The sequence below is a fragment of the Dermacentor andersoni genome, chromosome 2 (assembly GCF_023375885.2).
Source record: "Dermacentor andersoni chromosome 2, qqDerAnde1_hic_scaffold, whole genome shotgun sequence".
Lineage (NCBI taxonomy): Eukaryota > Metazoa > Arthropoda > Arachnida > Ixodida > Ixodidae > Dermacentor > Dermacentor andersoni.
Genome location: NC_092815.1, coordinates 197594400 through 197862834, shown reverse-complemented (window position 1 = coordinate 197862834; position 268435 = coordinate 197594400). Strand labels below are relative to the sequence as shown.

Sequence of the window (268435 nt, the reverse complement as noted above, 5' to 3'; positions counted from 1 at the left end):
AAGTGATACCCTATTCTGTTGCGCAGTAACGGACCATCTCGCTGTGGAATGCAGGTACATAATGACAGACAATCACCATGGTGTGTCTAAATGCCTCTCTTTCCATCATTACAATCGCAGTGTTTGCATCTTCTCTTCCTGGTTTAGATGTCGCCATTCGTGTGCACTGGTCCACAGACAGTAAAAAGGGCTGAGTCCGGCACACACCCTCCGCTTTCTTTTTGGTTTCAGCGAAATCGAGATGAACGACTTCGAAGGGGGAGATCAGAATACACAGAAATTACCATCTGGTTTTCATTTGGGCGGAAGTTGGCTTTGATAGTCTGATATTGATGACAAGTCTTGATGTACTTTTCAGCATCGGCTTTCATGTTCTTCCACTTAAAACGTTCCTGAATCTTCCATTAGGTACGCCAAAAACCAGTATGTCTGCCTGAGTGTGGGCTGTCGTTATAAAGCGGCAATATTTTAGATATGCAGCTTTGAGGGACGACAAACTTTCCATCGATTAATGTTAGCTCTTCAGTGTCTTCGCATACACTTGCGATGTGTGCACTTTGATCGTTGTTTATTGATGGTATATGCAATCATGATAACGCGTCTGCGTCAGGTAGCTTTTCACCAGGTCTGTGGCTAACATCAAAAGTGAACTGCTGAATTTCGCTAATTCATCTTGCCAGTCTTCCCTTCGGTTGTGTAAGGCTCAGAAGATATGTCAAAGCCCGATTGTCCGTGAAAAGCTTGAGCTGACGCTGCAAATACCTCCTGAAGTATCGTAAGCCCAGCACTACTGCTAAGGCCTCCATTGCAGTGGTCGTGTAATTTAGTTCCGCTTTTGAAAAAGTGTAGGAGTAATAGCCAATGACATTTAAATTGTGGCTCCGGTCTTGGTTTGAATCTATTTGGCACAACACTGCTCCCGTGCCATAATTGGAGGCGTCTTCACAGAGCAGAGGCGAAATCGGGTAATATCAGGATTGGATCTGAAGATATTGCGTGCACCAGTTCGTTATATGCATGGTCGCACTCATCGCTCCACACAAATGGAACTTCCTTTAGAGTGGGCCTAGTAGGACTCCTGGATATCACCGCCAAGTCTTTAATGAACGCCCTAAAATGCCCTACCAGTCCTATGAACACACGCAGTAAGTGAACATCGCAGGGCTTATGCTGTTCTTTGATTTGTTGAACAGACTGTCCCTTTGTCATCTTGGTAAAGCCGTACAGGACTTTGCCGAGGAACACCACTTTTCGCTGAAAGAATTAACTTTCTTTTTTCTTTAAATATAAAAACTGAAGTTAGTTTAGCAGTTGACTATTGCAATCGTTTAGATGTTTCGCATGCATATCAGTAGGAAGACTAAGAGCAAAGACTTTCTTTTAGTGCAGTGATTTTATTTCTTGGCGGTCTTGTTTTTTACACCATATGCTGGTGTTTTCTTCTGCACACGGTATTTTTCAGGCATCCGCTTTATACAACGCAAGAAAGCAGCTGCACGAACACAAGGATGCCGCAGAGTCAGCCCAGCATGACTCCACATTGCGCTGGAGCGCAGTCCAAAGGATCAAAATACATTAGCATGCAGTTTGGACGAGAAAACTAGAATGTGGGTATATGGGTGTACCAGTTGAGTAAATGATAACAAAACTTCCAAAATACAGTATGTCACACTAAGATGAAAATTCTCACGTGTTCTAAGCAGTTATCTTACCATGTATTTTATTGTAATGTCTCTGATGCGGAAGTCAAGATTAAGGATCATCTGTGGAGAAATACACATAAGAACAAGTGTAATTGAAAATACATAAATGTGTTTTAAAGAAGAGCTGATTAGTTTTATGAGAAGTAACCCATTTCTGTCTTGACTCTCAACAGATGTACCTATGTGACAGAAATATAGTTGTACAATAACATTGCAGATTTGCTTAGTGACATCATACATACTTCCAGTGAGCGCGGTGTCTGTGTTCAACATAAAAAGCAACAGCTCATGCTTTGTTCGCTGCTGACATAATTTAACAGCACGTATATACAAGGGTGCAGATTCAAACCACTGTCATTCTGTATTTTAAACGCTGACATGAAGTTGACAGATTTTCATGTCATGCATTTTATCTACTTCTTACACCTAATTTTAGAAGTATGCCTTCCTCTTATGTTCCAGAAAGGGGAAGCTTTGGGGGAAGAGAATCCAATGTTTAAGCAGTCCTCGTCGTTTACGTTCATGCTCACCTAACCAGTTCATGAGAACTGCTCGCGGCTGCCGAAGCGAGAGCGAGGGGCAAGGCCTTTAACTGTGCACACCGTAGCGCGCACCTTAGGCCTTAATTAGCAGCCACAGAGTCGCTTTCAATTGAGAAATTATTTTGGCACATGTAAAATTGTGGCTTCTCCATCGGTGAAATAATCATACGAGTGCTTCTCGCAGCTATTTGAGATTTTGATTAGGGTAAATCAATGTACTTGCCAACCAAGTATGCTAGTGAATGCAGGTATGCGTTCAGTGCAAAGAACTGAGAGCATTTGCGCGGAACACTTGTTCATCAATTGGCAGATGTTAATATATAGTAATAATCAAGCGGAACCCCTTTGTTTGATGACGTCTGCCGAGATAATTTTCATAAGACAAAGTCAAATTTAAAGCACTTCTGCACATTGAAAATTTCTGGACTTAAGATAGAGCGGACAGTGAGGCACTGTATTAGTCTTCCCAGACACATATTTACTTGTTTCGAAACGAAGGTACTATTCTGTGAAGTGCGATGATTTTTCTTACTTTAGCTTACCTGAACCACTTCAGTAACAAAAATTTTGGCTTCAAGTAGTTGGTTCATTGTGCAAGTATATGCATAGCCGCATGTAAAATCCACGTGCATGGAAGGGATATGTAAAACAGGATGGTGCCTTTGCCAATTTATGATTTGCTTCTTTGTCTTTATCCTGCACTGCCGAGCCTGTACATATGCTTATGTCCCCTTTGATGCTTCACATTCATCACATGTGATTTTTGGTCCACAGCTGAAGCCATGCTATACTTTAGTTAGATTGCATTTTCAACTAGTCACAATAGATGATCATGTAATTATGCAAGCTGTTCCTCAGAAGTACAGCGTTCATGCCGTAACGCGCAATGGAATGCTTCATATTAATTACATTGCAAAAACCTGGCAAAACGCCACTGTCTCTTGACTCCCTCCGTCCTGTTAGTTTAAGGAGCTGTGTTTCAATGGTGCTGGAAAAGATGATCGATATTAGAGTGCAATGGTGGATAGAATAAAGCAGTTGTCTACCAGATCAAATGGCTGGCTTCAGAAAACGCAGATGTACAATGGACTGCATCTTTGACTTGGTAACGTTTGTTGACCACGAGATTAGCTGTGGGAACATTGCTGTTGCTGTGTTTATTGATATTAAGAAGGCCTTAGACTCGGTTAGTCACCTTCACGCTCTGCTTGGATTCGCAACTGTCGGAGTGCATGGTCGAGTCCTCAAATGAATCGCTAACTTCCTGAAGGAGAGATAGATATATATATATGTATAAATAGAAATGACGGCCAAAGCGACGAATGCACCATAAATAAAGGAGTTCCGCAAGGAAGTGTATTAAGCCCACTTCTCTTCAATGCAGCAATAGCAGGTTTACCAGCATTACTTGCAGCAGACATATCTATGTATGCTGATGACATTTGCACATGGACATCGAACAAGTCTCTAAAAGTTGTCAGGCAACGGTTGCAGGAATATTTGAACGCAATAGGTGATTATTTAAGAAAACGGGGCATGAAGATATCTTATGCCAAATCAGCGGTTCTGCCTTTCACAAGAAAAAAGGTTAGAAATTTTGGTCTTTCAACACATGGCCATGTGATCGAGCTGGTTCGGAAATATCGTTTTCTCTGCGTGATTTTAGACCATCAGCTTCGATGGACTCATCATTTGACCGCCCTGGAGGACCAAATTAGTTGTTTTATAAATGTTCTCCGCAGAATCGCAGGCACGAAGTGGCGTGGAACAACTGCATCCCTGCTTAACGTAAGCACCCTTGCGGGACAGTACTGTTCACGTCCTTTCGTTTTATAGTTTACCGTACGGGAACGCAAACGCAAAGAAGACGTTATAAACCATGGTTGCCGTCTGGTGCCTCGTGCCAAACGTATCCAAGCCAATACGATCCATTAGCAGCCATCCTACTGTGGCTATGCGGACGCGTCTCGTTAGCCCTACGGGCGCCAGCATCGCCCAACTATATCAGAAAATGTATGCGCTATGAGCTCATAACTTACCTTTCAGGTGGGTTTAGAAAAAGCGAAACCTCATTACAGTAATTCTGGCGATCAACGCGAGTCAGTGCTTAATCATCATGAGAATTCACGCTCAAGCCTGAGACATGGGTGCCGCCATGCTCCGCAACGCTTTTGCTTAGCGTCCGTAAACTTTGCGAACGTTACACTCCCGAAATAATCTACGTTATCATAGCGCACGTAGACCACAGAAACCCAATCCCCATCGGAGCATGCGAAGTCAGGACGGCGCTATTTGTTTAGGTAGGTAATGCGCTTACATGCGGTTGCAAACCTTATTTTAAGACTGTGCAATAACACACAACCGTCGTCGTGAGATAGGTTCTGCAACAATTTCTTGATTTTGATCGGGCCCTTGTGCCTTTCCGGAATTTGTTACTTTCGGGGCTCCATGTTTTTTAAAGCTTGTATCCTTGTAGCTGCGTGAATTTTTAATGTTGTTTTATGTTTCCTTTATTTCACGCGTGTTCTTCTAGACGCCGTCGTCTCTTTTAAAGCACTGGGCTAACCTGTACGCGCGCACTGTTTGTTTTCATCTTTTAGTTTTGATATTCACGGCACTTGGTTTCGCGCACTACGCATATCACACGTATGCCGTCAACATGCCATATGCCTCTTTATTTTGTCACTGCTTCTGCTACCTTGCATACCGCGTCGGTACTTGCACTGCTCGTTCGACAGATGCGGCCAAGTACCCGAATGGGGAGGACATGGTAATCACCGTGACAGGACGCAGGCACGAAGAACTGCTGGTCGTTGAGGCTCTGTGCGGTTAACATTGCCTCCCACATTTCTCCCATGGCTTGTACTGGTTCTGAAGAATCATCTTGATTGTTTTTCTCGTGGTGTGGGCACACTAACCCCGTTTGTTGGAGGGTGTCTCTTATATCACAATGTTGGCGTAGGTATGAGAATTTCTTAGTGTGCCTCCGTCAGCGGAAACCATCGCGCACACGATAGCCCAAGGTCACTGCAACTGGGCACTAAAAGAGACGCAAGAGAACTCCAGTCCACAAGAACTACACACTTACTGCGAAATAGTGCAGCACTACTACTTTTCGAGAGCATCGATTCCGCCGCCCGACCCATCTGTCACCAGAGCTGAAGCCACGGCGTGGAGACAATAGTTGATAGATGCGCTTCATATGTGCTCTCTGTGAGTTATTACGACGTTATGGCGGGCTAGTTGGTTCATATCTTTAGGCGTTCCTTTTAACAGCGCGAAAAAAATGAGGATGCACGAAAGAAACACACACACACCACTCCGAGCACAGACTGTCAATTGTGTATTTTTGGTAAGCAAGCAACATACATAGATTTCATTCAGGAACCGGTACACGTGTCCGCATTGTCACTCTCACATGTGCCGATAAACATAAAAACATATGAATTATTTGCTTCATAAATGTGTGGCCCAAGGTTGCGACAAGCAATCACCAAAATAAACACGAGCCATTCTTACAGTATTGTCAAAAGAGGGAGAGATAACATATGAAAGAAGAGAGCACAGAAAGAAAGAAAAAACGCCATGAGGCGGCGAGGCACGCGAAGGAAGCGGATATGGCACTTTACTGTAAAGGCGAAGGATGAGGGCATAGAATCATTTGAAAAAATTAAAAAAGGCAAAATAACAAAAATACAAGACAACAAACATACATATCATACCGAACAACAAATGTGGCATTGACAGCGTGACAGCATAACGGCTCAAAATATGGCTTACTAAGAACGACTGTAGACATAAGGGTGACGGTGACAGAATTTACAAACTTAGCTATGGAAATAGTGAAACCTGGTGAAAAGATAAATGGCAGGCTGCAATCGCAGCACAAAACACGTACAACAAACAAACTAAAAGACAAAAAAAAACTTTTGACCGCCAAAAGAAATATTTTTACAAGGCACATTTCAGAAAATTGATTTCTTCTGGTAATGAAGAGACTTCCGGACACGTGTACAGGTTCGTGAATAAAATACATGTATGTTGCTTGCTTACCAAAAACAAACACTTCGCAGTCTGCACTCGTGGTTTGGTGCGTGTTTCTTTCGTCTGTCCACGTTTTTTCTGCGCCGGTAAAAGAAACGTCTCATTGATGCAACTTTGCAGCACTGTATATTTAAACACAGGTATGAAATCCCAACTAGCCCCAACGCAAGCCTTAATCATACCTATCCTCACCTCACGCTCCTCCATGCGATGTACCCCACCTTTCACCAACCCCTTCGTCATTTCTGTACAGAGCGAGCCACGCAATACAACAACATGTAGGACTGCCAAACAAATCCTAATAACTCCCCCAGCTGAAACATAACGCACGAGCAATGGGAGATGGTGCTGACCAAATGGGCACTGGTGTATCAACGAAAGCTGATGGCTAGAGCCGTAAGTGCTGCCACCACCGCCGGGGCGTTTGACTGAAGGTTACACCCATAATTGTAATCCACCCTACTCCGTGCTCCATCATACTGAAGTCTCTCTCTCTCTCTCTCTTGGAAATGCACTAAGACTAGACTAGACTAGAATAACTCAGACACGAAGGTAAATATAACTCAGTGTTCTTTTATCCTTAACGCGCGCGAGCAACAAAACAGACTTAATACTTAACAATAACATTGACATGCACAACTTGAGCAATTGACATGTACAACTTAGACAGGAATGTAAATATGAAGAAGTATCCTTTTATCGACAGTATGTTTGAAAAAATATTTTCTCACTGCAGACCTAAAGTTACGGGCTTCTTTTATATGTTTCGGCAGAGAATTACTAATAAGTACGCCGTTAAATTCCACGAGCCTTTTCCCGTACAGAGTATGCCATGAGGGCAAATTAAAACACTGATTACTTGCAGCTCTTGTATTTCGTAACGGGATTTTAAACAAGGTAATTGGAAGTGAATTATTGTTTTCGATAATACTAAGAATTACCTCAGCAATTTTGAATTCATACAATGCCTGCACTAGCAACACATGCAATGCGCTATACAAGTACGTACTGGATTGTGTACATCTAAGAGAGGCGATAATTCTTAATGCGCGTTTTTGCAGACGGAATAGAGGCTCAAGGTAAGTTGTAAAAGCGTTTCCCCATGAGTCAATACAACACGATATGTGACTCTGAATGAAGAAGTACATAATACGTAGGACAGGATACCCGACACATTCACATCCGTAAGCAAGCTTGGAACAAAGGTGTTTAATGTGAGCTGAAAGCCATGTTGAGGGTTTCATACAGAAATGCGCTCCTAGACTAGCACTGTGCAAAACAATTCTCGAAATTTATTCACGTGGGTACATCAGTTTCAGGAACTGAGAAGTCACTGCTGTGGCGCTATGGTAACCTACAGTTGCGAGTGAACAGTAAGGTGAAGGGGGTCGGAACACCAGTACGGCAATGTCCCTTAACAAAAGCAAAGATTCACGTATTGACTAATCTCGATCGGGTCGGCTTGGCTCACGAGCCGATCATTAGTCCTACGTAATGTCGCGGCCAAGTGGAAAGATGCTTATGAACTTTGCTTCAAATGTACGCCATAAGGAAGCTCGGCAATAGTTTGCATCATTTAGGACATTTCTTGGCCACGACACAAGCTATGCTGCCTCGAACCTATGTTTCGATTCTGGATAATGATAATCTTGCAGGGTTACAGGTACATTGAAACGTTGCAGTTGCGATAGTTTGTTCCGAACGTGGGACGTTACATATTCTATGGTAGCAGTATACGACGGGTGTCGCTCCTAGATGAGGCATTCTGGGTACGTTAGCGCAATTTATTGTTTCCAAAAATCACGGTAATGTACAGACGGTAAACATACTGGTCGATCACACACTTGTGTTTTGGAACACGCCAACAACGAGCACAGCCACCGCAATATAGAGCGTACAGCTCGGCCCAAAGGAAGCTTGTCTCAGTGACATATATTTCGCACGGTCTCAAGTGGTATCCGCTAAGCGTCATTTCTACATCGACCGCGATGATACGGATATCTCTGGTAGGTGCCGTATACGTCCAGGGGATGTTCCTTGCAGAGATGTTAGGCCGGAGTTTCAGTGTGGAGAGCAAATTTTCTGCATGCGAAAGGGTCGCCCTGGGCACATTCTGGGTATATAGAATGCATATATCAGTTTTTTTAAGTGTTTGGTATAATTAAGAGACCCTTCACAGCAGACCGCGTCTCCTAGGATTCCACGGCTTTAATAGCCTTTCAGAGGAAGGATGTGCCCACATAGGACGATCAGATGCGTTGTTGCGTGTACATAAATGGCCGCGCCCACAAGTGTGGTTGCTTTTTGCTTCTTCTATATTAGTTCCGCGAGGCACAAGTAGGCCAATAAACCATCTAAAGCTTCGAAGGTAACTTGTCCAAGCGAACACGCCAAATAAGGTATTTAACGGAATAGCCTTGGATTATAGTTTGAAGGTCCAAAGAAGCATATTTTCCTCTCGTGTAAATTGAAACAACTGGTATCTGGGAGGGCAACAATTTTCGTTTCGGCCGACAACGCGCAGAGGCAATATTATTAAGATGTCCTCGGTCGGTGATTCAGCATCAGATGTTCCACGATTGTCGCATTTGTTTCTGAAGCAGTGTACGGGCATTGGCGCATCATATAGACACGTCACAGACAAAGTTTTCGCGCTACGGTGTTGTCAAGTGATGTCAGCCGACAATATTCCGCAAGAAAGCAGACTGTCTCGATGGCTCGGGCAATGCTTCGCCTCTCACTCTTTCCGCTTCCAACCCAAAGTTTTTGGTCTCGCACAGCGGAAAGCGTGAGGTCGACAGCGTATTGCGAGGGCGCCGAGGGATCAGCGGCCCATCTGCAGTGACAGAGGGCGCCGCCATGGGCGACGTGCCATTGTGTTCCCGAACTGCTTCTTTCGCAGACGCTCTGTATAGACTAGCTCGGGCAGCGTCATGCGGACGCATTCCTCTGAGCTCTCGTTCTTGACACGGAACACCAGCACCTGCAGAGAATACAAGAGTATGCATGTTATTAAGCACCTGAGTAGCTCAATCCTGCAAGGTCATACTTTGATAGTCTAGGCTACAAGAAACTACAATGAAGGACCCTAGGCAGACTTTACGTGCGTCCAAAAGATAGTTGCACTAAAATTGGAAACACCCATAAAACGAAGCTTATGTAGCAAGCTATTAAGGTCTGGTTAACTTCTATCATCGTGCAAAATGCCAACAGTCACAGTTCACAAGTAATGTATGAGATCTTTAAATTATTGTAGCTGACGGAGGAGTGTGAAACGATGTGCTTTTACTTTTATTTAGGCAGCATAAACAGCGGAAAGAGATTAAAAGCAGTAGAGAAATCATCGTGCTATGATGCAAGCGTAATACAATGTCTTCGTGTCCCAGTGTCCTATGAGCAGTCGAGCGACAAGGACGGCTCTCCTCCCCTCCTTTAGGGGGTATTGCTTTCTGTGTACGTGGCGTTCTTGCATCGCCAACCATGTTATCTTGTGGCCCAGCTGGTAGTGACCGCCTCTCAGGCATGCGGAGGTATAAAGCCGCAAAGGCTTTGTAGAATCCAACATTCTTTTTAACGCGCAAGAGATCCGCAGTCTGTCTAGGGATGAATAGATGGATGGATAGATGGATGAATGGAAAATTTTATCGTGTCCTGCAAGTCTATGCGGCGACCCTTGAAGGGCTAATCACACGTCGGGACCGGAAGACGGAGCTTCGCTGCCGCGTCACGGGCTTGCTGCACTGCCCAAGGCTGTTCAACCAGATCCGGACTGCGAATGGCAGCTTCAAACCTGGCCAGGTCCCAAGTGTAATCGGCATTGGTGATTCGGCCGCAGGGCGAGAGCGCATGTTTGAGGTTAAGTGATTCATTACAGTTCGCGCACTCTGTATAGGGGAATTTTTCCGCCATGTAGTAGTGTAGGCGTTTGAGTGTTGGGTATGTATTCATTTGAAGTAGTCTCAAAGTGAGCGCTTTTGGTGTCTTGAATGTGGGGCTTCTTGGAACCTTTAATTCCCTTAAGCAAAGAGCACGAACACCAGCTCTTCGTGTCTTATGTCGCTGATACGTGAAATCTGTCCCCTCCGTTCTTATTTCTTACTTATCATTGAATAATGTAAGGAAATAAAGAACAAAGACAGCGAGATCAGTAAGATTCGGCAAGACGAAATGGCTGGAAATTACGCTACCTCATTTTCATTTAATTCTTACTGCGATACGACGTGGGAGAAAAATAGGGAGAGCTCAAACAGGAAGAGCAGAGGTTCGTATCCGTGAATTACTGAATAAACTGAAAATTCTAATTACACGAAAGGCATTATAGTATACCAAATGGTTGATCTTGCCGCATTATATTTCCGTGTACTCTGAAAGTCGGCGCCATAAATGTACACTGCGGGTACTTACACTTGCTATGAATAATGAGAGAAATAAACTTTATTGACTGCAAGGCTTCTTCTATCTATGCAATGAATAAAAGCAAACGACGGGCACCGATAAAATATTAGAATTGGTAGCAAGTGAAGCTATCTTTATTGTTTAACTAACTTGTATGCAAGAATGACGGAAATGGCGGAAATAGATTCAACTTTTACGCATACGTAGCGCTAGTGACGAAATTCTCTCCTGTTAATTTACGGGCGCTATTGAGCGAATTTTCTTAGGGCTGCAAACAAGCAATGGCAAAAAGCACGGCTGGGGCAAGAATCTTTAAATTCCATACGTAAGTAAGGCTGTTGGGGTGGCATGACATACAACTGTCTTGCGGAAAAACCTACAGAGACCAAAATGACCGAAACATTAATGGCCGAAAAAAGCAACATGAAATATCACGACTCAATGCTGCCCTTCTGTATTCTTGTTCCAGCTGAATATATATATATTCCTGTTCCAGCTGAGCCCCGCATCTGTTGTATCTATTCTAGCTGGCCCCATGGCACTCTCGGCAGCCCCCCCTCCTTGACGGTTTTCATAGCAAGCCATAAAAAAGCCCCTTCACTAAATGCGAAGCATTTCTTGGCTAACATTTGTCATTTTGACAGTACCTATCTAGCCGCCTGCGTCTTGGTGCTCTCATGGTCGTTTCGAAAACCTAATCGGTACCAAAATTGGCATAGTATTACAAGAGTGTATGATGAATCTAAATGATAGGTCATTACATGCGTGTCATGTAGGTCATAAAGCCGCCGCCTATGGTCTCATGGTCTTATCGTTAACTTGGTAGGCTCCCCGCACATTGCTTCCGATAACTTCGATTCCCACAGATTGTACGATCCGCAGGCTTCTTGTAATGTTGTAGTGACCGGGAACAACATCTATTATTGCACAGCGCAAGTGATAGAACGAACTGTTTCTGGGCGAACCTCTTCCAAGAAAAACAGGTAACATTTAGCACAATGACAGCGGAGAGCACAATCGTTGATTGTCTAAATATGATGTGCAGGTGAGGCACGTTGATCATTTATACTATTCGTCCAAGGGTCCAGGGTAATAGCGGGTGAACATTCAGTTGTTTGTTCAGTACTAGAATGAATAACAAAATTCGCCTCATACATTCACTCTGAATACAAAAAGCTCGATGACAGCACAGACAAGAGATAGAATCGGCTATAAGGATCTGGAATTTTTCATATAGATGCAGCTGGGTCACGCCCTGGGTAATGATGTTTAACATTTGTTAGCTGGTGTTGCCTTCAGGCCCTGCCCCTGCAGTGAGCTTTGTATATTGCCTACTGTAAATAAAATACTTAAAGAAAGTGTGTATGACGAATGTAAATTTTAGGTCATGACATGCGTGTCATGTTGGTTATGAAGCAGCCGCCTATGCCTTGGTGGTCTCATGGTCGTTTTATTAATTTCGTAGGCTCCCAGCCCACTGCTTCCGCTAACGTCGATTCCAACAGATTGTAGGATGTGCAGGCTTTTTGTAATTTTGTCGTCACCCTGAACAACATCTATTGCACAGGGCAAGTGATGGAACGAACGGTTTCTCGACGAACCTCTGCCTAGCAAAACAAGCAGCACACTCGTTGATTCTCTAAATATGATGTCAGGTGAGACGGGTCGATCATTTATGGCATTCGTTCAAGAGTCCAGCGTAATAGCGGGTGAACAATCAGTTGTTCGTTCAGTACTAGAATGAATAACAACATTTGCCTCATACATGCACTGTGAATACAAAAGCTCGATGACAGCACAGACAAGAGATAGAATGGGCTGTAAAAATCTGGAATTTTTCATATAGATGCAGCTGGGTGCTGCCTTGGGTAATGATGTTTACCATTTGCTAGCCGGTGAAAGTCGGTCACAAGAAAAAGATAAAGAAGTACACTATTAAATGCCCTCCTCTTAAAAGCACAGTCCAGATGATGCGAATACCGCAAAAGCGAATGAAAGCATAGGTCGTAAAGAAACAAAAGCGATGCAACAGAAAATTCAAGCACGATTGTTTTTCAGCGCGCGCAGAACTTAAGCGTTGAAGAGCCAATTCGTAGACAACTTGAGGACGCACGCGGCGACGTTGGGATAGCGAAATCGCATCAAACACTAGACCATATTCCCGGGCGCCAATAAGTCGGATGATCGTGCATGGCACAAAATAGCGCGAAGTCGCTTTTCACGTAGTTTACGTCGGCGTATCGCAGTCCACAGCTGAATACGGTAATCAGGTTTGTATTTGATATAGCGTCGTCGAAGGTTCTAACGACGGTTGTCAGTCCTTTGCTGATTCTTGATGCGCAAGCGGGCGAGCTCTCGGGCTCCATCGCTGCCCTGTACACAGGCGGCAACGTCGAGGTTGCCTTCGTCGGTCACGTACGGTAGCATCGTGCCGAGCGTCTTCACCAGTTTTCTTCCACAGAACAACTCGAACTGCGTCATGTGCGTTGTGTCTCGCACCGGGCGATGTTGTAAGCGAAGGTTACGTACGGAAGGAGCGCATCGCGGGTCTTGTGCTCGTTATCAGCGCACAGCGCTCGCTTGTCGCCGAGGGTCTTCCTTAGGAGCTCCATGAGGTCGTTCGTCTGAGAGTGGCAGGTGGTCGTCTTGCAGTGACTTGTCTGGTTGTATTGCGGAATGGCTTGAGACAGCTCCGCTGTATGAACTGTTTCTCCGTCGGTGAAGAAGATTTCTGGGGCACCATATCCTACCGTGATGTTCTCGCCAAAGAATTACGCTATTTTCGGACTCACTAGCTTTGGGCAGTGCTTTCAATATGGCGTAGCGGGCGAGGTAGTCGGTAGCAACTTGTTGCCTTATGATTTCTCCTGGCCCAGCCGTAACTCGGTATGAGCTCCGATGGAGTGGCCGGGCTGCATTCTTTGTTTATTACGCAATATTTAGCGTTTCTCGGACTGTCTACACGGCGGGTGTAATGTCTACATGTCGGGGTTATCGATTGTTTGATCACGATGAAAAGCAGTCCTTGTATTTCTGGAGGAGGCCTCTGAGCTATTCTTGCTTATCCCTAAGAATAGTCGGAATGGCGTCGAAATTTATTTCAGAAAAACGCACCCATCGTCGTAGCTTCAGTACAATCTGAGAGGACAAACGCATCACTCACTGCTGTAGCCTTCTCCTCGTATGTGATGTCTGTGCCTTTGTTCGGGTGTTTATACTCGTGCGTGAAGTTTCTGACTATCTCATGCACTTTTTATTCGTGTAACTGGATGACACACCTCGCGACGCAAGTTTCACGGTTGAGCAGAAGGCGCTACCCATTCATGACGACGGCTTGTATATGTCCAGGTGGTTCGGCGCTGACGGAAATTATGACTCTGGCGCAAGGGGGGATGCTAAATTCATCTTTAAGTACTCTCAAGGCGCAGCAAGAGAAAGTCCTTTCCGGTGATATCGCCTGGTCTTTGGCCGTTATTACCCACTTACACATTTCGTCAATGACGGTCACGTGTTGACTAAGGAAGTCGTGCTGAGTATTACGCCCTGTGAGCATTCGTGCGCAATAACGAAGGTCGCAGTGCAAGAACTTCCTGGTGCTGGAACTTTTTCTGGTGCTGGAACGGCCGCCCCATGATCACTTGTTTACCTTCCCGTCGAAGGATCCACTGATGACGTAGTAGTTGGTTCCTGTGTTTACTAGGGTGGTGACTTGGTGACGGTCGAGGAGCATGTTGAGATCGGTTGTCTTCGCCTTGGATTAGAGTTAGGTCGCGGTGTTGAGTCATGTCTGTGTCGCATTGTCCTACTATTGGGACGTCATGCAGTCAACTCTTTTCTCGGCGGCATTTTCATTGCCTCGAGTCATAGCGGCCTGTCGTCGCTACGTCGTCTAGGTGAATCGTGCTACGTCGTTGTCGGCGTCGCATCACCATAGGTATTCCGACGAACAGCAACTTGCCCTACATCTGTTGCCACTTTCAGTTTTCCGGAACAGGGCTGACGGACCGGCCACGGGATGGGCCAGTGTATGGGCATTGCAACGGTGGCAAGTAGCCTCCTGGCGGAGGTGAATGGGAAGGCCGTTGAGGTCTCCCCTCAGGAACTGCGGTGTAGTCGCTGATGTCACGTGGTCGTTGGCCTTGCATCTTGCGCGGCGCGTTGGCGGTGAACCCTCGTAAGCTAATCTCGTGGTATTGGCGTCGATGTTAGACGTGACCGGATTCCACGTAGTGGTAGAACAGCGTGCAGTAGTCGGGGGAACACCATACGTCTGTTTTCCTAGGCGTGCTGCGCGGGCTGACAGGCTGCGGCGCCGTCGGTGGCTGTCGACGGAATTACGACGGGGACCGACGTGGGCGCGGAAGTGGGGGGGGGGGGGGGGGGAGGTTAGTGGGTTACAGCGGCGTAGCTCATCGCATGTGGCTGAGGCGGTTTATAAAGACTTCTAGTCGCTGGATTTCCTCGCGTATGATACCTGCAATCGAAGCCTCTTGAGGCTGCGAGGAAGGGAACATCAAGACGGCATGTTGGGCCAATCAGATGGGATTCGTTGTAAGGTTCGTAACAGTGCTACGCACTAAAAGAACAAAAATAGGTTAAGAACGGCGACACAGCGCTGACTCTGAACTGATATTTTATTCAAGATATGTCTTACATGTATATAAGTGCCAGTTCAAAAACTATGACATGCACGAGACGCAGATATACGTCAACTGTGACCAACTTACACATAATCAAAAGTGACAAATGTAACGCAGTTCCTTGTCATGAGGAGCGACAGACGGTTCTCTGATACATGCCTTGTCCCTAATCTTTAAATTGTAAGCCTCAGCGATTTCACTTGTCAATTTGCTCGCGTGTTTATAGAATACATTTCTTTTGTTTTTTTAAATAGGGGTGACAAGCGCCCGATTTGCAATGCTCCGGGAGATGTAGTGGCGCAACCCCTTGAAGACATAGTTCATGCTCCCTAAGCCGAACATTCACACAGCGCATCGTTTGTTCCACGTACTCTATACCACAAGATAAATGAATGTCATATGCAACCTGCTTAACACTAGTGATGTACCCTTTGACAATGTTGACGGTGAACTTTCCCTTTGGTTGCTTATCCTTCAGCACATTATCAACTAATGGGCATATGTGACCTATCTTATGTCTCGCAGAAAAACATATATTGCTGCTGTACCTTGAACTTACGTTCTTCAGCCCATGCGCCATTTTGTGTGCACAAGGCACTTCTGCGTTTTTCTTGTTTCCTCTCATTCAGTTTTACAACCTTGGTCATTTATACTCTTGACGCCACGAATCATACTTTCACGCACTAATGAAATGATCACTTTGGGGTAACCAGCGACCAGTAAATGATTTACCTGATCAGAAAAAGCAGCCTCGGACATATGAAAACACGACTTCTTTAATGCAGCATTTAGGATAGTCTTCACAATAGTCCGCTTCATCGCCTTAGTACGACCATATCTATAGTTCAACATGGGCTTAACCGACTTGGGATCATACTTCAAGTGCACCTGATTTTTACGAAAGGTTAACCCCAGGTCTAGAAACTGCACTTTATCTTTAAGCACTTCGAAATAAAATCAAGGCCCATGTCGTGCTGCCTGAATACCGTCATAATTTCATGAACAACCTCGGGATGAATGTCACTGTTTCAAAATATAACGCAATCGCCAACATAGCGGAAAACCTTACTGAAAAGCTTAGCAATGTGGCCCTCTAGTCGCGTTTTCCTCTAGAATACTTTGTGCAAGTACCGGAAAGACAGTTCGTTGAACGCCCGGTGTGCATTCAGCGCAGATGTGGAAAACTTATATTTCTCCCTTCCACATGCCCAGGTTAAATGCTGCATAGTGTGTGACAATGATGAAGAAGCCTTTATCAATGCTTGTGGTATTGCGATAGAAGCTGTTCTTTAATGTATTTCCTTTTACGTGATATCTATCTTTGTGTCATGAAAAGGGGGTCTGCATATACAAAAATCAGGGGTGTGCGTTCGTTCGTGTGTAGCTTCAATGGCTAGGGACTATTTTCTAGGTTATATTGTTATACTACTACAGAGCCACATGGTTGAATACGTTGTAAAACTCCATAGCGCAATATATTTGCTCCCCCCCCCATAGAACAAAAAAGGATAGAACAATGATATAACTCTTTAACCAAATGACGGAGTAAAAAATGGGAATGTCATAGCACTCCATTTACAAATTGGAGCTTCTTAGTTCAAAAACCTCGTGCTTTGAAATGCAGTAATACGGCGTTTGCTCCATGCACTGTAAACAAAACTTATAGCTGAGATATATAGCGAGTTATGACGCGCAACCTTCTAAAACTCCTCGGCGCCAAATTTTATTTCATCAGTGGGAACGTAAACAATATGAAACACGTGAATTTATTTCCGACACTCGTGGATGTACTGTGATATGTGTGCCCATGTGCATGTGGTTTCGTGGTAGCAGCGCTTTCACGCACTTGTGAGGTTTTGTCATCTGGCAAAGACGCACAACAGGTTCCAAAGCGACGCCAGGCACGGGGCTAGCAAGCAAGTTGTAGAAGCGAGAACAATCACCGCCTCTCGTCAGTCCGACACGCATGTGGCAGGTTTGGTGGAAACTGACGCCACCGGAAAACGGAGTGACCATTGCCGCTGGCGTGCCTGAATGTTCTCCCTCTGCAGGCGAGGACGAGACCATTCAGCCAACCTAAATGTGGTATGGTCAATAGGCACGATGCATAACCTGAACGTCGGTTGGGCAGCGAAATTTTGTGTACGCGTCATGCGAGCGTGTTCACTTGTTGCAGTTGCGGGACTTCTGTCCTCAATGATTTAGGAAGACTCCAGCTCCATCCAATTTGGGATGACCTACGCACTTCTCACAAACCCTTATTTTGAGTAAAATGATTTGCAGAAGTTTGAAGGTTTACTGCCATGCTAGGCTGTTTATTTAAAGAAATACCATCATAAGTGGATTAGACCTATCTCAAATGTGGTTATCTCCAAGTTAAGCAGAACGATACTTTATATGGTGCACTGGAATAATTAATTTGTTGTTAGTCTTGGCTGCGCATCGCTCTGTTCTTCAGTGCAGCCGGCGCTTCCTTTCATCATCTGGATTGTGTTATTCTCATGTGCGCTTGTTTATTCAACGTGCAATATGTTGGACTTTTGGCCTTGTTGATGTATGGTATATACTTTATATTGGTAAATTATATGTATCATTTCAAGGAATGCACTGTTATTAGGCGTAAAGTTCCTCGAATGCTGCGTTTTCATCTATGCTTTGTCTCTCGTGTGATGTTGCAATAATAATAAAATAATAATAAACAGATAATAAGATACACTTCCTACCGTACAACCGTCATTTTTGTTTTCTTCATTGAATCATAACGTCTGTTGAAACGCAAACAAAAACTTGAATACTGCGAACTTCAATCTTATAAATGTTGCATGCTCCTGCGAAGGTGAAAGCGATATTGTGGGAGTTCTATTTCTGCTAATAGCGTTTCGATTTATGTTATTGAAGAGATTTGCCTAGAGGAGAAAGGGTGGTTAACTACATGAGTAGGTAAAGGCTCTTACTATACTTCGACACTATATAAATCTCCAGAGAAGTATTGTAAATAAGTTCCAAACCTAAGAAAATATAGCTAGAAAGGTGGAAAACAAAATAACTTAAGGTAATTGTTGTTACCGGCACAAAACAAAGCGCCTGCAGCTCACCGCATATTCAATAGTAAGTGTCGAAAAGCTAAGGCACGAAAGCTGCGCCATCGTTTCATTGCTGGCGATGAAGCAGAAATTGCGTTGAAGGATATCGAGAAGCTCCCTTCAGAAATGGAGTAGCACTTACTCCATATGAAACACCGAAAACCATTTAAGCATGCAAGTAATATTCACTCCAATTGGAGCACTTAAAAATTTCAAGAAATGATGCAATATTCACTTCATACAGGATACTTCGATACCCCTACAGCAAATGAAGCAATATTCACTTCAATTGGAACACCTAAAAACTTGCTGAGAGGAGTGAATATCTACGCCTATTTGAACACCACAAAACCCTTGAGAGAGATGGAGTTAACTATAACTCAGTATCCATGGAGTATATTAAATTCTATTTCGGGAGTGTGCTAGGTGATGAGGGATTTACTCCTATTGGGAATTATTTCTCTTAGTGTGTAAAGCCAGTGACACTTATTGTGTTGCTTAGCATGCACAGCGACACAGCGTTTGAATCCTGAAGCCATGTCGCGGCTAGCTACATTTACGACGACGCTCTCAAAGGACGGGCCTTAATGAAAATGACTACATGGTTGCTGAGGCAGAAACCGGTTACTGGTCTGTGTTTGTATGGCCCAGAGGCTCCATGCATCTCCTATTTAGAGCCAGGTAAGTATCCCCTGCAGCCAAATAGCGTAGGGTTAGGTAAAATGAGGCAACCAATTTTTAAATTATTTTATCTAAAGACAAGGTGAGAGCGTTTCTTCGATTCTCTTCCTCATGACGTGAGATAGACGTGAGCTATGAATATTTTTATACCACTGGTATGTTTAAACGGGTTTCTCTTTATTCCTCTGCACAGTGTTTATTCGGCACGCCGAAACATCCGGTACAGCTCTATTAAAGTCATACCGGATCAGGACAGCTTCAGTTCCTTTTTGAACGTTTTCCGACAAATGCAGCACGTAAATGTTGTTCTCTTGTATTGTACGTCCGAATCATCCTAGTCAAAAGCACGGAGAGAGAGAGAGAGGGAAGCAGTTCTTGTAGGGAAAGGAGGAAAGGCTGGCACTATCTTCTGCAACCGTTGCGGGAGCACGGCTCAGCGCCAGCAGGGGCAAGGATATGGGATACTATATACAGCAATGGCACAGAATGCGCCCCATCAAAACTTGTTAGGTCAGCTTGGTGAGTTCTAATTTCGTGTAAATGGACAATTGAAGGGAAGAAATAACGGAAATACTTCCGTTCATAGAGAACACGTTTAGGGGAGCTGTGTATTCCTAAGAGAAAACAAGTCAGATGATTTCTGCTTCTTTTTATCAGGCGGCCATCTGACGGATCCCCAGTATGCATTTTTTCTTCCGATGCGCCGCGCCGTATCGCAGTGTTATAATTAAATAAAGTGCACCAAGACACTTTTATTTGGGGCAAACTATCACGTCACTGAAATTGGCAAGTGGCACAGAGGAAACGGGAAGCTCAAAAATGTCGCCGCCCCTTCCAGTCCGTGAAGATGGTCGAACAGAGAAGCTTTGTTAGTTACACCAATGTTAGAGCATGCAAGTCATACTGCATAAGCAGTCTATATTGTAAATTTTTGTTTCACCATTCTTTCACGTCATTTTCGCTTATGAGTGCTCTTCTTTTCGCTGCACCAGTCTTTTTCTTGTTCTTGTTTTCGCGCGTGAGGTTTCTTTATGTGTTTTGTCATGCATTTTTTTAGAATGATTGCTTCTTCGCGTTAACGCCGTTCTAGAGCTTATCGTTCATGGAGCCCGGGTTCTTCGTTCCGACGCTGCCGACGTGTTTCCGTGCCTCGGGCACGCAGCTCGGCGTCGGCCCTACGACAACGAGGCCATTCACGAGCCATCTGTCGCTGAGGGTCACGGTAGGCAGCCTCTTTCTTAGGAGTATGCACTATGTACTTGTGGTCTTCCCATAGTTACAGCTAGAATGGAATGTGCCGAAACACTAATCCAAATTTCGGAAATTGGGATCAAGGCCCACCACAGGAGATGCGGGCGCAGCAATTGTTTTGACGATTGGTTGGATTAGTTTGACGATTGACATCTTTGTGTTTCTTAATGAGGTTGTATTCACGTTCGGCTGCGACTGAGAAAACGACGCCGTTGTCGCTTGCGTTCGACGTCTCGAGTTTGCTTGGTGGCCTGGTTAGCAACACCCGCCCGGCATCGCTTCTTGGGATTCTTGAAAATTACCTTGCTTCAATATTAAATCTGTCCGTCACGTAAGACAATGAATGGCACCGTACAATGCCACTTCCCGTACACGATTTCTATGGACAACTGGCTCAGAGCCTAGCGAGACAAGCTCGCCGCTGTCATCCGCAAAATATTCAAGAGGGCTCACGGGCTACCCATCAGGACTCATACCGAGGATCTCCTCAAGCTATGGGTGCATAACACTGCCAAGCATATTGCCGAAGCCCAAAAACGCGCGCACCTCACTCGCCTAACCACCAAAGCGGCAGGTAAACGCATCTTCGAAGAGCTGGGGTTAGCCCCTGCAGGACTCCAGATTTTCCATACTACGATCCCTAGGTGCATTCGAGACAATTTCGAAGTGGCCAGTGTGCCCCGAAACATCCATCCCGTCCACAACGAGGGCAGACCCAACGCCAGGGCACCAGCGAGCCGCAAACAGATGAAGCAACAATACATTAGAGCACGTTTCATCGACGCCGCGGAGTACTTAGATGGGAGGAGCGTTGTCGTCGTTGTGGTCGACTCCAGCGGCAAGATTTCCAATAGCGCCTGCATTCGCACTTCAGACGCTGGAGTCGCCGAGCAAACCGCCATCGACCTCACCCTACTAGGCGGTCGTGGGTCCGAGATCTATCATCATCATCATCACCATCAGCCTGGTTACGCCCACTGCAGGGCAAATGCCTCTCCCATACTTCTCCAACAACCCCGGTCATGTGCTAATTGTGGCCATGCCGTCCCTGCAAACTTCTTAATCTCATCCGCCCACCTAATTTTCTGCCGCCCCCTGCTACGCTTCCCTTCCCTTGGGATCCAGTCCATAACCCTTAATGACCATCTGTTATCTTCTCTCCTCATTACATGTCCTGCCCATGCCCATTTCTTTTTCTTGATTTCAACTAAGATGGCATTAACTCGCGTTTGTGCCCTCACCCAATCTGCTCTTTTCTTATCCCTTAACGTTACACCTATCATTCATCTTTCCATAGCTCGTTGCGTCGTCCTCAATTGGAGTAGAACCCTTTTCGTAAGCATCCAGCTTTCGGCCCCGTAGGTGAGTACTGGTAAAACACAGCTATTATACACTTTTCTCTTGAGGGATAATGGCAACCTGCTGTTCATGATCTGAGAATGCCTGCCAAACGCACCCCAGCCTATTCTTATTCTTCTGATTATTTCCGTCTCATGATCCGTATCCGCCGTCACTACCTGCCCTAAGTAGATGTATTCCCTTACGACTCTTCTCTTCCGAGACTGTTAAACATTACTTTAGTTTTCTGCAGATTAATTTTTAGACCCACTCTTCTGCTTGGCCTCTCCAGGTCAGTGAGCATGCATTGCAATTGGTCCCCTGATTTACTAAGCAAGGCAATATCACCAGCGAATCGCACGTTACTAAGGTATTCTCCATTAACTTTTATCCCCAATTCTTCCCATTCCAGGTCTCTGAATACCTCCTGTAAACACGCTGTGAATAGCATTGGAGAGATCGTATGTCCCTGCCTGACACCTTTCTTTATTGGGATTTTGTTGCTTTCTTTATGGAGGACTACGGTGGCTGTGGAGCCGCTATAGATATCTTTGAGTATTTTTACATACGGCTCGTCTACACCCTGATACCGTAATGCCTCTATGACTGCTGAGGTTTCGACAGAATCAAACGCTTTCTCGTAATCAATGAAAGCTATATATAAGGGTTGGTTATATTCCGCACATTTCTCTATCACCTGATTGATAGTGTGAATATGATCTATTGTTGAGTAGCCTTTACGCAACCCTGCCTGGTCCTTTGCTTGACAGAAGTCTAAGGTGCTCCTGATTCTATTTGCGATTACCATAGTAAATAGTTTGTAGGCAATGGAAAGTAAGCTGATCGGTCTATAATTTTTCAAGTCTTTGGCGTCCCCTTTATTATGGATTAGGATTATGTTAGCGTTCTTCCAAGATTTCGGCACGCTCGAAGTCATGAGGCATTGCGTATACAGGGTGGCCAGTTTCTCTAGAACAATCTGCCCGCCATCCTTCAACAAATCTGCTGTTACCTGATCCTCCCCAGCTGCCTTCCCCCTTTGCATATCCCCCAAGGCTTTCTTTACTTCTTCCGGCGTTACCTTTGAGATTTCGAATTCCTCTAGACTATTTTCTCTTCCATTATCATCGTGGGTGCCACTGTTACTGTATAAATCTCTATAGAACTCCTCAGCCACTGGAACTACCTCATCCATATTAGTAATGATATTGCCGGCTTTGTCTCTTAACGCATACATCTGATTCTTGCCAATTCCTAGTTTCCTCTTCACTATTTTTAGGCTTCCTCCGTTCCTGAGAGCATGTTCAATTCTATCCATATTATACTTCCTTATGTCAGCTGTCTTACGCTTGTTGATTAACTTCGAAAGTTCGGCCAGTTCTATTCTAGCTGTAGGGTTAGAGGCTTTCATACATTGGCGTTTCTTGATCAGATCTTTCGTCTCCTGCGATAGTTTACTGGTATCCTGCCTAACGGAGTTACCACCTACTTCCATTGCACACTCCTTAATGATGCCCACAAGATTGTCGTTCATTGCTTCAACACTAAGGTCCTCTTCCTGAGTTAAAGCCGTATACCTGTTCTGTAGCTTGATCTGATCTGGAATTCCTCTATTTTTCCTCTTACCCTCTATTTTCCCTCTTACCCTATAGATCCGAGATCTATAGGTCCGAGATCTATAGCGATTCCAAAACGGCAATTCGGGCTTTTCAGAAGGGTTGCATCGCCAAGCAAGCTGCTCGTATTCTTAGCTGCTCGAGTCCATATGAGGGTGCTCCCCTGAACCTCAATGAATCTGCTCACGAGGCTGCACGTGACCTCAAGGACCGCCCCTCCTCTCTAAGGAGCGCCCACTGCCCTCCTCCCTACGGCCACACGGAGGCTCCCGCAACTCACCACGAGGTTATTCAATTCCTCTTCATGTCTGGAGGTGCCTTTCTACCCCCTCACCCCAAGTTGAACAGGGCAAACGCCCTTTCGCTTACACTTCTATCGACCAGCATATATCTGTGTCTGTCCGTTCTGCACGAGGCTTACCCCGACGTATATCGCGACGACGCCTGCCCGTTCTGCGTACAGATCTCCACTCTAGCACACACGCTCGGGGAGTGCGGGTCGACAGACCCCAAGTTTATCAAATGGGACTCGCTTCTTCGTAGCTCCACTCTACACATGCAAATGCTGGCTGTCCGGCGTGCCCGCGACCTGGCTAGTGGGCTAGACTTGCCGGTTCCGTCGTCGGACTAGCCAGGTGCGTGACGAATTCGCGTCGTCAACGGACCTACAATAAGGTTTCTTCACTCACTAATGAATGGCCCATACCCCCTTAACCAATGACTTATACCCCCGTAAACGCGGCCTCCCCATTACGACAGAAGAGAAGTGAAATGCTACGCTTGAATGGCTAGCGGTAACGGGGCCACCTATGGAAGAACGGACGATGCTCGAGCCATTGCTGATGATGATAGTTTTATCAAACTCCGATAACAATGGCACACGGTCCGCACAGGCAGCTTTCTTTTAATAAGACGTTTTCCCTCCCGGTCTCATTTTGCCTATATTCACCATACTTTGCACAAACAGACACTTCGAAGTTGAGGACTTGAGCCGTTTTCTCTGCGAGTGAAGTTTCTTGAGTGGCTGCTGTCATGGTGTGATAATACTTATTATCATACTATACAGAATGGTGCAATGGTGCATAATTGCCCTAGCTGCTTTAAATTCCTTCTATATCTTAATAAGTGCAAATATATACAATGAGTGCAAGAACTCAGTTCCAATTCCCAAGCAATATATACCATGTACTGGTGCCTTTACACTCAAATCGCGTTGGACAGTATTTTTCAGCTAGTGACTGCAAATACACAGCTAGAATCCCTCCGAAAACGGAATGAGTAAATTACACTGTGTATAAAACGTCTTTTATTGCAAGAGAAAGAGCGTCTAAGTATGGCTGCATTAGACAATTTTTTAATACGAATAACATTGAATGCCTGCTTCAGCCTATCTATCTATCTATCTATCTATCTATCTATCTATCTATCTATCTATCTATCTATCTATCTATCTATCTATCTATCTATCTATCTATCTATCTATCTATCTATCTATCTATCTATCTATCTATCTATCTATCTATCTATTCTCTAATGCCGAGTCAGTGACCCAATTTGTCTTTTGCATGAACTACTAGGTGAGCTACTAGGCTACTAGGTGCTCCTGACCGCGATGCTGTAGCGGTCATTCCATCGTCTGCCGGCCATCTACTCAGCACTCAATGGCCCAAGCTGTCTAATAACTTTGGCCATTAGGTATGGGCTTCTGGTCATGATGCCCTCACGGTCATCGCCCCGTCTTTATTCCAGCTATGCCTCCGACTTTCGTCATGCCTTGATCGTCACACCACCGTCATCACACTGTGGTCATTCATTCTTTGTCACACTGCCATCGGGACGCCCTTGCCGTCGTGGTCGTCCAATCGCATCCCATCTTCGTGATCTGACATTCCTCATGCTAGATTGTGTGGTACAGCGCGAAGGAGGGACAAAGGACGCAAGAAAAACGAGGACAAGCTCTTACTGCCAACTAAAATTTTATTGCCTGGTGCAAGGTGTTATATATAAAGAACAAAGGGAAAACTACATAAAAGATATATGTGCAAAAAATAAAAAATGAAAAATTGACATTTTTTTATGTAGCTTTCCTTTTGTTTTTTATATATAGCACCTTGCACCAGCCAATAAAATTTCAGTTGGTAGTAAGCGTTTGTCCTCGTTTTTCTTGCATCCCTTGTCCCTGCCTCGCGCTGCACCACACAACCTAAAATGTAAAACCAACAAGCTCAAACCATCACACTTCTAAGTTTCCTCATGCTGTCATCGTCATGCATTTTGGTCCGATTTAGTGGCATAAATTGTCTAATTTCTTGGGCCACTAGGTATGTGTTCGTTGTCGTAATGCCATCGTGGTTGTGGCATCGTCGTCATTCCAGCTTCATCATTCGACTGCCATCGTGCCACCGTCGTTAGGCTATCTTCTTATTATTGTCACCACTTCAATAACATCAGTGCCTTGTGGCCATGCCATCGTCATACCATCTTCGTCGATCGCGCACCATAAGTCTCCCTTCGTTATTTTATTTAAATCATACCTGCCATCATTCGAAATTGATTCAATCGTGCCATCATTTATTCAACTAGGCTTCTCATGCTGTCGTTTCACTGTCGTCATCAGTTCAGTGAGGACGTCCCATTGTCATCAACCCGTCGTCGCCATACCGTCTTCGTCCGTTCGTCGACATCATTCATTGTTTGTCAATCTATTGTAATCATGTTGTCGCCTTTCAATCGTGATTATGCTGCCGTTGTCATGCCGTCGTCGTCATTGCGTCATCGTCAGTAATGCGCCATCATGCATGCTTTGTCATACCAGTGTTGTCATGCGGACACGGTCGGACCACTGTCGTCATTCCCCGCTCTTCTAAAGGGACGCTAAAGGCAAATACTAAGTCAAGCTGAAGTGATAGATTAGTGCTCGACAACCGCTAAGGCGTCAATATTATTGCGAACAGAGCTTTAATAACCGAGACATAGAGGTCAATGCAGAACATGATGACAGACTCCCCAGAGACTTTCAAGCACTTGCCCGATGACGAAAGCACTCCCCAAATAAATTCAGTCACTAGTACTCAACTACTCGTTGCAAAAATGCCCTCATATTGTGTGATGAGATCAAATAAAGTGCAACTTTTTCAGTTCCATTTCATGTTTAGAAAAAAGAACTCGTTGAAATTACCGTTGAGAACGACAAAGTTGGTCGAAAGGTATCGTTTTCCCTCGACTCTGCGCCGTGCACGCTTCCACGTTTCAGTACTTTGCTGATCGTGTAGTGCTGCGCTGGTTTTGCTGGCTCGCGAAACTCGCACAAACTGCAAGTAGCAGAGAATTCAACTTCAATGCGATGTCGAGTGTTGCCCGAACCGTCTACGCCATTTGACCAAAAAGCAGCTGCAGCGGCGAATCCACCGTTGTGTCTTGTCTCGATTCCGCCGCCCGTCGGGCGCCGTATCACTCACTGACGGCAGCAAAGGGCGGTGATGGCGTGTGCAACGTCACCACTCCCTTGGTTGGGTGGCGGGAGGCTTGAATTTCGAAAAAGGTATTCGGATCCTTCAGATGCAATTTTATCGTAAAAAATGTCTTTTCTTGGCATGAAGCAAGCATTGTGAGGTTTCTGAAAATGTATTTAAACAGTCCACGTCGACTTAGTATTTGCCTTTAGTGTCCCTTTAAGCAGTTCTCATCATACTTTCGCCGTCACCTCACTGTCCTCGTGTTGCCGTTACAATATCCTTAAATTTAGGAACAGACATCTCATCGCCATCATACTGTCGTCGTTAGGCTGCCTTTGTAATCCATTCGACATCATTATTCTTTCTTCGTCGTTCAATCATCTCTATTGCGGCGTGATGCAGCCATCGCCATGACATCATGCTCACGGGTGACCTTGGCAATTCACGTTCAGAACACACGGGCACTATATCGAAGTATGTGGCGTACAGCCAAAGCAACAAATGTCTCAAAATTACCATTACATGCGTTAATTAAACGTCACTTCAGGAATATGGTTCGGCGCTACCTTGCTCGAATGCTGTTCGTATTACCGTCGACAGACATCGTGACATGAGTTCTGTCCAGATCGTTTTCGCTATATAAATCGTAAATGGGGGAAATCAATCCCTGAATTTGATTTGCTGAGCGATAAACAGGCTGATCAAGTTATGCGAAATCTATTGTCGCTTCATCAAAATATTCGTGGTACCAGTGGCGTAGCCAGAAATTTCGTTCGTGGGGGGCTCACTTTGCAGCTCGGCCTCCCCTTATAGAATTAGTCGAGGGATAAATATATATATATATATATATATATATATATATATATATATATATATATATATATATATATATATATATATATATATATATGTGTGTGTGTGTGTGTGTGTGAGTGTGTGTGTGTGTGTGTGTCTGTCATTCAACAACCTTGTTTACATTTTCGTACATATGCAACGACCAGGGGAAAATCTCAATGACGCTGTCCTTTGTTAGAATGTATTGCGCAGGAGCAGCTGTCACCGGTTGTGTATTGCGAGTAATTGCTCGGAAATTATAGTCGCAACAGAGAGCACATATAAAAAGCAGGAGTTCTACAATATATACGAGGGCGAGTCAAATGAAAGTGAGCCAATGCGAATATATGACAAACGGGGTACTTTATTTAAAAGTAGTCACCATGAGTATTTAGACACTTGTCCTACTAACGAGTCGCGTAATTCCCGTCTCATAAAACTCCTTGGGCTGCTGCCTCAAAAATCTGTAATTGACTACACGTCATCTCCCCGACACGAATCTGGTTCCCTTGAGCAGTTTTTTAAATTTTACCAAATGTGGAAGACGCAAGGCAACAGGTCTGGACTGCATGAGGGATGTTGCAGCGTTTCCCACTTGAACTTTGCCAGTTTTGTATTAACCTCATCACCGACGTGGGAACGGGCAATGTCGTGAAGCAAGATGTTCCCAATGCTCAATTTTCCACGTCGTTTGTTCTTGATTGCGACAGGCAGCCGATACGACCTTTCACAATATCTGAAACGATTTAGAGTATCTCCAGGTTTAGAAAATTCGATCAATAATGGCCCCTAACAATCTAAAAAGAAGTCAACACTTTTGCGGCAGAAATGACGGCCTTTGATTTCCTTGGAAGTGGTGAATTCAAATGTTTCCATTGTAAGCTTTGCCGTAGTGTTTCAGGCTAGTAGTAGGGGCACCATGAGTCATCCCCTGTCACAATTGCAGACAAAAAGGCGCCACCCAAATCTGGCGTTCTTTGACGTGCACCTAAATCCAAATACACGGGTGTTTTCGCATTTCGCCTCCATCGAAATGCAGCCGCCGTGACCGGGATTCGATACCGCGACCTCGTGCTCAGCAGCCCAACACCATAGCCACTGAGCAACCACGGCCTTTTCAGTTGTGTTGGGGGTGATTGCACGGTGGCTTTGGCCCGGCCATGTATCGTCTTTGTAACTTTCACGTCCTTCTTTGAACAGTTTGCTACTACGCTTAACAGTGGCCAATGAAACACAATGTTCAACGCATACGGCAGCCATACGGCGAATAATTTCTTCTTGGGAAACATCTTCATTTGTCAAAAACCTCACGACACCAAGCTGTTCAACTTTTGGAGTGTCCATTATGTCACGCAACCATGTTCAACCCAGTGTATGAGAGCATTAAAGAACATTTAACCTCACCTCTGCATGTCACTTGTAAATGAGATGCGTATGTGCTACGCGCATGCCTCGAAAATAATGAACCGAACCATTATTGCGCGGGGCGGGTTGTCTCACTTTCAATTGACTCGCCTTCGTACATTAGAAATGCGAAGATACATTGGAATATACAAATGTGAAGATACAGCTTGATACAGGGCAAAAAATTGTCACTGGAAACAAAGTTCACTGCGCATAGACACGAAACCTCGCAACAAGATATTTAAATATACGTATAAGTCTCCAATAAATCTACGTACCTAAGAAAAAGTCACTATATATAATGCGTCAAACAAGGCAAATAAACTGGTTGCGCAACCACAGATTCACAGATCACAGCACCCCCCCCCCCTTCCTTCACTCCCAAAATGTATCGCGTGCGACGGAAGGCGGCGCGCTTCCTCCCCACTTTTCTCCCTTGCGCACACAAGACTCATCGTCAGCTCACCCCCTCCTCCTCCCCCCACCCCCGCTTTCATTCGCACATAGAGCATGAGGCGCGCGGCCACGATGTTATCGCCCTTGGCCTTTATTTATACGGAACATGAGGGCAACGGCAGGAATGCTTCTGGAGTCTTCATATAGCTGCTATCGCAATAGTATCCGGCAACTGAAGCGTCCCGTGGCTCGTTACTTTCCGTAAAAGAAGTAACAAAATCGAACTTTCACCATGCGACAATTCGCTGCGCCGCAACAATGTCTTCTTTTTTTCTTTTTTGGGGCGGGGGGCGGCGAAATATAGTAACGCAAAGGAAATCATGTTGGCTACAATCAAATGCTTACTTTGGGCACCTAGTGTGGCTGCCGAAGGAATATCGAAGAAAACGTGTGACGCTTGGTCCACAGAAAACCATACGCATACTGCTCGGTACCCTACACCGGCGAGACAAAATTTTCCGGAGAGGTTGCGCTCAAGCGAACGCGTTGCGATCCGTCGAGCCCCCGCAGTGCTGGCGGCGAGCGACTATGCATTGTTTCTTTTTCTCGTCTGCTAGCCAGAAAACGTCCAAAACTCTGCCATGCGAAAATGCACTCGGCCAGAGAAAAACGAACGCGCATCCAAGTGCGCAGCGCGGTTGTCGATGCAGCAGGAGAAAAACGAATGCGCTCTGGCTGGATCGGCAGCCCGCGGGTTACGAGAACAAAAGAAAAAAAAAAGAGGCTCAATGTATCCTCGCGAATAAAAGTCTAGGTAGAAAAATAAATAAGAACTTAGTTACAATGGTGGATTTAGTGTCTTGACATGTATGCTTTGGCGCAGGTGAAAAAGAAATGTTCATATTCTTTTTTGTGACCTGACGGCACAAATGAACCACCACAACGCTTTGTCTCACCAGACCTCGCTGCGTGCTTTGTCAACTTGTCTGATAGTATGTTGATTTGGCTTGTCTCGTTGTATGGCCCGATGTACTACTTTATAGAAGTCGATGCACCTTTGGCGTCAAATGTTTACAACAGCATTAAACCCACAAAGTACCGTAATTGAAAATCTAAAGCACGACTTTAGAAATGTCAATGCACCTTTCGCATCAAAATGTTATGAGCTTTATACCGACAACGTTTCAGAATTGAAATTTGAGCGCTCCGTAGATTCCGCGGCCTCCGCGAGATGCCGAGACGAGCCCGCTCGCCATCAAAACGCCCTCAAAATTTTGTGCTCGGTGGGGCTCCTTGCGTTACGATATGTGACTCCCGAAGCATGGGCGTTGCTGCGAAACCCAGCCCGATCTCGCAATGTTCGCGCTGAAATGTCTTTTCGAGCGTGAATTAAGGTCATTCTAGAGAAAATCGAGCATGATTTCCAGCGCCGGGAGTTGTTTTGGTCGGCGGCGCAAGACAGCACGAAAAAATTTCGGGGGGGGGGGGGGGGCTGAAGCCCCATAAGCCCCCCCCCCCTGGCTACGCCCCTGCGTGGTACATAATATTATGATTATCATGCAATCTATTGCAAATGAGCAAAATATACAGTGTAACAAATTTGCGATTTCTTGCATTGTGTCGCTGCGCATATCAGACTGAATGTGAATTACGCGAGGGCAATGTCAATGACGATGGCAAGTATAAAATTTTTGATGAAGGAATGGCATAATCTGCTCTTTTTTGATTCAGCAAAAAAGTATATCGATGATTTGAACGTGAGCGCAAGCAGAAATTTATCCGCATGGACATTGCTCTTGACATTATCAACATCCCCGCTCAATTTTACTTCGCTAAGCACAATACCTCTTTCGACATATATTTGTCCACATTTGGAGGGCACCATTAGAAAGGTCATGCTTGATAATTGCTCCCTTACATTCATATGCATGGGAAGTAAAACTCAGTTGTTACCTTATGGTTAGTCCAGAACTTTCTTTCAGAAGTGGGCCTGCTTCTGTCCGGTTGCTTGACGTCCTTGACGCAGCGTTCGTACCAATAGCGCGTGCGCTCCTGAAGCAAATGCAGCTCCTTGGCCATTCGCTCCTGACCGAATTGGCGCACCCGTAGCTCGAACCGGCGAGCGAAGTGCTCGTACAAGGGCCCATCAGCCGAATTCAGCCAACGTATCTGAGACGCCAGTTGGGGACTTAGGAGATTCCGGTATACGCTCTGCAAAAATAATGTTAACGTGGACGTGAACACACCAGCGGCAGTATCACCGTCCATACGATAACTGTAAAAAAATAACTACTTCCGACCCATCTTCGCAAGACTTATGTTTGTGCGATTAACTTCAGCCGCTATCTATCTATCTATCTATCTATCTATCTATCTATCTATCTATCTATCTATCTATCTATCTATCTATCTATCTATCTATCTATCTATCTATCTATCTATCAGGGGTGCAGCCAGGGGGGGGGGCTTATGGGGCTTCAGCCCCCCCCCCCCCCGAAATTTTTTCGTGCTGTCTTGCGCCGCCGACCAAAACAACTCCCGGCGCTGGAAATCATGTTCGATTTTGTCTAGAATGACCTTAATTCACGCTCGAAAAGACATTTCAGCGCGAACATTGCGAAATCGGGCTGGGTTTCGCAGCAACGCCCATGCTTCGGGAGTCACATATCGTAACGCAAGGAGCCCCACCGAGCACAAAATTTTGAGGGCGTTTTGATGGCGAGCGGGCTCGTCTCGGCATCTCGCGGAGGCCGCGGAATCTACGGAGCGCTCGAATTTCAATTCTGAAACGTTGTCGGTATAAAGCTCATAACATTTTGATGCGAAAGGTGCATTGACATTTCTAAAGTCGTGCTTTAGATTTTCAATTACGGTACTTTGTGGATTTAATGCTGTTGTAAACATTTGACGCCAAAGGTGCATCGACTTCTATAAAGTAGTACATCGGGCCATACAACGAGACAAGCCAAATCAACATACTATCAGACAAGTTGACAAAGCACGCAGCGAGGTCTGGTGAGACAAAGCGTTGTGGTGGTTCATTTGTGCCGTCAGGTCACAGAAAAGAATATGAACATTTCTTTTTCACCTGCGCCAAAGCATACATGTCAAGACACTAAATCCACCATTGTAACTAAGTTCTTATTTATTTTTCTACCTAGACTTTTATTCGCGAGGATACATTGAGCCTCTTTTTTTTTTTCTTTTGTTCTCGTAACCCGCGGGCTGCCGATCCAGCCAGAGCGCATTCGTTTTTCTCCTGCTGCATCGACAACCGCGCTGCGCACTTGGATGCGCGTTCGTTTTTCTCTGGCCGAGTGCATTTTCGCATGGCAGAGTTTTGGACGTTTTCTGGCTAGCAGACGAGAAAAAGAAACAATGCATAGTCGCTCGCCGCCACCACTGCGGGGGCTCGACGGATTGCAACGCGTTCGCTTGAGCGCAACCTCTCCGGAAAATTTTGTCTTGCCGGTGTAGGGTACCGAGCAGTATGCGTATGGTTTTCTGTGGACCAAGCGTCACACGTTTTCTTCGATATTCCTTCGGCAGCCACACTAGGTGCCCAAAGTAAGCATTTGATTGTAGCCAACATGATTTCCTTTGCGTTACTATATTTCGCCGCCCCCCGCCCCAAAAAAGAAAAAAAGAAGACATTGTTGCGGCGCAGCGAATTGTCGCATGGTGAAAGTTCGATTTTGTTACTTCTTTTACGGAAAGTAACGAGCCACGGGACGCTTCAGTTGCCGGATACTATTGCGACAGCAGCTATATGAAGACTCCAGAAGCATTCCTGCCGTTGCCCTCATGTTCCGTATAAATAAAGGCCAAGGGCGATAACATCGTGGCCGCGCGCCTCATGCTCTATGTGCGAATGAAAGCGGGGGTGGGGGGAGGAGGAGGGGATTAGCTGACGATGAGTCTTGTGTGCGCAAGGGAGAAAAGTGGGGAGGAAGCGCGCCGCCTTCCGTCGCACGCGATACATTTTGGGAGTGAAGGAAAGGGGGGGGGGGGGGGTGCTGTGATCTGTGAATCTGTGGTTGCGCAACCAGTTTATTTGCCTTGTTTGACGCATTATATATAGTGACTTTTTCTTAGGTACGTAGATTTATTGGAGACTTATACGTATATTTAAATATCTTGTTGCGAGGTTTCGTGTCTATGCGCAGTGAACTTTGTTTCCGGTGACAATTTTTTGCCCTGTATCAAGCTGTATCTTCACATTTGTATATTCCATTGTATCTTCGCATTTCTAATGTACGAAGGCGAGTCAAATGAAAGTGAGACAACCCGCCCCGCGCAATGATGGTTCGGTTCATTATTTTCGAGGCATGCGCGTAGCACATACGCATCTCATTTACAAGTGACATGCAGAGGTGAGGTTAAATGTTCTTTAATGCTCTCATACACTGGGTTGAACATGGTTGCGTGACATAATGGACACTCCAAAAGTTGAACAGCTTGGTGTCGTGAGGTTTTTGACAAATGAAGATGTTTCCCAAGAAGAAATTATTCGCCGTATGGCTGCCGTATGCGTTGAACATTGTGTTTCATTGGCCACTGTTAAGCGTAGTAGCAAACTGTTCAAAGAAGGACGTGAAAGTTACAAAGACGATACATGGCCGGGCCAAAGCCACCGTGCAATCACCCCCAACACAACTGAAAAGGCCGTGGTTGCTCAGTGGCTATGGTGTTGGGCTGCTGAGCACGAGGTCGCGGTATCGAATCCCGGTCACGGCGGCTGCATTTCGATGGAGGCGAAATGCGAAAACACCCGTGTACTTGGATTTAGGTGCACGTCAAAGAACGCCAGATGAGGGTGGTGCCTTTTTGTCTGCAATTGTGACAGGGGATGACTCATGGTGCCCCTACTACTAGCCTGAAACACTACGGCAAAGCTTACAGTGGAAACATTTGAATTCACCACTCCCAAGGAAAACAAAGGCCGTCATTTCTGCCGCAAAAGTGTTGACTTCTTTTTAGATCGTTAGGGGCCATTATTGATCGAATTTTCTAAACCTGGAGATACTCTAAATCGTTTCAGATATTGTGAAAGGTCGTATCGGCTGCCTGTCGCAATCAAGAACAAACGACGTGGAAAATTGAGCATTGGGAACATCTTGCTTCACGACATTGCCCGTTCCCACGTCGGTGATGTGGTTAATACAAAACTGGCAAAGTTCAAGTGGGAAACGCTGCAACATCCCTCATGCAGTCCAGACCTGTTGCGTTGCGTCTTCCACATTTGGTAAAATTTAAAAAACTGCTCAAGGGAACCAGATTCGTGTCGGGGAGATGACGTGTAGTCAATTACAGATTTTTGAGGCAGCAGCCCAAGGAGTTTTATGAGACGGGAATTACGCGACTCGTTAGTAGGACAAGTGTCTAAATACTCATGGTGACTACTTTTAAATAAAGTACCCCGTTTGTCATATATTCGCATTGGCTCACTTTCATTTGACTCGCCCTCGTATATATTGCAGAACTCCTGCTTTTTATATGTGCTCTCTGTTGCGACTATAATTTCCGAGCAATTACTCGCAATACACAACCGGTGACAGCTGCTCCTGCGCAATACATTCTAACAAAGGACAGCGTCATTGAGATTTTCCCCTGGTCGTTGCATATGTACGAAAATGTAAACAAGGTTGTTGAATGACAGACACACACACACACACACACACACACACATATATATATATATATATATATATATATATATATATATATATATATATATATATATTTATTTATTTATTTATTTATCCCTCGACTAATTCTATAAGGGGAGGCCGAGCTGCAAAGTGAGCCCCCCACGAACGAAATTTCTGGCTACGCCACTGCTATCTATCTATCTATCTGTCGATGCATCGGCATCGTTCCTCGTTCATCATTATATTTTAATGATTTTGTCGTGATTCAATCGTGCTTATGACACCGTTGGTATGCTGTCATAGTCATGGCGTCACCATCAGACGGTAGTTATCATGCATCCGCTATCATACCATCGTCGTCATACCTTAGTAGTCGTTATTTCACATTACAGACTCTTCATTCCGTTGTCGTCATATGGCGCCGTCATACACCCGTTAGCATCACATCGCCCTCATGTCGCCGTCACGCAGTTATCAGGATATTGTCGCCATTATTTAGGAACTGACATCTGATTGTAATCAAGCCGTTATTGTCATACCGTCTTTGTCGTTCTAGCGACGTCATTCTGTTTTTGCCAATCCGTTGTCGTCTCTGCGCCGGCATCACAGTCATCGTGATGCCGAGGTGCTCATGAACGACCTATGAGGGCGAGTGCCATCCCAAAATGGGACGATACCGCAGTATGTCCCATTCAGTCCAAGGTACCATGTTTTCACATTCACCAAATGAATGCTAAATAAACGTGATTTCAGGAACAGGGTGTGTTTGTACTCTACTTGAGTGCTAATCGCACTACAATCAACATATCCGGTTGATAACCAAGGCATACGACTGGCAAATAGTGCTTCTCCAGAGCTTGTCCAGAGCTTACACGCTTAATGCAATGAGCCTCCTTTACAGCATCGGAAAGCGCTACCAACTTTTTCCTGCATACTCAGAATTCTGCATACTCACCGCAATACATATGCTACAACATTGTCACACAGAGCGACTCACGCTCACACTACACAAATAACCCCAACATGATTAGACCTCTTCTTTCTCGATGTGAGGAATACTGCCGTGATTACGACATTCCTGATGAGCTCCTTCAGGTTGCTAAACGGCCACAACGACTACCCCCGTGGTGCGAATTCATACATTTATGTGATTGGGCATTGGTACCTCTAAAGAAAAATGGCACCCCGCACGAACACATCATACAAGAATTCGGCGCCCTTCATGGCAAATATCAAAATTCCATGGCATATTACGCTGATGGCTCTAAAACATACGAATACGTGGGCGTGGGGGCCGTGACAAAAAAGTGGGAAAAAGAATTCGATTGCCACAGCGTGCCCCTGTCTACAAAGCCGAAGTCTACGCAATATTGACTGTGGTTAAAAAGATCATCGCTGAGGAACAGGAAAACACAATCATATACACTGATTCGTTAATCACGCTGAAGACTCTACACATAGAATCGGAATGTGAACCACTCTTAGGGGTTATTTTAAACGTGGTAATATCAAGCAAATACGGCAGATCAATTAGGTTTTCCTGGTTACCAAGCCATGTTGATATACCGAGTAATGAAGCAGTGGATAGATGCGCCTAAATGGCAGCGCACAAAGACATGACAAATACAACGCTTCCATATAAGGATAGTATCACTGCAATAAGGAAGGCCTCGACCTCAAAATTGCAACAAGAATGGGACCATTGTATAAGCAACAAGCTACATTTTACCAAACCCGTAATTGGCGAGTGGAAGTCGTGCACCCCTCACCAGCAACGGTTCTAGGAAATTATCCTCTGTTGACTTCGTATTGGACAGACACATCTAACACACAATTTTCTCTTCCATAAAGGAAACCTGCCGACTTGCGAAAAATGCAACGAACCCTTTACAGTAATACATATCCTTATGACATGTCCACGCTTTGAAACACAGAGACGGAAGTTTTCACACAACCAATATAATTTACAGATAGCTTTACACCCTGCCATATTACTGGCAGATGACCCGCTAGCGACATATACTAACTTGTTTGACTTTTCAGAAACCACGGGTTATTTACACCAACTATCATGCAAGGCAGGTTTACCTGCTTTAATCTTGCGTTGCGTTGCGGACTTTGCGCTATTAAACACCAACTAACCAACCTACATGCCTATCTATCTATCTATCTATCTATCTATCTATCTATCTATCTATCTATCTATCTATCTATCTATCTATCTATCTATCTATCTATCTATCTATCTATCTATCTATCTATAAAGCCTCTTCCACTGAACTAGGGAAAAGACGGGGAATGCGGGAGATGGAAATTCAAGACGATGAGCTAAACGTGAACAAGATGAATGCAGGAGCCAACGTTTCGACAAGTGGACTTGTCTTCGTCAAGGCCTTTAAGGCTTCAAGGACTTGGCTTCTTCAATTTGAAGAAGACAAGTCCACTTGTTGAAACGTTGGCTCCTGCATTCACCTTGTTCACGTTTTGCTCTTCCACTGAACCAGTAGTTCAAGTTGTATACTAGCTGAAGCAACTAGGTGTGTGCCCGTGGTGGGTGAGAATCCCATCGCGGTCAATCCGTCGTCGTCATTCCAGTTTTGTCATCAGGCTCTCGTCATGTATCGACGTCACGCCTTGCATACGGGCCCAGTGACCCGAGTTCACTCATAGCTTGGTCTACTAGGTATGTGTCCGAGATCGCGATGGTGTCGTGGTTGTTGCCTCGTCATCCGTCAAGCTTTATGATCTGACGCTCATGTATTCGTCTTCGCGCCATCGTCATCATAGAGTCGTAATTCGTTGTTATAACGTCGCGATGATGTCATCGTGGTCATTTTATTGGCGCCACTTTAGCTTCTTCATCCGGCTCTTCTCATGGCGTAATAGTTACGGGGTCGTTGTGACGTTATCGTCGTCATACACTCTTTTGTTAATTTTCCTCATATCGTTATTGTGCCATTATTGTCAATGTTTCATCATATTGTCACGACTCTCAAGGTGCAGGAACTGAGGAAAGAGGGCAGGACATTTTAATTATAGGCAAACTGAAAACGATTAGGCAGGGACCTCGTCTTCTCTTCTTCCTTTATTAAAGTAGAAACTTGAGCGAGTTGGTATACATTCATAATGGGAACAGCGCGAACAAGACGACGATGGAGTGAAAGGACACACGACGAGTGCTAAATCACAACTACGTTTACTGAAACACACATCAGGTATATAAGAGACACAGGCGATCACATGGTCAATCGAGGAACGCACAACCGGTACACGTGTATACAGGGCATCTGTTACCGTATCGAGCTATCTTAATTCCTGCTGAAAAAGCGCCATTGAAGGCTGGCTAATGCACCACGTGCCTTTTCACACAATGTGGGCTGCTTCCACGACTAATCTGGTGGAATCAGTATGTTTAAACAAAAAATTTTTGCCTCTTTGAGCAGAGGCTTACACTTACCTTGCCGGCAATGGGCAGAGACATGCGCATAATCATTCGTGTCCAAGGACAAATCATGCACTCTAAGTCTTACATTTATGGACCGGCCGGTTCGCCCTATCTACACTCGCCACACTTGAGCGGGAAACAGTATACCACATTGGTAGTGCAGCCTACATACTTGTTAACATGTTTCACTTTGCACCTCACGTTAGGATTAAGTTCTGCTCCACTTTCCCGCCTTTCGACCGCCGGACAAATAGCACTCAATTTTCCAGGAGCCGAACAGACAACCTGCCCCCCATAACGCCCTGCAACGTTCTTCAGGCCATGAGATACGCGATGTGCGAGATCTTCGTTTTTCTCTACGTGCCCGCATATTGAATGTGGAATTTGCCTCCCTCCAGAGAGGGCATCGTCTTGATACTCACCTAGCGGCGAGAATATGTGTCAGGCGAGATGTGAGCACTTCACTACATTCCGAACAACACGGCTTCATTGGCACAATGTCCACGACTTCTCGTGGACGCTGCCTTGACATGGAGGAAGCAGTACTGTCAGGGATAATCTCGTAATTCAGGTTGTTGAGGCGTCATACAACCTTGTACGGACCAAAGTACTTTCTGAGTAGCTTTTCTGAAAGCCCTCACCGACGGATGGGACTCCACACCCACACTTTCTTGTCTGGCTCATATGTGATATACCGGAGCCGTAGATTGCAGCGTCGTGCATCGCAGTTCCGTTGTCGGGTGAGCCTGACGCGGGCGAGTTGTCTCGCTTCTTCAGCCAGTTGAGCGAAAGCTTCAGCGTCCGTGCCTGTATAACCACAGTTATATGGCAATGTCGCATCGAGCATCATCGTCACTTCACGGCTCTGAAGGCTAAATGTCGTATTTTGCGTTCTTTCCTGTTGCAGAGTGTTATAAGCGAATGTGATGTACGTCAGAATGTCGCCTCAATTTTTGTGTTCCACGTCTGCGTACACATTCAGCGTGTCCGCGATAGTCTTGTTCAAGCGTTCTGTTAGGACGTTCTTTCGCGAGTGATAGGCTGTGGTCTTTCGATAGGTCGTGCCGCTGATGCTAATGTCTGTCTTTAGGAGTGTAGCCGTAAAGGCAGTCCCTCTGTCCGTTATTATCGCCGTTGGCCCACCATGCTTCAGCACCACGTTCTCAATAATGAATCGCGCTGCTTCGTATGCGGTGCCACTTGGAAGGGCCTTGGTTTCTGCATAGTGTGTCAGATTTATCAGTGGCAACTATTACCCGCTTAATGACAATATTCAAAGTCAGGAATCGTCCGAAAAGGACCATGCCGATTGGGGCAAACGTGGTCGTGGGCACTTCGACTAGTTGTCGTAGCCCAGCTGGTTTCATATATGGTGGCTCTCGTCGTCAACGATCGAGACAAACTCGCAGGTAATGTTTCACAAAGGCGGTAATCCTTGGCCAGTAATATTTCTTTTGACCCGTACCAGTGTTCGCGTGTAGCCGAGTTGACAAGAGGTCGGTTCCTCGTGGCAGGCTTCCAAGACCTCATGGCGGATAGACACTGGGACGAAAAGGAAGCGTCTGCTTCCACTTGCAGAGAAGTTGTTGTAGATAACATCATTACGGAAGCAGAATGATGGCAAGCTTCTTGCAAATGTCCGGGGCGCGGTTGTAAGCTGGTCTTCTGAAAAATCAATTCGCGGAATCAGTTTGCTGTCTTCCCGCTGCTGACGAGCAATGGTGGCCGTGTCTAGAACTCCTATAAAAGTCATGTCTTCGTCGTCTTTTCGGACTTCCTGCTCAATTGGTCACCATAAAAGACAGTCGTCCTCAGAGTGCTGTCGCTTGCTCTTGTACACCACTATCATATCAAATTCTTGAAGCCTTAGGCTACAACGCGCTAGTTGACCGGACGGATCTTTCAAGTTCGTCAACCAGCAAAGTGAATAAGGACCGCTGAAAACACTGAAGGAACGACGATAGAGATATGGGCGAAACTTCATAACAGCCCATACCACCACAAGGCATTCCTTTTCTGTCGTTGAGTAATTAGACTTAGACCGTGAGAGCCTCCTGCTTGCGTAAGCACTGGCTCTCTTGGCTGATTGTTGCCTCTGCACGAACACAGCTCCTAGACACTGCAAGAATCTTCGTTACAGAAAGAATTTAGCGAAAATCTGGCCGCGTAGTATAATTTCGTATCTAGAAAGCGTTTCGAGATGGGTACCAATGTCTTTATGTGGGCAGAAATTCCGTGTGTACCACCATTCGTATCTGGCACAACAGAAACAAACCGACAACGGCGATATGATATGGACATTGTTTCTGCTGCTGTTAGAAACGTTACTATACCAAACCTGACAGTTGGGTGGGTTGGTTGAGGGTGGCACGCAGGAAAAGTTATCAGTACACGTGTTAAATAGATGCTGAATAAAAATTGACAAAGCCCGATTGCAGAAAAGTTTCATAAGAAAGTGGTAGGAGGCGCTACACCACCGTTATCCGCAATGTGTCCCAGAGCCCTATGATAAGACTACATCACACCGAGTTATTATGTACTGGAAGCCATGTTAGGGCTGACATATGGAGAACGTTTGACATTTATGGCTTAAATATGATTGTTGTAATTAATTGCCAAATACCCGTTTCTTCCTCATATTTATACATCATAAGACTTTAGCAGTTAATATCCAGGTTACTCAGGATAACTAAAATAGACGCCTTCTTTATAATCTAGGCAAAGAAGTGCAATGTTATGGGTGATCTGTAAGTGAAGTTCAAGGTGCCTGGGCTGATCTCTGGAGTGAATTGCGTAAGCGAGTGCTCCGAGGCGAGTGGTATATTATGAGAGCCGCAGAAGTTAGTGCGCTTTCCTGGGGGTAGAGTAACCTTCACTAACACCGAATTTAGTAAAAGTAGTGAAACTGCATGCTCAATAGTCTTTAGAGCGTAAGTGTCATTCGACAAAATAGAGCCGTTCTACAAATAATTGCTTCAACAAGTGCTCGAAGGCCTGACACGGCCGTTATCCCCTATGTTTCCCTTTCGAAGTCTCCCTAGAGAAGCGTGCATCCCACAAATTCACGCTTGGGGAAAACTGAGGGGGATGGGTGTGAGGGGCATTGTAGTTGTAATATGTGGCGAACGATTAAAATACTTGGCTTAAGTACCAGCGTTTGAAATAATTAGTGAACCCTTCTATTGCCTCCAACAACAAGGAGGCGGTCTTCACCGACGCTGCCCGTTATTGATACAGGAACAGTTTCAAGGCGGCAGTTACTAGCCACCCAGGCAACCACCTCACAAGCGTCACCGTGAACATGGCACATGCCGATGCGGAAAAGCGGCCATAGCATTGGCCCTCACGCAAACTGAAGCTGCATACGTGATCGGCGATTCCCAAGCGGCAACTCGCAATTTCGCAAATGGGCGCATCTCGCGAGAGGCGTATGCCATACTCCAGCGACAACCCATACACCAGGAAGAGGCCGACTTCGATAACCGAAGGCATTTGCTATAGATCCCGGCACGCACTGGATTGAGCATCCCCAACGAAGCGGCTCACCGCATTGCTCGAGGCCTCACTCACCAATCATCATCGGAGGAAGAGACCCGTGCGGTACTGCAAACGTCTGAGCATGGGAGGGTCGTATGCCCAGGTTTCATGACATCACGACACACTACCAGTTACAAAAACGCGTATACCCATTCCGTCACGCTAGGCTAGACAGGACTCAAGCAGTACACCTCAGGCAATTACAAACCCATTCTTACAGGAACCCCAGACTCATGCACGCCATGTATCTAGACATGTACACTACAAACACATGCACATCGTGTGGTGAGGTTGCCACACTTAATCGCGTGTTATGGGAGTGTCGGGACTCAACAAACAAGTTGGGCAGTGCCGACCTCTCCGTCTCTTCCACCGGCAGCCTCCGCTCGCGCTTGAAGACCGCACTGCTCATCTCGAACCTGACAGCACAACTCTGGGCCGTCCATCGAGCCGAGGAAGCCGCTTCGAGACAAAGTCTCCGAACCGCGTGCGCGGCGGGTGCCCAGACCCACTAAAAAGACGCCCTAGTCGAATCTCATTGATTTCAAAACAAAGTTTACGTTCTCTCTCTATTGCCTCTATTTTCAAGCGTTATACGTGGTTCCCACAATGTTTTTGGCGACCCAAAGAAGTCACCTTCGTGATACGCGTAGTTCGTATATATATGGATAGGGCAGATTACTTGGAATTTCTAAGCAAAGTTTAGAAGGTTTTTATTGAATTCCTTCACCTGAGATAATATTAAGTGCCACGGATTCCATATTTTGCGAAATATTTGTGGAATTTTATGGTAAATTGAGCGCGAATTTATGTGTCAACAAACAATTTCCAGCTGTTGTAAAAAATTTTTTTCAGGATGTGTTTGAAATCAATGCACGTCCATTATTAGCATTATTTTTCAGTGTTTCTAGAGAAGTCTAGGTGACATCAAATTTCTCTTCGATTGAAACGAGTGTTACTCATTGTGTGCAGCGCGGCAAACAGTTCAGACCTAATTATGGCCTTAAAGAATACTTAGACGAAACTCGATTTCACTTTGTTTTCATGAGGCTTATTAGGTACGTAGTAAGTTTCTTCTTTGTTCTTGGTGGCAGGCTGAAGATGACGCAACCTCAGTAGCAGGGCATTTTCATTAACACCACACTCCTAGTATTCGAGTACCCTGTTTTGAACACATTAAATTTATAGATTTGCCTAAGTAAGTACTTTCCCTCCAAACTCAAACACCGGGAAAACTATCTTTTTCATACCGAACCTCAAAACCCCTTTTCGTGGTTCTTTCTAAAATCAAATTTTTGCGAATAGCAAGATTTTGCACTTTTTGAAAGACTTAATTTAGTCGAACGTGCGTAAGACAGACTGCTAAGAAGCACTTACAAAAACAAAGTAAAACTTCGTTTTCAAATTATGCGGAATATACTACAAAAATTCACCGACGATGACGATGCTCTCTAATGCAATATTTCAGCGCACATCTGTACACGTTTTGATTTCGCGATATATGGGATGATGCAGACAATCTGTCTTGGGCGCCACATTGCAAACAGAGAGAAGTGTGCGTGACTGTCTCGCTAATCGGAATATCACGAGAGGCACGTAGGTGACACATGACCGCGATTCATAGCAGCTGCCGCCGACAGACTTCCACTCATGCAGCATTCTGATTCCACATATAATATCAATGGACGGGCTCGCAGCATGCCATTGCTGAGCAGATGACGGCGCGCTACTCTGGCGCCATCTCGTATCGGTCGTCGCCACAGAGCCAGTCTTGCACGGCAATACGCTTTTCTTCTATAGCCCCGAGAACGACCTAGAGGGGCGCTGCGAGCGCCGCTCGCGTGACGTCATGGCACGGAGTCGCGCCTGTCGTCTGATGCAGTTCGGGTGGTGTCCGCACATCTGCAGTGTTTCCGTTTCTTCCCTCTCGTTCCCAATTCTTGTGTACTTATGACGGGCCTCTCAAATGCATATTTTACGATGTCTTCGTGCGCGAAAATGTAATCAAGGAGCTTATTTCCTATGCGACAATGTATTTCTCGAAGGCAACGCTACAGTGCCACACCAGGGAGCTAAGACCAGCCCATTACGGGTTTTTCATGCGCGGATCTACGCTTTCCAGTGGTAGCTCACGTGAATAATAAAGTCCTAGACGAAAAAGCACACCATGTAAGAATCTAGTTAAGATTCCACACCAATAAACGCTGACTATATATGACTTCTACAACATTTATCTCGATTTTAACCCGCTAAAATATGTTTGCTCACGACCAATAGTTCACGCTACAATATATAATTTTTCTATTTCTATTCCAAGATACAGGCTGCGGAGCCCGGATCTATAATTACATCAGCAGCTTTTTGACACACCGAACAGCAACAGCAGGCGTCTGCACCCTCCGCAGCGTTAAATTTCGGCTACCCAACAAAGGAACCTCACAAGGATCAGTTATTTCAACCCTCCTTTTCAATATCGCAATGATCAAGCTACCGAAACATCTGAACGCCATTGCAAACCTATGCCATGCCCTATACGCCGACGACGTCACGCTCTGGACCAAAGCACCTACTACTGGGCAACAAGAACGCAATCTACAAGAAGCCGTCGATACTATCGAAAAGTCGGAGCTTCTCGTCCTGATAGCACGGACACGAGGAAGACCACCTAACTATATCGAACCCGATCCTAGCGTCTGGCTCAACGGAACCAAGATCCCTACAGTCGACTCTCTTCGCGTACTCGGACTTGACATCCACAAGGACGGATCAGGGGCGGCCACTATTCCGCGTCTCCAACGTACACTGTCAGAAGTTACGCACCTCGTCAAGAGGATCACAAACCAAAGAAGCGGGCTCAAGGAGCACGACACACTAAGCATAATTCAAGCTCTCCTAACTAGGCGTATCACCTACGGAACCCCCTACTTGACGCTCAAGCCGGCAGAAATCAAGAAACTCAATGTTGTCATTCGAAAGACAATCAAAGTAGCCTTGACCCTCCCACCCATGGCATCAACGAAGAAACTCCTCATGCTCGGCATCCACAATACGTGGGAAGAGCTTGTCGAGGCTCATAAGATCAGCCAACAAGAGCGGCTCAAGCTCACACCCACCGGACGTGCAGTTTTGCGCTACCTCAACTACAGCGAAAGCTTCATTACAGACACAGACCAGAAAGCAAGAATCCCAACTGCAGTCCGGGACTGTATCAGCGTTGCAAGTATACTGCGTAATATGCATCCAACTTATCATAATGAGCGGTAGCAAAGCAGAATCCGCACACTATGCGAGAAATACGGGATCGACCCTGATACGAGGTACACCGATGCTGCCCGGTATATTAAACGAAACGCCTTTGCCCTAAGCGTCACGCATCACCAAGGCAAAGAACTTGCAGCTGTCACCATCCGAGCAAGAGCCCCCGAGATTGCAGAGGAAATGGCAATTGCTCTGGCAATAACAACTTGCCCTGAAGTAGCAGTAATACTAACTGACTCCCAAGCAGCAGCGCGCAACTATCAAAAAGCACGCGTATGAGAAACCGCGCTCAAAATAATAAGAAATCACGTCTCACGCGCCCCGCTCCCCGACACCCACATCAACTGTGTTCCAGGCCATCAGGGCATGACAGGAAATGAGGTGGCACACGCCGCTGCCCGCGAGCATACCAGCTTGGCTTTCCTGCCATCCCACACTAGGCCGGCCACCAATGTTGATGACATCGCCCTAAAGTACTCGGAGCTTCTGCAACACCACCTACTCAGCAGAAGAACGTACGCTTTACGACGCAAGAATCTGAGCAAAGAGGAAGAAGTCATCCTGCGCGGCCTACAGACCAACACCTACGTGCACGGAATAATCATGCACATACTGTATCCTACGCAGTACTCGTACACATGCCCCCATTGCGACTTTCCAGACACCCTGCAACACATGGTCCAGGATTGCCCACTGCGTGACACATCCGCAGACCCTACCTCACAAGCTCCACAAGATGACTTCAAAGAAAGCCGCCGCATAGAAGCACAAAAAGAGCGCCCCAACTCACCTCAGATCCATACGACAACTGAAACGTGGGAGGCCAAGCTTTCCTCCGATCACCTGGACGACCAAAGCAGTCTCGTCGCCCGGGCCAAGGCCCAAGCCAGAGAGTTCTTGGAATAAGGAATCCTCCCACCTAGGGTGAACCAGGTTCTGACTCGGTTTACCGTTTCGGAAAATAAAAGTTTAGTTCTCTCTTTCTCTATTCCTTCACAGAAACCTTCGGCAGTAAAACGAGGACTTAACTACCACTTGAAAGCATATTTAGCGCCAGCAAACAAGGACGTAAGGGAGACGACAACACAATGCGCTCTCCCTTACGTCCTTGTTTGCTGGCGCTAAATATGCTTTCAATTTACCAACACGCCCAACAAATGGCAATAACTACCACTGCAGTTTTGATTCCACCAGCAGCACTTGCATTTTTAACTGGTTCTCAAAATTAGGCCGTTCTTCGCAGGCTAAATTTAAGTGGCGGTAACTTGAAGCAAAGCTGATTGAGGTTAACAGCTGTTTGCTGCACACAGAAAGGAATGTACCAATATTTATTCCCTTTCCGTGCTACACGTTCAACTCACTTGAGCAATTTACTGGTGCTTCTTGCTTGAGAAACAGACATCTGTTTGAAGAAGTGACACAGGTTGCAGTGGTCAAATATTTGAGTGAAATATGCCTTTCGGACCGGTTCGCTGCAGCCAGCGAGAAGCCACTACTAATGAATGGGCCTTAGCCCATTCATTAATAGTGTTGCACATATTCAAGATATCATTGTTCCCCAGTGGAGGTCAAGTGTTCATGTGAGACTTGTGGTGTCTTCTTTAAGAGGCGGGGACGCGGGGTTTTCTTTTACGCACTGACGAAGCAAATAGTTTTCAGTCTGTGTAATTAAGCAACGCAGGATTGAGACATGTTGAGGCAGGATGTGTTTGCATTTTTCATTTCAACGCAGCCTAAGCTGCGCTGTAGTGCCTCGAGTATCCTATAGGCATTGTCATTCGAGCTGTAAAGAGCTACTTCATGGTTTCAATTCGAAGTTGTAGTGAAATGTTGGGTTTCGCGAACAAAGCGCGCCTCGCCATAACGACAGCCAGTTGCTTCCGTTGCGGGAAGGTTCGCCATATTGTCGATAAAAGCTAGTGAGGGTCACTATGACACATTTTATCGCTTGCAGGTGACTGCATGGTTCTCGATCTTAACCACAAAATTTTCTTTCATGTGATTGCTGTTAAGGTGTTCGTGACGTATATATATACTATACACGATGCGCCGTCGTGTTAACAGCCAATGCGTTTCTGGGTGCCTATTTCAGAGAACGGTGAAAGTAGTACTGAACCTTTTCACACAAAATGCTCACCTATCTCTTCCATTTAGGCCTTAATACAGTTGCCACATTTGATTAAACAACTCACCAGAGTGATAAGAATTATGATGAAAGCTTCGCTGGGCAGTGTCCTTCTAACACGGATATATAATGATGACACCAAATATCAAGGTATTTCTTCCATGTAAAGTGCTATGTCTTTCATACTTAAGTAATAAGGGAATGTTAAGTGTTTAGACGAGCATCATAAATAACTTCGCGTGTTGAACTTGGAGACGTTCTTTTTAAGCAAAATTTATGAACAGACAGGGTGCATATATGCATTGGAAAACCAATAGACCCCTTCAGTGCTGCACAGCTTGCGATATCCAAGTCGCAAATTTTCATGACTCACAAGGTTTCATAGAAGAAACTGCGGTCCACGCATGGCAACAGAAATAATCTGAAATAACCTTCTATAAGTGCGGCTCAAGCCGCCAATACCTCAAGCACCCAATTAGAAAACGAGCGCTCGTGGCAGCCGAGCGAGCCGGAGGGTGCGGCGTCCTGGCCGTGACGTCCCTTGTGAGAGGGCGCCACTCCAATTTCTCGCCGCTAAGAGCCACACCCTCATCCTCCGCTTTCCGCCGCCTCATCGTTCCGCTGCACCGTCTTTTCCTGCTTTCCTCCTCGCACTATTTCCGCTACCGCCATCTTTCATCCCCCGCTGCTCTTCGTGTTCGCTCTTACATCCTTCGCTGCGCCGAGGGCCGACGCGAAACGCAGTAACTGGCGCCTAATAGCTGCGCTCTAAAACTGCACAGAAATGCAAGCGGCTACCTGTGCGCCTTGCTCTAGTTCAGTCACACATTATTTATGCAGATAAAATTTGCATATCCCCATTACTTCTGAAATGACCGCAATCATAATGTGGCATACCGAGTTGTGCATGTGATAACCGTGAAGTTATGATTCATTTTGTAATTTAGTAATGTCATTTAAAAGCGTTTCTTATGGCAGAATACTCAGTCATCTCGGAAATTTCTTCTCCAATCTGCGCTGTGGTCCGCAGGCTACATGCAGCATACTCGAGAGCTGCTTCCCACACCTGTCTTACCGTGTGGAAGTAGAAAAAGATGTACAGATTGCGATTATTTCCTGCCTAATATACTGCAATTTTATTGGCTACATGTTGCGACTCCATCAAAAGCGGACAATGGACCAGCAGGAGGTGCACAGAGTTCTGCTTGGTTAATAAAATTTATCTCATGGCGACGATGACCGCATACTGAAGGCGAATCGTTAGGGCGGGTGCTGCATCAACATCGATAAACCCTAATGTTGCCCCCTTCTCGCCCTCTCCCCCTTCCGACTGTTATTTGCTGGATTTGTTCTGTAACACTTCCAGGCTTTTTTTTTACATCTCCACTGCCGTATCCTCGCGCCCATTCAATGAGTGCTCATCTTCGCACTCAAATGATACACGTTGAGGGTAAAAGGCAAGTGAAGGACTGGTGCATTTTAGACAACCGGGTAGCGTTTTTAGAATTGCTAGCAGGTACGGTGGGACGTGGTACTTTTGACGGAGCTCGACGTTTCTGTGCAGGCGCGAATAAGAGCGGGCGCGAGAGAGAAAATCTGGGGGCTTTTGCTCCTTGAATATATGACTCGGCCTAGGCACTACGGAGGAGGTTTCTTAACGCGCATTGTATTCGTTTGTCCTCTAGACATGCCGGCATTGCGGAGTCCGGTCGATCCTCTGGCTGCCCGCACGGTGAGGCAGTGGCGCGGACGCCGCTTGGTGATCGCTTTGTCTGAAGAGACAATGTTCTGACTGGTGTTGTATTAGTCGCGGGTCGCTTTTTTCGTCGCGGCGATAGATCGGATTTTTTACAAGCACTGCTCCAGGAGGCCACATGTAACCGGCAAACGGAGGCCTCAGGAGAGCACCTGAGGTTATATTAAAGTAGGCTGCGCAGGATCTCCGGGGCACCCAAGCGCTAGCGGGGGGATCAAAGCTGGAAGCAGGGTGGCCCGTGGGTTGGGGCCGGCACGGACTTCTGCCGGCACGCCTAGGGACAAGCGCATACAACGCGCGCCAAGAAACTCCTCCGTAGTACCTAGGGAGAGTCGTATTTTCAAGGAGCAAAGCTATCCACATTCCCTCCATCGTATCCACTCTTACTCGCGCATGCGCGCAAACGTCCGTCGTCTCCGCAAGTGCCGCGCCACGCTGTACCTAGAAGCAGTTGGAAATAGGCGACCGGGTATGGTATTGAGAGCACAACTGTATGGCAGCAGTAGCAAGGTTCTGGAGGGTCACCTGCCGGGCGTTATGTTTGAAGACGACAATGTCGTCCGTGTCCCAGCATAACAGGTCCTTGAGCAGGACCAGAGACTCGTTGATGCGCTCAGCCACCATGACCAGGTCGAACGTTGCGTCAAGCTGCTCAACGAAGCGACGCACTGAGAAAGCATTGCCGAATTGCGCCGGCGCCATTCCCAAGTCGAAGCTCATTTGGTTGAAGCCCTGCTGGCTCCGGGTGCGGCCAAGCAGGCCCATCACTGACCGGTTCGCCAAAGCAGCGCTGGAAAATTGCTCCAGACTCATGTTCGTCTTTCTCTGCGACATCCGCAAAAGAAAAATTGTTTCCTGCTGTTACCAACTTCGGTTTTTCAAACAAGAACGTATTGCTCTTGCAAGAGCTTAGCATACGGAGCAATTCTTTTGTATTATCAGACGTCAGATGAATGTCTTGCATTATACTTTAACATGCAACGTAAAAATTTTTAGTGTTTCAGCGATCTAAAAGAATGCAAACCCTGCAGTAGGTGCGAATTAAGTATTTCTTTGTAAGGCAAAGTGGTGCACTGGAAAGAAAAGCAATACTCCAAAACAATGGCATTGGTTAGCACAGTGATTGGTAGTCGAATTTAATGTGACTGAATGTATCACTAGAGTCGGTGCCATACTTAACCCTAACATGCCCGAGGCACTGCTTTGCGTCTCTTGCGGAGAGCGCTGCAGATATCTAGTCAGACTGCCTTTTTCCTTCCAGTGCTTCCCCCAATCGCTTCTTACACTTCACGATCGCCAAACTAAGGCCACTATAGAGGTTATTTTTTCTGGCTGCACCAAATCTTTAAAAATTGGCTGAGGTAAATAGCACAATTCAAACCCTTGATGTTTTTACCCGCTGAGGGGGCCGGTACTTCTACGAGAAGTCAGAACGCCTAATTGACTATTTAACATAATTAAGCTAAGTTTATTTTCATTTATTTACCTTAAGGCACATATTTCAACACAAGAATGCCAGGTAGTAAGCATGCGACGGATTTTCATCGGGAAATGATTCTCAGGACTGTACTAGTTTTGAGATATTAATTTTCAACGTGGTCTAGTAAAATATATTGGCGTTCGAGTTACTTTCGTGCTGCAATGTACAAAATAGCATTTTCTAAAAAAACTAAGTGGCACAAGAGTGCATTCTTGGCGCATGTTTGACGGCGGATATCCCGAAACCGGTGCCACTATCAGAATTAGTTCCAAGTCGATATGCCTTCCGTACTAGCTAGATACGATACTTAGAAATAAATATGTGCCATTAAGTAAATATTGAAAATGTTCATTAACCTAAATTTGTTAATTCATCGATGAGATATTTTTATTTCTCGTCGAAATATTGATCGGCTCATCGAGTAATTTAGATCAGGGATTAGAATTGCGCTATCTGCCACAGACAATCTTGTAAAATTTGGTGCACCTCAAAAAAGAAAAAAAAAGAAACGAAAAACACAAATGGTACACAAGTGTCTTTAGTGTTAGGTGAAGTCTGATGAGGCCTGTACATTCCAGTTAAATCGCTGGTACTCATGTGCATATTTGAGCACGTACAACGGTGATCGCGATGCGTGCAGAATCTGTTGGCACATGGTTCTTTCCATAAAAAGTTTGAAAGATAAAAGAAAGTTCGTGATAGCTTTCTTGAACAGGAAATGCGTAACGAGAGCTTGGTAGCATTGAGGGTTTTTTTTCATTATTTTCCGTTTTATTTAAAGGGAAGCTGAAAGCTTTCGCAGAAAGAATGAGTGAACAGCAGTACGTCATGGTTTTCAACCCTCTGACTTCGAATATCGCATCGAAATTGAGCGAAAGAAAGCGCAACTAGATTTTATTTCGACGAAAAGTGCAGCAGCGGACTCGGGGCAGCTCGCGCGCCTAGTTTCCACCTGTGATTTTTCGGGCGCCTCTTGACGTCAACAATGGTGTTCGTCCGGAACGACTGCTGCCGCTACACATGAAGCACGGTGCAAGATAGTTTGGTGCTGTCTTGCTGAGACTGTCACAAACAATTTCGAGAGCTTGCGTTTCTCTAAAGAGTTCGGCGTTAAGTCCAAACCCCACAAGAGCGATATTGCACGCGACGGCGCGGGCGACGGCTTCCAGTGACAAAACAGGCCGTCGCTTGAACAGATCGCTCTGTTTTGTCGCTCGATGACTCGTTTCTAGAAATGTAGAACTCGTCGCTCATCGTCCGGAAGTGGTATGAGCGACTAGCCAATAGTGCGAAGCCGGAACTGGATGTACATAACTCAAATACTACTGTTTGTCGCACGGAACGAGCAAACTATTGTATTTTACACGTGCAAGAATTACACCTAGCGCAAGACCTTCAGAAGCATATTATGCTCATTTTTACAGCAAAATACATCAACTGAAATTGATAAAGTGTGCGTCACGCTATTTTCGGCGCGTATATTTGCTCCCCTCATAACGGGAAATTGTCACTCAAAGCCGTCGCAGGCATGGAGTTCGGCTTGTAGGCGACGAGTAAACGCTACAGCCATCGCCTCGCTTGTCGCTGTCGCTGTCGCGTGCAAGATCACTTGTATGGGGTTTATACTTTACTCCCTACATGTACGAGCAAATGGCGAAGAGCCGGACTCTCCAAGAAGCAAGAAATGCTGGTGCAAGCAGTGCTTTCCACGCCAACGAGGGCGAAGTGTTAGCATCTCCTTGTGTTGGAAATGTTCTTTGGCGAGTACATTTTTTTCTAAGCTGCACTCACCAATCCAGTGAGTACGTTTCCGGGCAAACAACTGTAGTGTTATGTTCCTGTATGCCTCTTCGTAGAACGTAAGCGGTGACGCGATCTTCGGCATTTGTGCGCTGCCCCAAAGCTGTCGGCAATGTACACAGACGGTTTAAAAGCGGGAAAAGTTTACCGGCTGTTGTAGCACGTGTAGTATAGAACCTTCATCAGCGCGGCATCCGCACGCTACTCTTAACCGGCGAATTCCGTCGGCTACGTGAGATGGTCGGTTTCTCTATGTGTGCGAGAGAAGCGAGAGCGCCGCGTCCTGGCGTGAGCCGGCTTTCCAACACATGCAAACTTTACAATTGCACTGGACTATGGTAGCTGCATGCAGTCTGTTTCAAAACACAAGTGCGAATAGAAAATTCGCGGCACTTGGCGGTGAAACCTGCGTCAAGGGTGGGAGATAAACATGCACCTTCCGTTGAGCGTGCTAACACGAAGGAGAACCCAAAGCATGCATTATTGATAAACTCTGGTAGTAATCGTCATCAAGGAAGTCGTTAGAGCGCAGCACTGTTGTTCTTGAGCGCTTGAAGTTCTTTCGTTCCACAGCAGCCTCCCACGTTGTTGAAGGCTGCTTGTCTTGCGGGAACTAATGGAACATCGGAACATCGTCGCGGCCGCTGGTGTTCGTGCAACCGTAGGCTGCACAGAACGGTGGCATGATTGGCCTGCAAGTTCATTTGATGCTGCGCACGTCAACTACCACTCTACATACGCACAAACAAAGGAATGTAGGGTCGAGCAAAGCAGATTAGGACGGCACGCACGCAGAAATAAGCACGGTCAGGCACGGTCGCAGAGACTGCGAAGGAACGGAACACCAGTGCTGACGTCACTACGCCGCGGTTTCCAATCTCCGCTCGCATCGTCAGCGTCAGCAGCAGCACGCGGCGATCTGCGGAGGGTTGAGCTACAGCGCAATTTTAACCAACGATTACGTCGCTCCTAAGTGAAAAATTCCCCCAACATTTTACCTGCATGGTATATAAGGTTCCTGCATCCGTATATGAGCGTCTTATGGAATTCGACGGACTCTTCAGCTTCCCTTTAAGTACACTTGATTTAATATGATGGTACGCTCTTTCTCTTAGGTTACTGCCTTTCTTTATTATTGTAGCCCCACTTATTATGCTCTCAATTGATACCAGCAGTATTCAAAATAAATGAATTAATCAAGATAGCTACGATGAAAAGAAGCTCAGAAAGTTGATACGGGTTCGTGGAACCGAAAGGCAGACATTCAAATGTGGGCGTGCAAGCGGTGTTGAGCTTTACGCCATTGGCCCTCAGTGTTGCTCGCCTCCTTTTCATACTACTGGCACTGGTGTACCGCTCAATTCGAACACCGGGAAAGTGCAAAGCAACATCGCTCGCGAATATTGACACACGTACTTATTTACCTTTTCACGGGGACCGCATTTCACCCACTAAGAGCTTAAAGCTATTGCTCAGCGCAATATGCGCCTGCATTGTTTGAAACTTATGCGAAGGTTATCGTTGATCCTATCCGTCAGCGAACTTTGTGTGATCTGTTTGTATGCGACGCGAATTATGTAGAACGTTTATTATACTTTATTTTCATTTTTTTAAACATATTGCGGGCAAACATCTTGGTCCAAATAGGAGGGGCAAATGAAACATAAAGGAAATCGTAACAGCAAGAACAAGAAAACATGAATTCCTTGCTTTAAACACTCATCAATACGCTAAAAAGAACAGCATGTCTGTGAAGCAACCACAACAAGAGTACAATACATTTGAACACTAAACACCAAAGAGATAATTTTCCAGTGTTGTAGCAAAATCCTCAACTGCGAAAATCACTCAACTGAAGCAGTGAGTTCCAATCTTGAACTGTTCTGGGAAAATAACTGTGTTTGTGAGCGTTAGTTCGTGCAAACATGGGTGCTAATGATTGATTATGTTTACGGCGGGTTACCCTAGCAGTGGCTCGCTGGAGACAACATGGTACATTTAGGGTGGTTTATCCCGCGATGGTTTTCTAGAAGAACATCAACGACTCACCTTTCTTCTTGTTTCTAACAAAGGAATATTATGTACTTTCATTATTGTACTAGGTGAGTCGAGTCTTCGATACCTGTTAAAAATAAATCTGATTGCCATATGTTGTACCTTTTGAGGATACCAGTCTATATATGGTGTTTGTGTTTGGACCCCAATACACCAACGCCCATGTAGCGAGAAATTTTTGCGATGCTATCCTAGACCATATAATATCATCCGACGTATTGGCGCACCCGACTGAGGTTGTGCCAGACAACATTTTCCAATCAAAGCGGCACCCCTCACGGCCTGAACTAGCCCATGTCGTGCGTCTTAGGCCGTTCTACCGGCGCTGACGAACTAAGGCAGTTCGATTGTTTCTGTCTTAGTTATTCTTTCTACATGTGCTTTCGTTTCTTGTTCTCTTGTTTGTAGCATCGGGTGGATGCTTTAACAAGAGGAGGCATTAGGGCATGCACTAATTTATATTTTTCTCGGCAACTGCATTTCACTCGCTAACAAATCAAAGTTATCGCTCAGAGCAAGACGCCACTGCATAAGTCGGAACTTACTAGAAGGATAAGGTTGATTCTATCTGTTGTGTCTGTTGTAACTGAATGTTTTGTAATCTCACTGTAGGCGCGACGCAAATTCTCCAGTAATTTATGGAAGGCACGCCTGCACCAGCGATTCCACTCGAACGTTCGGCGCTTGCCCAACCACCAGACCCGCAGATGGTATTTCCAACGGTCGCCGAATTCGCTCGTAGCTGTCGTTGCGCCTGAGTGTTCATCGTTCTGCTGGATGCAAGTTCGTCCAAGTAAGAATCAGTTATGTGATCAACAGTTGTCGCTACTGTATTCTTAACAGTCACAGGAACGTGACAGTATCGTGCCAGGCCTCCGAGCTAGTCTACGGCCCTTTTTTATGCTGCAAAGCCCGCCTCGGAACCTTTGTAGCTAAGTGCCACCGGTATTCCTCAATACTTTTCGCAAAGAAAAGTATTGAAGGACCCTGGTGCTAGTGATGGCTGCACAACATTTTCATTTTCATATTTCAATCCGTCTTCTAACTTTGCTTCTTTTCTACAATTTTCCAACCCTTCACTTATCCTCATTATTCTGCAATAAACTTTCACCCTGATATTTGTTATCGCAGTGAAAAATTCAAATGCTGTTTTATGATAACATCTGAAGTTCTCAAAAAACTTTGTTTCAGGGACCATGTTCCCTATTTTTCTATAGCGCCAAGTTAATAAGATGGTCATTTCATTTTAGTCTGTGTAGACAGTGAACATTTCTGGGGTTTACTTTCTTGTCTGTGCCAACAAGTTATTAGTGCACGTGAAACGAACGCTTTCTGATTTCGTGCGCAATATTTATCTTTGCGCCGTGACCTTACACTTTTCATCGAAACCATTAACCTTGTTTATGCGAACATGGTGGAGTCATATTCTGCGAATTCTTTTCATCTGTTTTGGAACGCACCTTTAGAGTATAGTAGGAGTACAGAGACTCGAATAGCGCGGCGGGTTCCCGTACGATGGTGACAAAGAACGGCCGCTGTCTCAGCACAGCGCGCATCTCCGTCTCGTGGAATCTCGCGTGGTGTACCAGCATGTCGAACGGTGGCCAGGCTGGCGCCATCGAAGGGTGGAAGAGGCTTGGATGACCAAGGTAGTTCGGGCGCTTTGGAAGCACGAAGCGCAGGCCATGGCTCTCGCCGTAGCGCATCAGCATGTTCTGCACGGACGAGCTGGCGCACTTGTGCGTTTTCACGAAGCACACACTGCGCTGCCGTTCCATAGAACACTGGAGCATTTTACCTGCAGGCACAGGCAACAACCTGCGGCATCCAGTGAAAGCATTTAAGCACTGCTGAAATAAAAATAATAGTGAAAGAAGGCTCAACGCTGCAAACCCCACAATACATCGCCACATTTAAAGCGGGACGGTAGAAAGGGCTCAGTTTTTCTTTGCCAGGGTGCATTATAAACTTGGAAGGTTAGCCACGTTGCAAAGATTAAAATTTGTGTATTCTTGTTAACGCCTTTAGAACTTGTTTTTCTATCACATTTTCGTTTAGCATGTCCGCATGTTGCCGACCGTATCAATCAAGATTGTTTCAGTTCTTTCTTTAATTGTAGATTTCGGTTGAGTGCAGCGCACATTTCACATCGCGCAGTATTGAAATATGCAGGGGTAATAAAAATAAGTGTTTACATCAAGCCTTCGCCAAAAATGCAAACTGCTATTTTGAAACTTAGCCGGACACACCGTTCGTTGCGGCAGCTCGCTTCTCACGACTTTAGGTGTAGAATGCACACGCCGCTACATGAAATCCTGGCCATGGTTAATGGTTCATCACTTAGATCCATAAAAACAAGTCTCACGTAAGGCAACCTGCTCTTGTTTCTGTGCTGTGGTCTACCGGCTAGCAGGATGCGCTTACAGGATTCGTCTAATACCAGAGACATAATTGCAACTGTAATATTTCGCCTTGCCAACGTAACTGCGCGATGAGTTGAGCTGCACAAGTCAGCGTTGTGGTAGGTACCGCTGATTGATAAAAACTAGTCATCATACTAGTCTTTTTGTATACCTTTGAAAAATCAGGGTGCACCACCTAGTAATGATAGTCACCTCGGGAGCCGGTTACAGTTCTGCGACGTTATGTAACAGTCACACTCGCTACTGTTCAAATCATTAGATCGCTACGTGCTACGTGAACTTTGTTTTATGGCTTTTCAGAACCGGCACATTGGTAGACGTTACTCAATGCTTTTCTTTTAATTGTTTTTCGTGTAACAGCTTAATTAGGCTGTATGAAGGGGGTGGCGGATGCATTGGAACGCGCGCTATGCGAATCTATAAATGATTTTATGACGAATCAACAACAACGCGAAGGCAATGACGATGCATCTTCAAACGCTTGCGCTCTCGAAAGGAAGACACTAGAGTTAGGAGGCAAACGACGATCGCCAAATTTATCTAGTGTCGTGACATGAAGGCAGACGTTGATTAACGCCATAGAGCGATATTCACTCAGGTTGGTGCCAGCAGGCCTAAACTACGACTAGAACCCGAAACACCGCGCGTTGTCCGTATATTCGTGGCATGAGTGCCTGACGCTACGTCTGCGCGACGGGCAGCGAAACAGTTGACTTTAACAGTCTCCTCAGAAGCGTCGACGAAGCGTTAAATTATCGACGCCGAGTCACAAGCGACATTCTTCGTGGTGAAACACCGCTTGCCTTGTTCTGCGCTCCTCAGCACCAATAATCTGTAATACGATTTTAATATGTTAATCTTGACGAACAGATAACTTTTCTCCATAATGTGTCCTTGGAGACCTGTGATATGTTCGGCTTCCCGTATTTCAATTCTCAGTGTGTCCAGTGTTGTACATGTTCAGCACACTTCCGTGTTGTCCTAACTTCATCGTTTTTATATGTCATCCATCAAGATAACTATTTGGGGATGGATAATCTGATAATCCTATCCGTAGTCTTAATGTATTGTCAACGACTGGTGCCGACATCAATAATTCAAAAATTTTAATGAAAGCCTTGGCAAGGTAGATAAAGATTATATTTCTATCTGTATCATTCTAATTGTGTCCTGCCACAATTTTTATGGTATGTTTGAGCGATTTTTGACCACAGGTACACTGTCCTTGAACTGAGAATTTGCCCGCAAAGCTCCTTTTTTTAAAAGACGAGAACTGTCATGCTTCTTGTAACTATCGCCACATTTCATTTAGTTTTATGTGTCGTAAGCGCTTGAAAAATGTTATTGCTTCTCACATTCGCGGCTATATATACGAAAATGGTTTCTTATTATCCATCGCCTGGATATTAGAACTCGCTACTAATTTGTATTCCAGCATTAATATAAGCAAACCGATTGCATCTTTCAAGATTTTATTAAAGCATTATGCTATGTAAAATTTATTTAAATTATGGGTTTTTACGTGCCAAAACCACTTTCTGATTATGAGGCACGCCGTAGTGAGGGACTCCGGAAATTTCGACCACCTGGGGTTCTTTAACGTGCACCTAAATCTAAGTATACAGGTGTTTTCGCATTTCGCCCCCATCGAAATGCGGCCGCCGAGGCCGGGATTCGATCCCGCGACCTCGTGCTCAGCAGCGTAACACCATAGCCACTGAGCAACCACGGCGGGTTAGGCTATGTAGGAAATGGTCGCCACATATGAAATGCACCTTCTCTTCCTCTTAGCCATAACATTGTCTTGGCTGAGGAGTTTTGCCACTTCAACATCCCCAAATCTACATAAGTAAATAACCTCACATTATTCTTTTGTTGTGTAAAATTGGGTGTCAGACAACAGAGTTCCATAGGCACTCTTATATCCCTAATCTTTTTTGAGTTGACAAACTCAGAGCATGCGATGCGCGCTAATGATCGTGTCTGCTAAATATTCCTTCACTACGCGCCGGGAAAAGATGTGAAATTTCAATCTGGACGCCGTTGTTCCTTCTCCTCGCGGCCGCCGTGCTGTAAACCGAAGGGTGATATACACGTGCTAGCGCGCTCACGTACACGCGTTTGTTCTGTCACGTCACTCGTAGCGACACGTCACCTCGAAAATTATTCAAGGCAACATGTGTTATATGTGTAATCTGTTGCTTGAATAGACAAATTAAAGTTTAAAGAAGTATTAAAAGACACAAACGGAATGCCTGTGTGCTTTTGTTTTACTTCGCACCGCAGCAAGAGAGATGTACTTCCATTTCGTGTGCATATTCCCAAGGCGTGGAGTCGCACGGTCAGACACCGAAACTATGTCATTTTCAACCGTGCGACAGCGCGCGATCATGCTATGTGGTCCGCTTGCATCTGCCTCAGTATTCGTGCAGTACTGGCTTGTACCGGTAGTCAGGTGTCTTCGTGCAGAGCACGCAAAATCGTCTGCTGTGCGAAACGAGGCAATCGCGACTGCTCGCGCGGGACGCTGCTAGCTGAAGTACGCCGCGCCTCAAAGAAACGAGGAGAAAATAAAATGCCAATGCCACTAATGCCAACTAACAAATTATTCTTCTATAAATAGAGAAGCGTGAAGTATAATCAGATATGGTTTATTAATGTATCTTTAGAGCTTGTAAATACTGAGAAATTCTTTATTTCACTAAGGCAATACAAAAAAAAGGCAGAACGGTCCCATTTCATCAACTGGGAAATGCTTAAGAAACTTACTCTCATAATGCGTTGGTAAGTTACGCAATGTTTTCGCGCAGCCCCTTTCGGGGCCAGTATTACAATGCAGCACATTTGAAGGTGTATTATTTGCGCATTGTTAAAATTGTCCTGGCGCTAAGTAGAAGCTTGCATTTAATTGTTCCGAGAATGTCGATGCCACATGGTGCAGTACTGATACGACTGGTACATTCGTAAACGACCTCTCTTACCGTTAAATTCATGGGGCATTTCTACATTGCTAGAACAACAGCTGGGAATGCGTTTAAATTATGGCTTCGTTATTGTGTACCGCTAAAGCTAAAGCATCTCTGGACGGCTTGTTCAGCTCCGCATCATGAGGGGAACATGTGGGGAGTATTGGCTTAGCTGCTTAATTTGTGGTTTAATGTATACGTGCTAGGTATACTGAATCTTACATTTAATTGTTCCCAAAATGTCGCTGCCACATGGTGCACTACGGCTGGTACTTTCATAAATCACCTCTCTTAACGTTGAAATTATGCAACATTTCTACATTGCTGCACAACAGCAGGGCTGCTGTTTAAATTATGGCTACGTTATTGTGTACTGCTAAAACTAAAGCATGTCTGGAATTCTTGGTGAATTCCGCTTCACGACGTGAACCTGTGCGGTGTATTGGCTTAGGAGCTAAACTTCTGTTTTGGGCTAGGTGTTATATACTCATAAAACTGTTCCAACGTTTTGCGCCAGCCCTTAGACAGCTCACGCTACTACATTTGTACGAGAATTACCGTGATTCTACGCATATTTACACTGATGGATCTGTCCTTCCAAGTAGCTCCGCGGCGGCAATCGTCATACCAGCGAAAGCTACAACAATCAAATTTAAGACGACCCACGCGACAACATCGACGGCAGCAGAGCTCGCAGCGCTCTTTACTGCCCTTCATCACATTGGCGATGAACCACCACATAAATGGACAATATTCTGCGATTCGAAGGCGGCACTGCAGTCTCTACTGTCACCTTTACGACGCGGACTACACGAACAACTAATATTCCATATTACAGAGACATTGCAACATATAAGTGAAGCAGGCCATGAGATAACCTTTCAGTGGCTTCCAAGTCACTGCGGGATTATCGGCAATGAACGGGCGGATCACGCTGCCCCCTCAGCCCATACTGAGGAGCGCCACCTCCCAATTCCTCATTCTAGAACTGACGCAGCACGGAAGCTCCGCCTACTTGCTCGGCAGTGCCCCGCGTCGCAATGGAGCGAGCCACATTTAAGAAACTCGCGACTGTACTCACTTGATCCAACACTAAGTCTTCGAGCGCCATCACAGCTTCGCCGTAGAGACGCCACGCTTTTATATCGACTTTGGTTGGGCGTTGCCTTTACTAAAGCCTATGCATTCCGCATAGGGATGACCGACAGCCCAACCTGTGACCACTGCGGCCATGAAGAATCAATTGGCCATATTTTGTGTGCCTGCCCACAGTGCAGTACACAGAGGACATGCCTTCGCCACGAACTTGACCAACTGGACGACCAAGCGCTATCCGAAAAAAGAATTCTACAACATCGAAAGGACCTACCGTCACAGAAGAAGGCCGTGCAAGCGTTGCACTTTTTGCGATCTACCGGCCTCTGTGAACGACTTTACCTGGAACGCCTTTTGTGTGTGTGTGCCTCCATGTGCACGTGTTTTTTTTCTTCCTTTTTTTGCATTTTCCTCTCTGTCATCTTTCTAACCCCAATCCCCCATCCCCAGTGTAGGGTAGCAAACCGGAGACTCATATCTGGTTAACCTCCCTGCCTTTCCTCTCCATTCTCTCTCTCTCTCTCTCTCTTGCGTGGTCCTTTAATGTGAGCGAAAATTTCTTAATGGAGCGCTCACTTCATATATCCGCTGAACAAATAAAACAATACAATTTTGGGGTCATATGCATTCTGGACGGCAGAGGCAAATCATTCAATTTGATATACGCCGTTGCAACCTACCTACACCATGCCTAAACACAAGGTCAATGCGCGCAACGCGTGGTCAATAATGAATGACTCAGGAAAATTATAGTTGGCAAGCGCGCTGCGATTCGTGCTCACCTGAGGCCGGTGTGCAATATTGGCTCCATCACAAATCCCAGCAGCAGGAGTATCGAAGCGATGAGCAGTGCCAGGCGTGGGCGATGCAGCAGAGCTGCCTGCCGGAAAAGGGTCTGCGGAAATATCCGCAGCATATCAGTGCACAGTTGTGTGGTTCGAAACTTACGAAACCGGAAGATCAAGGAAAGCGTCGTTTTATCTGAGTAAGCTTTCTAGAATGGTAGCTTCAGCAGGAGGTCCTAAAACCTCTGAACATTTTTAAGCATAATGAATATAGACTATAGATTAGGATACTACGAAGTCTCCAACATTGGCGACTGCCTGGTGTGTCGCTGATTACACTGCGCTTTGTCGAATTCTCGTCAGCATTGAAGGCTGCCTGTTTTGACAACTAAAAACACAGCCTCGGAGCCATATATTGCACCCCACTTGGAACCTGCCTCTTTGATTCGGTGCCCCCTCGTGAATAGAACAAACGAACAAAACAAATATTGAGGTGACATTTTAACGCATGGCGCGCACGAAGCCAAGGAAAACGCATGGCTCACTGTCAGTGCAAAATAAACCCGAGCTAGGCTATTGGACGAGGAATGTTTCCGCCGAATTTTCAGGCAAGGTTCTCAGTCACCATGTCGTTTGGACAGCAAAAAAAGAAAAAGAAAACAGCCTGCACAGGTTTCAACTGCGACGCTGTATTCGCTAATGCGTCTTCGTTGGTGGCTTATTGGACCGAGACTCAACGTGGCTGTTCTTTACTTAGCTGCCTATTTAGTCGTTTACGAAAAGTATGTTAGTACGCGCATTCTTTATTAGCTTAAGGAGAGGACCAATCAATAGAATGAATTCGTCCGCGCAGAACACATTGTGGCTTCGCTTCAGTTCCTTCATGAAAAAGCAGTAACTTGTTGTTCTAATTGAATGTATTTCCCACCGTTTTGTAGTTCTTCAAGATATCGCCACGGCATTTGAGCATTGCTGGGCCCGCTCTCACAAACATTTATGTGTAGTTCCAAGCGGTAGGCCATATACGCTCGGAGCTTCCTTATCGCAAAGATAACTGTCACAAGCGTTACGCGCGTGAAAGGTGGCCCATGAATAGATGCCCCCTCACGTAAAAGAAATACCGTGCACTTGAATCTGCGAAGGGACAGGTGCTCCGCATACACCTTACGAGAGTGTAAACTTGACCTTAGTGGCACAGGTTCTTGTGAAAAGAACGCAAGAAAAGGGGTGTCGAAGGGAGGAAATACTGAGCGCTCATTATCACATATCTTATGTTCCTCGAGAGCAATATTTGCGCCTGTAAAATTAAAATAAAAGAACCATCAAAAATCTTGTTAGCGCGAACTGACACCACTGCCCTGAAACTGTCGCTAGAAGTGAAGCGCACGGTGCGCCTAAAATACAAAGTCTCTCTATTCAAGGCAATTGAAGATTATTGGTTACATGGCAGCTATAGGCAGCAGTACGGAAAGAGTTATATGTGGACTACAGATAAGATATATGTGGGCTACATGCGTACGAATAAATATTGGCTCAGAAACCGTACAATACTGGCAGAGTAGCAGCCTATTTCGGTACTTCTGGCATTTCTTCGCAGCAGAGAATGTTTGACAGCGGTAATTTGCAACTTGTAGGTGACTCACATCTCTCAGAATCTGCTGCATGGCGGAATGTTTTCCAAGTCGTTTCCTTCAAGAGCGCAATGGCAACGTCAAATCCAACACCAGCAGCGATTTCTTTATCCAGTGCCCCAGATGTGGGGAGCAGAATCGTAGACTGTTTGTGCCCTGGGATTTGGGTGACGGGAGGCCACTGCTACGGTCTGTCGACGGTGGAGGCAGCATTAATCCCCGCATGGTGCCTTCTTCGAGCACGCGACCACTACGTGCACGGCCCGGGTTTCCTCGCGGCGGCACGGCGTCCATGACGGAAGCGGCCACCGGCTCACGGACTGCTATTCGGCCCCTCCCTATGCCGGCAGCAATGGACCGCCCCCCTCCCTGCGTCCTGCGGCGCCCGCACCACGGACGACTCCCGCTGTGTTTGGGACGGTTTCCAAAGAAGGGCTGTGTTTCGACCCCGTGACTTGCAGTTGCTTCCATTTGGCCTATGCCGGGCAGTAAAACTTGCCCAGCGCACCATTCTAATCGACCGCCAGATCGGTCTGACGCCGCAGCGCGGTTACAGGAAGCGCCAGCCACCGAGAGCGGCGTTAGGACCACAGAGGCTGCCAGGACCCCCTCTCTGTTGACCTTGTATCGTCCTTCGGGCTATCTGGGGAATCTGGGGAATGTGGGGTGTTATTTAAGCAACTTGCGGCTGCTCTGTTCCTCTCTCCTGATAATCACGACAACATGTAAACTTTGTGTAAAGAATTGTTTGCCGAGAAAGCTCTCCTCGTCTATGACTCTGCGTGAAGTGGGGTCCAGACCTCCTGCCGGCCACGCATACCTCGGCACAGGCAACAAGGCACACATATTCTACAGTCCACCTGGCCTTGTCTCCTATCAAACTTCTTTATGCCTACCAATATTACGGTGGGTCTGGGATATAAAAAAATTTGAAAAAAAAAATACACCAGTTGAGTATCATTTATTGGGTCCGAGAATTGCTGAAGAGGCATTCAAACAGATGAAAGCATATTTTATAAATTATTTTTGTGATTCCTTAAAATAAAGACAAATAACTCGCTTCGACCAGGTGAAATACGTACCACTCGTTCGGCCATTTGCTGTCACGCTGGGCAGGACACTTCACCTGATTCAGTGTGCCAAGAATATTTTTCTTGGGAGGCAAATGGAAGATTAGGAGCGAAAATAACCAAATTCACCTGAGGCAGAATGTCAAAGGAGATTCCCTGGGAAAGCAGCCACAGAAATCAACCAAATTAATTTCGGTGCTTTTGCCACACGAACTGCCAATAACAATGCGGGGCATTGGCGAAGACATACGCTGTTCCAATTATTGCCGTAAAAATATTAAAAATAGGTTAAGATATTCAGCGAAGTGAATGGACATTGTTATAGTGGTTGCGTATGTTGTTTGCATTTGGCTAAAATAGATATTTAGTAAATTTCATTACCTAAATTTACTTACCTTACTTAATCTATACTGTCTTAGCGTAAACGTTGTGAAGGATGTCCCAAAATGTCCAGCATTGCCTTTGAAGAACATATGCCGCGTGTAGTCTTTTTTTTTTGTCGGTCGCGAAACGAGAGCACCAGAAATTGCAACGTATTACGCGAAAACTTGTAGGCGTGCCAGTGTTTCGAGTGGTATGAAATGTTTCCCTAGTAATCTAGTACGTTTTGCCTATTACGCATCTTGAAGGCTACGCATTGAAATGTCGCTATCTTGCTGCGATGTTTATGTTTGCCATATCAGCTGCTGCGTTAAATAAAGCAAGGCAGCACGACCTTTCCCCCAAGAATATGATTTCTGCACGTTTGCTTCTGCACTGTGGCTCTTGCAGGTATTATGTAATCCTTTCTATATTCTGTACACTCGGCAAACGCCAAGATGCTTTGGCACGTGAGTTAATGGATTCCTATGATATCGGCACAAACTGGCACAAAACTACATTTGAATCAACGATACATATGTGCCCATATATATGAATTTCATTCCATTCGGTGAGCTAATGTTAGAATGAGCATATGGCTTGCCAATTTCATTTTCATTGCTATCTAATCAAATTTTAGTTCGCAAATGTGTGCCGTGCACTTGTGTCCTCTGTGATATAGCGTGCTTGTCTTCAGTGAGCAGACAAAGTTGCGCGTGACGCTCTTTCCTGTCCACTCCTTTCTCCTAATCGTTTCGCTCTTTTTCAGACTTAAGAAGCGAGCTTTGCAATTTCAGAATGTGAGAAAATCTTGCGCCCCCATTGATAGATGTGTACTTCGGACCATCATACACTACTCCTATGCACTTCATTTAGATTTTTATCTAGTATACATGATGAGGCAAAAGTGGAGGACGCACTCATGAAATTGAGTATGACATACCGCATTCTTGCGGCAACGAACAAACAACGGCATTTAACCGCAAACTAAACAGTGAGTGGTAATAACGCTTCGCTTCATATTTACCTTTCATATTTATTGTGACTACGTTATAATGGACACATTTCAATACATTTTACTACAGTTCATATTTTGCGGCTATGTGGTAATTTCACTTCTTGCAGTAAGTTAGCGTTCTCATATTTAACATTCCGAATTTTTATAACCGACTTATCACGTTGGAGCAGAGAACAGCAGTCAATGTGCGACCGTGTGACCTGACAAGCGTGACACACAGCTGACTACAATACAACAAGAAAATAAGTGTGTGCAACTCTTTTGTGTGTAATAAAAAAAAGCACTGGCGCTTTCACAAAATTCACACACCCAATGCTACAGTTCACTTTTTAAGCCACGCGATCATTCTGAAATTTTCACGCAAGCATAATGCATTTTAGAATAATAGTGATAGCATCCACTTTACGTGAACACCAGCCCTGCAAAAAAGTTCAGGTTGCTAAAAATCTTTTAAGATAAGGCTTACTTATTGGGATAATACTTCTACACTCAAACGGTGAATCAACGAAGAGTATAACGGTTTATCGGGCTGAACGTTGAGTCATATGCTTCTGGTAAAAGCTCTAGCTTTTGCTTTGCTTTAAAGTATTTGCTTTTAGAATAAACATCAGGCCACTATCATAGCAGGTTGTTTATTCTTTGCGTAACAAGGACACCTCTGTCGTAAAAATAGCCGGGAGAAGCGATTGTGTGCGATTTTTGTTTCACGGAGCGTTGATAGAATTCACCGAGAGGTCGACCTAGGGCATCTTTCTGTTCGACGCATAAGTATGTGGCTTCTGTACCAGGAACGGTTCTGTTAACCCGTCCTTTACGGTGGAATGGCATTCCTGCCTAGCTGAATCCTCAACATAATTCAATATTACGTACCACGGAAGCGCCAAATTTAACGCTGAACGTTCCTGATGGCTTGACCGAAAGTTCTCTGATAGATACTCACCAGCGTCAGCCAAAGCGCATCTCACAGGTGCAGGCGCTGTGGCCGCTGCCACAGCAACAAACTCTCCCCTATCTCTGTCTCTCTCTCCTTTAAGAGAGTTGCACGTGCTTCGCAAGACACGGACGCTCATCGTCTCATTTTCAAACTAACCGAACTCCGGTCCCATTGTACGACTAGAATCTTGTTTCCCGAGCTGCTCAAATATAAAGAACTCGCCTCCTCAGGAGCGAGCACCAAGGATAAAACACATATTTATTACGAAACATTGAATATCAACTGCTAGCGTGCTCTTGATCCGAGCGCCATAACCTAGAGGACGAGGGCTCGGTTCGGAACGAAAGGAGAGGGGAAGAGGAGAGAGTGCACAAAGAAGCTGCAGTGAAGAAAAAAAAAAAGCGCATCGCTTTCAGATAGCTGTCTACTAAATCATCAGGGGGAAAGGAAATTTTCATTTCTTTAATCTTTTCTAGTCAAAAAACGGCCTCCTGCGCGTATTGCGAATTCGCGGCCTCAATTCAATAATAGAAGAATGCTCAAGAACATCGGTGAGTTCTGCCAAAACTTATAGTTGACAGTTAACACTCGTATTAATCAGTGATCACGCTTGTTAAACCCTGTAACTTATGGGCTAGATACAAGTATCCGCATGGCGTTTACTGCATTGAAAGTGTTCCATTATTTGTGTGAGACGAAATCGCGCCTAGTTTCATAACCTTACCGTTATAAAAATTCTAAGTGCCAGGCAGAGAAATAAATGTTTCCTCCTTGCCAAGAGCTATCGGCATATCAACAAAAGAAAAACGTTCTATGCAAACGAAGTGTGTTTCGGGAATGGAACCGAAGGAATGTAAACATTTAGGCACGTTAGAATGCACTTACAAAAGTGCGCAAATATTTTGGGAGCGTTTAAAGTGACGTTTGAGCAGTAAATTGCCGTTCATATTTCTGCCTAAAATTTTGCACACCGTTAGAGAAAGAACTACTATCCTGGTTTATCAGCATTCACCTGACACCATTCATCGTAAGTGATATCGTGGGTGGTGTAATGCGTAGTTAGTTCCTGTAGAATCGGAAATGCCTACAGCTGTAGGAATGGTTCCGAAGCTATTACACTGAGCATGACGTTGTTTGTAAAAAAGGATCCACCGTGGTTTAGAGCAAACCATGAATAAATTGACGAACTGAGTCTTCTTAGTCGACACGAAATCATATTAGCATTCTCTACAAGAGTGAGAAGAGAAAGCGGAATTTCAGGAAGAGATCAGTAGACGATTCGTAGTATATTGAACTCATAAGGCTGACATTTAACATGAACTTAACAAATGTTACAAATATTAAACATGCACACGCCGTTTGCATAGAGTAAAGAACGTTTTCAAAAGTTGCACCTCGTCGTCCTTGGCCACCTCATAGGTGAAACACACGCTACTGCTCATTTGCTAAACGAACGAGTACTTTAACTTAGGGCTTGCTCTGAAATTTTAGACAATTAATGCAAATAAAGCGTAATAAATAAAGCCGCAATAATACTAAATCCACACGCACTATGATCAAACAATTGTGCTCCCCACCGTTCCCGTGGTGGCTGAACGAATTCAGCGCGAGAGTTACCTGTACAAATTATTGTATGAAGCTCTATGGCGTTGTCCACACCAGCCGCATCAGAAATGGGAGAGCGTGCTGAGAACTAAAGTTTCTGCAACGTCAGGGAAGCCTTAGCCGCATTGTGGCTCGCAGATAATCTGTGGTAAACAATCAGACAAAAAAAAAGCATAAAAAATATTGAGCCGGTGCGAAGGGCATAGGGATGCACGAAATGTCACTGCAGAGAAAAAGCATTTTAGAATCGCTCCGGAAACTTTGGCACAACGATGCTTACTGCTATCTTATCAAAGGCTCATATGCTGCGATTCAAAGCCTCTGTTACGGTGCAAATAGGCGCCTTTCTTTTACACGAAGTTTGTGACGAAATATTTTGTGCGGAAATAGGGACAAGAAAGTACGGAGATAACACCACCTTGTCATGTCCACTCTTTATTCGTCACTGTTTTCTATGACAGCAATCCCTATACGAAGCTAACATGTAGGCGTACTTGCAGTATACATTTTTCTATGTTGCTGCGCTTGTGGATTTCATTATTGGGCGTATTTAATATTTAGTTATTTTGAAGAAGCTCAGATTATTTGCATGGCGGGTCGCAGTGCACACATAGTTACAATGGAAAGTATTCAGTATTGTTGACTTTTTCCTGTTAACTTTATTAATTGTGTCAGAATCCTGAAGTTGAATAGTAGTGAATTCATGCTTGGCTAGCGGAAATCCTAAAGCTGGCCCTAATTTTGACAAGTGGGCCTTGTAACTTTCGTACAAAATATACCACTGTTCCTGGTAACTTTCAGAAAAAGAAACATCCACCTAAAATCTGCGAACGGGAATTGCGCGCAAATACACATTTTCGCAAAAATCAGGACTGATATCTGAAAAGCGATGATTTTCTCGGGATTAATGCTAGGCACATTGACTTCACCATGTGGTGGTTTCAATTACACATCTTGAACATGTGAACAAATAGTGCGGCCCAATAATGCAGCTTTTTAATTATGCAAATGTCCCTTTCAATTTGTCGAGTAAGTAAGGTCGCTTTTTCATATAATCATCATGAACACAAATTGTCGCGGGATATTTCATGGGCAATGTTGAAAACATGTCGCAGTTTCACCAGAATGGCAAAGCTTCGATCACGATAGCAAATTATTAGAGTAAAGGATAGAAGTTTCATCGGCCGTAATAAACTTGTAAACATGCGATTACTAATTCAAAATAATACTAATAAAATAATAATTACTAATAACGCATCAAAACATATAACTCGTTGACCGCGGACACTCGCTGTCAGAACGCTGGCGTGGTGAAAAGCGGCAGCAGCAGCGAGCGAACTGGCCTTCTAGCTGCTTCTTGCCGCAACAAAAACTAAGGGGCATGAACACAGCACACAGGCTGCTATCAGCCCGCGGCGCACCTAGGCTGTGTCCCCATCGCTGATCGCCTTCAAGATACGGCTCGTGCGGAAGGTGCAAGGATAGAAGGCAAGTAAATCTACTCAAATAAGGAAGAGATCGTAAAAAAAAAACAGATTGAGCGTCGCTACTGTACGCTGAACGTAAAATTCCACAGGAAGGCTACATATGTTTGATTGTAACAGACATAACCAAGATACAATGAACTCAACAAATACCAGTGCCTTGAAAAAGCAGGGCCGGTATCAAAAACATTTTTGTATAGACCATGCTTGACATATTATTGTCGAAGAAATTATCTTGCTGCAAACTTAACCAACGCGAATAAACGAGGATGCGAGAACACGGTATACATAGGACCAGCGTCGTATACCAACTAAACATTTATTCCAATAAGATGTTTCCGACACAATACAGGGCCACCTGCCCTTGGTGCGGTGCCACACCTACACTCTACCACATCACCTGGGAGTGCGAACGCAACAAAGCATTCCACAAACACGAACACCCGAGTGCGGAGCAATGGGAGAGTCGGCTCACCAGCAGTGAGCTCAGGGCCCAAAGGGCCCTAGTGCAGCACGCGAGCGATGCAGCACGACTCAGTGGAGCCTTGGAATAGGGGCCCACCCTTGCTGAGGAGAAGTCTCAAGTCGCCAGCGCCAAGAAGGTGAAGACGACGGAGACCTCGTAACCGCGAAACTCTTAAAAGACTCAATAAAGGTTTTCACTCACTCACTCACTCACACCAAACACCACGTTTTTATATTGTCGCCTACCACAACTCTCGTGATACTGCTTATATTGAAAGTAAAAGCACGCACGGTCGTGCGTACAAGAAATCATTTAGTAGCGCAGTCTAAAGCGAACATATCAAAGCCGGCAATGTGTTATCACCAGAACGAAGCACGCAATTTGGTATGACTTAGGTCATTAGGACGTAGGTCATTAGAAGTAAAACCACATTATCTATAAACGCGATGTAGGGGTGACCTTACTGAAAGAATTCGAAATGAAAAATGACGTCATTAATAAAGGCTACATATGTTAGCAACGAGCAAACAAAAGCGAAACAATATGCTCAGTCGGATTAAAATGAACATCATCATCAAGCCCGATGATGGGAATAAACGGTTAATATCCACCTGGTTGCAGCGTTTACGAACTTTAACGGTGGCGAATGAAAGCAAATTACAAAAACAAAAAGGGGCAATATTATTGAATACCATGCACGGAAATGTGGACAAAAAAAGGTAATGTCCTGGAACGGAGAGCGAAAACAGCCTTTTGTGGGTTTACATAAATGACAATCACACCGGGAAGAGCAACCATACAAATAGAAATATAGAAGACTGGCCCGCACACGCCTTTCGAAAAAAGCCAACTCGTCTTTCGGGCGTAGCATCCATAGCTAGTTTACACATGTGACTCCAGCTCTGCTCAGCTCAGGTCCACCGCCGGGCCAAGACCTATGGTTGATCTCCAATTACCTCTTTCTTTCCTTGCTGATTAGAATTTGCGCAACCAGATTTCAAAATTTCATCCCCCCACCTAATCTTCTGCGTTCTGGGCTGCGCGTCCATTCCCTTGGCCCCATTCTGTGGCTGTAATAGTCCACCGGTTATCAGCTGTATGCATTACCTGGAAGACGCAACTCATTTTTTTTCTCTTAATGTGAGCTGGAATATGGGCTATTCCTGTTTGCTCCCTGATCCCGTCCGTTCTCTTGTACCTTACCGTTATATCTAAGATTTTTTTTTTCGTTCCACTGCTGTTTGTACGGGCCTACATGTGTTCTCGAGCTTTCATGTTAACCTCCAAGTTTCCTACCCATATCTTAGGATCGGCAGAATACAATGGTTGCACATTTATTTTAAACGCAGTGGTATGCTCCTACTCAGGATTTGGTAATACATGCCGTATGAATTCCTACCTGTTTTGATTCCTCTGTAAATTTCTTGTTCATGATCAGGGTACTCTGTCAGCAGTTGACCTGGCACAGCCATCGACCTGTGCTCGGTGGCTGTGCCACAACACGGTTGCATAATCCACTTGTCTTCGCCATGCAGGTGCACTCGCCCTCGATCATCTGCGTCATGCTCCCTGCTGTCTATTGCGCTACCTGGGCGACCGCGATTGAGCGTGCGCCGTTGCGCGGCGCGGCTGACGGAAGGACATTGTGCGCAGCAACTTCCAACCCGCCGACTCAAGTCAACTTGACACTCAGCGCAGACTGGGAGGCCCCATCGTCAGAACAACGCTCACCGTGCCAACTATAAAGGAGCAGCGACCATCCACCGCACCCTGTGGGCTCGGTGGCTGTGCCACAACACGGTTGCATAATCCACTTGTCTTCGCCATGCAGGTGCACTCGCCCTCGATCATCTGCGTCATGCTCCCTGCTGTCTTTTGCGCTACCTGGGAGACCGCGATTGAGCGTGCGCCGTTGCGCGGCGCGGCTGACGGAAGGACATTGTGCGCAGCAACTTCCAACCCGCCGACTCAAGTCAACTTGACACTCAGCGCAGACTGGGAGGCCCCATCGTCAGCAACAACACTCACCGTGCCAACTATAAAGGAGCAGCGACCATCCACCGCACCCTGTGGGCTCGGTGGCTGTGCCACAACACGGTTGCATAATCAACTTCTCTTCGCCATGCTGGTTGGTAACCATCGAACTCTATTCACAAAAAAAAACCAGCAACAACTTTTTGGTACAGCTTCCGAGCCCCCAGTGTCGCCTTGCTACCTGTATCGAGTGCTTTCATGTTGTTCGGTCCCTATTACTGATGTGCGGTGACATTGAGAGCAACCCCGGCCCCGACAAGCTAGACGTAATCCTTGGCGAACTAAAAAAGATGTCTACTGGCCAGACAGAATTGGTTAAGGAAGTGCAAGAGCTTAAGGGCCAACTGCTCTCAATGGACCAGAAAATGACTAATCTAACTACGCGTCTCAGCGCCTTAGAAACTCACTGCGAAAGTCTATCTACACTCCGCAATGATCTGGAGGGGATTCAGGCCAGTTCGGCTGCAACGTCTCGTTTAGTTGGTGTGCTGGAAGCTCGTCTAGATGACGCAGAGAATCACTCTCGGCGCAATAACCTACATTTCTATGGTTTACCAGATACCAACTCCACTGAAACGTATTCGCTTACAGAAGACTTGATCATTCGCCACTGCTCGGACCACCTGGACACCCAGTTGAGCCCTAACGACATTGAACGCGCCCATCGCCTCGGACGACACTCTAAGGAGAGAAAACGCCCAATTATCGTTAAGTTTACATCATTTAAAACTAAAGAATCAATTCTTTCTAAAGGTTCAATATTCAAAGGTACAGACTACAGTGTAGGTGAAGACTTTTCGCGCCGCGTTCAAAACTGCCGGAAACATCTTGTCGCTTTTGCCAGGGCGAAGTCCGTGCCTTTTTCCCTGAGATTTAAAACTTTGCATATTGGCCCCAAACGTTACGTCTTTGATGAACATTCAGAATCTGTAAAAGAAATATTTTAACAATCAACTCATCCTTGCCGGTCATCGCGCTATCCCCCACCTACGCCATGTGCCAACGTTTCACTATCAGTAATCTTTACTAACATTCGCAGCTTCCTGCCGAAACGCGATATCGTATCGAACCTTGTAACTTCGTCAGGCAGCAATCTACTTATATTAACCGAAACGTGGCTGAACAACGATATCACTGACTCAGAAATTCTGTTTGACCTGCCCAACTTTAATCTTTTTCGCGCTGATCGCAAGTATTCTCGTGGGGGAGGAGTCCTAATTGCAGTCAGCGAACAGTTGTCTTGTTCTGCCATTAATGTCGCGTCAGACTTAGAAATGCTGTGGATTATGTGCCGCGCCTCACCTCTGACGTTATTAATTGGTGTGTGTTATAGGCCACCTCGCAAAAGTCCCGACTTTCCCCGCAAGCTTCACAATGTTCTAAATAAACTAGTATCAAAGCACCCTAAAGCACACATCCTACTATTTGGGGACTTCAATTACCCCAATATCGACAGGAGTAACCAACCTCAGCCCATAGTTAGTCAAGAAGAGCCGAACGACTTCATTGACGTTTGCCTTAATTTTAACTTGACCCAAGTTGTATCCGAACCGACACGCGTCGCAGGGGAAGCAGCGAACACTTTGGATCTCATACTGACCACTCATTCAGACAGTCTTAATTTCATTACAGGCCTCCGAGAAATCAGCGACCATAAAGTAATCCATGCCAACTTTAACTTCGAACCTGAATTAAAACAAACTTCTCCAAAATCTATTAGGCTCTACGAAAAGGGAAACTACGAAGCAATCAACTCTGAAATAACGAACTTTCTATCGGTCTTTGAAGCGTCCTATCTTTCCAGAAGTGTTAATGAGAACTGGACCCTTTTCAAACATAAAGTTATCGAACTAACAAATAAATACATTCCGTCATGCAGTTTACGGAAGAGTAATCAGAAACCCTGGTTCACAAAGACACTGAAAAGGCTCGAAAACAAGAAAAAAACGCGCATTTCGTACAGCGAAACGCCACGCATGGGAAAAATATTATGAAGCTGAGAACACATACTTGGCCGAGATTGGAAGTGCTAAGCGTTCATTTTACGAAGTAGTATTACCAAAAATGATAGTTGATAACCCCAAGAAATTCTGGAAGGTGATAAACCCGAAGGAAGCGCGCGCTATCACCCTCACTAACAATGCTGGTGAAATCGTGGCTGATTCCGACTGTGCAGACATCTTTAACACTGCATTTTCATCTGTTTTTACCGACGAATCCGAAGCACCATGTTTTACATTACCACTTATTATTACTACAGCCATGGACGCCATAACTTTCAGCAGTAGTGGAATTTCGTGCATAATAAATAAAATAAAAGATTCATCTGCTGCCGGCATAGATGACATCAATGCAAAAATTTTGAAAAACGCTAACCCAGCCTGTTCCAGTATTTTCTGATTATTGTTTTCACAATCACTCTCCGAAGGAACCATTCCAGACGACTGGAAAGTGGGGAAGGTCGTTCCCGTGCACAAAACAGGTAATACTGATTCTCCTCTTAATTATCGGCCCATTTCATTAACAAGTATTCCCTGCAATATCATGGAACACGTCATTTACTCCCAAATCATGCAATTCCTAGATTCCAATAACTTCTTTCATCCGTCACAGCATGGTTTTCGTAAGGGTTTTTCATGCGAGACTCAACTAGCCATTTTTCTTCATGACATTCACGCCAACCTTGATATTAATCTACAAACTGACGCCATCTTCTTAGACTTCGCTAAGGCGTTCGATAAAGTACCTCATGAACGCTTGCTTCTTAAACTTTCCCAGTAAAACCTACATCCAAACATCATCGCGTGGATTAACGAATTCCTCACGCATCGCTCTCAGTCTGTCTTCATTAATAACCAATCCTCCAACCCGCTCCCAGTCACCTCTGGCGTCCCGCAGGGTTCCGTCCTCGGTCCCTTGTTGTTCCTCATTTACATTAACGACTTACCCCAGCGCGTATCTTGCCATATCCGCTTGTTCGCTGATGATTGCGTTATTTATCGTTCGGTAACTAACCCTTCTGACCAAGAATCCCTTCAGGCAAACCTAAACCTCGTGCTAAACTGGTGTTCGCAGTGGATGATGACACTCAACCCTAACAAATGTAAGTACATGTCTTTTCACCGCCGTCGCAACCCTTTTGTTTTTGAATATTCAATTTCTAACTCCCCTGTTGACCTCGTCCAGTCTTACAAATACTTAGGTATCACCATTTCTGATGACTTATCTTGGCAACTGCACGTAACTAACCTAATATCATCAGCTAATAAAACATTAGGTTTCTTAAAACGTCACCTGAGGGAAGCCCCTCAACACGTCAGACTACAAGCATACATCTCACTTATCAGAACTAAACTGGAATACGCATCGCCCATCTGGAACCCTCATCAAGCATATTTAACAAATGCCATCGAAGCTGTACAAAACCGAGCTACCAGATTTATTCTCTCTTCATACTCATACGACATTAGCATATCATCTCTAAAATTACAATCAGGCTTGTGTGATCTTTCTGCTCGCCGTCGCATTGCAAGTCTTGTTTTGTATCACAAGTTTTTTTATTCACCTCAAAGACAAGAACCATACACCTGCGCACCCCCACCACGCAGATCCCATCGCATCGGTCACACTCTTCAAGTTTTGCGTCCACGAGCCCGCACTACTACCTTCATGAACTCATTTTTTTCACGAACAGCAACTGACTGGAACGGCCTTCCCCACCATGTCGCAGCCATAACCTGTCCATCCACATTTTCGACTTCTGTGAACGCCTGCATCTTGTAAACCCCGCCCCTTATGTAACACCCCGAACGGGGTCTTTAAGGAAAATAAAGTGATGTGATGTGATAAACATACTCCTTCACAGATTCTAGAGATTGACTGGCGATCACGAGTCCATGTTCCTTTCCCAGGCTATTGAACATTACCTTTAACAACTTCATACAGTTACGGAAGGATGAAAGTAGACAGAGGAAGAATAAGATTGCGAGACGCTGGCTGCTGCGTGTTGTTGGCTGTCAGCCATCTTGTCTACGCTGACTCATCCTGTATATATATTGTAAATAAAGTCTTTATATATTCCTAACATCCCCGTAACATATTGGTGGGAGGTGCGGGGTACCACGGCTGGAAACGGAGCTCCGCAGTGGACGTCGCATCACCATTCGCACCATGAATGACGGTGAGCACGCAGGATCAACGTTGTTGCCGCCTCCAACGTCATCGTCGCCACCCACGTCGCTATCGCCTTCGGTTGTGGTTGCGCAACCCAAGGATCCTGGAACTTTCTGCGGGACCGATGGCACCGACGTTGAAGAGTAGGTGGCTATATATCAACGCGTGAGTGGAATCAACAAATAGGACCCTACGCTTATGCCAACCAACGTGTTGTTCTACCTACGGAGCACGGCAAAGATGTGGTACGAAAACCCCGAGGAGGAGCTCACCAGCTGGGACCAATGCAAAGAGAAGTTGACAGAGTTGTTTGGCAAACCAGCCAGCCGTAATATTGCCGCAAAGCAGGAACTGGCCTCCCGTGCCCAATCCCCCACAAAGGCCTATGTCTAATACATCCGGGACGTGCTGGCACTTTGTCGTAAAGTCGATCGCAACATGACAGAAGCGCGAAAAGGTCGGGCACGTGCTTAAGGGCATTGCTGACGAAGCCTTTAATCTGCACAAGTGCAAAAGCTGTTGTACAGTTGATGAAATCATTAAAGAATGCCGACAATTCGAGCAGGCCAAAAGCCGACGCGTCTTGCAACCATTCGCGAGACTTCCCAGTAATGCCGCAACGTCGACGTGTGAAGATCAACCCACACAGCAGCATGCGTCGCCATCTGAGGACGTGGTGCGAATCATTCGACGTGAAATGGATGCGATGGCACCCACAGCTTTCTATTCGCGTAGCCCTGATGCTACCGCTTTTTCGGTTCCCCTCGTAAAAGCCATCGCTCGACAGGAACTTGAAAACATTGGTGTACATTCTGTCTGAGCTTTCGAGAACCACAGTGCCAACGAGGGCCCTTCTACTATTTTCGCTCCACCCCGACGCTTCTCTCCGCGTTATCGCAACCCGGCTGAGTCGAGAACTGCGGCCGAGCAGATGATATGTTATACCTGTCGCCGCATTGGTCATGTCGCCCGATAGTGTCGCAACTCGTGGCCCTCAACACCTCGCACGCCGAACAACCTGAGCCGTTTTAATGGAAATTCCCGCAATGTTTCGCCCACCGCCGGGTCCAACAGCGCCGTCAACTCTGCTAGGAACACGTGGTACAGCGGCCTACCATCGCCGCGCGGACACCAGACGAGCTCACCGCAAGAACGTCGCCCATCTTCCCGTTCGCCGCGGCCACGTCGCCTTTCGTCCCCTGTGGCTTTTGGCCACAACTTTTTGGAAAAATAAGAACTGCAGCCCTCGGAGGTGGTGCTGCATTGCCTACTACTGCAGCAAATCACCTTTCTGTGCCCACACTTAGAAGCGTAATAGACGTTAAAATAGACGGCGTACCTGTCCAAGCACTCGTCGACACGGGAGCCCACGTTTCTGTGATGAGTGCCAGCTTACGTAGCCGTTTAAAGAAGGTTCACTCCAGCAGCTGCCCGAGTGCTTCGTGCTGCCGACGACGGCGTGCTGGTCGTTCTTGGAATGTGTACTACGCGTTTAAGTATAGCCGGCCGCCCTACATCTGTTCTGTTTGCTGTGATCGCCAACTGCCCTCATGACGTTTTCCTTGGTTTGAAATTTTTATCCACTCATTCTGCTCTCATCGATGGCGCGACCGGCGTTCTTCAGTTAGAACTGCCTAAACTCGCCGATTCTCCGAGCACCACCCCACCGCACTTGTGCTCGCCACGATGTGCGTCTCGCACCCGAGGTAGTTACTTACGTCACTTTGACCGCTCAGACACAGGTTCCTGACGGTTAATATGTGGTTCGCCCCATCGTCGACGTGCTTTTGAACCGGAACCATGCTGTTCCGTATCCGCTGGTCACGGTTATTAACAACAAGGTCGTTCTACCGCTTCTGAATTTAAGCCTGTGCCCTCAAGTGATTCCGGCCGGCATGTTCTTGGCTAGTGTTTTTAGTGGTTCTGAATTTGACATTGAGAGTCTGAATGCCGAGATTGGTTTCCTAGCGCCCATTGCAGCTCTCAGCTTTGGTTCCTTAACAGATGACCTCGCGAAAATGATTGCACCTGAGCTCACCTCGGCACAGGCCACGGACATTCGACTCCTGCGTAAATCGTACAGTGACATCTTTTGATTTCGGCGAGAGACCTTTAGGCCAATAATCTGTTGTTCGCCACCGTATAAACACTGGACACGCGAATCCTTTTCGGTGGCGTCCCTATCGTGTGTCACATGCTGAACGTCGAGTCATCCAATCAGAGGTGGAAAAATGATGTGCAAAGGGTCATTGAGCCATCTGCCAGCCACTTGGGTCTCGCCTGTCATGCTTGTGAAAAACATGGAACCCTGCGTTTTTGCGTCGACTATCGCCATTTAAACAAGATCGCGCGAAAAGACGTCTACCCACTACCACGCATCGATGACGTCTTAGACTGATTGCACGGAGCTAAATACTTCTCGTCCATCGATCTTCGATGCGGCTACTGGCCGATTTCAGTTGATGAAAGGGACCGCGAGAAGGGGTCCTTCATGACGACGGAAGGCCTATATCAATTCAAAGTCATGCCCTTAGGCCTATGCCATGCTCCTGCGACATTTCAACGTGCGAAGGACTCTGTTCTGCGAGGCTACAAATGGGCCACCTGTCTTTGTTACCTTGACGACGTTATTGTTTTTTGTCCCACGTTCGGCAGCCACCAACTGAACTCCACGAAGTGTCAATTCGGGCGCCGTCAGATTACCGTGTTGGGACACCTGGTTGACGCATCCGGTGTTCAACCAGACCCGGGAAAAGTTCGCGCCATACGCAGTTTCCCAGAAGCGTTCTGCTTCTGACGTGCGCTGCTTCGTCGGCCTGTGTTCATACTTTCACCGTTTCGTCAAAAACTTCGCTGACGTTGCTTGGCCTTTGACAGACCTTCTAAAGAAGAACACGTCGTTCTCATGGGGCGCTGAGCAACCTCAAGCGTTCGCCGCTCTCATCGGATTTCTGACCACCCCTCCCCTGCTTGCCTACTTTGATCCACCTGCACCGACCGAAGTCCCCACTGACGCCAGCGGCCATGGCATCGGCGCTGTTGTCGTCCAACAACAGAATGGTACCGCGTGCGTGATAGCTTACGCCAGCCGCCTGTTGTCCCCTGCCGAGAGAAATTACTCCATCGCCGAGCGGGAGTACTTGGCTTTAGTTTGGGCTGTCGCCAAGTTGCGGCCATATTTGTACGGCCGCAGGTTTTCGGTCGTTTCAGACCACCACGCATTCTGTTGGCTGTCTTCCCTCGGGGACCCGACAGGACGGCTTGGTCGATGGGCTTTGCGGCTACAGGAATTTTCATTTATTGTCAGTTACAAGACTGGACGCCACCACAAGGACGCTGACTGCCTCTCTCCTCACCCCGTTGATCCCCCTGATCCTGCTGCGCATGATCCGGTGACCTGCGTAATGGCTTTTACTGACATGGCCAACATGCGCGCTGAAGAACAAGGCGACGAATCCTTGCAGTCCATCATCGCCGGAGTGCAATCTGCAGCCCTGACGGCACGTGCCTCTTGTTCGTGCTGCACGACGGCATCCTCTACCGCCGCAATATGACCCCTGACGGCAGTTGCTCCTTGTACTTTGTCGTCACCTGCGATTCATCGCTCTCGAACAACTTTATGATGCACCGACGGCGGGAAAACTTGGAGTTTTGGGTGCATACGACCGCGTACGACGCCGGTTCTTCTGGCCGGGTCTCTACCGCTCCGTGCGTCGCTATGTCGCCGCTTGCGAAAAGTGTCAGCGCCGGAAGAAACCTGCCCTGCCACCTGTCGGCCAACTCCATCCAATTGAACTTCCCTCTGAATTATTCTTTCGCGTAGGCCCTGAGCTGCTTGGCCCTGTTTCAACGACGACTAGAGGGAATAAGTGGATCGCCGTGGCTACTGATTACGCGACACGCTACGCGATAAGAAAGGCGTTGCCGACTAGTTGCGCAACAGACACCGCCAAGTTTCTCCTCCACGACGTCATTCTGCAGCATGGTGCACCTCGATAGTTACTTAGAGACCACGGCCTCTCGTTCTTGTCTCGAGTTGTGGACGACCTCCTCCGCTCTTGTTCCCCTGAGCACAAGCTGTCCACCCCCTACCTCTCACAAACGCACAGTCTTACGGAACGTCTCAAACGAACAATCACAGAGATGCTGTCGATGTACGTCTCCAACAATCACTGTGACTGGGACGCCGCGCTGGCCTGCTTGACGTTCGCGTACAACTCGTCCCGATTTGACACCGCAGGATATTCACCCTTTTATATTTTGTATGTATCTACAAAGCGAAGTTTGTTGAGAAATTCGCCGTTGGTGCTCACTCCAAAGCCTTCCCAACCTAACAGCTTCAACACTGTAAAGAAGGCAGTGAACAGCATTGGTGAGATTGTGTTTACTTACGTCTTTCTTAATATTCAATTTTCTTTTCTTGACGTGAACCAAGGTAACTGTAGAATCATAGATATTTCTCAAGAAATTCACGCATACGTCCTGTTCGTTTTCGTTTAGCAATGCCTCTATCACTGTTGTCATATACACTAAACCAAATGCCCTTCCATAATTTACGGAAGTCACATAGAGAGGTCCATTGTACTCTGCACATTTATCAGTTACCTCATTGATGGCGTAACGTGATTCATTGTAAAATATTCCTTCCTGAAACCGACCTATTCTCTCGGCTGAATAAATTAAACGGTTGCCGTGATTTTATTGGAAATTATCTTGATGAATATATCATACAATGCTGAAAACAAGCTAACGATCCTGTAATTCTTCACTTCTTTAGCTTCTACCTTCTTATGCATTTGTATACTGTTGCCATCCTTCCAGCTCCCTGGTACACTTGCAATTGTGGGGCGTTGCGTTTAAAGTGGCACAATGTTTTCAAGCACACTCTCTCCTCCCTCCTTAATAAACTCGATTGTTATTCCACTGTCTCCTGCCACGTTTTCGTGGGAAACGTCCTGTATAGCCCTTCTATCTTCATTGTTACAGATAAAAGCAGCCTCTGGATCCATTCATCACTAATTCCGGAGAAGGTTGCGTGGCAGCTCTCGGCACTTTGCAGGTCGGTATAAAATTATTCTGCTGTTTTTACTATATCACCGAAATTGGCGATGACATCACCCTGCTCATCATTCACTGCGTTCATCTTGCCATGTCTTACGTCAAGTTTTCTTCTGAGATATTTCAAGCTGTGGTCCTCCTTTCCTGATGCGGTAATATTCCCGACGTTAGAATTGCGAATATCGCTGACTTTCTAATTGTTCATCAGCTTTGATTGTTCAGTAAATTGTATCTGATCCCTTGAGGTAAACAGGTTCATGGTTTGTTAAACACGTTGATCTTTCCTTGTTTTGTCCCTCATTATTTGGGGGTGCTTAACTAGAGGTTGCTTTGATGCCTTAGCTCCCACTTCAGTTGCTGCTTTTGAAATTATTCTAGTTACCTTTTCATTCATTACCTCTATGCTATATTCGCCTTCTTGTTCTAAAGCTGCACATTTGTTTTCAAGCGCCAGCCTGCATTCATATGATTTTATCGGCACTTCTTATAGGTTGGTCTGTTTCTTCGTGAATAATGTTTCGCTTGCACTCTTCAAATTCATAGCAATCTTAGACCTCACTAACATGTGATCACTGTCATTTACCCGCCGAACACTTCTACATCCTGCACTCTCCTGCGATCGGTACAGAGTATGAAATCTATTTCAATTCTTGTTCGTCCATTAGGGCTTTTCCAGGCCCACTTCCTGTTACTTCTATTCAAAAAAAGATGTTCATTATTCGGAGCCTGTTTCTTTCCGCAAATTATCGCGTCATGTCTCCTCTACTATTCCTGCAATAGTAGTTTCGTGTTGCTCGTTCTCAAGCCTGTTGCTGCTACACTTTTTGCCTTGACATCGGTGTTGAACTACCAATGAGGAAGGTGCAAGCTCAGTACACTGTAATCCTCTCCAGTATAATAAGCTTGCACCTTTCACATTGGTAGTTCAATTTTATATTAAAACTGTTCTATTTCGTATTCATCATGACTGAAGATTGCAGCATCAGTTTGTGCTACGTTTCATTTATATCTATTTAAGCTTTATTACCGCGACTGCTAACCTGTTATTAATGCTGAAGAATTAAACAGTGTGGCCCGCTGTGTGCTTACGGCTCATAAATCCTAAGCCGTCTTCTCTCTTATTTGGATGACGCCTGTGTAAGGGGATGCGACCATTCAAGACACTTTATAAGCCTCGCCAGTTCTCCTAACAGTAATACCAGTGATATCCCAGGCTATCTATGATTGATAATCCTACTTTACCTACTTTAGCTACGCTCACTCGAGAGGGTTTGGGAGGCAAAAGTTGACAGGTTCATTTTCCAGTGGTCGCCTGTCCATAACAAGAAACTTGTAGCACCCACCGCCGCCTTGGACGGGTGCTCCACAGCCACTGGGGACTGAGGTATCCTGGACGCAACCAGGCTCATGGTACCCTGCTTACTTTTGTACAGGAAGCTGGCTTGGGTTTCTGTTTGCGAAAGACTTTGCAAGGGTCGAAATATTTTGTGCTTGCTTTGTTTTGGTATTTCTACATTCTTTTGTACTTAGTGCGATTGCGTGCTTTCCTTCTGCTCCTGCGTGTATGTTCTGTTCCTACTTGCTCAGCGCATGTTTTGCTTTGTTTTCATTCTTGTGGCCTGTCATCTTCCTGTTTCTTTATTCTTTACTTCTCTTTATCTTCAACTTCCTTTTGTATCCTCTCATTCCTAAAGGCGGGGTAGGCTTTCTGTCTCTCCATTGGAAGAGACAGGAGCTTGTTTTGCTTTGTTTTGATTTCTGTGGCCTGTCATCTTCCTTTTTCTTTATTCTTTACTTCTCTTCTCTTTATCTTCAACTTCCTTTTGTATCCTCTCATTCCTAAAGGCGGGGTAGGCTTTCTGCCTCTCCATTTGAAGTTACAGGCCTGCTCCTTCCCTATTTGTCTCTCTAGGTGTATGTATGCTTTTTCAAGTCAAATAACAATAATTCAAAGTAGGGATCCATTTCCATTAGCGCTTACCTAAAATACCCGCTGATTAGGCGTGTTTCAATAAAATAAATGCGAAAGCAGCGCATTTCATAAATCAATTAGCACCTTCGCTTGGAAGCCACTCGTTAACTTTATTCGCTTGAAGATCACGTGGCGGCCCTTTCTCCCACAGTTAGGCGTGGGCCACAAAGGGGCAAGTGGTACATGGTGTATAGATTTCAGAGACACAGCATGAGATTAAAAATAGAGACAGTATAACTCCGAAGCGCGCATGATCTACAGGATAGCGTGGCATCAATTCCGCATACTAGACAAAGAATTAGCCTTCCTCTCTCAGTATTCTTCAGATATCATGCCGCGGGGGCGAAGGAGTAATTGCCTTATGCATGGTTCCCGTTATAAATTTGTACACGTAATCGTTTTGCTTCGCTTATTGAAAGGAATAGTATGGTAGGTTGGGCTTTTCCATCTCGTTCAAGATTTTCGCATCTTGATCTCACCCTTAACTATACTCAATATGAAATGCCAACTCGCCCACTCCCAAGCTTTCCCACTGCTTCCACTCTTCCTTCTATTTAGGTTAATGTGTAAAGAGATAGTGTATTTGTGGAAAAAGATATACACTTGCGCCAACAAATAAATACGTATTTAAAGAAGAGATAGAAGCGGCATCGCTTAGACTTCTAAGCACGAGAAACTCGCCCGGTTGGGTGCTACCACTACGTGTAGTTGATGATAAGCAATAGTTCAGTTACTAGAAACAAAGGTCAGCAATGTACACGGATAGCCACCGTAAAAGCGCCAGTGCTTGTAGCTACACTCTTAGTCAAGCCCTGCATAGCATCCTCCTCATAAGCGGTACGTTCTCCGTTCATCCCAGGCCACCGCATATCATCGTTATTTCAAGCAAGATCATGGGTGACAAAACGCGGCCGAACCGCTGCTCACGGCTCCATGCGGCTAATGAGCAAATGCAACGTTTATATGCAGCCCTGCGTTGAGAGAGCGTTACAAAGTGAAAGGTGCCAGGAGTGGCGAAGGAGAAGCTGTGAGGGAGAGAGAGAAGTGAAAGGTAAAAGGAGAGAACGAATAAACTAAGAAAGAAATCGTCGCCTCTGTGCGTAGCTTAGATGGTGGAAGAAAGACTTCACTGGCCGGGAAGAAGCAAAAACATGGCTTTATCCGGCGGTCGAGGCGATTCTTTTCGGTGGCAATTATTGTCATTTCTTTTGTACCAGCGACGTTATGTGACTGTGTTCGCGCTGTGAAGGCATCTGGCTGCGTCGATGAATGCTCGCGGTGATCTCAGTGATGTTAAATTTCGCAGATGTTATCGGAAATTGTAAGAAGCCAGTGCAAATTCAACGACTCGTGCGACTGCGACCACTGGGCGACAATCAGCAGCTGTGAGCCTCCATGTGCGCTGGATCCTCGGACCCTGGAATGTGTGCTGTACAGCTGCGAACCAGTGTTGATAACGGTAGGGTGATTTTTGCTTACCATAGTACTATATGCTTAATTTCTGCCATTGCATTACTATGAGCCAGCAGATAACCAATCTCGAGGATTAAATGTCCGAACATGTACTACTATTGCGCATAGAAGTTTTGGCCGGTGAACTATCTATAACTGAAGGCGTAGTTCCGTTTCCGTTTCCTCAACCTGCACGATTGCTGGCGATAGTTTTGCTTGCGTAGCCAAGTGCACTTTCGTCGAAATTTCATGCGCAGATTTTTACTAGGGCTTGCGTTTTATCGGGCGCTAGTAATCGCGTGCAGAGTTCTAACCGTGAAATATGCCGTCTTTTCTTTTTTTGTCCCCTTCTTCGACTTTGCGAAATGAATTCTTTGCATGTCAAACCTTAAGTTTGTGGAACGACGGCTTCATTTTGAACAGTTTTCTGGTGTGTTACGCACTTTCCTCGTTGTAATGTGTGCACTTGCGTGGGTTTCTGCCTTTCCTATTCAATGCGTCGAATTCACTGGAATTCAAAGCCCAATTTACCTCGAAGCTTGTTTGACGTGAACATAATCATTTACCTACGACGACGCAGCAGTGGAGAAAACTTATCGGTTTGCGCTTGAAGCAGACTTTGCCACGATATCTTTTGGAGAAGAGCAGTGCGCTCGTTATTTCTAGAAGGGGCGAAGTTATATGCAACTGGCAAAATTTGAACGGTGCCATATCTCTTGTCGAGCTAGCAGTTTCAAGTTTTATTGCAGACTAAAAATGGCCCACAATGGCTGTTCATGGCATTGCAAAAAGATCATATGTTTAAGATGAAGCATACGAAGAAAAACCTGATATTTTGCCAGCAGAAAAGTGTGGTGGGGTGGAGAAAGAGGCGAGTGTTTGCAATATTGCTTGCATGCGGATGACATTGAAGCACTTGAATGTGCTGTACTATCACTAAACACATTCATGAGCCCTCTCACACATTTCCGCTGATTTCGTAAGAGCGGGAAGTCACTGAGTAAGTTTAGGCGAGTGTAAATGAACACAATCGTAGCTGAATGCTAGTAAGTCTAAGGGACATAAATGAGTACAACTGAGTGCCAGCTGACAATGTGGCCTAATTAGTTATTAGCTGCACTTGTAAACAAATCTGGGTGTGAAATAAACCATAAGCCCAAGAACATTCAATTGACTTTGAAGAGGACAAGTATATGTGAAATGTGTTCGCGCAGATCGTGGAGGACGCAACTGTGTGTATTTTGCTTACTTTAGTGGCTTATTCAGAGCATTACGGGCGTTTGTCTATTGTCATGGCTTGAATATTTGGTTTACACTAGGTATCACTCATTGCATTCAGATTTAGTAAGGTCGGACATTGGTGCTAATAATGTCACTGATATTTCAAATACAGAGCTGTAACTTGATGGGTCAGACACATTCGCAAGTGATTCACAACGTCATTGAAAAATCTGGATTTCAATAGCTGCGTCATTTCATAATGTTGTCAGAAAGCAGCGCTGCATTGCTAAAAACCATGAAAGAATAAAGCAAAGAAAAAAAATAACCAGTTTCAGATTGGGTTTATGTGTTGTGATTGCTATCTATTGTTGATATTCAGCTGTAAGGTACCACTGGCCCCAAAGTAGGCCCTAATAAGACTTTTCTTGGCAGCTTTCGTTTTCAAGTGATCAAATTTCAGCAATTTCATTTTATTCTCGACTAATTGAATTTAGTTTCTATACAGGATTAAAGCGGGAGAGGTCGACACTAATAGAAATGCCGCCAAATAAACGGAGCCCTCGGCTCTTTAGTGCATGTATAGAGTGGACTACATCACCGGCAAGCAAGAATCAGGCTCAGAATGGCTGTTCATTGCAGTGCGCAAAGGTCATATGCTTGTCATGAAGCACACAAAGAAAAAGCTGATATTTTAGCAGCACAGAATTGGGGTGGGGCGCAGAAAGAGACAAGCGTTAGCAATATTGCTCGCATATGGATGACATTGAAGCACTTGCATGTACTGTACTATCACTACACGCATGCATGAGTCCTCTCACTCATTTCCACTGATTTCACAAGAGTGGGAAGGCACTGAGTCAGTTTAGGGGAGCGTAAATGAACGCAAGCGCAGCTGAACGCCAGTAAGTTTAATGGACATAAATGATTACGTCTGAGGGCCAGCTGACAATGTGGGCTAATTAGTTGTCACCTGCATGTGTAAAGAAATATGGCTGTGTAATAAGCCCAAGCACATTGAGTTGATATTGAACGTGACAAGTATATGCGAAATGTGTTCGTGCAGAACGCGGACAACCCAACTCAGCATATTTCCTTTGCTTTACCTGCTTATTCAGAAGAATACATGTGTTTGTCTATTGTCATGGCTTGAATACTTGGTTTACGATGCGCATACACTCATTCCATTCAGACTAAGTAGGGATAGACTTTTATACTTATAATGCCAGGGACATTTTAAACGCAGTATTGTAACTTGAAAGGTCGGGCACATTCGCATGTTCACAATTTGTTATGATCGATGCACATGTGAATGTACATAGACAGAATGCTCATACAGAATGTTCTGCTTTCTGTAGTAAATCATCGCCACCTTGTTTTATAATGTTATAATGGGAAACTGGGCATGTTGGTTATACATGATCTGATGTGAAAGGTGCAAAGATGACAAAAAAAAGATGAACACACACACCGGGCACGTTATTTACTTCCTACAATGTTCAGTTGGGAAAAAAAACGCCACTATCATATTCAAGTAGCACTATGACAGTTCATCTGTGCACATTTTCATTCAGGTAAAGCAGTTTTTTCTTTATTGAAATGAAATTAAAAAAGACGTAGTCACCCTATAATGGGGACGGCTATACTCCTTTTCACATAGCAGATGGCAGTTCTTTTTTGACATAATGAGATTGATGCAACACTCATACGCCTATCATGTGCCTCAATGATCCTTTTGGTGTCAATTACTAATCTAACCAATTGGACCCGGCTCCTGGCCGGCATGAAAATTTGGCTTACATTGGCAATCTCTACGATGAATTTCCCGGTGGCACATTGTTTTGATGCTGCCTCGGCCTATCATTCATGCAGTGCTCGATTTGTCCCACATACTTTCTACGACATGACAAAGAATTTAAAAACGACTCCTGCCTGACATATATGACATGATCTATTTATTTTTGTGACTTGTGACTCAGGCCGGTGCCTTGCGAAAAAAGGGTTGGCCATTCTGCAGGTTCTTAAAAGCTTGCATGGGGCAGAACACACCACCTTTATATTAGCTCACTCGACAATCTTCTTCAAGTCATGCGACATGCGGTGTACGTAAGGTGTCACTGGTGCCATTTCTTTTGCGCGAGGTCGCTCCTCGGCCATTTGACGAGTTCAGAAGTTCTTCAGGATTTCTCCTGCTACAAGGACTGGCACAAGTTGCGGGTAGCCGGCACCCATTAGTCGTTCAATCTGCTTAAGAAGACTCTCTGCAGCTTGATGTGGGCAGGACTTCAAAACGTTCAGCTGGTATATGTTTGCCATGTTGCGTTTTAATAGATTGATTTGACTGGTTTGACTAAACTATCCGTCGTCATCTTCGCGTCTTTCGCATCAGATCAGTTTTATAATGCAGACAGATGCTCGTGAAGGGAGGAGGAAGGAAGATAGCAAGATAGATAGGATTGCCGCAGGTGGGAACCGAACCCACAAGCTTCGCATATCGCGTGCGATGCTCAACCAATTGACCTACCGCGGCGCCGTTTCCCCATCCACTTTGTTGGGTATATATGTGTCCTCGTAGAACCCTGGGAGTGTCAGCCAGCGCCACCGCACAGAGACCTTGGCGGCGGATGTGGAACGTCCTTTTTGCCGAACCTAGGCGTCACGAGAACGTGATCTCTTTGGGTGAAGGCAACTGGTCAATACACCCACATATTCTACCTGAGGGCATCAATGTTGCTGGATTCCAGACCCTCGTTATGTAATAAACGAGAAGAAAGGGGGTTAAGCGCAGTGCCCGATTTTTATTAGTCGTATCATAACAAGCCAACAAACACTGACACCAGGGACAGCATAGGGGAAATTACTTGTGCTTAATAAATGAAATAAAGAAACAATAAATTAACGGAAATAAAGTGGATGAAAAAGCAACTTGCCGCAGGTGGGAACTGAACCCTCAACCTCCGCATTTTGCGTACGATGCTCTACCAGTTGAGCTACCACTGCGTCGTCTCCCCGTCAACTTTCTTGGGTATTTATGTGTCCTAGTAGAACCCTGGGAGTGTCAGCTTGCGTAACCGCTCAGAGACCTCGGCGGCGGACGTGGAACGTCCTTTCTGACGCACGCGTCTTTCGCATCGCACGCGAAATGCGAAGTCTGTGGGTTCGGTTCCCACCTGCGGCAAGTTATTCTTTCATCCACTTTAATTTGCATTAATTTATCGCTTCTTTATTTCATTTATTAAGCACAAGTAATTTCCTCTATGTTGTCCTTGGTGTCAGTTTTTTTTTTTGCTTCTTATGTTATGACCCATAAAAATAAGGCCCCTCGGTTAACCCCCTTTCTTCTCGTTTATCACATAACGAGGGTCTCGAATCCGGCAACATTGATGCCTTCAGGTAGCATAAGTTGGTATATTGACCAGTTGCCTTCACCCAAAGAGATCACGTGCTCGTGACGGCAGCGGCAAAAGGACGTTCCACGTCTGCCGCCAAAGTGTCTGACTTGGGCGCTGGCTAACACTCCCAGGGTTCTACTAGGACGCATAGATACCCAAGAAAGTGGATGGGGAAACGGCGCCGCGGTAGCTCAATCGATAGAGCATTGCACGCGAAATGCGAAGGATGTGGGTTTGGTCCCACATGCGGAGAGTTGTTTTTCATCCACTTTAATTTCCATTACTTTATCGTTTCTTTAATTCATTTATTAAGCACAAGTGGAAGATTGTTGTAGAACAACTGGCCACCCTGTATAAGCAGTGCCTCAAGACTTCGAGCGTACCGGAATCTTGGAAGAACGCTAAAATTATCCTAATTCATAAGAAAGGGGATGCCAAAGACTTGAAAAATTATAGACCGATCAGCTTGCTGTCCCGTACCTGCAAAGTATTTACTAAGGTAATCGCAAATAGAATCCGGAACAACTTAGGCTTCTGTCAGTCAAAGGACCAGGCAGGATTCCGTAAAGGCTACTCAACAATGGACCATATTCAAACTATCAATCAGGTGATCGAGAAATGTGCGGAATTTAACCGACCCTTACATATATCCTTCATTCATTACGAGAAAGCGTTTGATTCAGTCGAAACCTCAGCAGTCATGGAGGCATTACGGAATCAGGGTGTAGACGAGCCGTATGTAAAAATACTGAAAGATATCTATAGAGGCTCCACAGCTTTCGTAGTCCTCCATAAAGAAAGTAAACCTTTCCCAATTAAGAAAAGCGTCAGGCAAGGGATATACGATCTCTCCAGTGCTATTTACAGCGTGTTTACAGGAGGTATTCCGAGACCTGGATTGGGAAGAATTGGGGAAAAGAGTTCATGCAGAATACCTAAATACCTTGCGATTCGCTGATGATATTGCCTTGCTTAGTAACTCAGGGGACCAATTGCGGTGAATGCTCACTAACCTGGAGAGGCAAAGCAGAAGAGTGGGTCTAAAAATTAATCTGCAGAAAACTAAAGTAATGTTTAACAGTCTCGGAAGAGAACAGCGGTTTACAATAGGTAGCGAGGCACTGGAAGTGGTAAGGGAATACATGTACTTAGGACAGGTACTGATCGCGGACCCGGATCATGAGACTGAAATAATCGGAAGAATAAGAATGCGCTGGGGTGCGTTTGGCAGGCATTCTCAGATCATGAATAACAGGTTGCCATTATCCCTCAAGAGAAAAGTGTATAACAGCTGTGTCTTACCAGTACTCACGTACAGGGCAGAAACCTGGAGGCTTACGAAAAGGGTTCTACTTAAATTGAGGACGACGCAACGAGCAATGGAAATAAGAATGATAGGTGCAACGTTAAGGGAAAAGAAAAGAGCAGATTGGATCAGGGAAGAAACGCGAGTTAGTGACATCTTAGTAGAAATCAAGAAAAAGAAATGGGCATGGGCAGGACATGTCATGAGGAGGGAAGATAACCGATGGTCATTAAGGATTTCAAGGGAAGGGAAGCGCAGTAGGAGGCGGCAGAAAGTTAGGTGAGCGGATGAGATAAAGAAGTTTGCCGGGACAACATGGCCACCATTAGTACATGACCTGGGTAGTTGGAGAAGTATGGGAGAGGCCTTTCCCTGCAGTGGGAGTAACCAGGCTGATGATGATGATGATGGTGGCACGTGCTAAGGTTAGCATACGCGTGGAGGGAAAGAAAAAACGTGCCTTAAATTTGTTGCACTAAATTAGTTAGTTACAACAGCCTCAAGAAACATACGTGCGCATGACATATCGCAGCGGCTTACATACATGCCGGCGAAGGGCACGATATGGAGCATTGGTTTACTGCACAGAAAATGTGAACATCCTCGGCAATTCGCCTCATATATGAGGTAGAGATAACGTCTGGGTTGACATTTTGACATAAGCAGCTGCCGCTGCCTTTGCGATGAAAGGTTTCAGGAGCGACAGCATTTTGGCGGGCTTTCCCATTGCAAGTCTACAAAACTGATTCTCGTTGATTGGTTCCATTTTAAGGCGCAAGCCTTAAATAGCTCATACCCCGATGGCCCTGAACAAAAGAAATGGCTGTGGCTTAGCTAAGGTTAAGCCCAGGATGCGAAGCATACTAGCCTTTATTTTAGTTGTTGAACCACTGTTTAGCCTGGTGAACTGCTGTTGCTTGGCTATATTTGGTTCGGCTAGACGAAGAAACAACTCATGCGTTACTCTGCTTCGCCTTCAAGAGTGGAACGCGACAGCGTTCCCGTCGACCCGCCAAGGGGTGTAAGACAATGGGCTACGGCGCAGCGACTACGCGCCGCGCATTGGACGCGGTGAGCGTCGAGCAACGCAGCGTTCGGCGCGGCAACGAAATGCGCGCCTGAGCAAGCGACGCACGCCTGAGCCTTAGAAACAGCTCGTTTCTAAGGCAACACCGCATTCACTAGAGGCGCTTTTGTACCGCTTTGAAGCATCGTACTCGTGGCTCAGTGGTAGCGTCTCCGTCTCACACTCCGGAGACCCTGGTTCGATTCCCACCCAGCCCATCTTGCAAGAGTTGAGCCAAAGCCACCTAGAAACAAGCGCAGCTGCTTATATACCGCCGCGACGGCGCGAGTTGGAGCCCCGTTTCTCCTCTGTCGTGACGTCACGGTGTCACGTGCTATGGCACGGGGTCAAAGGTCATTGAAGGCGACACCGCCGCGCCTGAGGAGCTGGGTTGAGGTCTGGTAATATGCTTCGCATAAAGGTGTCGTCTGGTCCAAAGGTAGATAAACTATTCATACCCCTCTAAGCAAGCAAAAGAAGCAATGGCTCGACCCTCTCGTAATGTAGCCTTACAAGCGCTCATGTAAGTGAAACGCACAATGCATACATTCATTGTCATCTCACGCATCCAACGCACAAAAGCACGGTGCCTATTCAAGTGACAAAAAAGAATATTTCACTTTCTCAATAGCTCATACACCCTTAAGAAAGGAAAAACTGCAAGGGTCATACCCCCGTGAGGCTGAGGCTACAAGCGCTCAGAAAAGTGAAGGACACGGTGCATACACCAATCACCCATGCAACAGACTGAACATTATACGTTTCAATCCCTTGCTGAGAGGATGGAACGTAAAGTCGAAGAGAAATGTTGGCGCTAGTCTGACCCATCAATACGAGCGTGAGAAGCCGCACCTAATCGTCGAAAACGAGCCAAAGAAGCGGAACTGCAAAAGCAGCAACGCAACGACGCAAGAAGGCGCATTAACAACTGTGAGAAGGCTTTCGCCTTCACATGTTACAGGTGCGTATCATGCTGCCGAATTAATATTTATATCTTCTCGCTCCTGACGGCTGCCGCTTTTATCTTATTGCGGCAAAGGGGCACCCGATTCTGCTTCCTCGTGAACTGACACAACAGTTCGCAAAACACACAAATCCAGAAACAACCAATGGCTTTCAAGTTCAACTGGTTCCCAGATAAGTAGCACAATGAGGAGAGGTGTGAGCAAGGAGCCGAGGTGGCAGCTGTGATCGCAGCACTTCGCGGAGTCACGAATTGCTGCATTTCAGGCGCGTCAGCTTTTGCGTCAGTTATGCCATATGCAAAGCAATGACATATCCAGGAAGGAAAGTGGCTGCCTTCATTGGTAGCCCTGCTGCTTGAAAAAAATATGGCAGTAGACAAGTGCGACCTTCAAGAATGAGTGCCGTATTTGCGGAAAAGTGGTTTCTTATAATCAATTGCAGTGAAAATTTGTGGTGTCTGCGTTTAAATCACGTACTTTAAAACGTTACCCCTGTATTACTACTTTCTTGGCAACGCTGCCCGCATATGACGCTTTCCAACACGTAGTAAAAAAGGGTTTATTTATCCACACAAGTTTTACTTCACCAGCAGACTGGCCGTACTGCAAGCCACCAGCCCATCGGCAATTTTTGTTGAATTTTTGTCTCGGCTCTGTTTGCAGTTCCCTAGAAAAACGGGATTAATTGCTTCAGGTGTTGCCGTGTCCAACTGGGGCAATGAATGCGTAACGTCACAAAAAGGAACATTCCGTGTTTTTTTTTCATTCTCCGTAACATGAGCAGTGAGCATCATTTGGGCAGCCGGACTATTAGCTTGAAGTGTTATTGAAATTATAATGATGCGTAACGTTGAGTATTCTGGTGAATCATTTAAGAATACATGATGTTGCATGGAATTGTAAGCGCTTGAGTAACCGCGTGGAGAGATTTTTTTATATTCCCGCATTGTGACTGTGTTCTGAACACACGAGTTGCATCCATTCAAAAATAGCTTTTTAGATGGAATATGTCCGTAATTCGTTGCGAATAAATCGAAGCTACTTTTACAAACATTTATGCCATTGTCACTCCCACTGATCCTATCCCTCTCACATCTTTAAGGAAAGTACGGAACCAAGTTTGAGGAGATGCTCGCCCGTAAACTGATCTAAGGTGCAACCGGGTAGAAGAAGAATTCGAAATTGTGTAGCGCTCGAAATGCTCTACATTAAAGAACTTTAAGCATTCGCACCAACAACCGCACTGTCACGACGCATTGTCCATTTTTCGATTGACGTCGTAATGTTTTCTTTACCTATTTTCTTTTTTTTTCCTTTTACAGAAGCTCTTTCTCCGAGTCACATATAGTGACAGCTGCTACATAACGCCCTTTTCTGGACACGTGCGCTCGATAAAACTCGCGCTACTTGCGCATAAACAGCATGTGTTTTCTCTGGCTCTGAGCTACATAGGGCACCGCATATTTAATACATCTGACGAAGCATGGTAGGAACCAATCGAATGTACGAATTTATTCTGCTTTATAGCCTGCATGCCACGTGCCGGAAGGATTATTTGGTCAACGAGCAAAGGCGGTGCATTTTCACTGGGCGTTGCTTCTTGTCACTGACCCTTGCAGTTTTCATGAAGGAGCAATATTTGCGGCGCAAGACACTGATCCACACCAATGTCCATCACTCTCGTGCTCGGGAATTCTGGGAAGTGGCTACCGGGCTCATTACTTTCCATGCAACGGCAGCTACAACAATCAGGCGCACGCTTTTCTGACCGTAGATCACTTGAGATGATATAGATGATCCGACAAATACGGAAGATATCTGTCAGGGCAGTGGTTGACGCCATTTGCTGTGCTGTAGACTAAAGGTGGGCTCATATAGAATTTTAGAATACAAAGCATATAGCAGTAAGCGTCTAATATTGAATGGAATATCCATTTAGGTATCGAACAGTCCCAAATGCGGACGCTTTTAATAACTAATAAATAATAGTTTAATTTGACCAGTAATAATAGTAATAGTAATAGTAGTAATAAATATCAGTAATAAAAAAATAAAGAGTTAATTATTCAGTTTTAGTTTATTGGGCAGCTGACAGCAATAATTATCCTGTCATCTTGCTCCCCCCTGGCCATAAAACTTATTTGCACAGGTGGTCTTCGCGTGCCTCCCAGTGCCTAATCTTAATAAAAACTATGAAGCTTAATTATGAATATCCTGTATAAAGATATGGGGTTCGGAAGCTGGTCGGGTGCCAGACCCCCCCGCTCCCCCTGGAAAAATTAAAGCTTTTCGCTTATGGATGAGGCATACTAAATTCCGCGTATATTGTTTCTTGTTAGCATCCTACGGAACCTGAGACACCTGAAGGAACACGATTGCAGGAGTTAGCGGTTCCCATCAATGATCATTAACGGCACTTCGAATAATCCAAGCCAAGGTGGGTAAGAAGTTAATAGAACAATCTAAATATGAGCTAATCGCTTAGAGGGTAAGTACCGTCATTCGCTGGAACAAATCATACCAAACTTGTCGAACTCGCGTGTTAAAAAATATACATTATATCTTTGGCCTTCTAAACAAATACATAACGCAGGTAATTGCTCTGTAAGTCACACATTTATGGTTAATTTTTCAAGGAATTTGTAGCCGGCAAAGAAGCACAGAAAGCCCACCTATTCGCGTCTAAGGCGCTAGTGGTGAATCGCCACTGAACGACCTTGAACTAGAGTGTACTAGAACTATTGACTCGTGCCACCGAAACCGCCGCGCCTTGCATACCAGCGTCCCCTCTTTTGGAAAAAGTAGCGGCGGCGCTGGGGCGCGCACTCTTGGAGCAAGTTGGTGTGTTACAACCTGTAATGCGTGAGTGTGCTCGTGCGAGCTCTGCCACACACTTGTGACTAAAATGAAATAGAAAGCGTTTAAATCTCTGCTATGCAGCCGGGTGGAAGACTGGGTACGCTCGCGCAGTACAAGGTCGCAAGGCATCGCTTTTTAAAGCTCCAGGAGAATAAGAGCGACGAATTGCGTGTCAAAGAAATCTGTGTAGCCTTGACAAGCCCACCAACGCCGATTGCTTTGTGCGCGAGCTTCACTTAGGGCCTAATTTCATCGAGGGAGTCTATGTGCACATAATTAACGGAACAGAAGTTCAACTGCGAAGAGGGTAACCAGCTCTTCAACCTGACGTGGTGCTGACTATATTGCCGAAAGTGGCCTCGTATCTAACCAAGAAAACCCCCTTAACGCAGGCACTGCCAAGATTGAGTCAGCTTGCGTCTGATAATGACGGCGAAATTTGTTGCGTTTGAGAGATAATGTTGGAAGTAAAGCAACAGGGTGCAGCGGAATTTTGATTTCCGACGCTGTACTCTCCAGCGAAACGTAATCGAGAGTTCGACGGAAGCACGTCTGGCAGCGACGAGGCACGTCTGGCCGGGACGAGGCATGGCAGTGAAAGACGCAGGCCGACCAAATCAGACTTGTTTAAAAGACAAGACGTTTCTGCTTCCATACGGATGCCCTGTTCACAATGGGGAGGCGTCGACGGCACACCAATGGGCACCTCTGTCTCGGTGGCCACTGCAAACTTTACAATACGATGGCTGGAGAACCGCGTGCTCGCTTCTTTCAGCCCATCACCACGATTTTTTCTAGGCTACGTTGACGATTATTTTTCCGTAATGAAGCTCTGTGCATTCGGAAGCCTTCGCCATGCATCTAAACAACCCAGCAGATTGCATTGAGTTCACGGCGGAGATGGAGAAAGACCAGAAACTGCCTTTTTTGGATTTAGTGGTGAAAGGAAGCAATGGTGCGCTTTCTTTCACAGTTTTCAGAAAGACTACACGCACTGGTCGGTACATGAATTTCTTGTCTGTACACCCTGACGCTCCTAATAGGCCAGTAGTTGCCTCCCTGTTACGTCGTGCGAGCCGCATTTGCACGAAACCGGAAGACTTAAATTCCGACGTGCAGACAATGCGGAAAGATCTTTCGACGATAGGTTACCCCCCTGCGTTCATGAATGCTGTGGAGCTCCGTTTGTTCAAACCTTTCCAAGCTGGCAGTGCCCGTCAGAAGAAAGACGCTTCCATTCCTTACGTGCCCGGGATAAGCGAGACCTTAACACTCGTGCTGCGCAAACGTGACGTTGAAATGGCTCACGTTCCTGTTTTCAAACGCAGGCACGTAATCGTTGGTGGGAAGGACTAGCTACTAAAGGAAGCCTTTCCTGGCGCTGTTTACGAGATCCCCTGTGCGGATTGCGAGGGCGTCTGCATAGGGCAGACGGGCAACTTTAAACAGCGACTGTGCCAACATCGAAACAATGTGGATAAGAGAAGAGTGGCTTCAAATGTTTGGCAGAAAACGCAGCAACGGCGACGCACAATATTCACTGGATGAAGTCTAGTCTAATGGGTAAGCAAAGAAACTGGAAGTCACGCCTGTACCTGGAGTCGCTCGAGATACAATTTACAGAGCACGCGCTGAATTGAAACGAAGGAACCCTCCCAGGCCTTACGCGGGGTGCTTGCTCCACATGCTAATACCTATTTTGTAGGTACTTCAACCTTTTTCGCCCCATTGTGAGCCATGCTTCCGTGTGGAAGTAGAAACGTGTTGTCTTTTAAATAAGTTTTATTTGGTCGGTGTGCGTCTTTCTTTGTCATCTCCAGAGAAACCTACGATATTGAGGCCATAAAGAAACAAGCGGAAGCGCGCATATATCTGCAAATCTGGTTTAAAAAAAGACATCTCAGTTGCGTAAACATAATCTGTTGGAGCATCTTGAGCAAAAAAATTTGAAATATAAATATACAGCTTAGAAGAAATATTTACAAAGTTGCGAAGATATTGCAAAATTTCTTCTCCCCACTTATGGGTGTACTTCCGAGCCGTTTATAATACATCAATTTTGCGGACTGTTGAAATTCCAGTGGATAATTGCAGCCTAAATATTTGCCACCTTTTTCCTTAGTACTGGGTTCAATTTAATGCTTGATTTTTTAGTTACACGATATTAGTATCAAAAAGATTGACAACGTTAACAAAGAAGTCGCAGTTTCATCCTAAAGGCGAAGCATTGATTATGACAGGAAATTAGTAGACAGCTTTACGAAGTATTAATAATAGTGTTACGGCAGTATTTTGAAAACATTCGCTTACTCACATAATTAACAAGCGTGGTGTTTCCGCTCACAAGCAAACATGAACACATCACACTCGATGAGAGCGGACACTCGCTGTCAAGACACTGGTGTGAGCAAGTGCCGTAGGAGCAGCGAGCGAAGTGACCTTCAACGGCCTATCGCTTAAAGGGAGACTAAAGGCAAATACGAAGTCGACGTGGTCTGTTAAAATACCATTCCAAAAACCTCGCAACGCTTGTTTTGTGCCAAGAAAACACTTAGTTTACGAGAAAATTGCGTCTTACGGGTCCGAATAGTTCTAGCGCAATTCATACCCCCCCCCCCCCCCCCCCCCCCTCAGCGGACGATTGGTGACGCTGCATACGCCATCACCACCCTTTGCGCGATCGGTGAGTGAAGTGGCGCCCGACAGACCGCGGTACCCAGCTAAGGTACCCAGCGATTCTCCTTAAACTTCGTAAAGTAGCGCCAGGTTTTGAAGAATGCCACTCCCTCCTCGCGCGCTCTGTTCGAGGCCGACGTCGCGTCACCATTGGCCTAATGGCCTCACGTGGGCCCTCGTGCCCACTTTGTTTGTTTACAGTCGCGCTTCCGCGCCATTTTTGCTTGAGAGGCGTCTACGGAGTGGCGAGGGGCACATGTTGGCGCCGTTGCTCTTCTGTGTTGCTTTGGTTTGCGAACGGCTTGAACTTTTGTGGCAAGTGCGACGTCGCTTCACGGCATATTCTATCACCATGACCTGCTGCGCTTTCGTGTGCTAAAATTGTTTCAGCAAATACAAGAAGCTCTTTTCGATACCGTTTGGTAAGTGCTGCGGGTTAGGAAGAAAGACACGGATTCATCGAATTGGGAGGGAGAACTTCAGACCAGCAATCTCCACACGAATATACGAGGTAGTTGCGAGTCTCTCATAGTATAGTCCTACACGACATGTACTTTGTTGTGCTTGATCGTATTGTACGCCAACAGGCTTGAATTCCCGGGCAAGCGAGGCTGTGTGCGAAAACGTGATTACGAAACCTTGAGGATTCAGCGCATTCCTTTTGACAAAATTTGAAGGTCCTGCCTGAAAACCAATAACTAACCTTCCTTAGAGTGAGTAGCCTTGTTTGCCTCTTTTGTTCGTGTTTGTCATTGGCCGTAGCACGATAGATTTGTGATACCGAAGAAAAGTGTGTGCGCTCTGATGAAACCGGGAGATGATGCTGTCGTTCGGCGACGAACGACAGCATCATAAGTCTTTGATACGTAGTACGTGTTAATTCGTGCCAGTTTTAAAATGTGTGTAGGTTAAGATGCTGCGGTGGAGCATTCGCAAGGAAAACGTGCGGTCGCCCTCTCGTTCGCTGGCTGGTTTAGTCGTCGTTCGCTCGTTCGTTTAGTCGTTCGTTTGCTCGTTCGACCACTATATTGGTACGGAACAGCCGCCACAGTGTGGCTGCACTGAGGAAGAGGAAGACGACGTGGGCCCGCTTGATATAGCGTCGCCATTTTGGCCTTCCGTTAGTGTCCCTGTAAATAAATTGTATGTAGCATTGGGCTTCAGCTACACGTAACATTAATTTGGTGGAGGTGGACGTTCCCCGTACCCGTCATGGAGCTTCCCAGCGGTCGCAACGGCGACAGTGCAGCTTCGGCTCCTGCTGGCGGCACTTCATCTACACAACCGTCTCCGCCTGCAGCTCCGACCTACGTCGCCGTTCCCCCCCCCCCCCCCCCCCCCCCCCCCGCCGGGATCCTGGTGTTTTCAACGGAGTCGGCAGTCCTGACGTTAACGACTGGCAGTCCTGACGTTAACGTGTCAGCAACAGTCACAGGTGGAATCCGACTATTATGCTTGCGAACGTTCTTTTTTACCTCGACGGAGCTCCACTTGCATGGTTCCAGACTCACGAAGAGGAGATCTCGAGCTGGGAACTCTTCAAAGAGAAGCTCCGCGACCTGTTTGGCAATCCGCTCGCTCGCCAAATCAATGCCAAGAAAGCCCTTTCCACACGTGTGCAGACGTCGACCGAGTCCTACGTGTCGTACATTCTCGACGTCTTGGCCCTTTGTGCCAAGGCTGACCCGACCATGTCTGAGGACGATAGGGTTAATCACGTTCTCAAAGGCATTGCTGACGACGCCTCCAATTTACTGGTATTTACGAACGTCACCAGCATCGATACGATCCTCAAGGAGTGCCGCCGTCTCGAGCATGCTAAAAGCCACCGGGTATCCCAGCACATCACGCGACTTCCCAGCACAGCTGCTACGTCATCCTGTGAGGACCTCTTCCACCAGCCGTCGCGATGTGACAACTTGACCCGCATCATTCGCCGTGAGGTTGAAGCGGCACAACCGGCGGCCCCTTCATTCCCGTCACCTGATCATTCTCCGGTGACAATCTGCTTGATCCAGGCCGTCGTCCGTCAAAAGTTGTCCAACGTCGGCCTGCACTCCATTCGTTCAGTATGCTCGGAACCTCTCTCTCCACGCACGGCCCCACCGCGCCCTTCTTACTCTTATGGACAGCGCAACCCCTCCGAATGGCGAACTGTGGACGACAAGCCGATCTGTTTTAACTGCCGACGCATTGGACATGTCGCTCGCCACTGCCGCAGCCACTGGACTTCTCCGACACGCTATTCTCAGCATTGGGCTTCAGCTACATATAACATTATCTTAGATACACACGTAATGAGGCAACAAATGGTGCCTCAATTGAACGACTGCATCATTTCAATTAACGCAATGTCGGCCGCGTCGTAGCGAGGCAATTCTGTGCGCGGTCATCACTTCGCTGGAGTCATATCTCGCAAATGTTATTTCGCAGTGAGCGCAGCCTTCCTCAATGCATGCACCTTAGTACAACTGGGTGCGCGACAAGTAAGTTACTTTGTGAACGCACGGTGAAGCATTATCTGTGATTAGTCACTAACGCGAAAAAATAAGGCACTTGTTTGAGGCTGAATGAAGCGCTGTTACCGCATTACCTCTTCGAGAACGTATACTAAAAAACTGATTTCATTTTCTATATACGCAGAATCCTCACTCAATGACCGGCTGTGCGTATTTGTGTTGACTTTAAGGCACGAGAAACATAATAGCACCAGCGCCCACCTCTGAGGTCGTGCCCAGAACACTGGCAAGTACGCACGTTCGGGGCACTGTAGCTTGTAATACTCTTTCGAACCTTCCGAGCAGCGATCGTCCGTGGCCTGTGTCGGCCTTATGTACGTCATAGCTGATACGTGCCGCGAATTCACATGGTATGGACGGCACGCATTATTTGGCATACTGAGGGCTTGCTGGAGGTCAGGATGTCGACATTCGATCGTAAATGTGTTATTTACAACCATTCGAAGAGCATCTTGCGACACTCACTTGATAAATGTTGCGTACCTAATTGTAGCGCACGCGATACATTCGAAGTCGTCATAGCACAGCGTTAGCGCTTGTTCAGATACTTTTTTAATAGTAATCAAAACAGGAAAAAAGCTGCTGTGACTGCATTTCTCTAACCCTCCGTATAGAAATTCTATACTGTACACGTCGTTACTCGGAGCGTGAAAGCCAACGCGAACGTCTAAAGCTATGCAATGCTATGCCTGCATTTACTCTGCCAAAGGTCGTCTGCTACGGTCTGCTACGGTCTGCTACGGTCTGCCAAGGTCGAGGAGGGAGCTTGAAAGAGAGGAGAAACGAGGAGGAGTGAAGGCGGAGGAGGAGAGCGTCGCTAGTATGCGAAGTTTAAGGGGTTGTAAAGACAGAGCGGTTCATTCTCCGCTGCAGCTGCTTTTTGGTCAAGTGGCAGTGACCCACAGAACAGCTATATAGCTAGACCGTTCGGGCATCCCGCGACATCACATGGAAGTTGAATTGTCTGCTGCTTGCAGTTTGCGCGAGTTTCGCGAGCCAGCTTCACCAGCGTAGCACTACGCAATGACGAAAACACTGTGAAACGCGAAAACGTGGGCTGCGCGGAGTCGAGCGAAAATGAAACTTTTTAACCGCCGCCGTCGTAGTCAACGGTAATTTCAGTGAGTTCTTTTTTCCTAAAAATGAAATACAGCTGAACAAGTAGCGTTTTATTTCGTTTTATAACAGAACGCAAGGATGCTTTTTGCAACGAGTGGTTGAGTACTAGCGACAGAATTTGACTGAGGAGTGCTTTCGTCATCGGGCAAGTGCTTCAGTGTCCCGGGGAAGTCTCTATTCATGTTTTGCATTTACGTCAACTTCTGGATTACTAAGCCTCTGTCCGCGATATTGTTGGCGCCTTAGAGATTCTCGAGGACTTATCTATCAGTTTAGCTTCCCTTATTTTTTGCATTTAGTGTCCATTTACCGCAAGAGCGGCTACAACACAGCGCGCACAAAGGTATGAGCAGGCTGCACATTCATTTCAAGCACTTTCAAGGTACGGCGCCCTCGACCGGGCGCGGCCGTGCAAAGCACGCCCTTACTGGCGCACTCGAAGCCGCCTTCCCACCCTCCCGCTCTGCCTTCCCGCTTTCCTCCTTTTGTGGTGCGCGAGATTGAGCTGCGATTGTCAGTTCTCCTTGGGCCTAGTTGCGAAATGCGCAGTGGCTGCCGGAGCACAGCGCCCGCGTCCTCTGCCTCCCTCCTATCGCCCCCACGGGCTTTCCCGCGACAGAAAGCGGCGCGTTTGCGCCCCGCTTCCTCCCTCGCGCGCACCATATTGAGCAGTAAAGCTGTTTGGGCTAGTTGATGCATTTTTGAGCACATAACAGGTATGCGTCCGTCATTTTGCGCGTTCCTTTCGTGGTCGTACTCTTTTTTTTTTGCGCCGCCTTGGTATGTGGCTATATTGAGCCGCGATCGGGCCACTCGCACAGACAGCACACGATACGCGGCGACAGTGTTATCGCCCTTGGACTCTATATGGAACATCAGGGCGACGTCGACAGCAACGGTGACACCGAGGACAAAAATGCAGGTGGTGCGTTCATATAATTACTATCGCAATAAAATTATAATTGCTAAGTTGTTCTAAAAAAAGGGAAGTTTTCTTTTCAAAACCCTATCAAGAATGATGCAATGGATGCCGAGCAAATTGATCTTTCTTTTCGCGTGCATTTAGGAAGGAGGTAAGTGTAAGCTTCCTACAGTTCCAATATGGTTTCTGATGACAGACAATTTCGACGAATAGCCTTGGGAGAATTTCTTCTAAATTAAAAATTATTATGCATTCATTGCTTTACTGCTCACAAGTTACACTGAGCTCACTACAGTGTGTTTTGTACAAGAAGCTTTGTAGTAATATGCAGTAAAATGAATGGAGGGCATTGATCGCTCCCATACTGAGGCAGGTTAATAATAAGGTGTTATAGAACAATGTAATTGTCGCGCTTCACCACAGCCAGTCTTGTTAGAATCATTTTGCGCGTAACAAAAAAAAAATCTCTCCGATCTGTCGGGTGGCCACCCGACGCACACTAGTTGTAGCCGAGATGGCAGTGTAGTTGCAATGAAACAACCATTTTTACGTTCTTTTTGCCCAAACTCGCTGTTTCTGCAACCGGCCTGGCAAGCAGCCGCCTGCGAGGCCGAGCGACGCCTTCAAGAGTGGTCGACTACGTCATAGAGTGACTACGTCGCCGCCGTTACTCTTCTACGTGAAAAGGCCCTCCCCACGGCAGCGTGTCGCGCCCCTCATAACTGTTCTAGTACGCTCTACATCAACCGGCGAGTCTCTTCGTAGAACGCGCCGCGCACGTTTTGCCTTCTCGACGAGCTGACTCGCGAGAGTGGCCGCGTACGCGCTGTGCCCCACGACGTGACATCATCGGGGCGGCCGAGCGAGCGCTGTTTCGCCTCCCCAATAATTGCTGCTGCTCTGTAGTTTGCGTGCACTTTATTAAAGCGAAGCTTTCTATCTCTCGCTGGTTGGTCCGTGAGCGCCGCCAACGCTCTGCAGGAAAGCCCACTAACACGTCTGCATGGAACACTACAGTTTACATTCGCAGTGCCGCGCCAGGGTCTACTGGCCGGCAGGGCTGCTGAGCACGAGGTCGCGGGATCGAATCCCGGCCGCGGCAGCCGCATTTCGATGGAGGTGAAATGCGAAAACACCCGTGTACGTAGATTAAGGTGCACGTTAAGGAACCCCAGGTGGTGGAAATTTTCGGAGTCCTCCACTACGGCGTGCCTCACAATCAGAAAGTGGTTCTGGCACGTAAAACCCCATAATTTAAGTCTGCTGGCCGGCCGGTAAGTGCCTCATGACGGCGCGAAGCGACGAGCGCAGCAAAAGCAACGCATGCGCACAAAGTTCACTGGAAGCACAAGCTGCGTCTGCTAGGGATGACACCAGCCCTGTCGCAATTAAGAGCTCTGCTCTAAGAACTCCACGCGCCTAAGAGCTCCACTCTAAAGAAAGGGTTTCATACAGGCTACTGGATTTAAAGCTACATACAAGTGTGCGAATACAAAATTTATTTCCAGGCCGGCCTTCTAGTACGCACACCGTAAAACGGTGCTCGCATAATTTCTAAGGCCGTTCTGAGCTGCCAGGATGAATATGCGACATTTAAATGTCTTCTTAAGATTTACCCAAACTTTCGTGCCGTTGACACAGTCATTTTCGGTGAAAAACGGTGAAATAACGCCTTGCTGCACTGCACCAGCGCCATGCACTGCCATTCTAAACAGTTGTCGGAGGTCACCTTAAGCAAGCAGTCGACGCGCCACCACGTGATCAAACATGATGGCGCCAACGGGAGCGCGGTGAAAATGACCTACATACCACGGACGTTTTGAAAAGTCACACATGCCCTTCACCATTATCATAGTCGCTTACTTGTGTCTGTTTAGGACTTATTCACTGTCTTTAGCGATCCTAAATGTGCGATACAGGGAAACAACACGAAAATTTCTACACAGAATAAACAGAGATTGTCAGTAAAGACAAAACTTAGTCTGACGACGTCGCTTGCAAAAATAAGCATCTGGACATCAGTTCCAGAGAAATTAATTGTAGTGTTTATGCAAACATTTACCTTTTTTGCGATAAAGACTTGCCCTTAAGGCATAATTCTTGGTGCGTATATGTGTATTATATGTGTGCTGTGAGGCCCGTGTTGTGTATGAATTGAAACAGTGTTTTGTGGAATCTGTTGTCATGTATCCAGCGTTCATAGCTGGTTGTCACACTGTAGCGGAGGCCGGCTTGCAGTAGGCTTGCAGCAAACATTTAACTTGTTATCGCGCCTTATGTGAATATGGGCATCCTTGTTTTGCCATTGCCAAATATAGCAATTTCTCTTGTGCTAATTCTAGATAGTGAACTCAAGTTCCACCACACGCTCTATCACGAAATATGCTATTAGTTATCCTCATTATTATGAAATCATGTACCTTTTATTTAACACCATATTTGGAGAAGTTTACATTTCGTTTGAATTCGGTATTTCTTGTGAATTATGCTAAGCAATCACATATTTACTTATATCTAACTACAGTGCTTTTAGAACGAAGCAATGACACTGATCACATTAAGCCTATTTGCACTAAAGTGTGCGCCTAGGTTGTAAAGCTCAACTTCGTTACACAACAAATCGAGTTCCGCATAAGAGATTATCGATAACTGCACATAGGCTCATTGTGCAATACGTTGGCTTTTGAAAAATTATGCGCATTACCAACGAACAGCTTCTACTACCGTAAAAATCTTCTATCGCTTGCAGGTAAGGCTTGAGAAATATACAGGTTCGGAAATAATATCAACGCAGAATGTCCATCCGTTTTCCACGCACACCAATTAATATTTTATGAAACAATTAGCTAGCCCAATTGACTTCATTAAATGTCAATACGTCATCCGGTACCAAAGTACTGCTGCTCAATCAGTGCAGTTTATAATATTTGGACAATGCATTAAGTGCATTTGTTTGGGCAAGATGTTTTCTTCCTTGTTCCAGTTCACATCGCTAATTCAGATGTCGTGATTCGATAACTTCTTCTTCTTATTATTATTATTATTTTCAACGTATATTTATGATATCAAAACCATTTATCTTTTTTTGGTTGGCTGACCATAACATGTAAGAAGTTTGATTAGTTCTGCATTTTTAGCTCTCGTAGCGTGAAAAATATTTTGAAACATTCCGACTACAGACCCTAATCTTCATAAAGTTGGCATGGCAGTCACGTGAATTCGATCCCTCACTGATTCTACACTTAACCCGAACAAGCCATGGGCGTTTAAAGCGGCCTGTAATGCTTCATTCATTAATGTTGTTGGGTAATGATTCACACAGGCTCCACTGAATACAATTTACGACGCAAATGTGACCTCCTGCTCGTCGTATTAACTTCATCACTGCACTATGTTTTTTTTTTAAGCGTAGCTTTCTTTGCCTACTCTCCAGACTTTCCGGGCGCTGCTGCTTATTGTGGTCTCGCTCGCGCGTGCCGCTGGGCTTCTTGCGACGCCACCACATGGCGCTCGCCTCCGCGCATCCATCAACCCTTAAACTTCGTAAAGTAGCCACACTCTCCTCCTCCGCCTTCAGTCCTCCTCGTTTCTCCTCTCTTTCACGCTTCCTCCTCGACGCTACGCCGCCTACACCGCTCGAGCGTAGCAATGGCGCCAACATGCGCTCCTCCCCATTCCGCCGGCGCTTCTCAAGCAAAAATGGCGCTGAAGCGCGACTGCAAGCAAACGAAGCCGGCACGACGACCCACGTGATACTATTAGGCCAATAGCGATGCGGCGTCGGCCTCGGCCAGAGCGCGCGAGGAGGAGGCGGACATTCTTCAAAGCATGTCGCTACTTTACGAAGTTTAAGGGGCTTTACGCATCGCGGCCGGCGCCACCGATACAGCGTTTCACAGTTTCTGCGGTACGGCACGTGCTGTGCTTAAGTCGATTGCTGGGCTGGGATAGTGTAAACATCACAATCGTCCATTGCCTGACGAGAGCGCTTGGAGATGGCGTCTCAACTGCGTGCTGGACGCGTATGCAGAAAGGGATGCTAACACGCGCCAGCGAAATGGCTTCAAAGCGTGAACTCAGCATCGGTGACACCATGGCTCGAAAGAAGCATTGCGCGGGACAATAACGACTTCATTATGCAGCTATACGTGGTGGAAACCACGAACGTATTTATACAATGTATACATGAAACAATTAAATCAATTCAATGACGTACATCCCCATAACCCAATTAAAGTTTGATAGTAGTAACACGTAAATCAAAGCAAAAAGCATACAAAGCTTCGCTTGCATCGGTTCTCACAATGCGTGGGATCCGCAAATTTTTTTGTCATAATGCTAGGCGCTGCCAGTTTTATCTACATTGCTACGTGATAATGAGGGTGAATTATGAAAAATCATTAAAATCATTGATACTCTCAATACCAGTACAAGCGAATGCTATAATGACTTACCCGATACTTTTCTCTTGTTGTAGCTAGCTGCTAAGTGCTTGTCATTCGGATCTTCTGCGCTTGAATTCTATGCAAACAAGTGCGAGCCGATCGGATAGCACGAATACTTAAATGTCCAAGATTCTTGGGTGATCGCGCAAAATGTCACAAACTCCCATCTGTTCGATATCAAGTGTCATCTGCACGAACAAGAAAACATACTTGTAATGCCTGGCTACAACGGATTTTTGAGGATTCGCTCGAACGACACGCTGTATGTCAGCATTAATCATAGCTTTAGACTTGCATCCATGATTTTTGCTTCCACGTGCACGAATTGTTCACAAGATAGACATCAGTATTGACTTAGGAATTAAAGCGGCCTGTTGCTCTTAACACTGTATGAATTGTTCTGGGGAGATCTCTGCAGTAGCCTATGATGAAAAAATGGAGTTGTATAAAGGCGACGCAGGGTTCATGTAGACTACAATTAGGTAATTTTTCATGTAGAATGCGATTCATTGCGCCTCTGTAAGGATGCGGACGTGTCAAACGACCGCCCTCAAAATAAATCGCCAACTGTCATCTGCCGCAAACTTCAGCAGCCGCACGCTTTCGCCTATACCGTAATAGCAGGGACATCTTCACGAAGTCTTCCTCTGGTTATCAGTTACAATGTTCGTCTGAGTATCTTAAAAGATCACGCTATCCAGCTTGTGCGTGTGACAGCATCGATAAGTTCCACCATCATATCGCGTAAACCGCGACAGTTCAACCGAAGACGGCAGATCTTGAATAATTCACTATTAAGGCTGTCGAATTTTCGTTTCGTCCGAATACTACAAGGAACCAAAATATCGATGGGGTTACTGACAGCGCTTGTGCTAAGATGCGCTCGAATAGAGAAGTTGTGCGATTGCAGTACAAGTGGTAGGAATCAGTTGGCTGGGAGTATGCTGTATAGCCGTGAGTTCGGTTAGCGTGTATTGTTTAGACTTTCCTTTATCTGTGCAAGACCAGTGGCTGAGCAGAATTCTTAATCCCCTGCTGCGAGTTATGAGAAAATTTCAAGAAGCTACGCCCTTTGCGTGAAGTGCGCATGGTGCCTTCAGGTGGGAGGTGAGCGATTTGCGGGGTTTCGGCCCAGCTACTCAGGACGATGGAGCGTTAGCCGCAGCGTTTTTCAGGGCTGACACAGCTGCTTCGGATTGTCGGGCGTATTGTCCTCTGCTGCATCTCAGGTCCAGCGGTCCGGTACAATATAAACGAAGCAGATGGCTGCAAAAATCGGCCACCATATACTTTTATGCATATGTGAGCAATAACAAACACGTAAGACGGTGGCTTTTTTTGGGGCAAGTGTTATTTCACATATCTGGTCGAATTAACTTTTAATCCTTGCCGCTCAAAAAATGGAAAGTGCACCAAAATTGAATCAAGCACCTGGGCGGACCTGGTGCATGATTTAGCAGAAAGAGTTTTATGACTATATCTAGGATGCCGCAGCAATCTTTAGCCAGAGTTTCAAGATATGCGAATGCCACGTAGCTGAACAGGACCAAGGTAATGTTGTTTGCCGTCGCTTGCAGATGCTCATAATATTTGTTTTATTCTACCTAATCGCATATTTAACCCTAATCAATGAACTTCTCAAATGTATTATTAGATAAAAAGTGTAAACGAGAAAATTGTACAGCAACGTGAAAATTTCTGCCGATTTCTGTTGCTCGATACATCCTACATAAAATTTTCCGAGCGTGAAAGAAGCTTACTAATAAATGCAAAGTGCCTCGAACGGTCAGTTGCGCGCGAATGTCGTTTGCATTTGCGGGATTCCTCCACGCTCAAAAAACACTTTTGTGTAACACGTATTGAGCAACAAAATGCTGTATCGGCAGTTTTTCATTTCGCTCTTCAATTTCTTCACTGATACTTTTCATCTAATTGTATTATTTGAGAAGTTGGTTGATGAATTAAGACAATCTATCTAATTAGGAGGAATGAAAATATAATTTGAATACTTCAAGCGATGGCAAACTACAGTACTTTGGTTCTGTCCAGCTAAGTGGCATTTGCATATCTTTAAACTCTGGCTAAAGTTAGCTGAAACATCCTGTATATTTACACGTGTACTTTACCTTGACTGAGTGACCACATTTCACCGCCTAAGAAATGTTATCGCAAAGCGCAGGACGCGCCTGCATGTATTGAAAGTTTTTCGAATAATATCGAATGTTATCAGCTATCAGTTGTCACCGAACCTTGTGTAATCTGATTTCATGTATGCGCGATGCGAATGATTTAGAAGTTTCAGGAAGACACGCGGGATTCACTGATTAGTCTGGAACCTTCGAATACTGATGTATAAAAGCCGACGAGCTTCACCTGCTGATCGGATTTTCGACGATCACCGACTGTGTTCGCCGCTTTCGTCGTTCTTTGAGTGTAGCCTCTCTTTTTAGGGGACAAGTTCGCCCAATAAAACGCTTGTTTCATCATTCCCAGTTTTGTTGCTTTCTTCACCGTCACCATTACATGACAATATAGGCTGTCCCACAGTCCAAGTAAAACACTTGAATAAAGTCGCTTTAAGCAGTACGTAGAAATTGGTCAGGCACATTTGAGATTTTAGCTAGAAAGACAGAACGGTGGCACAATTATGCCTGTCTAACCCATTCGCAGACGCTTCCCGCTGCGTCTGTTATCAGCGATAAACGACAAAAACGCGGGCTTGAATGATGATAAGTGCCGTTTTTCTTACCACAGTTGTGATTAGATGATACAAGGATGACTGCTTGCAAGCGAAAAGTGAATAATTTTAACAGAGGTCATGAATTATCGATATTTGCCTAGCCATTATTAATTATTGTGCCCTTTAGAGCAACTAAAGGGGGCTATATTTTGAACTTTGTATGGTTTCTAAGCTTTCTGTGCGACAGCCGCCGCAGAGGTACCGATTACTCGCCTGCTTTTCCTGCGTATTAATAATAATGCTCGGGAGATGTAGAAGAGACAAAATGTACCTTTGATGATTGGTTCTTACTTATGACCTCATGAATGTAATATTAGGGTGTTCGTACTCGTCCCTCAACATGTTGCTGCTCCATGAAGATATTCTATGCCGTTACGATGGTGGCGAACTCCTACTCCTACTCCCTATTACCAGTGTCCCCCACCAGCTTCAAGATCACCCAACAAATATACACACCTCGGAGTACTCCACATTTCCGCCTAATTGTCACGAGGGTAGCGTAGGCGAAAATGAGGGGAAATATTTTTACAACGTAAAGGGAGAAGATGCAGCCAAGATGGCAAGTCGACAATAACGGCTTTCGAGCATCGTATTCGTCACCTCGTATAGAGCGCCTCCTCAAGTGTACGGGAATTGTCTGCAACAATATTGTTAACCCCCTAATTTAGGCGCTGCCAAAATGCAGCAATAATAAGATTGATGCTTTGACGTCATCTCGTACAGTAGGGATTCATGTGAGAAGGAACAGAAACAACGTTGACGACAATAGTGTTGTTAATAAGTCATAGGCGGTTCGAATCGCGTGTGCATGCTTTGTTCACTTGTTCGCGCGAGGGACTTGGTTACGGTATAATACGCAAGATTCAAGAACAAGGACAAAGTTAGCACCTCGCGGGGTTTTCAAAAATTACCTATAGCAATTGTAAAACTGATGACACAAGTCAAATTTAACTGATCACAATAAGCTGTTCGACCAGCTTACGCAAAGAGTAAAATAAAATGTAAATCCCCTCCCATTATTCAGAAAAGCACAAATATGCAGATTTATGTTCAGGAAGTGTACTTATGTTCATCCGACATCCTTTTTTTTCCATACCGTTAGCACTAATGAACGACTGTTTCCAGTCAATATAGAGGGTGCTTTTGTGCATGCTAGTCACATAAAGGATGTTTAGATACTTTTTCAACATTGACAGGATTTTTTCAAACGTCCCTGGCACGTAGCATAATTCGACTTCTTTGGCTAGATTAGTCAATAAGGTGCAAATTATTTGCATGAGAATTCATGCTGAATATTTGATATATTAACGAGGTCTCGTTAATTACGTTTTTATTTAGTTAGTTTATGGACCACATGTCAATGTACAAATTCGAGGCGTTCAGTTTGAAATTTATATCCACTTGAAAGACATTGTAAAGACGAAACCAGTTTCCAGATATGCGTTCCTAAAATCTGCGATTAAACGCATCCGTGTTCCAGTGATTTCTGAGCTTCAATAAATAAAAATTTTAAAGTTGGTTTGTGAAAAAAAGTTAGCTGAGAAACAGCAGTGCTTATCTCAGCGCTGATATTACTTTGAAAATCATGAGCTTCAGTTTGTATACAATTGTAATATGGGAGATAAAATAATTAGTTAAACAGCTGAGGAGTAAAATTTTGTTAGACAATGATGCACTTTGATTTAGAGGATAATCCAGTAAATCAGTTCTGAGCTGTATGCAACAGGGTATACTTAAAAAATCTGTTAACACTAAAAAAGTCACCGCCAATCCAGCCCTGTCAAGGTGGTGGTTAGCGAAGCTGCAGATATATATATCAAAACGTTTATTTAAAAGAAAAAAAATGCAGAAAGCGAGTGGGTGGAGCCCCTAGTCCAGGGCCCCACTGGCTTGAGCGGTCCGCCGTGCTTGGTCGAGGAGCGCTAGTTGCATCTCCCGATCCTCGCTGGCGAGCCAAGTCTCCCACTGCTCCCTTCCGGAAAGTTTGCCGGCTATTTTTGGTGTATTAATTTTTGGTGGCCTGTTCTGGCGGTCCCACGTAATGTGGGCGAGAGTTGGCCGGCCTCCGCACCAAGGACAGCGAACGCTGTACAGCGTTGGGTGAATGGCATTTTTCAAATAAAGGTTTGGAAATGTGTGCGTCTGTATTCGGCGCCAGTCATAAGAGTCCTGCCTGGATAGGTCAGGGTGTGGTGGACTGTACTTTCTTCGCTCGCGCCGCTGGTGCTCAAGGATGTCTCGTGGTAAAAAGGGGTTTTCGTCAGAGTGGTCGGCCGCTCGGTTGACAAAAGCACGAGCTGCGCCGTCCGCTCTCTCATTGCCCTCGAGTCCTGCGTGACCCGGGCACCAGATGATCATGTGTTTCTGCGTTAGGTTGGATTCCAATAGATGAGTGGTGCTGTGTGGTAGCCTCCCGGTGAGGAATAGTCTACATGCGACTTGGGAATCTGTAAGAGTTATCGACGATTGTCCCAGAGCGTCCTTAGTTTTAATAGCTAGCGCGATGGCTGAAGCTTCTGCGGTATTCGCAGATGCAACTCTAGGCGTGGCGCAAGTCACAAGCCCTTGATTTGCGGCCGCTCCTACCACTGCGAGGGCGTATTTGTAAGCACCACTTCGAGCGACATCTGTGTAGACTGTATCCGGGTTTCCACCGAATTGCTGTATTAACTTTCGAGCTCGAGCACTTCTACGTCCCCGGTGGTATTTCGGACTCATGTTCTTAGGGATTGGGGCTACTATGTTCCTTTCACGAAGGACTCTGGGCAGAGATTCGAGTTCTTCTCCCGCATACTGTGGACGAGTAGGGTAACCCACGCGGCAAAGTAATTTTATGCCAGAGAAGGTTAAGCTAAGCCGCTCCCGTTGAGATATCAGCGTCGCTGCCCGTAGCTCCTCGTAGTTATTGTGAATCCCGAGGGCCAGCAGGCGTTCAGTAGAGGTTTCCTGTGGTAGGCCGAGAGCCGCTTTGTACGACGTTCTAATCAACGCATCTAGGGCATTTAGTTCTGTTTTCGTGGGGTCCTGGAAAGGGAGGCTATATGTGAGACGACTTAGCACAAAAGCCTGAACGAGCCGGATCGTCTCTGTTTCCTTGAAACCTTTTCGGTGATAAGTTACTCTACGGATCGTACGGGAGATCTGTTTCACCGTAGTCCTAAGGGTTTTAATGGTGTGGTCTACTCGTTTGTTGCTTTGCAGCCACAGTCCGAGGACTCGCATTTTCTGGACCTCCTTTATCTGGCTGTCTCCTAGAAAGAGGTTGACCGGCTCGTGAGTTTGACGGCCTCGACCTCGTACCCTGATAAATTCTGATTTATCGGGAGCGCAGCTCATTCCACTGCTGCGAGCGAAGGTTTCAACAACGGTTGCTGCTTCTTGCAGGATTTCTTCTTTTTGTCCTAACGAGCCGCTGGTTGCCCATAGGGTAATATCGTCTGCATATATCGCGTACCCTAGCCCAGGCATGACGTCGAGTGTTTTGGCTAAGCGTCTCATGCCGATATTGAAAAGAAGGGGGGAGAGTATCGCCCCTTGCGGTGTACCTCTATTGGGCACGGGAAAAGGGTCTGAGCGCGTAGTGCCAACGCCTATTGTCCCGATGTGAGAGGTCAGGAAAGAGTGGGTGTAATCATAGATTCTTTGTCCACAACCGACGTCATTTAGCTCAGATAAGATAAGTTCATGTGAAATAGTGTCGAATGCGCTTTTTAAATCAAGAGCCAGGACGAGATGTTCCGCACCAACCGTGGTGTTGCAAAGAACTTCTTCGCGAAGTAGCAGGAAAACATCTTGTGTCGACAAATGTTGGCGAAAGCCGGATATGTTTGTGAAAAATAGGTTGCGGTCTTCAATGTAAGACGTGAGACGTGTGTGGATCACCTTCTCAAATAATTTGCCAAGACAGGAGGTTAGTGATATCGGTCTGAGATTTTGTAGATCATGAGGTTTTCCTGCTTTCGGAATAAGCACGATTTTGGCCTCCTTCCACTGTTGTGGAACTACGCCCCTCTCCCATATCTGCTCATTAATATACCGGGTAAGCTGTTCTAGGTGCTCGTCGCTCAGATTCAGGATCATAGCATTTGTGAGCTGATCTTGTCCTGGAGCAGTATTTCTCTTCGCAGCTTGCGCTGCCACGAAGAGTTCTGCCTTAGTTATCGGAGCGTCTAGCACCGCGTTTTCTTGCCCTTGGTATGGCAAGGTGCATGGGGGAGTGATTACTGCTCCTACGTAATTCTCTTTAAGCTTAGTGAGGAGGGCCTGATCTGTTCCTGAAAATTCTCCGGCAAGTTTTTGAAGAGTGCGGTTATTAGCCGTTTTTGTATTTTCCTGGTTCCAGTATGCTCCGAAGTATCGCCCATGTCTTGGAGGTGTGTAACGTTTCGCGAACTGAGTCGCAGAAGCTCGCCCAACTCGCTGTCTCTAACTGCTGTGCGTAAGCGTTTGCCCGCTCTGATAATTCAGCAATTCTGTGGCGCAGTTTGCGATTAAGTCGCTGTTTTTTCCATCGTTTAGTTAGCCCCCTTCTTGCTTCCCACATATGTAGCAGATGGTTGTCAACTACCGGCGTTTCCGCTGTGAGCGCTAGCCGCTTAGATGTTGCTTTATGAGCGTCTCGTATGTGTGTTGGCCACTCTTCAGCGTTCTGAGGTGATATCTCCGGCATGGGGATTTTGCGATAATTTACCCAGTTCGTGATTACCACCTTGCCACAGGGTCGCCGAATTTTCGGGGAGCCTACCGACACGCTGATAATGAAATCGTCACTGCCTAGATTCTCTCCTAGATTGGTCCAAAATACCTCGTTGACATTATTTGTGAATGTGAGATCTGGAAAGGTGTCTTCACTGACGCTGTTACCCAATCTTGTCGGGTTTTGAGGGAGAATGATGAGTTGGAGATCATATGCTTCGGTCGCTCGCTCGAGCTCCCGGCCTTTGGGGGTGTCTGTTCGGTAACCCCAGCTGGTGTGAGGAGCATTGAAGTCCCCAAGAAGCAGTAGTCTATCCTGGGTGTGTTGCGCATAATGCAGGGCAAGGTGTCAGACGCTGATGCCACGATTTGAGCACATTACGCACATTGATGTTCAGAGTGATATACGACACAAACAGAAGTTTCAATGCAGTTTACAGAACCTTTATTTTATTTATTGCATTGAAATTATTGCTATAAGTGTTTTGCGGTCGCTTTGTTGCACACGGATGTCCGTTCGTATTTCATAAAGTTTTTTGGCCAAATTTAAATCGATGAATGACCCCTGTACGGAAGTTGGTTGAATCTGACCGTTGCAGTAAACGAAGCGAAACACATGGACGAAGTGGGTGGACCGCAGCTTTGTTCGCGGTTTTGATATGTATACGTTAAGTCTTCCAACAGTGACCACCGGCGAGGGATTGGCGGCAACGTACGTTCATCAACGCAGAATTGCGCGCGCCTTGTCATGAATCATGTGGTTTGACTGCTTTCTTTAATTGTGCGTTTCGAATCAAAAGGAAAGCATTGCTGTATGTTTGCTTCACGCCTCTGCGTTTGCTTGAGCCATTGCTCTTGGCGCTGCTCTGCCGCCGCGATCGGCCGACCTGTGTTTTCTGTCGACGTCACGTCGACAGAAAACACAGCTCGGCCGAAGAGGCCACGGGATCCTTGCCACAAACTGGTTCTCTGAAAAAGAAGGACCCGGCATATTACGGCCAGTGGAACAGAATAGCGTTTCCGGATTCGAACTCGAAGCCGATCACAAAAAATAACAGCGAAAAGCCACCGAATCCCTGCCATGGCGGCTGCGTTCCGATGATGGGGAAATGCGAAAACATCCATATAGTTAGATTTAGGTCTATGTTAAAGAACCTCAGGAGGCCCAAATTTACAGAGTACCACACTACGGCGTGCCTCATAATCACTTCGTGGTTTTGGCATGTAAAACCGTATATTTATTTTTTTTAAAGCCACCATCTAAGCAAGTAGTGATGTTTTCCCAGTGTACAATTCGCCTGCTCACCCGTCGGCGTTATCTACAAGTAATACGCTGAGTTCTATGCATGCGCTTCAGTCCGTGGTTGCCATTGCCCTCCAACCCTAAAAAGAAAAAAAGAAAAGAAAGAAAGGGAGAAAACGCATACTTGAGCAACTTTGCAGGATTAGAACTATTGCAGTCTAGATCTGTTTTTTCATAACTTTATTTAGCATTATGAATCCTGCATGAAACTACGCATTTTAATGTTTTCTCCCAATATAGCTCGTAATATGCGTCTCTGTTTGTGTACAATTAAACCTGCTACCGCATTGCATTCTTAAAGAACGGCGGCAATGCACGTGTACGACGCTTGTAAAGTGTTTTGCAGCGATAGAACAAGTAATTCACTGCAAACACTCCAATAAAACCATGCATTCGAATAAAACGTCTGCATACGTCCTACAATATGGCCCCCATTTTAGACATATTAAAACTTGGTGCTTCATGTGTTGTTCCATGGACTCGGAGAAAACATGCATATGCGCGCTTGTGCGAAGCTTTTCAATAAAGATCAATTCGCTGCAGCTGTGTGGGACCACTCTTCAATACTTCCATATTAGAAGCGTAAATGAGGTGGTTGCTTTGCATGCAGTCAAGCAAAATGTGTCCTTGCCAGCTTACGCGTAAATATTTCTTTCTTTCGTGTATAAATAAATGTACTGCTTTCAACCTTATACCATTGCGATCGGCTTTAGGTTGGTCTCCTTTGATTGGCCCTGATATGAAATTTAACTCAGGATACATGATACCAGCTTCGGCTCTATTGGATTTCCCACAAATAAATTCTCATGCTAGAAAACATTAACCGTCATTCACCGCGACAGCATAAAGCGCAGCAAAACACGCCGACAACAAGCATCGAAAATATGACCCAGCTCCGATAGAGCGCAAGCCCAGAACGCCTCCGGAAATGACCGACAACGGCCAAAATACCGCAAACTTCCACCATTCCACCGCGACAATTTCAAGGTCGTCATAATATCCGAACAAGGACTTCCAATCCTATCCCTCAACGGCCCGTTGCTCGCCGAAGCGGTCAATATTGTATCATATTGACCCCTTTGCAAGAAGTGGTGGAACGAGTACGCAAGGTCATCTCTATCGACATCGACGGCAGGCCGCATGTCATGAACGCGTTCATGGCTACCAGAGACGAGGCTGTGCACGGCGTAGTGCATGCCATACCACCCCACACCCCACCTGACACCCTCAAGGTTAACTTACGTATCCGATCGGATGGTGTGGAAATCACTCAAGCCCTCATGCTCGGATACTCAAAGACTGCAGTGATCACTTTTTACGGTGCTTTTCTACCTCGCTACTCGTATTGTAAAGGAGGAGAGTTATCGTGCTACCCTTACAAAAATACGGTCGCAGGTATGCAAACTACGCCAACAAGTAGGACACCGCACAGACGTGTGTCCACAACCAGAACTCCAAGTGTGCAGCACGTGTGGCATATTGGAGCCCACGGCAGGACACGAATACAACCCGCGATGTGCCACGTGAAGGGAGCCACACCTCACCGAAGACCGTTGCTGAAAAAAAAAAGAGTGAAGCCAAACTGTAGCCTGCAGTAGACCTCCGCATCTCGGCGCAACAAACCACCCTCGAAAGCTCGACCACACAGTAATAGGAAGCTGCAACGTCCAACTTGATCTCAATAATTCAGCTCGGAAGAAGAAAGAGCAGGCTAACAGTGACCAAGAATTCTTGAGCCTCAGACACGGTGCCCGCAGCCGCATTCCGCGAGCGAGGCATCAGTCAAGATCCAGGACGAGATCTCGATCGGGATCCAGACCTCGCAGCACGAGCCGCCACGAACGTTTCCCTTCCTCTAAGGCTTCAACGTGTTGTTATCACTGGCTTTACTCAACAATAAAATATAAAAAAACAGACGTTTCGCCACCTATGCGGGCGACAACGTCAGTATCCATTCATACAGGCCTTCTTCTAAGGCCTGGATGGATGGATGGATGTTATGAGCGTCCCGTCTGGAACGGGGTGGTGGGTTGCCCCACCAAGCTCTTGCTATTGCACTGTCTAATGTCTTAGCTACGTTAAAAAAGAAAAAGAAAACCCTTTGAATTCTCACCACCAAATTTTCTGATCCCCTGTTGCGAACTTTGCTTTTGTACGTCTCCGCTTTTTGTCGTTTCCTTACTTTTCTACCACCTATCGTCCGATCGCCTCTTACTAATCTCTATTGCGGACATGTTTACTTTGCCACTGCTCTCACTGAACCCAATGGCTTCAAGGAGGCCAGTGGTGCCTAAATCGACCGCTGGGCAGACGTTTCCACATTGTAATAAAACATGATCCATCATTTTCCTAGCTTTACCGAAGCAAGCACATGCTCTTTCGTCCTTCTTGTACCTCGTTTTATAGGCCCCAAACCTCTCTCCTACGCCCTCTGCAAAGTCCAAAGAACCAACAGAATGGCCAGCGACAAACCAGTCCATAGGTAAGCTGTGTGCGAGTTGCGTCATCAACTGGAAGATCGATAACATTATATCCCGAATACCAACGCATTCTTGCCAAAAACAAATTTCTTAAAGACACTTAAGCAGAAATCGAACAAGAGCTGGCCGCACTCTGCTCCAGCCAAACTGAATCGAAACCCAGAAATACTAAAACGGAGATAGCTAAGAAATCTGCGAGGCCAGAACCCGTTAATTAAAACATATTGTCCAATCACATCGCAGCTTTAACGCAGCAAATGCAGAATTTCCAAAAACAAGTTTGCGCTGAGCTGCAAAGCTTCAAGAGCCATGTACATTAACCCCTCAACAACGTACTGACACCCATGCGCATGCGAGTAAATGTTAGCCCAGGAGCCCCAACCCGGAGGCAATAGAGACGACGGACCGTGATGGTACTAATAATTATTAGTATTATTACAAATTCAAATGAAACCCTAGAAATTTGGTGGTTGAATTGTCGCAAACGGCGCCAAGTTAGCCCGATGTAATATGTACTCAGAAACTCGGTAAAAAAAATAAGCACACTACTGGGCAACGTTTACCACACCCACCCCGACCAACCGAAACTCGCAACACTGGTTCGAAAAGACATCGCAGTGAGTGTAAGGTACATTTCCCAAAGGAATATTCAACACCAAGTTTTAACGATGTGACACTTCAAACGCAGCAATTCCAAAACTATCATTATCATCTATAGCCCCCCGAGGGAACGAACCGCCAATTTCAAAGATCTCTTTCGGCGCGCGAAATCCCTAGCACGAAACCACAATTAAGTATTAATCCACACACAGACTGGGGGTATCTGACGGTCTCTCCTAAAGGTCGCGACCTCTTGGAGGCGATGGAGTATCACAATATCAGGTTGATCACGATCCTGGACTCTCCCCTGCTAACAGGTAATAGCGTCCACAGAGGCACTTTTCCAGACCTCACATTTTCAACTATTTCAGACCAAATAAGCTGGACTTACCTTGAGGAAGAATTAGGCAGCAACGAGAACAACATAGGCATTTTGGTAAACTCACCGAGGGACAGGTGACCACTGGTCCAAGCAACAATCAGTGGCTGGAAAGCGTATCGGCAAAATCAACCATGCACCCAGCTAAACAATGCGGCGACCTGAGCTGAACAAATACGACAGATAGACATAACATAGTTACAATTTCTAATGTTTTTTTCCGAAGGTAAGGTTACTAACCTAAGGGTACCACAGGGTTCTATTCTCGGACCGTTATTATATTGAATTTACATTAACGATCTGCCAGACTGTCAAACATCCTCACACTGCGTGTTGTACGCCGACGGCACAACCATTATTAACTATGATAAAAATATTTCGTCCTTCGTTACTAAACTCAGTAATGACTTAGGTAAGGTTAAAAACTGGTGCACGAATAATAATCTTCTTATTAATCCCTCGAAAACGAAGCTTATTGTATTTATTTCCCCCAGAAACCATCTTGTTCAGTTCCATTGCTGAGTCTTGGTTCCCATTTAATCCCTTCTAGCACTCATTACTCCTTCTTAGGGGTAGAACTAGACTCTAACCTCAAGTTTCATTATCATGTCTCCAATATTAAAAAGAAAGTTGCTTACGGCATTCCGTTACTGATTAGAGCCCGCCAATTCTTTAACCATTCTACAGCAGTCTTGCTATCTTACGCTTTCATACACTCACACATTAACTACTCGTTAATATGTTGGGGAAATGCATACAATACTCACCTCAGTTCACTTAAAACTTTGCAAAACCAAGCAATTGGAATGGTGACTTCTAGTCCCTATAATACTAGCGCTCTCCCATTGCTACACTCTAATAACATTCTGACTTTCAAAGAAACTGTGTTGTATAATTTGGGTATATTTACTTTAAGTTATTGAATAATCAAGTTCCTGCATGTATAATTCCTAAAACATACCTGATAAACGCTAATGTCACTAGATTTGCTTTAAACAATAATCTCATTTTACCTCAGGTGCGCACCAACTGTGGCGAACAATCAGTTCATTTTTCAGCATCTTCATTTTGGAATTCCATACCACATTGCGTCAAAACTTCGCTTTCAACATCCATATTTAAAAAAAAAAAACATCTGGAAAATTTTCTTTTCACAGAAAATATTTACCATCAACGTTGTTTCTTTTTTTTCTTTCACCCTTATTACTTGAAATATTGCGATGTTCTGATACCTTTCTTTTTTAATAATGGTCATGTATATTTCGAAGACTTTTTTGTTGTTTCTATTGTTGCATTTATGGTCATGTATATTTTGAAATTCTTTTTTTTGTATTGCATGTACGGCAAAATTTTTTTTCGGTTAGTGTCAATTTCGTTTAGTTCATTTAGTTTTGCTGCATTTGCTCCTTGCGATTGTATAATTTCCTTCGTTAGATTTATTGTAACTCCTAATCTTGTTTTGCATTCTCCAGTACTTACTTTCTTCCATATTTCCTTCGATATGATTTTATTTGCAGTTGTTCTCGTTGCTTTAGAAAACACATATTTATATATAACAGGAGGTCCCGATACAGTCTTTGACGATGGGACCTCCTTCTGTATATTATTCTTTTCTATAACCTGCAATCTATAATGAACAAATCAATTTCAATTTCAATTTCAATCAGTGCGTGGATTGGCATGTAATACACTACTTTTCCGCACTTTTCATCTTTACGCACTCTTTCTGCCACTCCTGACGTGAAGTACTCTCCGATTGACTTATATCGGCGTATAATGTAGAATAAAAGATCTGAGACTGGCAAACTTTTTACTGTTTACATTCGACTTTCTCTCTCTTAACTGCCACTTCTTTTGAACGAGACATTACATTCTCCGGGTCTTATATTGCCGTCCATCCGCGGACGGTAAGGCAATAGGCTACCTACAGTTGTAACTTTGGTTTTGCCTGTTGGTCCTTCACAGTGCACGGATTTCAGTATACCTTGCTGCTTCACACTTTTGAGGGCATCATAAGCGCCCGTGAAAGCATTTGGCGAATCATTTAGATTTTTTCGTACTCACACCATCTCCACCGACTCCAGGTTGTATGTTGTGCATGTAAGCTGCATGGCGGGAGTCGTAGTATTTCTTCATTGTACGTTTATACAAAGTGTTTTTTTTTTCATTCTTATTTCCTTAAGGAGACCTGGGTGTATTAAATAGGGAATGGATGGTACATAAAAGCAGTTTCTACATTCCTCTGACGTCTTTCTGCTTTCTGGAATATCGATCTTCCCTACTGCACCACGTCGTCTTCTAAACGGCAGCAAATTGATGGCTACAGCCAGATCCAGCTATGTGAGATTGATTGTGATGCTTAAACGCTGCCTGAAGAGCACACTTCTATCCTCAGCGAAATTCTGAACGTCTTCAAATCACGTATTAGGCGTTCCGCTAGGCCAGTTCCTTCCGGGTGGTATGATGCTGAAAGTCTCAAAGTGATACCCTTTTTTGCTGCCCACCGACGGAGCATCTCGCGGCGGAATGCAGGTCCATTATCAGAAACCATCACCTTGTTTCTCTAAATGCCTCTCTTTCCTTCATTGCAATCACACTGTTTGCATCTTCTCTTCCGGGTTTGGCTGCCGCCATTCGTGTGCACTGGTCCACAGCCACTATAAAGGGCACACACCCTCCTCTTCCTTTTTGATTTCAGCGAAATCGAAAGGAACGACTTCGAAGGGGAGATCTTAATACACAGGAATAATCCTCTTGTTTCCTTTTGGGCTGAACTTGGCTTTAATAGTCTGACATTGATGACAAGTCTTGAAGTATTCCTCATAGTCGGCTTTCATGCTCTTCCACATAAAAGGTTTCTGAAGTTTCCAATAAGCAAGTCAAAAACCATCATGCCCACCTGAGGGTGGATTGTTGTGATAGAGCCGCAATGTTTTGGATATGCAGCTTTGAAGGACAACTTTCCATAGATTGATTTTAGCTCTTCAGTGTCTTCCCATACACTTGCGATGTGTGCACCTTGATAGTTGCTTATTGGCCGTATATGCAATCTTGATAGCGCGTCTGCCTCACGTAGCTTTACACCAAGTATGTGGCCAACATCAAAAATGAGCAGCTGAATTTCACTAATTCATCTTGTCAGTCTTCTCTTCGGTTGTGTAAGGTTCAGAATGTATGTCAAAGCCTCATTGTCCTTGAACAGCTTGAAGAGACGGCGCTCCAAATAACTCCTGAAGTATCGTAACGCCAGGACTACTGCTAAGGCCTCCTTTGCCGTGGTCGTGTAATTTACTTCCGCTTTTGAGAAAGTGTAGAAGTAATAGCCAATGACCTTTAAATGGTGGCTCCGGTCTTGGTTTGAATCTCTTTGGCACAACGCTGCTCCCATGCCATAATTAAACGCGCCAGGGCAGAGCTCGAAGGGTTTTGTAAATCAGGTAATGTCACGATTGGATCTCAAGATATTGCGCGCACCAGTTCTTTGTATGCATGGCCGCACTCGTCGCTCCATACAAACGGAACTTCCTTTTGAGTGAGCCTTGTAAGACACCTGGATATGGCCCCAAAGTCTTTAATGAACGCCCTAAAATGTCCTGCCAGTCGTAAGATCAAAAGCAGTGAGTGCACATCGTAGTGCCTATGTAGTTATTTGATTTGTTGAACGCACTGGTCCTTTGTCGTCTTGGTGAAGCTGTCCAAGACTCTGCCGAGGAACACCACCTTTCTCTGAAAGAATTCGCTTTTCTTGTTTATATTTAAATGTGAGTTTCTCAATACTTCTAGTACATGAGTGTCGTGGGAACAATGCTCTTCCTCTGTGCCAGAGTAAATCATGATGTCATCGATATAAACATCGCAGGAATGTCCTATGAAATCTTTAAGTACACTGTTCATCATGCGCCGAAACCAAGTGCCCGAGTTCTTCCAGCCGAATTACAGACGGTTGTACTCATATATATCGAATCGCATTATAAATGCCGTGTATTTTGATTTTTCCTAGAGGGATACCTGCCAGTAACCTTTGCACAAAGCGATTTGTGAGAACCCGTTGGAATCCCCCAGTATCATTAATGATGTCGGCAATCAAAGGCATAGGGAATGCATAGAGCTCTCTTTGGGTGTTGACTTGCCGATAATAAGCGCACAGTCGCAGTGAACAATCTTCTTTACGGACAATAGTTACCGCAGACGCAAAAGGCGATGTTGAGCGCATTATTTTTCCAGGGCTCAGTATTTGTTGCAGATCTTGTTTCAGCCATGCTTTCTCTTCATGAGAAATCCTGTAGGCTCTCTTCCGTACAATAATCGCGCCACGAAGTTCAAACGGTACTTCAGGTACAGAATCTGTGGGCGGATATGCATCGGGGTGTATAAGTTCGGGAAAAGTTGTCCATATATCATTAGCGCATTTGGCAGTCCTCATGTGTGTCGGTGTCTGGACACTTGATACGAGGGAGTCTAGGGTCACTTCATCTTTCGAAAATGTTTTGTTCTTAGCTTCTTCATGTAAGGTCTTGACAGTATAAGCAAGAATTTGACATTCCACATAAGCAGCGTTTGTACTGTAAAGTCCTCCCACGCCCAATGCATATTGACTTTCATCCAGGTATGCTCTGTTCGAGATGATCCATCCTAGCTCTTAACTAGAGCACTAACTTCTTTTCCGTTAATAAGCAGTGCAGTTTGAAAACGTTTGATGAAATCAAGTAGAAGCCTCGTCCTGGTTACACGGCTGGAGCTGCGCACCCCCGTTTATTCGTTTTTTGTCTCCTTGAAGTCTCTGCTGCTAAGGGAATAGTCAGAAGCTGCGCTTCTGGTGGGTGCTGTAATTGCTGTTGCTGTATTATTGGGACGAGCTCTGGAAGAATGAGTCCAATTATGCTGTGCAGCGGGCCCAGGGCTTCATGGCACACGTCCTTATGGCAGGCACCCCAGTAGGTCTGGAATCGTCTTGGGCGACCGTATTTACACTTGCATTTGGTATTCTTTTGTCATGCCGTGAATGACTAACGGCGCAATAGACGACTCAGGTGAAGTAGGATCTGCTAATAGTAACAGCTGTCTCTTCTTGTAGAAATAGTGAATTTGTGAACTTGAGCGTTGTTTGAAGAAATATAGCTTTTTCCCATCGATCGACCCGGTTTTGGTCAAAAGCGGAGATAAAACTTGCTCTCCAGTGGTCCCAGGCATCATCTTCATGGTCTGGGACCATTTCATGACCATTTCTTGACAATGTGTACAAGGAACAATCCCATATACTGCACATTAACGAGTGACGCCACCCAGCAGTTTTCACAAGCGTATTGAAAGAACTTCACCCAAGTGGTTGCCGACGTGGATGTCCCACGGAACATGTCCGGTTTCACTAATTAAGCTTTGGGACCAGTCATAGCGCGTAGAGTTCCTGTTAGCACAGCAAGCAATTGCGCATGTTGCTCAATTTGTGATGCCTGCACTTTCAACATCTGCTCCATGAGCACAGCAATGTCCTGCCTATTGTCATTTCGAAAAGGCCTGTTACTTGATAACTGTCTGAAGTGCATTACATAGTCGGACATTTTGATATTGATCTTCCACATACCTCGGCTGAGACCCGCTTCAGTGACTTTAGCCTTAGTTGCGATGAACTGGAGCAGATTGGTGACGTCGCTGTCTCCTGGACTTCGACTTGTTTTTCATTTTGGGCTTGGTACGACGTGACGTACGGTTGTTCCGCTGTAGTAGTTCCAACTCATACTTCTATCCACATTCTGTTGGGCTGCCCCAAATATAAAATACAGCATCTGAAACTGACCAACTCTTTATTGTTTACATTCGATCTGCTTGTTCTCTCTCCACTTCCTCTTCTTCTTTTGACCTGGACATTCAGTGAAATACCGGGACTGGTCGATGACGAAGCGTCGAGCACGATTCTTACTATGGCCATTATCTTGTGCTCTCCTATCCGTGCTTGCTTTGGCATGTAATACAGTACATGTCCGCACTTTTCAAATTCATGGGCTCTTTCTGCCATTCCTCACGGGAAGTACTTACCGAATGACTTATATTTGCATATGATATCTGGTGTTTTTGACGCTTTCTGGACGCTTGGATAACCTTTTACATAGCATCTTTGAGACCCTTCATGCTTACAATATTCCTTCCGCAAAAGCTTTACCTGGTACCTCCCACTAAAGCGACATATGCTTTCGCTGGCACAGTATATATATGGCTAGGGTTCTTTTAAAGGGGAGGAAAAGGAGGGTGGGCGAGACAACGACCGAGGGTGTGTTAGCGGAGAGGGTGTACAATTGAAAAAAAAAAGGTGTGCTATTTAACGTTGGTAGGGGACTGTGAGGTGTAAATTATCGCGTCAAATGCTGCATTTATAATGCCACCATGGCTCGAACTTCTGATGTGTTCAGGTGGTCTCAGACTGAAGTTTCCCACTTCCCAAAAGTATCTTTCTACAGTGTTTATTTCTTCATTGGATTCTATAGTGTGAGATTCAACAGAACTTAAAGTGTGTACTTGGCATATCAGTGCGCCCTTTCTGCGAACCATCTATGCCAAATTGCTTTCAACTAGTACAGTCTACTCATGAATCCTCGTTATGCTTCCCGACACTGTTTCACAGTAAAAATCTTTTCCGCTACGGGGTGTGTTCTCATCTGTGTTCGCCAAACGTTGTTCATCTTTATTTATTAATTTTATTTATTTATTTGAACCTCAAGGGTCCCTGGCGGGACATTACATGAGCGGTGGGCGCAAGAACGGCGGTTAACAATGAATGTTACATGAGAATCATAACGATGACATGGCTTCCTCGACGGCTTTCTCGATCTTCTAATGTTATTGGTATTGTCTTCATGTCTGACTCTGCTTTTTTATCAAGTCGAGACGCGTTGACTTTCGATATTACATCGACTTCGATTCCTTCTATTTTAAGAACTGGCTTCTCCAGCGCTTTGACTTCCGGAACAGCCACACATCGTTAGTTTTTTCATACCACCAACTGCGTCAAGGATCATTCCTACTTTTTTTATATGAATACACGAAGGCTTCGCGAAAGTTTACTGACAATAAAATGTGTCTGGCTACCTCTGCCCAGCAGGACCAGATACGTGCCGTGCCTACAGGTTCACAAGAAGGAAGGTCTCCGAACGTTTCTCGCGCACTCACCTCTGCTACCCATGTTTCGTGCGTAACTGTTCCGTGCGGAAACCATTGCAACCACACTATCCCGGCCTATAGTGTGTTCTCGAGCATCGTCCCATGACTTTTGTCGTGAATGTCAACGGCCGATCAGGCACGATTGCCCTGGAACGTCTCAAACACCCCTACATTGAAGCACCCGCGCCATCGGCCCCACAAATGTGCGACGCAACCCTGCTGTATCTTTGGCCGCCGCCTCCGTACGTGACACCCAAGACCAACGCCAAGGCACGCCGCGTCACGTGGTCTTTCCATCGTTCGTCGAATTTTCCCCCTCTCTAGGGGGGAGACCTCTGCAGGCAGCAGCATCGGCGTCGCATAGCCCTAGCCTTTTCTCCTTCCCCACAAGAACCACTTCTCTCTCGCATGAGAATTACGTAGACGCTGGCATTTGCAGTAGGTACGAGCTGCTGGCACGCTCCGGCACGGGCTAGCGTTCCAAAAGAGGCAAATAAAAAATGCTACGGTAAGAGAAGGGACGTCGGTTTTTCCTCTCCAGCGAGAGCCCGAGACTTTACCAGTCTACGTGGTCGCTTGTCGCCACAAACTAATCCAAAGGAACGCAACTTGCTTTCTTTTTTGGAACTACATCCGTGCAGCTGGCGTATGTTGACTGAAATCAAATATGGGCCTTCAGTCGCTACAAACACGTCTACGAGTTTCCCGCCTTTTATTTTTTTATTAGCTGTATCACCACCCTACTCTTCATCCGAAATTCCTGTCGTGACCATATTACTTATCTCGCTGTACTGATCATTAGCATAAAGTAAGAAATGGTGCACGTCACACAAGATACTTCTTACACTTATTTTTGCCACGTACGTCAAAAAAATCGAGCGAACTTCCCTCTGATATTGTTTCCAATAGTAACAATAATAATTTTCGAAAAGCACTAGCTAATGCTGTCTAGTAGCAAACATTTGTACGATATACTGCTGGTGTTTCCTTTTGCAATGTTGCTTTTAAAAGTCATGTTCTATACAGTGTTTACCATACTTTCAGCTAACAATAATATTGTTTATACGCTCGTAATATATGAGTCATTCCACGCCAACTGTCCCAACCATGGCGCTCGACCATCAGCGATTTCCTTGAAAAAATTGAGGACTATCTATTTAAAGCAAGAAGTCTTTCTGTAAAACATTTTTTGCGAAAAAAAATTTTCAGCATCGCTAGGAACATGTGATGTTTTTTTAGAAAGCACGAAAGTCTGACTCGTAAATCAAGATAGCCTTTTCACTTAAAAAAGGTGTTATCGGTCTTTACGTTTTCGTGAGTTTTTCATACCCCACTAAATATGCAAAATTCGATGGATATAGGGAATTTTTAGCAGAAGGAAATTTGTTACCGAAAGGTTATATTTCATAATACCTAACTGCCAGCTAGTTGTACTATAAGCGAAAAATAATTTGGGACGAATATAACGTGAAATGGCCTGTACAGCTGGCGACAAATTTGAGAAAAGTTAGTTTTAGTCTATGTTTATTCATAAATTGAGCGTTGAGGTGGTCGGGGTAAAAACACGGTAAATAGTTAATTCTTAGAAGTATTCATTGGCTACAAACTGAGAAACTTTTATCATATTACTTTTTATTTTAAGCAAGACAAACATTTTTGGATTTGTGTTATACCGGTCTCTGTGGTTGCACGTGTTTCCCCTTTGTAACAAAGCGTCCTAGCGGTAAGTAGAACCTGCGCGGATGCAAACTTTCCTGAGTCGATGGAGGAACATCTAGACAAGATAATCAGCTCCTGAAGTTTTTACTTGAGTGCTTTATTAGAAATTATTAGCCTAGCCAATAAAAAACGCGAGCCCCAATAGAGCGCATTTAACGGGATGTCGCCGTGCAGCGACGGCCTGCATAGCGTCGTGACCCGGCATCGAAAAGTTACGCTGGTAAGTACAGAGTGCAGTTACGTACACTAAGATTTAGAAATAGGCGAAAGCATTGTGAATAAGAAAACAATCTGTTGCTTTATTGCGGCAAATCAATCGTGTTTTAGCGACCATGGGCCGTATAACGTAAAACTATTCTAATATGTTTTTATTCCAGTCTCCTGACGTCAAATTTGCCTAACCACTGACGCAAGCATCAGGCAGTCACTCGCAGGGTTGTCTGAACAAACCAATCAAACGCTCTTCTCTTTCATAGGAGATCACTTTCGTTTGCTTGAAAAACAAATGGCATTGCCTGCACTGAGGGGTTTGCCTTATCTAATTGGCTCACAAGAGGCGAGGAGCACCTTCAAGTGGAGAGGGATCCGATGGGGCCGAGCCAGTGCACTGAAAATAGATAACCGGACGAAGAGGGTGGTGCCGGCTAAAAGCTGAAGGCTAAAAGCGCGTTTAAAGTTCTCAATGAAGCGCATGGAATGCGATGTCAAGAATGTGCCAGTTGTTTTGCGTGCGTGCTGTGTACTGAACAATGTCTGTGAAAATTTCAATGGCTGCATATCACAGCAGTGGCTGAATGAAGCCGAGCTGCAGGACACGCTGCATGAGCAACCATCACATGCAACGTACATGCAGGTTGCAAGTGGAGTAGAAGTCAGAGATGCTGTTATTAAATTATTGCAGGGAACCGGACAGCACTAAACAGAGCCAGTAAAAGCACATGCTTAAGTTTTATTCAAGAAATCTGCCAGCAGGTCCACCAGTTTCTCTTGTGCGCTCACTTGGCTCTCCCTAAGCGCCCGCTCATCTTTCGAAGCCTCATCAAGGGCTACGATAAGTTGTCTTTGTTGTTCCAAGAGAGCTTCCTGGAACTTCTGCTGTTGGGACACACGCTTTCTCTTCCGGTGTGGCCTCTAGCGTTCACTACAACTTCCACTGAGTTCAGAGGTTGAAGGCGTTGCTGTAGTGTGCATCACGCCTTCAGGGTCCATATTCCCATATTCCATAGCCCGCTCAACAGCGCGCTCGCCTGAAACGCTTCCAAGCTCGTCATCTGATGTCGATGGCTGGCTGGCTGCCTTTCTGAAATGAGCGTCGGTGGCTGGTTTTTCAACTGCATTCCTGAAATGATCTGAAATAAAGATATCAAGAGACATTCTTCTATGGCTTCAGAAAACATGGAGGTGATGTTCTTAGTGGCATGCGAAATTTTGTAAGTTCATGATTACCAAGCAACAGCAAAAGCATGCGAGTCTAGTAAAAGTTTGACCTACGTAATGTGGTTGCTTTAAAAGGCAACATTTGCATGGACTTGAAACAGAGTGGTAATTTACAACAATGCAAGTTGTTAAAACAGCCAGGCATAGCGCCGGGTGCTTGATAAAACTTGCAATGAATGAACCACGACGCTTTTGTAGATTTTTAAAGAGTTGAACTCATAAATTGTGATTAGAAATTAGCTTTATGCCGAGGCTGTGAAGGAAGAAAGTTTGGCATTTATTTCACTTAGGTGCATATGGACGCTGCTCGCTAGGTAAACAGGAAACGAAAGTGCGTCTCACCTGTTCGAGAGTTTCTTCCGCGTTGCACACGCTCTCTTGCACAAGAGATCGATCGTTCACAGGAAGGCTACCTAAAAATCTATGGAGCTCTCTAAAATAAATCTATGTTGTGGCTCCGGAGCCCGCTGTGTTATCCCGTGCCTCTTTCCTAAACATAAATGGCAAGTGCAGTTAAAAAATAGGACAAAGAATGCATGTGAATTAACAATACAAGGCGTACAGCTCGCTCAACGCAGCACAGTGTTATTTCTATCAGTGTATGTACTTGAACATCAGCACTAACGCCAGCTAGCACAGCAAGAAAGTAAACTCTAGTTGCAAGTGGGAGAAAACTGCTCAGACACTTCGCCAACATCTGCAGTTGAAAACGGCAGAACATCTGCACTCTTTGCATTCGGTGCTGTCAACTCCGATCGCTGGGCGGTAGCGCATGCATGCGTAGAAAGATGACGCTCACCTGTATTTTCGAGTCAAGTTGTCGATTTTCGACTGGACTTGCTTGCGTGTCTTGACAGTGCCGTTGGCGCGCAGAGCCTGCACAATGGTATCCTCTTCCCAAAGGCGAATTAACGCCCACATTTCCGCTTCGGTCCACGCCGTTCGTGGAATAGGCGGCCGGCGGCGCTCTTCTTGGGAAAGACGTGAATCATTCATTCCGCATGCGCGAGACAGCGATCGCGTTGACGAAAACAACAGTAAATGGCACAGTCAGGGTAAACGCAGCAGCCATTCCAAGAATACCCGGTTCGAGAGTCGAATGTATCTGCTTAACCCAAATATCTTTGTCAGTGCTCAAATACTATATTATATGCAAAAAAAAAACAGTTATAGTTGCTGGTAAAAGTGAAATTAATATAAATGAGGGTGATTTCTTCACTCGGAATTCGAGCACGCTGGGAACAAGAGTATTTCCTTCAGTCTGCAAGGGAGATCTTCCATCTCCTTTCGCTAGGAACTTCCTTAAACTTCCTTTGCTAAAGGATTGCCGTGTGACACGGCGCGCATCTCCCTCGAGATAAAGACGTCCTTGGTTGAAGGGAGTTAAAAGGACTTTAGCCGCGTCCGTGTGACAGGGGTATTAGACATCGCCGAAAAATAAAGGGTGGGGGGGGGGGGGGGGGCTCTGCTCCCTTCAGAAAATGTTGGGGGTAGGGGAGAGCCCCGCAGCCGCCCCATAATTGGCACCTGTAGTTAGACGCCGATTACGGGGCGGGATAGTTATTTGGCGCCGATAGTTAGGCCTATTCAAGCATATGCGAGGCCTCTTAGTGAGGGGGGGGGGGAAGCCTAGGATTGGAACATCGGAATTTGAACTGTGGGACCAACAGCAGCACAAAGCGTAGGCATATGTCGGTCCGGCCAGCTCCTTGAACTATATCCCGCCGTGCGACTGCATCAAACATCACCACCCGTCACAGCGTCCTTGCAGCTGTACTATCTTCGTACGTCCCTTTTCGAGTTCATGAGGGGGACACTTCCGCTTTCTCGTCTCGTTTGCTTGTGATGGCGATTTCTCACTGACCGTCTTCGCGCAACGCGCCAACTCTGGGGTCTGTGCAAGCTGTAATCTCTGCGAACAGGATGACCCTCAAAGAAATGTTGACAGAATATTTTACCATGTTCATTATTTTGCTTTGAAATGAAGGTGCTATGAATTCTAGGAAATATACTACGAGCATGCTTTAGCACCCTGAAGGTACTATTAAAGTAAAATGCTTACGGTCAATTTTTGTTTCGCGTCTGCTGGGCCTTGACGTCATGACGCGGAAACTGATCAGGTTGGTGCAGGACATTGCAACGCTTTGACGCCAGCTCCAACTCGCTCATTTGTTTGCTGTGCTGCTACGTCGGCCTTCACAACAAGTAGCCGCGTAGGGTGCGACTGAGCGCACCATGGGAGCGTAAAAACGCGGCATAATCGTGCGAAGGCGTGGCCACGTTTTGCGAGAGGACGCCGCGACGCTTTTATATCCTGGTAAAGAAGACCGAAGTAAGTGGCACAAAAGCTCACAGTGAGTGAGGGAAAACTTTATTGCAAATGTCCGGCGATTTGGGCGGGGTGGGGCCATAAGCACCCCAGCCTAGGTGCCGACCTCGAGTCCTTGTACTCGGGCGGCTCACATTTTAAATTAGTTATGACAGTCTGAGGTTCGGCAGTTTTTGTTAGCGGATTTAAGTTTAGGACATCGATTTATCGAAAGGAAATTGAGGGTGGGGAATATCATTTCAGCACTCTTCTAAGACGTCTTTTACAGCCCTACAAAAAGTCAGTTCGCAGCACGCTCACTAAACCTGCAACGCAAAGTGGTAGCGTAGTAAAAAGTTTCTTCAGATTTCCAGAAACAAACCCAACACATGTGCAGAAATCTTGCCACACCCAATGCTATCTTTATTACTTTCATATTCCAGTAATCAGGATATCGGTATCATTAGACCGTGTCTTCATATACTATTACCGATTACGCTTGTTGCAGTGGTCCTCGTCATAAAGTTGCATGCCAGTGTAACAAAAACGTTCAAACAAAAATTGGCACTTTTTCGCCTTCTCTGTAATATTCTCTGTATGGGCCGAGGTAGTGTCGTCTATCTTCACCCAAAACTCACAATCTGAAGTAAAAAAGAAGAACATTGATGCGCAATTTAGGATTTGTGCCGGTTTCCTGGTGCCATTTTGTAAGCTAGAAGGTACAAAAGGCCAAACAGGGAGTCATGTTCAATACTCCGAAGGAATATAGGCCAGAGAGGTGATAAACACTTTAATGGTGCAATCTTAAAGTGCCCTTCATTGGCAAGCGTCGCGCTACATTCGCGTGTATGTCTGTCTAGGATAGCTGTATTTAACCTCGCTGCCGAAAGAGAAGTACGGGAATTACTTTTTTTCGAGACCATATAAATTTATATCTTCCTTGTCTCTCTGCGCTTTAGCGCTGGTAAAAGAAGTGTGATAAAATGCGCGAGCACAAGGATACACTAGTCGATCGTGATGAGCGTGCCGGCAGAAAAATAAACTTCTTTGTTAAGAGACCAGTTCAGCTGTGATGGGGACAGATTAATATATGCATTTTATCTAGAAGACTGAAACAATGGTTTACTTATTCGCTTCTGGAGACGCTTGTTAGCATTTCCGGATACTTGGGTGCATTTGCCTCCTACAGGCTGCCAAGAAGCGGAACATTATTTTGTGCTTTACTTATTGCCTACTGCACCAGCATTCTCTTGTCCACAAATTTCAAAAAGGTTCACCATGCACCTTCAGTTTTTTTATCTAACCTCTCAATTCTTTTCTGCTCCGTAAAACCCCCGCTATTCCTATTGTCAAGCACGTGCATGACGTCTATGTACTTTATCTTCATACAGAGATTTTGCACCACGTCGTCTTACAACATGACTCCTACTTTTCAGACAAAATTCACTCAGGCCAATCCATCGCATCTATGTCTGGCCATTTCTACTTTCAAGTACTATGTCGCTCATATTTACTTCCACTTCTCTGTTATTTCCGAACCATGTACACGAGGCACATCGATTCCTATGATTCCTTCTAAATATTTAAAAGCTTTATCTAAAACACTTCGTGTCATAATAATTTCAAGGATTACGCTTTTTCAGATGTTGCTTAGACACATCTCGCAATGCGCCGTTTCACTTTCCTGCACTTCACATACTTAGCGATTAATACTCCCCCCATAGGTGTCTATACTTCCCCTCTAGCACATTTCGAAGCTTTCTTAGATGTACTTCACATGTGCATGTCTGCTTGAAAACAAACTAAAATAAAACAAGAAAGGGACCGACAGTTGGAATAGCGCACTCCGGTGCAAAAGTAGCAGGGAGAAGCTGCCTCAGAAAGGCTGGCCTACTTTTCGAAGAGTGCGCCTATCTTTGCCAAAGGCAACCTTGTCCCTCTCGGTAGGATGGTTTTAACAGGTTAATAGAGTGAGGTCACGTACGGGCTTTGTCGGCGGCGGCTGTAATGAAAATGAATGCTGTTTGACGTTTTTATACATGCTTTATAAGATGACGGGAAAGGAGGGCGAGGGTGAGAAGGCCGCAGGAGAAGTACAAAGAGGGCGGCTTGAATATATTGTTAGGCGCAGAAGAAGATAGCAAGGCTTCAATGAATTGAACAGATACTATACGCGTCACAGGCGCCGCGCGTTTATGGTCTTAGAAGAGATGGTCAGCCAGTCAGCGTGGGGGCAGCAAAAGGGCAGGTTGAAAGAATGAACTGAGCAGCCCCGCGTTAGTGCGATGGCAGGGAATATTTTGAAGGTACTAAGATGGCGACATGTGAGTATGCGAGAAGAGCCGGGGGGGGGGGGGGAGGGGGATGGTAGCGGAACGATGACTTCAGCAGCTCGGCGTTAGGGTCCCCACGGTCGCGTTCAGAGGTAGCGCGACCCTGTGTAGTGGAGATGACGGAGAAACATGGTCACGTTTAGAACTTTGGAACGTGTTAGTGGTGTTTTATGAAAAATAAAAAATAAAATAGGAAGTAATCGGCCGAAGACGTGGCAGGGGCAGGTGTACATGGAAAAGGGCTCGTATGGCGGAAATATGCGTAGGAACACGGATAAAAATATTAAATTTAGTGGTTGGAAGAGGGGCAAGCAGGGGCTGGAGGCAAAGGAATGGGCGAGCTTAAGACTCTATGTTGGCTGGTGGCATAAATTGTTTTCTTACTTGAGCTAATGATATGAACATTTCAAGTTTAGATTAGAGCTTTTAGTTATTTAAAGTTGCCATGTCGAATATAATTCAGGTCGAGAGTAGCTAATTAAACTTGTGTAGGAGGTATCACTCCGTATATTTCCTCTCGTGCGGGGAACGGACGTTTTTTTTTTTTGTAGTACGTAGAGCTTTGCTTAATCGCATATATGACCATGATGGCTGGCTACTAGTTCTGGTAAGCTCTGTTTTGTATCTGTGCGATGGCCGTCTATTCTTGTTTTTTTTTCAGGTCCCCTATGTATTATTTGCTACAAACACCACACTCGAAACAATAAACTGCATTGTACGGCGTGCCGGCGAATCTCTAGGCTACCTTGTGATGGTAATTAGAGGTTGTATTTTTATTGCGTTCATCATCGTCATCATCAGCCTATCTTATGTCCACTGCAGGACGAAGGCCTCCGCCTGCGATCTCCAATTACCCCTGTCCTGGGCTAATCGATTCCAACTTGCGCCTGTGAATTTGCTTATTTCAACACCCCACTTATTCTTGTGTCGTCCTCGACAGCACTTCCCTTCTCTCCGCATCCATTCTGTACCCTAATGGCCCACCAATTATCTTCTTTTTAATATTACGGGGTTTTACGTGCCAGGACCACATTCTGATTATGAGACACGCGTAGTGGGGGACTCCGGAAATTTGGACCACCTGGTGTTCTTCAACGTGTGCCCAAATCTAAATACATGGGTGTTTTCTGGCATTTAGCACCCATTGAAATGCGGTCGCCGTGGACGGGATTTGATCCCGCCACATTTTGCTTAGCAGCCGAACACCATAGCCACTAAGCAGCCACGGGGGGTCCACCTGTTCTCTTACCTGCGCATTACATGGCCTGTCCAGCTCTATTTTTTCTCTTAAAGTCAATTAGGATATAGGCTGCCCCGTTTGATAACTGATACACTGCTCTCTTCCTGTCTCTTAACGTTACGACTAACATTCATCGCTCTACCGCTCTTCGCGCGGTGCTCAGCTTCTTGTTTCTGACCCAAATGTCAGCACCGGTAGAATGCATTAACTGCACACCTTTCTTTTCAATGATAGTGGTAAGCTTCCAGTCAGGTTTTAACACTGTCTGCCGTATGCCCTCTAACCCTTTTATTCTTCTGTATATTTCTTTTTCATGATCAGGGTGCCCTTCGATTATTTGACCTAGATAAACGTACTCCATCACAGACTTTAGAGGATCACTGTCGATCCTGAAACGTTGTTCCCTCGCATGGCTATTGATCGTCATCTTTGTCTTCTGCATAATAATCTCCAGCCCTACTGTTACACTCTTTCTGTTAAGGTTCTCAATCAATTGTTGTAACTAGTCCAAAATGTTGCTGAACAGGACTATGTCATTTGCAAACGGAAAGTTGCTGAGGTATTCGCCGTTGACCATCTCGCCTAATCCTTCCCAGTTTAATAGCTGAAAGGCTTGTTCCAAGCATGCAGTGAATAGCACTGGAAAGATTGTGTATCCTTGCCTTACCCCCTTTTTATAGGTATCTTTCTACTTTTCTTCTGGAGAATCAAGGTAGCTGTGGAGTCTTTGTAGGTATCTTCCAATATACTTACGTAAGCCTCCTGTAGTCCTTGATTACGTAATGCCTCTATAACAGCTGGTATCTCTACTGACACTAAATGAAATGGCTTCTTGTAATCTATTAAAGCCATATAGAGACGCTGATTGTACTGTGTAGATTCTTCGATTACGTGATTGATGACATGGTGGTAATACATCGTACGGTATCCCTTCCTGAAGACAGCCGGTACGCTTCTTTGACAGGAGTCATGTGTTGCCCTTATTGTATTGGAAGTTATCTTGGTGAACATTTAATACTAAACTGGAAATAAGCTAATGGGTCTATAATTATCGAATTCTTCAACGTATCCCTTTGTGTGGATCAGTATAATTTTCGCAGTCATTCTGTTCTTGGGACCTTTGAAGCCGTGAGACATATCGTATGAAGGGCTGCAGGCTTTTCAAGCATAGTGTTTCCTCTATCTTTTATTAAATTGACTGTTATTGCATCTTCTCCTACCGCTTTTCCGTATTTCATGTCTTCCAAGACCATTCTAACTTCATCGCTAGTTATAGAAGGAGCGTCTGTAACCTTTTTAGTGCTATGAATGGATGTATCGTGGCTGCTCTTGGCACTGTACAGGCCAGTCTAGAATGCTCCCGCTGCTTTTGCTCTAACTTCGAAATTGCTGATGATATTACATTGCTTGTCGTTTAGTCCACACGTCTTGGCTTTCTCCTATCACAAGTTTTCTTCTCACTGATTTTATGCTGCGTTCATATTTTACTGCTTCCTCAGTCTTTCTCTCGTTATAATTTTAAATATCCCTTACTTTCTCCTTGCTGATAAGTTTTGACGGTTCCACAAATTCTATCTGAACTCTTGAGTTGAACACATTCATTATTTTTCGTTCGTTTCTGAGGTCTGTTTTTACTTGGGAGAACTTTTCTGGTGGTTGCCTTGGTGCCTTACCTCCTACTTCAACTACTGCTTCTGAAGCCAGTGTAGCTTTTTTTTTTCGTTCATTACATTTATGTCCCTGTGTTCTAAGGATGAATATTTGTTCTCAAGCATCAGCCTAAATTGGCCTTCGTTTACCGTTACGGCGTCTAGGTTGGCCTCTTTCTTCTTGACCAAGTTTACTGTTTATCTTGTCATATTGAGGCGAATCATAGACCTCACTAACCAATGATCATTGCACTTTACCCTAACTAACATTAATACATCCTGCACTACGCTGGAATCGGCAGAAAGTATGAAATCTATTTAATTTTTCGGTTCACCACTTAGCTTTTCCACGTCTACATTCTGTTGCTACGCTTCCTGAAGAAGGAGTTCATTCGTCGCAGCTTATTCTTTGCCGCGAATTCTACCAACATATTCCCCCTAGTGTTCCTAGAGTCGATGCCGTAGTTGTGAATTGCTTGTTCACCAGCCTGAATTATTCCCACTTTTGCATTGAAGCCACCCATATTAAATTTGCACTTTTCCCATCACTAATCCAGCATCTTCACAAAAGTGTTTCATTTCATCATCATCGTGACAGGGGCATGGAGCGTAGGCTTGTGCCACCTTTACTGTACGCCTTCTGTTTAGTTTTATTACGACTGCTGCTACCCTGTCATTACTGCTTTAGAATTCGCCAATATTTTCCGCTACGTCCTCGTGGATTAGGAATCCTACTCCCTATTGCTTGTTATTTGGCCGCTAGTCAGCACTATATTAATCACCAGTACTAACGTAACTAATGCCAATGATATTCCAAAGAATACGTGATAGTTATTCAGAGAGTCCTGCTAAGCTACATTCACTAGAGAAGGTTCCAGCATTGTACGTTTCTGGGGCCAGTTTCCAGTGACGCGCTGTTCGGGTAGAGAGATTCGTAGTACCCTGTGCTGCGTTACAGGTCTGGTCGCCGCCTCGGTCAGGTGCTCCGCAGCTGCTGAGGACTGAGGGCCATTGGTTGCTCGAAGGAGACATGAGAGAAGTAGTGATCAAATACTGCACCAAGGAGGACAATTCCTGTTCTGGTGAAGGAGTGTCCTTTGTTGAAGCTGAGTGGGCCTTCCTGATTTTGTTTTACATGGATTAGTATGGCCTCATTGGTTCTAGGTATTTTTCGCCGTTATGAGGCGCCACTCCAAGCCTATAGATGTAGAGTACTGGAGGTGCATTCGACCTTACCACGTGCAGATAAATTAGCTGAGGATTTGAACTTCTGACTATGGTAGCCGCGCAACCGAGTTAGCTCAGCCGCATAACCATGCAGGCGGCGAAGCCTTGCTATGGCGGAGAAGTCCCGCCCATAGGAACCCACTTGTCTAAAAACTCATTTGAATTATCCGCGATAGACGGATTAGTAGGTAGGTCAATAATATTTATGTATTTCGGTGTCTCCTCGCGCTTGAAGAGGCGTGAGCGAAGAAAAAGAATACCAATAAACGGGGTGAAACAATTTACGAATGCTGCTAACATAGCAATTCTGAGCCGTGCCTAAACAGGTAACCTTGAAAGCGGCTAGGTATCATCGACATTTCAACAGGTTTGGACAGCGCTTATAGGAGGACGAAAGGAGCAAATGTGGCTTTACGCGCCACTTTGCTCAGCCAAAAATTCACGAGACACTTTCGCTCGGTGACACGTTCAACTGCTTTCAGACGCGGCTTGCTGCCCACAGGCTTCGAAGAAGTACTTTCACACCAAGTCTCTTGCAACTCAGAAATTTTATGCCTCCTTTAGGCTACTGCAAACGCGTCTGCGACCAGACATACACGGTTTGCACACTTTGCGCGGTGAAACAACCATGTAATCACAAATAACCAGAACAACGCACGGGCCACGTCTAAGTCCGATCCTATGGGTGAGATGCATTTGAGTTGAAAGGTCAAAATTAATTTATTCTAGGAAGCAGCGCAAGCCTAACGCATCGCGATTTATCGTGGTAGGTAGGTCGATATTATTTATATATTTCACTGTCTATTGTGGCGTCTAGAGGTGTGAGCGAAGAACTAAAATACGAACAGTTTGAAAAAAATTAAGAATGGTTCTAACATTGCGGTTCTGAGCCGCGCCAAAACAGGCGCCCTTGAAAGCAGCCAGCTGTTCTCGACATTTCAACTGATTTGGGCAGCGCTTATATTAGAACGAATGAAAAAAAAGATGGCGGAGGGCACCGCCTTGGCAGGGGGAGGGGGGAGGCTTACCTGAAAGCAACGAGACACGTACGCACGGTGACACGGTTGACTAGTTTCATTGTAGTAGTAGTTGTATGTCTGCATGTTGATCACCTGGGGCTGCCACAGGTACCGAATGTTGGCTTCGTCTTTCTGTTTATTTTGGCTTGTGCAAGAATGTCCTTGAAAATATTGTTGTGTCCGTCCTACTCTTGGCGGGTCCGTACAGATCCTATTAAGTTTCTGGTTACTTGCGCGAATTGGGTAGTATTTATTGAGGATGTTGTTGGCACTGGGGAGTGCGTTTGAGAATTTAGTAGTAAGAAGAGGCGTCATTCTTCTTGTGATCTTAGGGCGCGGTTTGAGGACCTGCGCTCGCTCAAGTTGGGTCGTGTCATTGTTGGCTTTCTAAAGGACAGCGTTAGGGCGGATCCTCTTCGATAGGGCTTCTTCAAGGTGACCGAGTCTGTCTATGTAATCTTGTTTTTTCACGCAAATGCGACGGAGTCGTGTGGCTTAACCGTTCAAGCTTGTTTGGATTGTCTGAGCTGCCGGCTTGTATATTCTAGGAATAATTAATTAAGGCGCTTCACCCTACCTTGCGGGTTTCTGCAGTACTATTACGTCAAACTCTAGGGATAGTTGTTTCTCAAAATATTTCCTATACAACGTTCTCTTTAGTGTTGCACTGTCAATACATATTAAGTTGCAGAAGTCACAAATGAAGATGTATTTACAATATTTACAAGAAAAAAACGATTAATGAACAAGATGATCCCGAGACTGGTTGCACCTGTACACGTCAAATATCTGCTTCTAACTGCCAACACTGTTGTTTGCACCGTAACATAACCCCGCATCTAAAGACGCCGTCTCGGCGTTAACTAAAATGGAGGTCAAAGCACGGGAAAATAAGGTTTACACCGAGACACATTCACAACGTCCATGCGGACACTCGGATCTGGCGGAGCGATCTCGTAGTTCACATCGCCAAGCTGACGCAATATCGTGCAGGGCCCTCTGTAACGTGGCAACAGCTTTTCAGAGAGGCCGACGCGGGGACATGGTGCCCATAGGAAGACAAAGGAGTCAGGAGAAATCGAATGCCCCGATGTCAGCTGCGTAGCGTGCTTTCTGCGCGGGCTGAGACTCAGTGAGCCGGGAGCCGCCAATATTGCGTGCCGTTTGAACGCGCGGGCACACGTCTTGAGCGTATTCTATGGGAGTGTTCGTCGAAGAGGGAAGCAGTGTGTCAAAGAGCAAAGAAGGGTTGCGGCTGAACATAAAGTAAAAAAAAAGGTGAAAAGCCAGCGGCCTTATGACGGAACGAATTCTAGGTAAAGGTCACGAAGGGTAACGTGCTGTCCCAATCAGTATGGTAGTCGAAAACATACATAGCAGAATTTCTGTCAACATGTGATTGAGCCGCTCCGTTAGTCCATTTGTGAGTGGTAGGCGGTGGAAAGCTTGTGCTCTGCAGAACAGGAGTGAAGTAAGTTTTCCACTACTCAGGACAAGAAGGTGCGGCCGTGATCAGTGAGGAGCTGACGGGGTGTGCCGTGATGGAGGATGACACCATGTGAAAGGCAATCTGCCTCCTAAGTTCCACAGGTTGCTCACAGTTCTCGTGTGATCGCATACCGGGTCGTGTTATCAGTCGCGACAACGATCTACCGATTGCCAGATTTTGGTGACAGCGTCCAGAGGGAAACACAGCAGGCTTTCTGCCACGCTAACAGAGCCCACAGGCTGCAATGTAGCGGTCCATAGCGCGGTACAGGCCTGGCAAGTAGAAACGGAACCCTACATGATCGTAAGTACGCGAAACGCCGATGTGTCAAGCAGTAGGGATGTCACAAAACTGCTCTAGAACTGATGTACGGAGATGCGATGGTACAACGTGTAAAAATTCTGGTCCTTCAGGGCGTAAGGTGCGACGGTAGAGTACGTCTTCGCGCAGCACGAATATGCGCATCGAGGTGTGAGATGACAAGAATTGAGACGGTTGATGAGAACGCGCAAGCAGCCATCACCCCTTTGTACAATGCGGATGTCGTACAGATCAGAAATGGCCAGTAGGTGTCATGCGTATCATATTCAGGGCGGTCGACAGGATGACGAGAGAGGCAGTCGGGGTCCTTGTGCAAACGACCTCAATGGTATAAAATAGCAAGTGAATATTCTTGGGAGCCGTAGCGCCCATCTATCAATCGTCCAGTGGAGTCTTTAGGTGCGGAGAGCCAGCACGAGGTGCGGTGATCGGTAACCTCGAAAAATGTGCTGCCGTGCAAGTAAGGACCGAATACGTCTAGGCCCAGCACGGAAGTATTCATCGTTTCCCTCGAAGGTGATCCTTGCAGATGTATTGCGCTATTTGACCACTTCAGAGAAATGTCCTCTGTGTAATCTTTCTTCCTGCGAATAGTTCTTGAGTATGAAGCTGGTCCGGTGATGCAAAAAGTGTACCAATAATTGCGTCATGTGTTTGTAGGTTTTATTGTCCTCAAATTTGAATTACTGTAATATGAGTCCTAATTTTAGTGGACATAAATAGACTAAAATAAAGTATTGTGCATTGCGCATGAATAGATTTTTTATTGAAGAATAACCATCAGGGAATGGAATGTTGGTGTACACAGCAGTGACGTCTAGTGTTTCGAGAACTTTGTTTTATGGTGATATGCTTTTACCTACAATGTCCTCCATAATTCCCAGTAGGTGGTGGGTATCTTGTGCAAGTGAAAAATAGGTCTTACGTAAATTTTTATATCCTCAGTTCAAGTTTGAGATAGCTTACACAGCAAGGTGTCGCCACGAGCAACATTTTAATTGCAGTGCTCCTTCATACCTTTCCCCCTGCTGAAATAAAGGTCACTCTTCGTTTTTTCCCTGCACAATTAAGTTATCTTTTTCTCTGGCGCTACGCAACCCAGGCCGTTGGCCTTACTCCGTAGGGCCCGCTTTCCGGCCGTCCCGTCCATGCAAGAGTAAAACTGGCGATGAAGTGAACTTTTGTGCGGCTTCTTGCTCACAATCCTGTTTCTGCTCTTCTTTTCTGCCAGTATGGAGAATGCGCTGCCTGCCGCTTTACTTTACCTTTCTTAACACTAGAAGCATGGAGTCTGCTCCTCTTTCACCGCCATTTCTTCATGTTCAAGGTACACCTACCGTGCTTCGGCTGACGTGGAAAATATCGTTTCACACTTTTCCACAGGCAACCTGAGACGAGATTTTGCCAGACGAAAGAAAGAAGGCCGTGTTGCTGTGTAAGGCTTCGAGGCTCTACACCTTTTCTACGACTTGCCGTCGCAAGCGAACCCCGACTCTTAACAGTTACAGGACATAACTCGCGTACATGCAAAAGCACTACGCGGACAGCATCGACCGCTTCGTCCATCGAATTCTCTTCAGAGGCCGAAGGCACTAGTTGGGAGATTTTTACCCATGCTTTGTGACTTCGTACATCGGTTGGTTCCAACCTACACTCTCGGCGCTTCTCACGGCAATTCGATACGCGACCAAATTCTGCAGGAAGCCGCATCTACAACAATCGGGGAGAGGTTTCTTTATAAGGGACCCCCTTTGACGCTCAAGAAAGCAGAATAAGTTGGGCGATATGTCGAATAAGTACCCACGGAAATCCAGGTACTCAAGGGGCCTTCAGTGCAGCGCGTTTGTTCTCAGTGACAAGATGGTGTGTCTAACCGTCCTGAGGTTCTCAAGACGGTGGTCCTCGCCAAGCACCTTCCTCTAGCCGACGGGCTCAAGCTGGCCCCCGACATGGCTGGAAGTCTCGAACTGGGGAAGCCGGCAAATATGGAACTCGGCAAGGAGTTTGAACTGCAAACCAAGACGCTGCCGCCGCGTGTTACAGCTGTGGGTAAACTGAACACATAGAATCCGATCCGAGCTGCCCGGCCTAGCCTGTCACATGCCGCAAGTGCAAGAAATTGGGACATTAGGCTCCAACTTGTTGTTCGCGAAATTGAGCTTATGGAGCGTCTCCTGCAAGGGATCAGGTAATTTTTTCTAATTCCTGTCCCCATCCGGGCATCCAGTCCCCATCCGGCACGTATCCGCGTCGAAGTGTTCGTGGTGAACACTACGCTCACGTCACTGGCCAAAACAGGACCTGCAGTTTCCCTGATGAGCATCGGCTTGTACCAGGAGCATTTTCAAGCTTTTCCTTTGTCTACTTCGAGCTTCGGACTCAAGAAATATTCACAGCAAGAAATATTACACACAGGACATTTCTCTGCAGTGGTCAAATGCCGCAATACTTCTGCAAGGATGACCTTCGAGGGAAACGATGCACACTTCCGTGCTGGGCCTAGATACCATCCAATCACTGGGCATCGCCATACAGGGATTTTCACTCGCTTGTCACCAAGTTTTAGGAACTCTGGCTGGTCCATTTGACAAGGAATCGCAAAGAATCACCCAATGCTGCAGAATAATTTTCTCATGTGTTCTGAGAAAAACTGGGATTGCTAAAGGGCTTCATTCATGACGGTCAGCTACCTTCGGCGCTACGCGCAGCAGCAACTTTCGTCCTCTACTCCTGGCACTCCACGAGCAAGTTTCGCCTAAACTGCATCGTTTGGAAACAGCTGATATTGTCAAACGTGTGTCAGCGACCGACTGGATCAACCCGACTGGCGTGGTTTGAAAAAAAAAAAAAGCTGTATTCAATTTGTGTCCATCTGAACTAGGCCATTGTGATGAACGCCTTTTGGCGCTCGATAGTTGATGAATTGTTGCATTTAGTGATGTGGCTATTTTCAGTAAGTTGTACTTATAACCTGCACGTCATCAGGTCCTGTTATCCAAGAAAAGCCGAGAGCTTACAACTTCTATTACTCATGATGGTCTTTTTTTTAAGCTTGTGTGTTTCAGTTTGACGTCCACGCCATCCACTTTTGAGCAGATTGCGTCATCTCTTTTAAAAGACTGTCCGCGCAAATTACGTTACCTTGATGATTTCCATATTTGGGGCAACATTCAACGTAACCAGGACAGAAATTTGCGAATAGTTATTTTCAAAATTAGTAATGATGGCATGCAGTTTAACCATAAGTTCGTATTAAATGTCCCTGAAGTAACTTTGGTAGCACATAAAATTTCTGCAAACGCTATTTCACCGATAGACAGACAAATTAAGTCAATAGTTGAGGCTCCACAGCGGACGCCCCAAGAAGTTGCTGCATTCGTTTCTTGGTCTCACAGGGTCCTACGCTAAATTCATACCATACTACGCTGAATTGGTAGAGTCTGTTAAAAACTTCGAAGGCAAAGGCAAAAGGTTGTCTAGGAACAAGGCACTGAATTTATTTTCCAGTCACTTAAGCAGAGTGAGAAAGAGACAATAATAATTAACACTGTGGAGCGCTAGTTCATGGGCCTATCAGGAAGGCCCATGATAGGCCTGGTGGCCTATCAGGAAGGCCACCAGGCGATGCCTCAGGGCGACCTCTTCGACTCGCTGCACAGCTCGGAGTTGCATGTCTGGGCTAGAGCTAAACTACACTTCCTCGCACGATCAAGGTGAGGGAGAGGCCAGAAGATCGGGGGTAGGGGTTTCCTTCTAGCACTCCCAGATGATCTGACTGAGAGCAGCTAGCTCACCGCAAAGTTGACAGTACGGATTTACTCTGCCCCGGTAAATGTAGGAGTATACGTAGGGGTTCGGATATGAAGGTGTTTGTAGCCTGCGCCAGATTGTCTCTTTCCGGTCGTTTAGCTTGCTGTGTGGTGCGGGCCTACTCTGTAGTGTAAGAAGGCAGTTGTGGTGAAAGACGACGATGGCAGAAGTGGCATGACGCGGGAAATAAGAGGACAGCCGCGAGGTTTGACCAAAGTTAAAAAAAAGAGGCGGTAGACACGAGCGAGGGGAAGCTGGGGGCAAGAAGGCGGATCGAACGAGCCGAGGAGGTTCGAGCAAATACTTCCGAGAGGGCTACTCGGTATGTACCGCAGGGGGGCAGCCTCGTGACGGGCCTCCGAGCCGATGTCCTGTGTCCTGCGCCTGGTCGGTTCCCGTGCTCTCAGGGTTCCTGTGCTCTCACGGTTTCTGTGCTCTCGGAGTTCCGGCACTAGCAGGGATCCTGAGCCACTACGCTAGTGGCGTGTCGCCGCCACTGCCCATCCAACCCTAACCGCCTCTGCCGCGTCCGGCGGGCCGACGAAGATAGCAAGGACACGTGAGCGAACTCAGCTGGACCATATGTCGCGACGCCCGGACTTCACGCGTTAGTGGGCGAACTGGGGCCTCTGTCCAGTCTTCCGCGTCATAATATTTCGCGCAGTAAAAGACAGTTATAATTCGTGCTGAGTTTGCATCTGTCTAAGAGAGCAGTGTTGTTAATTAAATGTCAACCCACGCAACCTGTCCGACTATCACCTTCGAATCCTTCCTCACCGTACCTCACGTCAACAAACGTGACGGTCTGCATTAGTATTGCGTTAAGTCTTCATATGAGGGCAGGACTTCGTTTGAGGCCTTCTGGTCCAGGAGGCCCATCGCTCGGCTGACGAATCCTTGAACTTGTTGATGGGGCGCTTCATCCTTGGATTCCCCGCGTGAGCTGGGACCCATATCAGCTTCATTGAGCGTGGTTCTTCACTGTTGTGTAGTGATTCTAGGATCTTTAGTTTGGTATGCCACTATTCCTCGCGCACATATTATTATGGCAGTCTCGCTGTCGCTCATAATTATACAGGCGTCTGTTTAGGCCGCGGCCAACCCAGTGGTGGCTTCTTATGCTTCCGTGGGGGTTGAAGGGCTTAGTGAACTCGAAACTCTGTGTGCCTTGAGCCTTGGGCCTGGAACCATGCAAAAGTCGTAGGTTTCACCAGAGTTCTAGGCCGCGTCGACCTACGCCATGGCAAAGTTGGTCCCGTATGTATTGTGCCTGGCCTAGGTCCCCGTTCTTCTTTTACTGTCGTGGTGGCCGGCGAATGTGTTTTGGGGGAACGATTTATCACAAACATGCCTCTGCGTTATGTCTTGATTTATGGTTTGCTTATTGCAAGAAATTACTTTTTCGCTTTAATGTTTTGTCGGCTACCTATGCCTATGTTTTCCTGCTGATGGTAGTCTTACTTCATTCTTATCTGAGCTTTCTGTATATGCATATTTTTTTACACGAGTCTGTCCTTTCTGTACCAATGTATCTCTGTAGTGCCCCCCTGCCACAATGCCCTTGAGGCGCTGCAGGTATTCGCATAAATAAAAAGAATATGTGTGGTGGGATGGTGGCGGGTCGTGGCCCGCCTGGGACGCTCTAAGCGATTATGCAGCGAGTCTTGATACCCTGGAGACAAAGAACCTGTAATGTGTGGTGCGTTTCAATTAATTCTTCGATGGTATTGGGAATGCTGAGTGGAAATATTTCTTGTTGAAGGCGTGTCTTGGGAAGACGACGAATACCTGGTATGTGTGTTGTATAATGCAGCCATGGTGAGCTCGTTCTGCCTTCTGTAAGTGTAGGTATGGTAGTGCTTAGGTAAGACGGCTGACGACAAAGGCCTGGATGAGTTGGAATAGGCCCTATTTCTCGATGCATTGCTTACGTGCGCTCACTCTCTGTAGTAGTCTTGTCAGGTACACCGTCACCTGGTGAGCGGTCGATGGTGATGCCGTTCCTAAAGTTCCACTGTAGTGCCATGGCGAGTACTCGCATGGGCTGGACGTGGGTGGCTAGTTGCTGGCGGACTGATATTCTGACGTGTGGGGGGAGACGTGTTTTCTTCAGTCGGGTGGCCGGATCAGGACGATCTCCGGCTTGTTCTGGGAGTAGTCTAGTCCAGCTCCCGTCACGTGTTGTTCCACGATGTCGGTGGCGTGTTGCAAAATTTCCTAAGCTATGCCATCTAACCCTTCACACGTTCAGAGCGCGATGTCGTCACCGTATAGCCTGTGTCGCAGTCCCGGGACGTTATTCAGTTTCGGAGACAGGTTGTGCATTGCTAGGTTGAATAGGTGTGGTGAAAGGGCTGAGTCTTGCGGCGTACCTCTGTCTGCGAGCCGGATGGTAGGCAAACGCATGTCACTAACCACGAGCTTGACCGTCCTGCATGTCAGACAGGATCTGACTTAGTTGTAGGTTCATTCGTCTGGCTCTAAGTAGACTAAACTCTCGAGCATGACTATGTGGAACACATTGTCAAAAGCCGTCTGGAGTTCGAGTCCTTTCTTGCTCGAACTACTCTTTGGGTGCATCTCAAGTAGACAACTATGCCAGAAAACCGAGCATCAGGGGTGGTAGGAGATCGTGTTCCTCTGCAAAGTTCTGTAAGGTGCAGTACTACATGCACCGTGAGCTAGCTTATGCAGGAGGTGAATAAAATCAGGCGATAATTCTCTACGTTCGGTTTCTTGAACGCCACCCGTGCGCGTTTCCAGTCAGGTGGGAAAAGCGCCGGAGCGCCCGCACTTGTTCACGTATTCGGTTATTGCTCCCACTGACTTCCGGTCGAGGTTACGCAGCGCCTTGTTCGCAACGCCGTTAGGGCGCGGCGCTGACGTCGTGCGCAGCTTGTGCAGCACATCGCAGTCCTAGGCCTCCGAAATGTCAGCGCCCAGATGTTCGTTGGGAGCTACCGCATAGTATGGCAGGAGCATGCAGCTCTGACTCGAGGTGTTAATTTGCTGGCTGGTCAGTTTTGGGAGCAGCTCCCCGTTGGTGCCTGGGTGTTGGTGTACTATTTGCATGCTGGTGTCTTGGTGTTGCCGGGTTCCAGCAGGTGTCGCGCCTGGTGGTATGGCTTCTCGAAGCCAAGCGGGCCGTTCAGGCTGCTTTATAATTTTATTTCATCATTCATCATTAGTACAGAAAGAGGTCCCGGGGTTACAAGAACTGTCAGGGGGACCTCCTATTGGTAATATAACAATGCAGGAATTAATACATTATGGCAGATGTGATCCAACTGCTGACTTTCCAGGATAAAGATCTGTACCTTTATCTTCCGTGCGAGCTTCGCTATGCACCGTCCCAGGTTGTTCTTTCATTGACACTGCAATATGTACATGAGGCTTTCGCGCGCTTCCCACATGTGCCGGTAGCGGCAATCCGTCTATAACTGCTCTAGAGACGCCGCCATTTCGTACGTCGTCGAAGTCACGTCATGGTTCAGCGACCTGATCCACTTGTTGAGATCCAATATAGAGCCGGGAGCCATTTCTTCTCGCAGCTTACGGAACTTATCGCAATTTGTAATGCTAGCCGTGGCCGTCTTCGCATTACAGGCGGCGGTTTCAAAAGACAGCGACAAAATGTAATGATCACTGCCGACCACGTGAACTGTGTTTTGACACCGAGTGCCTGGGGATATGTTTTTGCAGAGGGAAAGGTTTAGTGTGGTGTTTGCACAGACTGTTACCTGCCTGTATTAGTTTCTGTGAGTCATTGAGGACAGTAGGACCGAGATCGTGGGCGGTCACCCATAACCGGGTGCCCTGGCGGTTAGGTTGAGGATCACCCCACTCTGGCTGCTTGGCCCTGAAGCCTTGGGCTACGTTGGCCAGCAAAGTCACCTAGCGGTGGACTCGTGAGATGTCAGCGCCCCTGTCTCGTGGTGGGTTGTAAATGGTGAGGAAGAAGAGCGGGCCGTCTTCCCTACTCCTCAGCAGTAATTCAAGGACTGTGTTTTGAATGTCTGTGCCTTCAATTTCGTATTGCGTGGCTATAAGGTTGCGATGTAGTAGGATGGCCGTGTTGTGGTGAAGCCCGTCGGCCTGTCCTAGCTGATTGTAAGGAGTGTAACCTGGTTCTTTTACGGGCGCGTTCGTCTCTCAGAAACTATAATGTCCGGTATGTCTTGGGTGTTGTGTTGCGCTTTAAGCTGGAAATGCTCCCGCTTAGTTCGGTAGCTCTGGTGATCCACAGTCATATTGTCTGCCTTGTTCGTGGGGCAGAGTTACGTTTGTGTCGGTGCGCGGGCCTGCCTGGCAGGCTGGCGTTGGTGTGTGGCTCGCATCTTATAAATTTTCTCTAATATAAAGTTTTGGTGGGAGTCGCTTTTTTCTTGTATTGCGACGAGCTCTGTACTGTGTTTGGTTTGTGCTGCCTCCACAGAGCTTTTGAGCGTAGTGTATGTGCTTATCGCGTCCATGCCGAACACGAAACACCTGAAGGTTTATGTTGATGAGTTGGATCACGTTAGAGCGCGTCTCTAGCTGAGCTTCTAGACCGCAGATAGCCACTGCTACTTCTCCAACAATGTGCGCCTGCGTATGGTGCGAGGCAGTGGATGCGGCTGCCTATGTTGGTCTGAGCTTTGTGATTCTGGTGCCATGCTAGAGGAAGGGGGGGAGGATTCCTGTGTTAGTGATACCAGTGTGGATGTCGGTGTGGATGTGTGCGAGGCGAGGGCTCTGTCTATCTTAGCTTCTAGGGATTGGATATTGAGATATCGGGATTGGCTTGTGAACGACGCGCTGTATGGAAGCCGGCAGCGTAGATTGTGTAGTACCAAGGGTGCAAGGCACAAGAGACTACTGGCACGCAAAGTCCTCGCGCAGGAACTGCTTAACTTCGTTAGTCAACACGTAGTGGTCTCCCTCAATGCTAGGAGGTGCTAAAGCCGAAATGGTTTCTTCGGGCAAGCAGGAACCGCAAGTGGAGTCGCGTTTCTTCTGGAGCTGGCCATAGCTATGACACAGTTCTATAACATCAACTACCGTTTTCGCGTTCTTGGTGGAAAGCATCTGAAACGCGTCGTCATGGACACTTCTCTATGTGTTTGATCTTGTCGGCCGCTGTCATTGATGGGTTGACACGCTTCCAAAGACCGACCACATCTTCAACATAGCTTGAGTAGGTCTCGCCATGTTGTTGAGCTCGACTGCGCAAGCGCTGTTCGGCACAACATGGGAGCGGCTGCACGACCGAATAGCTCAGCGAGTTTCGTTCTGAAGGCCAGCCAGGCGGTAAGGTCAGTCTCGTGGTTTCTGAACCACCGATTGGCGGCGTCAGTCAAGTAAAATATCACATTAGTGAGCTTATGCGTGTCGTCCCATTTGTTGTGCTTGCTTACCCCGTCGTATGCTTCAAGCCAATCCTCCACGTCCTGGTCGTCAGCACCGCTGAGGAAAACAGGGTCACGTTGCCTAACGGTATCGGAACAGACCAGAGTCGGAAGCAGGGAAGCAACCGGCTGCTCTTCGTCTGTGGCCATTACAGAAACAGGAGGCAAGGTACAGCTGCCGAGATGCAGGGTTTTAGGGAACCAGGAAACTCCACCAAATATAAAGGGGACGTTTGGAATTTACCGACAAAAGCAGGGATTGGCGCCAAAGCTTCGGGCTTCTCAACCGTCATCTTGTTGGATGAGTGGCGTACTCTGGTTCTCTGAGTGTCGATAACATTGTTCACTACGCTACTTAATTTAGCTATCTGGGACTTCTGAGCGGAATTTTAGGCTTGCTGGGCCGAAATCTCAGTTGTCAAGGCGGAATTCTCCTTGGTAAACTCTCTCACCTGTGAGTTAGATGCCAGCAACGGCGGGGGTCGCTGTTACCGTTCCGCAATTCCGGGCGGCTCTCCGAGACCTTGGCTGGACGAACAGAGCCGGTTTGCCGAGGGGGTTTGTTGGGTTGAGCGAGATCTCAGGCGGCGGTCTCGGGGAAGTCGCCTGCTGGCTCGGTGTTGAGGTTGTCCATTGGATTGGAGCAGCGACAATGACGTGGACCGGGCTCGGAGGGGCGGTGAGCCGTAGCTGGATGTGCCGATGTGGGACGGGCTGCGCAGGGTGGCCCGGGCAGGTTCTTGTGCTTGCTTCGCTTGAGGGGTGTGTGGCTTCTTGACGAAGTGTAATTTGCGGCTTCTTGACGAAGTGTAATTTGCGGTTTAAATTGCTAGTGTTGCCTACCTCGACGCAGGCGACGCCCCGTGGCATGCATGTAGGAGCTTCGCCCTGCTTGGGTTTGAATTGCTCGTCCCCGCCGCAACGGTGACATCACTGGTTGCGTGGCAAAGGACATACGCCTGTGCGATAACCCACCTTGCGCAATTTGTCGCATGACTCAACCAGGTTGTGAAGTGAGTAGAAGCTGATGTAGGTGCTGTGATAGAATCTTCATTCCGGGAGGGTCTTATTTGTGAGGGCGACCACCAGGTGCCGTCTGACCCTTGCGTCTGCCGCTCACAATAGCCACGTCGGGGTAGCTGGCTTGGAGGTCGCCCAGTATACCTTCGTCCGAGAAATCGCCGAATGCGTGAAACATGATGCCTCGCACGGCGTCATCCGGAGGGTACACGTGAAGGCTGATGGTGCGAGTGCCCACATTGATAGATTTGATACGGAGGTAGGCATGAGGACGCAGAGAGTCGACGACGCTCATTGTGAAAGTGTTGTTGATGGGATGCATCCGCAGGTGATCCCGGATTGCAACGAGGCTGCCTTGAGCAGGACCTTGTCTAGCTGCCATGGTGGCACCATGGTGAGGTAGATGGGCAACAGCGGGTGTCCCACGATGTGGATGGCGTCCACCGACATTGTTGGTAGCGGTGCGCGTCTGCCTTGTGGTGGTGGGTGCTGCTTGGGGTTCCATGTGCTCAATTCCCTGCCGTACGAGCTCTCTTCCGCCGCACTCAGACAGGGAGCTTCCTTGCCTTCAGTCCTGATCTCGTGGCCGTGTAGTTCTTGAATAATGTAGCCAGATTACTTCCGCGGCCGTTCGACCATTCTATTTCGGAGATAAGTTTTCATTAGACCTCGTACTTTATGTCGTTGGGCTACTGGGCACGTCGAGGTAGCAACTGCTGTGGCGCGAGGCCTACCGGAGGCCGTGCTCAAGCTAAGCTTGTTAGACTTAAGTCAGCGAGCGCTATGGGAAAACTAAAATTCTCCCAGGAGAATAATCAAAGGTTCAGCACAGAGGGTGGTGTCTACGTCATTCTAATACATTCCCACACCCACTCTGGCCGGAATCATGCAAGTCGCTGACCCAAAACACCGAAAATCGCAACAGCTGACCTAGAGTGCTACCGTTCTCTCGGAGTACTTGCTTCCCGTCTTAACTGCGCATGTTTTAACTGCACCTACCCATGACTGTAGCGACGGATCTTCCAGACATTGGCTTGGGAGCCGTTCTTCAGTAAATTGGCAGAAATTAGCTATTTACAGGGGCTTTCGCATCTCGTATCGTACCCCCGCAGAGCAAGCGCACTCCGTACACGACGTGAGGTATTAGCCTGCCTTTTTGTATGTGAACATTGGCATGTTTACCTAAGGGGCTGCCGGTCGGCGTTCCAAACTGGTGAGTGAACTCTTGCTGCATTATTATCTTCCATAGAGCGCCCTCTAAGAGTTCCTCGATGGAGTGCTCGACTCCTCTACTCTAACTTCGACAGTCAGTATCGCAAGGGTGATGAAAATGTGATAGGAAATGCAATGTCGCGCCTTTCTGTTCCTGCAGAATCTGAACCAGATCTAGATGTGGAGGTAATCTCTTTGGTTTCTGTATGCATTACAAAAGAGGAGTTTTAGAAAGCTGCACTGCCTGACCCGCCTTGTCAGGCTTTAAGAGATAAAGTAGTCATAGGATGGGGCAATGCTGCTGATTTGCCTTAAAAATGGCAGGTGTATGTATACTTATAGTCCGAACTATCCCACGCGAATAATCTACTCTGAAGTGATCGCATTATTCCTCCCGCTTCCTTGCGTGCAAAACTCCTCTTCTTTGCTTATCAGGGCCCTTTGGGCGTCACCACAACAAAGCTTGGACTAAAAGGCATCAACTAGTCAAAGTAGTCAAAGGATAGAGAAATGCTGCAGATGTTCTACCGGAATTGCAGGCATTTGTTTCCGTACTGTCTCAATTATCCTACGTGAATAATCTGCGTCTCCGAGGAGAAGCTATCGTTCCTTCTGCGTCCTTGTATCAGAAACTCCTGTCTATTGCTCATGAAGGTCATTTAGGCATCACTAAAGCAAGCTCAGTCTGAGAGGCATGTACTGGTGGCCTCACATGCATAGACAAGCTGAGAAATCTGCAGGAAACTGATTTATTTGTCAGCAAGCAGATAAATTCACGATATGTTCTTTCGCTACCCTTGAGCCTGTGGAATGGCCTCTTCGAACATGGCAAAAATTAGCCACAGGCATTATAGGTCGTATAAATCGAGCTCCATAGTATCGCCGTAGTCATAGTTGACTATCATTCCATGTTTCCTGAAGTTGCCCTGATGCGTTCAGTCACGTCCAAAGCTATCATCTATTCTCTCCTTTCTTTATTCAGTAGAAAAAGGTTTCCTGATGCCGTTGTGTCCGACTATAGACAACCATTTTCTCCTGCTTAGTTTGAAAACGTCCTTAAAGATTGCGGCATTAAGCATTTCCTGTCTTTACTACCCGCAGGAAAATAGCTAGGTAGACAGACTCAACCGCGTCCTGAAAGAACTCGTACAGGTTGCTATATTGGAACTAAGAAGCCTTAGTTCTGCGGTGCTAGAATACATCACAATCTATAGGTATTCTCCACATATGACCACAGGTGCTTCTGAGGCTATAGTGCTCCATAGTCATTCAGCGAGAACTTCAATCAATGTCGTAAACATGGCTAGAATTTCTCAGCAATTTGTGTTTCTTGAGTTGCGCCAGGAAGTGCAACGACAAATGCTACAAAAACAGAAAAAAGTGAAAACGTACGTATACTGTCGGCACGCGATAGAATTCCCTCAGTTTCGTCCAGGAGGCCTTGTAGTACGTATCTCGCGAGCCTGGTCTGCAGGATAGGATAAAACACTTTCTGGCTTCAAAACGCCAATCGTCGCAATGCTTCTAAACTGGTGAAACATCAGGTACGACAGAATTCTCTTGAAAACTTAGATCATGGGAGTCATTCCTGTGACTACCCAAACCTTGTTAGTTCCTACCTGTTCTTCCGATTTCTACTGGTACAGTTTGTACTGTACATACTGCATTCCTACCTGCTGTCTTACCCCTTCGACCGGTTATATGCTCTGCAGAGAAATCTGTTGGCATTCCATCTGTCACACCGTCCCAAGACAGGGCTCCTCAAGGAACTCAGAGCAGCGATGCACATAATCCCAGCCTATCTAGGACTATGAGTAATGATAACTGATAGCTGCATAACTACAATCATTTCTCCGTGCATCTACTCGAAGTAGACAACCCAAGGTACGGTTTAAGGATTATGTCTTATAATAGCTGTACAGTTTTCGTTTGCATGGGAATGTTCCATCCAACTTTTTCTGTCAGACTGCTCCTTTATGGTTTATACAATATTGGTGAGATCCTTCAGGTTGCTATAATTAGTATGTCACTATATCTTGCTGTTCTTAGCACTTAATAAACTTGATCGGTACACGAGTACCTCTTCCTTTCTAGGCTCTACAGAGGGTTCTTCCTTCTATAAGAATTGCTTCTATGACAAAAATATATTGTCCTACATAACGGTTAAGCAAATAGCATCCTTCAAACGGGGGGGGGTTCCTGCAGCATTAAGGTGCAGTACCCACACCTCCAAGTCAGCTACAGTAAATGACCTTCATAGGACTTCGGCGGCTTACACCAAAATTGTATCTTTATGAAACTTAGGTCAAATAGTATTCTTGAAGCGGGGGTTTTCTTTGAAGATTCCCCCGATATAAACCTGAAATACGCACACTTCCACATCATCAACGGTCAGAGGACCGTCATTCACGGCTTAGGTTCGCTGCGAGACAGCGAGCCTCGCTTCTTTGTTTCCCCGAAATGGGCACACGCTTGTCGTAATTAAGTTCGCAGTCCACAACATTATGTCAACTTGTTTGCAGTGTAGGTGAACATCCTTGCTATATGTAAACAATGTTATGCGGGATATATTTTAGAATTCAATCTCATTTTTTATGTAGTTGTATATATGCTTTCTATTCGAGAAATTTGATAGTTCCTGCTATCGCTTGTATAATACTGCCCATAGTATGCAACTCCGATAGGAAGATGCAAGTCATACTTTCAGTCTTGAGTATTACTCTCAGTTTGAGTATTCTAATCCGTAAGGATGAATCCACTTCACTAAACACATTGAGTGCTACGGTATTTAACGCATTGTATATTCACAAGATCTTTAAAGTTATCGTGAAACTGGATGTAGGTTCCTTCATTTCTATTGCATTTACTTAAAAATTGTCAATATACATTGTTCTGGAAATGATATTGGTCCTCTAGAAAACGTTACTAGTTGCGTAACGTATACAGTTCCTAGTTTTTGTGTGCGAGCCATTTGTGTGTGTTTAAGTAATCTGGCTTTATAAGCGAGGTAACATATTCCACTTCTCTTTTAAAGAAGAGGTGATGTCATGTCTTCAATTTCAGTTTCGGATTGTTGTGGCCGCTAGCACCACGCCGCGCCCAACATTGCAAGGGCAGTGCACCGCGTTCTCTTTCACCTCTGCTGAAATAAGACAGTCTTCGTTTGGTCCCCGAACAAGGAAGTCATCTTATTCTGCGGCGCTCCACGCCCCCGGCCATTGGTCTTACTCTGTAGGTCCCACGTTCAGGCCGCCCTCTCGAGGGATCACTAGAAATTACCAAGAATATGGTTAAAAAATGTGGAGATGCTCTCTGTCGCCATGTTGCCGTTTGGTACTATCGAACAGCACTGAACATTAGCGATGTATTCTTCAGTGCTTAGAATTTTATCAATTATCTGAATGAGGTCGAATCATCCTGCAGTTCAGTTGCTAGGTTTAACAAATTCTAATTCAAACAGGATTATCAGCTCATTAGTAGAAAAGTGTCTTTGGCCTGTTGGTAATTGTCATTGTGGATAGTAATGTTGGACGGTTGTCTAGCTTAAGGTAGTGTTCAGGATTATTTTGGCGTATGTGTGCCTCGTACTTATCTACTAGCCAAAAAACTATACTACCATTCTTATTTTTTCGTAGTGAGAATTTCATTCCGAAAACTAAGATTTAAGATGATTAAACTCTCTGAGGCAGTTATGATTTCAAGTTGCTTCGCTGTCTTGAGCTCGCTTATAATTTCTCTAGTGGCAGGGACGGCCCAATGATACCTTCGGTTTGTGTTCAATTTTCTGAAAGCTGCCCCTCCTATCTTTCCCACAACAACCTCTCCGTGCCAACATCTATTCCCTTTCGTTTTCTGCTGCCGCATTCCCACTCTCCCATTCTTTTCCCATCGTCTTATTAACCATGTATGGAAACGCAAAATGACAGCGCTCATGTTGTTTTTTTAACTCTTTCTTTACAGCCAGCGGAGAGCGACCGCACGTGATGTCACCCTACTAACCTGTTAAAACTGACCTGTCGATGATGAGAACGCCACCATCGAGAAAATAGACAAGCTGTTGGAGCGTAGGCCAGCCTTTCCGAGGCACCTGATACATGTTTGGAAAATTCTGCACGAAATAAAGCAATCACCGCCGGGAACAATAATGCCAGCCATGTTTCATGGGGCCAAACCGACAACTGATGCCAGAAAAAAAGTTGTTTCGGTTCTGTTTAACCAACGGTTAAAGTAAAACATTTTCTTCCAGCAGACGGAAGCAGGTTCATGTGCAAGTTTAAGACACATTTTCTCTCGAGGCCCCTTATGGTATGTGATCGAACCTGTAATATATTCACTGTCTGACGGATGAAATAATGGGGTATTAGATGAGGAAGACGATCAAGCCAGTTGGTCTGCTTTGGGGTTTAAGCGATTCGTACCATTACCATGCCTGTACACCGACTGTAGCTCGATAGTCAGATGTGAGGACTTCTGGAATTTGAGGATTTTGTTGACAGCTCAGTGGGGTTCTTGTAACCTGCGTAATGTGTTTTGCTTCACGAAGTGAGACTTAGTAAATTTCCACTCTAGTGAGCTTGGGTACTATATGAATTGATTTCATGGGCAGCATGTATGGCTTGCAATTTAAGTAGCACCCGGACGGGCATTGCTCTCTTGTATGTGGGAGAAAACCAAATTCGAAATAACATGAGCTCACAAACGCGACTCGTCCTACCCTGGAAAAATTCGTAGGGTCCCTGTGCGCGACACTGTTACTCTTAGAGACAGTATCATCAGAAGCCAACAAACACTGACGCCAAGGACAACATAGGAGAAATTACTTGTGCTTAATGAATTAAAAATAAAGAAACAATAAATTAATGGAAATTAATTGATTAATTAATCGCATCGCACGGGAAATGAGAACGTGGTGGGCTCGGTTCCCACCTGCGGCAAGTTGCTTTTTCATCCACTTTAATTTACATTAATTTATCGTTTCTTTATTTTTAATTCCTTAAGCACAAGTAAGTTTCCCTATGTTTTCCTTGGTCTCAGTGTTTGTTGGCTTCTTATGATATGAGTAATAAAAACCGGGCCCCTCGGTTAACCCCCTTCTTTTTTATTACACAACCAGGGTCTCGAATCCGGCAACATTGGTGTCTTCAGGTAGCACGCGTGGGCTTATTGGCCAGTTGCCTTTACCCAAAAAGATGACGTTCTCGTGATGCCTGCGGTAAAAAGGACGTTCCACGTCCTCCGCTCTGTGAGTGGTGGCGCTGGCTGACACTCCCAAGGTTCTACTAGGACACATACATACCCAAGAAAGGAGCTTGGGAAACGGTGCCGCGGTAGCTTATTTGGTAGAACATCGCACGCGAAATACGAAGGTTGTGGGTTCGGTTCCCACATGCGGCAAGTTGTTTTTTCATCCACTTTAATTTCAGTTATTTATTGTTTCTTTATTTTTAATCCATTAAGCAAAAGGAATTTCTCCTATGTTGCCTTTGGTGTCAGTGTTTGTTGGCTTTATGATATGAGTAATAAAAATCGGGTCCCTCGGTTAACCCCCTTCCTTCTTATTTCTTAGAGATAGTGTATGATAAAGGTTATGAACAGGGATAAGGTGCCTCAGAAAGGCTGGCCAAAGGTTCCATACAAGGACCTGTCTTCGCCTTTGACGAAGATAGATCCTTCTATTGAAACGTTGGCCAGCCTTTCTGAGGCACCTTATCCTTGATTATAAGCTTTATACCACAGTACGCTATTCCATCTGCGAGCCCCTTTCTCGATTTTGGATTTCAGAGACGGTAGTATCGCTAGCAGTAACTCGATGGCCGTGTCGGTGAACCCTCGTAGTTTTGCAGTTAATAGGCGATCTATAACACTACGAAGGACGGTAATCTTTTGCTGTGGACTGCGAAGGTTTTCCATAGAATTAGAACTTTCGTGCCGCTACCGCAGCATCCTGGCGTTCGTTCATTGACCTGCCTTGTTCACGTTGCTTCCCCATTTCTAAGATAATGTCAAGCTACGCGCTCTCTTGCCGAATGGGAGCCAGTCTGAGACGAGCGAGCACTGCAATAGCTTCCATGGCAGTTCTGTTCAAGAGTCCAGTCACAGCCACAGTTGTGCAGTCAGCCTGTGGAACTTATACAACTGGACATGTGGTCAAATAAATAACGCCGCCCATTCAATATGAGCAAATAAGAATGCGACAGTAGGTATGCCACCATTCTTGGATGAAATCATCCAGAATTAGTATGTGGCCCTGGGAAGGCCCCCAGATAGACAAGCAAAGCAGCGGCATGATAAGAAAAAGTCGGCAAAAGAAAATTGGAGAAATCAGTTACAGAGAAGTGAAAAAGGAAGCATGATAATCAACTGAGTGTAGAGAAAGAAGTATAACTGCGAGTCAGCCTAATCGGAACAGATTCATCTTAAAATTTTTGGGCGCAAACAAACAGGGACAAAGGATAAAAGAAACACAAGGACGAGCGCTTTGTAACAACTGGTTTTATTTTTGAAGAACCACCTGCTTAAATACCCACAGATCTGCGCGATCTAGTCAACAAAGCACGCCTATACCGCATATAATACACACAGATATGCGCTGTCAAGTCAAGAGAGCACGTCTATAGTAAATATAACACTTGTGATAAAAAGACGTGGACAAAAGCCACAAATGTTATATGTACTATAGACGTGCTCTCTTGACTTGACAGCGCAGATCTGTGTGTAATATATGCGCTATAGGCGTGCTTCGTTCACTAGATCGCGCAGATCTGTGGGTATTTAAGCAGGTGGTTCTTCAAAAATAAAACCAGTTCTTAGAAAGCGCTCGTCCTTGTGTTTCTTCTATTCTTCATCCCTGTTTGTTTGCGCACAAGAAGTTTTAAGAGAAAGAGGTGATGCAAACAGAATGGGACCATGGCATGCGTTTAACGAGGAAAGTTGAACTTCACAGAAGTGAAAAAAGATGTAAGTAATAGAAGATTAAAGAGGTCGGCTACGCAGAAGTGAAAAAAAAAAAAAAAATTGGCGAAGTGGTTTGTGACTACTTTGCTTGAATGGGAATTACATTAACGTCAACAATAATGAGTAATAGGTTGTGTCGTAATTTAAGCCTATTGTGCACTTTCTTTAATTTACTGGAGTTAAAAAGACTAAACACGGTACTAAATACCGCGGAATACGTAAACTACGCATAGGCGCATATAACGTAACTAGCATGTTGATACTTTTGGGCGCCTACTTCTGAGTTTACTAAGAATGAATGTATTTGGAATCTTCCCTGGTATTCTGTTGATGGTGCTTGCAATTGCTTACGTCAATTGACTGTGTAAACGCTAGATTTCTTGTGTGGCTTAGATATTTGCAAATGAGAGTGCTTGCTGTCTTATGCCTGAATGTTCTAATGCTCAGACTTGACGCACTATGAATTTTCATGACCTGATGAGCTGTTTGTGATTTACATATGCTCATTTAACTATTCGTGTAACGCGAGAATTTGCGTTTAGTCTTGTAGGAGCAGGGCATCATAAAATCGCCAAATGCCGAATCATTCGCGCTGAAATTGTTTTATTTGCCTGAAAAGAGTGTCACAGGCATCCAAGAAAAGAACCGCTAACTTCCAAACAGGCAAACTGAATACACTTAGGGCCCGAATGGCCAACACGGCGGAATGTCCAATAGTGTTCATTTACAGTGTTCGGACGCTCAAGTTCGCTAGGCATTATGTCTCTTGAACATTCTATATGATTCTAAAAGAGGCGCTTACAAGGAACAAGGGAAATAATGGAGACAGGATATATTGTCTTTGTCTCTCATTTTAGGCGCCTTTTAAAAATATATTGATACCAACACGGCCAGGTGGCCATTCTTATTAATTCATCCTCATTAAAATTCTTATTCGTTCGACATGAGACCCTGGTTACAGGTTCGGTCTCGTTCGATATTCAATCTTGGTGGACATTTCGGTGATCGGGAAGTTCATTCACAGCACTGATATGCCCGTTACCGCGAAAGGACAGGATCTTTTTTTTACAACTGCTGCTCGAGAAGGACACTGGTAATGGGCAAACGGAGGCCTCCGTAGAGCCTCTCAGATTACAATAAACCGCCCACGAGGTAATTCGGGAATCAAAGTTCGAAGCAGGCCGGTCCGAGGGGTGGGCAAATGAGGATGGTGCGTGTGAGGGCGTGTTCGCCTGCATGACGTGCATCCGTGGAACGCTCAGGGCTCAGCCCAGGGACCAGTCCTGGTCGCAGATTTGGTGTACCTTTACCCCTTCGGTGTTTTATAGGGGCCTCCAAGTTATATAAATAGACATGCACATTGTCTAAAATCAGTATATGCGCAAATTCTCAATCTCTCGTGGCATGCCAGATGAGACTGTGTTTGTTGCACTTACAGCTCCATTTGCGCTGTTGGCAGAAAATGAGTACTCTGAACGAAGCACTACCAGTGAACACACTGGAATACGGAGGAATTCACTTTGGTACACGAATTTTCCGTATTGTTTAAAACTCTACCACCTTGGAAATTCGGTCTAGTTTGAAACGGAGGCTCGAAATCTTTGTAACAGGGTTAAATAGCACGAAACTATTTATGAGCTTTATTTCAGTATTACTCGTCTGAAAAAAGTACACTGAAGTTGCGAGAGCAGAACTTGACGAAATGGAGACATAGGGCGCTAATGGTAAGTCGGAATAATAAAATAAAAGGAAAAACTTTGTGGAATGAAATATTCCGCTTTCCAAACCCTAGCCAGCAACAAGGACTAGAGGTGCGTATCATCACTAGCAGACGAATGCTAGTAACACTAGTCAATAAAAAATGCGACGCTGGTCAGCATATTCGACGCTGCAATTACATAGCCTATGTTGTCGCGAAGAGAGCATACCGCAGATCTCTTTCTTTCCGCGAATGTTGTGGGTTCCTCAGTGCGGGGGAAACCTCTGTGTGAAAATGACAGCGACGGCGCCTCGGGCATGTGCTCCCACCTGGCCGGCGCCACCGCAGCTGACGGTCACTACGTGCACGTGTCGCGCCCTCTTCTCATACTCGGCTGTATCGGGTGTCAAAAATTGATTAGTTAAGGGCGAATTGATATTGTATGCGGAGTGCTTACGCGACCATTTTTGGCCTCTTAAACTCTGACTCCTATTAGATGGTGTCGGCCTGCCTGATTGGTCGAAATGCGTCAATAATGCCTGCGCCTCCCACCGGTCCCGGGTCCTTTGGGTGCTGCAGAAGCTCCTTTAAGGAATGCGCATCTGTGCCCTCCAGCAGGAGACGGCTGCAACCATCGATGAGCAGCAGGTGCGGCCGCGGCCGCCTGCGTCGCTCCTGAGATCCCAGCACAGAGCCAGTGCAGCGTCTTGCGTGCGGTCTCGTCCACCGACGTGGAGCTCGTGGCCATCGACCTGGCGGGGGAGCTGACCTTACGGCATCGCTTCCCGGCGGCGGCAATCCTCACGGACTCCCGTGCGGCGTTGTACATGCTGGCCAGGACGGACCACGGCTCCCCGCTGATCCAGTGCCTCCTGTGGAAGTTGGAAGGCGTTTGCGAGCAGGTATGCGACCTCGTTCTCCAGTGGGTGCCTTCCCACGTTGCTATACACCGGAACGAGGAATCTGACCGGCTCGCGAAGGAGGCCCACACTGCGCCAATCCCCCGGTCACTCGTGGTGACGCCATTCGGCATTGCCCGTCACACCGTGGCCGGCATATTATGCGCAAGACATCCGGACCTCCCCTTCCCACTCCCCCCGTCGCCAGTGGCAATCGTCCGAAGCTGCTGCCGCGCGGGTGCCTGAACCGACGAGACCGAGCACTGCTGCTTCCTCTCCGCATCGCCTGCCACCGAACCGCGGAAAGGACGCATCGCCTTCAAGGCACCGGAAGCCCTTTTCGCGTCAAGTGCACCGATGTGGAGTACCTGGAGCACGTATGCTTGCGGTGTCCCGCATAGTTTGTTGGACTTGACCTGCTCACGACCGCCTACCCCCGCCTCGTCCTCCCGTATGACAGCACTGAGGTACTTCTGTTCCCGTCCGCTCACTCTTCCGTGGTCGGGCGAGCCTTCACGGCGTTGTTCGACTACTTGGACGGCGCCGACTTTTACGAATGGCGGTAGCCGCTGCGACCTCCTTGGCGTGCCTTACTGCTCGGCTCCTCTCCCCTCTATCCACCACTCTTTTTCCCCTACTCTTTATCTCTTTCCCCCATCCGTACAGCGCTTTGGAGGTACTCTCGCACTAGAGGCAGTAGTAATGGCGGTGTACTTGTCTCTTCCTTTTTAAAATCACTCGTCGTCGTGGGTAGTGTTGAAGAGGGCAAGGAGACAGCAGCACACGGCCCAACTTCGCCACGGGAAACCAGGCCGCTCAGGCAGGCCGTTGACGATCGGTATGTCATCGTTCTGTATGCGAATATGTGCCCAGCGTAAACTTATATTAAATGCAAAGTTAATAAGCCTAGTTGTTCGAATGCTACTTCTCGTCGTCATCCTACCTGTGGATCTGCCCTTGCCCCCGTCAGAGCTCATCCCCCCTTATTTTCGTCTCCCTGGTCAAGTGCACCGATGTGAAGGACCTGGAGCACGTATTCTTGCGGTGCCCAGCATAGGTTGCTGGACTTGACCTGCTCACGACCGCCTACCACCGACTCGGTCAACCGTATGACAGCACCGAGGTACTTCTGTTACCGTCCGCTAACTTTTCCGTGGTCGGACTACTTGGACGGCGCCGACTTCTACGAATGGCGATAGCCGCTGCGCCCTCCTTGACGTGCCTTGCTGCTCGGCTCCTCTCCCCTCTATCCACCACTCTTCTTCCTCTACTTTTTTTATCCCTCTCCCCCATACGTACAGCGCTTTGGAGGTACCCTCGCACGAGAGGCAGTAACGGCGCTGTACTTATCTCTTCCTTCTTAAAATCACTCGTCATCGTGGGTAGTATTGAAGAGGGCAAGGAGACAGCAGCACACGGTGCAACTTCGCCACGGCAGACCAGGCTGGTCAGGCAGGCAGTTGACAATCGGCATGTCATCGTTCTGCATGTAAATATATGCGCAACGTAAATTAAATGCCAAGTTAATAAACCTAGTTATTCGAATGCTACTTCTCGTCGTCATTCTACCTGTGGATCTGCACTTGTCGCTGCCGGAGCTCATCCGCCCTTATTATCGTCTCCCTGGTGAGCTGGTGCCTCATAACACTAATAGCTGCGTCACTTGGCTACAAATTGGGGTAGGTTGCTGGGTAGCGACGTCTACGCTGTAATATCATGGTCCATGGCAACAAACTTCAGGAACCTAGCTTTAAAAGCTCGACCATGACCGAACCCCCTACTGTTCTCGCTACCATGTCCACCCCTCAAGCTAAACTTTCCGTCAGACCGCCAGTCTTTAGAGGCACGACCGAAGAATCAATTTCACCCGCCGTGGTTGCTCAGTGGCTATGGTGTTGGGCTGCTGAGCACGAGGTCGCGGGATCGAATCCCGGCCACGGCGGCCGCATTTCGATGGGGGCGAAATGCGAAAACACCCGTGTACTTAGATTTAGGTGCACGTTAAAGAACCCCAGGTGGTCGAAATTTCCGGAGTCCTCCACTACGGCGTGCCTCATAATCAGAAAGTGGTTTTGGCACGTAAAACCCCATAATTAAATTAATTAATTAAAGAATCAATTTCCGAGTGGCTGCTTCGCTACGAACACGTAGCCTCCCTGAACAACTGGGATGAAGGGACGAAATTAAACTTTGTATATTTGGCATCGGATGAGAACGCAAAAAACGGGCACACCACTGAAATTTTAACGAGTGCCCCTAATTCATGGGAAGAGTGGGAGACATTTCTAGAAACGTCTTTCACCAGTCGCCACTCAATCGAAATCGCGTATTTGCAGCTGCAAGACCGGACCCAGCTACCATCAGAGTTCCCCGAACATTATTACTATGATGTTGTGCAGCTGTGTGCAAAAATTAACCCATCCATGATGGAAATGGAGCGGTGGCGGCACCTTATGCGTGGCCTGCGTCCGGTCGTGCAACAGAAAATAATCGCGAATCCGGAGATTTGCTCAATTTTCCTCCAAATGCTGCAGCGTTTTAATCGGGCTGCTTTCATGAAGCGTGCGTACCAACCAGAAGCGATCGTTACCCATTTCTCTCCCGGCCATCAGTCCTGGTACCAATACGCCTCCCGCCCTAGTGACACCCGCTGTAGCAACACTGCAACAACCTCCGACATGTATCGCTACCTGAACTGCGGCAGAGCGTCATTGTCCGCGAGAGGCCACCGAGCGCGATAGGGACTTCAAGACGATCGCGGACTCTATAGCCTAGTTATCTGACCGCCTGAAGGCTATTGAATAAGATGTACATCGTCCTCCAGTGCATTGGCCAGCGAGAAATATCCATGCCGACGACGCACGTCCACGATGCCAGCTGTGCCGTTGCATGGGTCACGTCGCAGCACAAATGCTGGATGCGGGTTACAGATCACAGACACCAAGAGAGAGAGCGCAACGACAATCAGGGTGGGAAGCCTAACCCCTCGGGAAACGAGAACGGCCGGGCGTATAGGAGTCAGCCCCGCCGTCCAGTATGCACTATGTCAGATAGTCAGCTCCTAGCAGTACCCATACGAGCAAATGGTACCTATACAATAGTCGTGATTCATACTGTGCCTCCCACCGGTCCGCGGCTCGCTTGGATGCTGCAGAAACTAATTTAAGGAATGATCCGCATAGTCTTGAAGAGGGCAAGGAGACAGCAGGATCGGCGCAACTTCGCCACGGGAGACCAGGCTGGTAAGGCAGGCCGTCGGCGATCGGTATGTCATCGTTTTGTATGTAAATATGTGTAAAGTGTAAACCCAAAGTAAATGCCAAGTTAACAAACCTAGTTGTTCGAACGCTACTTCTCGTCGTCCTCCTACCTGCGGATCCACACTTGCCCCTGCCGGAGCTCATCCCCCCTTATTGTCATCTCCCTAGTTAGCTGATGCGTCAGAACACTAACAGCTGCGTCACTTCGCTACAATATGTTGCAAAAGGAAGTTACTAATAGTTTGCTGTTGAAATAAGAAAAGATGACAGCATAGGAACGCGATCGTGCTTGGCGCCCTCAGTGAAAGCACGTTAAAGACGTCCCAGAATGATTTTCCTCACCAAACCAAATTGCTCGAAGCGCCTCGGCCAATTTTTTATTCACGCGGCACTGGAAAGCGCCGTTCTGTCCACTCGAGCATATTCTAGTACACTTTGGTCACCATTTAATGCATTTGCACATCTGTCCACTCGAGCATATTCTAGTACACTTTGGTTACCATTCAATGCATTTGCACATTGTTTTTGGAAGCGTAAAGTGTATATGGGGCGTGTAGAATTAAAAATGGTTATCGAGACACATGGTCATGTTCGCAGGTTTCGTCAAGATGTTTCAGTATACAAAAAGAAAAAAAAAATGTACTCACTTCGCCATTTTCCATACTCTTTGGTTAAATCAGAATCCGCATGGACCCTTTGAGCGACGTAGCAGTAGCCTTTGTAGTAGTGAAGGATTCGATAATAAAAGAACATTGCACCTTGAACAAATATATATGCGAACTTAAGTGCGTCCCTTCAATATGCCTGTCTACATTCGTACAGTTTTCGTATGCGCTCTTTGTGGTTAAATTATGGATAATACCTTAAACATTAGTTGCTGAAACTCATCGAATGCCCAGTGTCATCTGAGTATTGTTTGTTGAACATGCATTTATCATGTCACTTCACACTACGCTTCGCAAAAATAAAAATGAGGCAATCATTACTGGTTGGTAAGATATAAGACAGGGCAAGGACAACTGCATCTTTTACCTGTAAGGTTGCATCACGACAATTATTCCGAAGTCTCATGACATAAGTTGGCGCAAAGCGACGTGATATGTGCATTCAAATATTTTACATCATATTTCGCACAGATTTACTGATAAATTCATGCTAGAGGACGAGATTTCTCGACGCATAGCAAACACTTTATCAAAACTTGCGCCACGCCATCTCTCTCTTTTGTCGGAATAATTTCCACGAATTATCCTCAAACTGAAACACTAAAGCTCTTCCTGTAGCACCACCAATGCCGCCAAATTTGCCGCACTCATTCTGTTCATAAGTGATGCGGCAGAGGATCAAGATGATAGAAATGAATGGAGTCTATCAAAAGGCCCTTATTGTCTGTGACATCACAATTCGCAAGACGGGCATGACCACGGAGGAGAATGATTTAGATTGCTCTAAAGGCTGGCGAGTTATACAGAACGTTCTTTCTGCCATTGGCCAATCGCTTAATACAAAGGACAGCGAGATACAAGGATGCAATCAACGGTGTTCCGTCAGCCAATCAATCGTACCAGGGTAATTATTACCTATGAAAATAATATTCCACCATAACCTAGGTTCCAGTGGGAAAAGACACTTCGCTTTCGATACTTTCTAAGTTTACAGCACGCTACATTTCTCTCAGATAATTTCCTGCCGTGCAAATTGACAGACGTTATTGAGATTTCAACACTTGTTCGAATTTTTCTAAGCGAAGAAAATATATAATATTGTGAGCATTAAAATAGACACGAAGTAAAGCTGCCAAGCGCGTTGTGTTTATATTAATTCTGCGCGTATTATGATCGTTTACCATCAGTCCTTCATCTTAACCGAACACGAAACTTGATTACACCTACATATTGGTGATTAGCAACTTTCTTCAAGGGATGGTTTTCAATCGTACAATTGACACATAAGCAGATTTACGAAGATTAGGATACATTATCCAGTGACCTTTACACGAATTCCTACGCATTATGAAGTATTATACGGTCCGCCACTGTGTAATTTCTTAGCAAGTAACGCAGTCAAATGCAAGAAGCCTGAGTTTTCATTAGTGGAGAGAGGCAAACAATCAATAAGTATTGCGAATAAATAATGTGGGTTTAAACTAGGTGCAGTGTCACGTATCTGCACAAATTGTGTGTGATTGTTAAAGTATTGTTTAATCTTATGACCAATGGGATTATATATGAGTGTTAATGCTGATTTTCCTATTAGTTTATTATGCGAAACCCAGCCGAATGCTTCAGAGAATTTTAAACAATTTCATCAGTTCGCTCCTGCTTATCAGTGACCTGGAGTACATCACGTATTAATTCTAAATGTTTAGTGATCGTTGAAAGGCCCTAACGGAAAACCTGCTCGGCAGAACAAAGGATATGTCGTTCTTCCAGGTGTAAAGTTTGTGTTATAATGTTACGTTTTCTTATATATTACAAAGGCAGTTAGTGATGTCGACCTTTAATATGAAACCGCACTATTTGTGGATTATTTGTTTATAGGAAGTAATTTTACGGTTTTCTACACTGTGGAAGCATTACTTCCTATAATTTCAGTACGTGCTAGGAGGCGGGATCGGCTGCAGGAGACCCGCTGGAGCAGTAGATGGCCGTTTGGAGCACTGACACTGCATGCAGCTGGCCACATACGTGTCAACAGACTGTCACATTCGAGGCCAATAAAAGCGTACCTGAATCCGGTAGAGCGTCCCCGCCAAACCTAAATGGCCAGACGTAGGGTCGTCGTGCATAGCACTCAGAATCGATGTGCGAAGGTTCTCTGGTACTACTAGGAGAAAACGTGCACCAGGGCTGGAAAAGTTCTTGTGATACAGGAGTGCATCAAGTACACAGAGAAGCTTTGCTGTCGTCGAGGCAGTCGTAGCGGTGAAGAGCGCTAATAATTTAGCGTCTTTTCGCTGTTCCGCTTTGAAACTGTTGAAGTCTGGAAAACGCGGCGACACAGAAGGCAGGAGGTGATCAAAGTCGTCGGCGTCACAGTCCGCAGTGCTAAGTGGCATTCGCGGGAGGCACTCCGCATTAGCGTGCCGTCGCCCGCTCTTATAGGAGACGGTGAAGCTGTATTCTTGCAGTCGGAGCGCCCAGAGCGCAATGCGGCCACAAGGAGCACAAATATTCACAAGCCAACACAATAAGTGGTGGTCGGTGACCACTGTAAAGGGGCGTCCAGACGGGATAACAATGAAACCACTCAACCGCAAATATTACTGCGATGCATTCTTGTTCCGTGACAGTGCAACTCTGCTCGGGCGTACTTAATGCGCGACTTGCATATGCGATCACGTGTTCGCGGTCACCGTAGCGTTGAACTAGGAGCGCACAAATACCTGTGCCACTGGCATCCGTATGGAGTTCAGTCGGAGCTGAAGGACTGAAGTGTTGAAGAACCGGTCGTGACGTCAGCAGAAACTTCTACTGACGAAAAGAAGAGTCGCACCCCGGAGTCGACGCAAAGGGGGCGTCCTTTTGTAGCAGGCATGTCAGCGGATACGGGACGTCGGCGAATTTAGGAATAAAGTGGCGGAAACAGGAACAAAGCCTGAGAAAACTACGGAGCTTCTTGATAGAGCACCGTGCACTGAACGCTGTAACGGCTGCTGTTTTCTGGGGATCAGGGCGGATGCTATCCTCATCGACGAGGCGCAAAGGACAAGGGTTTGGCGGTTTCCGAATTGGCATTTCGTGGAGTTTAAATCTAGGCCAGCGTTTCCGATGCAATTCAGGACACTATCCAGACGCGAGTTGTGTTCGCTGAAGGTGTGGCCAAAGATGGCGACGTTGTCGAGCTAGCAAATGCAGATGTTCCACTTCAAGCCACGCGGAACAGTGTCCAGAAATCTCTTGAAAGTTGCCGGAGAGTTGCACAGTGCAAATGGCGTCACAATAAATTCAGAGAGCCCGTCAGGGGTTACAAAGGCAGTCTTCTCCTTGTCGTCAGGATGTATCGGAATTTGTCAATAGCCGGATCGTAAATCTACTGAGGAAAAGTAAGAGGAGGAATCAAGGCAGTCTATTGCGCCATCAATACGTGAGAGTGGGTACACCTCCTTTTTTTGTTACAGCATCTAAACGGCGATAGTCGACGCAAAATCTCCAAGATCCATCTTTTTTTTTAACAAGGATCACTGGAGCTGCCCACGGACTCGCTGACTCTTGTACTACTAATTTTTTCATCATTTGGTGCACTTGTTCGTTGATAATCTGGCGCTCTGATGGTGCAACACGATATGGCTTTTGTCTAATCGGATTTGCCGAACCCGCGTTGATGATATGGCGTGTTCGGGACGCGGGGATTGCAGGCATTTTGTCCTTCTGCGCAAAGTCGAATACCTAACCATGCTTCAAAAGCACACCCACTAGCGTTCGGCGTTCACTCGTGCAGAGTGATTTATTTACCATTGACAAAAGGGCCGTTTCCGAACTGTGGCCATCAGGTTCTTCCGGCACACCTGTAAGTTCAGCCACTGATAAGGACGCGTGTTCCCTGTCGAAGGCTAATTTCATGCCGCCTGGTAGTACAAGCGGCTCCTTAGAACAATTTATGGCCCATAAGCCAGTGCGTCCGCCTTTGATCGACACCACACAATGTGGCACCAACACATTCTTCTTCACACAGTTAATGTGCATCGAGTCCACGGTAGCATCGAAGCTGTCGGAATCGGCGCCGCCACAGACAACACACAAACGGTAGATGATGCAGGTACGACAATATCACCACAAACACACAGTGAAGCTTGGCGATCTGCAGGGTTCTCCAGGAGTCCTGCCGGAATCCTACCATTTATGAATACCTTCCCTGTGCGGCAGTCGACAGTAGCACCACCCTCCCGCAAGAAGCCCATGCCGAGAATCGCATCATGGGTCGACCGAGAAATAATTACTAACTCCGTCGTAATAACATGGCCTACCATAAACATGTCAGCACTACACACCCCAATTGGTCGCAACGGCTCGCCACTCACTCCATAGAATCTTCGCCCAATTTAAATAAAACCTTTTGCCCTAGCACGTGCGTAAAAGAGACACTCATGACCAAAATTGTTGCGCCTGTGTCCACCAGAGCCATCACAGGGACTTTATCTACAAGAACGCACACTTGGTTTTTTAGCATCAACACAGGAGGTACTTCTGTCAGTAGCACGTCTCCAGCGACCTCACCACCATCGGCCGCGCTAGCTAGTTTTCCGGTGACGAAGGGGACGTGGTGCGACGCAGCGCTGAGGGAGAGCGGAGAGCACGATGTTGCGGTGGGGGCGCCAAACTCCTGTCTGATGCCGGGGAGCAATTCCGGGAGCTTTTCGGCCAATACTCGTCGCCAGAGGATATGTGTGCTGGCCACGGGGCCCCGTGCGGCCGTTCGGAGTGACGAGAAAACTCTGAGGGCTGGCCATACCACGTGGTCATACGCTGGTTGCAAAACCGGGATATATTACCCGGAAAACCACAGGAATAACACATCGGGAGATGTCGAAATCTTGGTTGTTCGTCGATAAAGCGGATATTATAATATTTCCTCGTGTAGTGGGTTGGTTCGTAGCGTGTGTCACGATGATACATCGGGCTTCGAGGAGGTGTGCGTTGAACGCGTTGGTCATAGCGCGGAGTTGGAGGGCGTGTTGTCATTCTCGACTGTTCGGCTTGGTAACCATCGGTTGCCATGGGGCTGAATGTGGCACCGTCATAGCGTCACGTGACGTGTACACGCGATGATGGTCAGCAGTTGAATGCAACATCGCTTCGCGTCGGGAAAGTTCCTCGTGTACAATATGTCGGATGGTCGAAGGAAGGTCGTGGCAAGGGCTCGTGTCCACATTGGCAACCGTCGTGACGTTTGCTAACCGACCAAACATTGGCGCAATCCGACGCATCTTGAGCGTTTCAAAAGTTCTGCAATGCCGAATGACGTCGAACACAGAACTTTTGCTTTACTTTCCAATTAAAAATTTGTACACGCCCTCAGCCACTACTTTCAGTAAATGTCCAACTTTAACTTCTTCTGACATGCGAGCACTGACCACCTTGCACAGCTTTAACACTTCTTGGATATATGTTGTGCATGTCTCACCTGGTAGCTGCTCCCGTTGCGACAGTCTCTGCTCCGCACGCTTCTTTTTGGCTACTGAGTCCCCAAAACACGCCTTTAACTCGTCAAGAAAATGTTCGCATGTCACAAGCGCGTCCTCGTGGTTCTCGTACCACACGAGGGCGGTATCAGTCAGGGAGAACACCACATTGGTGAGCTGAGCGGTTGTATCCCACCCGTTGGACTTGCTCACTCGTTTGTAGTGGACGAGCTACTCGTCGGCATCTTCCCCCGCTTTGCCTCCGAAGGTGGGGGGATAACTCGGTAGTATGGCAGTGGACTGCTAGGCGCTGCCCTCGGAGTGGCTACTTCTTCTCGCTTATCAAAGAGGGTCAAGGCTGATGGCAGGAGGCCGGCAAGTCGATGGCTTTGACGAAGCTGCGGCAGTGATGGTTATCCAGCCGAAGCTCGTTATCCAGCCACCACCGAGAACCTCCGCACGTGACGTCACTGCACTAACCCTTGAATACTAACATGCCGAGGATGACGAGGCGGCCTTTGACGAAGATGAGTCCTCCTATCGAAATGTTAGCCAGCCCTTCTGAGGCACCTTATCCCCGTTTACAAACTTTATAGCAGTGCGCTATTCCATCTGTCAGCCCCTTTCTTGATTTTGGATTTCCATAAATAGCATGTCATTCATCGTTTCGTCCAGCATTCCGCTGAAGGCTCTTTGCTCCAGGATAGTTGTCTTTCGATGGTTTGTGTGACTGTCTTTAACAGCGTCTTCAATGAGCTTTGCTGTACAGGTAGTGCCTCGGTCTGTGATGAGGTTCAATGGGGCGCCATGCCGCAGGCCGATGTTCTGTATGAAAAAGAAGGCACCCTCCGAAATATTGCCTAGAGGCAGCGCCTTTGCGTGAGCATATCGCGGTAAATATTCGGGGATGACGACGGTGCACTCGTTTTCACAGTATGAAAGAGGAACCTTGTCTAGAAGGGCCTGGCCGTCTTGGTTAAAAGATTTCCCAGGTGGGCCAATTAGATTAGGCAATCCCACAGGCTTAGCAGCTAGTGACTTCCAGCTGTGGCACTCACGACAGGCTTGGACCTAAAACCTACCACAGGTGGCAGGCTCCGGCCAGCATGGTGATTTGAGCAATCTATCAAGGGTTCGAATTAAATCGAAAAAACAGACAATACATCGGCCCTTGGGGGACGAGTCTGCGTGTGCGCCATCTTTGAGAAATTGCCAATAAAACGGTGGTAGCAATGAAACGCCAAGAAAACTACGGGCGATTTTGTTCGCGGTAAGTGTCGGAAACTCGGATACAACTGCTGGTTTTTGGGGGGAATTGTGGCGCATGCCTTTCTTACTAACTCTGTGTCCGAAAAAATTCTGTTCCTCGTAGACGAAAGGAAGCTTCTTAGGCTTAAGGGTGACGTTATTTTATAGGATGGCTTCTGGAGAACTTCCCGCAGTCGCTTCAGTTGGTCAAATGTTGCCGAAAAGACAACCACATCATCATTGTAGACGAGGCGCCTTTCCCGCTTTGTTCGCGGGAATATTGCTGATGTTAAACAGAGGCTGAAAGGAAGTGCTCTGAAATCGTAAACGCAATTTCGAGTGAAGAAAACAATTACTTTTTGGTGTCGTTCATCTGCCTCCGATAGCGGTTCTCTGAAGTAAGAGGCGAAAACCTTAGCTTGTCGAAATCTTTCCAAAGAGTCATCGATACGCGGCAGGCGTAAACACCCCTCTTGATAACGGCCTGGGCGCGCCTATAATGAACAAAGAAATGAAGCGCTCGTCTTTTTTCTTGCGAAAATGCAACGGGGGTGCGCTGCAGACTGCACCAAACCTGAATGACGCCATCATCTAGCATTTCCCTGAGTTTGGTTGAATTGCCCCACAACCGTTCGGTGAGACACAATAGGGCTGCTGCTTGATGGGAGACGCGTCGTCGCATTTCATTATTTGTTGCGTCGTCAATGGCATTTGGCTCACCTTAGTAGAGCGAGCGAACCCTGCTTCCAATTCGTTCAAGAGTTCCTGTAGTACCCTGTTTTGGTCTTCCGTAAGAACGGAGTATAAGCAAATGCCATTGAGCGAATTGTCGTAAGTGTCTAATTCAGAAGTACATCGCTCGACCATTTATTTTGAGGGTTCAGTGCCGGCGGCAGCAGTTGGTTCATTGGTTAAAAAATTTTATTGAGGTCCTGCAAGGCGCGCTTTAGCGCAGAGCGGGTGGCTCCCATGTCGCGACCGCCAGGCCTAGCCTGTTGGCCTCTCCGCGGACCTGCTGGACTGCCCAGAGTTGGCCGGCCAGGTGCGGGTGGCGGAGCGCCGCCTTCCGCTAGGCCGAGACAGTGTCGGGGCTAGTGTACGTTGCCGTGCACTCGCCGAGCATGTGCGCTAGGCGATAGCAGTTCCACAAAAAATGTGCCCGCACTCAAAATCTACTAAGGAGGACCACTGTGTGAGCCTCAATAATTTCAACGAGGCTTCGCGCAACGCATCTACTTTAGGTCAAGAAACTAGGAATGTTGCCTTTATCAAAGGCTTCCCCATTTAGTAGCTCCATGGACGTGACTCACAGTCACACTCGCACGCGATGCTGCCATGATATTCTCGCTCAAAACAAGTGCGGATCTGTGCCGTATAGCGCTGGTTTGTGCTGTTGCCCTCTTTATCGAGAAAATCATCCAACACTCGTCAAAAGAAATCCTCTCACCATACCCCCGAAGAAAGTTTAGGCCAACATTTGAATCGTTCGAACAACCACGCAGAACAACCAAGTGGCGAGAAAAAGTGTCGCCAGCACAGATTTTTAAGCTAGGAGTGCATAGGGGAAGTCAAGTATTGTCAAGTGAAGTCGTATGAACTGGCGTCTCAGTCCAGGGCAACGTAATGTTTCTTTAAAACCCTCGCCAGTTTCCTATTAAGAGTCGCTCCATTATGCAGAAGTGCGCAAAGTTTTCTGTGGTCGATTAACACACCTACGTTCATTGAAACCTTATTTACGTCAACTGCTGATGGGATAGTCGTATCACCACTGGGCTGTAAACAGGCCTATACGAGGTTTTCAGCGCAACGTAAATAAACAGCCTCGTCTCGAAACTTCACTGTCACCGATATTCGGCATGCGCACTTTGATTGTCCCTTCACTATCATGGAAGTGCTATCAGGAGCAGTGAAATAGTGTTCCGGTGAGTGGCCGCGTGACTGGCGTGCTGGTGTGCCAGATTTGCGTTCTTAATCGGAGAATACTGCGATGTCGGGAGTTATCTGGCTGTACCTGCACCAGAATTCACAAATATACCTTGCGGTGAAATGTTTTGTAAAAGATGCCAGTAAATCCTGATGCTGCACATATTATTACCGAACTTGGGCGGCCACAGGAAAAGAGCATTTATGAATTAATAACTTTCTGAACGCTGGCCTGGTTCGCTTAGGATACTGAATAATGCAAATTTTCAGCGCAGCTCTAGACGTGTTTTCGCTTCGCTATATATTGGATCGCAGGGAGAGGCCTTCGTCCTGCACTGTAAATAAAATAGGCTGCTGCTGCTGATGATGATATATTTGTTGGCTCGAACTACCTGCCTTGTGCGGCACTTTGCAAACGGAGCAAAATGTGGTGCGACGGCTTTCCTAATCTGGAGGTCGCGAGATCCAGCGCGTGGTTGACACGTGGGCGAGTTTCACACCATTCGCCGCCGACCGACCTACCAGATGACGCGCACTACTCTGGCGCGATGTCTCGTAGCCATCGTCGGCGCACTAAGCTTTTCTTTTCACGCTTTCGCCATACCCTCATCCGCTTTGCGCCTTATGGCTCCGCTGCATGCCCCTCTCCACTTTTCACCTCGCATCCTTCATGCCCCTCTGCGCTCTCATCTTTCAACTCGCTTTCATCTTTACCTGTGCTCATTCGCTACGTTATGCCACCGACGCCGACGCTCGCTGCAGGAACGGTCACTAACTTCTGCGCTCTAAAAACAGCGCAGGCTGAGACAGCTCTGGGGAGTCTCCCAATAAACGTGACCAGCATTCCTGCAGTGGTAACCCAGCCGCCGTCGATCGGGTTGGTCGCCATACCTCTCATTTCTACGTGGGCGTTTGGCACTCATCGAAATGCGGTAGCCAACCTGCTTGCAGCGACTGCACCAAGCCAAGTGGAATAAGAAAACAAAGAGTGACAGCTGGGGCGGGGCATCGCAGTATTTCTGCATAAGGCTTGCACCGGGCCTCACTTGCAGATGCGGCTCTTCAGTGCTAAACATGGAAGCCGGACGCGCTTGCTGTGCTTTGTTGCGCATGATGCAGGCGAGCGAGCTGAATTGAGGACGGGACGTATCGTGCATTTTTTTTCAGCTCTTCGGGAACCACAGAGCGCATGAGGTCGCAAAGCGAGGTGACTTCGTACCTGAAGCCTAGTTACGTATTTTGAGTCGGCGCAACGTTTGATTGTCGTTGAACGTGCTGGATCACTGCTGAAGTGTATTCTTCATAGTAGTGGCTTCGGTAAGAAACACCGCCAGTCTGCCGGAGACAGTGGACAAGAAAGCAAGGAGCTTTTCCGTTACTCCTCTCATTAGATGACTTTGCTAATCGTTTTCTGATTTGCCAAGGCGGGCACGGCCAACGAGAAGCGGCATGTCCTCTACGTACGTCGTCACGCTGTCGTTTGATTTGGAAACTCGCGACTGGAAGTCAAGCTGCCCTATTTCCTCTGAATAAGGCCTTCGCGGGAACTCAGACCATGATCCCAGCGCGTCTTCTCTATTCGTTCCCGAGTTCCGTGTGGTCCCACTTGTTGACGTAGCTAAGCTTTGCAACTCGGCCAGCCACTCTTCCACACCTGCAGAGATGTAGCCGTAGAAGGTCATTGGCACTCACGAGTGCTGCAGCGTGAAATATAGCACCCCTTCGGTTACATTTCCAGGGGTCAGAGTCATTATTTTTTTTTAAGTTCCACGTTCTAAGGCGATGCCTCGCATTCGATGGCTTGCACGACGAACTGATGTCATTTCCAACACGAGGGCGGCGTTCCTGCTGTCTGGTGTGGTCTCTTTCATAAGTCGAGCTACCTTCACTAAAATAACGCCTACTGTGCTGAATTACACGCCCAGACCACGGACGTTACCACTTTGCACAGCGTATGCGTGACGTGTGGTGCCTATTCTGCTCTTATTCAGTCACTTGTCTGCTACACCTTGTGGCACCGCTGACGGATTAAGAATAAGGTGCCTTACTTAGTTCTTCGACCAAAGTAAAACATTGTAAGCACTCCATATAAAGCGTAATTATAGCATCAACGGAGGATTAATTGTTTTCACAGTTTTTTTCGCCATGACACCTAAGACGCCACCATTGTAGCCAGGTACAAGCTCGCTGTCAAGGTTCTCCGGGACACCGCCAAACGTGGGAGATAGCGAGTCGCTTCAGAGCACTTGAAAATAAATACTCACGAGGCTGCATTGAGGCGCGTAAAAATGTTGTCACGAATCCATTAAAGATCAAGGCCGGTGAACTACAAAGCGCATTTCTACGTTTAGCGTTAACAAGTTTGACACTTCTATATTTTTACACATGCATTAACGTTTCTAACAAATTTTACATCGCCAATGGATTGTATTGCATTTAGCAACGTTATCTTGAATCAATCAGCCCATTTATGTTAGCCATAAAATGCCGGAAAATTAAAGCGACCTCACCTGTGGTGTCTTGGCTCAGTAATGGATAGAATCGAATAAGGTTCTTTTGCTTTGAATATAGCGTAGCGTTATACAGTTTAGGTCTCCTGTAAAATGGTACATAAGAACGTTACTTCTAGACTCTGTTATACATTCACGATATTTCCGTTATGTGTATTTCAATATTAACAAATCTTTTAAAATATAGGGTCCCGAATTTGTGTATTCTTTACCATTACATTAAATTAAAACTTAAAAAAGAGATTACCTTAAGTTATTTCTTGAAAATGCTTCGTTTGTACTGAGCATTTACAGTTCTTTTAGAAGGAGAGGCAGCTATGCATAACACAAGAGAAAATGATTGCTTAACTAAATAACTCAAAGCCACCAAATATTTCTTTTATAAGTTAAAGCATTCATAACACACACGTAAGGGAAAGCTGCCGTCTGTCAGACTGCAGATGCTAAAGGAACACAATAATGCTTCTGCAGCGCAGAAACCTTCATATTTCAGGAACAAAATGCTTAGGGAGCTAGGGAGTAACCAACGACTCTGCGCTATCTCGAGTTTCATATGTGGTAGTTGTTCAATGCAAGTGGTGCGGACACAACCTACAGAATACTTAAAATTACGCCCTCTAGGGTGGATGTCGCAATACCCTTTTTGCACGCCTAATATCTGAAAATTTTACAAATTAGTGTACTCTTTAGCAGGGCAATACAAGGGTGTTTTCTTGCGGATTATACACCATGCAGAATTACATGGTGCTCTAGTTTTTCCACATTGGAAGCGAGTAAAAAGCAATAGGGGTTTATTTCTTCTGCGATGCGCGCCACGTTCGAGCACGTCATAGGACCACACAAAATATGTCGTTCCTAAAACTGGCCCTTTCAAGCTGGCGTAATATTTCGCCTAAGCCCCATTTTCTATATATGTAAGAGGGTGAGTTAAAGACAAAAAAGACACCCTTAGATGTACAATGTTGCTTAGTGTGGACTTGTAGTGCAGTCAGCAAAAGGCGCGCATGACAGCTGAAACGTATCTGGCATATGTCACATTGTACGAAGCTTCGTGTAAACGTGTCACAACGACAACACAGAATTGCAGGCAATTGATTCCGGAGGCCAGTGTTCCGTGTGTAATGTCACATCATGCCATTTAAAAAGTATATACAACATGTTACACTAATTTAACACGTGAACGCGAAAGCCTGCAGCACACGCGGTAATACATTAGGTTATGCCATCAGAAGCGTCAGACTTCTTGCAAGACATAACGAACCGAAGTATGAAGTACAGGTACGGTGCTGTAGGTTCACCTTTTCAACGACACATGCAAGCACTTAATGCACTACCTAAATGTGCTTTCGTTCTTTCTTCAGTTCCCTTTTTCTTTCCGTATTTCCTTCCTTCTTTCTTTCTTTGTTCTTGCTTTCCTTGTTATTTCGCAAGTTCCTTTCCTTTATTCTTTCTTTTTCTTTATTCCTTGCTCTTTCCTTTATTCTTTCTTTCGCTTCTTCATTCACATAAAGAGCTGATTGTGTAACAGACATGTTGAAATGTTGCGACTTCGAACTGCCAGAAACACGACGAGAAAAATAACGACTGCAATTCTTTGTCCAGACAATCAGGAATCAAGCAGGAATAAATAAAGAAACATACATTCGTCCCCCTCTACAAGACAGTGCGCGTTTAAACCGAAGTGCCAGTATACAGCCTTATAAAACACGCCTTGATGGTTTTCAACCCTCGTTTTGTCCTTTATGTATTTACATATGGAATGGCCTGGCGGACGGCACTGTAACAGCACAAAATGTTAAACCGTTGTATACTCAACTAGAATTGTATTACAGGCCACGGGGTAATTAATAATTGATCATGCTTACTGTTATTCTTGCATTTCTAACATACATTGCACTTGTATAATCGTTCATCCTTCCTGTAATTTGTGTTTGACAATGCTCTATGATGTGAGCTTGCTGGTGCGGGAATTTGTTTTCTTTGACCATTCGTTGGCAATTTTACAATACTGTAGCCCTCAAGTGAGGGCTACAGTACTCCTAAATAAATATAATAAATAAATAAATAAATATTCAGGCATTGCATATTTGCTATAAATATTCAGCCATTCCTGATATATCTTTTGCATCATTTTTGCATCCCTGTACTAGACGGCGCGTTTTCCGGGTATGAGCCACTGGAAGGCGTAACTTAACATTTTCGTCTTAAGGTTTTTCAGTCATAGAAACTGTACATACTGTCGACTTCCAAGAGCATGGATCGAACTCTACGCGCAATTTCACGCGCCATGAAATAGTTGCAGTTCAACACACTGAAGCTTCTGAGCTTCATAGTAGTGTTATATTTGAGACCTACAGATTAATATATGATTCTCGATATACAGTACGAGATCGTGCGTGCTGTGCTGCACCCAATATTGCCCCACTTTTACAATAGGCAGATAATTATAATCTTGATCTTCAATTTGATCACTATATCGGGACCTCTGAGGTAGCTTTCTATTATTGCAGTGTCTCAAAAATGTGTTTTTTATCTTTATTTTTCGAGAGCGTCGAAGGCGTGCCAGTCCTGTTCAGACAAAGTCCTGATCATCCTGGCCCCCCTAGAGAACCTTTCAAGGTTAGAACAAACTATTGTTATTTACTCCAGTTTTCCATACAACACACATTTCCAGTGCCGCTGAAAGCTGAGCAAGTAGGTTTTCATTGTTCACCTTAAGCGCGGACAACTTACTAGGTTGTCTGCGTTCACCGTATATCGTTTGTCCTGGCGTCAGCTTTTGTACGATTGTATTTCGAAATTGTGCCATCTGCGTAGGAATTGTCCAACTTTTGTCACTTCTCGGTGCAAGTCATTGATTGATCGAATGTTTGGCACACGGCAGAAGTAGAAGCGATTGTAGAAAAAGTGCAGGAGACAACAAATATTTTTGTAATTTCCGCGACTGGTCAGTCATCTGGTGGATGAGCAAGCGAGCAGTGCAGGCAGGGTACTCTGCATTATGTGTCCTTTCATAAGACACATTCCATATTCACTATTTAACAAATGTCTGTCCTGACGCCTGACACAATGTGTACCTCGTTATGAAACTCAAATACACTGCAGTGCAGTCGTTCCCATAAGCACCAATGCTATATTTGCGTAATTAGTGTAATGTTCATTTAGTCATGTCTCAACAAGTTGCGACGATCACCTTAGGACATGTTTTTAATCTTGGCGCTCTACTGTTGATACTGCGCGCAAATATCGCCGTTCCATGCATTTCGGCTTCCTTGTAGGTGGCCGAGAGCGCTGATGGTACAAAATCTCTCCGCGACGAGGTCCAGTATATATAGCTAGACTTGTTGGGGACAGGGGGGGGGGGGGGGACATGCAAGATTTCAAGAAATCCTGCGCTCAACTTTCATTAACAACTGAACTGTCCCAGAAACTATAAAAAATGGCTCTTTATTTAAATACCGGGAATCATGAGTGGCAGGAGAGAGCGAACGGGAATGCTGGCAGGTTCTGTGGTATTTGCTCTTATTCTTTGATAATAAATGATGTGTGGGAAATGTTCGATTTGTGCTTGCGATTTTCGCCTGTGATTCAGCCCGACTTTCCGCTTCCAATACATGTGTGAGCCTTTGGTTGGCTCTCCGAGTGCTCACTGCCGCTTATGACTGTCATTTAAAGCGTAGGTGATTTTACCTTGTACCGACACTGGAAATTCGCGAACGAATACGGTCACAAATACTGTTTATTCGGTATCTGCTTATACCGAACTGTCGCTTTACGTATTGTTTTGCGTCTGCCTTACACTTCCCTCATTTTGTTTCTTGACTCCTCCTAGGTTGATAGTGCTGAACGTAGCTTACGGCTGTGGCGTCTATGTAGCCATTGATTGAGGTACCCTGCGATATTACGCACACCTTGTTGCACCGATATTTGCACGACTTTGAAAGGTCCAAGAATAATTTTCGCTGCCTGGTCATGCCTTCCACAAAAGCACAAGACTGTTCAGTGCAATATTTGGCCTGTGTCCTTGGTATCTATTTCCAAATTGGAACTTTCTCGCTTTGCTGCTCATTGGCTCTGCGGTGTTCAAAATGTTGTATCTTCTGGTGAATTCACAATATCTTGTAGGCCGGTAGTATGAAAAATTTGCCATATGCAACAAAATGCGCGGTACAGGCAACACTACAGGCGTGCGTTCTATTCTAGCCAGGCACAGCCATTACCAGGCAACATTTCCATCCGCATTTACGCGTTCTGTATATCGAGATAAGCTGCTTAATATTGCGGACATCCCTACCAGTCTTTCCATTTGCTTTCGGTTGAAACGAAACACAACGTCGTAAGCTAAGACCCGGGCTATCTGCCCACTGCTGGACCCACTCGGTCGAGAAAGCACGTCCATTTTCCGATAAGACAACCTTGAGTTTTCAAAACATTGCTTGATCAAGCAATGGCATAACATTGTAGGCGGGTTTACCTCGAGGACGCGCTGCCAGCATTCTTGTGCACTAATTTATTGCAACCAGATGAGATAGTGTCTTTCGGAAGCCACGATACATGCTCGTCGCTGTCCTTGCGTTTAAAGGGTTTGCCTAAATGGTAGCATAAAACGAGCTCATCGGGTCGACGCTGGTATTTAGCTTCGTTAACTTGACAAAAGAGGCCCTACTTGCCATACTCATTGACGTCATTGCCATGCTTTTCCTTGTCAACTGCCCCGGAAGATTGTTGTGCGTTCACTAAAAAAAACCGCGGCCAGTAGATTTGTTTATTTACACTTATTATTTATTTATTTATGCATTTTGTCAATCCCTATATGCAATAAAACAGGAGGTCAAGAAAAAGAGAGTGATTTTACAACAAGGCGAAAAAAAACTAAAAATTATACAGCCAAAAGACGCGCAATTGACGGCTGTAAGGCATACAAAAAATCCACAAAAGTGAACGGCAACGACAATAATACATTCCCACTTAACTTATTGAGGATAAAGGCAAAAACAACACTGTTATAAAATTGCGAGGCTAGTGAATCAGGATAAATCAAAAACAACACAGTTTCAAAATTGCGAGTGTTGAGAATTGCTTTCAATTAATTTAGACAAACAAGCTAAATATGTGCTACTGGTAATGAAAGGGGTCAGGCTATTCCATTATGTGATCACCAGGGGGAAAACGAGAACTGGAGGGCATATCTGTGAAATTTGTAAGAAGCAAGAGTATGGCAGTGTTTCGGTAGGGTAGTTCTTGATGTGCATCGATTAATATAATGAGACTTGTCTATATTTCGGCGGTTGTGAATTAGTTAATACATTACCTTAAACGTGCCAACTTCCCCCGGTTTTTATGGTTAGTAACCCAGCATTCTTACGCAGCTCTGTGGGCAAGTCTGTTTGGCTAAATTTTATAAAAATGGCCCTAAGCGCTCCTTCTTCAGCTCCTTCGAACTTCTTCGTTAGCTTTATTGTTTGGTTAGGTTTTCTGCGTGTCTGGAAACCAAGCAGTATTGGCGCATCCCAGGATGGGTATAATAAGTGTGTTATAGGCCAGTAACTTGGCGTATGGTGTAATCGTCTTATTGGAAAACACAGTCTTTTTAGTGCAGATGAGGTCATAAATTGAATATAAGAATCTCATAGTAAATGTTGTGACAATGTGACATCTAGGTATTTAGGCTCCTTAACTTTAGACAGGCTAGTTGAATTAATGGTATAATTAAAAGTGAATGAATGCTTTTTTAAGTTATGTATAACCGAGCGGACTTTTTTTCGTTGATGTGCATTTGCCAGTCGCTAGACTACGCTGAAGTAACCTCTAAGGTTGTCTTTCAGGTGATGTGGTCATCAGGGCAATTGATTTCTTTGTGGAGAATGCGGTTGTGTGCAAATAGGTTGCATTCGACATTAAAGGGACGCTAAAGGCAAATACCAAGTCTAGCTAAAGAGATAAAATAATGCTCGAGAAACTCTAATGCGTCAATATTATCCCGAACAGAGCCTCAATAATTGAGAAACAGAAGTAAATGTGGGACACGCTTAGAGCCTCCCCCGGGGCATTAGAGTACTTGCCGGCTGACGAAAGCACTCCTCAGTTAAATTCTGTCACTAGTACTCAACTACTTGTTGCAAAAACATCCTCCTATTTTATTATAATATGAAATACAATTCTACTTGTCCTGTGCCATCTTTATGTTTTAAAAAAAGAACTCATTGAAATTAGCGTTGACAACGACGTGGAGGGTCGAAAGGTTTCGTTTTCGCTCGACCCTGCGGCGCGCACGCTTTCGCGTTTCACTACATTCGTGATCACATAGTTCCTGCGCTGGTTTTGCTGGCTGGCGAAAACTGCAAGTAACAGAGAATTAAACTTCCATGGGATGTCGCGGTATGCCCGAACGGTCTACGCCACTTGACCAAAAAGGAGTTGCAGCGGCGAATCCGCTGCTCTGTCTTGGCTCGGTGCTGCCATCTGTCGGGAATGTTTTACTCATCGGCGGCAGCAAAAGGCGGTGATGGCGTATGCAACGTCACCACCACTCCCACGGTTGTGTGGCGCAATATTTGAATATCGCAAAAAGGCATTCGGACCGTTCAGGTACCATTCCCTCTTAAACTAAGTCTTTTCTTGGCAAGAAACCAGCGTTGCGAGGTTTCTGCAAAGGAATTTAAACACTCCACATCGACTTAGTGTTTCCCTTTAGTGTCGTTAACAGATAAGGGCAGATCAGCATTGCCATTTGTTGGGTGTGCTGGTAAACTGACCCGAAAAGCATATTTACCGCCAGCGAACAAGGACAGAAGGGAGACGATACCACAATGCGCTAACTTCACCAACTTGATTTTGAGGAAACACCCACCTATTTAACCCATGCACAGTAGCGTCACCTCATCAAAATATTAACTATCCAAAAAAGCCGTCTCCTTATCTAAGAAGTCGACCGAAGGGGCAATAACACACGTATCACTATTCCGACAGATAGCGTGAGCCTCAATAATCTTTCACACATCTTCATCCTTGTGCTTCGCAATAACCCGGCAGGACCCATACATCGGCGCACAGCCGCATTCCTGACAGTGAATTCCTGACATTCCTGACAGTAACCGGTCATTAAGACACCTTCTTCTCTGTCGTATGTATTTTTCCCACAGGACAGCGGGAGTTCATAAACAACTGCTTCTACGCAACCCACTGGTGCTTTCCGATGATTAGTAGAGCATCCGACAGCTGGCTTACAGTACGTGGCCACTAAACGACATATTTTCGCGAGTTTTTCTGGCGCTGAAAAGATCACTTATGTGTCCACCCGGCTAGCCACTATCTTAAGACTATGTGCCGTTCTATGCAGATAGGGCACTACCGCTACAGTCCCTCTGCGTTCCGTCCATTGACTTTCCGCGTGCCTATTTGTGCTGTCTGACCCGTATCGTTTTAGCAGCCCCTCTACGACCGAAACGTGCACTGACTCCGGAAGCCCTGCTGCTGATAACCTCATAAGATCCATAAGACTCGTATAGGTATTATGTTGGGAAGGTTTCTTTAATGCATTTCCAAAGCACAAGTTGGAAATGCTCCTCTTGAGGAACTTCGAGTGGGCGGACCGATACGGCAAAAGGGGCTACGTTTATACTCCTATGGAACGGAACACGTGTGGGGTTGACTTGATGAGTTTAATGTTTCCAGTACGCACAGCGAAGCAGGTATGGGCCTAAAATTCCCATATTTAATTCTACGAACAATTTATTTCGCATTGTAGACACAGCTGAATGCACGAATATATTCTCCCCCACAAAGGAACTTAGGTGGCTCCTGGGTCTGTCGGTCGGCCCTCCGTCCATCCGTCCGTTCTCCTACGCCGTGGACCGCGGGTATACGTTCCTCTTCGCGACACCGTCGTAGTCGTTGCATTGTCGTCATTCGAGCTACGTAATCCACTCTAGCCTGTGATTCTCAAGCACTACCTGCGTTCGAACCAGGTGACGCTGGTAAAAAGATCTGGAGATCTCGGCAGCGGAACACCGCGTAGTGGCTACATTCGTACGAAGCACATTTCAGAAGCCAGTTTCCCAGGAGGTTTAATTTCCGAACGCCATCAGCAACGCGGGCACCCCTCGTTCGTCCGGACGCCTGCACAGTGGAATTTCACGGCATTTCTTGTCGTTACCAGGCCGCTAATTCGAGCATCGAGGCTTGCTCTTATACGCTAGACGTGAAGTTCGACTACGGCAACACCGCGCTGAACGTCAGCATGGCAGCGTCGTCAGAGCGACTCCGATCGACGGCCCAGTGCGCACTAACGGACTCCTGACGCTGTGATATAAGACAGGCATGGGGATGGAAACCAGGACCACTATTTTGTCATCATCATCATCATCATCATCAGCCTGATTACGCCCACTGCAGGGCAAAGGCCTCTCCCATACTCCTCCAACTACCCCGGTCATGTACTAATTGTGGCCATGTTGATCCTCCAAACTTCCTAATCTCATCTGCCCACCTAACTTTCTGTCGCCCCCTGCTACGCTTCCCTTCCCTCGGAATCCAGTCGGTAACCCTTAATGACCATCGGTTATCTTCCCTCCTCATTACATGTCCTGCCCATGCCCATTTCTTTTTCTTGATTTCAACTAAGATGTCATTAACGCGCGTTTGTTCCCTCACCCAATCTGCTCTTTTCTTATCCCTTAACGTTACACCTATCATTCTTCTTTCCATAGCTCGTTGCGTCGTCCTCAATTTAAGTAGAACCCTTTTCGTAAGCCTCCAGGTTTCTGCCCCGTACGTGAGTACTGGTAAGACACAGCTGTTATACACTTTTCTCTTGAGGGATAATGGCAACCTGCTGTTCATGATCTGCGAATGCCTGCCAAACGCACCCCAGCCCATTCTTATTCTTCTGATTATTTCACTCTCATGATCTGGATCAGCAGTCACTAACTGTCCTAAGTAGATGTATTCTCTTACCACTTCCAGTGCCTCGCTACCTATCGTAAACTGCTGTTGCCTTCCAAGACTGTTAAACATTACTTTAGTTTTCTGCAAATTCATTTTTAGTCCCACCCTTCTGCTCTGCCTCTCCAGATCAGTGAGCATGCATTGCAGTTGGTCCCCTGAGTTACTAAGCAAAGCAATATCATCAGCGAAGCGCAAGTTACTAAGGTATTCTCCATTTACTCTTATCCCCAATTCTTCCCAATCCAGGTCTCTGAATACCTCCTGTAAACACGCTGTGAATAGCATTGGAGAGATCGTATCTCCCTGCCTGACGCCTTTCTTTATTGGGATTTTGTTGCTTTCTTTATGGAGGAGTACAGTGGCTGTGGAACCGCTATAGATATCTTTCAGTATTTTTACATACGGCTCGTCTACAACCTGATTCCGCAATGCCTCCATGACTGCTGAGGTTTCGACTGAATCAAACGCTTTCTCGTAATCAATGAAAGCTATATATAATGGTTGGTTATATTCCGCACATTTCTCTATCACCTGATTGATAGTGTGAATATGATCTATTGTTGAGAAGCCTTTACGGAATCCTGCCTGGTCCTTTGGTTGACGGAAGTCTAAGGTGTTCCGGATTCTATTTGCAATTACCTTAGTAAATACATTGTAGGCAACAGACAGTAAGCTGATCGGTCTATAATTTTTCAAGTCTTTGGCGTCGCCTTTCTTATGGATTAGGATTATGTTAGCGTTCTTCCAAGATTCCGGTACGCTCGAGGTCTTGAGGCATTGTGTATACAGGGTGGCCAGTTTTTCTAGGACAATCTGCCCACCATCCTTCAGCAAATCTGCTGTTACCTGATCCTCCCCAGCTGCCTTCCCCCTTTGCATAGCTCCCAAGGCTTTCTTTACTTCTTCCGGCGTTACTTCTGGGATATCGAATTCCTCTAGATTATTCTCTCTTCCATTATCATCGTGGGTGCCACTCGTACTGTATAAATCTCTATAGAACTCCTCAGCCACTTGAACTATCTCATCCATATTAGTAATGATATTGCCGGCTTTGTCTCTTAACGCATACATCTGATTCTTGCCAATTCCTAGTTTCTTCTTCACTGCTTTTAGGCTTCCTCCGTTCCTGAGAGCTTGTTCAATTCTATCCATGTTATGCTTCCTTATGTCAGCTGTCTTACGCTTGTTGATTAACTTCGAAAGTTCTGCCAGTTCTATTCTAGCTGTAGGGTTAGAGGCTTTCATACATTGGCGTTTCTTGATCAGATCTTTCGTCTCCTGCGATAGCTTACTGGCATGCCTTTTATCGATGCTAATAATTTCCAGAATGTTTGCGTGCCTGAGTGCAACCGGGCACAACATCGACTTGCCACTCACGAAAAATAACGGCGCCGAAAGGCATTAACACCGAGAAAAGGCATCAGTATCAAGTCGCTTCCCAGGAACCTCGACATGAGTTCCGGTGAAAACCACATCCCCCATGAATTGTTTACAAAAAGCTCTGGTTGCCACAGATTTACTTTGGGCATCCCCGCCACGTGAACGCCGAGCTGTGCCCACCGTCTTCGACTTTGGCACACTCGACATTCGTAGTACAGACAGGTGTGGCGTCATGCCCTCCCGCGGTTCCTAAGTATTCGCGTTTTGTGTTCTCATTTGATGCTGAAGTTCTTGCTTCTGTCGCAGCGCCTATGTGCCGACGTACCCACGACGATGAAGTCCGTGGTGCTGCGAGCGGAAGGAGCGGGTGAGGAAAGAAAATGAAGAGTGAGTGAGTGAGTGAGTGAGTGAGTGAGTGAGTGAGTGAGTGAGTGAGTGAAGTAACTTTATTTCGGTCCAGAGAAGACGCAGGGGAGACCCCGCGCCTCCCGGCTAGTCCCACGTAGGGACCGCCAAGCCGAGCTTGACGGCCCGATCGCGGGCACTCTGGACGGCCAGGGTTTGGTCATTGAGTTCGGGGCTGCCCAAGAGCGCAGCCCAGCTATCCTCGCTCAAGGAGGAGCCGATGACTTCACGCTCCCACAACATATGGTCCAATGTTGCCATTATTCTACAGGCAGGACAGTCCGCACTGGGATATCTTTCAGGGTATATAGCATGAAGAAGCGCGAGGTTAGGGTACGCACGGGTTTGTAGAAGACGAACGGTAACCGCCCGCGCCCTGCATAAGGCGGGGTGCGGGAGGGGGAATACCCGTCTTGACAGTTAGTAGTGTGTGATGATTTTATTAAACGTAAGCAAGGGTTCCCCACGGGGCAGGGGGACTGCTGAGGTGGCGCGGTCAGTGAGTCGTCGCGCGGCCTCGTGTGCGCCCTCGTTAGGGTTAAAGGGAGAGCCCTAAATGGACCCCAAGTGAGCGGGAAACTAAATGAGAGAATGCGGAGAGATACTTTTGGCGCTTTGGAGAATGCGGAGGGCCTGGGGGGAGACTATATCGGTTTGGTAGGCCTCAATGGCTCCCTTGGAATCACTATATGTTGCCTCTCTGCGACCATCGAGCAAAGCCAGCGCGATTGTAACCTGTTCGGCTAACACGGACCTCGAAGTGCCTACCGTAGCGCAGCAAGTGAGCCTTGAATTGGAGTCTACGATGGAGACGGCGAATGCCTCTTGTTAGACATATGCCGCGGCATCCATGAAGCTTGCCTCAATGTGGTTATTGCAGACATGCACGAGTACAGCTGTACCCCTGGCCCGACGTCTGCCGCCGTTGTTTGCGGGGTGCATATTGCGGGGATGGGATACGATGTGCAGGTGAGACCTGATGTCGGTGGGAATCCGCACGACGTCGGGGCACTGGTCGACAGGATTGATGCCCATCTCGTCGAGAGACTTGCGGCCCGTCGGGGTGCCGGACAGTCTGAGCAGCTGTGAGCGCTCTTGTGCCTCGATAATTTCTTCGAGCGTGTTGTGGACTCCGAGCTTCAACAGGTTTTCGGTGTGGGCGCTTGCAGGTAAGCTGAGGGCAAGCTTAAAGACCTTTCTGATGAGTGAATTCAGTTTGTTCCTCTCTGCAACATGCCAATTATGCATGGCCGCCGAGTATGAAAGGTGGCAGAGAACAAAAGCATGTATAATGCGGATGAGATTGTCTTCCTCGATTCCCCGGTGCCTGTTGGCGATCCTACGAATGAGGCCGAGAGCACTCTCCGTCTTGGCTGTGATCTTTCTGAGTGCGGTTCCATTGGAATCGTTAGACTCGATATACATCCCCAATATTCGGAGCGAGTCCACTCTGGGCACCGGAGACCCGTCACCAGTGAAAAGCCGTATTTCGCTTTCGGACGCCGGTTTCCAATCACGATGGCCGCCGCCTCTGGGTCTTTTCTTCTAGTAAAGTAGCTCAGACATCGATGGAGAACATCTGAGCCCAATGGGGCGGAGGAAGCGCTCGGTCGCATCGATGACGCTCTGCATGGCGGCTTCAACTTAGCCGTCGCTCCCACCGACGCACCAGATGGTGATGTCATCTGCGTAGATGGTACGGTTGATTCCTTGAATCTTCGTGAGCTCCTTAGAAATCCCAATCATTGCGATGTTAAATAATGTTGGCGAAATGACTGAACCCTGAGGCGTGCCGCGTGAACCGAGGGCGATCTCTTGCGAAAGGTATCCTTCGAGCTTAAGCTTGGCAGTTCTCTAGCTAAGGAAGGATCGGACGAAGTCGTAGGTCCTTTTCCCGAGCCCTAGGCCGGCAATAGACTGGAGAAGGAACTCGTGTGAGATATTGCCGAACGCCTTCTGCAGGTCTAATCCGAGGATGGCTCTGGTATCTCCCGTGCTCCGGTCGACGATCTGATGCTTTATCAGCTTCATGGCGTCCTGCGTCGACAGGCCGGCTCTGAAGCCAATCATATTGTGGGTATACATGTCATTGGCCGCGATGTGCACCTTGAGTCGCTGTAGCAGGGCATGCTATGCAGCCTTACCGACACAGGACGTCAGGGAAATTTGTCTTCGATTCTCTATTCCTGGTGCTTTACTGGGTTTGGGGATGAGTACCGTGCAGGCCGCCTTCTACTGTGTGGGGACCTGTCCATTACGCCAGACTTCATTAATCCTTTCAGTGAGGAAGTCGATCGACTCATCATGGAGATTCCTCAGCATCCTGTTAGTGGCGCCATCTGGGCAAGGGGCAGATTTGACGTTGAGTGAGAAGAGGACATCTCGGATGTCGGCCGCGGTAAAGTCCTGGTCCAACTCCGGCACTGCACACCCCACGTAATCCGGCACCTGGGTGGGGACAGAGCTATCCGCGACCGGCAGGTACTTGTCTACGAGCCTGTCGACAATTAACTCGTCCGGGGTAGAGTCCGTAGCGAGGTGGATGGTTCGCGCGAGGGATCGTCTCTGGCTGGATCGGGTGCTGCCCTCATTGAGAATGTGTTTGAGCAGACCCCAGCTCTTGCCTGATCTGAGCTGACCATCGACGGATTCGCAGAGCTCATCCCATTGTCGCTTACACAGGTTTCTGCAGTGATGTTCGATCTCCCTGTTAACCTCCGAAACCTTCTTGCGGAGCCTCCTGTTATACTTCCGCCGGTTACATCTCGTGAGGAGGGCTTGGTTAGATTCCAGCAGGTGCGCCAACCTGCTATCCATCTTCTCAACGCCGAGCTCAGTGACGACCTCCTTGCTTGCCGCCGCAGCGTCAAGCCTGATCCGTTTGCACCAACCTTCAAAATCTGTCTTGACCATCGGTGCGCGCTCGGCTCTGATCTTGCGGAAAACGTCCCAGTCGATCAACTTGAATTTCCTCGTCTTATAGCGGGCAATCGCAAGGAAGACTTCGATGACGTAGGGCTCACTTCCGAGGTCTAGAGCAGTGTTGACCCACTTGACCTCCCCTACGTTCTTGACAAAACAGAGGTCTGGGGTGTTGTCCCGGCATGCGGAGTTGCCTCTCCTAGCGGGGAAATCCTTATCGGTGATAAGAATCAAGTCCAGTTCCATCGCAGGCTGCCACAGTCCGCGTCCCTTGGCCGTGTCATGGGTGTTCCCCCACACCCTATGTGGGGCGTTCAAATCCCCGACGACGACAAGGGGGTGTGCACCGGCCAGGCTGACGGCCCTCTTGAGGAGATAGTTCGCCCTCGCCCTGCGGTAGCTGGGGCTGCAGTATACGTTGAGGATAAAGAGGCTGTTTCTTCTGAGGCCATTTCTGGGTGGGTTCATGAGGATTTCAGCCATGACGTACTCGATGCCTTCACCAACTGCCCCGATGTCGCGAGAGAGGCAATTGTACCTTTGTTGACAAGGGTAGCAACTCCCCTACCTCCTGAATGTGAGGATACTACCAGGTAACCTGCGAGTTTGATAGGAGTACTAGTTGCAACTTCCTTAATAGCCATGACTTGAGGCTTAACTTTCATCATCATCATCATCATCATCAGCCTGGTTACGCCCACTGCAGGGCAAAGGCCTCTCCCATTCTTCTCCAACAACCCCGGTCATGTACTAATTGGGGCCATGCCGTCCCTGCAAACTTCTATATCTCATCCGCCCACCTAACTTTCTGCCGCCCCCTGCTACGCTTCCCTTCCCTTGGAATTCAGTCCGTAACCCTTAATGACCATCGGTTATCTTCCCTCCTCATTACATGTCCAGCCCATGCCCATTTCTTTTTCTTGATTTAAACTAAGATCTCATTAACTCGCGTTTGTTCCCTCACCAAATCTGCTCTTATCCCTTAACGTTACACCTATCATTCTTCTTTCCATAGCTCGTTGCGTCGTCCTCAATTTGAGTAGAACCCTTTTCGTAAGCCTCCAGGTCTCTGCCCCGTAGGTGAGTTCTGGTAAGACACAACTATTATACACTTTTCTCTTGAGGGATAACGGCAACCTACTGTTCATGATCTGAGAATGCCTGCCAAACGCACCCCAGCCCATTCTTATTCTTCTGATTATTTCCGTCTCATGATCCGTATCCGCCGTCACTACCTGCCCTAAGTAGATGTATTCCCTTACCAGTTCCAGTGCCTCGCTACCTATTGTAAATTGCTGTTCTCTTCCGAGACGGTTAAACATTAGTTTTCTGCAGATTAATTTTTAGACCCACTCTTCTGCTTTGCCTCTCCAGGTCAGTGAGCGTGCATTGCAATTGGTCCCCTGAGTTACTAAGCAAGGCAATATCATCAGCGAATCGCAAGTTACTAGGGTATTCTCCATTAACTTTTATCCCCAATTCTTCCCAATCCAGGTCTCTGAATACTTCCTGTAAACACGCTGTGAATAGCATTGGAGAGATCGTATCTCCCTGCCTGACGCCTTTCTTTATTGGGATATTGTTGCTTTCTTTATGGAGGACTACGGTGGCTGTGGAGCCGCGATAGATATCTTTCAGTATTTTTACATATGGCTTGTCTACACCCTGGTTCCGTAATGCCTCCATGACTGCTGAGGTTTCGACTGAATCAAACGCTTTCTCGTAATCAATGAAAGCTATATATAAGGGTTGGTTATATTCCGCACATTTCTCTATCACCTGATTGATAGTGTGAACATGGTCTATTCTTGAGTAGCCTTGGCGGAATCCTGCCTGGTCCTTTGGGTGATAGAAGTCTAAGGTGTTCCTGATTCTATTTGCGATTACCTTAGTAAATAGTTTGTAGGCAACTGAAAGTAAGCTGATCGGTCTCTAATTTTATATTAGCTGATCTGATAGCTGATCTATATTAGCTGATAGAGGTTTATATAAGCTGATCGGTCTAGGATTAACCTTGAGAGTTCTTAAATATTTCGGCAGAAGCGCCTTCTTGTTGGGAAACCCTCTGCAGTTCCATTGCCAGATACTAAAGTTCTCGTCCGCACTATCCATGGCTAGGCTGAGAGGAGGCTTGAACGGCCCTGAGAATCGCGCCCTCCGTCGAAGGTGCTAGTACATGACGTCGTGCTGCGACCTGCGAAGGAGCAGGGCTGGGTTCTCTCCTGGCATCGACATCCTCTAGTTTGCTTATCCGTTCACTGAGTGCACCTAAGCCCATTTTTGGGTGCGCTATAGATTCCTGGACCTTTGCTAAGCTAGCCTGTATGCTGGCGAAGGTATTCTTGAGTTCTGAGAGCAATTTTATAGTCTCGTCTTCCTCTCTGTTCTCTACCGCTCGATGCTTGGGCGGGCGTACCGCGTGGGATGTCTCGGACGTACCCATGGCGACCGGGGCCAAAGCGGGTTGCGGCGAGGAGGGTGAAAGCGCAAGCTTCCTAATCTCCGCCATCTCCGCAGCTAGCCTGCGCATGAAATGAAGAGTTCTTGCGTTGCAACGTGGCAGCACCTTTTTTTCCAAATCCGCCACAACGCTATTACATCATGTACTGCTATATTTTTGAAAATTTCTGTTCCTACGTATGTTCGGCTGAGGTAAGTTATAACGATGTCAACAATTTTCTTTCTGGTGTGTTGTGCCCTTCATACGTTTTACGTGATTGGGTAGCTCCTCCACACCTAGAATACCAACTCGAATACTTAAATAAGTTGTGCGCATCTTAACCAGCAAGTTTCTCTGAGTGCTGCTTTATTAAAGAAATGAGCATTGGACACGTGGTATTCTGTTCGCATCCATTTCCTCGACCTGAAGCATGAATAGCGCAGAACACTTAGATATTGTATTTAGGCCATTTCATTGTAACCGTCATGCATTCATAGCTTCGAAGTAATGTCGCAGTGTCATTCATAGAAATGTTTCAAATATGTCCAGATTTCATCACCGCAGCAATCTAAGATTGAGAGTGATCAGGCTGCTAAAGGATTAGAGATCTTTTTTTTTTTTCGCTGACGATAACATCCGGCTCTTACACGCTCTCGTGTTGTCCACGCGCTGATTCTTGTGTCTGATAAATGGCCTATCTCGTTCAGCATCTCCTTATCACGTGGGCACTAAAGTTCAATGTACAGGGTATTTGAACGAATTCAGTTCTTTAAAATTGTCTGTCCCAGACAGAACAATTCCTATCCATGAGCTTGTGTACTCGAAAAAGCGCACATTACTTACAAAAAAAATGAAGTGCAGAATTTATGAACTAATAAAATTGAACTAGATAACTATTTAACTAGTGGATTTATGGCACATATTCCAATTTATAAATTCTAGAGGGTGAGACTGCAAGCCATATTCAATTGAAAAGAATTGTGTGGATGACACCATTTACGAGATATGCACCGTTAATCTTGCGGTAAAAATGCACTGTTGTTGCACTTACTCTCTTAAAAAAACGTCGTTCCATGCATTGAAGCACTACATTAACTGGAATGCCAATGAATTTCACCGCAAAGTTCGGGTATTTATGCCTCTAAACTGGTGTCGTTCGGAGAATTAGCTCCAAGTGAATCCGCATTGTGAACGCTCCGGCTAAACTTCGTGTAAATTAGCGCGTTTTCGTTAATTAGTTCGTTATGCAATTCAATATTGCTGCAAGTAACATTTTTTAAAGTGTTTGCTGAAATACCCGTTATATATGTGGCGATTTTGTCCGGCAGGGAGTGTTATGGGGATTAGTCAACGTCTTTGCACCTATTGACGGTGCTAACAGAATTCGAGTATGTGAAACTTTGCCTAGCCCTATTAACTGCGAACGCGGCATCTTGTTATATGAGGCGAAAATTTTGACATTGTTCAGACCAATCGCAGCAGGATTAAAGTTCAGCGATGCTGTAGTAGTGAAGTTGGGTCTTGCGTAGTACAAAAGTGCAGGGCTCATCGATGTAGGCGCTTCAGGACAAGTATCTTGCTATTATACACGAGTTGAAGGTTGCTCTTGCTTCCACTTTCATTGGATTTATGTATCTTTATGCATCGCTTCCCGAGGAGTGTCCTATGTTTCCTAACCACTTTCGTTCTGATCCGATGGTGTGGTTATTGGAAAGATTGTTGGGAATTCTGTAACTGTAGAAGTTAACTCAAAGCTCTTTAATTATCAGGAAATGAATGATCCCGTAGATATAGCCCCAGCAACTTCATTTTTTGCACACTTGCCCATATTTGCTTCTTGAAGATTCTTTAGTGAAGAAGTTCGTCTAGCATGAAAATTTGGTGTTTTTCAATGCTGCTATGGTTCTACTGAGCAGCTTGCAATGCTCCTGGTAAGCCTTGCTGAAACCTTTGATCGTGTAAAGCATTCCTATATACCTTCTCTTCTCGAACACGCCAATGTCAGCTCTAATTTGCTTAAACGCATTAGCCTTACCTACACCCATTGACATGCTAACTTGGTTACTCAATGCAATCTCTTATCTATCTATTGGCTCCTCCGGGAAACAAGGCAAGGCAATGCCCCCACTACACTTCCCCCTTCATCTGGAAGCGCTATGCTTCAGCGCGATTCAGAGGAGTTTCACACATGGCATCCAAAATCTGGGTAATGAAGTTAAAGTGTTAGCTGAAGCAGATGATGTAGCGTTCATTTGCACAGACAAGCCGAGTGTTCAAGGCGCCGTATCCATGATAGAGAAACTTGGCAGTGCAGCAGGAGCACGGATGAACTCTAAGAAAGAATCAGGCTCGTGGTTCGGTTCACGGTATTACAAGATGGAGCATTTCACAGGAATTAAGTGCTCTCATGTTCCGCCAAAGCACCACAATTTGCCGCTAGACGCATAATAATTAAGCGCGCAGTACTGAAAACAAGTTTCCGCTCTGCAAAGTAACGCTGGAATATTTGTTCCTCACGAATTTATTACGTTCGGTAGAACTTAAGCTTCCATAAGGATCCGGTAACAAAATTTACTACATTTTGCAGGCTAATAATTACGCCAGGCTTTACAGCCAGCGTTAACACCAAATGTTTACCACTTTTTTATGGTCTTGAATTTTTAAGCTCATGAGGCCCGAATCACTTTTCGAATCACCCAACTGTCGGTCTGGGCTGGGTTGAAGCTGAGCCATACTCGGCATTCTGCCAAGCACGTCTGGCGAGCGACAGTGCACCTGGATCCCGGTCACTTACGGGGCCGAGGACGGACACCGTCATCCCACCGGCTAGCAGATTCAAATTCCGTCAACGGCTTTGTGGGTGCGCTAATGAGGCCAGAAAATATTTTTAGGCCTCTTAGTGCGGACGGGCTGGGATTGGTGCATCTCGACGTGCGGCATAATCTCACTTCTATTTTCTTGACATTTCGGATCATATTATTCGGTCAGTCATATAGGTTATAATTTTTAACGTCTTACATAACTTAGTTGTTTCTTCAAATATTTATTCTCATTTTTTGAGCGCAGCTCCTAGGCGCCCGTTCCTGTGGCGAGCGTCGGCGTGACCGAGCGAACGAGCGAACGAGCACAGCGAAACCAGAAAGAGTGAACGGAGAGCGCAGCGGGGTTTCAAAAACGCGACGAGGAAAGCGGATGAAGAGGGCATGGTGAAAGCGCGAAAACAAAAGGATAGTGCGGCGACGCCGAATACGAGGTAGCGCCAGAGTAGCACGCCTCCTCTGGCCGGGCTGTCGGTGGCAGCTGCTTCGAATCGCACCCACGCGTCACCTACGCGTTGGTTATCGCGCTCTCCAGATTAGCGAGGCAGTCGTGCCGCACTTAGCTCCATATGGAAGGTGCCGCACGAGACACATTGTCGGCGCAAGCCAATATGTCGCGAAATGAAAGCTTGTATAGCGATGGGCCAACATTTTTCATTAGGAAGTATCGCAATCGTCCGAGAAATGCGTGAAGCCCACTTCGTGGTTCGTTTCCCGAGAGTTTGGTTTGACACAGATTACATGTAGTACCTGTCGTGTAAAATGCTGTACAAAGATTTACTATACATGCTCTTCCCGCCTACATTTGTGTCCCATTTGTGTCCCAGCTAACTTTAGCCAGAGCTTAAGAATACGCGAATACACGTATCTAGACAAAACCAAGCTAATGTTGTTTGACGTCACTTCGAGATACCCGAAATAAATTTTCTTTCTGCGTATTTGGATTAGTAGCCTTAATTATTTATCAACTTCTAATATTGCCATTAGATGAAAAGTGACAATCACAAAATTGTAGGGAGACATGAAAAGCTCCAGGTTCACCACGTGTTTGCCAGCTTCGTTGTCCCCCTCTCGTCATGCCATCGCCGTCGCGCCATCGTCGTGATCTCATTGTTATTAGAACTATGCTGAAACAGCGCGACTGAAACAAGGACCGACCGAGAAATAAATACCATAGAACAATCGCAGACTACAGACGATCGCGGCAGCACGATGTGGTCGTTCGTATCGTCGTATACAGTCGTCATACATGTGCTAAGTGACTACCATCGTGCAGCCATCATGTTCATTACATCGTTGTCACTTCACTTTCGTCATCTGGCACTGGTCATGCCGTCGCCGTCACACTAGCGTGGTCATACAGGCTTCGTGATAGTTTTTATCAAAGCTCTGCCCCCATGAGCCACTAGTCTTCATCCTATTTTCACTGTACCATTGTCACGCCATCGCCGTCATTGCATCATCATCATACAGCTGTCGTCTAACACTCGTTGTCATAATTATGTTGTGATGCAGTTGTGATCGATGGCTTCGTCATCCTACTGTTGTCATGTCGTCACGGTCCCTCTATCATCGTCACAAAGTCATTGTTGTCATGCGGTCGCCGTCACGCTGTAGTTTACCATCGTAATCATTGGCAACCTCATCCCATCTTCATAATGCCACCATACCGCATTCTTTGATACATATACGACAGCCCTTTTTCGTCATTTGACTGTAATCATGCTGTCGTCATTCAATCGTGATTGCGCCACCACCGCACGGCTACCACAATCATTACGCCATCAACAAACAAACGCTATCATGTCATCATCATCATCAGCCTGGTTACGCCCACTGCAGCGCAAAGGCCTCTCCCATACTTCTCCAACTACCCGGGTCATGTACCAATTGTGGCCATGTTGTCCCTGCAAACTTCTTAATCTCATCCACCCACCTAACTTTCTGCCGCCCCCTGCTACGCTTCCCTTCCCTAGGAATCCAGTCCGTAATCCTTAATGCCATCGCTTATCTTTCCTCCTCATTACATGTCATGCCCATCCCCCCCCCCATTTCTTTTTCTTGATCTCACCTAACATGTCATTAACTCCCGCTTGTTCCCTTACCCAATCTGCTCTTTTCTTATCCCTTAACGTTACACCCATCATTCTTCTTTCCATAGCTCGTCGCGTCGTCCTCAGTTTAAATAGAACCCTTTTCGTAAGCGTCCAGGTTTCTGCCCCGTACGTGAGTACTGGTGAGACGCAGCTGTTATACACGATTCTCTTGAGGGATAATGTCAACCTGCTGTTCACCATCTGACAATGCCTGCCAAACGCACCCCAGCGCATTCTTATTCTTCTGATTATTTCAGTGTCATGATCCAGATCCGCGGTCACTACCTGTCCTAAGTAGATCTATACCCATACCACTTCCAGTGCCTCGCTACTGTTGCAGCGGGTGGCAGAGTGACGGAGACGATCGAAGAGCACGCACCGCACTGTTTTATTTCAGTGACAGCGAACTATATATATAGGCTGCTTGCCTATGACGTAACATAAAAAGAACGAATCATGTTTGACACGTGTGGCACAGCACTTCATATCACGTCTCCCTTTCTTTTAAAACTGCAGTCTTTGCACGGGTCTTCGTTGTCGGGTAGACCTCCGTAAGACCGGCGGACTTGGGGGAGAGAGAGCCTGCTCGGCTGGGAGGGACGTTGGAGGTGTTGTCGAAGGAACAGGCACAGCGCCAGTTGGTTCTGCAGTGGCCAGGCTGTACCGGCCTTCTGGCGTTGACGTGGGCCGATTCTTGTTGTCCGGGCGGGGTTGAAGCGAGTCGGGAGCCTCCGCTTTTGGGGTCACGGGTGACACAGGCACGCGACGGAAAATTTGGTCGAAGTGACGTCTGGTTAAGGCATCTGGAGTGTCAACCGTTACAAGGCGTGAACCCTCTGTGCTCTTGACCATGCCTGGACGCCAACGCTTCCCTTGGCCAAAGTTGCGCACCCACACCTGGTCGCCGGACTGGAATCTGGAAGGCTGCGAGTAACTTCGAGGTAGAGAAGGGACGCAAGTATCCAAGCGCGAACGAATTTGGTAGTTCAGCAGCATCTCTGAAGGAGACTTGCCGCACGGTAGTGGGGTACGTCGATAGCCTAGGAGCACTCGCACTGGTTTTGTTTCGAGATCGTTCACCATCGAGTGCTTAAGAAGGCCATCCTTTATTGTGCGGACCTCACGCACCGCCAGACCATTAGATTGTAGGTGGTACGGCGCAATACGTAGATGGGTTATGTTGTTGACAGTCATGAGCTGGGAAAACTGCTGACTTGCAAACTGAGGCCCGTTATCTGATACAACTGTTTGCGGCAAGCCAAAACGCGCAAACAATTCTCGAAGCCGCGCTATTGTGACTTCTGTGGTCGCCGACTCGACGGGAAGTGCCTCAATACATTTAGTATGCGAGTCGACGACTATCAACAGCATGCGTCCCTCTATCGGTCCGGCATAATCAATGTGAAGCCTTGACAATTTGGTTCCCGTTTCTGGCCAACAGATAGTAGCCTGTCGATGGGGCATTGGCTGAGCTTGTACACATGAGACGCACGAACGTGCAAGGCTTTCGATCTCACCATCCAACCCAGGCCACCAGAACAGCGTCCGAGCCAGTCTTTTCATCCCCGATGCACCCTGGTATGACCGATGTAGCTCAACAGTGCAGCCTGGCCACTCCAGAACCAACTGGCGCTGCGCCTGTTCCTTCGACAACACCTCCAACGTCCCTCCCAGCCGAGCAGGCTCTCTCTCCCCCCAAGTCCGCCGGTCTTACGGAGGTCTACCCGACAACGAAGACCCGTGCAAAGACTGCAGTTTTAAAAGAAAGGGAGAAGTGATATGAAGTGCTGTGCCACACGTGTCAAACATGATTCGTTCTTTTTTTGTTACGTCTTAGGCAAGCAGCCTATATATATAGTTCGCTGTCACTGAAATAAAACAGTGCGGTACGTGCTCTTGGATCGTCTCCGTTTGTCAGCGCCCGTATGGCATCAGTTGGCACGAACGAGCTGCCAAGGGTCTCTGAAGACAACACGTATTCTGGTAAGGTGCCCGATCGACAAACGCTTGTTATCGGCACGAGCAAGCGGCTGAGTGCGTCCGCGTTGGCGTTTTCCCTGCCGGCCTTGTACTCTATGCGGTAGCAATATTGGCTTAGAAACAGAGCCCATCTCTGAATACGTGCCGATGCCATTGGGGGCACAGGTCGATCTTCTCGTAGAAGTCCCACCAGTGGTTGGTGGTCCGTGACCAATACGAACTCGCGGCCCAGCAGGGTAGTCTCGAAACTTTGTTACTCCGAATACCAGTGCGAGCGCTTCCTTCTCGAGCTGAGAATAATTCTTTTCGGCGTGTGTTAAGGTGCGTGAACGGAAGGCAATGGGCTTATCCGATTTTCCAATTCGGTGCGAGATTACGGCACCTAAACCCGATGGTGACGCATCGCATTCCAAGCGCACTGGTTGGTTGGGATCGAAATACGTCAGAACAGGCGAACTCAGAAGTGTTTGTTTAGCCTTGAGATATGAATTTTTCTGCGCCGTTCCCCAGTGCCATTTATGCTCTTTTTCAAGCAAAAGATACAACGCGGCCAGCATTGTTGACATGTGTGGCAAGAACCGGTGATAATAAGTCAACAGACCCAAAAACCAGCGCAGTTCGCTCACATTCGTAGGCCGTGGCGAGTCGCGTATTGCTGCTAGGTTCTTCGCAAGCGGATGCAAGCCGTCTTTGTCAATGCGATGGCCAAGGTAGACGATTGAGTCTTTGCAAAAATGGCATTTTTCGGCCTTCAGCTTGACACCATTTTCTTGAAGTCTGCGCAAAACGTCCCGAAGCACTGAGCCATTATCGTCTTGACGTTCCGCTATCAATACATCGTCCAAATACACCTGCACGGCTGGAAGACCGGTCAGGACTGTTTCCATGCGCCGCTGAAAAATCGCGGGAGCCGAGGCAACTCCAAACGGAAGACGCTTATAGCAGAACAACCCCTTGTGGGTGTTTATCACGGCCAACTTTCTCGCCTCCTCATCCAAAGGGAGTTGGTTATATGCATCCTTAAGGTCAAGTGTTGTGAAAAATGATCCCCCACGTAGCGACGCGAAAATGTCTTCAATGTTTGGTAAAGGGTACTGCTCAGTTATGCACGCAGCATTGATTCTGGTTTTGAAATCGCCGCACATGCGAAGGGACCCGTCTTTCTTCAGTACTGGTACGATTGGCGCCGCCCACTCAGAAGGTGCTATGGGCGATAATATGCCTTGCTCTACTAAACGGTCCAGCTCAGTTTCCACTTTTTCACGAAGAGCATAAGGAACTGACCGTGCCTTGTGGAACATTGGTTGGGCGCCTTCTCGAATGCGAAATTTGACAGGTGGCCCCTGAATGTTTTCAAGTCCTGGCTCAAAAAGGGCAGAAAACTCGGTCCTGAGGCTGTCGGGATCTGCTGACGTCGATTGAACGGTAGCGAGAAACCCGGACGGCAAAAGCGAGAACGCTTGGATTAAGTCCCTTCCGCAAAGGCTGGGACCCGAGCAGCCTGTAACTATCAGTGTGGCAGGTACAGTCTTTCCCGCAAAATGGGCTTCAAGGTGCAGTTCACCGACAATGGGTAGTAGCAGCTGAGCGTGTGCTTGCATTTCGATAAGCGCGGCCAACTCAGACGGTGCTTTAGATACACCTCCTGCGGAATGATAGAAAACGGTGATCCCGTGTCAATAATCATGTTCAAGGGCACGCCACCCCAGCGGATAACTCTGCGGAACGCCTGGAGCAAAGATTTCTCTTCCCGTGATTCCTGCAATGTGAAGACTGATGAAATATCGCCTTCCTCCGTTTCGGATAAAGCGCTATCATAATGAACTGCGTTAGCGACGCCATCGCGCCTACGACCAGCCCGGAGCCCCGATTGGGAGCGGCATTTTCTTGCGAAATGACCAGTCTTCCGACAGCGAAAACACTGCTCCCTTTCGTGCGGACAGTCGCTTGCTTCGTGCTCGTAGTTTCCGCAGCGTGCGCACTCCGTATGGCTTTGCTTATCTTTGGTGAAGGTCTGATATCGGCACGATTTACTCGCTACAGTACACACCGCTGCCTCATTATCAGGTCTAGTCATGGCGCTTACTTCCAGGGCGGCTGTCTCTGCCGCTATGGCAATCGTTTCAGCTTGGGCAAGTGTGAGCTGTTTTTTCAAGCAGCGTCTGCTGCACCGCCCGATTTCGGATGCCACAAACAATGCGGTCCCGTAACATACGATCCAAACTGGTGCCGAAGTGACAATTATCCGCAAGCTTGCGCCTGATCCCGTGTAAAGAACTTGTAACTTGCTGCAACCTCATTAGTCTTCGGCGCATAGTGGTTGTTTAGGATGGTAAGTGCGTCCTTGTAACTCAGGCCATTTACTTTCTGGGGGGCGCAGTGTCCAGCAAGAACGCCTACCATCTTCGTTGACAGTGTCGAAACCAAGAGCGCCCTTTTCTTATCATCTGTCTTAATACCATTTGCTTCGAAAAATGCCTCCAGTCGAGTCAAGTAAATATCCCATTTATCTTGATTTTTGTCGAAACTTGGGGTACCAAGGTTCGTAGCAAGGGCCATGACCGCCGATGCTCCGTAGACTCGATTACTTTCAGTACCCAGCAGGACTCCCCAGCGCTACCGAGACGCCACTGTTCGTGGCGGGGGCTCCGCGGGGTGGTCACCCCCGCCACCACTGTTGTAGCGGGTGGCAGAGTGACGGAGACGATCCAAGAGCACGTACCGCACTGTTTTATTTCAGTGACAGCGAACTATATATATAGGCTGCTTGCCTATGACGTAACATAAAAAGAACATATCATGTTTGACACGTGTGGCACAGCACTTCATATCGGCTACCTATCGTAAACTGCTGTTCTCTTCTGAGACTGTTAAATTTTAACTAGATTTCTGCAGATTATTTTTAGACCCACCCTTCTGCTTTGCCTCTCCAGGTCAGTGAGCATGCATTGCAATTGGTCCCCTTAGTTACAAAGCAAGGAAACCTCATCAGTGAATCGCAAGTTGCTAAGGTATCCTCCATTAACTCTTATCCCTAATTCTTCCCCAACCAGGTCTCCGAATACCTCCTGTAAACGCGCTGTGAATAGCACTGGAGAAATCGTATTTCCCTGCCTGACGCCTTTCATTATTGGGATTTTGTTGCTTTCTTTATGTAGGGCTAAAGTGCCTGTGGGGCCGCTATAGATATCTGTCAGTATTTTTACATACGGCTCGTCTACACCCTGATTCCGTAATGCAACCATGACTGCTGAGGTTTCGACTGAATGAAACACTTTCTCGTAATCAATGAAAGCTATATATAACGGTTGGTTATATTCCGCACATTTCTCTATCACCTAAGAGATAGTGTGAATATAGTCTATTGTTGAGTAGCCTTTACGGAATCTTACCTGGTCCTTTGGTTGACCAGGCAGGAAGTCTAAGGTGTTCCTGATTCAATTTGCGATTACGTTAGTAAATGCTTTGTAGGCAACGAAGAGTAAGCTGATCGGTCTATAATTTTTCAAATCTTTGGTGTCCCCTTTCTTATGGATTAGGATTATGTTAGCGTTCTTCCAAGAATCCGGTATGCTCGAAGTCATGAGGCATTGTGTATACAGGGTGGCCAGTTTTTCTAGAACAATCTGCCAGCCATCCTTCAACAAATCTCCTGTTACCTGATTCTCCCCAGCTGCCTCCCCCCTTTACTAAGCTCCCAAGGCTCTCTTTACTTCTTCCGGCGTTACTTGTTGAATTTCAAATTGCTCTAGACTTTTCTCTCTTCCATTATAGTCGTGCGTGCCACTGGTACTGTATAAATCTCTATAGAACTCCTCAGCCACTTGAACTATCTCATACATATTAGTAATGATATTGCCTGCTTTGTCTCTTAACGCATACATCTGATTCTTGCTTATTCCTAGTTTCTTGTTGACTGGTTTTAGGCTTCCTCCGTTCCTGAGAGCATGTTCAATTCTATCCATATTATACTTCCGTATATCACCTGTCTTAGGCTGGTTGATCAACTTGGAAAGATCTGCCAGTTCTATTCTAGCTGTAGGGTTAGAGGCTTTCATACATTGGCGTTTCTTGATCAGATCTTTCGTCTCCAGCGATAGCTTACTGGTATCCTGTCTAGCAGAGTTACCACCGACTTCTATTGCACACTCTTTAATAATGCCCATAAAATTGTCGTTCATAGCTTGAACACTAAGGTGCTCTTCCGGAGTTAAAGCCGAATACCTGTTCTGCAGCTTGATCCGGAATTCCTCTATATTCCCTCTTACCGCTAACTCAATGATCGGCCTATGGTCACTGCAGTGCACCTTGCCGAATACGTCCACATCTTGTATGATGCCAAGTTTAGCGCAGAGTATAAGGTCTATTTCATTTCTAGTCTCGCCATTCGGGCTCCTCCACGTCCACTTTCGGCTATCCCGCTTGCGGAAGAAGGTATTCATTATCCGTATATTATTCTGTTCTGCAAACTCTACTAATAACTCTCCCCTGCTCTTCCTGGAGCCTATGCCGCACTACCCCACTGACTTGTCTGCAGCCTGCTTCTTGTCTACCCTGGCATTGAAGTCGCCCATCAGTATAGTGTATTTTGTTTTGACTTTACCCATTGCCGATTCCACGTCTTCCACGACTTCCTGCTCATTATGGCTGGATGTAGGGGTGTAGACCTGTACGATCTTCAATTTGTACCTATCTTTACGTTTCACAACTAGATCTGCCACCCTCTCGTTAATGCTATAGAATTCCTGTATGTTACCAGCTATATCCTTATTAATAAGCAATCCGACTCCTTCGTCTCGTTCTCGTCCCTGCGCTAAGCCCCGGTAGCAGAGGAAGTGTTCGCTTTTTAGCATGTATATGCTTCTTTCGTCCTCCTAACTTCACTGAGCCCTATTACATCCTATTTACTGCCCTCTAATTCACCCAATAGCACTGCTAGACTCGCCTCACTAGATAACGTTCTAGCGTTAAACGCTGCCAGGTTCAGATTCCAATGGCGGCCTGTCCGGAACCAGGGATTCTTAGCACCCTCTGCTGCGTCACAGGTCTGACCGCCGCCGTGGTCAGTTGCCTCGCAGCTGCTGGGCACTGAGGGCAGGGTTTGATTGGTGTATGCATACAGGAGGTTCTGGCCAAGTTCTGCACCAGGGTGGACAATCCTGCTCTGGTGAGGGAGTGCGTTACCGGTTCTAGTCACCGGGATCAGACCGCACTCCATGCCTGTTTATGCAATTTTATCAACAAGCGTATTTTTTTAATCCGGTGGAAAATTTCGCGCCACCGGGTTTCGAACCACGGTCCTCTTGCATGCGAGGCGAATGGTCTACCTCTACGCCACCGCTTCACCATCATGTATTCGTTGTTATAATGTCGTCATCGTGCCGTCGTGGTCGCGCTATTTTCGTCCCTCCAGGTTCATCATCTGACTCTCGTCATGGCGGGATCCTCAAGCCATCGTCTTCGCACCATTGTCGTCATACAGGCGTCTTGACACAATCGTCATCACGCCATTGACGTTATACACGCGTAGTTGTCTCATTCTCCTCATACCACTGACAACCATAGTCGTCATGCAGTTGTCTGCATTCCTTGTCCTACCGTCGTCGTGATGCCGTCATGGCCGTTCCATCATGGTCAATATAACTTCGTCATCGAGCATCGTCATCGTCGCGCCATCATTACACCTATGTTGTCATGCCTTCCTAATCACGCTGTCATTTTATAATTGCCATCACTTTCGCAGCGGTATATCAATGTGGTTGTAGCGTCGACGTCCTGCCGGCTTCGTGAATCCATCGATGTCATTCCTTCTTCGTTACTCCAACATCGTCGCTGCGTAAGCGTCATACATTCCTCGTAAAATCTCTCGGCGCGCTTTTGGGCGACCTTAACGAGCAAGTGTTATATCGAATTAGGATGATACCGAGTACCTCTCGTACAGTCAAAATAAGTCGCATAATATTTAACGGTACAGATGCTCAATAAATGTCACTTCACAAATACGATATTTCGCAACATCGATGGACTACTAATGTCATTACCATCGACCATGCCATTTGTATGAGTTCTGTCACAATTTCTGAGCTAACTTTACATTTTTTGGCCTTATTTCGTATAACTTAGATATTTACCCGAACATTTTCATTGTTTTGTTACCATTGCGTATAGCCTCTTCATTCCGTGCGAATCATGGGAAATGCGTCATAGTAGGCATTGGCCATAAGAAAAGGACAAAGAAAGAAGCAAGCAACAAGAAAGTAGACTTGCTTTCACCCTGACAAAGGTTCGTGTGCTATCGGCTTCATTTGCACAGTCTTAATAGACTTTGGACTTGCCAAACAATTTTTCATTATAACGCAGGCGCTATCCTTGGGCGCTATGTTGTAAAAAAACTGAATTTTTGTAAGGGGGTGAAAGAGGTTCGTGGACCCCGTACTAAACAGACAAACTCGAGGGAACGGCATGAGAAACATTGTCTCAGCTGGCCGATGTAGACATTGGCAAACCTATGGGTTTCGCTTTGTCATTGTTATGCCTACTGCGAAAAAAAAAATGATGCCTAGCTCATTGCCGGCTGTGCCACAAACCATTTCTGGCCTTTTGCTTCGCCCATAGCAGAGAACAGCCGTTCACAGCTGATCGAGGACACTGCATGATCTAGGGCACCCCAAAAGATAGGTGAACACAGCAGGCGCAGTAGCAGCAGCAACTATGCCTGGAGATATGCTGCCAAGCGACCAGCTTTGTTTTCTCGTGTCTTCGGCTACATCGTGGTAGTCGCACAATGTCGTCCACAACACCGTTACGACAAAAGCACCATTATCACATGCACCACTACATAATTGGTGCTTCAGAAAGTGTTCTGAATATAGTGTTCTCGGTCAAAATAAAACGGTGTCCGCCCTGATTCCTTAGTGGCTATTGTGTTGGACTGCAATGCACGAGTTCGCGGGATCGGATACCGGCCACGGCGGCCACATTTAGATGAGGGTGAAATGCGAAAGCACCTTGTAATTAGGAATAGGTGCACGTTAAAGAACCCCAGGTGGTCCAAATTACCTGAGTCCCCACTACGGCGTGCCTCATAATCAGATCGTGGTTCTGGCACGTAAAACCCCATAATTTAATTTATATGAGATAAAACGGTTTCCTATACCTTTCACGAAGTGCGCTTCCAAAGGTATATAAGATCGCCAAGTCGGATATGTTATCAAATATTACATAAGTCAGCATCACGCAGCGATAGGTGGTCGTAAATGTAGTGTCCGCCATGGCGCTTCTCTGATAGAGCCAGTAGGACCCTGCGTCATAAAGGAGCTGTAAAAAAGAATAGGGTAACCTTCAGAATATAAAATTGTACTGCTTATTTGTTGCCAACTTCAGCGCTAGTGTCACGTGGTAATGACTGTGAATAACGACAGTGGCGCAACGCAAGTCGCGAAACTGCTTGTAGGGCGAAGATGTGCCTTAGAATACAAGTCGGAGAAAGATAGCGGCACGCATGCTGGTCGATCATCGAAATGTGATCTGCAAGTAGAGAGCACCGGCTTTATACATGGCTTTTCGAAGGTTTCAGCACAGTCAATTGTGCCCACGTGCATTCTAGAAAGTAGAATATTATTCGTGCAGCGCATACAATTTGATTACACAAGGCTGGGCGAAAAACATAGCCAACAGACAGAATGCACGTTGACATTCGTGAAATTTGCGATGCGGAATGGCACGTGCTGTGCTTAACGGAATCTTTTAACATTTGAAGGCTGGTGAAAGGAACTCACCCGGAAAAAGGCAAACATTTCCGCGTCCCACTTATATGGAAACATTACGGGACACATGAAGAAGTAAAACGAAAATCTCAAATGAAAAACATTGATAACTTGTGAAATACGTCATTTATTTTAGAGTGCAGCTGTTAGGCGCTCGTTCCTGCGTCGGTGTTCCCGGCGTAACCGAGCGAACGAGCGCAGCGGATGAAAGAACGAGCGCGGAGCGCAGCGGGGGCCGCGAATTTTTTTTTTTTTTAATTTGCGGACTATTACGATACAAACTAATGCGAAATATGAACGCAACTCTATACGTGTTTTTATTCCGCGACATATTGACTGGCGGTGACAATCTGTCTCGTGCGGCAAGTTGCAAATAGAGCTAAGTGTGGCACGACTGCCTCGCTAAACTGGAGATCTCGAGAGCCAGAGCCTGGCTGATGCTCGGGAGCGATTCACAGCAGCCGCCACCGAGAGACCACTCAGACGACGCGCGCTACTCTCGTGCCATCTCGTAGCCATCGTCGCCGCACTATACGTTGCTTCTCAACCTTTTGCCATACCATTACCCTCCGCTTTCAGCCTCGGACTTCCAATGCACTCTCCGCATTCCTCCTCACGTCTTTCATAGACCGCTGCTCTCTGCGTTCGCTTTCCTCTTTTCCCTGCGCTCGATCGCTCGGTTACGCCGAGGCCGACACCCAACGAAGCAACGAGAGGCTAAGACCTGTGCTCTAAAAGCGGGAGGAAAGCGATAGGAGGGAAGCGGCGGAACAAGGTGCAGCGGAAGCATGAAGCCAAAAACGGAAGCGAAGATTACGGCGAAAGCGTTAGAAGAAAAACGCAGTGCCACGCAAGATGCGCGCTGAAGCGACGATACTACGAGATAGCGCCAGAGTTGCGCGCGTCATATGGGAGGTGTGTCTGCTACGGCTGCTGTGAATCGTACCCACGCGTCACCCACGCGCTGCTCCTTACGATCTCGCAATTAGCTGGGCAGTTGCGCCAAACTCAGCTCCATCTGCAACGTGTCGCAGGTGACAGATTCTCCGTGACAGCCAATTTATGTCGAAATGAAAACACGCGCTAGATTCTCCGTGACAGCCAATTTATGTCGAAATGAAAACACGTGTAGGGATGCTCTCAAATTTCACATAGAGAGCATCATAATCGTGTGTGATTTTTTTACGTAATTAAAGAACTGTTACCACTAACAAAAAGTCCCCACTGCAATGGTTCACTTTGGTACAATTTGTAGAAATCACAAGTTGAACAACAATTCCTAAATCTCGAACTTCTTGGCTATTGTAATGTTTGTTCGATGTTTTCCATCCATTTTCGTTTTTATTATTTTTCAGGTTCAAATATTTGTCCACTCCATACCATAGAGCGGCAGTGTGAGATAATACTCTCTCACACTCACTCACCATAATTCTTCCAGGCCCCGCACTCACTCACGTTCACGCTCAACTCCACTCAAAATCGCAAGCACTGACTCACGTTCGCACTCACCTGCACTCACACTCACTGGCCCTCCCTCGCGCACACCTCCATTCACACTCACTGGCACTCACTGGCACTCGCACTCACCTCCGCTCGCACTCACTGGGACTCACTCACGAGCACACGCTCTCGTTCACACTCACCTCCACTCGGAATCATAGGCACTCGCATACACTGGCACTCACTTCCACTCACTCGCACTGGCACTCACTCTCACTCTCCTCCGCTCACGCTCACTGGTACTCACGTCAGCTCACACCCACTGGCACTCACTCGCACTCACGCCTTTGAAACGAGTGCAAGTGAATGTGAGTGAGTGCGTTCATAAGTGAGTGTGCCGCGCCCTGCCGCTCACAATTCGTGTATATTCATAACAAAGCTTCCAATTTAGCCCCTGTTACATCTGGAGTGCGCCAAGGCAGTGTTTTGGACCCAGTATTATTTTTGATATATTTAAACGATTTGCCTTCCCGATTACATGGCAACATCCGTCTATTTGCTGACCATTATTTTTCCCACTGCGAAATTAATTCCAATGATGATCACCATGTAAAAAATTCTACCTTTGCCTGGTGTCAGGATTGGCAGATGACTGTAAATGCCCAAACATCAGTAACGCTAACAATAAGCAGAAATTTCCATTATTAATGAAACACCCCTCATTTGGGTATTTTTGAGGGTAAATATTTAGGTGCCACTTTAAGATGCCCTCTCCGATGGCAAACCCATGTTAACAACATAACCTCAAGTGGAAGTCAAAGTACATGCTGAGCACTAAATGGTTTCATCTTTCAGAGAAGGCGCCTTCGTCTTGCTGCCGCAGATACAAATCTTCTGGCTTACAAAATGTTTGTTCGACCAGAGCTGGAGTACGCCAGTATTGTTTGACTTACCTACACAAAAGAACTCGCAAAAGGAGATGCAGAGGAAGGCAGTGAGGTTCATTATAACAAATAAAAGTTAACGAATTCATGGACTGAACTATAAAAAAGCTGGTTTCTAACACTGTAAAGCAGGCCAAACTAGAACGACTAAAATTTTTGTTTCAATTTATTCATGGTGACAAAACTACTGACACATCCGTAGGAAGCTCTTCGAATCATTCTAGGCGAAGCGGGTAGCGAGCCGGGCATGTCGGCATCAGATTTAAAAAAAAGTTGCTTTGGAGCGAAGGTGCTGCACGTCTGCTGTTCCTGTTGCCATGAGGACATAAACAACCATGGGGGCCGCCGCTTCCATAATATATTGCCCACCCAAAAGGGCCGTACCTGAAGTCTAGCGGCTAGCGTCGAAAAGAGCGGTTGCATTAACTCGGCCAATGGGAGCCATGCGGAGATTCACATGGCGCGCTGGAACACGAGGACGGTTAGAATGACCTAGCATCCTCCATGCCTAGAATACTATACTCGCGGACAGCTTTTCTTGGCTATGAAGCGGAGGCTACAGAAACTAAGAGCGCCTTTCACCGCTGCTTAGAATAGTGCCGTAGTTTTGCTCACGTTTTCTTACGTGAGAAATAGAAAACAAAACTTTTTTTTTCTTTTTTACCGGACCTAATTTGAAACGATACGTAACATTCATTAGTGAACTACAGGTATTTTATTGTATTTTTAGTTTGCTCTTTCGAGTTTTCGCACACCCGAGAGCGTCGAGTGTTTTGCACATTCATCAAAGGTAAAATGAGGCCCGTGTCTACTAGTGAGTGTTCGTCGCTTGCTGTTCCGGCAATCAACTCCTCTGAGAGGCTGTTGTCCAACTTTAGCAAAAAAAGCACGCGCAAACGAGTTTTTTTCCAGCGTCTGCGCGGCAACCAAGCGAACCCCTCTGGAAATCGCAACCGTCGGCACGTATGTAAAAACAAGTGAGGGAGCTGACTGCTGCGCCGGCTCTACCGACGCCAGCGTCGGTTGCGCGTCCAAGTCCTAGCCGACGCCATACGGCTGCTTGGAAGCTCTGATGCAAGCTGCGATGTTCGCTGTTCGGAACTTGCTACATATCGGACATTGGTTCACGCCCAGTGAATTGTATGTGCCTTCACGAAAGGGGTTGTGCCAGGTTGGCGAAACCGAAACCGCTGTCAAGAGAGCCCGGACTACATTGCGTACGAATACAGTCATGTGGAGAAGCTCCGCCCCCGTAGCTTTCGCTTCCTAGCCGAGAAAAGCTGTCCGCGACTATGGGGCTCTTGCATTGCCCAGGGGGCGCTGCGAAAAAGGTGCGAAAAAGCGCCCTCTGTGCTAAAATGGGTCGTACCAAGCTCGGTCGTCTGCTTCGGAAAGCACGTTTACAATATGGACCCGCCACTTTCGGTTGTGTTGTCACGGCCTGCAGCGAATATCGGGCGCCGAAGATTTTTTCAGGAGTGGCACGCTGCGTAAAGGCAAGAAATTATGCAGTGCCGAATACGTGTATGCCGTTCAAGAATTAAGCGGCGAAGTTTTAGCACGGTGTCAATCGCAAGTGAAGCGAGTCGCGTACGAAGTGGAACTTCAGGTAAGGTTTGCACGCTGCTAGATTCAGGCGCACAAACGCGACGAAATGCTTGCTATAAATGAATCCACAGCAGCGATAAGCAGACATCATGTGTACGGAACTGCTCGAGCACACGACGGTACGCGCCGCGACGGCAGCGGTCTTTCGACATTCCGCGAAACGGCGGGTCTCCTGCAATCTTTGTTGACTGCATGCCGCTAAACAAGTAGTTATGCCTGCGTTGTAGTAGCGGCCATCTGTCCCTTTTAGTAACTGGTAATAACTGATGCAATGCATATGAGCTCGCACGTACGTGCGAATCGCGCTGCAGTGCGAGCTCGTGCGCTGCTCGATTGATGTAGCTTTTAATGATAACGCTCGAAAATCGATCTGCTGTAATCAATACTATCTTGCTGCGCTGCCTCAACATGCTGGCTTAATTGAGGTCAAGTATGAGCACATTTAACTCTCTAACCTGCGCTGCTCGTAGTGGGGTAGTGAATTCACCGAATCAGCCCGGCCATTTGTGGTCATTTGCACACACTGGGCACTTCACCACTTCGCACTGGTCGAAGTGTCGCTGTGGCCGGGTTTCGAATCGTGAATCACCAGCCATGCCTGCTGCTATGTCGGTCTGTCGTCGGGACTGTAGGTGCAAAAGACCGAATTTTAGAACGCAGATCTATAATCAAGCAAGCTTCAAGACAGGTGAAGCAGTCAGCATGGCGCGAAGTTTCGCTTACCCAGCGCGACAAACTGCAGTTATACAGCGCGCCCGACGCTCCGCTTCGTGAGGCCTTGAAGGGAAACGATAGAATCGGATGTTGGGATTCAGGCCTTCTTTTTCATGGCAGCCCACGACGCAGCAGTATCGACGGTGACGCTTTTTCAATACTGAGCTAGGTCCCTCCGGATCGGCGTTGCCGATTCCTTCTGCTTCCAGCATTACGTCCCACGGCACACGGAGAGTCCGTTTTCGCTTAACTATAGGCTGCGACCGGCTCGCAGCGTGGTCTGTGAGAAGTGATGATCCTTTTCGCACTTCCAACAGGGCAGAAAAAAGTGCGAATCGACGCAAAACTCGGCCTAGAAACGTGCTTCGCCACAGCCAGGGCTCAATGCGACCCAAGCTGGTACGACCCAGATGTCGTTTCCCGCGCCGCCACTAGGCGCCGCTACTATACCTCAAACTCCAGCGCAAGACGCCCATCGTGTCCAAAGCACCGGCTCCTGCCTGAGGCTTTTGCGGGGAACTGTCGCGCCGCGCCGCTGCTCTGCAGGACCCGTCAAAACCCCTCTACCTTCGGAAAAGCATCGCCATCTCTTGAACTTTGCGACTTCTCTATCTTCCGTATCTCCGATTGGAGAATTGCTGTCTTGTGAAAGCGCGCTCGCTTTCAGTGATGTTATTTTACTTTTTCCGCCTCAGCGCCATTTTGAAAGTGCCTCTCTGCTCGCCGCGTGCACATATGGGATGCATGCGAAGTGCCGGTCTGCCTCCGTCTCACTCGTGGTCTCGTTATGCGTGTTAGTGCGCGTTCGGCTATAATAACCGAAACAGTCAAGGGAAAAAGCTTTTGTACCATACCGCGCAGAAAAGTGAACGAAGCTCGTCGGAAAGTGTGGTTCCACAGTATCGGGGTCGAGCCTACGGGATCGTCGCGCCTTTGTGAGGTAAGTGTTCGCGGATTGTTACTCTCCGTTGTGTTGTGCTTTGCCGTGCTGCGTAATCTGTCCGCTTCCGACTTAATCTCACCCTAAATTTTGTGTCGTTTGTCAGCCACCAAGCCTGTCGCTCGCCTCAGCCAGTCAGTTTTGTAGCTAGGAAGTGGTAACCGCAGGAGGTGATGTAACCTCGCGACAGGTCGCACGGTGACGAGGCCATCGCTTGTCGCTGTCGTTTGCGTACGAAAAGACGCCACTGGGGCCAGTTAAATTATTAATTTTTCTGTGCTTGAATCCGTCCTTCTCTTCATGATTAATGAGTATATGTATCATTGCGTTATTCCCGACGATTTAAAAGTGTCTGTGGTTAAGCCGCTTTATAAGAGTGGTTCTCATAGCAAAGAAAAGGACTGCAGACCGATTTCTATTCTGCCTGCAATCAGTTAAATTGAAAAACACCTGCTCGTAACGATGGCCGATTTCCTGAATAAAAATAATCTTCTGTCACAAGCCAGGGAAATAGCACTATTTCCCTGCTAGAATAATTTACGGACACTTTTCAGCTTTTGATAATAACGAATTCGTATGTGCTCTTTTTTTAGATGCAAGTAAGGCTTTCGATTCCGTTATTCACACATTACTTCTTGATAAGCGAGAAAAAATTGGCTTCAGGGGCCCATTTATAAAGTTATTGTCTAGTCATTTTAGCAATCGCTCTCAGGTGGTGCACATAGGTGACTATTCAAGTACAAAAATAATGTTAAAATCGGGTGTTCCCCAGGGATCTGTTTTATCTCCAGTTTTATTTAACCTCTACGTCAATGATTTGCCCCAATTTGCATCAAAATGCCGCATATTCCAGTACGCCGACGAAACTGTCCTTCTGTCAACACATGCATCATTTAATACATGCATTTATAACTTTCAAGCAGATACCACGTCTGTAATGGATTGGCGTACAAGTAACGGAATTGGAATTAATAGACAAAAGAATAAAGTGGTTTGCTTTCATAATCCACATAAAGAAAGTTTATCGTCCTGCGCCATTTTTTGTTCACGAATCTAACTGTATAAACTGCAAATGCATCTATTAGAGTTCGCAACTAATGTAAAATATTTAGGCATCATCTTTGATTCTGATATGACATGGAACACACATTTTGCATCTATTAGCAAAAAGCTACGTACAGTATACTGTCTTCTGTATAACTCTAGATACCTGTTCCCGTTTTCTGTCCGTAAAGTCATTGTTCACGCACTTGTGTACAGCTATCTTAGATACGGAATTACCATATTTCATCACTGTTCATGTACATGGTGCGCAAAATTGAATTCTATTCTGAAATCTGTTCTTCGAAATGTTGCATACAACGAGACAATTCCCCCTAATAATAATCTATTTTCTTTTTTGCAGTTACCCTCATTTGAAGCATTATTTTTTCAAACTCTGGTGATAAAACATTTTTGGAACAGTGATTTTCTTTTTCCGTTGATTCCTGCCAGACCAATGAGACACCATAATACGTTCACTGCCCCGCGGTGTTATACCCGTTTTGGTCGTTATACCAGAAAATATTATGTTCCTAACGTTTTTATTTCCTCACCCACTCAACTGTACTCTATCTCATCAAAACGCACACTCAAACTGTACCTCAAAACCAATTATTCTTCTGTTTAGTTGCCATTAGAGCCCGTGCTCCAGTTTCGATTAGTTTCGTTTGGTCTAGATTGGTGTGTATACTTGATTGTTTCACTTTATATCTTTCTTAACTTGCGTTTGCTCGTAGCTAGCTTGTTTTTGGTACTTTGCTTTTGTGTTGTAGCCTCCTTTTGCGTTGTAGTTTGCTTTTGTTTTCTAAATTGCTTCAGTTTATAGCTTGCTAACCTGGCTTTTTTTTTTTTTTTTGACTACTTGTCGCTGACTGCCGGGTACAGCTCGACAAGCCTTCATGGCTTGGACTGACCGATTTCTTGAATGTGTAATATTTTAATGAAGTAAGGGATATTATTATTATTATTATTATTATTATTATTATTATTATTTTTATTATTATTATTATTATTAAAAAAAGCAGACTCTGTAAGCTCTTGTTTGAGCTAGGTGGTGCATTCTTGAACAAATCACGGGGCAGCAGGAGAAACAAGGGCGAATAAAGGTACGTACACCGAATGGCCGAGTGACGATTTCTGAGCTGCTCGATTATGGCAGTGCAGGGTTCTTTCACCTCGCGTTATCGAACAATTAGGCGCGGGCCATAACTCTGTACTGCAGCGCTTAACTAGATTCGTGAGGTGCGGAAATGTGTAATAAGTGAGGGGTGTAAACTGCAGCACTCGTTTGCTCTTGCACAGGTCCTACCTCGTTTTCGCTGTACTGTTTATTTGGATGGCTGAAAACGGAGCGAGCGTCGGCAGCTTCTTCGCTGAAACCGCACCATAAGAAACACACTCAGGTCAGATAATTACGTTGGAAGTCGCCTATGTACCCACAACGCCGTCTTCATATTGTCCAATTTGGCGAACCACTACTGGGTGATGGGTTATATTCTCTGCAAACTCGCCCCCCGAACGGCGTGATGTGCGGCAGAGATTGTCCAGCTTTCAGGTCATCGCGCCGTGTGTCACCGCGTATTATCGCCTCATGCGCTTAGCGCATAAGTCTGATGTAGTCGCGGTACTGGCTGCATGGTGCCTGTTTGAAGTGCAGTAGATTAGGGGACTAAATTTTCAAAGCGCAACTATACTGCATTCTTTGTCTGTGCTTCCCCACCGAAATACTTAAACTGTTCTGTGGCGTTTCTGAGTTTCTGGTGCTTTGATGCTGTAGTGTAATTTCAACCTGATTTGCTTTTTTTTACGTCCAGGATCATTTTGAAGAAAATTAATTTGAGCAACTAATCTTAAACAAGTTCGGAATAAAAAAAAACCTTGAAGAAGAATGAGACACCGTCCACATTCAGCCCTAGGAAGCAATCCCGACCGTGAAAGCCACCAGCTCAACGTAAGCTAACACGTTTGAAAGTTTTAACGTTGTGCAAATGAATATTGTTTTCACTGACCTAACGTACTTGAGCTTCATGGCTAGGGTGCACTTGGGAAAGGTTATGTTGAGCAAATAACAAAAAGTTGGCCGTAGGAACTGTCATCACGAGAACATGTATGGCGTACTTACGAGACTACTTGCACTGTTCCAGCCTGCAGTAGCTTTCTTACATAACTGCATTATTTATGTGTGCACGTACGAGATTGCGAACCCCAAGCGAGCAAACTTCAGCATCAGTGGCTCAATGTAGGCAATTTCATTTACTCATTTTGCAGCCTAGATTTGATCATGCTATTTTCTGCGCTCAATGCCAGTTCTCCACACAGGCCCACATGTTCTTGTTGCGCCCTTGAGCGGCAGTCAACTCCTGGCAGCTACTGGTAATACTTTCTATATACGCATACTTGCACCAAACAGCCTGCACGTGTATTTGGTCTCACGACGTATCTGCCTTTTGTACCTCATTTAGGTGTAGTGCAAGCTGAGGCTTGCAATAGCCTGAAAGCCTTACCATCACGAGGTAAAACGGTGTTGTTTACTCTGCGTCTGGCAAATATTTGTCACGCAGACCTGTTACCGGCTCTTGTTGGGGCTCTTGCCCGCCTCCATCTTCTTTCCTCGCTAGCTTCTCCATTGGAGGTAGATTTTTATTTTTAAACAACCTTCAACTAAACTGGTATTTATCGTCACCTTTATGTGCTCTGTTAGATGCTATACGAGATGTACATGCAACTATTCATGCAGGTTCACAAGCCTCTGCTGCCTCCAGTACCTTCGAGCTTCAATCACTGGGCAATGGTGAGTGTACACTACCACGTGCATCCATGTATTGCCACATTTCTTGTTTTCTCCCTCCATTGCTCATACATGTACTGGCCCAGATGAGAGCCGCAATATGGCAAAAACTTTGCCTTTGTAAGGTAAAGGCGATTTCCAGTGGTTAGCAGCCATGCTATATTAAGAAGATAGTGCTACAAGAACAACAGGAAGGCAGGACGAGGACATGTGCTGTGTCCTCTTCGTGGTGTTGCAAAAACCTCTCTTTAATATAGCATGCAAGATAAACTAGCCCGTCAACTTAAGCTGCTGAAGTTGTCATGCTGAGCAGTTTTCATGCTCTGTGCAGAGTCCCAGGCTCCTGGTGAATGAAAATATCTCACTGTGCCTCTTAGTGGTGCCCAGCTTCTTTTGACAGCCACAGCTCGCATTGAAGCTTTGTATTAATTTATTCTCAAACCCTAACTACACTACATTTTGTGATTGCACCCTCGTTTTCTACCAAGTCATGTACCAGATTTCAGCAGCATCTTCCTCGGAGAGTCTGTGTTACAAGGTAATATCTGCTTCGTTTTCGCGGTTATGGGCGTCATCTCGTGCTTATCCAATTTTGCCCCACGTATACGTTCGTCATGCCACTCTTAACTAAACTAAAATACATCTGCTCACAATGAAGTGCGCGCTGAATGGGCGCCTAAGACAGCCCCGTGAGTGCGGGCCATTGCGGTGACAAACTTGGAAGCATAGAAGGAAATATACAAAATCCCCGTATTTAGAGCACACAAACGCGTTCTCTGTGCTGCAGTATTATTTTGCAGTCATGTAGTATATTATATGAGGCAAATTATCGCAATGTTGGCTAATGGCGACCAAAATATCGAACGCGTAGCAGCCGACCGCTGCTTTGGTGCGGCTACCACAGCGGAGAAAGCCCGCGCGTCCGGCAAAGCAGCGCGGCACTGTGGCAGTTCTCCGGAAAAGCTTCACATTTCAAGTAGTCTACCTCACTCTAGCATGGTTTGGTCTAATCAGGAACGCAGGCGCTACATCGGACCATAAATGGCCATAACCGTCCCATGTGCCCAGCTGCAAGTACCCGGCTCCAACTTGTCGCGTCGGCAGACAAGGAGAAGGGGTGAGCGTCCGGAGGAAGAGCAGTCGCCGCTGATACAAACACGCACACACACACACACACACACACACACACACACACACACACACACACACACACACACACACACACATGGCTCGCATGACTTCCAACGGTCGTCTATGGGTGACTCGTCGGCACCTCCCTAAAGCCGAGGCGCCTTACGCTTCGCGGCCCTTTGGCGCCGTCTGCAAAGGTATTCCCATGCCTGATCTTGAATGTCTCTGCGCTTTCCGCTCACGCTAACACTTGCAGATTTTGTTTAGTTGTTTATTTATTGCGCGAGCCATGGCAATTAGCTCAGCTAGCGTTCGCTTACAGTACAAGCGAGTAGTCACGTGTGTATTTGACCTAATAGAAAGAGTTGCTTTCCAGTCGTTACACTAAAAACCGTTCCGTAACAATAAATTGCGTACGCGATGAACGAAGGCAGGTCGTAACTATTGGGTTTGTCTTCTCGAGCACTCAAAGGCATCGCGTAAAACACTAATGCACACTGGAAAGTGAAAGTCAACTGCTGAGAAAAGAGAAACGGGCCTGACATGTAAATACGCACCCCAATATAATATTTTTCGCCTAAAGTGAATTTTCAAAGCGAGAGGTTTTCTCGTAGTGACATGGCTGAATCCACATACAATGAGTAAGTGTCTCTTAAGGCTTTTTCACTCATCTAACTCACATGCCTCCCAACTGTACATCCATTGGAGGCCGTTCCACTTCCATCAAGGAGAACAGATGATTGTTTCGCTGATCATTATCAACTGATGCTCCGAGCCCTAAGACGCATTGAACATATGAAGTCGAGTCGCACTTTCCAGCACCTGCAAACGATCGCATATTCACAGAATAAATGCACGTTGCACGTGCATATCACCGTAACGTGAACGGCAACGCACGAGCGGTGACCTTGACATGCGATGTTGACTTCTGCCACCTTAACTTCTGACGGTTCAGATAACAATATTTCCTTGAAGAATACAGATTGTTGCTTTTTTTAACGCAATAGCTTTTAGAAGCTCTTCTTCCAGAAAATCCTTTGTCGGCGTATTCGGCCTCTCATGGCAATGTGCGACAATTTCCGATGAAGGCAATATCCCGATATCCCGAGGAACCCAGGAACTATGGGTTGCGAGACCAGCGCGTTAGCCCATTCAGCCACTGTGGGTCGATGGTGCGAACACTCTTGAATTGGGTTTTATATGAAGAAAATTTCGGACGCGGCACATGCGCGTGCCTTCGATGCTGCGTCCACTTCCTCTTCAGTGGGGTCCCGCCAAAAACAGCCTCCGGTGATTTCCGATGCGGACGTTGCATGTTAACGCTATCGCGTTCCAATCTTAAAGATAACATTAAAGGCCTTCAAATATGCTGTCCGTAAAAGAGTCACCCCCGTTCAACCTCACTTCTGCTCACAGTCACTCATTCCCCTTCGTACTCACTGACATTCATACCATCAGTCGCACTCATATTCAGACTCACCTCAACTTACAAGCACTAACTCACATTCACACTCACCCGCACTCACTGACTCACGTTCACGCTGACATCCACTCGCCCACTTTCACACTCGCCTGCACTCACATTCAGGATCACACCCAACTCCACTTACTGAAACACTCACCTCGTTCACACTCATTTCCACTCGCACTCACGTTCACACTCACATGACCTTACTCACTCACGTTAACACACACCTGCATTCGCACTCACTCACGTTCACACTCATCTGCACTCCTGCTCACAGGCGCTCACTATGTTCACACTCGCACCCCCTCAGTCACAAGCACTCACAACGTTCACACACACTTGCACTCACAGTCACAAGCACTCACTCTCGCTCACAATTACCTCCTCTCACACTGACAGCACTGACTCACGTTCACACTCACTCGCACTCGCATTCACCTCCGCTCAGAATCACTGGCATTCGCTCGCACTCGCACTCCTTCCACTCGGACTTACTGGCACTCACTCACACCCACCTCCACTCACACTCACTGGCACTCACTCGCACTCGAACTCACGCCTTTGAAATGAGTACTAGTGAGTGAGTGCACTCATGGGTGAGTGTGCCAACCTATGGTCTATACATTAAACATCAAGTTGAAACAGCGTGCTGGTCTCGTATTCTGCTCTCCGTACGCGTTGCTTGCACTGCTACATGATCAATAATGAGTTTTCCTTTGTTACATGTTTTAGTTCTTCGCGTGGTGCTTAATCTCCTGTGAAAATATTAATATCTTCTGCATGCAACCGCATTTTATATACTGGATGTACAATGTACACGGTATTTACTCGCATAATCAAAGCATATTTTTTCTAAGCATTTAATTAAATTGAGGAGGACTAAGCTTCACGATATTTCTTGCGCGTCCACCACGCAGCACATAAAACCGGGCACTATGACCAGCTACCAATCAACCCAACATGAAAAGACATTACCGCAGCGGCCGGAGCGTTATTTTTTCATTCGTAACCATTCATTCGGAATCTCAGTCTGTGCTGGAGAAATACGAACTTCCGGCCGCCTGAAATTCAGTAGCTTCGGTCCATTATAGGTAATCCCTCATGGCTTCGTGGGAGTTTCAGATGCGAGCTCTCTTAAGGTACTGATTGCACTGTCACCAAAAATTTCTCTCCACAGCATGGTAATTTGCGCCCACGACAGTTCCGTCAGCGGCATTTTAACCTTGCCTCCCGGCGTCTAGACGTTCTCAACTTCAGCCACCTGAATCGCATCCTTCACCTGAATCATGAGTCGTCGACAAAGCACGTGCAACTACGTGAAGTCACCGAAGCTGGCTTGCGAAAGGGGAGGTGGACACGTGACGCGGGAAGCACGTGAATCGCTTGAAGCGCTAGAGAAAAAAAACGGCCGTGGCTTAGCTTGGTTAAGCCTGGTGATTGCGAAGCAATAGTGTGTTATTCTCGGATCAGCTGGTAGTATGGCTGGTGGTAGTCTTGGGTTATGCTAGTGTTACGGCTTACAGTGAATCATCTACACACCAGCACGTCCAGGTGCATCTCGGACTTGAGCACGCCGTTGGCGAACGCCCGTATCGAGCTGAAGGACGAGAGGTTCAAGTAGCGCATGACGACGTTCTCGATGCTCGACACCCGCCGAACGTCGGCGGCTGCGAGGAGGCCGCTGCTGATGTCGCGACACGCGAGGATGACTCGGGCGCCGCGCCGCGCCCCTGGTGAGAGGAGCGGTTGTTAGGCCGCCGTTGGTGGCTACCGCCTCGCCTCGCAACGGCGTGAGATGGGGCCCCGTTTTTACACAGCTGGTGTGACGTCACTCTAGGTAACGTGGTGTGACGTCACGCAGCGAGGTCACGCTAAAGGTCAATGGTGCCTACCACCGCCTCGCCAGGGAACGGGCTGAAATGCGACCTAAAGTAGTATTGCTTCGCAATAAAATAACGACGAAAAACGAGACGATGGCGTAGATGAGCTGGCATTGTGGGCATGGACGAGGAGCAGGGCAGACGCATCTCCAGCTGTACTCTGGAGAAGGGAAGCGGCAGCTTCGAAGACTACGGACTGGAGAGTACGCGAGAATTGGCCTGCAATAGCTTCAGTTCCTGATCACCGACTACATCACCGTGGCTGCGCTCCGTGGTTGCTGTCCAGCCCGCCGTCGTAACCAGCCGCTGTCCCGTGCCACACACGCAATCACCTAGGCATGTCAGCGGCACAGCGCCCGGCCAGCGCAGAGCACGTCTGGTGCGAGGAGGGTCCAGGAAGAGGGCATCAACGCCGTCGCTTGCAATGGAGGTAGACGCCCATGCCACGTCTTGATCACGCAGGCCAGCGTGATACGCCACGCTGGGCAGAAGTGCGACAGGACTGGCTATTGTCAGAACTTTCGATTCCTGTGACTTCTGGCTAATTGTTTAGTCGAATGGAAGAATATGGTTACGCTAAAGCTACAGCAAGGACGAAGGAAGAGGAGAAAGAAATGCGCTGGTTTTTGCAGTGACTCGGTGTCGGCGCGGCCCCTTTTCATCAATTCATCTTAAATAAACGCATTCCATCGTGACAGTTTTGGTGAACGGTTCGGGGTAAAACAACTGCGCGCCCGAAGACCGACGACGAACCGTCCGCACAAGCGCAATTGGCGGAGCTTCGCCGAAGTTGCCGAATTACCGGTCTGCTATCAGAGAGGGCTTCCGACGGCAACAACCCGCCACCTTCTTGCAACTAACCATAGCAGCCCTACATCGAACCGCGAACCTTTGGCGAAAAAGCCGGGAAAGGCGTGGAAAGGCTCAGCTTTTACCAACGCGCAAGTCGGTTCAATGGCTGGAATGCCACAGCCCAGTTTAACAACGTTGAATTCTTCCTCCAGCAACCCACGTCTGTGTGGTTTCAAAACCACAATGAAAGCATGACGACGTGGGAAAAATTTGTCGATGAAATAAGGAACTGCTTCGGAAATCCGGCAGCTAAAAAGAAGCGTGCAGAGCAAACCCTGATGCAGCGAGCCCCAGTTCCTAGCAAATCCAGCACGACGTACATCGAGGAAGTTCTGAAGTTGTACAAGGGGCTGGACCCTCACATGAGAGAAGAGAAGAAAGTTCGTCAACTCTTTTTTAAATGGTATTCCGAGGACGTGTACCCGTTCCTCATTGGAAAAGATTGTCATGACTCCGTAAGTGACGTCATTCGGCAATGTCGCACATTTTAAGGATTGAAAGCTCGGCCGCCTGGCCAACGTAACTAACGTTGCCAGTGTTGACGTGGTCCCAGCTCCATCCGACCTTGCCTCAGTTATTCGGCAAGTGGTGCGCGAAGAGCTTGAACGACGTGAGGTAGCTTCCCTCTTGACTCCACGGGTTTGAGAGCACTTTTCTCACTGTGAGTTCGGTGAGACGTCCATCACCGCCGCCTCCGTAGATGCCTACAACTTCGCTCCTCGTTCAAGAGCGCCAAAACTTACTATAAACGCCCACCCCAGTTATTAGTTCCACGGCAATTACTCACCCAGACCACCCACAGTTTCCCAAGTGTAGGAGGGGCTGTGCCAGTTATCCTGCTACTGACAATATCAGTGCGTCCCGGGAGTGCGCCGTCCACTTCCAATGCGGCATTCGCGGTCACGTCACCAGATTTGGTTCGCGCTAGGGGGATGGGGATGGGATTTGGTTCTCGCTACAGATCGCTACGGGGATGGGACACGTTGGCCTTCTGACTCCCATAGCAGGACAAACCACCAGGCAACAATGCCGAGATGGCTTTATTAGTGCCAATTATAGCTCACAGCTCTCGTTCCTTAAGGGGTGACGTCGCGAAAATGACTACACCTGACCTCACCCTGCACAGGCCACGGACATATGTCTCCTGCTCTAAACGTACAGTGACATCTTCGATTTCAGTGACAGAATGCCAGGCGAAACATCTGTTGTTCACCACCGTACAAACATTGGAGACACGAACCCTATTCCTCGGCGTCCCTATCGTGTATCGCATGCTGAACGTCGAGTCATCCAATTAGAAGTGGACGAAATGCTTCGCAAAAAGGTCGTCTAACCATCAGCCAGCCCTTGGACTTCGCCAGTCGTTCTTGGGAAAGAAAAGATGGCACTTGGCGTTTTTGCGTCGATTATCGCCCCCTACAGACAATCACGTGAAAGGACGTTTACCCCTACCATGCTTTGATGATTCCTTGAACTGCTCGCACGGAGCTAAATACTTCTCGCCCATCGATATTCTATCCGGCTACTGACAAATTTTGCTCGATGAAGTGGAGCGCGACAAGACGGCCTTCATCACGCCGGATAGTTTGCATCAGTTCAAAGTCACGCCTTTTGGCCTGTGCAATGCTCCTGCGACATTCGAACGTATTATGGACTTTCTTCTGCGAGGCTACAAATCGAGCAGCTGTTTTGCTACCTTCACGACGTTATTCTTTTATCTCCCACGTTCGGTAGACATCTTACCCGACTTTCTGGAAATCTAGCGGTCTTCCCAAAAACCAGCCTCCGACTGAACTCCACGAAATGCCAATTCAGGTGCCGTAAAATTGTCGTGTTGGGACACCTCATTGACGCATCCGGTGTACAACCAGATCCGGAAAAAGTTCGCACCGTTCGTGGTTTCCATGCGCCGCGTTCTGCTTCTAAGGTGCGCTGCTTCTTCGGCCTGTGTTCGTACTTTCGCCGTTTCGTCAGAAACTCCGCCGACATTGCTCGGCCTTTGACAGATATTCCAAAGAAGAACACGCCATTCTCATGTGGCGCGGAGCGGGCTCACGCGTTCGCCGCGCTCATCGTGTTTTTGGCCGCCCCTCCCATACTTGCCCACTTTGATACACGTGCACCGACCAAAGTTCACCGTGACGGAAGCGGCCATGGCATCGGCGCTGTTCTCGCCCAACAGCAGAATGGTACCGAGGGCGTGATAGCTTACGCCAGTCGCCTGCTGTCACCTGCCGAGAGCAACTACTCCATCACCAAGCGGGAGTGCTCGGCTTTAGTTTGTGCAGTCGCCAAATTCCCGACATCCTTGTGTGGCCGCACGTTTTCGGTTGTTACAGACCACCACGCGCTCTGCTAGCGGTCTTCCCTCCGGGACCCGACAGGACGGCTTTGGCGCAGGGCTTTTCGGCTCCAGGAATTTTCATTTATTTTCAATGACAAGTCTTGGCGCCTTCACAAAGACGCTGACTGCCTCTCTCATCGCCCTCTTGATCCCCCTGATCCTCCTACGCATGAACCGTTGACCTGCGTGATGTCTTTTACTGACATGACCGACAGGCGCGCTGAAAAAAAAAAAAAAATGCGCCGAATCCTTACACTCCATAATCGCCGGAGTACAATATGGTTGCACCGACGGCACGTGCGGCATGTTCGTGCTGCACGACAGCATCCTCTTCCGCCACAATATCAACCCTGACGGCCCTGAGTTGCTCCGTGTTCTTCCTCGTCATCTGCGATCTATCGCTCTCGAACAACTTCGACTGCACCGACGGCGGGACACCTTAGAGTTTTGCGTACATACGACCGTGTACGACCCCGGTTCTTCTGGCCGGGTCTCTACCGCTCTGTGCGCCATTATGTCACAACTTGTGAATTGTGTCAGCGCCAGAAGGAACCTCCCCTGCCACCTGTATAACGACTCCATCCGCTTAAATTTCCATCTAAACCTTTGTTTCGCGTAGGCCTTCCCCTGCTTGGCCTTTTTCCGATGACGACTAGAGGGAATAAGTGGATCGCCGTTGGTACTGATTACGCGACAGGCTACGCCATCACAAAAGCGTCGCCTACTTGTCCAACAGAGGTGGCCGATATTCGCCTCCATGGCGCCAGTCTTTACCACGGTGCACTTCGACAGCTGCGACAATCCCTTCCGCTCTTGTACCACTGAGCACAAGTTGTCCACCGTCTACCATCCGGCCTTACGGAACGTCTCAACCGAATACTGACAGAGATGCTGTCGATGTTTGACATGAACGATCACCGCGATGGGGACGCCACGCTGGCCTACGTCACGTTCGCGTACAACTCGTCCCGACATGAAAGCGAAGGATATTCACCCTTTTATCTTTTGCATGGTTGCGACCCCACATTACCGTTTGGCACCATTCTCCCTTCTGTGCCACGCGTTCCAAGTGAGTACGCTCGTGAAGTCATCGATCGCGCTCGCATGGCGCGTCTAGTCGCCCGATCTCGTTTCTTAGCCTTGCAGTATTTACAAAAAGAAAGTTATGACCGGCGCTGTTAAGAATGGCGAGCTGCAAGGAAAAATTGCCACCCAATTACGACTGGGGGACAAGGCGCGCATCCCCCACTCTCCGTCGCTGCAGCTAGACTGCGTTCGAAGAAGCGGGCTTTGTGCTGAAAACCACCTCCATCCACGAGCCCCATCTCCGTTGTGACGAAACGGGTTCGACGGACGAACTATTGTGCCCGAGGTCCCCAGCGCGAACCTGATTTTGCTACGCATGAGCAAGCCGCGGCGGGACAACGAGCTACCCAGAATGTCTCCGAGCTTCCCGGAACGACTCCCCTCTGTTGTCGGCTCCAATCCTTCGCACCTGTGTGTTTGCGTGTGTGTGTGCGTCACCTTGTCGCGGGAGGCGGCTAGTTTTGCGTTGACGAAACGAACATTCGCTGCCTTGTATCGCCGAAGGACCGAGCGTTTAAAAACGGCTGTTGGGTGGAGGCTCGACACACTTCTCTCGTGCAGTCAGGTTGGACTGACACACTTTCTCTTGAGCAGTCATGTTGGACTGACACTCTTTTTCTTAAGCAGTCATGTTAGACTGATTTAATTTCTGTAAATAAACCCATTTTCCTCGTTCTCGATGAGAAGCAGTTCTTCCCTTCATCAACGTCCTCAGCGTGTTTAAGTTGGACGACGGCATGGGCCAGCTACCTTCGAATTCATGCCGGACTCCAATCTTGGCAACGGATCTCGAGCGATGGGATTGAGCCCCCAATCCTGAGAACTGGCTGACAGCGGTGAGATGGACTTTGCGACATGGTGCTGTATCTGCGGTGAGTGCTTGATTCTTGCTTTGACTCTCTAGGCTTCATTTTGTGGTTGTTCTGTATAGAACTGTAGGGAAGCTAGATTGTTGTGTGTTAGCTAGGTTGTGTTTTCATAGCTAGATTTAGAGAGCAGAATCAAGGCAGTAAAGCAGCAGTCATGGGGTTAAGGACACTGCTGAGAGACGAGTTGTTGATTGTTGGTGAGGAACTGGGCCTAGATGTACGCGAGGAAATGCTAAGATCAGAATTATTGCATATCATTTCCGAACAGGCCAGTGAGGAAAATATTGAAATGGGATTGGAACTTCTCAAAAAAAGAGCAGAACGGGAAAGAGAAAGAGCAGAACGGGAAGAAGGAAGAGAAGAACGCGAGTTAAGAAAAATGCAACTTGAACTTGAAAGCAAACGTTTGGAGTTGTCTCAAGGAAGTGAAGGCGCTGTGGGACGATCAAGTGAGGCAGAATCGTACCGCATGGACAGGCTATTAAAGCCATTTGAGGTCGGGACCGACATAGGCTTGTTCCTAAGCAATTTTGAAAGGACTTGCGAAAAGATGAACTTCGGGCCGAATACATGGCCACAGCGGTTGCTGTCTATGTTGCCTTGTGAGGCGGCGGAAGTAATCGCCAGACTGAGTGCACAGGATGCATATGATTATGCAAAAGTTAAGGCTAGTCTCCTGAAGAAATACCGCCTTTCAGCCTAAGCTTTTCGGCAAAGGTTTAGGAGCACAGGCAAGAAAGATAGCGAGGGATATCCGGAGTTTGCATATAGCTTAAAGGCCAACCTAGTCGAGTGGCTTAAAAGCGCGGAAGCGTACGACAGCAGAGACATGATCATTGAATGCATGTGTCTAGAACAGTTTTACAAAACCATCCCCCAAGCTGTGAAACTGCGGGTGCAAGACAGAGGTAATGTAAACACTGTGGAAAGGGCGGCTGAATTAGCCGAAGAGTACGCAACCCGTAGAAAGTTGAACGCCGAGGAGGGAAACTGGGACGGTCGAAATGGATCGCGGAAACCATTTCCGTTCAAAAAGGGTGCGCAGACTAGACGATCGGAGCCTGTAGACATGGCGGAAAAGCCCGCAGAAAAGAGCGAGGAGAAACTTAATGGAGAAACCGCACAAAAAGAACAGAAAAGAAAATTCGAAACTTTTAGACCAATGCGCTGTTACAAATGCCACAAACTGGGACATATAGCTGTAAACTGCGAGAAGTCTAGCGTAGTTTTCTCCTACGTGGAGGAAAAGGATGAGAATATGGAACTTTTAAGTCCATATCTTCACGACCTGCAAGTTAATGGAAAACCATGCCGAGTGCTAAGAGACAGTGCCGCCACGATGGACATTGTCCATCCGTCTTACGTGACGGTAGATGACTTCACCGGAGAAGTAGCATGGATAAAACAGGTTGAAGAAGAACACAGCGTGTGTCTGCCCATGGCCAAAGTCAAAATCAATGGACCATTCGGGGAGCTAGAGACTGAGGCTGCAGTTTCCAAATCTTTGTCACTGCAGTATCCTTACATCTTTTCGAATCGTTCGAATCAGTTACTGTGTGACAAAGGGCTCAAACTGGGAGAGGGCATAGTACAAGCATTGACCCGAGGCCAAGCTCGTAAGGTCGCGGCGCTTTCGGTGGAAAATGCACACGCTCCTCCAGCGGAAGCAGAAAAGGGGATAACTTCAATACCCGAATCCGAGCTAGGCCCGAGGGACAAAAGAACAGTTGAGGAGAGCCTGCCAGCTGACCAGCTCAATGAGAGCGTAGCACTTGAGTGTCAAAGTTCTAGCCTGCAGGAAGAGCAAGCTGACGCACTCACAAGTGAGACAGGGTCGTTATTATCACCGGCCTCAAAGAACTTTGATCAGCTCTTACGTGTGGATAAAGAGTCACTGGCAGCTGAGCAAAAGAATGATGAGAGCTTAGCTAAATTACATGACACAGCTAAAGAAGGCATTGCTAGGCGCAATGTGACGATACATGAGAGAGGAGGCTTGTTGTATCGGCACTACAGAGATCGAAAGGGTAGGATTTTAGATCAGTTAGTCGTACCTACTAAGTATAGGGAGGACCTTTTGAGTTTCTGTCATGGACATGGGTGGTCCGGCCACCTAGGCATAAACAAATCAAAGGAAAGATTGCTTATGGAATACTACTGGCCTGGCTGTTTCAAAGACGTAGAAAACTTTGTAAGATCATGCGACGCCTGCCAGCGTTCGGGTAAACCAGGAGAGACATGGAAAGCTCCACTGAAGGTAGTGCCCTTAATAACAGAGCCTTTCAGACGACTTGTAATAGACACGGTAGGGCCTCTTCCAAAAACAAAATCGGGCTACAGGTACTTGTTTACCATGCTGTGTCCGGCTACCAAGTTTCAAGAAGCAATCCCTTTGAAAAAGCTCAGTTCCACCGAAGTAGTAGACGCGCTTTTAACAGTGTTTGCACGAGTTGGGTTTCCAGCCGAAATTCAGGCCGATCAAGGGTCAATATTCACGAGCGCACTGACTTCCACATTCTTGCAAAAGTGCGGGGTAAAGTTAATACACAGTTCTGTCTATCACCCTCAGTCAAACAGTGTAGAGAGGTGGCATTCGGTGCTTAAGCGAGTTTGGGTGCGCTCTGTTACGAGCATAAGGAGGACTGGGAGAACTGTCTGCCGGCAACTTTGTTTGCTTTGCGAACGGTTCCACATGAAGCGACAGGGTTCTCACCAGCAGAACTAGTGTATGGGAGGACACTTCGTTCTCCACTGAGAATGTTAAGAGAGATGTGGGAAGAAAGAGGAGAGAGGCCAACAGTGGTTGAATACGTGCTAAATTTACTGGAACGGCTAAGCGCAACCCAAGAACTAGTCGGAAAGAACATGGGAGTAGCTCAAAAGAACGCCAAATTCTATTACGACAAGAATGCGAGGCTTCGTACGGTTAACGCCGGAGACCAGGTAATGATCCTCAAACCTTCAAGAAAGAACAAGCTTGAAGTTCACTGGGACGGGCCCGTTAAAGTGTTGCACAAACTTTCAGATACTAACTATGCTTTGAGAATGCCCGGTCGCAGGAAGGAAGTGAGGATATATCACTGTAATTTGATGAAGCCGTATGTAGAGCCGAGCGGAGTCGTTAACTATACCATCAAAGAGCCGGATGGCATTAGTACCAAGATTAAGGAGTATAGGGCGACCTCCAACTCTGAAATCGGTCTAGAAGAAGCAGTCGAGCACTCGGTAAGCTCGCACGCTCTAAGACCCGAGCAGCTAGATGAGCTAAAAGAGGTGTTAGGGGAATATCTCGACAGATTCAGCGATCGGCCGGGTAGAACCGAACTGATAACGCATGAAATTGAGCTGACATCAACCGAACCAGTAAGATCAAAGCCTTGCAGGGTGTCTCCAAGACAGAGAGAGATTATGGAGGCAGAGATACAGCGCATGCTAGAGTTGGGAGTTATTGAGCCCTCTGAGAGTGACTACACGTCACCGCTAATACTGGTAGAAACCCCTAATAAGGACCCTCGTCCGTGTGTTGACTACAGGAAGTTAAATGCCATCACTAGGGATCAGCTGTACCCGATACCCAACATTGAGGAACGAATTGAAAGAGTTAGCGCTGCTAAATACATTTCAACTATAGATCTCGTGCGGGGGTACTGGCAAGTTCCCCTTTCAGAAAGTGCCAGCCGCTATGCCGCATTCATCTCGCCTGTAGGCACTTTTCGCCCTCTCGCACTCAGCTTCGGGCTGAAGAACGCGCCGTTTAGCTTCTCTAAGTTAATGTATATTGTCCTAAAAGACTTGCAGGAGTTCACCTTGCCCTATCTTGATGATGTGGCAATTTTTTCGGACAGCTGGGAACAACACGTATCGCACCTCAAACAGGTGTTCTCACGGTTGAGGGAAGCCGGCTTGACGATGAAAGCGGAAAAGTGTAGGTTTGGTTGTTCGCAGGTTACTTATCTGGGCCATGTTGTCGGTCAGGGCATGAGACGGCCGGCGGAGCTGAAAATAGCTACGATTGGAGGATTTTCTCAGCCGCGCACGAAAACGGACCTTCGTTCATTTTTGGGACTTGTGGGGTACTATCAACGGTACATTCCGAATTACTCGCAAATGGCAAGTCCATTAACAGACGCCCTCCGAAAGGGAGCACCGAGTAACGTACACTGGGATAAGGACAAAGAGAAAGCTTTCCAAAGTTTGAAAACGCTATTGGTTTCTCGCCCTGTGCTTCGCGCGCCAGACTACACAAAGGAATTCATAGTTCAATGCGACGCAAGCGACAGAGGTATGGGCGTGGTACTTAGTCAGGTCGGCGACGATAACGAGGAGCATCCTATCCTCTATGCCAGCCGTAAACTAAATGTAAGAGAGGAAGCCCACAGCGCTTCAGAGATGGAATGTGCTTGTTTAGTTTGGGCCGCACAGAAGTTGTCGTGTTACTTGTACGGAGCGAAGTTCATCTTCGAGACCGACCACTGTCCTCTGACGTGGCTCAATCAAATGTCACACAAAAATGGCCGCTTGCTCCGATGGAGCCTCACTCTCCAAGAGTACAACTTCTCCGTTATATATAAGAAGGGAAAGTTGCATAGCAATGCGGATGGTTTGAGCAGGCTAATTTGAATTCTGCGTTTGAGGGTCCCGCCTAAATTTTAGGGTTACTAGTGCTAATTTTATTAAGCGAAGAAGATCCCCTCTCATTTAGCAGGATTCCATCCATGATTGCTGAATTCGTCAGCAGAAATTTGCTTCAGAAATTGGCATAGCGAAATGCAGCATTTTTTGTTTCTGCACTTCTGTTGTTGTTTTTTTTTGAAGCCTAGCGAGTCTAAAGTGAGAGCCAATGCACGTCATCTCGGCGCAGAGCCGTGTTGTGGGGTTCATTTTGCAGTTGCCTGTCCTTGTTGGATATTTTGGGGCGGTGACATCAATACACAAGTGGTCGCTGCGGGCCAAGACATCAATCCCCCCCTGACCACCTGCCGTTCTCTTCCTGCCTAGCGGTTGTCAGCGCTAGACAGTCGAGATTTTTCGGGCCATGGAGGCGCTGTTAAGAATGGCGAGCTGCAAGGAAAACTTGCCACCCAATTAAGACTGGGGGACAAGGCGCGCATCCCCCACTCTCCGTCGCTGCAGCTAGACTGCGTTCGAAGAAGCGGGCTTTGTGCTGAAAACCACCTCCATCCACGAGCCCCATCTCCGTTGTGACGAAACGGGTTCGACGGACGAACTATTGTGCCCGAGGTCCCCAGCGCGAACCTGATTTTGCTACGCATGAGCAAGCCGCGGCGGGACAACGAGCTACCCAGAATGTCTCCGAGCTTCCCGGAACGACTCCCCTCTGTCGTCGGCTCCAATCCTTCGCACCTGTGTGTTTGCGTGTGTGTGTGCGTCACCTTGTCGCGGGAGACGGCTAGTTTTGCGATGACGAAACGAACATTCGCTGCCTTGTATCGCCGAAGGACCGAGCGTTTAAAGACGGCTGTTGGGCGGAGGCTCGACACACTTCTCTCGTGCAGTCAGGTTGGACTGACACATTTTCCCTTGAGCAGTCATGTTGGACTGACACTCTTTTTCTTAAGCAGTCATGTTAGACTGATTTAATTTCTGTAAATAAACCCATTTTCCTCGTTCTCGATGAGAAGCAGTTCTTCCCTTCATCAACGTCCTCAGCGTGTTTAAGTTGGACGACGGCATGGGCCAGCTACCTTCGAATTCATGCCGGACTCCAATCTTGGCAACGGATCTCGAGCGATGGGATTGAGCCCCCAATCCTGACAGCGCCATCCCGATGTTAAGTTCACCCCAGATGCTTGGGTGCTCCTTTGGTCACCATGTCATCGGGTCAGCCTTCCCCAGAAGCTTCTCGCTCGCTACACAGGCCGTTATGAAGTCCTACGTCAAGTTAACGACGTCAATTATGAGATTTCGCCTCTACGGTTTGTTGCGTCCTCAAGTTCGATGCCCGTTGACATCGTGCACGTTTCGCGGCTGAAGCCATACTTCGTTCGCAATTCTTCGACTACCGTGTGCCTAGACGGCGCTTCAGCACCCGGGGGTCCTGTTACGGAAGGATCAAAGAAGAGGAAGGAAGAAGAAGCTCAAGAGACGCTTACTGCTGCGGCGTTATTGCTGGTCAGTCATTTTTACCTACACTTTCTCTGCATGTGTATGTATTAAAAATGCAGTGTTTCTAGACACCCAACATCCACGCAACAATATCAAAGGGTGCAAACGCAAGCTGCTCTCAATCTTGGAAAAGGAATATAAGGGAGCTATTTTTCGATCTAGGACGCAATCACAGCAGATAGATGAGAAACCGCTCAAGATTATCGAGAGAAAACAAAGACAGTGCGGTAGGCAAAATAGAATAGAAGCAATACAAAGCGGAGACAGCATTCTCAAATCACAAAAGGACATCGAGGCTCATGTTAATCAAGCACACAAGGACATCTTCGAATACGGAAGTAACACATGCGACTGTAAATTGTTGCACAGTATTCTTCAACGTTAAATTGCATAGAAGATGAGACAGAACAGCAAACGGATGAGTGCATATCAGAGAGCGAAATAAAATGGGCCATGCATAAGCTAAAACCAAAAAAGTCGCCAGGAGTAGATTGAACCAGCTCTGCCTTTTACAAGAACTTTTCACCAAAATTAGTCTCAATAATACGCGACGTGTATGATGACAATTTTAAACGAAGATTGCGGCTCCCCCTATGGGACGAGGTTTTGCTGTCTTACTACCAAAGAAGCAATCAAGGCAAGTGCCGACAGTCAGCGATTTTCACCCCATTATTCTTTTAAAAGGAAGCTTTAGCTCGGGTGCTCCTATCTAAATACATGTAAAAGGAGAATTCGTTTTTCTCGGCAACCACAGCACCAAATTTGATGGGGTTTGTTGCATTTAAAAGAAAAACTTAAAATCTAGTGACTGTTGGTTTCGAATTTTCGATTTACGTCGTCAATGTTTTATTAAAAATTGACGAAAATCTCAAATTTTCAGAAAACGAAGCTATCAAGTTTACAACTCTGTAACTCAGCAAGAATAGGTGATATTGCAATTCTGTGAACTGTACTTAATAGCACATCTAAAGCGGACAAATTTGACATCTTATACATGAATCTGAAAAAATTTATTAATATGTAATTACAACTTTTGCAGAACCCTCGTAAACAACGTAACAAACTCACGTAAGATGTAAAATGACATACGAAATTTGTCCGCTTTGAATGATCTAATGGATGCCGTGTACAGAATCGCGATATCTGTTCTTGATGCAGAGCTATTAGTTTGCAAACCTGGTGCTTCTATATCTTTCAAACTTCTGAAATTTGGTAAATCTCATTAAAAAAATTACAAGCCCTAAATCAAAATTCCGCTTCCAACAGTCACTAGAATTTAACTTTCTCTCTCAAAAGCAACAAATTTCATTAAAATCGGTCCAAGGGTTATCTCAGAAAAACGTTTTTGCGTTTTTACATGTATTTGAATAGGCCGCGTCGGAGTTGGGCCCGAGCTAAAGCTTCCTCTTAACGACTGATTACGAAATTCTTGCTAAAGTTATAGCTACACGGCTGGACTGTGCCCTCCGAACAGTTATAGGGAACCATCAGACTTATGGCATCAAACGACGTAGCATCAGGGATAATATGCAGGCGTTAATATGTGTGTATACATGAGTGTACACACTTGAATATGTATATGCATATGCATGCGTGTATATGTTACTTAAACGAGTGTAAATTCGAATCTTGTACCCACCCATGATGTAACACCTCTGAAGTTGGGGGTCTTTAACGACAATAAACTGAACTGAGCTGAACTTTCGTACAATGCGGAAGCCGCGCGAAGCCACCTCTGTTGATGGCTCCCCAGATGCGGTTTTGCAAGTGGATCTGAGCAAGGCTTTCGACAGAGTAACACATGATTTTCCCTTCAACCCTCGTAAGGCTTGCAACATTGGGCACAGGCTTCTAAAATATATAGGTGTCTACTACAGACAAGTGACTACGTGACTGGTAATCAACGCGCAAACAACTCTGACAATAAAACTCAACAGGTCCGTTAGGCAAGGAAGCCCCATGTCACCAATTCTTTTTGCTCTGTACTTGGAACCCCTGTGCCGAACAATTCTGAGTGACGGCTACGTAATGGGCTTCAGTTTCGCAGATAGTACTCTGAAAGTCCTCGCCTAAGGCGGCTATTTACGCTTGTGTGTCCCTCTAAAGAAGGAGTCCGCCAAAAAGTGCACCATGTCATGGACTTCTGTAAAATGTCTGGTGCTAAAGTGAATCAAGAAAAGTGCGTGAGGGCATGGCTTAATGCATGGGACTTCAAACTAACCATCTCCCAAGAGGTGAAGTGGACGTCTGGAATCATCAGCTACCTCGGTGTGTGTTTTGATACTGCCTACCTACAAAATGGACAAAATACAATTCGAAATGATACTCTCGCGCCAAAAGTACAACAGTGGCACGGGAGAATGATCCCGCTTATGAACAGAGCCTTTGTGTGTAACACTGTGTTCTTTCCAGCTATATGGTACTCGGTGCAGGTGATGCCCTGTTTGCCTGCTTACATGACTCGAGTACATTGATATTGCGCAACATATATTGGGGAGTCACGATTTGAGCGCATGAGGCGCAGTAATTTATTTTTAAGTAAGGCGCAGTAATTTATTTTTTACCAGCCCTAGGCCTCCTAGGGCTGGTAAACGAAGAGGTGAAACTCAAAAATTAAAAGTACCTTTTTTTTTTCAAAAACCAAACCCCCATCGTATTATGCTTCATTCTTTCAAACTATTAGGAGTGGGGTACTTAGGTGAGTGGATCGATGGTGCCCAAGGAGTCTCATGAGCCCGCACCCTAAGATTCTACAGGGAAGAGGAGTAGAGAGCTCGCTTTTTCGAGCAGCGTTTTTCTCAAGAGTACCTAAAAATGTGAAACTGAGGAGCATTTGGTGGAACACTATACATATGCTATTCCGACCACCACTATATCGGCCTCGAGCTGGAAGCCAGCTGGGGTTTGACGTTTTCAATCGTCTATCAAAATATCATCGAAGAGCAGCGATGAAGGATTTTTTTGTTGAATTACATGTCGAAGTTTTACCTGTAAAACATGGCTACGTAACAAAGGTACTTATGTGCCGTGGTCAACGGACTGCCCGCTCTGCCCCTATCGAGAATTGTTGCAGCACGTATTTTTTGTTTAGTACGAACGCAGTACACTTTTGGCACAACATACGAATTGTGTTGGGCGTACAGACATACCCAAATTTTTATAACCCAAATGTCTGACACACGAACATGACAAAAATAAGAGCAGTGTTGAAACCCTGATATTTTTAGGTTGGTATGCAATTTGGAGATCACGAACTGGCTACACCTACCTCTCAAAACGCGACGCCTACACGGACACACTTTTGAGATGCTTTTGCATATACAGGTTCGCTGCTAGGCGGCGAAGATGAATTTAGGAAGAGATGGCAGAAGTAAGTGGCAGAAGCGCGTGCAGCAAAGACGGGTACTTATATAGATGTGCGATTCTGTCTCTCTCTGTGTGTGTTTCAGAAATCTGGAAAAAAAGAACGTTTCAGTGCATGGTACCAGCACCTCGGCATCCGGCGCGTGACACTGGGCCCATAATCTGGTATGGCACTGGACATTTGGATACTGGGTTTTGCAATAAGGTTGCATTCGCAGGGGAAAAAAAGTCGTGTTGTTGGCTTATTTCACGTGTATTTGAGAAATAGGCCTTTGTGCGAATGATTTCCATATGTTGCTGTAAAAGCAGACTAATTTATGCTCCCCTTTGCAGCCGTTACTCAAGTTGTGGCCAAGCGCAACGTAATGTGATAATGTGTATCTGCATTTTTAGTACGATGTTATTTTTGTTCTGACATGTCTGCTTTCTTAATATTGTTCAATAGTAGTGTACATGTGACGCATTTCATATACTTTTGTACAGGTATATACGTTCCTGCTTGTTTTTTTAAGCGAGGGTTAACTAATGCTTCAAGGCATACAGGTGTATGTGATGCGGGGGAAGAAGGGTGAATGAATAAATGAAAAAAATATTTGCGGATGTAATAAAGTCCATTGGCACCCATATAAAAAAGAAGAATACAGGATCAACATTATTGTTCCGGTTTTTTTCCTTGGTATCGTTGTCAATAAAACAATGTTTGCTTTTATTCTATGTTTTAGGTATTTTGCGTATTGTTGTTTTTATCATTGCCAGTAAACTTTCGCTTTCTTTAATTCCTTTAGACGTGACGACAGCGGTACCAAATTCCATGCGTGGTGCGAATTCGACGACGAAGACGCAACAGATCTGCATCGGGGGTGACATCAGCTCCACTGCAATGAGATGCCCAAAGAGGCACCAGGGGGCGCACGCGCTCAAAGAGCCTCAAAGGTCAGAAGGGCGCTCGAAGGGCAGAAGCCGCTCCAGATCAAATTAAGTGCAGTTGTGCTTCGAAGGAGGAGGGAAGACGCCTGGCGACAAGACAACATCTGGAACAGCCTGGGCCGACAAAGTGAAAGGTACTGTGAGGGGTGCGGAGAGCGGTGTGGGGCGGCCGGTCCGAGATAATGATACCAGGACAGAACAGATAATTAAAGAAGTGAAATATCTAAGAAAGGCAAATGAAGAACTTGCTAAGCAGGTTCTGGAACTTCGCAACCAAACCAGTGAATAATGACAACAGACAGGAAGAAAAAAACACACCGGCTCCAAGGAAGCGGGCAATAAGCCTAGTAGAAACGACAGTGTGTTCTGCTTTGGAAGAGATCAAGGAGGTGATTAAGCAACTTAGAGATGCCACAGATAAATCTACCTTCAAAGTTGATAAGGTATGGAAATGGAGACTGACGAATTAAAAGCGCCTTACCAAAGTAGAAGCGTTAGGCGAGGACGACGAATACCTACCCTCAGAAGCAGAAAGCGTCAGATCGCTCACTGGAGCGTCGGAGGGTTCTACGAAGCGTACTCTAGCGGGTAACAGTAAAGCGGGTTCTATAAGCAATGGCTAGCAGGGGGAGCTTTACCGTGTGGCAATGGAATTGCCGAGGTTTCTATCACAGAAAAGCACCTCTCATGCAGTTTATAAAAATATGATAAACAGAAAATAATTATGCTGCAGGAAACCTTGGCGGATGAGATCAGCCTATCCGGATACAAAGCGACATGCAGGGGCAAGGAGCTAGGTAGGGGGCTAGGTAGATTTGCGCCTTGGGCTAAACAAATTAGAATACTTACTTGTGGAAATCATTATGAAAAGCAATAGAAGGAAACCGCAAAGGCTCTTTTGTCTCAATGTTTATAGCAGCCTTAGCGACATGAAACAAGAGTTTCAGGGCACTTCTTAATAAATCTATGTTGGTTACTAAGCACGCTCCAGTCATTATTGGAGGATATTTCAACGCCCCACATCAAACCTGAGGATATCGCTGGAATACGAAGAAAGGGGATCGACTCTGGCACCTAGCTGCAGATCTTAATCTCCCTCATCACTGACCCAGCTTATCCCACTAGGTGTGGTACATCTACATGCAGGGACTCCACCTTAGACCTTACTTTTGATCAAATTTAGCGAACGCTGGCTGGAATAACTCCAATATTGACCTGGGTAGTGATCCAAACATATTACAAATACTAATGGAAACATCCAGTAAGGACATAAAGCACTTTAACTACATTGACTGGGATATTTTTCGGAAAGCAAGGAAAAGCAGAGCTGAGACAGAAACAGGACAAAAGAAAACACTCCATACATGGACCACTCAGCTCAGGGAACATGTAAAGGCGGCAACGAACGATATTACCAACGAGGAGGATATAGAAATCATGGGCAGTAGGCTGGCGCACTTGATTGAAGCCAAACCATCTATGTTAAAATGATGGAAAACGCGACGGCTGAACAGGAGACTGAGGAACCACGTAACATTGTTGAATAGGGAGATTGAAGAACACTCCATAAATTTATAGAAACAACAATGGGATGAGCTCTGTAATTCCATAGATGGTCGAATCAAGCGAGGTTGAAATTGGGACTTACTCAGACATTTGTTTCGTGAGAACGACACGACATCTAATAAGAGAACAGCAGTAGCACGACTCCTCCTTCGTGAGAGTCAGGTCACAACAAAGGAGGCCATCCTGGATCGGCTCGCAGCTAAGTATTTACCACATAAGGATAACAATGAGAGTAGAGACCGGCCTGAATATACTGGGGTAGACTGAGCCTATGGGTCAAGACTTCACAGAAAGCGAAGTCCGCGCAGCCCTGTACGACCTCAGTGGCAGATCCGCTGCCCGTCCAGATGGCATTTCCAATAGGCTGTTCAAAAATCTGGACGATGATTCTATAAAATATTTAACAGAGTATTTCAACGAATTCTGGGAAAACGGTGATTATCCGAAGGAATGGAGAATTGCTGACACAATTCTTATTCCCAAACCAGACAAGCAACTCAATCAGATAACCTAAGACCCATATCGTTAACATCACGTCTGGGCAAAACCATGGAGCATGTCATACTCAATAGACTAATTAAGTATGTAGAGAACAGAAATGTCCTTCCGCATAACCTGATCGGTTTGCGTGCTGGACTTCTGACTCAAGATTGAATGCCTTTAATCAAAAATCACCTTATTCCTGCTAGCCCGCTGGATACGAGAGCTCACCTAGGCCTAGATGTAGAAAAGGTCATTGATCGCATCAAGCACAGGGCCATCTTGGATATCCTCTCGGAGATGGGATTCGGTAAGCGATTGCACAATATAGTCAAAGTCTTTCTCGGTTGTTGTTCTGCTTGTCTCCTGTTAGTCGAACTCCAATCGGCAACCCTGGAACTTGTGAGTCGTGGGACACCACAAGGGTCTGTCGTATCTCCCATGTTATTTAATTTTGGCAATGTCAAAAGTGGCTCTAGGTCTCGCGTAGATTGGGGATATCCACTTTGCAATATATGCAGATGATGTAACAATCTGGAGTTCCGAAGGTATTATGGGACAAATGGAGACCAAACTAAAGGAAAGCATTCATCGGGTGGAAACAATACTTCAGGGTATGGGACTGAACTGCTCTGCTAAAAATCAGAACTAATGGCACTACGGAGCGGTAAGCGTGGGCGGAAGCTGAACGGATATATCCCAGAGGAAGAACCCCGCATTGACATGTACGGCAAGAATGGAGAACCAATCAGGCATGTGGAGACTGTTAGAGTGCTAGGACTTCTGCATCCGAATGGATCTAATTGCAGGATGATATAATATATCTCTAACAAGTCAGAAGAAGTCATTAGGCTTCTCCGTAGAATTACCAACAAGCATAAGGGGCTAGGATAAGGCAATGCCACAAGATTGTTACATGCATTCGCCTTTTGCCACTTCTCGTACGTGGCAGGCATACTGCAATGGATAGTCTGCTAAGAACAAGCTAAACGCTTTAATAAGACGACTTATAAAGATTGCACTAGGGCTCCCAATCAGTACGGCCAATGATAGCTTATTGCGCCTAGGGCTGCATAAGACGCTAGAAGAGATCGCTGAGGCTCAACAGGTGGCCCACCAGGAGAGACTAATGGGGACACGACCTGGGATGGCGCTACTTGAAGAAATAGGCGTGGAAATTAACAACCACACGAACACAGGATAATTATTAACAGAATTGCAAGCAGGACTACGAGAAACAATTAAAACGACCCCTTTTCCTACAAACATGCACCTGACACATAACCTGGAAAGATGGAATGCAAGGGCCTAGGCACTACTTCAAGACATATATCACCATAAGCAGCAGGCGGTGTTCGTTAACGCTGCCTGGGTTAAAAATAAAGATGTGTATACCTCCATTGTTGTAGACACTCAATATAACATACGGGGTGCCATCACCGTCTATACCAAAGACCCAACAGTAGCAGAACAAGTACCAATCGTGTGAGCCATCCGGGCAAAGCGGTGGACACATATTTACAGCTAATCTAGAACAGCCATACGCATCTTTACTAACGAATATGTGACACAGATAGCAACAAGGTTACTAGAGAAGGTCAACATTGAGAGGATCCTGTTTCAGTTTTCTGCACATCTGCAGGTGGTGGACGGAACTCGTAGAAACCTCTATGAGGTGGTAAATGTAGCGGCACGAGAACTATGTAGCCGTGATCTTCAAGACCGCGGAACTTATACTTCACCCGGGGAACACAGGGATTGATTATTAACGTGTAACAAAATCACGAAGCACTATTATTTTAGCAGAAGGGAATAACCAATGCCACTCGGTAAGCTTTGCAGAGCCCAAGCGGTCACATTACGTTTGCTACAGACAAGCATATACCCAAGTCCTGATTTTATTAACAGGATCTATCTCGAGAGCGAAACTCAAACCAATTGTAATAAGTGCAATGGCATCATTACTCTTGACCACGTGCTTTGGCAGTGCCCCGCGGTCTTCACAGATTGTGACAAGGAGCAAGAATGGTGGCGGCAAATGCTACACAGTGAATCACTGTCTAACCAATTACGGGCAGTCCAGAGGGCCCGCGATGTGGCTGAATTTGAGTGCAGCTCAATATCTTTTCCTTGCCCAATATATTGAGGCAAAGAATCTGAGACGAATATCACCGCGGCGACCAACAGTGGGTCAGTGCCGTCACTGGCTTCGCAGATGGGGGGGCAGCATGGGAACGCAGACATGATGAGCGGTTTTGGAGCTATATGTGGAAGACGACGATGACGAACGTGCGAATAGTCGCACGAGCGCGTTCGCGTGGTTACACCGAGGGACGCTGCCTGTCAATCCACGACCGGGCGCCTAGGAACTGTGCTCTAAAATGTTCTGAACCGATCTCACTATGAATGTCTACGATAACACGTTTAGCATTGAATCAATATAGGCACACAACTTCTTGCCTCCATCGAAATGTTTGAGGCGGGTACCGCAACGGCGCTCCGCTTTTGCGCTTCGAATATGTGACACCATATAGCGGAGCCTCCACGAAGCCTGCCCGTGGCCTTCCAATACATAACGCACCGGTACGTGCGATGGCTGAGAAATACGTAATGCTGCAAGGTCCACTAACGCGTTTTTTTTTTTTTCTGAACACGCTGCGTCATCTGGTAAGGTTTGCAAGAAGTTCGCGCGTGGCTTCCGAGACAAGCAGTGTGGTGCGTCCGATAGCTGATAATTGTTCCTTCGCTTGCCGCACACCCAGTGGTACATACTCAGTGATCAAGTTGGCAAGAGGAGGTACAAATAAGTGTCGCATATGCCCAGTGCATTTGTGACGCAGCCTCCTAAAGCGTTGGGTTGCTTTCTTTGAGGAATCCTTCTGACATGAATTCGGTTGCGCCGAACGTGAAGGCACCCTTTTTTCATTACAGAGCAGCGCATTCCCGGTGGCATTTATTTAGTTGTGCTAGTTGGCATCAAATACGTTCGTTGAAGAGCGGCGCACACAACTAGCACATACCCATTGGTGCAAGTAGGTATCAAACATGTGCATTAAACACATGCACAGATCAAGTCGCATATATCCAGGGCGCCAAGGCGGCGTCAAAGAGTTTGAATGAAGAGCGGCTGTACATACCCAGTCCCGCATCTACAGTGAGCCTTGTCGGCAAGAAGTTCGTTAAAGAGCGGCGCATATGTACACACTTTCTCACACTCAATGAAGGATGTCGGTTTTATGGTTACTTTCGAACCCTGTTCTCTCAGCACAGCAGCAGATACGCAACCCACTCGACCACAAACGACCCAGTGACCGAGGTTCGCAGGAAAAATACAAACATACAAACATGATACATGGCCCTCCAAAAGTACGTGAAGTACCCTAAGAATGCAAACACTTTAAATTTGACTCACTTTTTCACACCATCGGCGAACTGATGTAGGACAGATCCAACAGCGGCCTTGAAAGCGTCAATTATCATAGCGGTCAATGTGTCTGGTTTCGGATGTCAGAGTAGTATGCCAGCGGCGATGGCAGATTTTCCTTCATCCAGTGAAAGTGTGAGTAGCCTTATCAGTCAAGACTACTTCCTTACGCTAAGAGCCAGGCAAATCATGTAGACGACCCGCAATGCGGCCACAATTGCAAAATAACAATGATAAAAATGGTGGAACCCAAGAAATTCAGGAAGTTTGGGCGTGTTCTCGGCTATTGAAATGGCTCGACGAGGCGAATCTTGGACGGCAGTGTTTGATGCCATTGGCACCGACTAGCTGGTCCAAGGAACTCGAGCTTCCAAACGAACCATTTGGCTCTTGAGGTCGTTTATAACAACTCCTCGACTGTCAAGTGAGAATACAAGAACGGCAGGTGCTGAAGATGCTCTTGCAGACTCCGCGTTACATAATCGCGTAAACCGTAAAAATAGTGACTAGTGCTTCGTAGTCCGAAGTGCATCAGAAGGAATTCATAAATATCAGGTGGTGTAGTCATGGCAGCGATGGGAATGCCGTCATCATCGACAGATAACTGTTGAAAGGCACAAAAAGTGTCAAACTTAAAAAGATGGTTGCAGCTTGCTCCTGTATGTTTTGTAGTAGGTAGCTATGAGGAACTCTGATGCTATGCAGTGACCCCGTAATTGCCGTACGGGTGCCATTCCCTTGTCTTCTTAGGCATCATATTAAGTGGTGATGCTCAGTTACTAGACGAAGGGCAAATGATGCGGAGTACTAGCATGTCTTCAAACTTCGTACGTGCGATCTTGAGCTTTTCCGCAAACAAGTGAAGTGAAGCCAAATAGACTGGTAGAGCGGAGGTGATGATCATGTTGTTGGGAACTTTTTGAAATACGGCTTCGCGTAAGGTGAGATGGGTGCGACGGCATTCAGCTGCACAAACAATGTGTTAACACCCGTACACTCTGTTACAATGTTATCCTTTGGCGTAAGATGCACCTGCAAGTAAAGAGGCGTTCACATGGGGAGTCGAGAGGAGGTTGTGCTGGCGAAGGATATGCAAGGATACGCCGCGTACGCGAAATGTGACCAGGAGACGATAGGGCAGTTGCAATGGCTCTGGCTGTTACTTCTATAACATTGTCGGCCAATGCTACAAGCCCAGCCAAATACACAATTGAAGCTGTCGCCAGGACCATCTCTGCGTTACCTGAGAGACGTTCTATGAGCAATTCATCCAAAAGAGCGTCGTGAATCGATACCCTATTTTCTCCGAGCAGCTGTCATTGTGGGTAAAAAAGGGTGCTAGAGTGGTGGCCTATGACTTCTTCAGCTGACAGAACCTGCTGAATTTGAGAACTCAGGAAAGCATCTGTGCAGTGCAGCAGGATTGCTCTCAGGAGGTCTTAGGCGGCGGCAGACAGTGGGACGTCCAGTAGATCTGCCACTTCGTCAACGGCCACGGATGAGAGCGCTGCGACAGCGTAGAGAAACTTCTTGCCTTGAGATCGGATGCGAGCAAGTTGAAAACGTGATTGATCTCTACGCAACCACGCCTAAGTATTATAGTCGCTGTATCTGCAGAAATTCACGGCTACCACCCACCTGCAGTGCTGATCACGTTACTCGGGAAGGTTTTTGCCCGTAGAATGTGTAGCGTCTGTCAGAACCACGGCAGTCGGTGTCACAGAAATATGCAGTCTGCATCACGTCCGGTTTCGCCAAATGGTGGTGACGCGTGACAGTGGAGGATCGCATATCTCGACAGAAGTCAGCGTAGAGTTGACAGGACAAGTCAGCATTGTGTCCGACATGCTTTTAATCCGTCTAAAGCTAGCCTGTGTTGGGCAGTGTCCAGTGGCGCGCCGGCGCTCGTAAGGACCCGAACGGCTGTATTGGTTGGACGACAATGATGCTGCCAAGTGATGTCACTACGCATCCGTTAAGAGGGGTGCACGCACTTCGTAACTTATGGATTTTACATACGATGGGAAGAATTGTTTACTAGCACAGGCAGGACAGCACGAATGGATACTTGCAGGGATACACCGACCATAGCTGCCCTTCGGCGAATGAAACCCCGACTTCGACATCATTAGTAGGAAGTAAATATATACGCAAGTCTTGCTATAAATCTATTTAGGCGAAAGCCTTAAACAGCTCATGGGATGTAAAATCCGATGTCCACCTCAACACCGCCGGGCATCGTGGCAGCCAAATACATAGGGAGTCGAACCTTCGACCTCTGCTGCGAGTCGAACCCACTACCTCTTGTGTTACTGTAAGTGAGACCCAAGACCTCTGGTGGGAGTCTAGCCCGCGATCGCTAGTGTTAATTAGGAGAAATTAGGCCATCAATTTTTTTATAAGAAAGCGTGAACCCGAGGTGAAGGTGAGAGTCGAACCTTCGACCTTTGGTCAGACAAGAATTCAGTGGCATCCAAACTGATGTGTCACCATCTGTGGGACTTAAACCCACGACTTTGGTGTTAATTAGTGCGAAGGTCATTCAAGCACACTTCATTAAGATAGGGTTCATTAGGGCACTCGAACCCTCGACATTTAGTGGGAGCAAAACGAACGATATTTCGTGCTTATTACGGCAAACTGAATTAAGGCACAGTTCAGTAATAAGGAGCTAGGCCGCTATAAGGTAAAACTATTCCGATTTGTTTTGATTCTCAATCGGCCACTAGCCCTCCCTCATAGGCAAGAATGCTTCGGGTCCCGTTCATATGGATGGTCACCACACCCATATGTCCTGAGCCCAAGCCATTTTGACTAATCACGGAACGATAGTGGCTGAATAGGGAAAAAAAAGCAGAATGGAATAGCTTTACGTTATAGCTGCCATAATTAAGACACTCGAACGCAGAACCTTTAGTTCATCAATCATGGAGGTACAATTAGGACATACCAACGACATTTTCAGTCGTATTCGTACCCTCGACCGTCGGTGGAGGTCGACTCAAGTATTATCGCCCAACAAAACAAGACACTTACGTAACCGAAGAAGAACTTACACCAAGAGCACACATTCAACTAAATTTATTGTGCCAATGAATAGGTTTACATATGTGAAGCAGCATAGATTGCGCGTGCACTTACATGAAGAAAACGAACTGCGCATTCGTGCAACATAGTTATGAGTCATGTGATGCCGCCTCCAAGAAACTTAAGTCCTTTTTCTGTGAGAGCAAGTGAATGGAAACTAAGACATTTATCGCCCAATTTCGCAACCACCAGCGCTTCAGTTATTTCACGGTTGTGGTGCGTCCTGCCACGGGACCAAATCAGGCAGTCGTCTTCGATAGGTTTGCAGCCGTGATCACGACAATGAATCGCCAAGAACCCACCGGTGCCAATGTTTACGTTGTTGCGGTGTTCGTGGGGCCCATTTGGATCCATCAACTAGCAAAGCTTGCCGTGCTTGCTGGGAGCAGGAAAGACAACTCTTCAAAAAGTTGGCCCAAAGAACAAATGCAAGAGTTGTCTTTCTGCTCCCAACAAGCCCGACAAGCTTTGCAAGTTGACAGATACAAATGCCGTCCCGCCCGATAAGTGCACTACGCATCACCGTAAAAAGTCGTAAGTCATCACTTCCGGCCGGGGCAGCGGTGGTTGTTGTTGCAGCTAAGTAACTTCAAGCGATTCCTCAAGCTATTTTGCGGAATTTCGACGATTGAGGCCACTTGAGGCTGCGACCTTGGGTACAACATGAGGATTTCTTCCCGTACGACCACTTTGATAGTCTCGGTGAGATCGTCGGTGGCCAGGAATTGTCCTCCCGCGTAGTTTGTAGAGTGTGTGCGGCAGTTTAATTACCAGTTCCGCATTTTAAGTGTCTTCTCGATGCTCGTGGCCTCGCGAAGAAAATCGTCGTCGGTCTTTTATGTGCTTCGTATCATTCCGCCGAAAATTTCTTTCTTCACACCACGCATTAGTATGCGAACCGTCTTATCCTTGGACATTTCTGGGTCGGCATGGCGAATAGACGGCACATTTCTTCCGTGAATACGGCAGCATTCTCGTTCGGTAGCTGCAATCAGGCTCCCAATAGATCTTCGGCCCTTTCTTTTCGCATGATGGCCGTGAAGGTCTTCAGTAAGTTATTTCGAAACGGCTCCCACGTTGTAAGGACAGATTCCCGGTTCTCGAACCATGTCTTCGCGGCAACTTCCAAGGAGTACACGTGGCGCAGCTTCTCCTCAGAGGTCCAGTTCTTGAAGACCGAGACCCTTTCGAAGGTTTCGAACCAGGTTTCCGGATCCTCCGACGAAGCTCCACGTACGATAGGGGGCTCCCTCTGTTCTTGAAGCCCGATAGGGGACGCTGGGGCTGTCATTGCGGCTGTCGAGCTGGCCACGGTCTATTTGGTCGTACCAGAGACAAGTCCGCGCCCCGGGGGCAGTCCTTGCAGTCTGCGGATAGCTCGCTAGTCTTGGGCGCCGTTGGTTTGGTGGTCGGGTTTCGTTCCGGCTTGGATCGCGGCTTTTCCGGGGAGTTCGGTACATGAACGTAAAGCATGTGCACCAGATATCACGTAGCACGGACGGTGAAGAAGGCAGTAAAACTGTGATTCACGAATCTAGCGTTTTATTGGGCGAACTTGTATCCTCAAAAGCAGGCTACACTTGAAGAACAACGATAGCGGTGAACACAGTCCAGGATCGTCTAAAATCTGATCAGCGGATTAAGCGCGTCGGCTTCTATACATCAATCATCGAAGGTTCCAGAGTAATCGCTGGAACCCGCGTATTTTCCAGAACGTTCTACATCATTCGCGTTGCGCGATGGACTCAGGTTACGCAATGTTCGGTGATAAGAGACCGCGGACAGAACCAACGATAACTTTCGAGAAACTTCCGATATATGCAAACGCGGTCCTGCGCTGTGCGATAACTGTGGGATATCTTGCGCTGTGCGATAACATTTGTTAGGCTGTGAAACGAGGCACGTCAGCCGATGAAGATAAACAAGTACACGTGTCAATATTTCTCAAGAGTTTGCGAATGCTGTACAACCCACTGATCATTATGATCAAACAGATTTCAGATCCTCGTATTTATAAGAACAGGCTGTGTCTGCTACGAAACTGCTTAATTTAATAACACTACGAACGCTTCATTAACAACTCAAACGGACCATTAGGAGCTGGGAGGCACATTGTTCCCAAGTACGCAGCTCTTAGGATAAGACGCGGTCATGCATTATCCTAGAAAGTTTATAAATCTGATTGTTGAGCAATGATTATCTGCAGAAACCGTCATCTGTAAAGAGAAAAAGCGCCGTTCCTAGATATGTAATTACGACTGTCCTGAAAGATGGTGTTACTCTCCTATAAACCCTGTTGAAATAAAATGTATTACGTTTTATCCGAAGACAGGACACACGTGCTCCGCCTATAAGTAATGCCAAACATTATGCAATGCCGAATGTTACGTCTAAACAACGTTTTATTGCGAGTGATCGTGTCTAGCTGGAACATTGTGGCCGAATAAGTGACTCATTGTAGTCTGCATAATGCAGTATGTACGCTATGGATAGAATGAAAGATGCCTAACTTTCGCTCCAATTTCGTGCTTAATTGTCTGCAGTCAATGGCGTAATATATCTGACAAAATTGCCGCAGGACCCTCGCCACAATGAAATTCGACGACAGTGCGATTAGCAAAGAAGTGAGGTCGTGGCACAGTGTTTTGCCAACACTGAGACGCGTCATTCATGATCCCTGTGTGCTACCGTGGTTCCTTCTCGTGCTTCTCTCTGGACACATTGAGTCATCCGTGGCGCGGCCGCAAATTTCGCGCGGCACTTGGGAGAATATACTTTATGAGAAGTTTGCCTGGCTATGTCTTAGAAGGACTGATTCCGCGTGGGCACTAGATAGATGAGAAGAAATATTTTTTTCTATAAAAAGCAGCACACACTAAGTGTCACATAGCTTACCGAAGTTGACGTCACAGAGGTTCATTAAAGAGCGGCACATAACCAGCGTGACCTGCCCATTGATCTAAGATGGTCGGAGGGTCGGTTTTTAACCCGGTGCCCATAGCAAAGCAACCCGATGCGCTACAAAGTTGGCGTAAAGACGGCTAGAGACACAGATAGGCAGATAGACAGACCAATAGACAGGCTGACCACAAAAAGTGGCTGATTTATCCTAGGAATGCTAATTGCTATCAGGCAACTGACTGTTCGATTTTGAGTTCCAAGTCGAATAATGCCTTCAACTCGACGACCCAATCAAGCACGACAATATTCAGTTGGTTTTTCCAGAGTTTGGAATGTTCGCAGACCTTTAGGTGGCATGCGCAGATCGAACTCTCATCATACGCGAGACGAATTATTCCGTCACAAATACGAAACACTTGAACATTATCTTGGCACATAGCAAACCTATACTACATACAAAATTAAGAGCCGCGTTAACCTTCCATTATTCCACTCGAAAAGCGGTCAGCGTGCTTCACTGTAGAAAGTATAGTTAATGTGACAACGTGCCATTGCAATATTGCGCTTTGCAGCCATATTTTCTGCCAACTTACGGTTTGGATAAAAGTGGCAGTTCAAGTTCTGCGGATGACATAAATTACATGTGCCATGGTTATTTTTCTGACAACCTTTACCAACATTTTATGTTGCAACGAAAATGCGTCGATTCAATATCAGTTATTTTCGTGTAAGGATATTGAGTACCTCATGACAGTTAAAACTGTGTAGAATTTTGAGCACTTATATGTAAATACAATCGTCACTAGCTGTTAGGGTAACGCTGTATAGAAGTCGGAATATTATCACAGGAGAGAAGAAAGTGCGGAAGCAGGAAGAATTTTGTCCCGAGAAATAAAGATGCTTGGTACAAAACTATGAAAAAATCGTATCTGTATTACCTCCTCTGCGTAGTTTCCAAACTTCTTGCGGCCACAGACGTTATAATAGCAACCTAAAAAGAGCAATAAGATTCCTAGGGAGGCTCTAAAAGACGACGTGCAGATCATGCTCTTCTTTTTCACTGGATTTCCGAAAACAATATTTAGAACTGCGCAAAAAGATTTTGCACCTGAGCAGCTCAAGGGTATTTAAATATTTCAATAGAATCTTCTCCTTCGTGCATAGTCATTGTTCATTGGCTTCTCTATTTCTGACGTATGAGGGTGACAAAAGGTGAAATAGGGAGTGAGTGGATCGAAATTTAATGGGGCGCACGAGGACGAAAATACTGACGAGAAGCGCATATTTATTGTACCTCGCAGGATCACAGCTGTTGCATTTAAGCTCGAGCTGTCTGTCATAAAATCAGGTTATTAAAATTGCTCCACGTATGTGTCTCAACCACTTAAAAGGTCGCCCGTATATGACGCTTTTGATTACCTGTGATATTTCGAACCAGACAAGATCATCCGAGTTATTGGCGCACTGCACTACGAGGTTTCGCCGGGCGGGATGGCGTGAACACAGTGGCGCCGCGCAGGACCTGTATTCGTCGACGTAGAATATCTTAAAGGGACACTAAAGTGAAAAATGATTTCTTCTGCATCATTAAATTACCTTTCTACATCACCAAAAACACCACAACTACAACGATAATACTTTTGGTAAGCCAGAAAAAGCGCAAGAAAGAAATACGGGTGGCGACGCCTACTTATGTTCCTGCACCTGGGGGCTGTGACGTCTTGGATTTTGATGGCGTCTTCTAGGGCCTACTAATTATATATAGTGGTACAGATTCACTACATTGTGTTCTAAAGGAACCAAATATTAAACATGGCAAGTTTCGGGAACCTTTATTCAGCCAACGCGGCCCAAATGTGAAAACATACTTTGGAGTCCCTGACGTCACGCTGACGGACCGGCGCTAGGGTTTCGGCGCGAAATTCAAATACTGATTCTTGGACTATCATTTTCTCATATAATAATCAAACTATTTTTTTAAATGACTGGCTGCAGGGTTCTCAAACAACGCTTCATTAGCCTAAACTGATTTATTGTTTCACTGTAGTGTTCCTTTAAGCCATTCTAAGAACACTAACGGTCTCTGAGCCTTTATTTTTTTTTTTTTTTTGCTTCGTTATATATCCTTACTAAATGTGCTTTTGGGTTTTGCTTTCACGGTTCGTATGCAGCATCTGGACGATGTCCGTTAAGACAGGGGGCATTGACGCGCGTACTTGACCGTTTTTGACGCACGATGACCGTTTTTCTCCCGCTAAAGACTACTTCACATAGAGGACTGCAACTACAACAACAACAAAAATTGGGGACCAATTCACTCTGTGAATGTGGAATGCCAGCAAAGATATCGTTGTGCTACCAAATTCGCCCCCTTCCATAGTGTGAACGTGGTTGGGCAGCAAAGCCAAACGAGTCCACAAAATAAAACACGATTGACCAAGGTGCAGTCAAAAGGAGTGCACGAATCAAAACGCGTTTGTTTGTAACTTGCTATTGAGCATACTTCTTAGTTAATTAGCTTAATGAAACTTGAAAGGACTAGAGCTTTATCCTAGTCAACAAACATGGGGCTGTCCGTTCCGGTCCTGTAAGAGCCGCTGTATTGAAAGCAGACGGGAATTTCACAACCCTTACAACTTCACTCTGAACTATCTAATTATTAAAAGTAAATGAAAGTGAGCCTAATGATACAGTAGCCTTAGCGGCCGATTGTCATATAATTGTGGGGGATACATTTCATAAAGCATGAGTGACGATAGCTACACACCGAAATTCTCGCATTGCTGGTTCTTATTAAGCTCGTAAGCATTTCTACGCCTACTAAAAGAGAAATGTGTTCGTCACATAAGACAGTGAACAGCTGGTGCCCCCTTAACAAAATATCTCATACCCCCGTAAGCAAGCAATAAAAAAAATTATCTACCTCACAGTGCACGGGGGAAGAAGATGCCATGGATTGCGAATGCACGTCGCGTCGGCTCCGCAGTTTTCGTATGATTCTCAGCGTAAAATGGCATTTTGCGGAGAAGTCCAATAAAATTGAAATAACAAGTGACACTTACCTCAGGGATACCATTCTTGACCAGGTAGGCCCATTTTCTGGCCATCAATCGTTCTTTTCTCCCGCTACGCGTGGAAGGGGATCTACGCCTAGTGTGAACTTCTCGACACCTGGAACGTCTGCGCCGCGGCGGTGGCTGAGAGACCTCGGCCTATCGCGCCGACGGAGATATCCAGGCCTCCTGCCATGATGGAGCTCGTGAGCGTGGAAGGCGAAGAAATGCAACCAGAGGAGTTCGGAAAATAATCAGGCTGGTGTGAGGAGGTGCGTAAAACCGATGCAGCGGAATTGAACAAATGGAAGCAAATGGAAAAACGAATGCAAGCTGCGAGAAATCATCAAAGCAAGTAGGGAGCCTAACGTACCCAAAGAAGACTACAGAGTTATCGTGCGTCCACATGGCGCACTTAACGTGTCGGACTACAAGCTGGATCGCATTTACCGCTGCATACGCAACGCTGCCGAGGTCGGTCGAGAGAAAGCCGATAAAGACCGCTTTAGTATAAACAGAAAGCAAAATATAGTGGAGCTCAGCACGCTTCCCGAGGAGCGCGCCAGGAAATATGGAGCTATCAATTAGTTCCGCTTTGGAGAAAAAGAATTTGAAGTGAGCGCTTACAGAGCACCTTCTGATAACACATCCAAAGTCTCATCAGAGGAATATCCATGGAGGAGAGTCCGGAGGACATCGTTACCAGTTTTGTCACGCCGTACAATCCTGGGGTCTTGCACGCCAAGAGAATGGATAACACAGACAACGTTATCGTATTATTTGAAGGTTTTCACCTCCCAAGATTTCTGACGTATGGAGCGGTACTTATACAATGCTCCTTGTATAGAAAACAGATGGACATATGCTCCGCATGTGGAAGAACAGGGCACAGGGCTGACGTGTGCCCCAACCCTGAAGACAAGTTTAGCCGCGGGTTCGGGTGCAAGAATCCACAGCAGGTTCACAAATGCGCAGCGGATTGCCAATTCTGCGGCAAAGTCCACAACACGAGAGAAAAGAAGTGCAAGGCAAGATACAAGGTACCGTACCTGGTCAGGGGACGCCGCTGGCAGCTACGGAGGAGGGAAGAAGATGCCCAAGATGAGGAGTACTGCTACCGCAACAACAAAAAAGCTAGAGGGAGCAACAACAACAATAACCACACGGCGGTAGCGAGCAAGCAGCCATCAATCTACAAAAAAAAAAAAAAAAACAGGAACAACTACGCAAGTGACCGGCCCGGTTTCTTCTCGAGGCAGCTCCGGGAAGCCGGTCACGGACACTCCAGGTCCAGGGCCAGATTGTGGACGAGATCAAGGTCGAGGTCCCGTGCGAGAACTAATCGAGGGGGAGACGGGCGCAAATCACAGGTGAGCTGGGCAAGCGCCGTCTCCGGCACTGCTACTCAATAGCCTAAAGCTAAGGAGTGCACCCTAGAACAGGAAACAGCACAGATTAGAAACATGTTAGAACAGATTCTCTGAGAGAATGCAACGCTTCAAGATGAGATCAAGCAGCTTAGGGCAGAAAGCACAAAGCTACAGGAACAAGGAAAGAATACCAACACACCCTCCGCCAGTAGGACGCCGACGCCTAGTCGAGCTCGAACACCCGTTCCTACACAAGCGAACGGGGCAGCACCACCACACAAAAGGAGCGCGCAAGAAAGGGTTGAGGAAAAGGGCGGTTTTATAATGAGCGACGTTATGTCAACGTTTAAAGAAATGCTCGATGGGTTACAGCAACAAATGACAAACCTGTATATAGAGAATAAACAACGTTTCGATGAATTAGAGAATTGAGTGACGGCACTAGAAAGCACGCCAAAGGATATTCGATCGGTAGACGCAGAACCGGTTAAACGCAAAGCGTACAGCAGGCCGAATGTGGTAGAAAATTGCAAGGCCACCGGGAAAGAAGAGGTAAATCAACATGGGGCCGCGTAACCAATACGAGATTTGGCAATGGAATTGCCGCGGGTATTGTCGCAAGCGAGGAAACCTGCAGCGGTTCGTAAGAACCAAGGAGACGCAGGTTGGCATCGCCCTGCCGGAGACTGGGGGGTTGGCAGAATTATCGGGGTATAAATCTTACAGTGCTTCCGGCGACAAGCTAACCACCACGACGCTGATACAGAGAAACCTATCGGCTGTCAAGCACGATACCGGTATGGGCGGCATAGACCACATCCTGATTGAAATAATCCCCTCCCTTAAAGAAGAGGAATGTCTGTACATAACATATACAGTCCACCCCGACACAAGCGCAAATTCGTTCCACTCTTCCGCAAAACTTTGACCGTAGCGGAAAAACAGGCGCTTCGTGGTCGGCGATCTTAACGCGCCGCACGAGCCTTGGGGTTACAACATAGAGAAAGCTAAGCGCCGAAGCCTTTGGGCTTACGCTTAGCACGAAGGACTAACGCTCAGAACAGATCCTAAGGCACCAACCAGAATAGGAAACAGCTTAAACAACGAGACGACACCAGATCTTACATTTAAGAAGACTATATCAGATTCTCAATGGATAAACATGCAGGAAAGCATAGGTAGTGACCACTACTACGTCATCACAACGGTAAAAGCAAATCCAAGGAAAAAGGTGGGTAGAGAACTGAAAATTGTAGAACGGGACTCTTTTCGCAAACTCCCACAGGAAGATGTTGAAGACATTATAACGGACATCGAGAAATCGGCAAAGAAAGTACGAGGAAGCGTTAATCGAACTACCGAAAGTGTCCCAGATGAGGCAGAGATAGAGGAGATAGCAGATTGTTGCACACGTGTGAAGTGCAAGCTACTACGCTCAAAAGGCGAGAAAAGCAAAAACATAATCGGAAATTAAGCAACAGGATTGCAAGTTAGACCTGGAACATTTTCCGTTGCCTCTTGGACTCCGAGAGTAAAACACCGTACAAAGACACTATCAACAGAATGTTATACACAACTACGACGGTACAGAAGATCTCTGTCGAGAGGTTCAAAGGATGTGCGCTGGAGATGTGTATAGAGGTGACTCCCGGATTACCTGGCTAAGGATAATTCTGATCTCGATACCGAATTGCGGAGGCAGAAGTCAAAGATGAAATTACAGCGCTGCACCAGGACTTGATGGGATAAGCAACAAAACACTCAGGAACATCGACGATGCATCCATCCGTGCTTTCACAGACTACATGAATAACTGCTGCAAGCAAGGTGGCATTCCTAGTCAATGGAAATCAGCCTACATCATTTTTATACCGAAGTTTGGAAAGAAAGCACACCTGATGAACTTAAGGCCCATATCGCTAACATCCTGCGTCGCTAAACTCAGGGAACATGTGGTTCTCACGCGCATGACGAGATACACGAATGATGGCCGTCTTTACCCACATACCATGGTTGGATTTCGACCCAAGTTATCAACGCAGGGTATTATGCTCAAAGTAAAATATCAGATCATAGATGTGGGTGAAAAAATTAGACACCAAGGCGATACTAGGTCTCGATTTAACTAAGGCATTTGACCCTGTCACGCAAAAGGCAGTACTACGAAATCTCCAACAGCTAGATGGAGGATGTGAACATGCGCTTACGTCAAAGACTTCTTGAGGGATCGTACGGCATAGATTTCCTTTGGAGAAGCCAAGTCGGAGGCGATCAGACTAGGTAATACGAATACCCCTTATGTCCCTTTCTATACAACGTGGCAATGATCGGTTTCCCTGCGAGACTCGAAAAAAAAAAAAGAATGACCCGGACACAACCCATACGCGGACGGCATCACTCTCTGGGTGGCGTCTGGACGCGATGGGCATGTGGAAGAGATCCTCCAAACAGCAGTAAACATGATTGAAGACTGCGTCAGAGACAAAGGACTAAGATGTTTCTCGCAAAAATCAGAACTTCTGCTCTATAGACCCACATGCAGCGGCTGGAAAAGCATTAAGGAAAGGCCAGTTATTGTTGTCATAGTAGAAGGCACCAGGCACCAATAGTGGATAGCCTGAGAATACTGGGACTCCGCATATCCAAAAATGGCCATAATGGAGAAACCATTACACGTCTGGATAACAGTGTTCAACTAACAATCAGACTAATAAAGCAGACATCCAACCCAAACTATGTCATGAAAGAGCACAACATCACCGGAATAATAGAAATATTTGTAATTACTCATATTGTATATGTGGTCCCTTACCTCAAGTTCTACGCTGCGCAGAAAGCCAAGGTAGAATGCATTATAAGAAGGTCGTACAGGCTAGACTTGGGACTTCCAGCAAATACGTCAAACGAGTTCTCGCGCTCGGCGTGCACAATAAGCTAGACGAACTTATTGAGGCCCAGTAAGTGGCGCAGTATGAAAGGCTCACACAGAGTTATACGGAGAGACGCATCTTAGACGACATCGCAATAATCTACGAAGCACAACGCGGACTGCGGTGAGACATTCCAAGGAAAATAAGGGAGCAGCTCTTAATGCCCCCAATCTCCAGAAACATGCACCCGGAGTTTCACCAAGATAGAAGAATCGCAAGAGCGAGCGCTCTCCAAAAAAAGATTCCGTAGTGCCAGGGACGCGGTTTATGTGGACGCGGCTGAGTACGCAAGTAGATGAGTTTGTGGATAGTTGCTACGAGTCTAGCGGGTGACTTCAGAGTTAGTGCTACTGTAAAAACAGGAAAGGCGGAGGTGGCGGAGGAGGCTCCCTAAGCACTGGAAATAGCCTCCACGGAGGCTAACATCGTAGTCAGCTACTCCAAGACAGCCGGCAAGAACTATGTCAGAGGAAGATTTTCGCCGGAAGCGCTGAGAATTTTAACCAACATTCGTGAAGATTTAGACGATCACATCATATGGACACCCGCACACTCCTCCTTTTCCGGAAACGATATAGCATAGAACCCGGCTCGAGAACTGACGGGCCCAGCAGATCACATCCAAATACTGAGAACGGAGAGAGACTGGATGACCACCTTTAACGAGGTCACCAACTATAAGTTGGGAAGGGCTCATTTCATCCCGGCACATTGCTCGCTAAGTAGACGGGAAGCGACAGCATGGCGCCTCTTACAAACAGATATATTGTCACGTGGTCGTGACGTCAAAGAACACAGTAGCAATACTGTGGAACACAAAACTGACTTTTATTGGGCGAACCTGTGCCCACAAAAGAGGCTACACTTATAGCACAACGATAGCGGCGAACACGGTCGGCGATCGTCGAAATCTGATCAGCGGGTCAAGCGCGTCGGCTTTTATAGAGCAGTCATCGAATGTTCCTGACTAAACGTTGGGACCCGCATGCCTTCTACAAAGATCTACACCATTCGTGTCAAGCGATGAAATCAGATAACACAAGGTTCGGCGACAACAGACAGCGGATAGAAGCATCGATAACTTTCCAGAAACTTCGGATACATGCATGCGCGTCCCGCGCTGTGCGATAACATTTGTTAGGCGGCAAAACGTGCCGCCCGATAAAGACAAGTACACGTGTCAATACCCCCCTCTTAAAAAGCATCGACCCGATGCTGCAAACAAACGAAAGTAATAAATAAGCACTCGTAGCAAAGAAAAAAAAAACAAAATAAGGAAAGTTCGTTAGCGTCCGTTAAACGGTTTAAGACGCACCACGTGGACCACTTCAGGTCGTGCGCGACGTCGCTGTGAATGCGAAATGCCGTCTGGCACGACCTCATAGTCAGGTGCGCCAATACGTCGGATGACCTTGTAGGGTCCGAAATAGCGTCGCAGTAGTTTCTCACTGAGTCCTCGTCGGCGTATCGGGGTCCATACCCAAACACGGTCGCCGGACTGGTACTCGACGAAGCGTCGTCGGAGGTTGTAGTGTCGGCTGTCGGTCCTCTGCTGGTTCTTGATTCGCAGGCGAGCGAGCTGTCGGGCTTCTTCGGCGTGCTGGAGATAGGCAGCGACGTCAAGATTCTCTTCGTCAGTTACGTGCGGCAGCATGGCGTCGAGCGTCGTCGTCGGGTTCCTGCAGTAAACCAACTTGAACGGCGTGATCTGTGTTGTTTCTTGCACCGCCGTGTTGTAAGCGAATGTTACGTACGGCAGGACGGTATCCCAGGTCTTGTGTTCGACGTCGACGTACATTGCTAACATGTCGGCGAGGGTCTTATTCAGCCGCTCCGTAAGACCATTCCTCTGTGGGTGGTAGGCAGTTGTCCTCCTGTGCCTTGTCTGACTGTATTGCAGAATGGCCTGGGTGAGCTCTGCTGTAAAGGCCGTTCCTCTGTCGGTGATGAGGACTTCTGGGGCGCCATGTCGCAGCAGGATATTTTCGACAAAGAATTTCGCTACTCCGGCGGCGCTACCTTTCGGCAGTGCTTTAGTTTCAGCGAAGCGGGTGAGGTAATCCGTCGCCACGACGATCCACTTATTTCCGGTTGTTGACGTCGGAAAGGGTCCCAACAGGTCCATCCCGATCTGCTGGAATGGTCGGCAAGGAGGCTCGATTGGCTGTAGTAATCCGGCTGGTCTTGTCGGTGGTGTCTTGCGTCGCTGACAGTCTCGGCATGTTCTGACATAACGGGCGACGTCGGCGGTCAGGCGCGGCCAATAATACCTTTCCTGTATCCTCGACAGCGTCCGGGAGAATCCAAGGTGCCCAGCGGTTGGATCGTCGTGTAGGGCGTGCAATACTTCTGGACGCAGTCCTGACGGGACGTAGTTGGCGCGCACTGGTGAGAAGTTCTTCTTTACGAGTAGGTTGTTTTGAAGCGAGAACGAAGACAACCATCGCTTAAATGCCCTAGGGACAACGTCGGTGTGCCCTTCCAAATACTCGATGAGGTTTTTCAACTCCGGGTCTGCTCGCTGCTGTTCAGCGAAGTCTTCTGCGCTTAAAATGCCGAGGAAGGCGCCGTCATCTTCGTCATCTTGCGGAGGCGAGTCAATGGGGGCGCGTGATAGGCAATCGGCACCAGAGTGTTTTCGTCCGGACTTCTAGGTTACAGTGATATCATATTCTTGCAGTCTTAGGCTCCACCGCGCCAGCCGTCCTGAAGGATCCTTTAAATTCGCTAGCCAACACAAAGCGTGATGGTCGCTGACGACTTTGAATGGCCTGCCATATAGGTACGGGCGAAATTTCGCTGTAGCCCAAACGATGGCGAGGCATTCCTTTTCGGTTGTAGAATAATTGCCTTCCGCTTTTGACAACGACCGGCTAGCGTAAGCTATCACGTGTTCATGACCATCTTTTCTCTGGACTAGCACGGCACCGAGGCCTAGGCTACTGGCGTCAGTGTGGATTTCGGAATCGGCGTGCTCGTCGAAGTGCGCAAGTACGGGCGGCGACTGCATGCGTCGTTTGAGTTCTTGAAATGCGTCGGCCTGCGGCGTTTCCCACTTGAACTCGACGTCACATTTAGTTAGCTGTGTCAGCGGCTCAGCGATACGTGAAAAGTCCTTGACAAATCGCCTGTAGTAGGCACACATGCCAAGAAATCTACGCACTGCCTTCTTGTCGATGGGCTGCGGGAACTTTGCAATGGCAGCTGTCTTCTGCGGGTCGGGGCGAACTCCAGACTTGCTGATGACGTGGCCTAGGAACAGAAGCTCATCGTAAGCGAAGAGGCACTTTTCTGGCTTCAGAGCGAGCCCTGATGACTTGATGGCCTCTAGTACTGTCGCAAGCCGCCTAAGGTGATCGTCGAAATTTTCGGCGAAGACGACGACGTCATCCAAGTAAACAAGACAGGTTTGCCACTTCAATCCTGCTAACACCGTGTCCATGACGCACTGGAATGTTGCAGGCGCCGAGCAGAGTATGAATGGCATGACCTTGAACTCGTAGAGGCCGTCTGACGTGATGAAGGCGGTCTTTTCGCGATCTCTCTCGTCGACTTCTATCTGCCAGTAGCCAGACTTGAGATCCATCGACGAGAAGTATTTTGCGTTGCAGAGCCGATCTAATGCGTCGTCTATCCGTGGTAGGGGGTATACATCCTTTTTTGTGATTTTGTTCAGTCGACGATAATCGACGCAGAAACGTAAGGTGCCGTCCTTTTTCTTCACCAAGACAACAGGGGATGCCCACGGGCTTTTCGACGGCTGGATGATGTCGTCGCGCAGCATTTCTTCGACTTGTTCTCTTATAGCTTCACGTTCTCGCGGCGAAACTCGGTAAGGGCTCTGTCGGAGTGGTCGAGCGCTCTCCTCGGTTATTATGCGATGCTTGGCGACTGCTGTTTGTCGAATACTCGATGACGTCGAAAAGCTGCCTTTGTATCGTTGGAGCAGACTTTTGAGCTGCTGTTGCTTAATCACGGAGAGACTTGGATTAATGTCGTAGTCTGGTTCGGGAACCATGGTCGTCGGGGTAGATGCGGCGGAATCCGAGAGGACAAACGCATTACTGGTTTCCAGAATTTCCTCGATGTACGTGATCGTCGTGCCCTTGTTGATGTGCTTGAACTCCTGGCTGAAGTTTGTCAGCAACACTTCAGTTTTTCCTCCATGCAGTCGAGCGATCCCTCTTGTGACGCAAATTTCACGGTCTAGCAGTAGACGTTGGTCACCCTCGATGACGCCTTCTACGTCGGCAGGCGTTTTGGTGCCTACGGAAATGACAATGCTGGTGCGAGGCGGGATGCTGACTTGACTTTCGAGCACACTTAAGGCACGGTGACTACTAGAGCTCTCCGACGATATCACTTGATCTTCCGACAGCGTTATGGACTTCGACTTCAGGTCAATGATTGCGCCGTGTTGGTTCAGGAAGTCCATGCCGAGAATGACATCTCGCGAACACTGTTGGAGGATAACGAAGGTTGCAGGGTAAGTCCGGTCATGAACGGTAATTCTTGCCGTGCAGATTCCAGTTGGCGTAATGAGGTGTCCTCCAGCGGTCCGAATTTGGGGACCCTCCCATGCAGTCTTAACTTTCTTCGACTGGGCGGCGATGTGTCCACTCATTACGGAGTAATCGGCCCCTGTGTCGACTAAGGCAGTGACTGCGTGGCCGTCGAGAAGCACGTCAAGGTCGGTGGTTCTTTGTCTGGCGTTGCAGTTGGGTCTTGGCGTCGGATCACGGCTGCGTCGTGTTGAACTGAAGCTGGAACGTCGCGTCGTCAAGTCGTCTTTCGTCGGTGTAGTCTTGGCTTCCCGACTTCTTCGGGACGGCGGCGTGTCGTCATTAGGTCGTCGAGATCGTTTCTTCGTCGTCTTCGTCGGTGGCGGAGGATCTTCGTCAGTTCGACGAACAGCAACCGCACCTCCATCGGTTGCTGCTTTTAGTTTTCCGGATATGGGCTCGCAGAGAGGCCCCGCGCTGGCCCGGTGTATGGTCGGCGCTGCGGCGACAGGTAGCGACCTGGTGACGGCGAACGGGACGGTCGTCGAGGACTCCATTGAGTAGCGGCGAGGTAGTCGGCGATGTCACGTGGGCGCTCTCCAAGCTGTGGACGCGGCGCGTTGACGGCGAACCCTCTCAGTCCCAAGTCGCGGTATGGGCATCGGCGATACACATGGCCGGCTTCTCCGCAGTGATAGCAGAGCGGGCGGTGGTCGGGGGCTCGCCAAATGTCTGTCTTTCTCGGGTAGCTGCGCTGGGCGACGGGTGGGCGCGCTGGCGGCGGCGGCGGTGGTCGACGGAATTGCGGCGTTGCAGGGCCCTGCCGCGGTCGTGGAGGGGGACCTTGACGGCGGGCGACGGCGGCGTAGGTCATCGCTTCTGGCTGGGGCTGCGATGATTGTGGTTGTAACTCGGGAACTCCGAGCGATCGCTGAACTTCTTCTTTGACAATTTCGGCGACTGTGGCCACTTGAGGTTGCGATGAAGGGAAGATCTTTTGAAGCTCCTCTCGTACAACTGCCCTGATGGTCTCGCGCAGGTCGTCGGTGGCCAGTGACTGAACTCCGGCGTAGTTTGTCGAGCTCGTGCGGCGGTTGAATTGCCGGTTCCGCATTTCGAGTGTCTTCTCAATGCTCGTGGCCTCGCGAAGGAACTCTTCTACGGTCGACGGTGGGCTTCGTATCATTGCGCCGAAAAGTTACTCCTTTACACCACGCATTAGCAGGCGGACTTTCTTCTCCTCGGACATTTCCGGGTTGGCGTGGCGGAACAGACGGTTCATTTCCTCAGTGAAGATCGCGATCGTCTCATTCGGCAGCTGCGCTCTGGTCTCCAGTAGAGCTTGGGCTCGCTCTTTTCGCACGACGCTTGTAAATGTTTGCAGAAAGCCGCTTCGGAACAGGTCCCACGTCGTCAAGGTGGCTTCTCGATTCTCGAACCACGTCCTGGCGGCGTCCTAAAATGCGAAATAAACATGTCGCAGCTTGTCCTCGTTTGCCCAGCTGTTAAATTTAGCGACCCTCTCATACGTTTCCAGCCAGCTTTCCGGGTCCTCAAATGTGGAACCGCGGAACGTCGGTGGTTCCCTGGGCTGCTGCAGCACGATGGGGGACGCTGGGGCTGCCATTGGAGTTGCCTTGGGCACAATCTTCTTGGTCTCAGGTAACAGTCCGTGCTCCGGGGGCAGCTGTTGAAGACGGCGGCTTGCTCGATGTTCCGGGACGGCGCTGGTGTTGTCTTTGCGGTCCGGGCTTGAGTTACGGCTTGTCGGGGGCGTCCGGTACATGAAGGTAAAGCACCTCCACCAGATGTCACGTGGTCGTGACGTCAAAGAACACAGTAGCAATACTGTGGAACACAAAACTAACTTTTATTGGGCGAACCTGTGCCCACAAAAGAGGCTACACTTATAGCACAACGATAGCGGCGAACACGGTCGGCGATCGTCGAAATCTGATCAGCGGGTCAAGCGCGTCGGCTTTTATAGAGCAGTCATCGAATGTTCCAGACTAAACGTTGGGACCCGCATGCCTTCTACAAAGATCTACACCATTCGTGTCAAGCGATGAAATCAGATAACACAAGGTTCGGCGACAACAGACAGCGGATAGAAGCATCGATAACTTTCCAGAAACTTCGGATACATGCATGCGCGTCCCGCGCTGTGCGATAACATTTGTTAGGCGGCAAAACGTGTCGCCCGATAAAGACAAGTACACGTGTCAATATAACCGAACTCGGTTGGCTACCACCACTACTACCCGGACCTTTACACACATAGATGCAGATACTGTCAAGAAAGGGTGGACCTATAACATATGATTTGGTCTTGCCCTCGGAGACCCACACATAATAAGATACACACGACTAGAGAGCAGTGGGAGACCGCGTTGTTCATCTGTGCACGGGAAGACCAACTTAAGGCAATCTAGCAGGCCGAAGGTGCCGTCAGGGCCCAAGGGCTCGAGGCCGTCATGTAGGTAGAGGCCTAGGTCTCAAATCTGCTTTCTTAAATTTATATTTATTCCTCCTCCTCCTCCTCAGGGCGCACTAATCTTGAAAATTGTGCCTATTGATTGCGGGGGTCTCACCCGTACTCTTGGGACAAAGGAACGACAACACACAAGTGCAAACAATCACAAGGGTATTTATTGTACCGTTCATACACTAATGCTTGCTAGCCGACTCGGAACACACAGAACATGCCGATGGGCGCGCCACAAATTTACGAAATCCGACTTACCGCAACCGAATAACGAGTGAATATGTTTGCCCCATGCTGGACACTCACGCCTGGTCCTTCACCCGTACGGTCACGCGAACGGTGGCACGTTCAAACGATCGTGTGCGTCCATTGCAGTGTAGGCCTCGCGAGACGGTCTCGCAGAAGCATGGAATGGCACACCCGCAAAAAATCAGCGCCGCTCGCCGATCTCGACCCAAAGAGGGAGAGCCTACTCCCTGTCATACCCGACTAACCTTGCCGTTAGGTAGCGGTTGGGTGCGCTGTCACCAGACCGAGCGCCACCGGCAATAACCTACGCGTAGAAGCCGGATCACAGGAGACGGAAGACATATGGGGATAGCAGCATATGAGGGGACGCTTGAGAGTCGCGCATCCCCTCATGATAACTAATCTAGTGAAAATGCATTCCATGTGGTGAGACGTATAAGCATTTGTACAGAATGAAGCGATTTTGCGTCGAATTCGAGAGCTGAGCTTTTGCACAAGCAGTTTTGTTGACGGACACCGAAAGTCCACGGAACCGAGCCATAAACAGCTTCCCTATAAAAATTGTGCAGTCGCGTGCGTCGCAGTGGGATCTTCAGAAGGTTGCATTCACACGACTGCGATTTGAACGACGCGGCTCGTGCAACACTCAGGGATGCTTGTCGCCAGGTTTTGTAATGATTTCAGTGTAATGAAGAACTATAAATCTGCCTTTATCAGGACCAAATTATACGCGTGTTTTGTAGCAAAACATTTGTAAAATTTAATCTACTCATCTGCTGAAATTATCCCCCATGACTACCGCAGCACGCTTAAAATAGCACCAATCCCAAGGAATATAGGCCCCAACCGTTATAACGGACACAGAGAGGCAAGGGCCGAATACCTTCAGAAAACTCGCGCTCCCCAAAACGCAACGGTGTATGTGGACGCAGCCATATTGTAACGCACAGTTGAATGACGGTGCTTTAATCACTTCACATTGGGCGAACTTGTGCCCGACAAACAGCTAAACGAGAGCCTCACTAGAACGTCCACAGCCCTTTTCGCAAGAGACCGGCACCTCTTCTTCTTTTCTCGTGTCCTGCGCTGATGGCACGTTGCTCCGATTGCGCGTGCCTAACGGGCCCGTGTTGCCCGCTTCACGGCCGCTATCTTTCGCAGGTAGCAGTAAGCAGCTGGACGGACGCAGGAGGCGGCTGGCACGTAATTTGAAATCATCTTGCGTCATTGTCCCCCTTCCAAGTGTGCATCGTCCCGATGCGCATACAGAAGGCGGTGGTTTCCAGACTGTCAGGAATTCGCAATGTTGGTAGGCGGAGGCAGTTATTGCCTGTCGCAGTACGGTTTCATTCGGACGACATGGACGACTTGTGTTCGATGCCGCCGTCGTGATGAGGTTACTTGACCTTCTGGAGCAACTTCGTAGTTCAATGGACTGATTCGGCAAATTATCCTATACGGGCCAAAATAACGACGAAGAAGCTTCTCTGATAGGCTGCGCATCCGTACGGGAGTCCACACCCAGACTTTTTCTCCAGGTGCATACTTAACGTCTCTTCGTCGCAAGTTGTATCGGTCCGCGTCGGTTTGTTGCTGCTGCTGAATGCGGTGTCGCGCCAGCTGCCGTGCTTCTTCAGCTCTTTGTGTGAAGTCGCTGACGTCATTGTCATTTTCGAAGGTCTCATCTACTGGTAGCATTGCATCTAGGGTTGTGGTGACGGTCCGGCGAAAAACGAGTTGGAAAGGTGCCATTTGAGTCGCCTCTTGCACAGCGGTATTGTACGCAAACGTGGCGTACGGTAGTATCTTGTCCCATGTTCGATGCTCCATGTCCACGTATATTGGCAACATATCAGTCAGCGTTCTGTTCAGTCGTTCAGTCAGTCCATTTGTGTGCGGATGATATGGGGTGGTTTTTCGGTGACTTGTCTGCGTCAGTTTCATGACGAACTGTGTCAAATGGATAAAAAAAATGGTTCCTCGGCCCGTAATGAGAACTTTAGGAGCACCATGCCGTAGTACTATGTTAGTGACAAAAAAATCAGCGACTTCACTGGCCGTTGCCTTGGCAAGAGACCCTGTCCCGGCATATTGAGTTAGGTAGTCAGTTGCAACTACGATCCAACGCTTTCCCGATGACGATGTGGGAAAGGGGCCAAGTAAGTCCATTCCCACTTGTGCGAATGGAGTTTCCGGTGGCTGTAACGGTTGTAGGCCTGCTGGCTTGAATGGTGGTATTTTACATCTTTGGCAGTCCCGGCAGGTTCTTACGTAGTGTTGCACAGAGTTCAATAACTTTGGCCAGTAATACTTCATGCGGATGCGTGCGAATGTTCTGCTCACTCCTAAATGTCCTGCTGATGGGTCGTCGTGGCATGCTTCCAATATCTCGAGTTGTAACTTTGAAGGTACGACGAGCAGAAAAGTCTCTGCACTATGTTCAAAATTTCTTTTGTGCAGGACATTGTTTCTCAGGATGAACGACGACAAGCTGCGGACAAAAGCTCGTGGAATGTCAACAGGGTGTCCTTCTAGGTAATCACTGCGCAGGCGTAAATCCGCGTCGGATCGCTGATGCTGAGCCATTTGCGATGTTGTCACAGCTCCTAGGAACGGGCAATCATGTTCATTTTCCCTAAGCGTAGATTCCGTGTATTCAATCGGTGCACGTGACAAGCCATCAGCATCACTGTGCTTGTGACCGGACTTGTATACGACCGTTATATCGTATTCCTGCAGCCGTAGACTCCATCTTGCTAGCCGTCCAAATGGGTCTTTGAGATTCGCCAGCCAGCACAATGAATGGTGGTCGCTGATAGCTCGGAAGGGTCGGCCATATAGGTGTGGTCTAAACTTGCTGATGGCCCATATCACCGCGAGGCATTCTTTTTCTGTCGCTGAGTAGTTCACTTCAGCCTTCGAAAGTGTTCGACTAGCATACGCAATGACTCGTTCCTCTCCGTTTTGCCACTGAATGAGGACGGCACCGAGTCCTAGATTGCTTGCGCCTGTGTGAATATCAGTTTCGGCTTCCTCGTCGAAATGAGCAAGAACTGAGTGGTTCTGAAGACGCTTTCGGAGCTCATTGAAAGCATTCTCCTGCTATTCATGCAGACGAAAGGCGCGTCTTCCTTTGTTAGCCGCGTTAGTGGTTCGGCGATCCTTGAAAAATTTTTGACGAAGCGTCTGAAGTAGGCGCAAAGTCCTAAGAATCGCCTAACAGCCTTTTTGTCGGTTGGTTTTGGAAATTTGTCCACGGCCGCAGTCTTCTCAGGGTCCGGGCGAATGCCTTCTGAACTGACGACATGGCCGAGGAAAAGAAGCTCGCGAAAGCCGAAATGACATTTCTGCGGTTTTATCGTCAGCCCTGCTGATCAAATGGCGTTCATCACAGCCCGCAGTCGTTCTACATGCTGCTCGAAGGCGGTAGAAAAAACCACGACATCATCAAGATAAACGAGACAGGTTTGCCATTTCAGACCGGTAAGCACAGTGTCCATCATCCGCTGAAACGTGGCAGGTGCGGAACAAAGGCCGAATGGAAGCACTTTAAAGTCATATAGTCCGTCTGGCGTCACAAATGCCGTCTTTTCCCGATCTCGTTCGTCCACTTCTATCTACCAGTAGCCGCTTTTGAGGTCCAGGGAGGAAAAGAATTTGGCATCTCGTAGTCTATCTAGAGTGTCATCGATTCTTGGAAGTGGGTACACATCCCGCTTTGTGACGGCGTTCAGCTTCCGATAGTCAATGCAGAAGCGCAAGGTCTGGTCCTTTTTCTTTAGAAGTACCACAGGCGACGCCGACGGACTTGCCGACGGCTGAATTACATCGTCTTCCAGCATTTCCTTATGTTGACTTCCTATAGCTTCTCTCTCTTTTGCTGACACTCGGTAGGGATGCTGGCAAATAGGCCTCACTGATTCGTCGACAATTATCCGATGTTTGGCAATAGATGTCCGCCGGACTTTGGATGACATTGAAAAACATTCGGCGAACTCTCTTACGAGGGCCTCTATTTGCTCCTTCTGTCTGGGCGATAGACCTGGTTCGATGTCGACGGCTGCAAGGACAGAATCCGCATCTTGGAATTTCGATGTTGAAATCTCTGGGCTGCTCAGGTCTGTAACTTGGACGAAGTTATTAAGGCTGCCAATAACGGTTCCCTTCGTAACATGTCGCACCTCATTTCCAAAATTAGTGAGGAAAACGTTGGCACATCCACCACGCAGCTGAACGAGCCCTCTTGCCACGCAGATCCCTTTTTCGAGCTGGAGACTGGTGTTGCTGTCAGCAATTCCTTCGCAGTCACTGAACGCGTCGCTTCCTACTGCGACGGCTACGCTGGATCTAGGAGGAAGCATCATGTCGTCATCGGCAATGTAAAGGGCGTCGAATTTTTCTTCAGTGTTGAATGCTGCGATAGCGTGCTTTGTTGAAAAGGAAACACATGATTCCCGCAAGTTGATTACAGCGGCAT

At 46.7% G+C, this 268435-nt stretch overlaps 1 protein-coding gene and 1 long non-coding RNA gene across 2 annotated transcripts; both read right to left on the bottom strand.

Moving 5' to 3' along the window:
* Positions 1-9113: 9113 nt before the first annotated feature.
* On the bottom strand, positions 9114-83000 carry LOC126540146 (galactosylceramide sulfotransferase-like). The gene is made up of 5 exons (XM_072286579.1): positions 82935-83000; positions 61756-61868; positions 55950-56307; positions 49680-49979; positions 9114-9272 (listed from the first exon to the last, which is right to left on the bottom strand). Exons 1-5 carry the CDS (start codon positions 82998-83000, stop codon positions 9114-9116), a joined length of 996 nt encoding a protein of 331 aa, XP_072142680.1.
* Positions 83001-132710: 49710 nt separating this feature from the next.
* On the bottom strand, positions 132711-250606 carry LOC129387182 (uncharacterized). Its single transcript, XR_011892635.1, has 5 exons — positions 250308-250606; positions 207781-207941; positions 177637-177722; positions 166482-166592; positions 132711-132956 (listed from the first exon to the last, which is right to left on the bottom strand). It is a non-coding gene; the product is annotated as an uncharacterized lncRNA (long non-coding RNA).
* Positions 250607-268435: the final 17829 nt, after the last annotated feature.

Bases quoted from the DNA above. Each gene is read 5' to 3' on its own strand.
- LOC126540146 (XM_072286579.1), bottom strand. From the start codon at position 83,000: ATGAGCCTGGTTGCGTCCAGGATACCTCAGTCCCCAGTGGCTGTGGAG. The intron at 56,308-61,755 runs GTGAGCACGAAT...TGGATGCCGCAG, and splicing joins ATATTGCACACCGGCCTCAG to GTTGTTGCCTGTGCCTGCAG. The intron at 49,980-55,949 runs GTGCGTTCCAAA...CGGATGTCGCAG, and splicing joins ACTCCTACTATACTCTAAAG to AGAAAGACGAACATGAGTCT.